The 214,355-nt window shown below is 42.4% G+C and overlaps 1 protein-coding gene across 3 annotated transcripts; it reads right to left on the bottom strand.

Annotated features, from left to right (window-relative positions):
- Nucleotides 1-15,170: 15,170 nt before the first annotated feature.
- Nucleotides 15,171-134,899, bottom strand: TRIM2 (tripartite motif containing 2). Of its 3 annotated transcripts, none has more exons than XM_082653493.1 (12): nt 134,789-134,899; nt 71,272-71,456; nt 66,325-66,562; nt 55,048-55,199; nt 53,467-53,647; nt 51,939-52,662; nt 38,799-38,902; nt 38,389-38,556; nt 31,238-31,418; nt 30,118-30,188; nt 25,293-25,433; nt 15,171-19,567 (listed from the first exon to the last, which is right to left on the bottom strand). In XM_082653493.1, exons 2-12 carry the CDS (start codon nt 71,403-71,405, stop codon nt 19,415-19,417), a joined length of 2,247 nt encoding a protein of 748 aa, XP_082509619.1. In that variant the 5' UTR covers nt 71,406-71,456; nt 134,789-134,899; the 3' UTR covers nt 15,171-19,414. The 3 variants fall into 3 exon arrangements, with proteins under 3 accessions (XP_082509619.1, XP_082509618.1, XP_082509620.1); XM_082653492.1 differs by lacking the exon at nt 134,789-134,899 and adding an exon at nt 117,080-117,153; XM_082653494.1 differs by lacking the exon at nt 134,789-134,899 and adding an exon at nt 117,080-117,153 and having other exon boundaries at nt 31,250-31,418.
- Nucleotides 134,900-214,355: the final 79,456 nt, after the last annotated feature.

The following is a 214,355-nucleotide window of genomic DNA, read 5'->3' as shown; positions in this document are numbered from 1 at the left end:
TACAAGTAAGTAATGTAAAAGGATGCCATATTACTTCATATTTAGAAATTTCTCCAAAAAATCAACAAGGGCTCATGTATAACTTAGGATTAAAGAAAATCTCCTCGTAGTATAAGTTAGAGATACACTCAAATTAGTAAGTAAGGGGGCTCAAAATTTGACTTGAGGACAATGAAGGAAACTTCTCCAACTAGGAGTTAAAGAAATCCTAAGTGGTTCAGTGGTTAGGGCTCTGCGCTTCCACTGCAGCGGGCACGGGTTCGATCCCTGGTCGGGGAACTAAGTTCCCACAAAAAAATTTTCTAAAGTTAGCCCTGTTGATCAGTAATACAATTTTTTTTTTTTTTTTTTGGTACGCGGGCCTCTCACCGCTGTGGCCTCTCCCGTTGCAGAGCACAGGCTCCGGACGCGCAGGCTCAGTGGCCACGGCTCACGGGCCCAGCCGCTCCGCGGCACGCGGGATCCTTCCAGACCGGGGCACGAACCCGCGTCCCCTGCATCGGCAGGCGGACTCTCAACCACTGCGCCACCAGGGAAGCCCACTAATACAATTTTGAAGAATTAAAAGTAGATGGTATTTGCTGCCCTCAGAAGTGGCTGACCACACCACATTTCTCCAATTCCAAAAATATGCTTGGACTTATAACTACTGTTTACCCAGCAAGCGCAACCAAAATCGAAACAAACAGCTATTAATTCACAATCAGGAAAAGAACAAAAGTTATCTTTGATCAACATAACAGTAAACTTAGTTCTTAACAATACATGAAAAATAGGAAGTATGTCTCTTACAAAAAGTTTTATTCTAACTTGTTCCATGTTTCTCCATTACTAGAGGTAAACATCAGAAAAGAGTTAATAGCACATTAAACTATTTAGTATTAGAAGGTGATGTAGGTGTAGAAAGATATTAGGTAAAAAGACAAAAACCAAAAAATTAATGCATATGGGCTGCATAGTACTCAGTAGTCAGTTCTATCACGCCAGTAACTCTATAAAGGAGAAATATGGTATCACGGAACACTGGTACCAGATTTAAGTGTGGGCCTGTTTGGCTTCCTACACCATTTTATGCCCAGGTGGCTGGGTTGTTAGTTTAACCACAAAGAAACCGTTATCAGATTTGATTACATCTGGGCAAATATCTTCAGATAAACATCGTACAACCTATATCTCCGTCCACCACCAGCTTGGCAAAATAACGGCCACTTAATTAAGATATTAAAATCTTAGATCCACTTCATTAGACGGTGATTCTCTGCCAACAGAAGGGGGTGGGGGATGGAACTCTGAAGGTTTATGAAAATGATTTGATGAGCAGAAAGACATTAAATTCACAAAGAGGAAGAGACGATTTGGAATCTAACCAGGACTTAACCCATTAGGCAATGCAAGGAAGACGAAGTCGGTACGGTGCTTCCCTAATAAAGCGACTCCGAAAGCACAAAAGGGCAGCCCTGCCCTTCGTAAAAACCAACGCATTTTCAACAGAAATCCTCTAACTGGCATAAAATGAAGATTTGTCAGGTCACTTTGGAAATTGTGAGCAATACTGAAATGTGCTCTAAATGCTACAACACCCCAAACCACTCAATCTTCAAAGATCAAGCAAGCTCCTCGGGCCCCCGGAACCCCCGGCGCTGCCCGCCGACACCCGTTCCCTGTCCTCCACCGGGGGCGGCGCCTTGGTGGCCGGAAGCGGGGAGCCTGGGCACTACTTCTGAAGTGACTCCTGGCCTTGCTAACAGACTGCTGAATTCGTGAGACACTCGGGGCACGTTCTCGAACGCCCGTATTTAACTTGACCTGGCCGGGAGGGAGCCGGGGGGCACAAGGACGGGGATCCCAGCGCGGCGCCTCAGCTTAGGGGCTCAGGCGGCGGGAGCCGAAAAGCGCCGGGCGGCCGGGGCGTCGACCTGGCGGGGGAGCCGGCCTCTGCAGCCTACCCGGAGGCCAACGCCGGGCCCGGGTGGCACGCAGCCGAGGGGCTCTGCAGCCGGGCCACTGTGGAAGAGGGGACCGGGGAGCGCGCCCCTTGCTCTTACCATTGCGCGGGCGGCGCGTCTTCCGGCGGCGGGGCCTGAGCGCAGCGAGAGGCGGGGCGGGCCCAGGCGGGTTTGATTTTGGCGCCGACACCGCCCCGGGGGCGGAGCAGCGAAGGGGAGGTAGGGAAGAGAGACCGGCTGTCGCCCAGACGGCGCGCAGCGACTCCTGGTGGCTCCGCGGAGCAGCCGGCCAGCCGGGGTGGGGCGAGGCCTGCCCTGGGGGCGGGGCCTGGTTGCCCTCCGGTCCGTCCTGGTCGGTTCAAGATGCTGGCGAGCAGGGTTTCCCAGCTGCTTCCGCGTCTTCAGTCCTGCGTGCTGACTGTGACTCCTTTTTTTTTTTTTTTTTTTTTTCAGAAAGTCGAGCCCTCGCCTTGACTTTTTTCTTCGCTCAGCGGAAATGCGGCCTAAGTTTGCCTTAAAAAACAGAGGCAGTTTGGCTGCTGGAGAAAGAAACGCTGCCTCCATCTATGCGGATTTGCCTGGTCTGGGGCGGACTTTCTTCCCTCTTCTAATTTTACGCCTAATCTTCTATCCCACCGATATCCACTGCTTTTCCAGCTTTTAAAAATCCCTTTGTATGTCTGCCTTTGCTTTAGGTTTTTTGTTTGTTTTGTTTTCTTAATACAAGAGAATGAATTTCATATCAAAACGGTCGAAAGTATGCTGCCTCATTACTCGATGGGGATTCAGATCAAAAGCTCGGGTCCCTTTACCTCAAGGTGCCAGAAAATTAACTCAGACTTTTCCGTTACTTTGAAGGTTATTGTACGTTATTTTGAACCATTTCAAAGTATAGTGATTCTACTAGGAAGAAAAGTGGCATCTAAAACGAATTATCTCCTGTTGCAGGGTAAGGGTATATTAATTTAAACAAGAGTTCCATTTTGTTTTTCCTACAGTTTGATACAATTCAATTGATGAGATGATTTTAAGAGAGTAAAAGGGTATCCATTTAGTAAGTGTTTTAATATTAGTACTAGCAAATGTATAATTAACACACCATACCCTCGATTTCTCATGTATTGCTTAAGATACAGCTGAAGTAGGTATGTCAGTAAAAAATTTTTAAAAATTAAAGTGATATTTAAGAAAAATATTGTTATTACTGGTGCTATGTAAAGTTGTCAAAAACCATAAAAGTGGCATTTGTGGGAAGCCTTGCCTTTATCTCCTCGCGGATTGCCATACTCATCTGCTCGTCAAGAACAGTTTTTCTTCACCTGGGTAACTCTTACCCATCCTTTCAACAGCTCAGGGGTAGCCTCCAGGAGTCTTTTTCTCTCTGCTTCCTCATGCCACCCTCGACAAGAAAAAAGGGTCTCTGTAGTTTTATCACAGCATCCCAGATTCATTTTGTAATTATTAACTTGGACAACTTCCCTATAATATCAAACTCCTTTCTGTAGCAGAGACTAAGCCAACCATTTGGTATCACCAAGGCCTAGCACAGTGCCTGACACGTGATAAACACTCAATAAATGTGTATTAAATAAATGTACCAGGTTTTCAAGAATACCATCTTGTCATTTACTTAGGGATATCTAGATATGGTTTTCAGGTGAAAAAAACAAAGGATATTTTACTTTGAAAAATCTTTACTTGCATCAAGTAGTGCTTTCGCATTTACTATGTTCACCAATAGAATTCTGAAATTATCTGATATGCCATTCAGATGTCTTGAGATGCTCCAAGTTTTGCAATATTATGGGGCAGGCAGATGTAGTATATGAGTTAAGTATGAAAGCAAATAAATATTTGTAGCATCATACATTTGGATCATGAATCCACAATTTAGCATTTGTCATAGTACCTAAATGCCATTTGTTTATTGAACAAATTCATGTTTTACAAAAACCTTAAGCACACATTAATTTCATTTTAAAAAATTTGAATATCTGCTGTTGGCTGAATATGTGAGGATGAAGCAGACAGGCCACACCCGTCAGCAGTTTATATTCCAGTCAGTGCTGCCCTTCCATCTGGGCAACTGGCCCTTGCCCTGGACCTTGCTCTGGGGCTATGTTGGCCCCGCTCCAGCCTCATCACTCCCCATATCCAAGGAGTCTGCAGGGCGAAAGGGACATGCCCATCTGTAACCCACTACCTTCTTTCTAGACCAGGAACCCGGGAACCCGGTATCCTCTGCCTTAGTTTGAGTTCGTGGAATGACAAAGCCTGAGGCAAAGATGTGCTGGTACAGGCATACTTCGTTTTATCATGCTTCACTTTACTGCACTTAGCAGCTATGGCATTTTGTACGAACTGAAGATTTGGGTCGAGCAAGTCAATCAGTGCCATTTTTCCAACAGAATTTGCTCATTTTGTGTCTCTGTGTCACATTCTGGTAATTCTTACAATATTTCAAACTTTTTCATCATTATTATATCTGTTATGGGGATCTGCGATCAGTAATCTTCGATGTTACTATTGCAATTGTTTGGGGGCACCATGAACCATGCCCATGTAAGACAGAGAAGTGAATTGATACGTGTTTTGTGTGTTCTGACTGCTCCACCGACCATCCGGCCATTTCCCTGTCTCTCTACCTCCCCTTGGGGCTCCCTATTCCCTCAGACAAAACAATGTTGAAGCTAGGCCAGTTAATAACCCTACAATGGCTTCTAAGTGTTCAAGTGAAAGAAAGAGTCACACATCTCTCACTTAAATCAAAAGCTAGAAATGATTAAGCTTAGTGAGGAAGGCATGTCGAGAGCAGAGACAGGGTGAAAGCTAAGCTCTTTCACTGAACAGCCAAGTTGTAAATGCAAAGGAAAGTTCTTGAAGGACATTAAAAGTGCTATTCCAGTGAACACATGAATGATAAGAAAGCAAAACAGCCTTATTGCTGATATGGAGGAAGTCTGAGTGGTCTGGATAGAAGATCAAAGCACCCATAACATTCCCCGAAGCCAAAGCCTAATCCAGAGAAGGCCCTCACTCTCTTCAATTCTGTGAAGGCTGAGAGAGGTGAGGAAGCTGCAGAAGAAAAGTTTGAAGCCAGCAGAGGTTGGTTCATGAGGTTTCAGGAAAGAAGTTGTCTCCATAAAAGTGCAAGGTGAAGCAGCAAGTGCTGATGTAGAAGTTTCAGCAAGTTATCCAGAAGGTCTAACTAAGATAATTAATGAAGGTGTTTTCACTAAACAAATAGATATTTAATGTAGACAAAACAGTCTTCTATTGGAAGATGCCATCTAGGACTTACATAGCTAGAGAGGAGAAGTCAATGCCTGGCTTCAAAACGTCAAAGGACAGGCTGACTCTCTTATTGGGGCTAATGCAGCTGGTGACTTTAAGTCGAAGCCAACACTCATTTAACATTCTGAAAATCCTAGGGCCCTTTAAAATTATGCTCAATCTACTGTGACTCTGCTGTATAAACGGAACAACAAAGCCTGGATAACAGCACATCTGTTTGCTACATGGTTTACTGAATATTTTAAAGCCACTGTTGAGACCTACTCTCTCCCGCTGCGGAGCACAGGCTCCGGACGCACAGGCTCAGCGACCATGGCTCACGGGCCCAGCTGCTCCGCGGCATGTTGGATCTTCCTGGACCGGGGCATGAACCCATGTCCCCTGCATCGGCAGGCGGACTCTCAACCACTGTGCCACCAGGGAAGCCTAGAAAATAGATTCTTTTCAAGATATTACTGCTCATTGATAATGCACCTGGTCACCCAAGAACTCTGATGGAGATGTAAAATGAGATTAATGTTTTTATGCCTGCTAACACAACATCCATTCTGCAGCCCATGGATCACGGAGTAATTTCTACTTTCAAGTCTTATTAAGAAATGTATTTTGTAAGGCTCTAGTTGCCATAGGTAGTGATTTCTCTGATGTATCTGGGCAAAGTCAATTGAAAACCTTCTGGAAAGGATTTGCCATTCTAGATGCCACTAAGAGCATTTGTGGTTTATGGGAAGAGGTCAAAATATCAACATTAACAGGAGTTTGAGAGAGGTTGATTCCAACTCTCTTGTATGACTTTGAGGGGTTCAAGACTTCAACAGAGGAAGTAACTACAGATGTGGTGGAAATAGCAAGAGAACTAGAGTTTGATGTGGAACCTGAAGATGTGACCAAATTGCTGCAATCTCATGATAAAACTTGAACAAATGAGTAGTTCCTTCTTATGGATGAGCAAAGAAAGTGGTTTCTTGAGATGGAGTCTACTCCTGGTGAAGACGCTGTGAAGACTGTTCAAATGACAACAAAGGATTTGGAATATTACATAAACTCAGTTGATAAAGCAACAGCAGGGTGTGAGAGGACTGACTCCAATTTTGAAAGAAGTTATATGTGCGTAAAATGCTATCAAACAGCACCACATGCTGCAGAGAAATCGTCCATGAAAGAAAGAGTCAATTGATGCGGCGGACTTCGCTCTTATTTTAAGAACTGGCCACAGCAGCCCCAGCCTTCAGTGACCACCACCCTGATCAGTCAGCAGCCACCAACATGGAGGCAAGACCCTCTGCCTTGCAACAAGATTACAACTTGCTGAAGGCTCAGATGACGTTTAGCATTTTTTAGCAATAAAGTACTTTTAAATTATGTACATTTTTTAGACATAATTCTATTGTACACTTAATAGGCTACAGTATAGGGTAAACATAACTTTTATAGGCACTGGGAAACCAAAAAATTCGTGTGACTTTATTGCAATATCATACTTTATTGCAATATCTCTGATGAGTGCCTATAGTTTATGTGGGAGTGAGGAAACAACAAGGATGAGACAGGAGGGAGGAAAAGCCACTAAAGATGTGTGCCCTTCTCTGTTTGGGCATTTCGACATCTTTACAAACCCATCTTTTTTTGCCCAAGAGAATGGAAGTTTGTGGAAATCTCGAGAGAACACAGGAGAGACAAGACCTGATGACAGAACTTCACTGGAGAGGATGTTCTGAAGCTCCAGGTGCCTCCCAGGCCCTTGGCTGCTTTCTGAGTTTCTAAACCCCCAGAATTCTTTCTGCTTAGATCTGTGGTTCTTGCCACATCCATCCAATGAACTCTCTGCCAGCTGGGCCATGCCTGTCTAGACCAGGGCTAGGTGCTCAAGCCAAAGGCTACATGTGTAGGATGAACATAAGGCAGGCCACTTGCCTCTGAGGTGTCCAAAATGGCGCTGGTCAGTGATACATTGACCCCACTGGATCTTCTCTTGGGAATGATGAGTACTAACCGCACATAGAGAGGGTTGGTCAGTGCGGTTGCAACTGTATCCCAAATGTCACTGAGCCAATTTTACCATTCTCTGAGATTTCTGGTGTGCACCCCAGTCTTGGAATATCAAACTCAGAATGACCACCAGAAAGGAGAAGAGACATGTTCTACGGCCTGTGTTTCCCATGAATTTTCAGGAATGCACCCCAAACTGAAGACAATCTTCTCATGCCCCTTCCTTGAAATTCTGAAAAGCAGGACCTATAGGAGAACCTTCTTTATTAAGGAAGTAGGAAAAGAAAGTAACATCATTTGAAAGAGACAGAGAAAAGTCTACAGGGTAGAAAAAAGTAGGAGAATGAAAAAACAAGAGGAGAAAATTTCAAGGAAGAAATAGTAAACATTATTGACCTCTCAGTCACATCTCCTAAGTTAGAAATGACACTACTACTACGTCATTGTGCAGAGCATCAGTCTCAAAGGGGGTAATATCAAAACTGGTTCCTGGGGGATGAAAAAATCTTGGATGGTTTGTGGTACAATGGTTTATGGGCCTCCAAAGGGCTGTAGCACATAAACAGATATAAAGTATACCTCCGGCATTAAAGCGTCATGGGCTGGGGGCAAGGGGCAAGGGGTGATTAGGGAAAAGATGTCTAAAAAAGCTCCTTAGGGGGATGATAATGGGGAAAAAGGCTGAGAAACACCGGTGTAGCGTGAGAATATAATTTCTCATCCAAACTGGGACGCTCCTGAGAAAGAAAGAAAGACTGCTCTTTACAATTATGCTGGGACGATACGCATAAAGCAGGTTGTCCCCATCAATTATGTGATAACTTGGATTTTCCATCATGCTTTATTGACACTTCTTCTATGGCTCTTCTCTTAAATTGCTCTGTATTATAGGTACTGATGCTTTTTAAATCTTTCCATCTGGAATGTAAACTCCTTGAGAACAGGCACAGTAATAACTCTTCTGTGTAACCCTGCCTCATCTCTCATCATTTCTTCTTGAGTGTCGTCTGGCCTCGCGATATTGAACTATTTGTTCTTTCCTGGACGACTCATGCTCTCTTGCCCTCTTTTAGCAAGCCTTGGCGATCCCCCTTAACACCACCTCTTTGCCTTCTCCCGGGGTGAGTTAACAGCTGCCAGAATCCCTGGTGCCACTCAGCAACCCTTTCCACCCTCCACTCCTGGTGGGAGGCTGGGCACAGGCATGGGGCAAGTCTGAGTCATGGTGCGGGGCCTCAGGTATATGTGAGGGTCTGCACTCACCGGTCAAACATCCCTATGCCCAAGGGACTGTGACATTAAGTAGCAAATAAACACCATCACAGGTTGAGAGAGAGACCACAGAAGGAAGGAAAAAGCCTTTTTCATTCTTTTTATCACGAATTATGTAGCCAGCCCTGTATATATTCATTTAAGTCTCATCCCACTAGAATAAAGCTTCATGAGAACAGGGACTTTTTTGGGGAGGAGGAGGGTGTTTACTGCTATTCCCTAGTAGCTAGAGCAGGACGCTAGATTCAGTAAATATTTGCAAATGAAGGTATATAAAAGCAGCTCATGGTGTAATCACCTGGTCCGGTTCATCAACCATACTGTAAGCTCTTAGAGGTTACAGGCTTTATTATTCGTTCTAACAGCCCTTACACATAGCCCAAAGCCTGGTATATACCACAGGTGCTCAGATATTTGTTCAAAGACTATGGCAGCAAAAAAAGAGGCAGCAAGGTGGGGCTGAGGATAGAATGTCACCTGCCCTTCCTGCCTCTTAACATAGGCAATAACAAACTGCAGCTTTAATTAAACCCTTTGTCTGCTCCGGAAAGGGGTGCCTTCGGCTTTACATGAACCGAGCTCCTAAAAAGCAATCTGAGATATGCTATAACCTGGCACAAGTGCCTCCCTCTCAATCTGACTCTAAAAACCTCCAAAGAGCCCACGATGGCAATGGTGCCTGCTTGGTTAAAAGAAAAAAATAAGTGAGGAATGGAATCAGGTGTCAATAATACTAATGTTCGCATTAACTAGTCAGCAGTGTCATGTTTGGTCTTTTTCTCATTTTTGTTTCAACTCTCCTTCCCAGACTTTCACCTCTTTCAGACTTTCAATCTGTTATAGAATTTTAATCCTCCAAAAAACAAAACAAAGAAATTTCTGTAGTGCCCCTCCACTTTTAACAAAGGCTATTCTAATTATGATAACTTTTAGTGTTCATTTCATCACACAAAATATAGATCACAGACTTAATGAAAAACCCAAAAGTGTTATAAATACATCAGGAAAAATGTTGTATGCCTATGTGTAAGCCAATGACTTGTTTACAATCAACTAAGGAGGACAAGAGTCCTTTACAAGAAAACAAACAAATAATCATCAAGTCCATACACCACTCAAGACTGAGAGCTTACTTATCCTCAAGACCTGTGGGGTACCATCAGATGGGAGAGAGTTCCCAACGAGGAGTAGAAAGACCCTGAGTTCACCTCTTCTCAAGGGCACACCCAAATCATAACTCTGTAAGTAGTAATCACTATCGATGAAAAGACTGAAACCTACTAGAAAAGCTCTTCTACAACTAAAGATATAAAGAACGAACTGTGAGACAGGTAGAAGGGCCAGAGTTGCGATACAGTCAAGACCCTTACCCTTGGGTGGGTGACCTACACACGAGAGAATAGGTACAGTTGCAGAGGTTCTCCCAAAGGAGTGAGAGGTTCAAGCCCCAGGTTGGGCTTACCAGCCCAGAGGTCCTGCAAAAACCCCCAGAGTATTTGGTCTTGAAGGCCAGCAGGCTTTACTTCTGAGGGACCCAGAGGGCTGAGGGAAATAGAAACTCCACTCTCAAAGGGGGCACACAAAATCTCACACACTCCAGGACCCATGGAAGAAGCAGTAATTTGAAAGGAGCCTGGGTCAGATCCACCTGCTGATCTTGGAGAGCCTCCTGGAGAGGCAGGAGGCAGCTGGAGCTCAGCCTAGAGACACAGACACTGGGGTCAGCCATTTTGGGAAACCTGTTCTACCAAAAAGACAATGGTGCTGGCAAGTGCCATTTTGGAATCCTCCCTCTAGCTTATTAGTCTCAACACCCAGCCCCGCCACCACCCACCAGCCACCCAGCCCCGCCATCACCCACCAGCCACCCAGCCCCGCCACCAGCCACCAGCCACCCAGCCCCGCCACCACCCACCAGCTTGGAGGCACCAGTACTGGGACAACAAAGGCCAAGCAACTAACTGGCAGGGACACAGCCCCACAGACCAGCAGATAGGCAATCTTAAGAATCCCTGAGTGGGACTTCCCTGGTGGCACAGTGGTTAAGAATCCACCGGCCAACACAGGGGACATGGGTTCGAGCCCTGGTCCAGGAAGATCCCACATGCCACGGAGCAACTAAGCCCGTGTGCCACAACTACTGAGCCTGCGCTCTAGAGCACGTGCGCCACAAATACTGAGCCACGTGCCACAACTACTGAAGCCCGCATGCCTAGAGCCCATGCTCCACAAGAGAAGCCACCGCAATGAGAAGCCTGTGCACCACAAGAAAGAGTAGCCCCCCGCTAGGCGCAACTAGAGAAAGCCAGCACACAGCAACAAAGACCCAACACAGCCAAAAATAAATAAATAAATAAATAAATAAAATAACATTAAAAAAAATAAGTCAATGTATTTCCCAAAGGCAGTAGTAAATACTGAGTATCTTAAAAAAAGAATCTCTGAGCCATCCCTGGCCATGGCCTTGCCCACCAGAAGGCCCAGGACCCAGCACCACACACCAGTATACAGGCATTAGACCTGGGATCCCCAGGGCCCTGCAGCCAGAGAACCCTAGGACCAAGCCTGCCCACCCGTAGGCAGACACCAGCCTCAGAATCTGCTGGGCTCTGGGTCCACCCACCAGTAAGCCTCCTCTAGCCTTCAGACCAGCAACACCCACCAGAGGAGGGACACCAGCCCTAGGACAACTACAGCCACGCAGCCTGCCATGACAGAACCCAGCCCTGACCACCAGCAGGCCAACACAAGCTTTGGAATACCCCAGACCCCACAGCCAGTTGTGTCAAGAACTGGTCCCACCCACCAGTGGTCCAACACCAGCTCCAGGACCCCTGGATCCTACAGCCAGACCCCAGGACCTGGCTCACCCACCAGTGCTCAGGCACCAGCCCCAGAGTCTCTTGGGTCACAACTCTGTCCAACAGTGAGCCAGTGCTATCCCCAGGGCCCCCCAAGATTCCAAAGCCAGCCACCTCATGACCCAGCCCCATCAACCAGTGGCTGGCAGCCTCCACACAAGGCAGGGCCTGGCAACCAACTGACCCAGGGCCAGCTACACCTACCAGACCACCCACAATAGTCAGCCCACCACAACAGAAGGACCCATGCAGCCCATGTAGGGGGCACCCCTAGAGCTTATAGCTCTGGTGACCAGAGGGGAGTGCGCTGCTGGGATGCATAGGACTTCTTGAAAAGGCCGCTTCTCCAAGGTGTGGAAACATAACCAACCTACCAGCTAGATAGAAATAAAAAAGGAAGTGAGGCAAAATGAGGCAACAGAAGATCACGTTCCAAATGAAGGAACAAGATAAAACCCTGGAGATAGGCAATCTACCCTAGAAAGAGTTCAAGCTAATGATAGCTAATGATCAAAGAACTGGAGGGAAGAATGGATGCACAGAATGAGAAGTTAGAAGTGTTTAACAAAGAGTTAGAAAATATACAGAACAACCAAACAGAGATGAAGAATACAATAACTGAAATTTTAAAATGCATTAGAAGGAATTAACAATAGACCAAATGATACAGAAGAATGGATCAGTGAGATGGAAGACAGAGTAGTGGATATCAATAAAGATGAATAGAAAAAAAGAATGGAAAGAAATGAGGACAGTTTAAGAGACTTCTGGGACAACATCAAGGTACTAACATTCACATTACAGGGGTCCCAGAAGAAGAGAGGAAGGGGCAGAGAACATATTTGAAGACATAATAGCTGAAAAATGCCCTAACTTGGGACAAGAAACAGACATCCAAGTCCAGGAAGCACAGAAAGTCCCAAAGAGGATCACACTAAGACACTTTGTAATTAAAATGAAAAGATAAAGAGAGAATATTAAAAGCAACAAGGGAAAAGCAACAAGCTACACACAAGGGAACTCCCATAAGGCTATCAGCTGACTTTTCAGCAGAAACTCTGCAGGCCAGGAGCGGCACAATATATTTCAAGTGATGAAATGGAAAAACCTACTACCAAGAGTAACTGCCAAGGCTCTCAATTCAGATTTGATGGAGAAATCAAAAGTTTTACCCACAAGCAAAAGCTAAAAGAGTTCAGCACCAGCAAACGAGCTTTACAAGAAATGTGAAAGAGACTTCTCTAAGCAAAAAAGGCCACAACTAGAAATATGACGATTATGAAAGGAAAAAGCTCATTGGTAAAGACAAACATACAGTAAAGGTAGTAAATCAACCATGTACAAAGCTGGCAGGGTTCAAAGACAAAAGCAGTAAAATCATCTATATCCAAATTACGCAGTTAAGGGATACACGAAACAAACAGATGTAAAATATGATGTCAAAAACAGTAATCATGAGGGGAGGAGAGTAAAAGCGTAGAGTTGTTAAAATGTGTTTGAAATTAAGAGAGCAGCAACTTAAAATAATCATCTATCTATTTATAGATTGCTATATATAAACCTCATGGTAGCCACAAACCAAAAATCTATTACACATACACACACAAAAGAGAAAGAAATCCAAACTCTAAGTATAGTCATCAAATCTTAAGGGAAGAGAACAAAAGAAGAAGAAAGGAACAAAAAAGAACTACAAAAACATCCCCAAACCAATTAAGAAAATGGCAATAAGGATTTACATACATGTCAACAATTACTTAAAGTGTAAATGGACTAAATGCTCTAATCAAAAGACATAGAGTGGGGACTTCCCTGGTGGCACAGTGGTTAAGAATCTGCCTTCCAATGCAGGGGTCACGGGTTCAATCCCTGGTCAGAGAACTAGATCCCACATTCGTGCCGCAACTAAGAGTTCATATGCCACAACTAAGGAGCCCGTGAGCCGCAACTAAGGAGCACGTGTGCCGCAACTAAGGAGCCTGCGAGCCACAGCTAAGACCCGGTGCAACCAAAATAAATAAATTTTTTAAAAAAGATATAGAGTGGTTGAATGGATACAAAAACAAGACCTGTATATATGCTGCACACAAGAGACTCACTTCAGATCTAAAGACACACACAGATTGAAAGTGAGGGCATGGAAAAAGGTATTCCATGCAAATGTAGATCAAAAGCAAGCCAGAGTTGCCTTACTAGTACCAGATAAAATAGACTTTAAAACAAAGACTGTTACAAGAGACAAAGAAGGATTACATAATGATCAAAAGATCAATCCAAGAAGAAGATATAACAATTGTAAATATATATGCACCCAACATAGGACCACCTAAATACATAAAGCATACAGACATTAGGGAGAAACTGACAGTAAATAATAGTAGGGGACTTTTCATTTCTCACTTACATCAATGGGCAGATCATCCAGACAGAAATAAATAAGGAAATACTGGCCTTAAATAACACATTAGACCAGATGGACTTACTAGATAAACATAGAACATTCCATCCAAAAGCAACAGAATACATCTCCTTTTCAAATACACATGGAATATTCTCCAGGACCGATGACATTCTGGCCAAAAAACAAGCCTCTGTAAATTGAACAACATTGATATCATATCAAGCATCTTTTCTGACCACAATGCTATGAGACTAGAAACTGCAAGAAAAAAACTGCAAAAACACAAAAGGTGGAGGCTAAATATGCTACTAAATGACCAACGGATCACTGAAGAAATCAAAGAAGAAATGTAAAAATACCTAGAGACAAATGAAAATGAAAACACAACAATCCAAAATCTATGGGATGCAACAAAAGCAGTTCTAAGAGGGAAGTTTATAGCATTACAAGCCCAGGACCAGATGGCTTCACAGGAGACTTCCACCAGACATTTAGAGAAGAGTTAACATCTATTCTTCTTAAACTATTCCAAAAAATTGCAGAAGGAGGAACACTTCTGAACTCATTTTACAAGGCCAGCAGCACCCTGATACCAAAAGCAGACAAAGATATCACAAAAAAAGAAAATTACAGGCCAATATCACTGATGAACATAGATGCAAAAAACCTCAACAAAATATTCAATTCAAACTGAATTGAACAGTACATTAGGTGGACCATATACCATGATCAAGTGGGATTTATCCCAGCGATGCAAGGATGTTTCAATGACAAAATTCAGCGTCCACTTATGATAAAAACTCCCAACAAAGTGGGTATAGGGGGATATACCTCAACATATTAAAGACTCTATATAATAAGCCCACAGCTAACAGTATACTCAACATACTCCACGATGAAAAGCTGAAAGCGTTTCTTCTAAGATCAGGAATAAGACAAGGATGCCCACGCTGATCACTTTTATTCAACATAGTATTGGAAGCCCTAGCCACAGCAATCAGAGGAGAAAAAGGAATAAAAGGAACCCAAATTGGAAAGAAGTAATTAAAACTGTCACTGTCTGCAGATGACATGATACTATACATAGAAAATCCTCAAGATGCCACCAAAATCTATTAGAACTAATTAATATTAGAATAAGTTAATTCAGTAAATTTGCAGGGTACAAAATTAATATATAGAAATCTGTTGCATTTCTGTATATCAACAACAAATTATCAGAAAGAGAAATTACGAGAACAATCCCATTAACTAAACTTTTTCTCCCTAGTATAAACAGTTTGGTTGAGGTATTGATATCTTCCACATATTCTAGAACATACCTTCATTTATTCCTTCACTAAGAAAGAGGACAATAAATAGCTTAAATGTTTAAATAAATAAACATTCACCCTGGAAATGGAGAAAAGAAACTTTATTATGATGATTTGAGATTTTGTGCATGGTAAAGGTATACACATGAATCTTGTTTCTCCTATGTTTCAAGACAGAATTAATTTAAAGATTCATTGTAGACTAAAGCATCCAAAATACTGTGGTACATAGGTAGCTATGAACATACAAACACTTTGATGCACAGCATTCATTCTTTTCTTCAAATAGGCAGTCAGCATTTTGATTCATAAAGGAACAAATGATGAGAATATATCAGTATCAATGTCAGAGAGCGCAAGACTTAAGTGTTCTATACACAAAACATATGAAACAGACCTATAAAGGTGGAATGTACAAAATTTAAAAAGAAAACAAAGCAAGTGAAAGCCCCTCATACTCATACATAGGATTGAAAGGCTATAGAATTGAGAATAATATAAAGAATTCTAAGAATACACTCTGTTCATGACAGAACATTCCCATGTCATAAAGCAAAAACATTGAGTTTAAGGCTGTGTTGCTTTCAAAAGTTACTGGAAGTGCTGTACATTCACTGGAACAACATAGCCAATTTATTCATGTTTTAGAATATTAATAGCTTTCATACATTCTCCACAAACAGATCACACAATCACTGCCACACAATTCATCTTCAGAAAGTTTAAGATTAACATCATGATTTGTGGCTTACTGTCATTTAAAACAAAAAAAATTATTTATTTATACCAAATTTTTGATGGGCACTTCGTTTCCTTTATGGCAATGCTAGATTCCTAGTTATCAAAAATATTAAAATAATTTTAAAGTTTAAAACCCTGCAACATTTACAGAATGCAACAGTATTACGACTTTTGATTTTAAGCAAAATTAGACAATGTTTGCAGCAAATAACTTCAATTTTACCCTACCTTGAAATGTCTTATTTTTAAATTATACTAAAAATATTCCTCCTTTTTCAGAAGCTGGTGAATAGGGAGGATAAGATAGAGTCCAAATGTACATAAAGATTTTTCCCATCTGAAGTAATCTGCAGATTACCTGATGCTTATTTGCTACTTTCTCCAATTAACTCAATAGGTATTACCAAAGCATTTATGTGAACCCTTCAGTGTTAAGGATCCATAGACACTTGCTAGCGTACTGCTTTCCCAGTTAACTCTGTTAGGACATACCTTGTATATTTAGTAGTAGAATCAAGTGTGCTCTAGTTGCATGGATCTCTTAGTATTTATTTGCTTCAAATCTAGTCAAAGAGTAAATTAAAAGAAGGAAACTTGGGGACTTTAGTTACTAGAGATTAAAGTTTGATCAAGATACTAATAACCATTTTTTTAAAAATGGCTAACAGTCATAAAGGCTTTTTATTCATGTGTTTCTAGGTGGTGATGTGACTCTCCACTCACCTCCCTGTGTCCAGCAGGGGAGGTCTGTGTCAGAGATACAGTTACTAATATCTATAAGCGGGGAGGGAATGCATTGTCACCTACCTTTACATTCTAACTGGCAACATTTTGCCATAAGTGCCCAGGGGAAATCTGAATGGGTAATTTTTCAGTGCTACTTATCGTGAATGTATGACAGGTTCTGTACACTTGACAAAGAGAAATCAAACAATAATGGTAGCCCAGAAAAAAAGTCACTTATTTTACTATCCTTCTCAGTTTACTAGAAACCATTTTTCAAAGAATGTGACAAAGTTTCACTTAAATCTTGTCTATTCGTATCTTATCAGCAGCACTTTTCCCCCTAAAATATGCTTACTAATACAGTAAATGCACATACGTATCCAAATTTGAAATGTTATCTATACTTTAACATATATGATTACACATATTTTGGGGATATATAGTGTTTCCTGGAGTGCCCATAGCATGTGTTTTAGTAACAGACAGTGGAACAGGTCTGAATCAAAGTATCTCTTCTTTCATTCCAGTTTCATTCCAATATTGACATGTAAAAAAATTAGCTTTGTATTCAATCTACTATCGAGATATCCAGTCTCATATGGTATGATGGCTGGTTAATTTCTAAATTCACAAGTATAATTTAAATGTGCAAAAAAACCTCTTTAAGTAAACTAGTCTTAAGATCAATGGCCTATGACAGAATCTACATAGAAAGCCATTTTTACTTGTGAAAAGAAACTGAAATTCATTTAACCAATTTAAAAAGTTTCCTTTTAAACATTCCAGAAGTTATCAAGGGTCTAGCTTATCTTTTATGCAGAATGTTAATAAACGGTAAAATGAAATTCCCTCACTAGAGTGTAAGCTCCAAGGGGGCAGGGATTTTTGTCTGTTTTATCCATTACTTTATCCCCAGTGCCTAGAATAGCCTCTGACACCCAGTAAGTGCTCATTAAATATGAATGTTTAAACTCAAAGACTTATTTCACTGACATTAGGAAACAGTGTCTTAGTTTAACATTCTAAAAATGTCATTGATTTACTTAACTTTATCATGGACAGTCTCAAATATTTTGAAAATTCTACCTAACTAAAAAAATACTAAACCTAAATGTAAATCTTCCTGAAAAAAATTTTTTCCAGAGGTTGATTTGGGCATAATAAATTTGATAGATAATTGGAAGATTTCCCTTCTAAATTTAAAAAAGTCCTATATAAGAGAATGGCTGAATTATAAATTAATAAGCAAGAAACATCACATTCATATAGTTATACGTGTGGGAAATGTTTTCTTATAGTACAGTCCTAAGGTGCTTTCAGTGAAAAAGGTCCCAAAGTCCTTACTGGAAATGCCAAACATGACATCCTGTTTGGTAGAACTGAGTAGAAAATTAAACAGTGGAAATAGACCACATCTTATTGTACAGTATTAGATTGACTAAATTATTCTTAACATTTTTCAAAATGCATTTATACTTAAATGTAACTCAAGTTGAACTTTTTTTTCTTTTGACCTGTTTTTTGTTTTGTTTTTGAAAGCACAGAAGGCCGTTTTCTGACTAAAAGTCAGCCAATACAAGCATTCCTGGAAAATGGCAAAAATCACATCTGCTTCAGGGCTTGCTCTACTAGGACGGCTTTAAACTGTGCAGTTAAGGAATGTGCTGAAGATGCTTCTGTCCTTCAGAGTGCTGCCTATTTCAATACACCAAAGGTTCAGCTATAGATATCTACATATGATACATTCTACCCTACCCTAATCATGTATATATAGTCCTTTAATGCCTCTACTAGTCAGTAGACAATGATAAATAACCATAACATGCCCTTACCTGTAATGCTTTTGAGATAACACAACTTTGGTAACACTTGTTTCTAAAAGGAAACCATTGATCAATCACATGCCTTTGGTTGACACCATCAGTCCTCCAAAGGGCTGCTTATGGCTCTCTGTCCTAGGATACTGGTGTCCTACTACACGTGCTGACATTTTGCAGGAGGTAAAGCTTTCGCATTCGTGAAGTGGAAAAGGAGAGACACATGTGAGAACGTGGCACAGAAAATGTGACTGACTTTTTCTTGATTACATTCCAGTGCATTAATCTGGAGTTAATGGGGCTGGTGTAATATGCTTTTCAAAGTATTAGGGATTTCAGGATTCCCTGAAAATGAACTTTGTTTTTTGATACAGGGTGAGCAGGAGAGATAAAAAGAACACATGAAGAAGATCTTTGCTCTAACTCAGAAAGGATGGGAAGTTTGCATTGATTTTTTTAAGTGCTAAACTCAAGACGCTCGCTAATCCCAGCTGGGAGGATTTTGCAAGACAGTTTCCATTTTTCCCGAAGTAATTTATATGTAGCTACTAATAACCAAAAAAATGTCACAAGGGTAATACCTACTGTAAAAGTGAGGTTAGAAGATCCCCTGGGTCTTGTGACCAAGGTTAAATAAAGTATATAACTATAACAGATTTCGTTTTTGTTTTGTTTTTGGAAGCTCTGCGCAAAAGCTACCACTCACAGGATTAACAAATACCTTTACATATTCTAGTTGCTTTTTAATGCTTATTTGATTTGCAAAATTAGTTTAGCTACATAAATCCCTGTCCTATAAGCCATAGTTCACAGGTGTAAAACTCTGCAGTTTTTATAGATTCAGTAGAAGAGATTTTTTTTTCAACCCTAAATGTGGATTATGGAAATCAGATATGCAGTTTTTAAGGAAATCGTTACATTCAGAAATAACCTTGGAAAGTTCACCGATGATTCCTTCTAGCACGAAAAGTCTAGTATAATCTGGTCCTGCGTTGAGAAATCCATTCCAGTTTATGTGTAAGATCTTTGTAAGGGGTTGTCCAGTTGCCCACTGTTACTGTAAGTACCGATACACCTTGAAACAGTGGTTTCCAGAGTCTGCAACCACCACGTGGCCGTCTGAAGTTAGGGCCAGGCCTTGGGGGCCATAGAGTGGGTCAGCAGATGTGTTAATGTAGGACAAAAACGATCCACTTCCATCAAAAACCTGTAAATATAAAGTCAGAGTGTAATAGGAAAAGTTACAGTAATACGATGAAATAGGGGTTAGAAAACCCTTAATGCTAATGTTTTTAGTATAGAAGCATGTGTGCAACGCCCCAGGTTTGTTCAGGTCACTATCACAGAAAACCCCTCCCTCCACTTACCTTGCTCTCCCTCCCCTCACTCTCTATGCCCCACAGTCACTGACAAGGAATGTGCCACTGGCCATAGGGTCTCACGTATACTCTTACAGTGGTCACATGTGAGGGGAATGGCCCTGGATGCTGCCTGAAAAATAAAAGATCCTTATTTCTCATTCTAAGCTTATTCCCAATCATAAGAGAGAAAAATCAGCAACTAGGCCACAGAAGAATGTCCTGAGTCACAATGTGCAACGAGAAAACAGAAATTACTTTTTTCCTTTTCAGAAAAGAGTAAGTTATACGAAGTCAATGGTTCAACAAGTACATTTAGATAGAAAGTGGTCTTTTTTGGTCTGTAAGCTTCTGCTATGAGGAAATAAGAGGAACACTCCTCCTTCCCAGGCCCAGGCTGGTTTCTTTCAACCATTCTGGTTGGCCCATAGGTGTTTCAAAAGGCAGGTGTGATGAGGGCCACAATATAAACAGCTTAGCATCTGTGGTCCGATACAGAACTGCTTTGTGAACTTCGTTTCCTGTCTGCTTCTGGCTTCCCATCAGATATAGACGCCTCTTCCAAATGTAGAGGTCCACAGGGATAATTAAGCAAGATAAATATACTAGAGAAATTAAAGCATACAGTGTTACATTTAAAGTCTCAACCCTTTTCCTGAGAAGTGGATACATATATCAGATTCAACTGCTCAGCTGCTGTCCTCACAGTAACATCAGAATGCTCCTAGATTTACCCAGAGCACCCTGTGGTCTCAGGTGCACTGCACAGACCCACACAGGTGAGGATGAATTGCCCTGTCTGTAAATGCATGTTTAGATACATGCAGGTGACTACACAAGAGACATGGGAGAAAAGAAAAGTCTTTCTTCAGTGAGGACTGAAAAGCTTTGCTCTTAATTTAGAGGAAAATCAAAATTTTGTGTCACAGTCCCCTCTGGTAGTTTGACAAAGACTATAGAGCCCATCTCAAAATAGTGTTTTAATAGTTTTTTTTTCCAGAATGTAGCCAGTTTTATTATTATTTATATCCAATCAAAATGCCAAATGCCATTCAAGATACATTATTCCTAAACCATGGAAACATATTTGAATTAATTATTGTTACTCTCTTTTTTGGTTCACTTTTTATTTTGAAATAGTTATAGATTCATAAGAAAGTTGCAAAGATAGTACAGAGAGATTCTGCGTACCCTCCATCCAGTTTCTCCCAATGGTTACATCTTCTATACCTGTAGTACAATATTAAACCCAGCAAACTGACATTGGAATGTGTGTGTATAGTTGTACCTTTTATCACAAGTATAGATTAACGTAGCCACTGCAACCAACATGCAGAACTATTCCATCATCACGAAGATCTGCCTCATGCTGCCTCTTTATAGTCACACCCACTCCCCTTCTCCCAACATCTCTAACTCTTGCCAGCCACTATCTGTTTTCCTTCTCTATAATTCTGTCATTTTGAGAATGTTACCTAAATGCAATCATACAGCATGTGATCTTTTGAAAGTGGCTTTTTTTCACTCAACATGATGCCCTTGACATGCATCTAAGTTGTTGAGGGTGTCATCACTCTGTTCCTTTTAACTGCTGAGTATTATTCCACAGTGTGGATATACCAGTTTGTTTGGCCATTAACCTACTGAAAGACATCTTGGTTATTTTCAGTTTTTGGCTATAACAAATAAAGTTTCTATGAACAACAATGCAGAGGTTTTTCTGCGGACCTAAGTTCTCATTTCTCTGGGATAAATACCCAGGAGTGCAATTACTGAGTTGTATGGTAAGTGTACACTTAATTTTTTAAGAACCTGCCAAACTATTTTCAAGGCTGACTGTCATTTTACATTCACACTAGCAATGTATGAGAAATCTAATTTTTCTGCATGCTCACCAGCATTTGGTATCATCAGTATTTTTAATTTTAGCTATTCTAATAAGTGTGTAGTAGTAACTCATCATGGTCTTAATTTGCACTTCCCTAATGTCTTTTCATGTCTATAACCTCCTCAGTGAAACTTCTCTTCATGTCTTTTGCCCATTTTCTAATTGGACTGTTTGGTTCTTTTATGTCGAATTCTGAAAATCATTATATATTCCAGGCATAAGTCCTCTGTCAGATAGTGTGGTTTATAAATATTTTCTCCCCGTTTGTTGCTTATCTTTTTGTCCTCTTAACAGAGTCTTTCACTGAACAAAAGTTTTTAATTTTGATAAAGTCCAGTTTATTGACTTTGTTTTTTTATGGATCATACTCTCAGTATCATGTCTAAAAATTCTTTAGCAAGCCATATGTCCCAAAGATTTTCTCTTAGAACCTTCTAAAAGTTTTATAATTTTACACTTTTCATTTACATCTATAATCTTTTTTGAGTTAACTTTTACATAAGATGGGGTTCATTTTCTTTCCTTTATGGAGATCTTAATTGTTCTAGCACCTTTTGTTGAAAAGGTTACCATTCCTCCATTAAATTGCAAAATTTTGTACCTTTGTCAAAAAGTCAGTTGGCTGCACACGTGTGGGTCTATTTCTGGATTCTCTATGCTGTTCCCTTGACCTATGTGCCTATCCCTCCATTAATACCACACAGTCTTGATTACTGCAGCTATAGAATAGCTATATAACAAGTCATGAACTCAGGTAGAGGGATTCCTCTCTCTTCTTTTTCAAAATTGTTTTAGCTATTCTAGTCCCTTTACTTTTCCACATACATTTTAAGATAATCTTGTCTATATCTACAAGAATTCCTGCTGGGATTCTGTGTTAAACCTGTATGTCAGTTTGGGGAGAACAGACTTTTTTCTTGAGCCTTGCAATCCATGAATACAGTATGTCTCTCCACTTATTTAGATCTTCTTTTCTTTTTTACACTAGCATGTAAGCTTTCAGATACACATACTAGACATGCTTTGTTATTATACCTAGATATTTCCATTTTTTCAGCAATTTTAAGTGGTATTGTATTTAAAATTTTGGTGTCCACGTGTTCGTTGCTACTATATAGAAATACAATTGAGTTTTATATGCTGATCTTGTATCCTGTGACCTTGCTGAACTCTCTTATTAGTTCTAAGAACTGTTCTGTAGATTCCTTGATATGTTTTTATGTAAACAGTCATGTTCTCTCCAAATAGGGATAGTTTCTTTCTTTCTTTCTAATTTGTAATCTTCTTATTTCCCTTTCTTTCCTTATTGTATTGGTTAGAACTTCCAGCACTAATGTTGAATAAGAATGGTGAGAGCAAACATCCTTGCCTTGTTTCTGATCTTAGAGGAAAAGTTTTCATTCTTTCACCATTAAGTATGGTGTTAGCAGTAGGTTTTCACAGACATTCTTTATCAAATTGAGAAAGTTCCTGTATATTCCTAGTTTTCTGAGATTTAAAAATCATGAATAGGTATTGAATCTTACCAAATGCTTTTTTCTGCATGAATTGATATGATCATATTATTTTTATTCCTTGGCCTTTTAATGGGGTGGATTACATTGATTTTTAAAAAATTCTCCCTTTATTACATTGATTTTTAAATACTGAATCAGCCTTGCGTTCTTGGAAAAAAACCCACTTGGCCGTGGAAAGATTTTCACATATTGTTGAATTCTATTTCCTAACATTTTAAGGAATATTAAAATATTCCTCATCTATAATCATGAGGAATATGGCCTGTATTTTTCTTTTTTGTACTGTCTTAGTCTGATTTTGGTATCATGGTATCAGAAGCTGAGTTGGAAAGTGAACTGTAAAGTGTTCCCCTGTCTTCTATTTTCTAGAAGAAACTGAACTGGTGCTAACTCTTCTTTAAATATTTGGTAGAATTCTCCAGTGAAACTTTCTGAGTCTGGAGATTTCATTTGGGGGAGTTTTTAAATTATGAACTAAATTTCCTTAATAGCTGTAGAGCTATTCAATTTATTTACTTTATATTGGGTTAGTTGAGGTGTTTGTACTTTTTGAGAAATCGGTCCATTTCATCTAAGTTGTCAAACTGATGCGTGTAGAGTTGTTCGCAGAATTCCTTACTATTCTTTTGATGTCTGCAGGGTCTGTAGTGATACTAGCATTTTCTGTCTTTTTTTCTTTGTCGGTCTTGCTAGAGGTTTGTCAGCTTTACTTATCTTTTCAAAGAATAACTGTTTCATTGATCTCCTCTTGAATGTAAATGATTTCTGATACTACCTTCACTATTTCCTCCCTTCAGCTTGCTTTCAGTTTTTGCTCTTCTCCTAGCTTCTTTTTTTTTTTTTTTTGCGATACGCAGGCCTCTCACGTTGTGGAGCACAAGCTCTGGACGCACAGGCTCAGCGGCCATGGCTCACGGGCCCAGCCGCTCCACGGCATGTGGGATCTTCCCGGACAGGGGCACGAACCCGTGTCCCCTGCATCGGCAGGCGGACTCTCAACAACTGCGCCACCAGGGAAGCCCCTTCTCCTAGCTTCTTGAGGTGGGAAATTGGGTTCTTGATTAAAGACATATTCTCTTTTATAATGTAAGTATTCAGTGTTATTAGTTTCCCTTGCAGGTAGAATGGTGGTTACCAGAGGGTAGGGAGTGGGGAGAAATTGGTCAAAGTGTACAAACTTCCAGTTAGAAGATGAATACGGCCCAGGCATCTAATGCACAGGGTGCTGATTATAGTTATAATACTGTGTTATGTACTGGAAAGTTGCTAAGAGAGTACATGTGTTCTTACCACAAAAAAAGAAATGGCAATTATGTGATGTGATTTTGAAATATATAAGTGTATCAAATCAACATGCTGTATACCTTAAACTTATACAGTGTTCTATGTCAATTACATCTCAATAGAGCTGGGGGAAACGAATTCCCTCTCGGCAATGTTTTAGCTGCATTCCACAAACTCTGATATGCAATATTTGCATTTTCATTCACTCCAATATATTTTTAAATTTTCCTTGAGACGTCCTCTTTGACTCATGGGTTATTTAGCAAAATAATGTTTTTAAGTGCATAGGACAAAATACATGGGATTATACAGGAAAACAATTATATTAAAATAGAGTCATCAAAGTGCTACAGAACTGTGATATAGTAATATGGGTGCTTTTTAAATTAACACATTAAATAACAAGGAACAACGATAGGTGTAATGATGACTGTAATTTTTAAGTAGTGATCAGTATAAATGATAATTCGAGACGTCTACGATGGTAATACGAAAATTTCTGTAATTTCTCTTGGTGACAAAGTTACAGGTATCACTATAAGTACTGTGATTATTGCCTATATTCATAATTAAAGGAAATTATAATTTTCAGTTAGAAGTTAGTCAAAATAATGATGTAATATTTTTGTTCAGTGGATCTCTTAAATTCTAGCTACAAATGCTTTTGGGGTGTGTGGGATACATGCTAAGAATCCCTGATTTAGAGGGTTTCACTCTGGTAATATGTTGACTTTTTTCTACTCCACCTTCTTTACCTTGATTATTTACAGTCTAATTACCTAATCAATGAACAAATGGAAAACATTCCAGTCTGGGATACAGACGATTCTCCACTTTGAACAAACACCAATCACTCTAAACAAATAAATCCGTATTTTAATCTACCTGGATCCTGCTGTTTCCCCAGTCTGCTACAATGATGTTTCCATTTGAATCCACTGCTACACCCGTTGGAGCATTAAACTGCCCATTTCCTTCTCCATTTGAGCCAAACTTCAACATGAATTCTCCTTCCTGATTAAACACCTGTACGAAATATTTTAAGATTATTTTATTTTAAATTAAAATAGTTAAGCAAACATTATGGCTTTTAAAAATATCTGAGCAGGTTATTTAAGACATTCTTTAAAAAGAGGGGGGAAGTCTATAAGCTAGACTTCCATTCACTTGTGGTTCCCCAATTTACTGTCTAAATCTGATTTAGCATTTGTTAACCACTTCTTTTTCTAGCTTATATCTGGTTATATTACTATGTGAAAAGACTTTTGTTATAAATTATAAAATATATAAAAACATAAGCTAATACGAGTAAGTAGAGCTGTAATTTCCAACATTATTCTTTCTGCATTTAAATAAACAGCTAATTTCAAGAACAGGCATTGTATTTCTAACAAGATGGATGATCACTCAAAGTTGAATCAGAAAGTAAGAGCTTTTTGTTAAGCCAGATACTCAGAATTTACTACCATTTTACTAAGTCAACATAACAAGAAGGGGTGGTAGGCTGGACCACACATTTATAATAAGGAAAATTCATCGAATGAGTGAGTGCGTGTGTGCGTGTATGTGTGTGTGATGGCAGCAGGTGAGGAATAAGAAAAGGACTTTTTAAAATAGATTTTCTCAGAATATATTTTAGTTAGAATAGAGAGTTTACACAACCCTAAGGCTTTGATGAATAGAGCCCATGAGAGAGGGAGGCTGACAGAAGTCGGGGCTAAACAGAACTCTTAAGAACTCTCAAATTCTCTAATATCTGATATGGTCAAGCACTGGGCTGTTGTGCTTAATTAAATATTCTTATTAATAGAGTGTTACTGTATATGTATCAACTGCAGATTACTCAGATTACTAATCTTGAGAGAATTAAAATTTTAATATGTGTTTAATGATAACACTATAGTAAGCATGATTTTATCTTGATGATTCTGGTGGTACTTTGAAACGTCTTCGGGAATTATTTTAAGCTTCCATTATCATGCAACACGTGTAGAAGTACTCATTAACGAATCAGAAAGTGTTACACACCAGGCACCCATGAGGGTAAGGTTCCTAAAATATGGACCTGAGAGAGGTCTCTATGTCTGAGCACAGATCTAATCTGAAGATGATCTCAGGACCTTTTAGAGATTCTCTTATTGCCATCTCTGTGGTTATAAAAGATTAAAATGATGCTATTTGTTTTAGTTTCTTTTTTTGTCTTTGGTTTTTGGGTTTTTTTCTGCCACACCACACAGCACGCGGGAGCTTAGTTCCCTGACCAGGGATCGAACCCACATGCCCTGCAGCAGAAGCATGGAGTCTTAACCACTGGACCACCAGGGAAGTCCCTCTTTTAGTTTCTTATGATGGGAAAGTGAGACATTTCCATCTCTAAAGCCTAAACATTCTTTAAGGTAAAAAAATGTCATGACCACTTCCTGAATTAATTACATACTTGCCAAGTAAGTAAGCTACCTCTTTGGTTCTTTGGAAAGGACAGAGATAGGAACCAGCTTTTCCTAAAATATCATTTAAAATCTTTCCTGACTCTTTTTATCTCCTTCACATAAACATTCTACTTTTAAAGACCAAAAGGAGTGTTTGTATGCTGGCGAGGACACGACTGATTATTCTCTGATCTTTCCCTTATTAAGTTGTACAGGGGAGCGATAAGTTAGGAGTTTGGAATTAATATATACACACTATTATAAATAAAATAGACAATCGGCAAGGACCTACTCAATTGCACAGGGAACTCTACTCAATATTCTGTAATAACCTACGTGGGAAAAGAATCTGAGAAAGAATAGATATAGATATATAGATATATAGATACATACATGTATAACAAAATCAGTTTGTTGTATACCTGAAAACTAACACAACGTTGTAAATCAAACTGTACTCCAATACAAAAATGAAAAAAGAAGTTGTACAAATAATTTTTTTGTTTGTTTGTGTTTATCTTTCTGAGTTAGTATGTTTTCCTTGGCATAATTCAAACAGCTTACGTGCTTCTGCTCCATTTTGAAATAATGGAGAAAGCCAAATTTAGTCTTAACTGTTTTGCAATGAGAAAAAGGTATAAAGTGAAGGTAGCTGAAGAACTAACTAGCCCACTCCTTAGCCCTGACCTATAGGTCTGGTTTTTACATTTACCAACATAGAAGTAACTTGAATACTAGAAATCTTGTTAACTGCCCTGTGTTATATAGGAAACAAAAGCCCAACTAGTCCATAAGAGCTATATGGCAACAACTGTCAAAGAGAAGAGAAAAAACAAAATGACTGGGTTTTTTTCCCTCTAAATAAGAGGAAAATTGAGTTTAAATAACTAAACTGCCTCTACAGTACTGAAAACTTGAAGTGTTTTCATAATCTTAATCATGATGTCACATATTTTCTATTTTTCCCATCTAAAAATGTCATTCCATTATTTATAAATTATTCAGATGAAAACATATTAAGAGGCAGAAGTATGAGATGAAATCTTTTTTATAGCTTTGCTTTTTGATAACAAATTTTTATAGCAAGTTTTTATAAGTTGGACGATAATCCTTTTCTGATTTCAAAATTCTGCTCACCTCAATACCACCTCCACTTGGAAGTCTTCCCTGACGATCTTAGCAATGGACATGTACTTTCTTCTGGATACCTATAGAACTTTATATGTACCTATTTTTTAAAAGTCATTCATTGCTCCTGCCTTGCATTCTGGTCACTCACATGTTTTATTTCCTCCTCCAGCACCCGTCAGGGCTGGTAAACAGGAGCCCTCCCACATACCAACACTAGGTGGTTCAGAGAGCTGCCTGGGGCACTGGGACGGGGAAGGCTCTGAGCCCACAGGTGTGCTTAGTAGAAAAGAGAAACCTGATTAACATCACTGTCTTCTGGTGGGGGTAGGAAGCACCTATGCCACGCTTTGCTGGCCTTTGACACTGTTAAGATCTATATGCATTTTCTTCTCATTGAATGCGCTACAGTTAAATGAAGGATTCCTCTATAAAGAGAGTGAAGGGCAGGAAGCGTAATAATAGCCAAGTTATCCTTCTATAGTTATGTTCATCACACAGGACTGTTACAGCCCCCTGGGAGGACCGTCACAAGCACAGGCCCTGCTGCCTCTTTGCTCTCTGTTTCTCTCCTCCTCCAAAGATTTTCCCACTGTCCTCTTCCTTTTACCAAGGCTGGGCATTGAGAGAGGCGGGGAGATGAGAATGGAGCCCCACCACTATGGTAGCAACTCTGGAGAGACTACATGGCAGGAAGCAGCCTTACAAGTAAGCAGCAGCGGGCACCATTTCCCCTCATCCTGCCCCGTCACCATGGCCCACTGTGCTCTCCTCTTTGCACAGGGGCTTGACACCCATCTCAAAAGCTCAAGGCCTTCCCATTTACTCAGGTTAAAAGTACCTTCTTCCAGGAAGAGATGGGGAAATGAAGCAGTGAAGAGAGAGTACCTTAGGGTGTTAAAATCCTATCCCCATCTAGCTATTCTAGCTGTCAACAATGGCAAATTGTTTTTAAAGTTTTGTTGCTCAATGGTTGTCTCTAAGTGCAAACTTCAGTCATTGGCCTACCACCTGTGCTGTTTTCTTATCCTCCCTCACATTTGAAATTTCTCACTTTAAAAAATTTAAATGAATTTCCTTACAAGGAAAACTTTATATCACTTCTATAAGTGCAAACCAGTATGACTTGATGTAAACAGAAGGTAACTCTAAAAATATATACACAACACTTAAAAGAAAAATGTCTGCCAGTGCACTGCCCAGGACCACCTGGCCTCCCCTTCAATGGAACACACATCACACTTTGAGAAGCTTGGTCTAGAATGTCATTAAACATTTTCTCTTTTCGGTAAGTGAGACATTGGTTTTCAATCACTTTAGTATTTCCTGGTTTGCTCATAATAAAGGTCAAATCTCTCTTCTCTCCTCTACCTAGTAAGAAAGATGTACTACACTATTTGGGAGAGGGGGGTGGGCGTTGTTTTCTCAGGAACACCAAGTGTGTGAAAGGATTCTAAGATGTATGAAATACACTACATGAATGCATGCCAGGGCTATTTCCCTCCCCAAATCTGTTGCTGTAGCAGAGTCCTGATATCTAATTTTGTTTGAAAGGTCTTATAATGCAGAAAATTGAAGAAAGTGATCCATTTTAATTTACTGAATAGCCACGAAACATTAAGCTTCAGAAAGTTCTGCCTCTCTAAGTTCAAGCAATTGCTTTTTTTTTTTTTTTTTTTTTTGTGGTACGCGGGCCTCTCACTGTTGTGGCCTCTCCCATTGCGGAGCACAAGCTCCGGACGCACAAGCTCAGCGGCCATGGCTCACAGGCCTAGCTGCTCCGCGGCATGTGGGATCTTCCCGGACCGGGGCATGAACCCGTGTCCCCTGCATCGGCAGGCGAACTCTCAACCACTGCGCCACCAGGGAAGCCCCCAAGCAACTGCTTTTTTGAATTTCATTTTCAAGTTATCTCCATTTACACCAGTTTCAAATTAAAAAACTTATTGCCACCATATTTTGTTCACTTTTCTGACTCTCCAAAGTCTGTATGTCCAAATTAAAACCCGCATCTTTAAGGAGAAACAAAAATCTTCTCTTTTCGGCTACCTCCCCTAGGTCCTGTGTGTATATATGAGTGTTATGTTTTCTCCCAGACTGAGTCCTCAATAAAAACAGTTAAAAGTTAACAACAATCGATGTGTTTATGGTACCTTGACAGAATGATTATGGAAATCTGTAACAATAATCTCATTATTGCTATTTACAGCTGCGAAATGGGGACCTGAAATAAAGATAGGAAAAAATATGTGATGACCATAATAACTAAAATGATTACAACAACACAGTAGTTACGAAACTTCATATATTAACTTAGTTATTTAAGAAAGAACAAAGAATCGTAAACTCAGTCCTTGAAGGTCATTCAGCCTGACCTCTGGCTCCAGATAACATGAATTCGATAGCATTCTACACTTGTGGCTGTCTACTCTGCCTTCTTCCAGATCAAGCTAAGAGTTCCAGCAGCCCTCATGAAGTGGAATGAGCAATAAGCATCAGGAATCATTCTCCGCACCACCATCTGAAAGTCACATCTGCCAGCTTCCCTGATAGTCATATAGGACCCTCAGCTCTCACCGAGGAGAGACATGGTAACTCTTAGCACCAATATGTAACATTTTTTTCAAGTAGAGCAGAAACCCACACTTTGTAATTTTGGGTGACATTCAGAACCTGGCAGAACTGGAGACAAAGCATAAAGAAAGGTTATGCAAATTAACACGAATTGCCAAAAGCATCCTTTCCAAAAGAAAATTAATCAACTGTTTTCAGCCTCTTCTTGCAGATGTAAAAAACGAAGTGATTGCAAAGTGGCACACCAGAAAAAGAAGGAAAAGAGACCGCCCTTCCTGTGCTTAGCAAATATTCTCAACTCCTGCTCTCGTATAATCACCTAGACAGGTGAAAAGTATTCTCATTCAGAAGCTCTTTAAATAAAGCTACAGCCAGGTGGAACCAGGAGGTTCTCCATGGTTCGTCAAACATTTTATTTAAAAAACATTTCCTTAAAGCTTATATTTTATTTAATGTTAATATTCGAAGGTTAGACTTCTGAGTTGTAAACTGCCACCAATAAAAGCCACACACGGGCTGCAGTTGAACTTACTGTGGGCGGAGTCATTGAGCAGCATCTAACCATGCTTCCGCTTAGATTCCATCCCCAGTATCTTTCCCAAAGCCAGCAAAAACACTGGGGAGGAGGCGTCTTCAGCATGCTCCAACATCATGCAAATGTGAGCAGAAGAGGCATAAAAAAGGGGGTTTACATATTACCATCGAGTGTACCTGCAAACTGCCTGTCCCCATTTCCTCGGCTACCAAACCTGGTGACTATTTTCCCGTTTGGCTGGAAGATAAATACGCAGCACGCCTTGTTATCCACCACGATGATGTGCCCATTGCGGTCCACAGAAACTCCTTTGGGCCCCATCAGCTTTCCTGATCCGATTTTTGTCTGTTAGAAACAAGTGCAGAAATGAAGTTGAAAGCACTCCAGAACATGAAGACAGACACTGGTGTCAGCAAACATTTACTTGACTGTTCAAACAGAGGTGCACAGGGCCACAATGAGCGTCTGTCTTGGAAAACTGTCTTTGTCACCTCCATTATCTGTTACCGATATTTATAGGAAATCATTTTTTTAAGGAATCACTACCAAAATTGTTCTAGAATCTCCTTAACTAGGGCCACAGTTCCCTTGTAAAGAGGTAGTGTGGTATAGCAAGAGATCACCGAGTGAGGAGTAGGAAGACCGTCCCACACCTGTCACTTGCTTCGGACACACCTGATATAGCACAAATGGATTTAATTTTCTTAAGATTCAGATTCCTTATATATTAAAAACGTCAAAAAATGACATCAGTCACTTCCACTGATATTTCTGGAATATGTATTAAGTAAAATAAAGTAGGTAAAGTGTTTAGTGTAGAGCACAGCACATGTTAGGGAAGCAGTCATTAAAGGGAAGCAGTCACTGTCATTATTATATGTCGTAATTAATATCGAAATTCCGAGGCATCTGCCATTGAACTTTACTACAATTAAGTTCCACATGGGTGGGAATCATGTCTGTTTTATCCAGCACTGTGTACTCAGAGCCTAGCACACTTCTTGGTGCCTAACAGGTACTCAACAAATATTTGTTCAATATATTAACTTCCAAAGTCTAGCATTGTTACAGGTAATAATGATGATTGGTTCCAGTTTTCACAGTATTTTAAAATGACAAAAAAGCATTAGATTTCTATTAAACAATATGCATTTAAAATCTTACTCATTTTTCTGAATAGACTATAGTATGCATATAAATGTCTGTTTGTTGCAAAATACATCTCTTATACCTTTACTTTTCTACCTCCATCTTCTAGAGTATTTACAAAGTAGTACTTTACTCATTCACCCATTTGTTCACTAATTCTACAAACACTGATAGAGCACCCACTACATGGCACCTGGTAGACAAAGATGAGTTAGACACAGCGCCTACCCTCTTTTTTGAAGGACCTTTTTATGAAGGTCCTTTTATGGAGGTCCTTATGAAGGACCTTCAGATATATTACTGAACAAAGCAAGGTACAGAACAGTGAGTGGTCTGAGCCCATCTGTATTAAATACGTGCTTGTATGTATACATGTTCCTGGAAGAGAAAGTAAGAAACCAAATAGTGTTTATATCTTCCGAAGTGATATTAGTGAAGGTAGGAAAAACTCTTATTTTATACTTCTCTGTAGGCTTATTTGAAAAATCTATTTGCATGTGTTACTTTTTAACTTAAAAATTTAAACTTAAAAAAAATTACCTTCTCAAAGGTTCTGTTTTAGTCCCCTTACTTTCCCTCTCTCTGTTAATGCTGTCTGATAGGAATGTAATGTAAGCTACATATGTAACTTAAAGTTTGCTAGTAGCCACATCAAAAAACAGAAAAAGAAACAGGGAAAATTCATTTTAGTTATGTATTTATTTAACCCAATATAACAAAAAGGTACCATTTCAATATGTAGTCAATATAAAAATTATTAATGTACTATTTTACATTCTTTTTAGGGGACTAAGTCTTTGAAATCCAGTGTGTATTTTACACTCACGGCACATCTCAATTCAGACCAGCCCCCTTTCAAGAACTCAGTATCCACATGTGGCTTGTGGCTACCATATTGGACAGCGCAACTCTACACACTTCTAAAATCTCATTTATGCTATGGCATCAACTTTCACCTCCATGTGTAAGATTCTCAAATCCATATCTTTAGTCGTGGCCTATTTTACAGGTTATCACCTCAAACTCAACCAATGTCAAAACAAAAAACCAAAAAAAAAGATAAAAAAGAAACCCCAAACTAGCACCTCCTGATTTCCTAATTATTTTTGTGACACCACAGTTAGTCCAGTCGACCAGGATCAAACTTTCAAAGCAAAATTCATCCTTTCTTTCACCAGTTTGAACCTCAGTTTCCTCATCTATAAACTGGCAGCTATGTTATTTACCTCCTGGGTCGTGCAGATTCTGAAGGATAAAGGAGACTGTCAAGCACGATCTCCTTCTCTCCCACCCTATCCAGCTGACATTATACTTGACGCGCAGGATTATCTTCTTTCCCCCAAACACATGAAGATACGTGCAGAGAGAGTATGGAGAGAGGGATGGGGACCTTTCCACAGTGGAGGTTCAGACTTTGTAGGATCTTGTAAGTTTATAAATGACTGAGATTCAGATTTGATCTCTTTAGAATAAAGAGGTACATTTACTTAGGAAGGAAACACTGGCATTCTTGCAAGGGAATCTGTTGGTTAATTTAATTCTGATTTTGCAATCTAGCCCAAAGATCAGAGACTATAACATAATAGCTTGCAAAAATATATATATATACTTTCTTTCATGTCAGAATGGAAGATATGTCCGTAGAGATCAAAAGGAAGAGAGGAAACTCTTGAGTATTAACAAGAATATTATCACTACCTAATATTATGAACAGTGTTTGTTACTTAGAATGACTCAGCCATATAATACCAAGTGGATGATAACTATGTAGCATAAAAACAGAAAATAAGGGACCAGTGCCATTCTATTATATAATCAGAACTAGTGCACTTCTAAAAGAAAAAACTTAAATGTTGAACCAAAACCTCTTTTCCTTCCATTTCCTTTCATCACTCCCCGTTTAGCTGCAGTAGATTCTACCAAGGGAAATAAGACAATGTGTCCTGACAATGTGTCTGCCATCTTAAACAGAACAATAAGCCAGAATATTTTAGACCCTGGCTTTGGAAAAGTTAAATGAAAGTATTTAACTCAACAAATAGGTCCTTAAATTGAAGAGGGAAGAGATGAGATATTTTAGAATACGTGGTGGCCAGGGGTCTCTGCATCTGTTCTGGGGTCACAAAAGTTTCCTAGATGGAGGGAAGATGGAAAGGAAAAAATTCGAGGCAGAGAGGAATGAAAATCAAGGCTAAGAAATTGGTGAGTAAAAGAAAGAAAAGGAGATAAGAAATTATATCCCTAGAACTACTAGGAATAAATACAGAGAATCCACATTTGTGTTAAAAGTTTGTCTTTCTGAGCACCTGTTTAATTTTACTGAATTCCACCGAAGAAGAAAATAAGTCTCTCTCTGTTTATGGTCATGGCCATCAGACTTGGAGGAAATCCCATTAAACTACAAAAGTGTTTTCACTTGCTATCCTTTTACCCTTTGGGTTTTGATCAGTATCTATTAAAAAAAGGGAATATGATGAAACTACACCATATCCATTCCCCCAATCCTCTAGGGGGCATGAGTGTTCTTTCGTGTTTATTCCAATTGTTACCAACAGTATTCCAACTATCAGAATCCAGTTCTTCCAAGAAGAAAGGCTATTACATTTAGAACACTGAATCACTGAGTGAAAAATACTTACTTTAGGAAACGCTTCTCTCTTAAATATCAAACCTTTGTTTCAATTTAATATATTAGAGATAAAGTGTTTCAATAAAGTAGATATAAAACTGTTTCAGTAACTATTTTAGTGTTAGTTTCTAAATTTGAAAAAGACAGGTCATTGTTTTGCTAAGGTATGAAACCGGAACAAATGGGTTGTCTCCAAACTAAAAGGGTATTTTCAAGAGGTCGTTAAACAGTGTTCATTCTATTGATGTTAAAGCTGTCATATTTGGGTATGTCTTACCACAAATACAATTATGAAAACAGAAAAGAAGGGGAGGAAGTTAGAGATGCAGAAAGGCAAAAGAACTTCCTGTGTATATGGCCATCATACAGAGTCATCAAATCTCTAGTGGAACAAAACAAATCAATGACAATTGAAGATTCTTGTGCAATACGGTGGAATTAGAGATGACAGTTTTTATTCTCCTAGATTGAAAACATGCTGCCCCATGCAAAACAGAGGCTCCAACTTGAGGGTGAATAATTACATAAGTAACTTCTTTTAATGAAAATGATGAGGTGACTGTGGTGATCCAATGACTTTAAAAAGGAAAATATAAATTCCTCCAATAAGAGACTAATGAGTGAACTTCGTGTATCTTCTGAATTCCAGAATCGATTATGAAGAGTGTCATCTCTGTAAGTTTGGACAAAGAAGGAGTGACCACCAGGAGGTGGTATGAGGTCATGAAGCCAAAATCACAGCTGAACAAACAGACGTCACGTTTTGGGCAGGGTCATTAGAGGCACTGGAAAAGAACTCTTCTTCGATGCCTATTTCATACAAGGCACATATACAATCCAGAAATAAAATCTCATGTTACCCTTGCCCAAATCCTGTAAGACAGATTTTTTAAATCCAGATTTGAAATATGAGGCTATTGAGGCTCAAGGAAGTCATATAATTTGCCAAAGGCCAAACAGTTAATAAACCGTAGAGCTGGGATTCCAGTGGTTTGATCTGACTTAAAACTCATGTTGTCAACAGAAAGAGAAGCCTGGACGGGGGAATGTGGAAGGCATAGTGAACACGGCCTTCAAAACACCTGTCAAAAAGTTTCATAATCTTCTTGTGAACAAATGTAGAAAATGGGCTGGATGACAATATTCTTTGATGACACCTTAGAAGAGAGATTTCTGTTGTCATCAAAGGGCTCTCTACTCTTCAGTGATTGACTGGATGAAGAAACAGAGGATGATGCTGGGAGTAACAGTAAGTGCATCAAATGATGGGATCCCTCCAAGTGTAGCTCACTCACATTTTCTCCATGAAGCTGGCCCCGGTTTTCTTTTCCCTCCAATTCCTATATCATATACTATAACACTATGGTTCTAGATTGTACCAAACAATTTATGATTGCTTAAAGGCTGACATGAATTGTTTTCTGTTATCTCTTGTGTATTTGTCTTTTTTCCTCAAAAGGCTTCTACATTTTTAAAAGGTAGGGACCATGTCTTATTAATTCTGTTTCTCCCATATCATCTATCACAGAAAGTACTGATAGATAGGAACTGAGAAAGTAGAAGGAACTTCATAAATGACAACTTGTAGGCTAATTTGGGAAATATAAATTGCCTCTTAATAACCTTTTCTAAAGGTTGTTGTTTTTCATTGAATTGAGGTAAACCTGACAGTATTAAAAAAAAAAAAAGCATTATCCATGACATTTACCACAGAACTAAAACAAATAATCCAAAACTTTATATGGAACCATAAAAGACCCAGAATTGCCAAAGCAATCCTGAGGAAAAAAACAAAGCAGGATGCATAACTCTCCCAGACTTCAGACAATACTACAAAGCTACAGTAATCAAGACAGTGTGGTATTGGTACAAAAGCAGACATACGGATCAATGGAACAGAATAGAGAGCCCAGAAATAAACCCATACACCTACAGTCAATTAATCTTCAACAAAGGAGGCCAGAGTATAAAATGGGAAAAAGTCTCTTCAGCAAGTGGTGCTGGGAAAGTTGGACAGTCACATGTAAGTCAATGAAGTTAGAACGCACCCTCACACCATACACAAAAATAAACTCAAAATGGCTTAAAGACTTAAATGTAAGACATGACACCATAAAACTCCTAGAAGAGAGCACAGGCAAAACATTCTCTGACATAAATTGTACCAATGTTTTCTTAGGTCAGTCTCCCAAGGCAATAGAAATAAAAACAGAAATAAACAAATGGGACCTAATCAAACTTAGAAGCTGTTTGCAGAGCAAAGGAAACTATAAAAACAAAAACAAAACAAAACAAAACAAAAAAAAACCCCAAAAAGACAACCTACAGAATGGGAGAAAATATCAATATTTGCAAATGATGTGACTGACAAGGGCTTAATCTCCAAAATATACAAACAACTCACACAACTCAACAACAAAAAAACAAACAACCCAATTGAAAAATGCACAGAAGAACTTAATAGACATTTCTCCAAAGAAGACATACACATGGCCAGTAGGCACATGAAAAGATGCTCAACATCACTAATTATTAGAGAAATGCAAATCAAAACTGCAATGAGGTACCACCTCACACTGGTCAGAATGGCCATCATTTAAAAGTCTACAAATAACAAATGCTGGAGAGGGTGTGGAGAAAATGGAACCCTCCTACACTGTTGGTGGGAATGTAAATTGGTGCAGCCACTATGGAAAACAGTATGGAGGTTCCTCAGAAAACTAAAAATAGAACTACCATATGATCCTGCAATCCCACTCCTGGGCATATACCCGGACAAAACTATAATTCAAAAAGATACATGCACCCCTATGTTCATAGCAGCACTACTCACAATAGCCAAGACATGGAAACAAACTAAATGTCCATCGACAGATGAATGGATAAAGAAGATGTGGTACATGTATACAATAAAATACTGCTCATCCATTAAAAAGAACAAAATAATGCCATCTGCAGCAACATGGATGTAACTAGAGATTATCATACTAAGTGAAGTAATTCAGAAAGAGAAAGACAAATACCATATGATATCACTTATATATGGAATCTGAAATATGGCACAAATGAACCTATCTATGAAACAGAAACAGACTCACAGACATAGAGAATAGACTTCCGGTTGCCAAGAAGGAGCAGGGGAGGGAGAGGGATGTACTGGGAGTTTGGAGTTAGCAGATGCAAACAATTACATTTAGAATGGATGAACAACAAGGTCTTACTGTATAGCACAAGGAACTATATCTAATCCCCTGGGATAAACTATAATGGAAAAGAATATTTTTTAAAATGTATAAAAGAAAGCAACTGAGCAAACTAATTGCTTTATAAAATGAAGCCACATTTAGGTTATACATGAGTAGATTTATGACAATGTCATTGTGACTCTCACTTCATTAAACTTAGATGTAACGAAGTCAAGACGTCTTTACATATGAAAAACTGAATATTTTATTGGATCTAGATCCAAAGAAAAAGACAATTTCATCTTGTATTTCCTGTCCCTTCTCTCGACTGGCCAGTTGTAGTTAATCTTACCTTAAACTTCCCATCTGATGAGAAGATGCTAACCCATTTATTATCATAATCTGCAATGATTATGTCCCCACTGGGATGCACAGCTACTCCTGTGGGCCGCTGCAGCTGCCCGGGAGAGCGTCCTCGTATGCCAAAACGACTTTTGAACTGTCCATCATTGGAAAATATCTGGAAAACAAATTACATTCATTGGAATGTGAACTAGCATAGAAATGAGTGGGAAAGACAGGCAAGAACATCTGTCATAAGTACTACAGGTCAGAACATGCAAACTCTATTTGAAAAATAGCTTATATATACATCATAAGCTTCCCTTTCTTTCCTTGCATCTTAAGTCTTAAGTAGGAAACTATGCAGGTCTATCTATTTATCAGTGTAAGTGGTTAAAGGTAGACAATTAGGGGCCATACCTGCACGCACTGGTTGTTACTGTCTGCAATTAATATCTTCCCATTTGTAGATGCTGCTACCCCTTGAAGATTTGTAAATTCCCCTTTATTTCTTCCTTTGGTTCCTGAAAATAAATGATAAAAGCACAGAAAATTAAACAATAGAGAGTTAGATTTCTCAGTTTCGGCAAGAGAACATTCAGTCTTCTATAGGTAGCCTGAGAATGCAATGTTTTTTTAAATTACACTTAAAAAAAAAGGGGAACCCCTCCCCTGACTTAATCCATATTCTACTAAACTTCTCTTCCAGACCAATTCTGTAAAGTCTTTGCAAAATCACCTTTCGAGGGGCAAATACCAATCTTCTCTTGTTAAACTATAGCTGCATATTAACATGATTAAAATATATTTAGATTTCACAAAGACACAATTATAAAAACTAATGTTACAATTAAGGACACTTTATAGGAGCGGGCCTTATTTGGGAGCTCTGCCAAAATCCCACCCTCTCACTCAGCAGCTCTTAGACACCTGGACACTTGACTTTCAGCACTTTTAACAAACTGTAAGGTCAGAGATGTTATAAAACTAGCGGGCTGATTTTCATACACTGGAGTGATTTATTTTCAAAGACTCGGTATCTCATAAGTTGTGTATCTTTCCTGTAAAAGATATCCTGACCATGTTTTCTAGATTAAATAAATAAGAAAGGCAAAAGAAAATTAATTAATCCAAGTCATACTCTCATCCTTCTAGAGTTTCTTATGGAAGAGATGAAGCAGGTGAAAAAATAAAGCTAAGGTGACTACAGTTAACAGATGTTTGTTTTTGTTTCAAATGAAGTGTTTATAACTTATTTTAATAAGACCATGCAAATATGAACAGAAGGAACTTTGCTCAGAAATGACCAGGAAGTGGGCTTCCCTGGTGGCGCAGTGGTTGAGAGTCCGCCTGCCGATGCAGGGGACATGGGTTCGTGCCCCGATCCGGGAAGATCCCACATGCCGCAGAGCGGCTGGGCCCGTGAGCCATGGCCGCTGAGCCTGTGCGTCCAGAGCCTGTGCTCCTCAACGGGAGAAGCCACAACAGCGAGAGGCCCGCATACCGCAAAAAAAAAAAAAAGAAATGATCAGGAAGGAGGTTTAAATTTTCATAGTTGGAGAGAGAGTGCTATGCCTCAGTTTTATCATTTCATTCATATTCAAAATAGCAACTTGATATTTGTTTTTAGACGTCAATGCAGGGCCTCAGGAAAGAGTAGAAAAGATATGCTGCCGATGGCCAATGTCAAGCCCGTGCTTAGCCTGCTTAGGAAACTGGTTTTTGCATTTAGGAAGTAAAACTGCGATATAACTAAACTCAGAACAAAATCAACAACAGAACTGCTGGGTGAACCATCTTATCACCTGGTTCTCACCAGACCCACAGGGTAGTTGCTTTATTGAGATCCTAGACCCTAACAAGATGACTCACCGCCTCTCTATCTCTTCCTAACATGAAACAAAACTCTGAGATCCAGATCCTCAAAAGAATGTCTTCTAGGTTGTAGGACAAACGATTCTACTTTATTTCAGATGTTTCAGCAGAGATGATCTTTGTACCTGATCTGCACAGAATCCCTATAGCATTCAAGTTCATGGGTTCAGCTAACACTCTAAAAATGGTGCGTTAGCATCTGTTGGTGGGTGGCAGGGTAAGGGGTGGTTGGCCCCTGAAGGAGGTATGTGCCCACTTTGTATTAGCTTTTGGTCATTCCTTCTGATGTCTGAGTAACACCTGGTTAACAGGTACAGCAAAACCGAAGGACCAGGAAAAGAAACAATTCTTCTAAAATACTCAGTTTATAAATACTTTTTAAAAGGTAGTGGGGGCAAGGCCAGGGTCTCTCAAGAATAAAAACTTAACTCATCAAAAACGATAAAGGGCTTCCCTGGTGGCGCAGTGGTTAAGAATCCACCTGCCAATGCAGGGGACATGGGTTCGAGCCCTGGTCCAGGAAGATCCCACATGTCGCGGAGTAACTAAGCCCATGTGTCACAGCTGCTGAGCCTGTGCTCTAGAGCACGTGAGCCACAACTACTGAAGCCCGCGTGCCTAGAGCCCGTGCTCAGCAACAAGAGAAGCCACCACAGTGAGAAGCCCACATACCACAACGAAGAGCAGCCCCTGCTCACCGCAAATGGAAAAAGCCTGCACGCAGCAACAAAGACCCAACGCAGCCAAAACAAAACAAAAAAAGGTTGATAAATAGAAGCATGGAAATTATTAGTGAGATGAAGAACTGAGGACCAAATAAAGAAACATAATAAAAAAGAGTCCTACCAGTGAGACTGGAGAAGAATTGACTGTAAAGAAAAACCCAGGCTGTTCTAGATCCTGCTTTTGTAAAATTGGAAGTGCACCCATGGCTCAGAGGACATACAGGCAGGGGAAAGCAATGCTGAAAACGGGGAGGGGAGTAAGAAGCACCTGCACAGAGTACATGAGCATTGGTCTGCTGTCCTTAAACCTGCCTGCTGCCCTCTTCTGTTTAAACTTTGGTCCATCCTGCTAAGGACAAAGCCTATTCTATTCAGAGAAGGCTCTGCAGGCAGCAGCAGTTGAGTTTTGAAATGAAAGGAAAAATGGAGACACGTGCTTTAGTAGAAGTTCAGGGGTGCCTTAGCCAAAAAGATTTAATTGTCCTTTGGAAAAAATAGAGGTGATGCTGAAGGAAAATATATGAGCAAAAAACACTAGCACTTTTTTTTTCTCTGCAGAAATAAACACACACTTTTGAGTGTCAGTATAAATGGGAAAGAATTGTACTTGGGGGTATAATTTTAAAACTTGGGAAGACATTTAGTTGGACTCTATCAGTACCATTTGGACCAAGGAGAAGGAAGATTCTGCCCAGTTTGAAATGAATGTGAGGATGCTCAGTAACTGCCATGAGAGCAACACATCTACACTGCAGAGGACCACACTCCAAGCTCCAGGCTGATGCATTGGCCCCCCTGTTATTCTTGGTCTCAAGTTAACTAGAGCTTGAGTCTGCTGCCCCACATGTAAATAAAAAATCACAGGGTTGGAGGCACATCTGTTAGTCCCAGATTGCTTACATACTTTTGAAAGAGCTAGATGCAACAGGCATTGCCACTTAAATTTTATATTTGTTTTAAAAAATCTTTCTCTTTTAGCCACAGGGCTCGGTTTCCAAATAGCTGGGGTTGGCATTTTCGTAACAACACTTGATTCTTATGAGCATCTTTTGTCCTGTCAGAGCTATTGATCATCATTTTTCTTTTTTTTCACAAAAAACTCTATTTGTGTTTTTTTAAGTACAGCAGGAACATAGTGTTACTCCTAAGGATTAAAGGAAATCCACCAGCATACTCTTGAGGGACAATTAATGCTGACTATTTTTACTAGCAATTAAACTAGAAAAATCTTAATGTTGAGTAATGATGCAGAACTACAGCATAGTATCATTACACTGAAATGCCCGAAGTCCAAGTGTTTGTAAAGTGTCTTGGGACCAAAATAAAAGTGTCTTGCGACCAAAATAAAATAACAGAAATTGCAGAAGTTAGAAATAATTTGGGGTCATGCATCCCTCTTCAAAATATTTAGTAAATACTATTTAGTCTATAGAAAATTTCCCCACCCTCCACAAAGTATTCTAAATAATGAAAACTAGTTCTTTCATAACAAATATACATGTAACATAAAACATATACAGTAGTTATAAAATCTTTTCCTGTCTACTCTGATGTAAAAGATTTCACTTGATGGTTAGATTTTGGCTAGTAAAATGAGTAATGTGAGTTTTAAAAGTAATTATAAACAATTTGACAACAATTCCATAAGATAATTACACTTGTTTTCCCCAGACTTCCCAGATTTTAAACTAGCCTATGAAGCACAGAGTGAATTTTCAAACCAACAGCTTCTTATCTGTGCTCCTGCCCTTGCCTCCAGGAAGATGACAAAGGTAAGGTAATAAGTCCCTGGATTGAAATAGGGGATCAATAACTGTAAATTTCCTCTCACCCCCACTCCAACTTAGTAAGAAAATTAATGCTAAATGAAACTAGATACTTAGAATGGGATAATGCAAGAGGATGAAATTGAGCCAAACATAGGGTCTAACACGGGATCTTTAACCAAGTACGTGTGTTAACGTATGTTTGCTGAATGAATGGGTCCCTAAATGAATTATTAATGACTGAGTAAATTACAACCCACATTACATCATGGGAAAAGGAAGTGTTCAGTAATATTTATAGCACTTTCATGTACATTCTCTTGTGCACTCCCTATAACAATCCCAAGAGTTAGCAGGATAAATATTATCATTCCATTTTATAGATGAGAAATTGAAGCTAGGCATATCACAAAGGTAGGGAAGAGACAGAGCAAAGAATAAAACCTGGTTCTCCCGACCCTTTATATATTTTTTAAATACACACATTGCTTCTAATTGGACCTTAGGATATCAGGTTTCTGAGGTGAGGATAATTACCCTTTGGGTTCACATGGATCATGCTTTCTCCATTAAATCTTTCAGAAAACTCCATTTTAACTGGTTCACTGTCTCCCTCACTAAACTATGAGCTCCCTGGGGGACGAGGCAACATCTGTCCTGTTCTCTGTTGCATCCTACAACACAGCGGAGTGCCTGACACTCATAACAGTGGCATCATTTTACATTTGAAATCCAAGAGGAGTTTCCAAGGATGAGATTCTCAAGGGGTGGGGACAGGGTTCCTATAATGACCTCAGATGCCAAATTAGCATGCTCTCCCTTCCTTTTAGGCAGGGAAGGTGATGGTTTGCAGAGATGAGGCAGGGAAGAGGGGCGTAGAATATCACACCTTCCTGTAAAGCCTCTGAACTCATGCTAAGTGATTTTACACATCCATTTGCTATGACAAGAGAGCACACTGAGCTAGAGTACAAATGAGCGGTTCATTCAACACATCCCAAGGATTCATTAAGGTATGGTGGATGAATTGCATAATTTGAAACAATTCATCTGTAATTCTTTCACTCCCTCCCACCTCTTCAGGCTTCCCCGTTGTTCAATGATTTTTTTAGTAGCTGACAAAACCAGCTCATGGCTTCTAGTCAGCAAACTCTGACAGTGCAGGGAAAAATAATCCCCGCGTTTCAAGGAATCAACACATGCTCTAAGCCACTTCCCTACACTCCTTCAGGACTGTTTTGCAATTCAATATTAGAGTAAGACAACAGCTCATTCACAGTGGGCATGCATTATGTTTTCAGGTGTGGGAGATGTCATATATCTTAACTTTGGAAAACCACAGTAGTTAAAGGACATTTTAGATGAAGAGAAATCGTCGTGCAATTAAAAAGGCAGGGGCATCAGAGTTACAGGTGGCTTGGGTTCCTTCCTGGGCTCTCCTGAGCCTCCATTCCTTCAAAGCTAAGGATGATTATATGTTGTCCTGGTAATTTGGCTCTTGAGGGGCAGGGGCTGTAGGGCTGGGGGAGGAGCTCTGATTTGTAGCATTGGTCCGATTCTATTGTGTAAATACTACCATCACGGCTGATTTCAACGAATTCAGTAAAGATGCAGATACAAAATTAACATACAAAGTTCAGTAGCGTTTCTATACACTAACAATGAATTTTCTGAAAAAGAAACAAAGATGTTGATCTCCCTGATAATAGCATCAAAAGCAATAAAATACTTAAGAATAAATTTAACCAAGGAGTTTGTGAAAGATCTCTACTCTGAAAACTACAAGATATTGAAAGAAATTGAAAAAGACACAAATAAGTGGAAAGGTATTCTGTGTTCATGGACTGGAAGAATTAATATTGTTAAAATGGTAATACTACCAAAAGCCATCTACAGATTCAATGAAATTCCTATCAAGATTCCAATGGCAATCTTTACAGAAGTAGAAATAACATTCCTAAAATTTATATGGAACCACAAAAGACCCTGAACAGCCAAAGAAATTCTGAGAAAGAACAAAGCAGGGAGAATTCACACTCCCTGATTTCAAGCTATAATATAAGGTTATAGTAATCAAAACAGTATGGTACTGGCATAAAAACAAACAGACCCATGGAACAGAATCAAGAGCCAAGAAAATTACCCAAATATATACAGTCAACTAATATTTTGACAAGGGAGCCAAGAATACTCAAGAGAGAAAAAACTTCGTGCTAGGATAATAGAATATTCACATAAAAGAACGAAACTGGGGGCTTCCCTGGTGGTGCAGTGGTTGAGAGTCCACCTGCCGATGCAGGGGACACGGGTTCGTGTCCCGGTCCGGGAAGATCCCACATGCCTCGGAGCAGCTAGGCCCGTGAGCCATGGCCGCTGAGCTTGTGCGTCCGGAGCTTGTGCTCCGCAATGGGAGAGGCCACAACAGTGAGAGGCCCACGTACTGCAAAAAAAAAAAAAAGAACGAAACTGGACCGCTGTCGTACACTATTGACAAAAATTAACTTGAAATGGATTAAATATAAGACCTGAAACCAGGTCTAATTTCTTCCTGGAAGAAAACAGGAATAGAGTTCCCTGACTCAAGCTTTGGTAACGATTTTTTGGATATGACACCTAAAGCACAAGCAAGGAAAGCAAAAATAAACAAGTGAAACTATACCAACTAAAACACTTCTGTCAATGAGCAAAAGAAACTATCAGTAATGTGAAAAGGACTTCCCTGGTGGCGCAGTGGTTAAGAATCCGCCTGGCAATGCAGGGGACATGGGTTCGATCCCTGGTCCAGGAAGATCCCACATGCCGTGAAGCAACTAAGCCCGTGCACCACAACTACTGAACCTGCGCGCTACAGCCCACGAGCCGCAACCACTGAAGCCCACAAGCCACAGCTACTGAAGCCCATGTGCCTAGATCCCATGCTCCAAACAAGAGAAGCTACCGCAACGAGAAGCCTGCACACTGCAACAAAGAGTAGTCCCAGCTCACCGCAACTAGAGAAAGCCCGCGCGCAGCAACGAAGACCCAATGCAGCCAAAAGTAAAATAAAATAAATTTATAAAAATAATGTGAAAAGACAGCCTACAGGATGGGCAAAAATATTTGCACACCATATATCTGATAAGGGGTTAATATCTAAAACACATAAAGAACTCATACAATTCAGTAGCAGAAAACTAAATAATCCAATTAAAAAATGGGAAAAGGACCAGAATAGACATTTTTCCAAAGAAGATTCACCAAAGGCCACATGAAAAGATGCTCAACATCACTAGTCATTAGGGAAATGCAAATTAAAAACACAACAAGATACCACCTCATGCCTGTGAGAATGGTCATCAACAAAAAGACAAGAGATAAAAAATGCTGGCATGGATGTGGACTGTTGGTCCTTGTGCACTGTTGGTGGGATGGTAAATTGGTACAGCCGCTATGGAAAACAGTATAAAAGACCTTTGAAAATTAAAAATAGAGCTACTATATGATCCAGCTATTCTACTTCTGGGTATTTTTGCATAGGAAACAAAAACCCTAACTCGAAAAGATACATGCACCCACATGTTCACAGAAGCACTATTTACAACAGCCAAGACATGGAAGCAACCTAAGTGTCCATCGATGGATGAATGCATAAAGAAGTTGTGGGCCGTGCGTGTATGAACATTATTCAACCATAACAGGGAGAAAAATCCTACCGTTTGCAACAACATGGGTGGACCTTGAATGTATTATGCTAAGTGAAATAAGTCAGACAGAAAATGACAAATACTGTATGATCTCACTTATATGTGGAGTCTTAAAAAAAACCAAACTCAGAAAAGAGATCAGACTTGGGGTTCAGAGGTGGAGGGTTGCAGATGGGCAACTGGAGGTGAAGTAACTTCCCCAACTGCATGGGTAGGAAAGTGGCAGTGCTGGGGCTGGAACCCAAGGCTGTGTAGCCTCCGAGGCCACAGCTTTAACCATTCACTCTTCTACCTCACGCCCCTACATCACTCAAGTCAAAGCTGGAAGTTCAATTTGGTCCTCAATTCCTGCGCTCTCCCTCCTATGCCACGTCCTCTCTACTCCAGCGCATCACTCTTAGTTCTGGCACTTGTAACAGCTCACATGGACTACTGCAACAGGAAGCAGCTCCCTGCTTCCCAGGGCACACTGTCAGTAGATCCCCTATAATGTCCCCAGCCTCTTTAAAAATCAGTGTCTCAGCAAGTCACTACATTACATTACACTGTTCAGTGCCTCCCCATCACCCACATGGTTCTCAAACCTCAGCGTGCAGAAGCATCGTGGAGCTGGTAGAATGCAGATTCCTGGTCCCTCTCCCAGAGATTCTGATTCTGTAAATGCAGTACAGAATTCAGGAATTCTCATTTTTACCAAGTACCCCAAGGAATTCAAGTGCTTTATGGGAAACACAGGTATACAGAACAAAGTCTCAGCTCCTTTGCAAGGAAACAGAACCTCTTCTCTGCTATCTTACTTCGTTTAACACTCCAGGTAATGGAATCATTTACAGTTCCTCGAAACTACTTAGTTTCTCATCTTCTTTCCCTTCATCTAAACCTCCCTTTTCCTCCTTTCATCTGACAGACTCTTTCTCTTTCAAGGCCAGCTTTGGTTTAGATATCATCTCTAGATCCTTCCTTAACTCCCTGCTGCTTGCCAGCCTCATCCCCCACCCCACCCCAGCCTCTGAAGGTACGCGTACTGAAGGTACCACATTTGTCACACGCCTGTCCCCTTCCAGACTATGGCCTCCTCTAGGTCAGGGTCAGAATCTCACCCCTCCCTTTATACCAGGACCCAGCCACGTATGAGGCACATAGTAGGAGCTCAAACAGCAGGGGCCCATCTAACTACAGGGCTGGATAATCAGGGAGGAAGGTGAAAACGTGAGTCAAAATTACCCCTGGAAATCCTTTATATCGCACAGAAAGTGATGGTTCCCTTTCACAAATACACAAAATTAACACACGTTATTTAAGGTTGTTAAATGAATCCTGATACATGTTTTATGAAAACTATGTAGCTTACGACATGAAATCAGGGCCTCAAGAAGCTCAGTATGTGGGACCAGTTGAGGGAACAGCAGAACCCCAGTTGCCAGCTTATGTGTGTAGCTGGATTTGAATGAATTCTGACTTCAGTACATGCAGAGGGGGAACTGTTCTAATCATGAATGTTCCAGTATCATGGAACAATCACCTAACAACCTGACTGTACAGTACAGACAAGCTTAGAGTCCTAAAACAAAGCTATAACTGTAAAAGAAAGTTGAACTCTTCTAATTATTTATATAAACTCTCCCCATATGTAGCCAACAGTATAGATTTTGAAAAGACAGGTTCTTAGAAGGCCAGTACTGTTTGTCTAATACTGCCTAGCACAGTCCTGTGCATGGGAATACATGTGATGATTGCCCTTGAGCTTGGTGCTTTGTTGCCTGGTCTGTGTGTCCCTGGGCTTCAAAACTGGAATCTGACAGTGGTGAGCAGGAAGTTAAATCATGCAGTAAGTCATGACTTGATTCGATTCAAATAGGCAAAGTACTTAGGCAAAGTGCTCTTGTGGGTTGGGGATTATAAATGATTAAAGATGTCATCTTTGACCTCAAGTAATGCGTAATATCATCAGGAAATAAGACCTCAGCAGAAATAATAATCCACCACAGTGGATTCTAAAATACAAGGTGAGACTTGAGGGAAGGATAGAATTGGGGAAAGAATTCATGGATGGAGGTACCCAGGTGTGAAAGCATAGAGGGTGTTCAAGGAGCTGTGGACTCCAACACTCACCTGTCCAGCTCCTCTCCCCAGTGCCCCCGCCACTTTCCACCCCTCCGACCTTTGTTCCCCCTGCATCTTCTCATGGATGTGTCCCCCCTAAAACATTAATCACGTTCACTCCTCTTCCCCTTGCCTTTGTCCTCCACACTGGTAGCTTGCCCAGGATGCCATTTCAACTTGGATAAGTTGTACTGGTCCTTCACGTCTGGTTTAAATTCCTTCTCCTAATCCATGCTATTAGTATTGTGGCCTCTCCCATTGCGGAGCACAGGCTCCGGACGTGCAGGCACAGCGGCCATGGCTCACGGGCCTAGCCGCTCCACGGCATGTGGGATCTTCCCGGACTGGGGCACGAACCCGTGTCCCCTGCATCAGCAGGCAGGCTCTCAACCTCTGCGCCACCAGGGAAGCCCTGGAGTTAAGATCTTTAAAGGTGATTGACTTAAAATGAGGCCATTAGGGTGAGGTCCTAACCCAATATGACTGGTGTCTTTCTAAGAAGAGGAAGAAACACCAGGGGTGTGCGTGCACAGAGGGACAACCATGAGAGGACAAAGCAGCCAGGAGGCGGCCGTCTCCTAGCCAAGAAGAGAGGCCTCCCAAGAAACCAACCTTGCCGCCACCTTGAGCTTGGACTTCCAGCCTCCAGAACTGTGAGAAAATAAATTTCTGTTGTTTAAATCAGCCAGTCTGTGGTATTTTGTTATGGCAGCTCCAGCATTAATAAACCTGGACCTAGTGCTGTATGCCAGGTACTGTTCTAAGCATTTTACAAATGCTTCAACATTTAAACACCTTCCCACCAGTGCCAGTGAATCACTACAGCTGCATTTCTCAATGGGTAGGAGGGGAGAAGAGTGTATCCCCTTCCCTGTAGGGTGGGAGCTGGGCATTCAGAATAAATATAGTTGGGGGAAAAACACCCTAAGAGATATATCTCTTTTCTCAGGTGAGAATCACAGGTGGAAGGGTGATGATTGATAATTATAACAATAGTAAAATGATTGCCACCATTAACTGAGCAGTTACTGTACATAGGCAAGTACCAGCCGTATTATAAGAATTCCTTCTCATTCCACCCCCCCCCCAGCAACCTTAAGAGTTAGGTAATATTTCATTCCCTTTATTTTACAGAGGAAGAAACCAGGTTAAGAAGGGGCAAGCCAGTTGTCAGCCGGCAAGGAGAATCAGAATCAGATCCAGATCTGGGCCTTTGCAGACTGCCTGCACACTGCACAGACTACCTGCACGCTCTGCACACTGCCTGGGAAGTGGACTGGGGTCCCGTGGCTGGGGGAGAGGAGACTCTAAATGCGAGACAGAATTTGTTCTTAATGCAGATCAATGGGGAGCAGCAAGGTCAATTGTTTTAGAAGAAAAGGCAGCAAGGAACACCTAACAGCCCTAATAGCATGTGCAAAAACAATCATTCTCTTTATTTAGCTCCTCCTACATGCCAGGCATGAAGCTTGGAACTGAGTCCTGAGATGCTGATATTTTTATCTTTTCTTTTTATGGACATGGAAACTGAAGGCCAGGGAAACTGAGAGACCTGGCCAAGGTTGAAATAAGTGGTAGAACCCGAGTGGCAGGCCTGGGAGGCTCCAATCCTGCGCCTGTCCTGGCCCACCCACTCTGCTTTGGCAGGTATCTCAATGGCTTCTGTACCCACACTGCGTAAGTAGGCAGTGAATGCACGAGGGCCTCCATGCCCTGAGTGAAGAGTTTCCTTACCATATCATGGTCTTTACCAAGATTCACCCTAAAGAATAATAAATAATATAGAATACTAAATAATAAAGAGAAATGAATAATAATGGAGTAGCTTTTGCCCAAGAATGCTCCAAGGAGCCTTATTTTCCCAAGATGTTCCATGGAAAAAATTCTATGGTCAGACAAGTTTGGAAGTGCTGCCTGTTATCCCTCCACTGCCTTTGAGACTGCCAGTGTGGCAGTAAAAAAACAAACAAAAAACTGTGCACATCAACAGATTCTAAAGGTACTACAGTAAAAAAAAAAAAAATCTGATTCCTTCACTTAAGCTAAGCTTTCCCCAATCTTTCTGAACCACAGAATTGTTTTTCTACATGTGTCAGTGAACATACCTCACAGCCTCCTTTTAGATATACCGCATTGTAGGACTGAAGAAGCAGAAAGAGAAGCAGGCTGGAGCCACTTTTGGATATGGTAGCTAACATGCAGACTTTTTTCTTAAGAATGATCAAATTGTGGGGACCTCCCTGGCGGTCCAGTGGTTAAGACTCCATGCTTCCACTGCAGGGGGCATGAGTTCGATCCCTGATCAGGGAACTAAGATCCCACATGCCGTGTGGGACAGCCAAAAAATAAATGTTTTAAAAAAGAATTATCAAATTGTTGGCTGTTTACGTTTAGTTTGCTTTCTATTGAGAAAATAAACAGCTTCAAAACATCTGACACAATAAATCTGACAAGGGAAGGGCTATTTGCATCCCCAAATCTCGTGGCTCATCCTAAACCTTCTTGCTTCCGTTCCGCCCCAACCCCATTCCATTCTCCAGGTTTCCACCCACCCCTTCCTCTTCGGGGCTGCTCTCCAGCTACAGGCAGGCGACTGGACATGACAACTTGCAATGCACCATGTCCCTCACCCCCCATCCTTACAATGAGGAAGCAGTGACAGGAAGGCATCAGACCCTCTGCCCACAGTTATAGCCCACGCTGGCAGATTCCAGAGACATGCGTGAACTTATGTGGTAGAAGTATCTCTCTGCCTTGGGGTTAGGCAGGAGTACTCTAGACATTCCCACAGGGGGGCGGAGGGGAAGGTTGCCAACAGTTCCTTTAAAATGTCCAGATTATGTACACAGTGCTATATTTAAAATAGCACAGGGAACTCTACTCAGTATTAGGTAACAACCTAAATGGGAAAAGAAATTGAAAAACAATATATACATGTATATGTATAACTTTGCTGTACACTTGAAACTAACACAACATTGTTAATCACCTATGCTCCAATATAAAATAAAAAGTAAAAAAAATAAAACCTGCTACCCAAAAAAAAGTCCAGATTATGAGTGCTGTGATTTTTCTAATTCTCTTTTTGCTTATTTTCAGTTTCTAATTTTCCATAATGAATGTGCAGCACTTGTGTGTTAAGGAGGAGGAGGCAGAGGGGGGAAGAACGGGAGAGAGGCGGGGGTGGGGGGGAGGGAGAAGGAAGGAGGGAGGGATGAGGGAGGAGGAGGGGAAAATAAATCATAAAATCTCCGGAGAAGGAGACTGCATGAGCTCACCTAATAAAATACACGCGTATCTCGTCAGCCTTAGCTGTGACCTGCAAAGCTGCAATTTGCAACACTTTCCCAGTCACCCCTTAACCAAAGCAAAGCTCAGAATTCAGGTGCAGCGCCGCCTCCCCCTTACCCACGCGGAAGATCAGATCGTCTTCGATGGGATTCTCTTTTCGTTTCCCGGTGCTGTACATGCTAGCGGGTCTCTTCACAGCCTTCTGCTTCACATGGCCGCTCCCCGGGGACTTTACGCGCCTCTTCACGCCCTCGGTGGTGGGGGACACGTCCGCCGACCGGATCACCTTCAGCTTAAACGGGCTGCCGCGGATGTGCTGGTCGTAGAGCCGCAGGGACAGGGTGAAGTCGCCCTCTTTCTGTACTGTGTACAGGAACTCGTACGTGCCGTTCTTGTTGTCCAGGATCTCCCCGTCCGCCACGCTGCCGTCGGGCGTGCTCAGCTCCGCCGTGATGTAGGCGTTGCCCGTTTTGCACAGCTCGCCGTCTTTGTCCTTGGTTGTTATGGTAACGGACATGGGCTGCCCGATAATGGTCTGCCGCAGCCCCTCGCCCGTGGCCACCGTCTCGGAGGCGACGGCGTTGGTGGTTAAAATCGTCCCGAGGTTGTGGATGGACTTCTTGAGCCCCTCGGTCTCCACGATAAAGTCCAGCTGGTCGTTTTCTCGCGGGTGCAGCGGAAAATCCTGGTCCGCCAGTTCGTTCAGCTTCTCGCTCATCTGCTTCTTCACAAGCAGCACCTCCGTCTCCGTGCCATGGTTGAGGGCCTGCGCCGTGAAGCTGCTGCAGCTCTTGATACTCTCCTGCCCCTCAAGCAGAGTATCCAGCTGCGACTGGAGGACCTGCGGGGAAACCAAGCCGGGTGAGCTCTTCCCAGGGCGCCCGGGCCCGCACCTGCCCGCGCTCTTGGCCCCCGGCAGGGGGTGTTCGGTTTAACCCAGGGAACCTCGTTCTCACGCTGAATCCTAAATCGCCTTACCAGTCCCTTCTCTTTCCCTTCCTCCTCGCCTGTCTCTCCCACACACATATTTATGGGGTCATGTGTCTTGGATAGGCGCAAGCAGAAACGTCACCGACAGCTTGGCAACCAGATTGCTACGCCTGACATCTGAAATTTTATTCATTATTCAGTATCTTTGTCTAATGTCCAAAGCTTCCCTGTCACCACCTAAAGGAAAAGAAACCAGACAAACGAAAACTCCACACCTGAATATCGGAAGCTTTCATCCCTGGTTTTGTGATGGGATGTGCAGAGTTAAACAAAGGCTGAAAGGGTTCACTCTGAAGTTGACTAACAGGTTGGTGTGGGTGAGAGAGCAATTAAGAGACGATTAGACATTATAATTAAGGAAGGAAAACAATCCAGTTTAACCCTAAATCCTGAAAGCATTACTTTATATTCAACTTTGCCTTGTGTCAAGTTATCAAGTGGTACTTAAGGCCACAGAATCATAGTTCTGCTGAAAACAGGAAGGAAGAAATAGCTGGATAAGCCACTAAATAAGAACTACTGTTTACTGAACAACAGTGACACTTAACCCATTTGAGTCCCCTTTACCGCTGGTAGAACACAGTAAGCTAGCGCCAGGGAGGCCCCCGATAGTGCACCTCTCACGGGATGTCTGTAGGAAAGGGTGGAGTCTTACTTTGTGTTTGAGACCATAGTTGACTTCCAGCTCCATAAGCAGCACGCTCTTGCGCACATTTAAAGTCTTCTGGAGTTCATCAAAGGTAGAATGGATGTCATCCACAATGCTGGCCTTTTGGTCGGTTAACTGATGGATGATTTCTGAGATGAACTGAAGAGCAGAATCTATTTCTGGGAGCCTGGAAGACAGTTATCAGAGGTCGTTATTATAATAAGATCCACACAGAAATAGTAAAAAAAAAAAAAAAAAATCCAAACACTATATTTTGTCAAGAAACGTCTTCTGTGCCTTTCATCATCTTTAAAAAGTAATAACTGAAGAACAGAGTGAATAAGACATGACATAATTACTGCCTTTGAGAGAAGAGATTGTGAGGGTCCACATCTATTTCAATCTACCTCAATCATTTAATTTTAAAAATTGATGGTACAAAGCCTCGAAGCTCTCAGAACCCCATGGCTTTTTCTCACACTCTAAATCAGCTGTTCTCTACAATGGATAAACAACAAGGTCCTACCGTAGAGCACAGAGAACTATATTCAATATCCTGTGATAAACCACAATGGAAAGGAATTTTTAAAAAAAGAATGTATATATATATATGTATAACTGAATCACTTCGCTGTACAGCAGTAATTAACACAATATTGTAAATTAACTATACTTCAATAAAAATATAAGAAGAAAAAGAAAAAATAAATCAGGCGTTCTCTAACTTGACATATTGATATTTTGGGCCAGATAATTCTTTGTTGCAGGCGGCTGTCCTGTGAATTGTAGGATGTTTAACAGCATCCTTTCCTCTACCCCTCCCCCCCACACAGCTGTGACACCAGATTGTCTCCAGGCATTGCCAAATGTCCCTTGGGGGGTATCATCGCCCTTGGTTGAGGACCACTGGTCTAAATATATAGCTGTATCTTTTTACCCAATCACATGAAAAACTTATCCAAACTCAGAGTTTCCTGGGAATTTCTTGCAAGTTTCCAAGTTCTTTTAATTAGTATAGAATAGCCACACTTTTCTCACTTCAACTTTTGCTAAAGATATTTATTTTCATTTTGCTGTTTATTTCCTCTCTTTGGTCCTTCTCATGCACCACACAGCTACTCTGTTTCTTCATTTCCATGCCAAATAAAGAGCCTGGAAGCAGGGAAGGAGAAGGAAAATTGAGCACTTGCTGCTCAGAACCATTTTGCTGGGCTCAGATAGAGATGAGCCAGTCACAGTCGGCACAGTGGCTTCTAAGTGTGTCAAGAACAGTAGCTAAGAAAGGCTCTTCAGACAGCCTGGTTTCAGGCACAATTTTCAGAGATCTCCTGAGAGTGTATTTTCCTCGAGTATATTTTGTTCATTTAATCATACTAAGGTACTAAAAGGAAAACCACCACTCATAACAAAAGGGGGTTGGAATTTTACCAAGGGGCAGGGGATGACCCTCGTCACTCACTAGTTTATGACTACAGCCCTATGATCAAAGGACAGTTTATTTAGGTGACACGAATCTTCTATCCCACCGGGACACGAGACCCTGAGGCCACAGGCGGCCCATCAGGAGCCAGGCAGAGGTATGCACACCTTTTGTTGACAGCGTCCAGCTGGACCTGGAGCGAGGCCTTGTGCTGCTCCACCACGTCCTTGAGGGGGACTGTGGGGTGTTCCGCATGCTCCCCCTCCGTGCATTCCCGACACATGGCAGTCTCGCAGGACTGGCAGTAAAAGTCCATCACCTGCGGGTGACACAAGAGCAATTCCAGGTTTGGTGCCATGACTGAGTGCTGACCATGCACTAAGCCTTCACTTGCACTCTCTCAGTTAATTCTCACAGCCTCCCCAGGATGTGGGCAATATTATATCCAGTTTCACAGGAGAAAAGGAAAGATAAACGTTTATGTTCCAGGTCTCGAACAGAGGTGGATCGGACTCCAAAGCTGTTGCTATGGCCACAAAACCAGCTTTTCTTGGCCACTCCCCTAAGACAGAACAGTATAGGGCTTTGGTACTCAAACTTTTTGGTCTCAGGACCCCTTTCCACTCTTTATACATGATTGAGGATTCCAAATGCTTTGTGTTTATATGAGTTATATCTATAGCTATTTATTAGGTTAAAAATGGAAACTGAGAAACATTCAAAATATTGATTAATTTATCAAAAGCAAAAATAAATGTTAACATTAATAATATATGAAAAGTATATTTTGCAATACAAAAATTTTGTGAGGAGAATGGCATTGCTTTTCATATTTGTAAATCTCTTCAGTGTCTGGCTTCATAGAAGACAGCTGGATTCTCGTATCTGCTTCTGCATTCAATCTGTTTTGCTAGCACATATAGTAGAGTCTCTGGAAAATGCCACTGAATACTCTTGAGAGGTTGAGAGTAAAAAAGGTAAATAGGGCTTCCCTGGTGGCGCAGTGGTTGAGAGTCCACCTGCCGATGTAGGGGACGTGGGTTCATGCACTGGTCCGGGAAGATCCCACATGCCGCGGAGCGGCTGGGCCCGTGAGCCATGGCCACTGAGCCTGTGCGTCCAGAGCCTGTGTGTCCGGAGCCTGTGCTCCACAACGGGAGAGGCCACAACAGTAAGAGGCCCGCGCAAAAAAAAAAAAAAAAAAAAAGGTAAATAATGTTTTAGTATTATCATAAATATAGTTTTGACCTTGTGGGTCCCCTGAAAGGGTCTGGAGACCCATGAGAGTTCCTGGATTGCACCTTGAGAACGGCTACTCTTTGGATAAGAGATGAGCTGGATGCAACACTTACGTGACCTCACCGTGTCTCAATTTTCGCTTTGGCAAATGGAGACAGTCATGTAATGTACTAATCTACTTCACAGGACTGCTGTGAGGATTTGGTACATTAATATGCACAAAGAACTCAGATGATGCCTGGCATTGGCACGTAGTAAGTTCTTAATAAGTAGTAGCAGTGATGATGGCGCTGATGATATCATTTGCTTACCTGAAAATAAAACCACCTTACCCTGACTGTGGTGAACTCTCGGTATCAATATAACATAAAGCCTGAAGGTTAGTTTCCTTGTGAAGGCATTCCCCTTATTCTCTCATCTGGAAATAACTTCTTCCAATATTGAATTCCCAAAGCACTTGGGGCGGGGGGAATCTTTTTCTTGAAGTATAACACACATACAGAAAATGGCATAAATCTTAACACAGATTGATAGATTTTCATAAAGTGAATGCACCCACTAAAGCAATTTTATTCATACCCCTTTTATGAAATATTTATAAGATTTTAAGTTACTGAGCACTGAAACTCTCTCACCCAGAGCCTAGATAATTCCCTGCACATAGTACATCTATAATAACATTGCTGAATGTGTGAACTCTATGCTGTTTATAAGAGACTCACATTAGGTTGAAAGTAAAAAGATGGAAAAAGATATTCCATGCAAAGAGTAACCAAAAGAGAACTGGAGTAGCTATTCTAATATTAGACAACACAGGCTTTAAGACAAAAGTTGTTATAACAGACAGACAAGGACATTATCAACTATACTTCAATTAAAAAAAGGACATTATATAATAATAAAATGGTAAAGCCATCATTTATTAATACATATGCAACCAACAACAGAGTCCCACTATATATGAAGCAAAAACTGACAGAACTGAAGGGAGAAATGGAGAGTTCAATAATAATAGTTGGAGATTTCAATATTCCACTTTCAACAATGATATAACGATTAGACAGAAGATCAGTAAAGAAATAGAGAACTTGAACAACATTATAAACCAACCAGGCCTAACACACACATGTGGAACACTCTGTTCAATAACAGAAGACACATTTTTGTCAAGTACACACGCAACATCTTCCAGAAGAAACCATACATTAGGTCACAAAAGTCTCAATAAATTTAAAAAGACTGAAGTCATATAAAGTATCTTCTCTGGCTACAGTAGAATGAAATTAGAAATCAATAACATAAGGAAATCTGGAAAATTAACAAATATGTGGAAATTAAATAACACAAACATAATGAGTCAAAGAAGAAATTACAAGGGAAAGTACAAAATATTTTGTTTTGTTTTGTTTTGTTTTTGCGTTACGTGGGCCTCTCACTGTTGTGGCCTCTCCCGCTGCGGAGCACAGGCTCCGGATGCAAGGCTCCGGACACACAGGCTCAGCGGCCATGGCTCACGGGCCCAGCCGCTCTGTGGCATGTGGGATCTTCCCGGACCGGGGCACGAACCCGTGTCCCCTGCATCGGCAGGCGGACTCCCAACCACTGCACCACCAGGGAATCCCCAAAATATTTTGAGATGAATAGAAACACAACATATCAAAACTTATGACAGTGCTCAGAGCAAAATTTATAGCTGTAAATGTCTACATTAAAAAGAAGATCTCAAATCAATAACCTAGGCTTCCACCTTAGAGAACTAGAAAAAGAGGAACAAATTAAACCCAAAGCAAGCGGAAGAAAGGAAATAAAGATTAGTGTGGAGATCAATAAAATGGAGAATAGAAAAACAATAGAGAGAATCAATGAGCCAAAAGTTGGTTCTTTGTAAGAATCAACAAAATTGAAAAACAGAATACTATGGACTGTTGTATGTCAATAAATCAAATAACCTAGATAAAATGGATAAATTCCTAGAAACACACAAACTACCAAAATGAACTCAGAGAAGAAATAGAACGTATGAATAGACCTACAATAAGTAAAGAGATCAATCAATATTCAAAATACCTCCAACAAAGAAAAGTCCAGGGCGAGATGGCTTCACTGGTGAATTCTACCAAGCATTTCAAGAAGAATTAACACCAATCCCCAAACTCTTCAAAATTAGAAGAGAAGGGAACATTTCCTAATTCATTAGGCCAGTAATATACTGACACCAAAGTCAAAGACATCACACAAGAAAAGAAAATTAAAGACTATTATTAGTCTTTATTAGTCTATTAGTCTAGACTATTCATTAGTCCCTATGAATATAGGTGCAAAAATCCTTAACAAAATACTAGTAAACTGAACCCAGCTGCATATTAAAAAGATTAAACACCATGACCACGTGGGATTTATTCCAGGAATGCAAGGGTAGTCCACATACAATAATCAATATATGTAATACACCACGCTAATAAGATGAAGGGGAAGAATCCCACATGATCAGATCAGTAAATACAGAAATAGGATTTGACAATACCTAACACCCTTTCATGATAAAAAACAAAACAAAAAGCACATCAAATTAGAAATAGAAGGAAAATTCCTCAACTTGAAAAACGGCATCTGCAAAAACCCCACAGCTTATTTAATGGTGACTCCCTCCTAAGATCAGGAATATGACAAGGATGTTCACTTTTGCCACTTCTATTCAACAATGTTCTGGAAGTTTTAGCCAGAGCATATAGGCAAGAAAAATAAAATGCATCCAAACTGGAAAAGAAGAAGTAAGAATTTCTCTATTCAGAGATGACTTCTATATGGAAAATCCCAAAGAATGTACACATGTGCACGTGCACACACACACACACGCTATCAGAACTAACAAATGAATTCAGCAAAGCTTTAGGATACAATATCAACAAACAAAAATCAGTTGTATTTCTATACACTAGCAATGAACAATCCAAAAATGAAATTAAGAAAATTCCATTTATAACAGCATCCAAAAGAATATAAAATACTTAAAGAATAAATTTAACAGAGAAGGTACAAGACTCGTACACTGAAAGCTACAAAATATTGTTGAAAGAAATTAAAGAATACCTAAATAATGGAAATACATGGAAAGATATCCCATGCTCATGAACTGGAAGACTTAATATTGTTAAGAGGGCAATATTCCCAAATTGATCTACAGATTCAATGAAATATCTATCAAAACTCCAACTTCTTTTTTCACAGAAGTGAACAAGCTGTTCCTAAAATTTATATAAAATTACACTGGTACCCTGAATAGCCAAAACAACTTTCAAAAGAAGAACAAAATTGGAAGCCTCACACTTCCCTATTTCAAAACTTACTACCAAGCTAGAGTAATAAAAATTGTGCGTTACCAGCATAAGGATAGGCATATAGATCAATAGAATAGAATTGAGAGTCCAGAAATAAAACCATACATTTATGGTCAACTGATTCTTGAAAAGTGTGCCAGGACCACTCAATGGGGGAAAAGAGTCTTTTCCACAAGGGATGTCAAGACCACTGGATATCTATGTGTAAAAGAATGAAGTTGAAACCTTACCTCACTCCATATACAAAAATTAACTGAAAATAGATTAACAACCTAAATGTAAGAGCTAAAACTATAAAAATCCTAGAAAAAAACAAAGGGTTAAATTTTCATGACCTTGGACTTGGCAATAGATTCCTAGATATGATGCCAAAAACACAAGCAAAAAAAGAAAAAGTAGATAAATTGGACTTCATCAAATTAAAAACTTGTCTATCAAAGGGCAGTACCAGGAAAGTAAAAAGAATGGGAAAAATATTTCCTAGTTATATATCCGACAACGATGTAGTATCCGGAACATACAAAGAACCCCTGCAACTCAAGAACCCAATTCAAAAATTGTCAAAGGAATTAAATAGACATTTCTTCAAAAAGGGTAAACAAATGGCCAATTTTCACAGGAAAATAACATCATTAGTCACTAGGAAAATGCAAATCAAAACCGCAGTGAGACACCACTTCACACCAGCTTGGAGGGCTAGACTCAAAAAATCAGATAACAAGTGTTGGTGAGAATGTGAAAAAATCAGAACTCTCCTACTTTGCTGGTGGGAATGTAAAATGGTGTAATTCTATGAAAACAGTTGGCGGTTCCTCAAAGGTTAAACATTACCATATGACCCAGCAATTCCACTCTCCTAGGTATCTACCCAAGAGAACTGAAAACGTATGTCCACACAAAAACTGTACATGAATGTTCATAGCAGCATTATTTATAATAGCCCAAAAGTGGAAACAACCCAAATATCCATCAACTCATGAATGGATAAACAAATTATGGTATAATATTTAGCCATACAAGAGGAATGAAGTTCTGATATACACTGCAATATAGATGAACCTTGAAAATATTATGCTACGTGATAGAAGCCAGACTCAAAAGGCCACATATTGTAGAATTCCATTTATATCAAATGTCCACAATGGACAAATCCTCAGAAACAGAAAGCAGGCTGGTGGGTGCCAGGGGTTGGGGTGTCGGGGAGGGGATGAGGAATGGCTGCTTAACAGGTATGGAGTTTCTTTGGGGGATAATGAAAAACTTCTGGAATTAGGTAGTGGTGATGTTTGGACAACCTTTTAAATATGCTAAAAGCCATTGAATTGTACACTTTAAAGGGGTTAAAATGTTGAGTTTTACGTTAAGTGATTTTAACCTCCATTTTAAGAAACTGATTGCATCTTTGAAGAGATAGCAACAGACCTGGGTAGTTGTCCCTGGTTCTGTATCTTGCATGTTTCTTGGGAAGTAAAGGCCCTGAAATCATTTTGAAGCGTCTACAACTAGTCATTCTCTAATGCTTGTGCTCAGGTTCTGACAGCTTTGACTCAAGCTGAGACTTCATTGTGGGAGGTGAGCAACTCAGTTGAACTCATCCATCTTGGGTGAGAGGACACTGGTGCTCCCAAGGGTGGGTGGGCCAGAGCCCAGGATGAGCTTGTTGTTGTTGACAGGTAGTCACCATTTGTGTTCATTAGAAGAGGAGATGGCAGGACCATATGCATAATAACATGCTGAAAAGGATGGTCAGGGCCTTGCAGCCACCACCACCACCACCCACCCACCCACCCCTGGCCAGGATTCTGGAAGTGGGGGCTGATTAGTGGCAGGGCATTCTTAATGAGGATCTCTCCTTTGCACCTCTTAACATGCTTGTTAGAAAGGCACCTAAGCCAGCAACAACAGGGCTTAAGGATCATTTGTGTTCTGGGACTTTGAGGCATGAGCTCAAATGTCTGCTTAAGTGCAAAGAACCTCTTAAATCACTAACCATTATTCCCATTTTTCTTTGTATTTGAACAATGCATCCATGGCAGTTTAATTAGAAGACAGATAGTGTCACAGCACTTAAAGTAAATGACAGGCGTTCATCCACATGTGCTAATCAGCACCAGGCAGTTTATGAGGGCAACATCCTGCTTCATTGTTAATTACCTGATTTTATTGAATCATTTGAATTGTTTTTAAAGATTTACCCATGGCAATTAACCGCAGCCATTTATCTGTAATATTGCATGCATTTGCCTTGAATATGCAGAACTCCTACAATCTATGGTGGAACAATAGAATGATTCAAGACACGCAGTAAATTTCCCAAGGCCTCTTGCTAGTTTATACGTTTTATGATTCCAAAGACTCATAATGACCCAGCATAGAAAAAGTGCTCAAAACACACTTTAAATAGCTTCATTCACCTCCAGGAGGATCCAATTCTTTAGAGTTAACTTTTAATGTGATTTGATGTGATATGTTTGGTAGAGAAACAGGGAACGTTTCAACCTAAAGGCTTCTTTACCTTTGCTGGAATTAGCATCTCTGTGACTGTTTCTCCTTAGCAGCCTATGGCATCCAAGGGTCTCTATTCCTCAGGCATTCTCAGGAAATACATCTTTAGGAATCCTTTGTGAAGCTTAACATTTATTTTCTCCTATGATTATTAACTGTTTATAGATCTCCTGTGAATTTTTCAAGTTCTAGGCTCATTTTCTTTTGTGATATCCAGTATTTTTCTTAGTAAGTAAGTGCTCTTACACGGTAAAATTTTGCTGGGGTATTTTATTTTATTTATTTATTTATTTAAAAAAATATTTATTTATTTTGGTTGCGCCGTGTCTTCCTTGAAGCACGCGGGATCTTTGCAGAATGCGGACTCTTAGTTTCGGTATTCACAGGGGATCTAGTTTCCCGATCAGGGATCGAACCCGGGTCCCCTACATTGGGAGAGCGAAGTCCCACCCACTGGACCACCAAGGAAGTCCCTGCTCAGGTATTTTAAATAAGAATTTTACAGCTACTTTCATAAACTGAATGATTCATCGTTTTCTTCTTGTTCTGTCTTCACTAGATTTTGGTGTCAGAGTTAATGAGTATATATCATAGGTGAATTTGGTAGCTTCCTATCTTTTCTTATGATTCAGAATAAATACTATGAATCATATCTGTTTTACACAGGTTTGAAGGCATTCAGTTTTAAATGAACTTTCACCAGTTTTCTTCAAGATTATAGGTCTATTTGGGTTTTCTTGATCATTTGTAGTTTCCTAGATAATCATCCACTTCATTCGAACTTTCACTATATTAGCCTTTAGCACAGAGAATTGATCTACTAATTTTAAAATCTTCTTTTTATCTATACAGATATCTCTTTATTCGTCCCAATTTGATTTATTTATGTTTACCCTTTGGTGCTTTATCAGATGTCAGATTATTTCATTAATTAAAAAAAATTCAGCTCTTGGATTTATTCATCAACACAATTGTTTCATTATTTTCAAACTCTCCAAGGTTATCTTTACTATTTTCTTTTTTTCGTGTGCCATATATTTATTTTAATGTTCTTTTCCTAACTTCTTGAAATGAACTCTTTTTAAATAAAATACTTAAACATATGAAATTTCCTGAGTATAGATAATGACTTTATCTTATACATTTAATAGATAAAGCTTACACTTTCAACATTTTGTAAGTAGTCCAATTTTGCTATTTTTTCTTTGATTAAATAATTATAAACTTTTAAAAAAGATTTGGGGTTTCTTCTGTAACATATGTTACTAGTGTAATTTTATTGCATTGTGGTGCAGGAACTTGGTCTACATAATGGAAAAATAGTGATTTTTTAAAAATTACCTATTATATGATCAATTTGAATGGCTCAAATTCTCACAATCTTAATAGCTTAGTTGAACAGATTTTAGTATATGCCTTTTTATTAGTGGGAGGCAGATTCTCAAGTGAAAGAATACTCCTTTCTCTGAAATTCATCCTTCCTTCTCCAAGTCCATTGATGCTTTTCTTGTTCTACCCCTTATCATCTCGCATTTGGACAACTCAATACTAAACTCAGTTGGTGGTGCAGCCTCCAGTCTCTGCTACGCTATTCCTCCACAATGCCATTAACATACCCATCTCCTGTTTAAAAGGTTTTAATGCTCCTCCACTGCTTACGGAATTTAGGTCAAACCTTTCCTCAATGACATTCTTAGCTCGTCACAATTTCTCCCCTCTATCTTTCTAGACTCATCCTGTATTCTCCAGCCCACCTATGCTCCCATCACCACTGGGGCATCTCCATGCTCTAGCTGTGCTGAGCTGCAAGCTCATTCCTGAATTCCACGACACTCTTGCCTTTACTTATTGATGTAATCTTTTCAGTTGCCATTATTTCTCATTCCACACGATTGTCCTTTACACCCCAAATTTGGACCAGTGTCTATAGTAGATCTCCTAAAGTTTCTAAAACTTTACTCCCCTATCAAGTCAGATGTCCAGAGAGCCCTACCTGGACTACCCTTGAAGGGGACTCAGGTACCTGATGGAAATGCCTTCCCAGACTAGTATTTAGAATGTGAGCCCCAGAGGGAGACAGCCTTAGCATTCACTAAGAGCCAGTGTGAGAAGCGGTCATAAGAGGGCACGCTTTAAAGTTCCTTTTGCAAAACTTACATGGTAACTCTCCCTTGGAGTACAGTGTGCAGAAAATCTACAGTTATCAATAGCCTGGTGTGCTTTCGATTAAATAATTAAGGATATGTAATCCACGATGTCTCTCTTGTTTTGGCTAGCAAAACGCTCAGGATGCTATTTCCTCCTGGTCTAGCTTTCATGATGTGTCAACTAGCTGTGTTACTTAAACTGTTCAAGTCTCAGTTTCTTTATCTACGAAATGAAGGTAACCAGTACCAATTTACACAGAGTGGTGTGTGAGAAGCCTAGCATGGTGTCTGGCCATTTGTTTAAAAATATGTACTACTGACTTCTGAGAGACTGAATATAAAAATGCACACGGATCATACAAAAATAAAACTCTGACCCACAACTTGCCCAAGAAACCAACCCCCTTATCCACAATGAAACAAACCAGGAAGCCAGCCTGCTATAAGTCAGGCTGCAATCTCTGTTAACAATCCAAAAAGCTAAACAATAACTTCTGTACCAATTGACCCCAAATGGCTAGGACTTGATAATTAACAGCGTCTATAATTTTTGTCCCTCTTCCGACTTAGGACCAACCAGAGAAAGCCAAATCTGCACCCCTAAGCAGTCACGTAGGAGTCCCCCTTCTAATTAGTTGGCCCCCAGCTTCCCCATGCCAACCACTCCCAATCAGGGCACAGCTGGAGCCTCCTCTTTTTTCCACTACAGAGCTTTCCCAGCTCCTCTGCCTGACTTTGAGTCTCTGACAAAACACAAGTGATGGTCTGACTCCTTGTTACAGCAAGTGCTGAGTAAATAGCCTTTGCTATTCCCCATTTGGTTGGTCTCTGTTTATATGTACACTTCCATGTGTAAGATGCTGTGCTGAGTGCTAGGGGTATAATGATGAACATGGTCCCTCCCTCTTGGAGCTCACTTTCTACAAGGAAAGCCAGCAGATACACAGCTGGAGGCAGGCAGAACACGGCAAATGTCATGAAGGGAATGAAGACATGGTATGATGGTGGGAAACCGGGTGTCAGAGGCGTTCTGCCCTAGATAGTGAGCTAGAGAGGACTGCCTGGTGTAGAAATTTGAGCTGAGACATGGAGGATGAGAATGAGCTGGCCACATAAATAGGGAACGAAGAGCGTTCCAGGCACGGGGAACAGACAGCAGCCAGGGCCCAAGGTGGGAAACCACTTGGCAAGTTGGAGGAGGCCAGTGAGGCTGCAGCACAGTGGGTCTATGAGAGGTAGACCAACAGTTATTAGTTACGGCTAATAATTATTGCTTTGCCCTAGGAACCTCATGTTACTTCAGTGGTTTGATTATAGCAGTTTCAAACACTTTTGAAGTGGCCACTACATAAAGAAAAAAATGAAATAAGCCATTAATTAGAAATCATGTTAATAGCTAATATTTATAGAGAGCTTACAGTATGCTTTCTATGACTAAAATATTTAATTCTCCAAATAATCCTGTAGGGGAGACCGTTATTACTTTCTTTCTGCAGATGAGGAAGCGAGACAGAGAATTGAGTACATTTCCCAAAGCTGACACAGGAAACGAGTTTGAGGAGCAGGATTTGAATCAGGCAGTCTGACTCCAAAGCTGGCAGTGAGCTGCTATGCAATGCTGCCTCTTCAGGCTACACAGCTGCCGTGAATCCATCGTTTGATGGTACACACCGGTCCTCCAGAGTGTATGATGGTTACTGTGTTTGCTGGCAGCAGGAAGTATGTTTGGGATCTACAGGCTATATAATCTCTGATCAGGGATTCACATAACTTCAGAGTATTTATGATTAAGGAATAGGGTCTAATGGAGCATGAGGAAAATTTCCCTCACAAGAAAAATAAAACATTGTAAATAACATTTTAATAATCATTCTCACTTTGTAGAACTTATCTACTATTAAATCTTTCTCCATAATTTATTACACAGATGTTTGTGGGTCAAAGTATGCCCAGCTTACAAACAGTTGTCGGTTTGCTCTCCTGGGGAAACCAATTTGTGCTAAGTCGGCACAATGAAGACTGATCTTATTATTTAAATAAATTGGGTCAGAGAAAGGAAGCAGGCAAAATAGTCTGAGGACAGGTAAAAAGTGTTTTCAATCACTCATTTTCCAGGTGGAGTTCTGTTTCAGTGTGTATACCCTCTGATTGACCAAAGCCTCCCCAAATCGAGCAGCCCCTCAGCCCAGGCAGTGCCTGCCATCCGCTCACTTACATTCCCATCGTGGTTTGGGCAAGAGAGAGGCTTCCCCGCAGCCACAGCGGTGACTGTCTCCAGGATGGAGGACTCCTCAGCATTGCTGCCTGGAGTTCGCTGCAGCACGTCCATCAGGTTTGTGATGAAGAAGTTGTTCTGGAGCGCGGCCACCCCCTTCTCGGGCAGGATGGAGGTCTGGCGGCACACGGGGCAGGAGAGGGTTAGACTGTGGGCGGGAATGTAGTTCTGCAGGCACCTGTCGCAGAAACAGAAGCGGGGCGGTCAGCACAGTGGGGCTCCTGCAGGGGCTACCAGACGGGGTCTCGGTGACTACAGGGCTACTTTGCATAACTTCCGTTGTGGTCTCCTTCACTAGGAAAAGATTAGTTCTGAAGTCAATAGGTCACCTCACATTGCACCAGTCAACTGATCAGATAATCTCATTGACTTTGGTACTGTTTCCTCGAGCTTTGCCACACAGGCAAAGTGTGGTCCACAGGTGCGCATCACTGGCCTCAACGGGGAGCTTGGAAGAAACGCAGACTCGCAGGACCCACTCCAGGCCTGATGAATCAGATTCCCAGGCGATGTGTATGCACATTTAAGATTGAGAAGCACTGATACCTAGTATGGCGTTCACGAATTTGTGGACTTTTACACAAATTGGAAGAAACATGTCACAATTTTTCTGTTAGCGCTGAAACTCTTTTTACATACAAAATCATAAGCAGATTTCAGATGTTAAAAACACATCGAAGTGGAAATGTTTGTTTGAAACAGGGACGGGACACCCAGAGTCCCACCAACACCATCTCTTCTTAAGAGCCTCTCCTTAAGAGCCATCAACTTAATTCATTTAATTAGCGAAATGTATGGCTGATACAGTTGACCCTTGCACAACGCGCAAGTTAGGGGCGACGACCCTTGGTGCAGTGGAAAATCCGAAGATCCCCGTATAACTCAGAGCCAGTCCTCCAGTTACCCAGTTCCTCCACATCCGGGGTTCTACACCTGCAGATTCAACCAACCACAGATCTTGTCATCCTGTAATACTGACTACTGAAAAGAATCCGCATATGAGTAAACCCATGCAGTTCAAACCTATGTTGTTCGGGGGTCAACTTTACTTCCAGTAATCCTGTGATCACTTTTAAATGTATGAGGAAAGACAGGCAGAGAGAGGGTAAGTTACTTGCCCAAGGGACTTAGGCCGTCAGAGGCAGAGTGGTTGCTCAAACGCAGGCAATTTGGCACCAGAATCTAAGCTCGACATCACTACAACGTTTCCCAGTTTCTCCAACGAATTTGAAAACCTCTGATTTCGCCCCATTTCTCTTATTTTGCAGATGGGGAAACTGACATCAAGGAGGTTAAATGACCTTCCCTATGCCACACAGTAGATCGCACTGAATCAATACCAGAGAGGAAACAGCTTTTGCTAAGGTCACTCACTAGCAACATCTAAATCTAATACACATTTTTTGATTCTGTCATTCATCAAGCTTGAGCACTGCCTCCCCACCCCTCCTTTTTACGAAACTTTATCTTTCCTTGGTTTCCGATACCACACTCACCTCGTTCTCCTTCTGCCTGCTCTCTTTTCTACTGAGTCAATATAGTTTGGAGTTAATCAAGGCTTATCGTAAGCCCTCTTCTTTCCCTGGGGTATTATATTATAATGCACGATAAGCATAACACTCTCATATTTATGTTTCTTCCCACGGATGCCTCCTCTGAGCCCCATAACTGTACACCAACTGCTCTCTTGACATCTCCTCTTAGAGGTCTCACAGGTCCTAAAACTCAACATGTTCAAAACCAAACCCACGATACTCCCGCACGCTGTGTCCACCCATCAGTGAACTGCACCTCCATCCCTTCATCTAAGCAAACCAGAAGTATGAGTCGTTCTAAAAACAGTAATTCCCATACTGGTCTTCACTGTCCACATGCAACCCATCACCAAAGCCTGGAAATTCCTCAGTATGGTTCCAGCCTCCCCAGGTCTCTTCATCTGTATGAAGACACCCTTGCTTAGATGTCTGCAGTCGCCCTGCCCCTGGTATAATGCCATCCACCTTGTAGCCCCCTCACCCTTCTCCATACTGCAACCAGAGTGACCTTTTCCAAATGCAAAGCCGACCACTTAAATCTCCTCCCCCTCACATCTAAGATGAAACCCTTCCATGGCTTCCACTGTTCTTAGAATGAAGACAAGGATCCACGTGTGGTAATACGGATTACCCACCTATATGATCTGGACCTATTTATTTTCTGTCTTTTCCCCTCATCTGCTGCACATTTGGGCCTATCTAAGTTCTTCCAAAGTGTTATATTCCCTTTCACTCTATACTTTTGCACATACCTGAAATTCTTTTCTTCTGCTCACTCCCCTTTGCTAAATTAATTTTTCCTCCTCCTTGGGATTTCTGCCTATTCATCACTTCTGCAGGGAAGCCTTCCCCGATTAGAGCAAATTCCCCTATTACGTGGTTGCCTGTGTACTTCTGGTATATGGCCCTTGTCACTGGTTTAATCTCATTAATCTGAGTGAGTAGGTGTTTAATAACTGGCTCCTGCACTTGGCTGGAAGCTTCATAAGGCCAGGGACTGTGTCTGTGTCCTCCAAGCCCCACTGATGGCATTTTAGAACAAATGAGAGTAAGAGAGCGGCTGTCCACTGAGCAGCCAGTGTTTGTGCCCAGCAGGAGATGGAGGTAAGGGGTCCTGGGTCTCTCTCCGTGACAAGCTGTGAAGTTTTGTCTCCACATAAACCAAATTTTCCCATCTTAGGGAAAGTTGCCAGCACCTTCCAAAGGAAATCAGTTCAATGTGCACGATGCTAAAACAATTTCAACACATAGCATTCCCTAGGGACTGGCCATGGTGGGATCCGGAAAATCTCCAGCAGTAGCTACTGGATGGGGAGTGGAAGTGGCGTGGGCTAGACCTAATTGAGAGGGCAGGAGGCCAACCCCAGGCAGCCCGGAAGGGCTGCTTCTCACCTGCAACAGCAAGGAAACGGGAGCCAAAAACAGCCTGACGAGACACTGAACACTGGGGAATGGGGCCGCCCTGCTAAGCTCAAGCTTAGCTCTCAGCGTCATGTATAAAGAGTGCCCAGCTATGTCGACTGCTTCTTCTCAAGTAATGCCCTTACCACGTGAGCCCAGGGACCCATGGACAGTTAAAGCTGGTGGTCATGCTTTAGCTACCTCCATTGAGTGAGGGGGAAAATAATCACTCTCCATTTCGCCATTTTGGAATATGAATTTTAAAGTACTTAAGCCAAGGTATAAAATTATGAATAAAGTACAAAGTATCAGTGCCCTATATACCACCACTTAAAACAAACAAAAAACTGTACACACACGCACACACACACACAACCCCACAACAACCCAAAACAAAGAAAGGAAAACAAACAAAACACCACAACCACCAGTAACAAATCCACCTTCTCCATCCATCCATCACCACCAAAGATGTAGTTATTCTGCTGCAGTTGAGACCTTCCAAGGTAAATCAACTCAAAGAACGTTCAATGAGATAACAAATGTACCTTAAACTGGATGGTAAATATAATTACCATTGATTTGAAGTCATCGGAAATACCAATTTCCTGTTCTATGATAGGAGGTAAAAAGTTTTAACTATGAATTAATAAATGAAAATGTACTTAATAAACTGCTATAAAACATAATTAACGTATTTGTCTTTAAGAAAAATATGTAAACTTACTAGGGAAATACTAAAATTAGACCACAGATAAACTAATTACCAACAACATTTTTTTTTTTTTTTTTTTTTTTTGCAGTACGCGGGCCTCTCACTCATGTGGCCTCTCCCGTTGCAGAGCACAGGCTCCGGACGCGCAGGCTCAGAGGCCATGGCTCACGGGCCCAGCCGCTCCGCGGCATGTGGGATCTTCCCGGACCGGGGCACGAACCCGTGTCCCCTGCATCAGCAAGGCGGACTCTCAACCACTGCGCCACCAGGGAAGCCCCCAATAACATTTTTTAATGCTTAATTGCTGATGGGGTAAGTTGAACGAGAAGGTAAAAATATGTTTTGAAGACTGATTAATGTAAAAAACTATTCAAGAAATTTTTTAAAAAGAAGTGTTTTCAAAAATAAATAAATTTTTAAAAATAATAATAAAAATAATTTTAGTTTACAAAAAAAAAAGAAGTGTGTTTTCATATGTAGCAAACTGTATATTCAGGTAATTTATAATCATTTAATGTATATAGTTTTTTTTCTTTATCCGAAACATCATAATGTTCAAATATGCCATTAGTGTGTGTCTTCTGAAATACCTGTGGAAGAAAGCCCCCTCTTTTCAACTAAGCCCTCATATATGTAGGTATTTTACCTGATTTGTTATATGGGAGAAAATGATAGGGTTTTTTTTTTAAGATTTTTTTGATGTGGACCATTTTTTAAAGTCTTTATTGAATTTGTTACGATATTGCTTCTGTTTTATGTTTGGTTTTTTGGCCACAAGGCATGTGGGATCTTAGCTCCCCAACCAGGGATCGAACCGGCACCCCCTGCATTGGAAGACCAAGTCTTAACCAATGGACAGCCAGGAAAGTCCTGAAAATGATAGCTTTTTAATTGGCCATCACCAAAAATCCACCATGAGGGATCTATGGTTGGCAAAAACTGTTTCACAAAGAACAATGGGAAAATTTTAAAATTTTTTGAATCTTAAAATATTTAATGTTCCATCTCCTGTGGAAATAAATCAGTAGCTATTGGATTGCTTTCTCCCGCTTATAATAGTTCTTTGAAATAAAGTACATTCTTGGCAACTCATGATTGCGTTTCTAGATGTCTATCAGAAGGACAAAAGATTTATTGTCTCCCATAGGTAACTGTAGAATTCTGGAAAGAACCCCTTGGCAGGTTGTAGGAGGTCAGTCTGTGAAACCCCCTTCTCTGAGCACAGAGGAGGCTTACCTCTCGCAGAAAGTGTGCAGACAGGGGAGAACCTTGGGATTCTTGTACCTTTCCAGGCATATACTGCAAATCAGAAACTGCTTGTCAATCTGGCGCACCACAGGACTTGGGATGTTGGTGGCTTCACTTGCCATCCTAGACCACTGACATGGGGGGCCGGCTGTCTTTGACCCTGCACGCTGCCGCTGTCAGACAGAAAAACCAAAACGGAAAAACATATAATAATCTGCAAATGCAAATCAATCATTGGTTTATTCGCTAGAGGCATTGTGTTATGAATACAGGTAGAATTCCATGTTGTGACCTTGACATGGCTATAACCAATCCTCATCGCTATAGAGGGTGTACAGTGAGGGGCCTATTTGTAGATCAATAAAGTAATCACAGGTTCAGCATGCAAAGAAAACAAATTAGAAGGTATGTTGTACAGAGAGGTAGCTTGCTGGGAGACTCACAGATATAGAGAACAAACTAGTGGTTACCAGTTGGGGCAGAAGGGCTATAGAGGTGGGGGAGTGAGAGGTACAAACTACCGGGGTTAAGACAGGCTCAAGGATGTGTTGTACAACATGGGGAATAGAGCCAATATTTTGAAATAACTAAATGGAAAGTAACCTTTAAAAATTGTATTAAAAATTAAATTACTGCAAGAAACAAAGGAGAGGTAGCTTGCTGGGTTTCAAAGTGGGGGCAGCTGAAGGGATAAATACTTACATAGTCCTGCCTGTTCATGCCTCCAGCCATGACTGTATCTGAATATATATATATATATATATATATATATATAGTCTTATTATAGTCTATATTAAATAGAATAGTCTTACTAGGATAGAATGTGTTTTCCCAACTATTATACTTGAAGGGGGTCAAAATATGCCACTCCCAAATAAGCCACTTTGATATAAGGATTATTTTGAGCTGAAGGTGATTGAGAAGCAGCAGATGAGGAAGAGCCCTCTCCCTCTGCCATCTGCCTAAAAGCAGGACACACATTTCCCATTTGTAAAGGTGCCCCACTCTCCCATACCAGGAAGAGAAGAAGACTCTTAATCACCAGAGAGGAGTATGCATAACAAAACTTACTAAACCACCCTTATCTACCATACATATACTGGCCCCCTTCCCACAATTTACTGCCCCTTGGAGTCCAAACTCCCTTTTCCTTTGTCTAGTCAATTCTCCATAATCTGTGGTCTTGGGTCTAATGGCCTCTTCTTTTCCGTAAAGAAAAGTAAATGTAAATTTTAAAATAGTAAAATTTTAAATGTAAAATTTAAATTTAAAATGTAAAATTTAAAATAGTAAATCAATGAAGTTTAATAAATATAATATATATAAAATTTAAAATGTAAAATTTAAAATAGTAAATTTAAAATAGTAAATCAATGAAGTTTAATAAAATATATATTTTATTTTGGAAAAATGAAATATCAATAAAATGTGTATACCTTTTTCTCCTGATATCTGTCTTTTGCCAGTTTAATTCACAGGCTTCAGTTACAGAACTTAAGTGTATAGAAGAAAAGTGTTTCCTTCCCTACATACTGTTAATATCCAGGAATGAAATAATTAGAATTTTTCATTAAAAACTTTGTATGGGGTTCAGAGTATTTTCTTCAGAACTAAAATGTGTTTGCCATGGAATGGGGACAAAAGCTAGAGGTAGTCTCTATTATTTTAAGAAATGTCTGTTGGTACTCGCGTGTGGGTGTCTGAGGGCCTGGTGAGTGACTTAATTCAGAGGAGGTTTCAAAATGTGAAACGTCAGGCCAGAAAATGAGAATTGGAAGAGGGTAACAGAGAAAGCAGAGGGCTTATGAAAGAATAAGGGAGGGAAAAACTACAACATAAAACATAGCTCCATTTATCACCTTAAAGAATTTCTGGCTTGTATCCCAAAGGGGTGAACCAAAGCTGAGCTAAAACTCACTACCTAATTTTCTAAATATTTTGCAAGGTGTCCACAGCCTCTTAATTCCCAATGGAAATGCTCTTTCCAAAAAAAAAGTAGTTAAGGTTCAATATGACCCTAGGCAGGAAGTAGTATTATTCCCATTCTATAGATTTTTTAAAACCGAGGCTCAGTTAGGAAGTTTGCCAGAATGCAAAACCCATGACATTTTCACCCCTTAAACAAGCACAATCCTTGACCTTGGGTTTTCAGAAAGCTGTGCTATGGAAGCTTGGTTTACATATAACATTTTAACTTGGCCTGGGACCTGTGTTTACAGAATCAACAATTCCACATTTTCTAAAGGAAACACTCTTTTCCAACTTCTAAAAAAGTCTACCAACTTCTAAAAAAGCATGTCAACTTTTCTCCAGAAAATTCTGCTATTTACACATATTGGAGTATAGTTACAAACATGACACACCCCTTTTTCCAACTCTGTGCCTTCTAGGTAAGTTCTCTAAAGAGCACGATTAATAAACAGATCAAGCTTGCAAAAGCACCTGCTGTACAAGAGTGTCACGTTCAATCGGAACTCCATGCATTAGTTAAACAGCGTAGGTGTGACATACCTAATTAGCCAGCATTATCTGCTGACTCTCATAGACTGTCTTCCTAAAGAACCAGAGTAGAGAATGATACCCACTGATTGGATTAAATGCAGCTCTTCTCTCAGGAGCTCAAAATGTTGGCACATTGTCTGCTTTTCTTTAACTGCATCCCTAAGACATCAGCATAGGGAAGGAATGGATTTGTCTGGCTTTAAGATAAGGAAACCTAAGCTGAGGGTTTAAATGACTTGCCCAAGGTCATCCAGTAAAATCAGTGAATCAGAAAGCTCAGATTTCAAGATTTCTGCCTTATCTGATAAGCTCATGTTACCTAATCTTAAGCAAGTTTAACACTTTCCTGGCGCGTGCGTGCGTGTGTGTATGTGTGTGTGTGTGTGTGTGTGTGTGTGTGTGTGTGTGAGACATAAAAATTGTAAAGTGTTCACTTCAGCAGCACTAATACTGGAACGATACAGAGGATTGGTTTGGTCCCTGAGCAAGGATGACACATCAATTTGTGAAGCGTTCCATATTTTTTAAAAAAAATCATATTAAACTTTTCAGTTAAAATCAGTTAAAAAGAATTTTATTTTGAATAGCTTTTGAAAATGTTCCTTTAACCCTTCAAAATAATCAGTCATGTGGAGTATTGAAACAAGCAGGGAGAAAAATTCATATTGGATTTTACTTTTTTTTTAACCTTGAATTTTGGATTTTTGGCAAGGAAAAAACATTTGTTTTAATCAAATGATACATGTTGACTAAATGAAATTTCCTGAGCTGACATTTTTATTCTCCAAAGTGGAAATAAAAGACATTTCATTCTAATTTTCACTCTAATTTCATGATAATTATTGTAGTGGGTGAGAGTAAGTCTTTGTTAGTATTGTTAATTTATATGGTAAATTAAATTTACTCATTAGCAGTAATTTAAAATTATGACAATATTACAACCTTTCACAAGTGACCTGTTGAAGACATCTGGATTTCAGGACTCCCAGAATCAACACAAAAGGTTTCCAACCCCCAAAGAGCCTCAAACCAAGATTTTGCCAGGATAAGGATGGTTCCCTGAATATAACTGGACACCCACAGTAGAAAGGAATTTGACTACTCCTGAAGGGAAAATAGAGGCACGGGGCATGCTCAGAAGCACTGTGGGAAGCCTTCTATCCAACGGAATATGCCACAAGGAATGTACACGAAATATCCGACAGCTTTTCATCACAGTGTTTGGGCACACCACAGTTTCTGGTCTCCTTTGATTAGAAAAGCTGTAAATACTTATCTATACTCTTGGCTGTTCTCCTTTCCCCATCTTGGTTTCTGAACTGTCAAAGATCCTTCTTACTCACGTAACCAGCAGAAATAAGTGTATGATGATAGAGATCAGAATACAGAACTGCTCTTCTGGAGATCTGCAAAACTAATTCCTAGAGAGAAACACATGAAAACACACCTGGCCGGACTTTGTCTCTGAAGGAGCCAACATGCTTTCGGATGCAGGAACTAGTACCAGACACGTTGACAAAAGGCCAATAGAAAGGAAATGATACAGAAGCGAAGGCAGGAAGAGCCATTTTAAAACTACACAAATAGCCAACATTAGTGTAATATTGACATGAACCAGCTATGAGAGCTCTTGTGTGGGGAGACCAGCTGAGGTTCCTTGTCGGCGGAAAACCAACAATGCTGCTTACAGAGGGGTTCACTCTCCTCTCCAGCTCTTTGCTTAACATCACTTGACCATTCTCATCTGACCATTCTGTTTCTAACTGAAACTTGCCCCTATCTCCTAGCACTTGCTACCACCCCCATCACCGCTCTGTTTCTCTCCATAGCACTGGTCTCTCTCCAATTCAGTGTGCAACGTATTTATTTGGCATATTGTCTCCCCTCCGCCCACCAGGATGTAAAATTCATGAGGGCAGGGATTTTTATCTGATTGCTCTGCAGAAGTCTCAGCACCTAGAACTATGCCTGGTACATAGTAGACACATTTTTTTTTTCAAATGGACTGAACAAATGAGGTATAACATGGGAACAGACTCGGTCCCAGTAGCAGAAAAGAGCAGCACTTGCTGATCTCATGTGAACATTTTCACTTGACGTCAGACATTACCTGCCTTCCTAAGCGATAGTCTAATGCTTAGCAACATAATCCGTGATCCAGAGGGTAAATATTTAGTGACGTATTTCAACACACTCACAAATGCAGGAAAAGAAATTGAGAACTATTGAAGACACATATGCATGGAAATAAAAAAGTCTAAGGAGGTTGACATATAAGTTCTTTATTAGTGGAGATTTGCCAACTAAACACAGCTTGTGTGGGTAAAAACAATGCAACCATCACAAAACAAAATCCTTGGGCATAGAAAAACCCTGTCCCAGCATTTTTTTTCCTCACGTCATCTCTTGGTATTTTGCCCGGCTCGCTTTCTCAAATCTACAACTTGGTGGAAATTACAACCAAATGGAAAAGAAGAATTTGATAGGAGGAGATGAAATGACAGAAAAATGCCCGCGTCCACATTCCAAAGTTGAAACCGTATTTCCCATTCCAAATTACACCGAGATCAGAAAACTTTCCAAACCCTTTATTTCTGACACTAAAGTGAGGAAGAGGAGGAAAAGAGGATGGAAGAGAAAAGACAGACTGAAGCATCTTCTGGAGAAGGAGAGGGAGTTTGTGAAAGTTTGTCTGGCTGGGCTAGAAAACATGTTTGGGAAACAGGTCAAGAATCCTTAGGAAAATCAAATTTTAACATGTGATTTGTGGGCAAGAAGGAGCATATTTGATTATAAATCATCTTAAAGGCACTAGATTCCATTTCTATTGTTTAATTTTATGGCATTCCTGGATTATGGCTTCTCTTTGTTGCCACTTAGCTGAATTTATTTATGAATATATTTACCTTTTTTATTGTGGTTGGGTCAACGACAGTGGTGCGGCCATGCTAAAATCAGTTTCCCAAGAAGTTAAAAATCTTCTTTTACATTTATAGAAAGTAGATCTTCAACCACTAGGATTATCTATAACTCCCAGTATGCTACCTTTTCCCTGCCAGAGCAGGTGGTACCTCGAGCTCAAGGCACAGATTAAAACACAATTTTAAAAACAAAGTATTTTGAATTTTTCAACTTTATGAGCATACTATTATTCACCTTCAATGGGATCGGCAGCGTTACTGAGGACTCAACCAGAGGAAAGAAAAGAGGACGATCTTCAGTGAAATTAAAACAGGGTGACCTATTTGCAGTTAAGTCAAGCCTCTATCCCAAATGGGCCATTTTGTAAATTAGAAAAGCCAGATGCAGTATCTTTCTTGACAGTAGGTGTGTGAGTGTGTGGGGGGGTGAAGAGGGGGACCTGAGGAGGCCGTCCACTTTAACTTCTGTCTCCAGGGAAGGATGTGCCCAAGCTCTCCAAGGGCTCTCCTTCTCTCCAGGGTCAGATGTATGACAGCTTCCCTAGATTGCTGGGATTTACCATATGCAAGTTGATTTTTACGCCATGCCCCAACTTGTCTTTATAATATTTATGCCTGTTTCCCCTACCTCTTTCCTTAGTAGAGATAACTGTTTGTAATTACCTTCTTCATAAAAGTCCTCACCTTTTGTAGTCAGTTCTTAAGATTTGCTTTGGGTTTTCAGGACTTTCCTGGTGGGGCAGTTGTTAAGAATCCACCTGCCAATGCAGGGGACATGGGTTCGAGCCCTGGTCTGCGAAGATTCCCACATGCCACGGAGCAACTAAGCCCGTGAGCCACAACTACTGAGCCTGCGCTCTAGAGCCCGTGAGCCACAACTACTGAGCCCACGTGCCACAACTACTGAAGCCCGTGCACCTAGAGCCCGTGCTCCACAACAAGAGAAGCCACCGCAATGAGAAGCCCGTGCACCACAACGAAGAGTGGCCCCCGCTCTCTGCAACTAGAGAAAGCCACGAGCAGCAATGAAGACCCAGCGTAGCCAAAGATAAAAATAAAATTAAAAAAAAAAGAAAGATCTACTTTGGGTTTTCTAAGTTCCAGAAGGCTGGCCCTGTGTGATGAAGTGTTAAGTGGTCAGGCTAATTGACCTTCACTTTACAGTGCCCTGGGGCAGTCAGGGTGAGTGGGGTCTCCTCTCCCCACATTCATCACCTTGCCAAGTCTCTTCCCTTGCTTTCCTTGGGGACTACACAAAGAGGCTGAATATTCTGGGAAAGGCAGAGGGCAGCCAGGGCCCTAAGCTCTGGGTGTTGGGTGAGGTTAGTAAGAAGGGGGAAGAGAAATGCATTTCACATCAGAACTTCAAAAGACACAGTCCTACAAAAACAGCAACCCCCTCTTTTTGCCCTGGTGGATGAAAGCATATTATTTAAATCTGTTGTTTATTAAAATAAATGTTTACTTAAACTATTAAGTTTTCAAGAATAATAATAAAAAGCACTTAACAGAGGAATGGAAGCTACTGAGAATAAGAAGGCAGAAGAGGGCAAATTAGGAAAAGGTTGACAGACTAACATGCAAAAGGCAGGAATGAATGGCTCCTCCAATGATGCTATTTGAATAATTATATTGGGCTTCTTTTTCTTCAGTATTTGGTCTAATCTAAATCTTCAAATTCTAGAAGGAAACCTGATCAGTTAAATTCAAACAATCTGCATAATAATAATATTCAAAGAACCCTAAGAGCCAAGCTCATTATAGAGCATATTCTATAAAATCTACACTAAAATTCTTACATAAGTAATGAAGGGGCACAGATGGCATCAGAGATTTTTTTTAAAAAAAAGCAATTACAGGTGTGTGCAAATGAGAATTTTGCCACAATTAGAAGTAATTCAGTCACTTTTTTTAAAAGAAAAAACCTGACAGTAAATAATTTGGTAGCAGTTTTTTTTAAAGTTTGAAAGTACTTCTCTTCTGTACATATCAATAATACACACAAATGTTTGGTTAAAATCTTAGTTTTATCTGAGAGATAATGAAAAAAGGCACATGGGAGTCAAAAATTAAGCTCAGTTAAATTTTTTAAAATTGCCACATATTTAGGATTATTTTTCTACTTAAGGATAGATAAAAGAAAGTCATGAGTTTGGAGAAATTAACGTCTAATGGTATCCAAGTGAAGGACATTTTTATTTCTGAGTAAGACAAAGAATGAGTATTTTTTACTTCATTTCACAAGCAACAAAATCCACTCAGCTTTCGTTATCATATAAATAAAACAATTAAGTCATCTCAGGATTATAATATTAACTATGGTGAAAATATGTATAGATTTTATTCTCCATTTTAAAAATGTGTGGGTTATATATACGTTACATTCCTATTTCTTGAAACAGCACATTCTATCAGAGAACATTTTTACTTCAGCCGTGTTTTAACCTTTCCGACGCCGATCCCTTGTGTCTTTCTAGGAGAAAATTGGAAAGAAATACTTAGAGGTTTAGGAAAGGCCACTGTTCTCATCTCTGCAACAGAAAGCTGCTTTCTTGAACCACAGCACACAGGAAACTTCTCATTGTGTGCTCGCTCGGGTGGGGCGTGCATTATTTAACACTACAGTGGCTTGGGAAAGATGCTGCTGAAGCATCTGCCCGAAAATACTGAAAGACACCAGAAAATAGGTTCACAGTAGGCAGGAGTGAATCCTAATACCTAAGAGATCGATTCAAGCAACTGGGCAAACAAATGGCTCTCCTTACGTATTCTAATTAAAATAAAAGCAAGAACAAAAAACCTCTAACAATTTATTCACGAGGAGTAAAACTACTGTAAAACGATCTAAGCCAAAGAACCGAACTAATAATTTTTAAAATGCCTCATTCTGAATTGAGATCTGTTCCTTAAAGCTGTGACACTGAAACCATCGTTTAAGACAGAAATATCATTTTACCTTGATGTTCAGAAATCTACTGATTAACATTCAATTTTTAGTTTAAAATAAATAGCCTTCCTACTTGCTCTCCTATCCCGCCCCCCGCCCCCACCAAATAAGGAATAACGACAGGGTGGGGCATCATTGTTTCTGCAAAGATGATACAAAATGAGACCCACTGTTTCAGGAAGCAAACCTAAGGTCCAACCCAAGTTTTTTTTTTTCTTTTTTATCTCCCTTCTGTGTAATGCTACCATTGAACTCCACCCAGATTTGAGCCTATTTCACAGGCAGGGAAAAAAATGTCAGAAAAGACCCCAAATGATCTCCTGCATATTTTCTGATTATCAATGGCATTCAGGATTCAGAGGGTCGAGGCATGCATTATGAATGAATGGGTTTCCAATGGTAACTGGGAACTGTGGCACTCAACCCCAGGGTTCTCTAACAGAGGACACAGTGGGGGAAGGGTCGAATCACAGCCTCCTCCACCCTGGGGTACCAAGGAAGGAATCCTGCAAATTAAACACTTCATCCCCATCTTTGTACCCAGCAGAGAGATGCACGGGGAAAACAAATCTTATATTTAAAATAGGCCGACATACACATTAAAATAAAGACTAGTAAAAATAAAGATCTAGTCAGATCACATTAGAAAAGTGATAAGAAAAATCCTGCATGACTTTCTCCCTATTCTTGTTAATTTGATGCTTTTGTTTAAGCAGAGTGGGGGTCTCCCTCTATCTTATAGTTACAGAGCATACAGCATCACCATGAGAGAGAAGGGGTGGGGGTCTCGGGGAGCCAGAACGGAGACAGCAGAAGAAATTAGTTATTCACCTGGCGTAAGACTAAGCAATCCGAACATTTAGGACCTACCCATTTCTGCAGACAGACTAATTAACGAGGCAAAGAATTCAATCCTCCCCGGCCTGGCGCTGCAGCCCGCGACAATCCACAAGATCAATGCACATTTCTGCTAACATCTCAAGTTTGGAAACACCATGCAAAGAGACTGGTTAAAATTCCCTACCATGCAGTGCAGCCATCATCAGAAGCCCAGCATATCTTCTGCTCTATGGAGTGATGTGCCAGCTCATGAACAGAAGAGAGGAAGAGAAAAATGGAGGAAATAAGAGGAGGCTCAGGAAAGTCGGCAGGAATGTTTCTGGGTCATTAACAAGTAGGAGACCCCTTTCGGTATTCAAACCAATCAATCTTTATCTTACAGGACATCTTTTTCTCACTCAGCGTCTGTTGAAAAGACTGCAGCAGACCAAGCAAGGGATTATGGGATAGGGATGCAGCAGCTAGCTGCAATGAGATTCGTGGGTGGCTTGCTTTCCCCTCTGAGTCAGCAGTCAGCTGTTTCCACGTTCTGGTGCTGGGCCGCTGGGGTCCATCACCAGCATGTGGCTGCACGGTTACCAGGGGGAGGGCTGCCCGTGCACATCTCCCGCGCCACGCAGCCGGGACAGGCGCTGGGTTACAAATCGTAAAGAGGGTGTGCTGTTAAGTAAGCAAAAGGGGATGCAGTGGGATCCCGGATCCCAGAAAGAAAACTAGGCACACGGGACCTCAGTACGAAAATTTCAAATTTAGAGGAGTGTTTTGGGTGAGTGTGAGCACACACTCACTTTCTTTAGTAAGAAAAAAAGGGGGGGGGCTATTTCCTTAGACTTTTAAAGGAGCTTGAAACACCAATGCAAATTTTAAAAACGCAAAACAGCCCAGTTCAACAAGCCTCTACTACTCTTGATATTTACCCAGAAAAGGGTCTATAAAATACAGTTCCTCAAAGTCAGATAATGCAAATGACATTTCTCTGCTTTTTGTGGTTCTAGTCATTTACAGAAAAATCATATAAATCAACATTTACTTGATTCAGAGGGTGAACAGAACCTTTTGTTTTTCTGATGATGCAAAAGTTTTCAGTTTAAAGGTTGAGAACCTTGTCAAACTTGACATATTGACATAACCCCTATAAGGTCATTCAACTGATTTTGAAAAGTTTTGAATAACATAAAACTGACCAGAAAGAATATTACAAATAAAACTTTAAAATTAAAAAATCTTACATATCAGAATGGAAGTCATAGTCATTCCCTTTTCTACAGCAATGGAGGTAGGGAAACCTATTGCATTCTATTCCTTGGTTAGTTACTAGCTTAAAAGTAGACACGAATCATTTTCTTTAAATAATTAAGACCGAATTTGCATATTTGATGACATTAATATTCATCACGTTCTTTCCATGTAGTCAGGCATTGCAGTGAGCCCTGTGAAGGGGCACTCAGCTCTGCAGAGGGGAGGGGGGTCACAGAGAATTCAGTCAACTTCACAAACTCGGGAAAATGCAGACGTGCCAATTCTGGCACGCTATTCCGGGTGGTACATAGTTCTCAAAAGCTCAGGTTAACACCCTGCGTTAGAAGTTTGTTTTGTTTTTAACAGCTTTATTAAATATAAGTCACACGCTGTACAATTCATCCACTTAAAGTGTACAATTTCCAACATTAAAAAGTCACAAATAATAAATGCTGGAGACGGAGCAGAGAAAAAGGAACCCTCCTACACTGCTGGTGGGAATGTAAATTGGTGTAAGTCACTATGGAGAACAGTATGGAGGTTCCTTAAAAAACTAAAAATAGAGCTACCATATGATCCAGGAATCCCTCTCCTGAGCATATATCTGGAGAAAACTCTAATTCGAAAAGATACGTGCACCCCAATGTTCATTTCAGCACTATTCACAATAGCCAAGACATAGAAGAAACCTAAATGTCCATCGACAGAGGAATGGATAAAGAAGATGTGGTACATATATATATAATGGAATATTACTCAGCCATAAAAAAGAATGAAATAATGCCATTTGCAGCAACATGGATGGACCTAGAGATTATCATATTAAGTGAAGTGAGAAAGACAAATATCATATGATACCACTTATATGTGGAATCTAAAAAAATGATACAAATGAACTTATTTACAAAACAGAAAGAGACTCACAAACATAGAAAACAAACTTATGGTTATCAAAGGGAAAAGGCAGGGGGAGGGATAAATTAGGAGTTTGAGATTAGTAGATACAAACTTCCATATATAAAATAGGTAAACAACAAGGTCCTACTGTATAGTACAGGAAATATATTCATTATCTTGTAATAAATACAATGGAAAAAAACTGAAAAAGAATATAATTGAATCACTTTGCTGTACACCAGAAACTAACACAACATTGTTAATCAACTATACTTCAATTAAAAAAAAAAAAGCTGTACCCTTTAGCTATCACTCCCTACCTTCCCATACCCCACAGTCCTAAACAACCACTATCTATCTCTATAGATTTCCCTATTCTGGCCTGTAACATGAATGGGATCATAGAATATGTGGTCCTAGGCATCTGGCCTATTCCACTTAGTGTGACATTTTCAAGGTGCATCCACATTGTAGCATGTGTCAGTTCTTCATTCCTTTATTTGATTGAGAAATATTCCATTGTATAGATATAGCACATTTTGTTTATCCATCTGTCAGTTGATGGACATTTGGGTTGTTTCCACTTTTTGGCTATTATTAATAATGCTGCTATTGTGTTTGTGTGGACATGTGTTCTGTTCTAGAAAGTCACAATTTAATTAGAACCAACTTTGGAAACTACAGACAGGCAAACCCCACTGCACGTTACAATGTCCTCTTCCTAAGACAGGCCATCACAATGGTCCCTGACTTGCCAAGACAGGAGTCCCCTCTTCTTCTCATGTGTGTTTTCTGATGAAATTTACTGACCACGATGAATCCAGTAGCCAAATTCTTCAAAAGTGGATCCTCCCCTGTGACGTTCCTCTCCCCTGACCTCTCTTCTTCTCTTCTTCCACTCAACCCAAACTCTGGGGCATACAACTGGACTGAGTCTCTGTTCTCACAAGATGGTAGAGAAGTGGGAGAAATCCTTGGTCTTGTTGCTGGGCTTGTAGTCAGAGAAGGTTCACTTACACTCTCATTCATTCATTCCAATGAACACTTACTGAACGTCCAGCATGTGCCAGGCACTGAGTAGGCACTGAGGATACAGAGAATAGACTGGTTTCTCAGCCCTCAGGAAGGTCATAGTCTAGTGTGGGAGATGGATTAGTAATCAGGCAATTGCAACTGCGAGTGGTAGATGCCTTGACTGATGGCCATGGCTGTTGGTATAGAAGGGCTCAGTTGCTTCCTGAGTTGTAGTCTGCTTGTATTGGGACCTTATGCAGCCAGAGTGTGAGGCCATAAGAGCAGAGAAGAGCCCAAGACCCTTGGGATTGAGTCTGCTACACACCTTACTGACTTCTTGGAGCCGTCTTGCCCCTCCCCAGGGTTTCCCTTCAGTTGAATGGACATTAGAGAGCTAACCGTCATCAGCCAGTTTGACTGAGATGTACACTCGGGAAGTGTACAGACACTGCGTGTGCATAAGAACAGGACAGGTGCTAACTGAAGTGGGTTTGGCAGGATCCTGAGAGATATAGAGCTCTGAAATTTATTGACCATGTATTATGTGCCAGGTTCAATTCAAAGCCCTTTAATATACCATCTATCTATCCCTCATCAAGGACGTTTCCCCTAGAAAGTAAACTCCTTAGGATGGCATATAAGGCCACTTATGATCTGGCCTCTGCTTTCCTCATTTTTTTCTTCCCCAATCATCCTCTGGTTCCTAAGTCATGCCACCATTCATTTTTTAGCAGTGGTTCTCAACCAGGGAAGGGCACCAGTCTCCCTGATGGAGTGGTGAGGTATGCATTTGTAAATGGGAAGGAGCATTTTTGACTGTCATATTGATTGTGTGTTTGGGGGTGGGAGGGTGGGGAGGTACTGTGACATTTCGTGCCTGAGGGCAGGGATGCCTGCCATCCTCCAATGCATGGGAGGGTCTCATACAAGTACCTTTGTCCCCTCAAATTGCTGATTGCACCCCCTTTGAGAAACACTATTCTCTAGGTTCACACACCACTTGTTCTGAGAGGAATGCTCGTCCTCTCCTGACTCCTTCACCTAGTTACCTCCTTCAAATCCTCCAGAACTCAGCAAAGACACCCGCACTCTAGGGAGGATTCTCTGCGACTCCTCCAATCCCAGACCCTCCCACCCCCGTCTGGACTGGGTATCAACCCCATGTGCTCCATAGCATTCTTTGCTGAAAATTACTGACAGCTCCATCTTTTACCTCTAACTCCCCAGCCCCTATGCAGTGCCTGTCACATAATAGGTGCCCAATAAGTAGATGCAGAATGATGGACGTCCTTCTATTGATACAAATGGATGAGTGACATAACATGATGTAAAGGTAAACGCTCATCTCAGAATTAGAAAATAGTTGGATCAGAGACCATTAGGGAAAGGCAAATCTTCATATCTGATTGCTGGTTTAGAATTTAGAAAGCACCTTCATAATATAAAGCAAAGCAAACGCAGAGACCGAGTGTAACAGGGAAGAACAAATCTGACTCCACATTAGCTCTTTTTTCTTTTACTTTAACCTCTGTATTCTATTGATTTTGCTACAAGTTAAGAATGTTGCCTATAGCCTGAAGTATGCCGGATAGTGTATTCTCAAGGCTCTGACCTCTAAAGGTATAACACTTTTCATATAGAGACAAAAAGTTGCAGAACAGAGCATAATATCTTGTTGGAGGTTTATAGGAACATGGTGACTGGATCTACGTGGACAGCTGCAAGAACAAAGGATTCTGGCATCAAGAGGTTTGCTGCAACCAAGCACACCCCGTCCCCTTTTAGTATAAAAGAAGACTGAATTCTAACTCGGGGAAGATGGTTCTTTGGCACACTAGTCCACCATCTTCTTGGTCTGCTGTCTTTCCAAAGTCACTATTCCTTGCCTCAACAACTCGTCTCTATTTACTGGCCTGTCATGCGGCCAGCAGAACAAGCTTGGACTTGGTAACAAGAGCAGACTTATTATTGTTTTAGTGGAAACTGAAGTTCAGAAAGTTTACAGGACCAGCCCAGAGTGGAGTAGCCATTAAGCAGTAGAGGTGAATTAGAGTTCAGACTTTGTGACTGGCATAGTTCCGCTTTCAGTGTGCACAATGCCCCTGAAGGATGGGCAAAAGCTGAGACAGTTATCAGGCAATTCCGCAGTGGAACAAAGCCAGCTGATTAGAGAGGTGATGTGTTTCAGTGAGAGAGAAATACAGTCAACTAGGGGGAGGCAGCCTGAAATCAGGAGCCTATAAAGTCTGCCCAATGCAATTATCATTTAGTTTTTTTTCTTTTTTTTTTAATCTTTGCTTGCAAAAGCTTTTATGAAAATTGTTGCCAAATGGTCTTCTGAAAGAAGATGGTAAGGAAAACTTATTTCCTGCCTTCAGTTCAGGCTTGAGTGAGTGGAGAAGAGATATTGTTAGGATGGATTTCACAGGTCAGCACCCCACGTGGGACTCCTCAGAACCAGGCTCTTCCAGCCAGTCCAGACTCTTTGCAACCAGTTTGAGAGAGTGGTTTGGCTTGGACCCCAAGAGGCTCCTTCCTCTCTATTGGTAGAGGCTGCAGAGACCCTCCCCCAACATTGGGGGTTAGGGGCCATTCTTTAGTGGCCATGGGGAGGTCCTAGACCAAACAGGACTGTTTGAAAATAATGGTGATGAAGCAGAATGGATCTTCCCTTTAAAAATGTCCTTAAGAAGAGACATGGTCCAAGTTGGCCTTAACCTAGAGGGATCCTGTGGATAGAAATAGAGTCAGCTCACCCAGTTACAGCCCAGGAACTCACACGAGAACTGGTCTTGGGATTACCATGCAATTTGGGGGAGGGGGTGGGGATTACCATTTAATGTTATATATTTCACAAATAATTATGTACCAGGTGGTATACTAGGCACCGATGACACAAAAATAAATAAGACATGAGCAGAACCTCTCAAAATCACTCCTGGGGACAGAGTTTTCTGCGTCCAAGCCACAGGCAAGTTGACTGGGCCTCAGGTGTCAGGACAGGCCTTCCCAGACAGGCAGAGTGTTTGCAGTAATGGTGACCCAGATCAAGCACCCTGATTCCCTGTCCAGTATCTTAGCATCCCCTCCAGATGCCTGTGCATTTCTAGGGGGTGCTGCTTAATACTGATGACATAATCCAGGCAGGGTCTGCCCAGCACAGAAGAGAGGGAGACCCATCATTTTCCTTGATCTAGGCCGTATCCTTTTATTATGACCTCTGAGTTCATTTTACCTTTCTTGGCACTTGTGTCATGTTGAATCATATTGAACAGATAATTAAAATTCATGCCTAGGGGCTTCCCTGGTGGCGCAGTGGTTGAGAATCTGCCTGCCAATGCAGGGGACACAGGTTCGAGCCCTGGTCTGGGAGGATCCCACATGCCGCGGAGCAACTAGGCCCGTGAGCCACAACTACTGAGCCTGCGTGTCTGGAGCCTGCGCTTCGCAACGGGAGAGACCGCGACAGTGAGAGGCCCGCGCACCGCGATGAAGGGTGGCTTCCGCTCTCCGCAACTGGAGAAAGCCCTCACACAGAAACAAAGACCCAACACAGCCAAAAGTAAATATAAAAAATTAATTAATTTTAAAAAAAAGGAACTCCAAATTGGTCTGGTATAATCTGTTCATATGGAACATAGGATGCTTTCTTTTCTACGTGCTTGTAAACCATCCCATTAACACTCCCCTATAAAATTACACTTGATAGAGTTCCTTAGCTTACAATTTGTGGGTTTGATCTTTGTAAATAAAAAGTATATTTGCCCACCTCCAGTCTTTAAGAAACTCACCTTTTCCCTAAGATCTCATAAAACTCAGGATCTGTGATTGGGCAATCGTGGCTATGTATTATTTAAAAAAACCTAGAATGTCATTTACTGAAGCCAGGGGATTTAACATTTATTTAGGGCAACTGAATTTTCTATTTTTACCTACTGTATTTGTTTCCTAGGTCTGCTGTAACAAAATACCACAGACTGGCATGACTTATAACAGCAGAAATTTATTTTCTCACACTTCTGGAGGCTAGAAGTATAAAAATCAAGGTATCAGCAGGGTTAAGTTCCCTCCAAAGACTCTAGGTGAGGACCCTTCCTGTCTCTTTCAGTATCTGATGGCCTCAGGCACTCCTTGGCTTGCAGGCACATCACTCCAATCTACTTTTGCTGTTACATGGCTATCTTCTCCCTGTACATATCTATGTCTTCACATGGAGCTCCCGTCCCTGTATCTCTGTTTTTTCTTCTTATAAGGACGCCTGTCATATTGGATTACGGCCCACCCTTATAGAGTGCGACCTCATCTTGATTATATCTGCAAAGACCCTATTTCCAAAAAAGGTCACATTCATAGGTACTGGGGTTTGGGACTTTAACATATCTTTTTGAGGGACGTAATTCAACCCATAACGCCTACTGTGGGTAAAAGGCTAACATGAGGCCTGGGCTGACACAGGCCCACCTGAAAATGACCTGGCTTTCCCACAGCACTGTTCTCTCAAAAATAGAGTTAGATAAATGGAGAATGTTATATCTGCCTTGTTTCTGGTGTGCATTAGTGGAGCTGTGAGGTGGCTGCAAAACTAGGATGGCACAAAAGGTTAGTGGGATAAAGGGACTATGACTTGTGTGTGTCAAGGTGAGTGCTACACACCCTGGCTCTCATCCCTGGTACATACTCCAAGTGGGTGAGGAGCAAAGAAGCTTCTGGGCCTCCCGATGAGATGAAGGTGCTGTATCTCCTGCTTTGCCTCCTTTGCCAGTGCTTACTAACCATATTATTAAATTAAAGCCTCTTTGTGTCTTGTGAGTCTGATTGGCAGCTTGAACCCACAGCTGTGCTGCTGGCCTCTCCTGGTCCGAGTTCCTTCTTATTAGCCCCCCGAAGCCCCTTCTCAGCTTCAAGATGTCCTATGCACAGAAGACTCAAGCAAAACACAAGGCTCTACCATTCGGCATACATCAGACACCCCAGCAGCATGCTTCCTCTCCGTTATTCTTTGTTTTGGTCTGACTATGACAAAAATAACAAGTAAAAGCAAGCAAACTAAGTGCTCTTTTGTTTTGCCTTCTTTTGGCCTGGCTTTTTTTTTTTTTTTTTTTTTTTTTTTTGCGGTACGCGGGCCTCTCACTGTTGTGGCCTCTCCCACTGCGGAGCACAGGCTCCGGACGCGCAGGCTCAGCGGCCATGGCTCACGGGCCCAGCCGCTCCGCGGCATGCGGGATCTTCCCGGACCAGGGCACGAACCCGGTCCCCTGCATCGGCAGGCGGACTCTCAACCACTGCGCCACCAGGGAAGCCCTGCCCTGGCTAATTTTAAGCTGACTGCCGTGAGTATTCCTGGAAGATAACCTCCCAGTCCTAACTCTGGATCCCTAGTTATACCGATGCCCACACTGATGAGCACAACAGGACCCAGTGTTGTTTTTCTCTTCATCAGTTTCGTGATTACACTTTTCATTTGGACAATTAAATTCAAGTCAGTGCCAAGTTCCTGCTTGCCTCAGCGGTTTACCTTGTTTAACTAATCACTGCAGGGGCTCTGACTACCAGGTTGAGATTCAGAGTCACGGATCCTAGGTAGCAAATTTCCCTCGGTGACTGCCCTGCCAAGGCTGCAGAGGCCGCGCCCAGACCTGAGCTGGGCGGGGCCGGCAGAGCCCCGACCCGCAGGCGCCTGGAGCCGGGAGCCGGGGGTGGCTGATGTGGGTGCGCCGCTGATGATGCCTTACTAGACGCTGACTTCCTCTTCCCCATGCTCCTTCCTCTCTGTCCCATAAAAGGGATTATTTTTTAACCAACATGTAGTTCAGACAGAACCTTACAAAAGTTCACGTCTGTTGACCAAGTAATTCCGCTTCTAGAACACTATTCTAAAGGAATAATCACAGATACGGGCCAGTCTCCCACAGCCCGGGCTTCCCAGGCCAGGCGGAGCCCGGAGAACATTCACCGGTCCCCACACCACCTCGTGGTGGTTTCTATGGCAACAGGCTCCTCCCCAAGAGGCCTTCTGCATAGAGGCGTCCGCGCCTCAGCTTATATTTTAAATCTCCTTCCGCCCCCCCCACCCCCACACGGAGGTTTCCTTTCCTAACCTTATTTCTCACCGGGAGAAAGGACGACTCTATAAAATAACTGATTCAAGTGGTGGCGATGGCAGCAGCGCCGGTGGGGGTGGGGGGAGGAGTCAGCCTTTTACTGCGGCGACAGAGTTCCAGGGATCGCCCAGGCCCGCCCCCTCCCGAAATGTGGTTGCGCCAACTGCGGCCCTTTGCCATCCCCAGGACTGCGGCTCTCCTGCCTTTCTCCCGGCTGGGTTCCGCATCTGAGCTAACGTGACCAAGGTGCCACGCAGTCAGGGGAACTTTCGCCCGTTAACAGGCCTGAGTTTCCTGAGGGCTTCTAGAGCTCTGTGCTCTAACGCGAAGGGTGGTACTACCGGAGGAGGCTGGGCACCTGGGCAGGGGGAATAATCTGAGGATGGTGGAACTTGGCATCACCCGCAGGAGGCTGCCTCCCCCATACCTTTAATCAGGAGAGAGTATTTTCCTAAGCAGCGAATGCGGCACACGCCACACTGGTCACCTATATTAGAATCATGCTGCGAATGTCAGCATGAAGCTGTAATTAAGGCACAGGCTCTGGAGACACATCTGTATTGGCTCTGCGATCAGGCTGCTCCTTGCCTCTGTAAGCTCATTTGTGAACTATCACCTCACAAGGCTGTCGTGATGATTAAATGGTATAGCGTGTAAGTGTCTTAGCACCTTGCTCAATGCACAGCGAGTCTCAGGTAACTATGACCAGGACAGTGGTGGAGAGTATGGGCCTAGGGCCAGGGTGAGTTTGAGTCCTGGCTCTAACAAATATGACTTTGAGCAAGTAATTTAACCTCTCTGTGCCTCAATTTCCTCCTCCATATAGTGGGGATAATAACCTAGTTCATTGGGTTATTGGGAGAATTAAATGGTTTAGTCTATGAAGAGAACCTACCCCAGTGCCTGACACGCAGCAGTCAGTTCATGTATTAGTAGAGCAGTGGTACTAGCAGTATCACCTCTATTAGATTTGAGTTCCTTTAGGAATGACTAATGAGCCCCTTTTGTATTCCTAGAGGCTGGCTTGTGTAGGGATTCAAAAAACATTTATTTGAATGAATGGACTAATAATATACTACTCCCCATTAAATTCTTTTCTTATGGCAACTAAAATAAATCAAGAAATGAGAGTGGGCAGAATCATGCAAAATCAGAAACAATGTATCTATCTACTTTTATCATCCGGGAAGGACAGGCCTCCCTTGGCCTCGGCCACTTAGCATTGCTGTCTCCCAGCTGGCTTTGACACAGTTGAGGAGGAGGCTGCGGCGCTACTTTGTTGCTCTGGGTGAGTTCTCACACTAACTCCCAATCTCAGGTCAGCCCCAGGAAGGAAGAGGTCTCTGCTCCAGCTCCCTTGCCCCTCGTTCTTGTGACAAACAGCCCTGGTACCTTCTGCTGGTCAGCAGCCAGTGGAAATGAGTCCTCATCAACCAGTTTCTCGCTTTAAGAGTCAGCAGCCTTCTTGGAAAGATAAGAAGAGAAAGGATTCCTTTTGGCACCTTTCCAAAGTTTTTCCCTTTGATGAAAGTCATCCTCTCTAAATGTAAGAATGGGAGGCCTCGCTTTCATGTCCTCCTCTGAATGGACTTGCTCTGAATACCGAGGGCCCAGCTCTCTTCTCTCCCTCAGCGGTTGGCAGTGTGTCTGGGCTGGATGCCAGGAAGCCACGGTGCCACTAGAGGCGAGGGGATCGGGGCAGGAGAATGGGAGTAGTTAGGCCGCAGCAAAGGGGTGTGCACACCAGTCCCGTCAGGCCTGCCCAGCCCAGGGCGTCCTGTAAGATCCGTACCGGGTGAGCCACCTTGGTGCCAGGCGGAGCCATCCATGGCCTGAGGGCCAGTGCCGGAGGCATCCCGACTCTTCCTTGATAATGTCTTTCCTCCTCCTGTGTCTCTTCTTCCCCTCTTCTCCTGCCCTCTCCCTCCTCCCCACCCACTTCCTTCATTCAACCAGCTTTTAATGTCCCTCTACTATGTGCTGGGCACTGCACGGAGGTCCACATTCAGTCACCAACCTTAAGGGACTTGTGCACTCTCATGAGAGACAAACATAAAGTCTCAAACATAAATTAAACGAATAAAAATAAAAATAAATTTGATCTCAAACAATTTTTATCTGTGGCCTCCACCTCAGACCCAGCGGGGATGCTCACAGGTGTTGCTCCAGCTGACTGGGATGGCGTTCTCTGGTAGATGATACTCCGTACTCTGGAATCAGAAAGATGTGCATGCAAACCCAGCCCTGACGCTGACCAGAAGTGTGATCTGGGGGAAATTACACAACCTCTCTGACCCCCCCGTTTCCTCCTCTGTAAAATGGCAATAAAAGGGTTATTATGAGGCTAAAATACGCTAATGCCTGAAAGACACTGAGCACAGTGCCTGGCACACAGTAAGACTCAAAAGACATCAACTATGGTGGTGGTTTTAATTACTCAAGCCTGGGGGTCAGCAAGCTTTATCGGTAAACATTTTAGACTTTGTGGGCCTGTTAACACAGTACCTGTTAGAACTACTCAACCCTATTGTCATACAGTGAAAGCAGCCATAGACAGTATGTTAAGGAGTGTAGCTGTGCACCAATAAAAGTCCATTTACAAACAGTGATTGGGAAATTTTATATAAATTTCACATGCACAGAAAATTATTTTTCTTTTGACTTTTTCCCCACGCACTTAAAAATGTAAAAACCATTCTTAATTCACAGGCTGTACAAAAACAGGCAGTGGGCTGGATTTGGTCCACAGGCTATAGTTTGCCTACCCCTGATCAAGCCTCATGAAAGGGCTGACACTTCCTTTCATGGATTTTGCCTCAAAGGGAAATCCAGTTGGCGGGTCCATAATACCCTAATTCAGTGTCTACTTCAAGCCTGACGACCTTTAACAAGTGTCCAGACCAACCCAAGGACGGCAAAAATCTCATAAAAGAAAACCAATACCTACAATTTACATGTGTCCAAGATAAGAAACAGAAAAGAAAATCCGTTCCTTAAATGTACGATCACCCTGTGTTTTGTAGACAAAGGCAAGCTGTTTCCACAGGTGCAAGAATTAGCAATGTGTGTACTTCACTTCTCAGGGCTGTATACAGAGACACCCGGCTGTAGGAAACGTCACAGAGGGTCACAACACCCCTAAGTTTTATACATAGGGGGTGAGAGAAAACAGAATGCATGGTGAGTGAAGTAGGCTGGGGAAATTGAGGGTGGGCAGGAGACACCTGCAAGAAAACAGGCCAAGTCCCACCCCCCGTGGAAATCAAATTGCAGATGATTGTTTATACAACAGTTAGGGACCCCAAGTAATGCCACATAATTTCTAATTCCCGCCTCTCCTTGCCTCCTCCCAAACTTCCTCAGTATCTGCAGATGGAAATAGGACTTTGTGCTTTACTTTCCACTGTAATCTAGGAAAGTTTTCATTCTCTAGTTCATATCAAATTCCTCTCAGGCCAGACATTCTTTCTCTAATGCTATAAAAAGGCCATAATCTAGATACACTGCAATTAATAATTAAACTTGTTTCCCTTGACGCAGAGGAAATGCAAAGACTTTCTTATAAAGCCATTCCAAGAGACAAATCTGTTCTTGTACATCTTTTAAAAACTATACACACTACTATATATATAAAATAGAACCAACAAGGACCTAGTGTATAGCACAGGGAACTATACTCAATACTCTGTAATAACCTGTGAGGGAAAAGAATCTGAAAAAAAAATAGATAGATATGTATGTATAACTGAATCACTTTGCTGTACACCTGAAACTAACACAACATTGTAAATCAACTATACTTCAATAAAAAAATAAATTTAAACAAAACAAAACTGTGTTATCCATGTCCTGTTCTCATTATTGGATGAAGAACCTGCTAATCCTGCCTGACTGAACTGTTGAGTGGCCCTCAAGGTCGGACGTCATAATAATGTCCTCTAGCTTGGCGGGGACTCTCCCCAGGAGAAGCACAGCTCAGTCACGGACGTATATATAGTTCAAGTCATCAATAACCTGCTGGCTCCCTGCTGAACTGCCTCTCTGTTTTAACTGCTACCTAATGTGAAAAGAAAGCAAGGCTTCTTTGGAAAGGAAAAAGTGAGGAGCTGGGATTTAGGAAGGAACCTTGGCCAGGATTTACCTTGGCAGGGAGGGAGCGCCCAATCCTCCCTCCCTGCCCATCCGGAAGCACAAGTCCGAGGTCAAAGAACCTGGCATTTTCTTTTGTCTTTCCCCTACCACGTGGCGTGGCACTGGTACTCTCTAAAGGGATACAAGCCACCGCTCTGTCATATGGATCTTCAGTCTCAGACCTTGTCATATGGATCAAGGGCATAAACTCCATCACTTTCTAGTCCCACTGGGGGCCCAGTTCACCACCCCAGCTCCTGGCCTGAATCCCGATCCACATCCCATCTTGCCCCAGCAGAGCCTCTCCACCCGTGACTGGAAGCAGGAAGGCACAAGACTCTCATCCTTTCAAAGACTCAGTAGTATTTAAAGTTGGAAAGGACTGAGAGATGATACAGTCCCATGGTTTTAGAGCCACAAAATACTTTCTCTAAAGACCTGGTCCTGATCCTGGGGGCCCTGCCAACTTGCCTGCCTCTCACTTTGCTGGACCTGACGCAACTCTTCAGAATACCTGGAGCTCTTGTGGCCTCTGTGGCCATATCTAGTCCAGATCACCAGTGTATAGACAATGAAACAGGGCTGGTGAGGTGACGTAACTCCCCTGATGCCGTACAACTAGCTAGTGGCAAAGCCTGACCCTGAGTGCACTCCTCTCTCCGTTTGGCCCCTGCCCTCTGTGCACAGGCAGACCTGGGGAGCCGTCTTTGCAGGCTGCCTGGGTTTCATTATGATTGCATTAGTTCTCTGGAGACTGTTCCCCAACAGAAACGACTGAAAATACAAACACAGGTGTAGGTCTTGCCAAGTGAAAACAGAAAACTATATTGAGGAATAACAAACAGCTCTCATACTACAGCTGGTCTGCTTGAAGAGTTAAAGGTTCAGAGTTTATGAATATGCAAACCTTGCATTCAAACAGCAGGAATTCCCAAGATAGCAGAAAAACAGGAACCCGCCACAAAGGATGAGAGTACTAAAAGGTTAAAATGCCAGGCCATCCACTCGGCAAAGGGCAGGGAAAAAATAAACCATGACATCCTGTTAGAGCGGAATTCATAGAGAAGGCAGGCACCTGGGAATAGAAAGGAAAAAAAAGAAAAGAAAAGATACAAGAGGTAATAGAGGATATTTACCAACTTTGCACAGTTAAGAAGCTGCATATCTTCAGAATGACCTTGACGATAAAAACCTGACACTAAAACAAACACAGAAGAGTGGAAGTTAAATCATTAGCTGTTGTATAGACTGCATATGAAGCCTTTTCAGCTAGTCAAATTTGAGAGTAGGGTAAAGTGATAAAAGCACACAGGTTTACTCAAAAGAGCGTGAGCGTACTGTTGACATCAGATGGCCAGTGTGTTCTGGCCCTTCTCTTTTCTGTTCCCTGATGGGCCCCGGTAGAATTTCCATTCTATTTTTAAAAAGGTATTAACACATGTTTGTTTGTCCTCGGAAATGGAAATAGAAGAACCCAGTCTTAATTTAGACTTGCCCATAAAGCTGATTCATGATAAAAACAGGTTTTATTTCTATTTTTCTTTTTTTTCTAACAGTCAGGGCTCTCCTAGCAGCATCCTGGGACCTTTCTCCAGCCTTCCTGTGCCCTCAGGCTCCTGCTCTTCCCTCCACTATTTCTGGCTTTTCAATAACCAGTCAACCGAGGGCTTCCCTGGTGGCACAGTGGTTGAGAGTCCGCCTGCCAATGCAGGGGACACGGGTTCGTGCCCCGGTCCGGGAAAATCCCACATGCCGCGGAGCGGCTGGGCCCGTGAGCCATGGCCACTGAGCCTGCGCGTCTGGAGCCTGTGCTCCGCAACGGGCGAGGCCACAACAGTGAGACGCCCGCGTACCGCAAAAAAAAAAAAAAAAAAAAAAAAAAGAACCAGTCAACCGGGAATTCCCTGGCCATCCAGTCATTAGGACTCCGTGCTTCCACTGCCCGGGTTCGATCCCCAGTCAGGGAACTAAGATTCTGCAAGCCGCGTGGTATAGCCAAAAAACAAAACAAAACAAATGGACCAGTCAACCCATTACCTCAAGTCCACTGAGATCTCAAGTCCAGAGAAAGAGGCTGCCTCTCGTTAGTAAGTGGCAAAATGACTGTGTCTTCACGAGGGACGACTCTCTGTGCCTACCGTCCCACTGCTCCCAGCCCCCCACCCCAGGTGCAAGGCTGGTTCTCTGCCCAAATGATGCCTCCTCCCTGAGGCCTCCCCTGACCCTCTCATTGTAAGTGGGTGTCCGCCCCTTTGTTTTTTAGCACTTTACCCTGTTGGAATCCTGTATGACAATTGGGACCGCTTGTAATGACATATCTTTTTGCACGCTTGGTTAGAGCTGTCTTCCCCACCAACCTGTAAACCCCATGGGGACAGGGTCCTACCCCAAGGATGCCACAAGTGCACATGCAGTCCTGGCACATGGCTTCCAATAGCGCACGAGGCAGACCCACCAAGAGTCGGCCAGCCTGCATGTTCCCCGGGCTGGACCAGTGCGCCTAGGAGAACACAGTCTCACTGGCCAGGTTCTCCTGTAAAACACCTCCAGAAATACTTGTTATGATTGAACCTCCACTAAAGATAACTTTGAGCTTTATTTGTAGAAGGGATCTGCTAGGAAAATGGTGTAAGCAAGACGATCAGGGCAGTGTAACCTGCTTAAGAGTTACATTCCAGGAAAAGGTGTTCGTACCACTTACTGAAAATGTTTTCATCCGGTAAAGGTATGCTTTATAACACACTTACATGGGTGCTGGATAAGTGTAAATCTTGGAAGTCAGAAAAATAAACAGGTTTTTCAATATTCTGTAACTCACTCTTGCTTTTTCATGTATTCTGAATTAGTAAGCCCTCACAATACGTAGAGTCCTAGAAGCGACAGAGAAAAGGATACCTTTTACTCCCAGACTAAGTCCTTTCACAGTGGGTGAAGGTAGCCTATTAAAAGTTATTTGATATTCTTTTTTTTTTAAGTAAGAGAAAAATACTGCTTATGCAAATACGTCGTTTTGAAAGAGTAGTTCAAACTACAATGTAAAACCTCTTCCTTCAAATAGGGATCCTAAAACCATATTGGAAAGAAAACACTACCAAATAAGATGTGTCTCTTTATTTTTGTTGCTTGGCCTTAAGTATCTGCCATCTTATTAAAGGGAAACCTTTCCAAAAATAGCTTCGCAATCCTTATGCACAGTTTGGCAGTAATAATCTTTTATATTTAATTCAAATAAGGAATTATGGATGTGATTTTCAGCTTTTTTTAGTGATCCTATCTGTCACTGCAGGAAGTTCAGATGCTCTCATGCACGGACATTTTATGTTTCTCTAAAATTCTGCTTCTGATCAAGCCAAAGATGAACAAGGGAGATATTACCTGATTAACAGTCATGCTATTTGTTGAAGAGGAAAGTGGAGAGAAGAGAAAAGGAGAGAGGACGAGGAGAAGGCCACTGATTCCTGACATGCATTTATCCCTTCCAACCCTCCACTTTCACTCAACAGTGTTACTGCTTTAACAGGCAGCACTTCTGCACAGAAGGGGAAGTCAAAGCAGTATGATGGTGATTCTTCGACGATTACAAATAAGGAGATAACTTTTTCTGTAGATCAGAAGGGACTAGAAAGAGAATACGAAAACAGAAAGGCAAAAGAAAAAGAGAGCTGCCTATACGATAAAAATCTCTAGAACAATTCAATCAAAGCCAGAGTTACTTTCTGGGACTTCCCTGGTGCTCCACTGGGTAAGACTCCACACTCCCAACGCAGGGGGCTTGGGTTCGATCCCTGGTCGGGGAACTCGATCCCACATGCATACTGCAAGTAAGGAGTCTGCACACCACAACTAAAAGATCCCACAACTAAGACCTGGTGCACTCAAAATAAATAAATAAATAAATAAATAAATAAAAGCCACAGTTATTTTCTAACTGGGAGACTGAGCACTAATCTCACTATGAGGACCCCACCTTCATGACCTCATCTACCCTAATTACCTCCCAAAGGCCCCATCTACAAATGAATACCATCATATTGGAAGGTCACAGCTTCAACATCTGAACTTTGGGGCAATCAAACATTCAGTCCATTACAGGAGCCTTTAGGTTTTGGTACAAGAGGGTCTGGACCTCTTTGGCCTCTGTGACCTCATATCCTGGTCCCCCCTGCGGTGACTAGAGCATTGAAACCACTCCAGGTCACTGTACACACTAAGACCCCACGACTAACCGTGGGACACTTAAGCCCAGCCGCTGCAATGCACGTAATTGGGGCTGGAATTGCTGCACTTATTGGCTCCAGGCTTGCCCTCCAACAAGTCTTCTATGAAGGATTTTAACTGCACTCATTCTAGGCCTCCAGAGAGTCCTGAGTTATTTCTCTCCCTGTGTCTTTTAAACCTTTGTGCTTTTATACATGCTTTCCCTCTGCCTGGAATCCAATCCTTTTCTTCTCTTGTTAGAGATTCAATTGATACATCACCTCTATTCTAAAAACTGTCCCAATAGCCCTTTCACTCAGGCAAGGTATTCATCCCTCCTTGTATGTACTACTATTGCTGTACTTATCACCCTCTGCAGCAATTATTGGTTTAAATGTCTGCCCCTCCTACTAGAGAGTGAGCTCCGGACCGGGCCTTACCTGTCTTCTTTTTTTTTTTTTTTGCGCTACGCGGGCCTCTCACTGTTGTGGCCTGTCCCGTTGTGGAGCACAGGCTCTGGACACGCAGCCTCAGCGGCCATGGCTCACGGGCCCAGCCGCTCCACGGCATGTGGGATCTTCCCGGACCGGGGCATGAACCCGCGTCCCCTGCATCGGCAAGCGGACTCTCAACCACTGCGCCACCAGGGAAGCCCCCTCACCTGTCTTTTTATCCCTGGATATAGCAGGGTCTAGATGTAAGTAAGTGCTCAGTAAATAACACTCACTTATTCTATGTATATTACTTTTCCCTTACATACATTTTGGTTCATGGTATGTGAATGGCAAGGGAACTCACATTTATTTAGCACCTACTATGTACCAGGTTCTATGTTAAATACCCCATTTTATTCTCAAGACAAATTTGTAAGATAGGAATCATTGGTTTGAATAAAATGGAGACCAAAGAACCATCTTATTAGAAATAAGAGAAGAGTATTTATTCAAAATGTCTAGGGACCTACCTAATCTACTTTGGATTAATAATATTTCTGGAGCTTAATTATCTTAACTCTAAAAGAGCAGTGATTGGGGTTTCCCTGGTGGCGCAGTGGTTGGGAGTCCGCCTGCCGATGCAGGGGACACGGGTTCGTGCCCCGGTCTGGCAGGATCCCACATGCCACGGAGCGGCTGGGCCCGTGAGCCATGGCCGCTGGGCCTGTGCGTCCCGAGCCTGTGCTCCATGGCGGGAGAGGCCGCAGCGGTGAGAGGCCCGTGTACCGCAAAAAAAAAAAAAAAAGAGCAGTGATTGAAAATGGGGCTTTACAATCCCACTCCTAGGCATGTATCCAGACAAAACTATAATTCAAAAATATACATGCACCCCTATGTTCACTGCAGCACTATTTACAATAGCCAAGACACAGAAACAACCTAAATGTCCACTGACATAAAGAAGATATGGTATATATATATAATGGAATATTACTCAGCCATTAAAAAGAATGAAATAATGCCATCTGCAGCAACATGGATAAACCTAGAGATTATCATACAAGTAAAGTATGCCAGAAAGAGAAAGACAAATACTATATGGTATCACTTATATGTGAAATCTAACATACGACACAAATAGCATATCTATGAAACAGAAACAGACTCACAGATATAGAGAACAGACTTATGGTTGTGAAGGGGTGGGGTGGGAGAGGGAAGGATTGGGAATTCAGGATTAGCAGATACAAACTATTATATACAGGATGGATAAACGACAAGGTCCTAGTATATAGCACAGGGAACTAACTATATTGAATATCCTGTGATAAATCATAAAAGAAAAGAATATGAACAAGAATGTATACATATGTATAACTGAATCACTTTGCTGTACAGCAGAAGTTAACACAATATTGTAAGTCAACTATACTTCAATAAAATTTTTTAAATGGTGCTTTAACAAGTACCATGTGTTATATGAAGGATTGAAATTTAACATTGAGCATAGCCTGGACCTACCAAAACATGTAAATGACCAAGAACCACCCAACTTGGCAGTGACAGCAAGAACACCCTGATGTTAGTGGAGCGGTCCACCATGGTCCAGTTTACCCTGTATTCAGTGGATTGTGCTGTTGCAACACCACCCACTAGTCCTTTGAAGCTGGTGGATCACAGCATCCCCACTCACATTGTTCCTCAGCGCAAACGTTCTTCAATGATCACACTGGCATGATTTTTAAAACTGGATGAAAAAATTCTTTAAAAATAATGCCACTGTTTGGATACTTCTGGTGTTCCGATGCCAAGAGAAATGACCTTTTATTGTTCTGATTTTGTGGTTTTCTAGGACTAACGTCAAAAGCACACGGAAGTCATGTTTTGGTTATCATCAATATACTCCACATGTCTCTCCTGTCAGTAAGGGCAGATGTGATATTTCACAACAGCGAACTCATTATCTTTACCTCCAGGAAATCTGCTTAGGTGTAAATTGTGAAATGTGTTATGCCACATAGCATGCCTTAATAATTTTGGAAGTTAGGAGCCATCAAAACACATATACAACTGAGAACTGGCAAACCTTCCCTAAAAACTGTTGTGTTAATTTGGTTTGTCAACTTGTTCCTGAGTACTGTTTGGACTCAGACACACAAAACCGACAGCCACCACCACCTTAAGGCTCACAGTTACTCAGGGGTTAGATGGAAAGAGGGACAGAAGCACAAATAAAGGTCAGAAGGTCCAACTGCCTGGCCCTTTTGCTTAGAGGAAGGAAGTTCAGTTTCATGTGGAAAGAAACTGAGCTTTAGACTGTCTGGACCCAGGACCAGCTCTGAAGGTCATTCCATGGGCCCCCGCACCACCACGGCAGATGGCCCATCACACACCTCAAACTTCGCACGACCAGGGAAGCTGCAGAGCACAGAGGGATGGAGTTGGAGAACAAACTACCAATGGACCTTCTCGTCTTTGAAAAAAGAAATAAAATTAGGTTTCAATGTTTGTAAGCCCATTCACAGACTGTCCTGATCCTCCAGTTTTTTGCTTGATAATGTAGAGTACATACGTATATATATAGATATACAACTACCACCCACCAATGTGTATGTGTATTTACATCTTCACATTTCATATACTTTGACTCTTCGTTTTTTTCGTATGTACACTCCTAAGTCACTAAGAACCATAAACACTGGACTTGAAGGTATATTAATTCTAAAAGAAACCAAACCACTAATTAATCATTAATTCCTCAAACATGCTTACTGATACCTGGTACAATGTGGTTATAACACGGTGCCAAGGTACAGTTAAATGAATTATATTTAAGAATCAAAGGGCAAGGAAGGGTTAAACTCTAATCTCTCCTACCCCAACCCCCCAGAGTTAAAGCAGCAAGCAGAAAGGAGAGCCAGATCTGGTTGACTTTCAGTTCTGTTCGTTTCCTTACTTATGAGAAACGACAAGTAACATGATGTTCCAGACGCTGGAAAGTTCACATAGACGTTTAAGACACAATTCTAGGATTCAAAACACTTTCCTTCAAAACCAAATACGTAAGTAAGTTGCTGGATAGAGGACCATCTTCTCCAGGAGAGAAGACCGTAGCAGATTGCAGAGGGTGCAGAGGGGGATGGAGGAAAGTTACTTTGGGTCATTAAAAACTGGATCAGAAAGGTTCTGGAATTGTCATATACTAGCATTGAAGAGGGCTTCACAGGGTTAGTGGGGCCCACTCCACAGGGAGGGAAAACAGCCTGGTTTTCCATGGTTAAGGTAGAGAAAAATAGAAAGGTCTGGAACACTAAATAGAGGCCATCTTGTGGGCAGTCCTAACTGCCAGTGTTAACTGCCAGAGTGCAGTGACCAGAGCAGTGTGAGAAGCACAGGGGAATGACAGAACTCTAAGAGAACTAATCTGGTTGCAATTAACAGAATGCATTTCCTGAAAGAGAGAAGGCAGGAACACCAGTCAGGAAGTAATTACAGCAGTTTGCTCATCCATCCATTCATTCATCGAGGATACATTTATTGATCATGTAATATATTTTTGGGCATCTGCACTCGCTGAGGGAGACTGGGATACGGCGGTGAACAAGACACAGAGCCCTCAGGACTTAGAATCCAGGGAGAAAAAAGGCATCACAGTTCAGGAGGCAAGAACTCTGATGGAGCTGAGCACAGGGTGCCCTGGAAGGTGACCCTTGGGTTGAATCTTAAGGGTTAGGTAGGGGTTGGTCAAGGGAAGAAGAGTGGGAAGGGTAAGTGGTCAGAAGGGACAGCTGATACAAAAACACTGATCTTGGACAACCTGACACATTCCGGTCTGCGAGAGGCTCTGGTCCAGAAGGATGTGAACTGAACCTTTTATTATTTATTAAAAATAATTATATTAAATAAACTAACAATCACAGCCATTTACTCATTAAGTACTTACTATTCTTTACACTGTTAATTTAATCCTCACAACTCTATGAGGCAGACATTGCTATTCCCATTTTACAGATGCACAAACTGACTTCAAGGGCCTCAGAAATTTGCTTCTCAGAATCACACAGCTATTGGGATTAACATATACACACTACTATATGTAAAACATATAATCAACAAGGACCTACTGTATAGCACAGGGAACTCTACTCAACACTCTGTAATGGCCTATGTGGGAAAAGAATCTGAAAAGGGATAGATATATGTGTATGTACAATTGAATCACTTTGCTGTACACCTGAAACTAACACAACGTTGTAACTCAATTATACTCCAATATAAAATAGAAATTTTAAAAGAAACCATAAAGCAACCAGGACTAAAATAAAAATTCTTTTTAGTACTTAAAAAAAAGAATCACACAGCTATTAACTATTGATCAGGCGATTCAAACCTAAATCTTTCTCACTTGAAAATCAACCTTGAGCCCTGAAAAGACAAGTAAGAGCTATACAACAGAAAGATGGAGCAAGCATTCCAGGCAGAGGAAACCTCAAGGCATGCACGTGTGGGCCACCAAGCAGTTTGGAATGATCAGAGAGGGAGGCACAAGGCTTGGGTGGGAGAGATGAGGGTGCAGAGGCAGTCAGAGGCCAGGCCACGGTGGACCTCGCTTTGTAGGCTGAAGGGTGTGCACTTTAACTTGGAACCCGCGAGAGCCATCGAAGACTTATACATGAAAGGCTGGAGGGGACAGACACATGCGCGCCGAGGTGTGGTGAGCGGGGAAAGACTGCTGGCAGAATCTCACTAATCCAGCGAGTCTCGGTGGTGACCACGCTCGGAATTCTCTTCCTAGAAGAATTAGTAAGACGATGCTCAGACAGCCTAAGTGAGAGGGCAGTGATGGCATCTCTCGTAGAAAAGTGGACTCCAGAGCAGAGGGCTCTGTGTGCTTGGGGGTGGGGATGGGTCGGTGGGAGGGGGTGGATTGGAGAGAGAAGGCGCTGATGAGTTGAGTTCAAGTTTGGACTCTTGGGTTCACAGTTCTAGTCTCAGAAGAAAGGTCTGGGTAGGAAACAGAGGTTTGGGCTATTGATCTGGGCAGGAAAAGAAATCATCACAATAAGCATGGACTATTAACCAGGTACAGTCCATAATGCTTTCCATGTATTTTCTCTGTAATCCTTTCAACAACCATATGAAATAGATATTGTTATTACCCCCATTTTACAGACTATGGCTCCAACTAAGCCACGAGGACATTAAATACCTGCCAAGGGCCACACTCTTAGTAAAGGACCCATACACCACACCTCAATTTCTCACACATTTGTGAATGTGATCCACAATAGAAACACGTTTTACATTGCCGTCCAGTCCAGAAATGTGTATTTCACTGAAACAAAAGTTGCCTGAGACCACACTTAGCCCCCTGCTGCCTTCTATTCTATTCCATTTTTTAAATAGGCTGCTGGCAACCCACAACTTGATTCACAACCTGCTTGTGGAACCCACAGTTTGAGAACAGCTGTCCAACTCCTCCTACCTCCCTTGCCTGAACTCGGTGACAGTGGTGGGATCTCAAAGGTGAGGAGAGATGTGAGAGACATCATAGACCACAGGAGGGAACTTCACTTCAGGGTGATTTAAGCCAAAAGTATAACAGGATGAGAAGTGAATCTCTTTTGCCAAATTTCACCCTGAGGACCTGTCTGTGGAAACTAGCCCTTCGGCAGTGAGCTGTTCACTGCCTGTCACACACATTTATGGGGATGGAAGCCTTTTTTGCTGCCAAGTGTTTGCACTGTATGGTTCAGGAAAAGATGCAGATGCACTTTGGAGAATACTGAAGTTGTCAGTTCTAAAATTGCTACAGTTTTCCGTGGCAGCAGAATGTGGGCTCACAGCCCAAAGCAAACCAAATTCCTGCAGACAGTAACTGCAATAGGAAACAATACCTCCAAGGCGGAAGTTATGGAATATGGCAGTCAACATCTTGCTCAGCAGGAAATGATTCTGCTGGCAGGACTTTAGGAATCCACCGCCAAGATATATCATAGACCCTGAACGTATGCACTCTCCCTGCTGCCTCATAGGAAGAGGGGAGATGTTCCTTTTCACTAGAATTGACCTGTTCTGAGTGGCCTCCAGGGTCTCACTCCCTCAGTTAACCCTTCCTTCCTCTTTAGCGCCACCATTTTCTCCTATAACATAACTTCCCTCCCTTCTGACTTCAAATACACGCTAGTTTCCTCTCCAAAAGCCCCTCGGCACGTAGGAATGTTGGGGGAGCTGCAACTGCTCTCCATGTTGGTAGTGGTGGTGGTTACACGACCGTGTGCACAGTCAAAACTCAGAGAACTGAACACCAGAAAGGGTGAATTTTACAATTTGTAAATGGTATCTTTAAGAAAACATGACTTCAGAATAACCCCCCCCCCCCGTTTCTGAATCCTGCCACCCTATGGTTACGTCCTCTTTTTTCCTTCCTCCCTTTCCCCACACTTGCTCTCCCCGTGGTCTTCATTTGAGCTAAAACCCAAGTCTTCCCCCAGGTCACCACCCCAACTGCTTCCGCCCCCAGTTCTCTTCCTATTCCCTTCCCACCCTCTATAGCTCTTGAAACTGCCACTAGAAACTCTTTTAATTCAGAACTTCTCTATCCCTCCTCTACCTCTTTAAACGCCGCTTCTCTGACGTCCTAGCAATTTGCCAAAATTCCAAGCCCACTGCCTTCCCCTTCTGTATTCTCTCCCTCGGAGATCTCACCCACTCTTGTGGATTAGAGGACAGCTTGAGTGCCTCTGACTCCCAAACCTATGTCTACAGAGAGGACAGCTGGCTCGGGCTCCCAGTGACCCAGTGGCCATCTCCACTCTGTCACCGCCTCCAATTCAGCACGTGCAGCTGCCTTTGCCAGCTGCCCTCACTGGTGTAGATGACTTCACCGTTGGTCTTTCTCCCAGGCCAGAAACCCTGGGATTCCAGACACAGTCATCGAGATCAAAGCAGGTAGCACAGCGGAAATGCTCTTGTGAACTGCCGTGTTCTAGACTGATTATCATTTCTACTCCTGAAATCTTTTCAACTACTCCTTTGAAATGTCTGTAGATTTCACCTATTTTTTTCTCCATCCTCTGCTGCCAGCCTACAGCTCCCTCCCTTCCCTCCAGTGTACTCTGTATTCTGTTGTTTGTCTATCTTTACTGAAACAACCTTTCCCCCTCTTACTCTGCAGCTCAGGACTCTTTAAACGCTCCTGTCATGGGCTGAATTATGTCCCCCCGCCCCGCCCCGGAAAAATAAAGATGTGTTGAAGTCCCCCAGTGCCTCAGAAAGAGCCTTAGTTAGAAACAGGTCTTCACAGAGGTGATCAAGTGAAAATGAGGTCATTAGGGTGAACCCTAATGCAATATGACTGGTGTCCTTATAAAAAAAAAAAAAGGAAATTTGGATACAGAGAAGGAAGACGACATGAAGAAACAGGGAAAAGACCATCTACAAGCCAAGGAATGCCTGAAGCCACCGGAAGCTAGGAGAGAGGCATAGAACAACTTCCTCCCAGCTCTCAAAAGGAGCCAACTCTGCCCACACATGTTACGGACGAAAACATCAGTCCATGTTTCTCCGTTTGGCCCTAAAGATCTCTGATCTGGTCCCATCTTCCCCATTCAACCGTAATTCCCATGACTTCCCTACTTAGACCTTCTGGTCAGTCCCTCCTCCAATCAGATGTGTCTCCCTCTAATCTATATCTGGCAATGGCTCTCCGCCTTTACTTGGGATGTCCCCAACAGCCTATTATACCCTACCCACTTCTTTCTCCCATCTAAACCTCGCACATTCTTTAAGCTCAAACTTCAGTCCCTCTTCCTCCATTACACTGTCACTATTGTTTTCTCTCCCTTCTCTGAACTGTCAATGTACTAATCGTCTGTATCCTATGAATTGACAACTGATCGTGTCTCGTTCACATAGTTCCTTAATGGTTTCTTGTGTAATAGTCTCGGGTCTTGAGTTAAATTTTAAGTCCCCATTGGAAACCACTTTTCCGAACACCTTTGGAAAAGTGGTTTCCAATTTGTTTTCTCAGTAAAACATCCTTTCGTCCAGAGCTTCCCACAATTCTTGTATTATTTTATCACATAACATCCGATCCAATATTACTGAGCGTCATTTGGGTTAGCAAGAAGGACATCCAAGCTGTGATTCCTAACTCTTCCTTTCCTGGAAAAGTCACTGGACTTCCCGGAGCCTTACTTTCCTCACCTCTAAAATGTTACTTCTCAGAGTCATTGTAAAGATAAGTGGAACCATTTATGTGAAAGTGATTTTTAAAAGGTAAAGATTTGCTCAAATGTGAGATTAAATCATTATTATCACCTCAGTGGCAAGTTAGCTGACCTAGTTAGCTGCCTTGCTGAAGAAATTATGGGTTTGAGTCAAGTGAGCTGGTTCTTCTAGATTCGTGCCACCTGGGCCAATAAATTTCACGACTAATAGAGTGGGAAGAAGGATGGAGAAAACCACAAAGCACACCCAGTGGGCCGGCAGGGTTATCTTCATAAATAAAAGATAGATAGCGTGCAGTCACCTCAATCTAGGCATGCAGTACCCCAGGCTCTCGGAAGACATAACTGACAGTCCCTGATACCATCAGCTCTGGTGCAATAAATCTGCACGTAATATATTATGCTGAAGTCAACAGGTTTAATGTTTTGTTCTGGTTTTATTTGGTGATTTAATTCTACTGGTTTTATGACTGAAAACTAAACAAGAACTGCTAAATATGCCTGAAATACAAAAAGCAAGTCAACCTCTGTCAATTTAGAATCTCAATATGGTTCATCCCATGAGCATATCGAATCAAAGAAGAGCCAAGCTCCCTCCAATTTCCAAAGAAGACAAGCTTTAGTGGTATATGGAGTTGATGTGTTTGGTAAGTATTCACATCCCCAAACCACCAAACTTTCCCCAGCCATATGAATTCAGACTTGTTGTTTTTCTCAATTTAAATGTTGCTTTTTTTAAAGGGGTTAAATTAACTTTTTTTCTTTTACTTCACTTTGGTACTTGTTCCAAAAACTTTAAAGCCTGGCCAATGATTTTGAGTGAATTAACTGATCCGTCTTAAGTTGTGGATGCCAAATACAGCCTGCATGTTAAGAATGTAAGTGTTGTAGCAGTTTTTATGTGTAGAATTCAGAAAGCTGAGCCTTGGGTCTCTACGTCCTGGAAGATACATCTAGGAGACAAGCAGGAGGTCTGAGTGTCTCCACTGGGATTGACTCCCTCCCTCTGGTCTGCTGGTGACCTCCTGTCCCCACGGACCACCTATGGACAGATTCTAGCTCAACAGTTGAATAATGCAGACTGAAGACTAAAGGACTCGTAGAGAGACCTGGCAGCACTTCGGTGAATGTCTTTACCCAAGGGACCTGATGAAGAGGAAATGGTTTGGGAAAAATACCTAAGAAAAGAAATCTATTCAGTTCTATTTAGATTTAGTTCTAGCACGGAGCATCCTGTGTGGAATAAGCCCTGAGCATGCTAAGAATATCTTGCCCTGCATTACAAATTGAAAACCAGCTCCCATGCAGATGAAATTCAGAATTTTATAACTCAACAAATCTAGCTCCCTCCCATTACAGAAACTGCTTTTAACTATTCAAAGCAAATTCTTAATTATTCTTGACATGTAAAGGCTTTTTTAGAAAGTAGTATGAATTTGATCTGTGATAGATGCTTATTAAAAATTCAGAAGCTTTGTTTAAGCATTTCCTCAAACAAAAGCCTTATAGAGGAAATCCCAGACAGATCCTATCGTTTTTTTTTCTTTTAATGACATTGTGTTAAAAATGAATAAAACATATCTTCTTCTGTGGGGTCTGTAGCTGAAGCAGAGACATTAGAATAAATGTCACAGGAAAAAGGAACGCTTGCACAGACACCCCCTCACACTCCCGCCTCTTCCCATTTCAGGCTCCTAGAACTTTCCACGTTGTTTTGATGGGTGGCTTGCAGCTTCGAGTGGGTTTTTGAGCCTTCGGGCATCAATTACTTTGTACTTCAGGTTTCTGGATTGAGACGTTTGGGGAGGGAGGGGATGAAAGACAGTCAAAAGGTAACTGCTACTTGATGGCTGAAAGCAGACAAAAACAGCACGAAGACCCCAGTTAGCCTCTGCTCGTCCTTCCTCTAAGCAAATGGCACCCCGTCACATTACTTCCTTGTACAACATGACTGTGTGACTTCCAGGTGACCTGGGGCAAAAGACAGCATGTGTCATATCTAAGGCTCTTTTGTTGTAGAGTAGGTGGCACAACAGATTTACGGGCGTTGCTTCCCTAAAATGGAAATAGCTTTGTAAAACAAGACTTCTTTTCCGTGGCACCAGGTATCTGGAGACCAGGTTCTGTAGCTAGTTGTTAAGTTTGGCTCTGATTAGTGTCCTCATTATTGGCTAAGATTTAGAAGAGAAAGGCACGTAAGTTTTGCCATTTCTGCTCTGCAGCCATCAAGACGCACTCAGCCCTTTCGAGTACCTTTCTAGCGTCCTCCCTTGGGTGACTTCTGATTGGTCACACTAAAAGAAGAAAGGTATCCAGGATACATGCTCATGTTTCATAAGAGGTTCACTTTTACAATCTCCTTCCTCGACTAATCTGGCAATTAGTTTGCCTTTCATAAGCAGAATCCAATGTAGGAAGATCCAAATAGACATTTCTCCAAAGAAGACGTACAGATGGCCAAAATGCACATGAAAAGCTGCTCAACATCACTAATTATTAGTGAAATGCAAGTCAAAACTACAATGAGGTATCACCTCACACCAGTTAGAATGGCCGTCATCAAAAAAGTCTACGAACAATAAATGCTGGAGAGGGTGTAGAGAAAAGGGAACCCTCCTACAATGCTGGTGGGAATGTAAATTAGTACAACTACTATGGAGAATAGTAGGAAGGTTCCTTAAAAAACTAAAGATAGAGCTACCATATGATCCACTCCTGGGCATATATCCAGATAAAACTATAACATGAAAAGATACATGCACCCCAATGTTCATTTCAGCACTATTCACAATAGCCAAGACATGGAAGCAACCTAAATGTCCATCGACATAGGAATGGATAAAGAAGGTGTGGTACATACATATATAATGGAATATTACTCAGCCATAAAAAAGAATGAAATAATGCCATTTGCAGCAACATGGATGGACCTAGAGATTATCATACTAAGTGAAGTCAGACAGAGAAAGACAAGTATCATATGATATCACTTATTTGTGGAATCTGAAAAAAAATGATACAAATGAATTTATTTACAAAGCACAAACAGACTCACAGACTTAGAAAACAAACTTATGATTACCACAGGGAAAAAGTCGGGGGAGGGATAAATTAGGAGTTTGGGATTAACAAATACATACTACTATATAGATAAACAACAAGGACCTACCATATAGCACAGGGAACTCTACTCAGTATTCTGTAATAACCTATAAGGGAAAATAATCTGAAAAAGAATGGATATATATATGTATGTATAACTGAATCACTTTGCTGTACACCTGAAACTGACAAAATATTGTAAATGAACTATACTCCAATATAAAAATTTAAAAAATAAATAAAAAAACAATGTAGGAGGTAAGCAGAGGGAGCCCTGGACATATGCTGAACAATACTGGAGAGCCAGCTGCCCCAAATCTGCAAGGAGATGATTCACTCACCAATACCGAGGAGATGACTGTGCACCTGCGCTGCCGCTAAAGCAAACTGTGCCACGTGAAAAGATGCTCAACATTATTAATTATTAGAAAAATGCAAATCAAAACTACAATGAGGTACCACCTCACACCGGTCAGAATGGCCATCATTAAAAAGTCTACAGGGAATTCCCTGGCAGCCCAGTGGTTAAGACTCCACGCTTTCACTGTCGAGGGGCCAGGTTTGATCCCTGGTCAGGGAACTAAGATCCCATAAGCCGTGTGGCATGGCCAAAAAAAATTTTTTAATTAAAAAATAAATTTAAAAAAGTCTACAAATAACAAATGCTGGAAAAGGTGTGGAGAAAAGGAACCTTCCTACACTGTTGGTGGGAATGTAAGTTGGTACAGCCACTATGGAAAACAGCGTGGCGGTTCCTCAGAAAACAAAAACTAGAATTACCATATGATCCAGCAATCCCACTCCTGGGCATATATACAGACAAAACTATAATTCAAAAAGATACATGCAGGGCTTCCCTGGTGGTACAGTGGTTAAGAATCCACCTGCCAATACAGGGGACACGGGTTCAAACCCTGGTCTGGGAAGATCTCACATGTCGCGGAGCAACTAAGCCCACGTGCCACAACTACTGAAGCCCACGTGCCACAACTACTGAAGCCCACGCACCTAGAGCCCATGCTCTGCAACAGTAGAAGCCACCGCAACGAGAAGCCCGTGCACTGCAACAAAGAGTAGCCCCCGCTCGTCACACTAGAGGAGTCCCATGTGCAGCAACGAAGACCCAATGCAGCCAAAAATAAAATAAATAAAATAAATTTATTTTAAAAAAGATACATGCACCCCCATGTTCATGGCAGCACTCCCATGTTCATGGCAGCACCCCCATGTTCATGGCAGCACTATTCACAATAGCCAAGACATGGAAACAACCTAAATGCCCATCAATAGATAAATGGATAAAGAAGATGTGGTACATATATACAATGGAATACGGCACAGCCATAAAAAAGAATGAAATAATGCCATGTGCAGCAACATAGATGCAACTAGAAATTACCATACTAAGTGAAGTAAGTCAGAAAGACAAATTTCATATGATATTACTTATATGTGGAATCTAAAATATGACACAAATGAACCTATCTATGAAACAGAAATGGAATCTGGACATAGAGAACAGACTGGTAGTTGCCAAAGGGGAGGGGGTTGGAGGAGGGATGGAGTGGGAGGGTGAGGTTAGCAGAAGTAAGCTTTTATATATAGAATGGATAAACAACAAGGTCGTACTGTATAGCACAGGAAACTATATTCAATATCCTATGATAAACCATAATGAAAAGAATATTAGAAAAAGAATGTATATATATATATATGTATAACTGAATCACTTTGCTATACAACAGAAATTAACACAACATTGTAAATCAACTATACTTCAATTAAAAAAATATTAAAACTAAAGCAAAGCGTGCTGTTAACCTTGAACTACACAAAAAGGGAAGGGGTCGGAACTGACCCCAAGCTTCCCTTCTTTTGAGTCCTGCAAGTTCCTGCCCTTTCTCTTCCCCATCCTGCGCCTCCAGTTCACTATCTTCATTCCCAGCAGAATTATAACTAAGGCAGCCTGCCCAGCTACAAAGACAGCTGTGCACCCTCCCATTGTGTCCAATAGTGAGGATATCCAGACAAGCTAACAAGATGCAAATCCCCTGCAATGTGGCTAATGCCTTTTTTATCCCTAAGCAAAGGCCCAGAAAATTCATTCTTTTAGGTGGTTTTATAATATAGCTTTGACACCATTGTCGAATGTGCAACACTAATTTAAATAACTTGCATGTGTTCAGCAAAAGAGACAGTTCTGTCTTTGTTTAATCTGAGAGGTTATTTTCATGATTAAGGGGACCTGATCTTGTCCTCTTAATTAAGGCAAATCTCAAGGATAGCTATGCCCCCATTATGGGTAATTTTGATGCTAGCCTGGTCACTGTCGAACTGCTTGGTGGCTGGGGAAGGAATATTATAGGAATAGAGCCTGTACCGAATAGGAGTCTCCGGGATAGGTAGAAAGTGTCATTTTGTCTGGGTCGTGGTGAAGAGCCAAGAACACACTTTCTGCTGCCAAAGGAATCAACTCTCAGGTCAAGGGGCCATCATGATTCCCTCAGCAATCTGAGCTGAACTACAGAGGGGGCTCCTACCACAGCCCTAGACCTGGTTTCCTAGGTAAGGAAATCAGAGAACAGGTGGAGAAAGATGCTCGCTAATGTCTAAAGGTACCACCAAGGCTTGAAAATCCCTTCAAGGTTTATGCTCTGCCTTTTACACTACTGTACTTTTCAGATCATAAAGCGGGGGGTTTGAAACATAATATTTGTTCAATAAATCATCTTGATGGCAGACTGGGCTGGAAACACAGCTTTCCTTTCTTCTACCTGATTGGACAGAACACTCTAAAACAAAACTGGGTCTAATCTTTCACATTTTTGGTCTTCAGTCGGATCTCTCTTTTCAAGAGTCTTAATCTGAGAACCTTTCCATGTTGTTTGCTTCCTGGTCCTCACAATCGGCATCCCTGAAGGTCAGCGATGAGAGTCCTAAAATGCTAGCTCTGATCCTAATAGGAAAGAAGCAGGTCAGCCAGACTTTATGCCTCTCTCCATATTTTGGTTTAAATCAATTACTATATGTAAACTAAAAAAGACATCCCTCCGGGCTTCCCTGGTGGCACAGTGGTTGAGAGTCCGCCTGCTGATGCAGGGGACACGGGTTCGTGTCCCGGTCCGGGAAGATCCCACGTGCCGCGGAGTGGCTGGTCTGGTGAGCCATGGCCGCTGAGCCAGCACGTCCGGAGCCTGTGCTCCGCAGCAGGAGAGGCCACAACAGTGAGAGGCCCACGTACCGCAAAAAAAAAAAAAAAAAAAAAGACATCCCTCCAACAGCAGACATTCTGAAACCTGAAAAACATTTCTAATAAGGAGACGGTGATTTAGAAAGCTAAGCAACTCCCAGAACTCCAATTGCCTCCAGCATATTTGTACAAACTGCTCTGGTTCCAGAAGTCTGCATGTTGATTCATTTTACTGCAGTCGGGTTGGAAGAGAACCAATTTCACAACTTCTATTTGGGACCTTCTAAATTGTCATAAATTAATAAAGATGCTGACCTATACGGTGTTTTTGTCTGACTCAAGGACACGTCCTAAGCTTCCTGGCCAGCCCTTCTGCCTAAATAAATTTCATCTAGACATCCAGTATGTTATGAAAAAGAAGAAGGTATTGTAAATTCTAGGGAGAGGACATTTCTGTTCAAGGATTAAGATGAGATTCAAAGGCAGGATATGCAAAAATAATAGTTTTACATAGGAAGGAATCAGTATTCATTAAGGCAAAATATTTGCCAACAAGAGCTCAAATTCTGAGGTTGAATTTCCACTAAACTCTTTCTTTTCTATAAGTTTATTTCTTTTATTTATTTTTGGCTGCACCGTGTCTTCGTTGCTGCGCGCAGGCTTTCTCTAGTTGCGGCGAGCAGGGGCTACTCTTTGTTGCGATGTGCCTGTTTCTCACTGCGGTGGCCTCTCTTGTTGCAGAGCATGGGCTCTAGGCACGCAGGCTTCGGTAGCTGTAGCACTGGGCTCAGTAGTTGTGGCTCTCGGGCTCTAGAGCGCAGGCTCGGTAGTTGTGGCGCACAGGCTCAGTTGCTCCACAACACAGGGGATCTTCCCAGACCAGGGCTCGAACCCATGTCCCCTGCATTGGCAGGTGAATTCTTAACCACTGCACCACCAGGGAAGCCCTCCACTAAACTCTTAAAAAATACATAAAAGCTGAGTGGCTGGTAAACAGTTGGTTTAGTCTCACTAGGTTTATTCCTCTTCATTTCCCCTCCAGCTACTTATCTCAAAGTTTGCATTTACCAGTTCTTCTAAGAACAAATACTAACCATATCAAAGACCTACCATTCTCTTCCAGAGAAAATAAACTAAACTCTCAGATAAGTTGCAGTGACTTTTTCAGACCTGCCAACTGGCAGGTCAGTCTTAAGGTCTGATATCTAAGAGCATAAGAAATAATGCTGGAGACGGAGTAGGCCAGTGCCTCAGCCTTGACTCAAGGTTTGTAAGATAACAGTCTCAGAGAAGCCACTCAAACAGATATTCGGGAAAGTATTATATTTTTCTTATGAAACCCCAAAGGAAAACCGTCACCGTTCCTATCTGCATCATTAGCAGCAGAAGCATACTGCCAACACCTGCCAGCATAAACCTTTAGAGCCTGTATAAATCAAGCTAAGATTGTCTCTTGCGAATTTATAATCCAAGATGGATTTTGGTGTAAACCAAGCAGTGTCATTTTTAGTGGAGTAATGAGAGAAGAAGAACATGTTATCTTCCCAGATTTTAGAATTTCAGTATGGCGCTTTGAAAGGTTTTTGCAGCATTGCTGTATTACCAGATTGGGTTATCTCTGTTGAGCAGGCCAAATTCTCACCAAGCAGTAGCTGGAGAGGTGGTGAGTTACTGCTGCTCAGAAAAGGCCAAATAAACAGATCCCGTCCGAGCCCCAAGGTAAATATCCAGCCTCTTTCTAGAGGAAGCAGTGGACAGAAACTCCAGTGGCAGAATTCAACCCTAGGACAGACCAAAGAAAAGGCCAGAGTGTGTGCTCTTAATTCTCAGGGAGACTCCTTAACCCACTTATATTCAGTGTCTTATATGCGAAATTCTTTCTTTTTTTTTTCTCTTTTTTAATTAATTAATTAATTTATTTATTTAATTTGGCCGCACTGTGTCTTCGTTGCTGCGCGCGGGCTTTCTCTAGTTGGCGGCGAGTGTGAGCTACTCTTCTTTGCGGTGCGCAGGTTTCTCATTGTGGTGGCTTCTTTTGTTGCGGAGCATGGGCTCTAGGCAGGTGGGCTTCAGTAGTTGTGGCGAACGGGCCCTAGAGCACAGCCTCAGTAGTTGTGGCGAATGGGCTTAGCTGCTCCATGGCATGTGGGATCTTCCCAGCCCAGGGCTGGAACCCGTGTCCCCTGCACTTGCAGACGGATTATTAACGACTGCGCCACCAGGGAAGCCCGCGAAGTTCTTTCCATTTGTGTTTCCATATGAAGCAGAAGTAAGCTGACCAGACAATCAGGAAACCATGCAAGTCAACATTAAAATGATGATGCAAGAAAAAGAATTCAAGATGTAGGTGCCATATTTGCTTTTGAAAGATAACAACGGAATTTCCAATGGAGGATTTAATAGACAAAGAGTTTTCCAGGGAAATAAAGGCAGGATTTGGAAAAATGTTCTGAGAATACTGATAAGGGGACACTGTCATCTCAACAAAGTTGACTCTAAAAGGTAATCATATCCTAGATTCCATGATCCAAAAGAGTGGCATGATATATACCTAAATAAGAGTATAGAAAATGGTACGGAAAAAAAGGAAGGGTCCAGGGAAAAGAATGTGCAAATATGGGGGTGATCTGGTGCTATCCTCTTGTACCCAGTCCAGAATATGAATTATCTCACCATGAAGACATTTCATTAGTGTTGGTGGCCATGCCCGACTCAACCAAATCTGTGTTTATCCTAAGGGTGGAGGGAGGTAGAGTTTTTGCTTGTTTTTTTATAATTGATCCTTAATTGCTAGATATACTTAGGTTTGAAGAGGAAGTAACAAAGTAATGTGCATAATAAAGAATTCAATCAAATCCCTTGCATCTTTGGTTAAGGTTGTGGTAACCCAAGGATTCTGAGTCATTCCTGCTCTTTTGTTTCTTTCCACCGAAAGGCAGGTACTAGGTCTGCAGGGTTGAAATCACGTGGCAAACTGAGACTGGAGGTCAAGAGAGCAGGGTGGTAGTGAAACAAGCACATTACCTCTTCCACCCCCCTCCACCCACCCCACCCCCCCGTAAAGGACTTGGAAATACAAGGAACCGCGCAACAAGCCCATAACTGTATTCTAAAATGACTGATGGAAAAGTTACTCTCCATTTTTAGAAGAAAATTGGCTAAAAACTGTCTCGTCGGGGAAAAAGGCATTGGTGAGCATACCCTAGCATCCTAGGGGCTCAGCCACTCTTTGGATGGCTGGAACTCTAGGTGCTTTAAAATCAACCATTTCAAAAGCGGTTGAATCTAAAGCTGTCTCTGCTCATAAATTAAGGTTCCTGAATTCTGAGGGGAGGGGAGGGGTGAAGACCCAGTTGCCTGTGGGGTTAGATTACAGGTGGGAACCAATTTAGAGTTCATAGAAAGCTTGGGATCTGACAGGCACTTCACGCGACAAATGTTCCTCTCCACTCCCAGCCTCTTACCTAATTTGTACGCAGCATGCAGTTTTCAACATGGGGCATGCCTTTTCATAATATATCAAACCAAAAAAGCCCTGAAAACCCTCAAAAATCAACATCTCTCTCCTCTACGAACTTGGGCAGAGGATCTGAGTAGAGGCTGATTAGGAAGGAAATCGGTTTCAGTAGTTGGTTGTAGGGAAACGACCGAAATGTAAAGAGACAGAGAGAAGGAAACCCATCTTTTCAACAATTATTACACCTACTGCTTTAAGGTTGAAGAATATCTTTTCTTTTCTTTTCCCCTCAGTTGCAAAATGACGAGAAAAGCGTTTCTTCCGAAGCTCGGCGCACACTTTTCGGGACTGGCGGAGAGTCCCCGCCCCAGGAGAGCGAGGCAGGCGCGCGGCTAGCGGCCGGTCCCTGGCTCCCCCCGCATGCACACCCCCGCCCCACCGACTAGGACCCGGAAGCGGAGCCTCCGGTGGCTCCGCACACCTCGGTCCACGCAAACCTTGCCCAGAGGGGAGGCTCCAGGGGGCCGGGTCGGGCCCACCTGCGCAGCCGCGCACGCACAGCCCGGGCCGCGGCCCAGCAACAACCGACTTACTAAGCGACGGCGACCCGCTCGGCGACAGAAGAGGCGCGCACTGCCCGCGGCGGGTGAAGCCGCGGCACCGCCCGGCGCTCTCGGGCTCTATGCTGAAGCCGCGAAAACCCACGAGCCGAGGGAGAGCCGCCTCCCGGCTGGATCCCGAACAGCCTCAACTCGGTGTCCTCGCTTCCAAGAGGCGCTCCGATCGGTCACTTCCATCCTGTGCTCAGGCCCAGGGCTGAGACATCTGTTTTCCATCAACCGCGCGACCGCGGCAAATCCTGGATTACGCACTGCCCGGCGCCCGCCGCGTTTCCGGCCCCCGGCGCGGCCGCTAATCTCCGCACACGCAGCAGGCAGAGCACACGCAACGCGGCGCCCGGTTCCTGACTGCTTTTCGCGCGCGCTGACTGCGGGCTCCCGCGGCCCGCCACGGCGGAGGACCAATCGCGGTTCCCGGGCAGAAGGGTGGGCGCGGTTCTCAGAGCTACTCCAGAACACGCGTCCTCCCCCCAGCCCTGTAAACACGCTGCAAAGTCTGTGCCTTCGGGGGAATGACTTCAGTTTGCCCTGGCTGCAAAGGGCCAGTCTCCAGGACAGAATGGCTCATTACTCAGAGCAATCACAACTCCTGAAAGTGAGAGAGGAAAAACATCTCTGCGTTTACTTTCAGTAAATTCTGACAATGAGTCAACGAGGACACGATCGTCACCGAAAATGAGGAGAAATTACTGCGTCTCAAAGGTCTTATTTTTTACACCGTAAAACAGGTTAGGGTAGAGAGTCTCCCCCCCCTCTCTCCCCTCCCCTTCCTTCCGCCTGGAAACATTTGCGTGTACCAGGCACTAGGCTGTGAAAAGAAAGTTGGAAAAAGCCTGAAGTCTCTACTCTCAAGTGCCTTACTAGTAGCGGGGCGGGGGGCGGGGAGAGAGAAAGGGGGTGGAAACCAACCATTGCAGTGCATTGTGAAATTGCTGTAATAGTCTACGCTCAGAGGGTTACTGGCACCCAGAAGCAGGTTTTGAATCATGCTGGAAATCAAGGAAGGCTTCCCAGAAGAGGCTGCGTTTGAGTTTTGAAGACTGAGCAGGCATCAGGTAGAATGAAGACAGGTAGGAGGAGATCTGAACGTCTGTATGTCAGCAGAAAGCAGGCGAAAGGTGCAAAGGTGAGAGATGGGGTTACCCAGGGTGGCAAGCAGTCAGACCATAAAGATCTTATCAGCTAAACTCCAGGATTTGACCTTTGTTTGGAAGCTATAAGGCCCCTCTGAAGAATTTTAAAGCAGATAAGTGAGTTGATTAGATTTGTGTTTCAGAAAGATCGCTGTGGAAGGCATCTGGAAGGGAGTGGAGGTGGGTCTGAGGTGGACAGAAAAGACTCCAAAGATGGGTGAGAGGTGTAACCTTTAGTATTTGATGGCCCGTCACAAGGGGGGGAGCAGAGTTGTAGGCTGTCACTCAGGTTTCTGACAGTGGGCAATGGGGTAGATTCAGCAAGAGACAAATGAAAAAGGGGGAACAAGTGGCATCTGAGAAATGACGAGTGTGGTTTAAGAGTTTCTAGTTTCTGTGGGCTATCCAAATGCAAATGTCCTAGCAGACAACACTGCCACATGGATCTATAAGGTATTTGGGGGTGTTACGGGCTAAAAACATAAATTAAGCAGTTGCCCACCTATAATAGAAGAAGATAAATACGGGGCTAAAGGATATTCACACTTGCTAGGACTGCCATAACAAAGTACCACAAACTGGGTCTCCAACAACAGAAATTTATTGTCTCACAGTTCTAGAGGCTGGATATCCAAGATCAGTGTGTCAATGGGGCCATGCCCCCCCGAGGGCGCCAGGGAAGGATCTGTGCCAGGACTCCCTCCTGGCTTCTAGTAGTTTCTTGGCTCGTGGCAGCAGTACTTCAATCACATGGCTTTCTCCCTGTGTGAGCGTCTGGGTCCAAATGTCCCCTTTCTATAAGAACACCAGTGATAACTGGATTAGAGGCCACCCTACTCCAGTATGATCTCATTTTAACTAATTACATCTGCCCTTATCTCTATTTCCTGTTTGGAACTTACCCTATTTGCATATAAAGTCACATTCTGAGGTACTGGCTGTTAGGATTTCAACATACGGATTTTAGGGGGACACAATTTAACCCCTAACATTCACACTGTGAATTCACAGCAGGATTGAAGGGACTTCCCCAGGGGTCCAGTGGTTAAGACTTCACCTTCCGATGCAGGGGGTGCAGGTTTGATCCCTGATCAGGGAGCTAAGATCCCACATGCCTCCTGGCCAAAAAACCAAAACATAAAACAGAAGCAATATTGTAACAAATTCAATAAAGACTAAAAAAAGAGCAGGATTGAGTTTGGAGATGTGGAGAAACACTAGTTTTAAGTGGACAAAGAGAGCAGCTCTGGGTGGAAAGTGAGAGGAAAATGATTAGAAAGGTACAAGAGGGGTGACCTACAAACCGTGAAGAGAAATGTTTAAGAGAGGAATGATTAATATTGCCAGATGCTTACAAAGTCAGGCAAGACAGCGCTAGAAATTGCCATTGCCTTTGGCAGTGTGGTAGTCATTGGAGAACTGTCAGAACACATGAACTTCAAAGGGCTTGTTTAGCTCCAATATTTTGTGACTTTAATATCGCTGTCCAGGGACTTCCCTGGCGGTCCAGTGGTTAAGACTCCGCGCTTCCAACGCAGGGGGCATGGGTTCAATCCCTGGTCGGGGAACTAAGATCCTGCATGCCTCTCGGCATGGCCAAAAAAAATAAACATTAAAATAAAACAATAAAATAAAGTCATTGTCCAGCAAACTCCCTGAGAAGTGGAGGGGGTGAGTGACCATTTGTTTGACTCGTCTCCTACAACCAACCTGCTTTCTCAGCCTCCTTTGCAGTTAGGGCTCGAAACTGCGGCCTAGGCTCTGGCAGTCAGGAGGATAGATGCCAGGCTTCGGTCTGGAGGAAAGCAATATGGGAAATCAGACTCTAAGGAAGCTGCTTTCCGTGAGGTGATGGAGTCTGGTAGAAGGGAATGGAGGCCCAGAGGCAGCAGGGGCGAAGGTCCTAGGTGCCTGTGCCCGGAGGAGCAGTACTGGGGCTCATCCTGGAACCACCCTGTGATACCATCCAGGCATTGTTCTCAGTGGGGTAGCCTCCAAGCTTTCAAGAAATGCAAGTCTCTGGATTTCTTGAAGATTCTCTGAGTCATGTAATATTCTTTTGTAAAAAAACCCCAAGCCCACAACTGCTTTTATTGAGATATAATTCACATAGTATAAAATTCATCCATTTAAAGTGGACAACCCATATATATAAAATAGATAACCAACAAGGACCTACTGTATAGCAAAGGCAACTATACGCAGTATCTTGTAATAACCTATAAGACAAACAAATCTTTTAAAAAAAGATATATATATATGTATAACTGAACCTCTTTGTTGTACACCTGAAATTAACACATTATAAATCATACTTCAATTAAAAAAATCTTGAAAAAAAACCAAAGTGTACAATCCAGTGGCTTGTAGTATGTTCACAAGGTAGTGCAACCATCACCACTATCTAATTCCAGAACATTCTCATCACCCTGAAGAGAAACTTCACACACACCAGCTGCTCACTCCCCATTTCCCCCTCCTCCCAGCCCCTGGCAACCACTAATCTACTTTGTGTCTCTGTGAATTTGCCTGTTCTGGACATTTCATATAAATGGAAACATACACCACGTGGCCTTCTGTGTCTGGCTTCTTTCACTGAGCAAAATTTTTTTAAGATTTATCCATGTTGTAGCACATATCCGTACAGCCTTCCTTGTATTGCCAAATAGTATTTCATTGTCTAGTAGGATATACTGTATTTTGTTTACCCGTTCATCAGTGGATTGCTTTCACCTTTTGGCTAGTATGAATAATGCTGCTATGAACATTTGTGTACAAGCTTTTGTCCGAAATATATTTTCATTTCTCTTGGGTATATATCTAGGAGGAGAATTACTGGGTCATGTGGTAGTTCTATGTTTAAAAATGTGAGGAACTGCCAGACTGTTTTCCAAAGCAGTTACATCATTTTACATTACCACTAGCAATATTATATTAGGGTTCCAATTTCCCACTGGGTATAAAGTGGTATCTCATTGTGGTTTTTATTGGCATTTCCCAAAGGCTAATAATGTTGAATATCTTTTCATGTGCTTTTTGACCATTTGTGTATCTTCTTTGAAAAAATGTCTATTAAAATCCTTTACCCATTAAAAAAATTTTTTTAATTGTGGTTAAAAATACATAAAATTTACCGCTTTAGCCATTTCGAAGTGTACAGTTCAGTGACATTAAGTACATTCATTCACATTGTTGTGCAATCATCACTTTTTTGCAGTACGCGGGCCTCTCACTGTTGTGGCCTCTCCTCTCCGGTTGCGGAGCACAGGCTCCGGACGCGCAGGCTCAGTGGCCATGGCTCACGGGCCCAGCCGCTCCGCGGCATACGGGATCTTCCCAGACCAGGGCACGAACCCGTGTCCCCTGCATCGGAAGGCGGACTCTCAACCACTGCGCCACCAGGGAAGCCCTCTTTGCCCATTTTTGTCTTGTTATTTATTTATTTATTTTTGGCTGCGTGGGGTCTTCATTGCTGCACGCGGGCTTTCTCTAGTTGCGGCGAGCGGGGGGCTACTCTCTGTTGCGGTGCACAGGCTTCTCATTGCGGTGGCTTCTCTTGTTGCAGAGCACAGGCTCTAGGCGTGCGGGCTTCGGTAGTGTGGCACGCGGGCTCTAGAGTGCAGGCTCACTAGTTGTGGTGCATGGGCTTAGTTGCTCCACGGCATGTGGAATCTTCGCAGACCAGGGCTCAAACCCATGTCCCCTGCATTGGCAGGCGGATTCTTAACCACTGCGCCACCAGGGAAGTCCCTTTAATTGTCTTTTTAAATTTATTTTTTAATTTTTATATTCTGGAAACAAGTCCCTTATTGGAATATGACTTGAGAATATTTTCTTAAATTCTGTAAGTTGTTCTTTCACTTTCTTGATGGTGTTTTAATATTCTTTAACAACTTCCTTTTATGCTCAAACTAACTAGTGTTGACAATAGCTAAGAACATTGACAGATGTGCTGGGTTCTGTTAAATACCATCTTTTTCTGTCTTTTTTTTTTTTTTTCTATAACAACCTGTCTCACATCACACATTCTATCCAATATTGCCTTAGAATTTTGTTTTTTGGTTTTTTCCTAAAGCCTTTCCTATTCTATCTGAATCCCACCCCATGATATTGTGATTTATAATAAATACATATTTGGTCTTGTTCCATTTCTGGCACAGAGCTCCTAAAATTCTTGGAATTTCCTAAGTGATGAGACCCTTAAGAATGTCTTTTTTTACGTTAATGAGGTGACTTTTGGACCACACCTAAGGATGGGGGCTGGTTGCCAGGAGAACCAACATTGTCATTTGAAGGTTGGAATGTTCAGTCCACACCCTGACCTCTGGGGAGGGGGAGGGACTGGAGGTTGAATCAATCGCCAATGGCTAATGATTTAATCAGTCGTGCCTATGTAATAAAGCCTCCATAAGAACTCAAAAGGACACAGTTCTGAGAGCCAGGTTGGGGAACACATGGAGATCTGGGGAGAGTGGTGCGCCTGGAGACAGCATAGAAACTCCTCACCCTTTCCCCACACCTTGCCCTGTGCATCTCTTCCATCTGTCTGTTCCTGAGTTATAGCCTTTCGTAATAAACTGGTGATCGAGCAAGAAAAATGTTTCTCTGAGTTCTGTGGGCTGCTGCTCTAGCCAATTAATCGAGCCCAAGGAGGGGGTCGTTGAAACCTCTTGTCTGTAGCTGGTGGATCAGAAGCATAGGTGACAACCTGGACTTGTGACTGGCCTCAGAAGGGGGTGGAAGGCGGGGGGGAATGTGTAGGGGGGTGTAGTCTTGTGCGACCAAACCTTTAACCTGTGGAGTCTGATGCTCTCTCGAGGTAGTAGTGTCAGTATTGAGCTGAATTGTAGGACACCCTGCTGGTGTTGCAGATAATTGCTTGGTGGTGTCAGGGGACCCAGCCCCCATACAAACATTGAAAATTGTGCTCAGAACTCTTTTACACCCATATCTTACATTTCCTGGGCACAGACCCAAAGTATCAATGTCCACAATTATGAGCATAACTTCCAGCAGCTCTTCCATTTATTTTCCACCTCTATCCAGACCCCTGCAGACCCCTGCAGCCCTGGGCAGTGACCCCCCCCACCCCTCCCCTCCACTCCCCCCTTTCCTGTTACAGTGCCATATATTCATGCGGGATCTAATGAATGAGATCAATGTCCTATTTAATCTTTGGATTATTTTCAGTGCCCAGGACAAGGCTTTGCAAAAATTTGGAGCACAATAAACGCAAGTTCCATGGAACCAAATCTTGTGCCTTATTTCCTTGTGTTTTTTTATTCTAAAATTACATTTATGCAGTCCTTGATTTTAAACTTTTCTCTTAATGACCACCTTTGGGGGATTAGGGCCTGAAATGGGCAGCAGGGCAAATCTATGATGTTCAATTTATGACTGGAGGAGCGGAATTCTTTGGGGAATTCATCTCTGAGTTTGTGAAATGGTGAAAGAAGGCAAAGCTTTACAGATGAAGTTCTCAGGACCCAGAGAGGAGCTAAAGAGTAGTATTGGGGGCATCGCAGGTCTAAGGTGAAGTTATTTCCTGGCAGATTCTTCTGGGGGGTTGGGCTTCATGACTACCATTGCTCAGTGCTTTGGGGCTACTTAGTCTTTGTAGGCATCTCTGATCTCACCTTCTGCTCCTGGGCCTGTACAGCAGTCTGCAACTCTTCTGAGCAGGTGCTAACTGCAGGGCACCTGTTGGAAATAGCTGGAAAGAGCCCATGTTCATTCAGTCATAGGTCCATACACAGAAATCTGTCGCATTTCTATACACCAACAATGAGAGATCAGAAAGAGAAATTAAGGAAACCATCCCATTTACCATCACATCAAAAAGAATAAAATAGCTAGGAATAAACCTACCTAAGGAGGCAAAAGATCTGTACTCTGAACATTTAGGATGTTGATGAAAGAAACTGAAGGTGACACAAAGAGATGGAAAGATACATCACGTTCTTGGGTTGGAAGAATCAATATTGTCAAAATGACTATACTACCCAAGACAATCTACAGATTCAATGCAATTCTTATCAAATTACCAATGGCATTTTTCACAGAACTAAAACAAAAAATTTCAAAATTTGTATGGAGACACAAAAGACCCCAAACAGCCAAAGCAATCTTGCGAAAGAAAATCAGAGCTGGAGGAATAAGGCTTCCTGACTTCAGACTATAATATAAAGCTACAGTAATCAAAACAGTATGGTATTGACACAAAAACAGACGTATAGATGAAGCAGGATAGAAAGCCCAGAAATAAATCCACGCACCTGTGGTCAATTAATCTATGACAAAGAGGGCAAGAATATACAATGGAGAAAAGACGTCTCTTCATTAAGTGGGTGCTGGGAAAACTGGACAGCTACATGTAAAAGAATGAAATTAGAACACTCTCTAACACAACACACATTCAGTCATAGGTCCAACTGTCTATTAAGCACACACCTTATACAAGGCACCGCTCTGGGCACAGAGAGGAACAAGATACATTTCCTATAATCAGGAGTTGGGTGACAAATAGGGGGTCAAGACAAGCACAATTAGCTATCATCCAAAGCAGAATGGACCTCCAATAAAAGAGGCATAAAAGCTGTTTTGAGGATTCAAGGGAAGAAAAAATCACCCACTTTTTCAAGTAGAAGGAAAGGCTTTATGGAAGGTGGGGAAGGAGAGCTAGGCTTTTGCTTCGATACTCAGGACCTCTAAATCATAATCCCTGTTCTCCAGTAGTTCCCAAACCAGTTGGGATGAACATCATACATACAGTGGCTCCAATTCAAGACCATATATGTTAAGATCAGTATGAAAGAGTCATAGAAAAGCTAGAGGTTATTTCCTATTAGTGTAACCACGAAATACTTTATGGAAGGGTGGACTTGGGCCCTAAAAGATAGAAAGGTTTTATTAAGAAAGGTTTTATTAAAATGCATATTTTGGACAAAAAGCAATTAAATGCTCTAGAAAATTTGGAAAACCCAGCAAAGTATAAAGAATAAAATAGATCATCTATAGACCCACTACCTACAGACGAATACCTTGCCAGACATACAATATGCTTAATAAATATTTGCAATATGAATAAATATCATTACAATTTATTATCTCTATTTTTTCTCATGCATATTTTTATTACATACATAATTTTGGAAAATGCTTTTTTAAAACATATTTATAATATGCAAATTTATATCAGTAAAATTATTTGAAAACACATTTTTAAACAGCTGAAGAATATTCCATTAATTGATATGTCATTTATGCAGCCAATTTTCCAAGAGTTCACAGATTGTTTCTAAATTTCCAATTATTATAAATTAAACTTCAGTGAAATTGTTAAACACACATATTTGTCCACACCTCTATATTCTCAGCATAGATTCCTGTAAGTGGAATTATCCCATCAAGGTGTATTAATATTTCTGGGGCTCTCAAGAGAGTAAAACATTGTGCAATTACTTTCTAGAAAGGTTGTAACACTTTACATTCCCATTAGCAATGTGTGCCATGAGACACACACCCTCACCAGCAGTATCATTTTAAAATATTTGCTAATCTGATAAGGAGAAAATAGTAACTCATTGTTTTTAAATTTTGTATTTATTTGATCACTAGTGATGTGGAACATTTTGAATATGCTCCCTTCCAAGAATATTTTCTTTATGTTGCCAGTTCATATGTTTACATCAAGTGTTGTAAGTGAAATATTTTGGTGGGGGGGAACTTGGAAAGACTCTGCTGTTCTCTCAGCTAGTCTTGGTGTTCTCATGGTTTTCTTTGTGTGAGCATCCTGCCACGGCAGGTAAGTGTGATCTTATTTTTTGAAGATACAGTCTCATTCCTTCATTTTCCTCTGTCTCCCCTTCCCTCTCCCACACACAGCACAGCCAGCTACATACTTCATCTGGTGCACAAAGAAACTGGTCTGTTGCAACCCTGGAGAAAAAATTGATGGCATCAGAATTACTGAGACAAAATACCCAGATTGTCAAGGGCCATCTAGTCACAGTGACTCTTTTTAAGTGCTGATTTCAGAGCGTGAGCAACCTGCTCTTATGCCCTAAGATTAGCCTCCACAGTGCTCCCTCCTGACTCCCTCAGTTCCAACTGCACTGCACTTTCCTGCTTCCTGGTGCCTACTCCTGCTGAGCCTGGTGTGGCCTTGTCTATATCTTCCCCAGTCCACAGCCTGCCTGTCCCTGATTATGATGCTCAAATGGTGGCCCTTGGAGGAGGATAATCTTTTCCTCTGAATCCCATAGCATAGCACGGTGTCTTTTAAAGAATCTCCAGTCTTCTAGGTATTCTGGTTCTTTGTGCATGCAATCATCTCCTTCATTACTTTATATAAACTCTTGGAGGCATCTACTTGAGTAGGGTCTATGTCTTCTTTATGTCTGGATTCCCATAGTACGGTTAGCAGAAATCCAAAAATGTTTTACATATTAAAAAATTCAATGTCATTTAACAGAAACACTAGGGGGAAAAAAAGACCTACTTTGAAAGGGAAAACAAAGCTTAATTTTTCTTTTTCTTTTTAGGCTGTGCAGCACATGGGGTTTTAGTTCCCCAACCAGGGATCCAACCCACACCCCCTGTGTTGGAAGTGCGCAGTCTTAACCACTGGACAGCCAGGGAAGTCCCAACAAAGCTTAATTTTAATTGTAGTGACTCTGGTAACGTTATGGACTGAGTTGTGCCCTCCCTCAAATTCATATGTTGAAGCCCTTACCCCCATTTATTTCAGGGATATTTGGAGACAGGGCCTTTAGGGAAGTAATTAAGGTTAAATGAAGTCATAAGGTATGGCCCTAATCCAATAGGATTAGTGTCCTTATAAGAAGAGGAAGGGACACCAGAGATTTCTCTCTCTCCACATGCAGAGCGAAAAGACCATGTGAGGACACAGTGAGAAGGCTGTTATCTGCTAACCAGGAAGAGGGCTCGCATCAGAACCCACCCATGTGGGCACCTTGATCTTGAACTTCCAGCCACCAGAACTGTGAGAAAATACATTTCTGTTGTTTAAGCTACCCAGCCTACGGTGTTCTGTGATGTCACCCTGAGCAGACTAACACAGTGGTGAGATATTTGGTAGAAATGGAAGAAAGTCAGTCTAAATAAAGGAATATTAATAACTCAATAAAAGAACTCACAGAATCTCACGTTGAGACTTTGGCAGGGGGTGGGGGTAGAAGCTAAAGGGAGAATTGGGAAACATGGCTCCTTTTGTCTTGTCATGAAAGGTCCTCATCCTGCAGCCACTTCAGTCCTCTGTGGCAGAGGAATAAAAACTGATAAAAATTACAACTGGAGTCCAGGAACTAAGAAATTGAATGGGGCTAAATAATTAATTTTAGATCGAATATAAAGTCAGCAGAGAGAAATAAGCACTAAAATAATATTTTACAACAACTGGGAAATTGATAAGGAAATTGCAACTGGCTTCCATTAGAGTAAGAGCATACTTTCTTATAATGTTTTCTTGAAATGATCATATATTGATCTTCTTGGGCTGATCCATTAGCCATGGAAAGATGTACCTGAGTCTTTAGGGACATTGCTGAATAGAGGCATCAGGCCATATCAGAACCCAGTACCTCAAAACCAAATATTAAGGAAGAACACATTAGAAAGCAAAGACAGAAAGAGAACAACTCTCTCTGGGGTCATAATCATTGTTCTCAAGTCCTTGCCAAAAACTCATTCATCATAACTCTGACTATTTTAAATTTGTGTCATACTTTTGAAGTTTCAAAGAAAAAACCTTTCTTGGACAAAACAAAAACAATAGAAACAGGCAAAGGACTTTTTTAGAACTGTATTTCTTAGGAATGTTGTGGTTTAATGTCTATTCAATTCTCGTATTAGAGATGAGAAAAAAAGGAATCAAGAAACTGTTTCTTGTAAAATCTCCTTTTATCCAACATGTGGAGAAAACATGGTGATGACTGAGTCATTTTCTTATCCTTTACAATGGATTCCAATGTATTCTATCCCTAACTTCCAAAAGGTTATATTTAAAGTTTTTTTTTTAATGTATTTATTTGGCTGCGATGGGTCTTAATTGTGGCATGCAGAATCTTTCGTTGTGGTGCTTGGGCTTCTCTGTAGTTGTGGTGCACGGGCTCTAGAGCACAGGCTCAGTAGTTGTAGCGCACAGGTTTAGTTGCTCCGTGGCATGTGTGATCTTAGTTCCCTGACCAGGGATCAAACCTGTGTTCCCTGCATTGGCAGGCAGATTCTTAACCACTGGACCACCAGGGAAGTCCCTGATAGTTTTTTTAATAAATTTTAATGTTAAAATTTTTAGAATGGCAGTACAATTGATTTACAAAGTTGCATTAGTTTCAGGTGTACAGCAAAGTGATACAGTTATATATATTCTTTTTCAGATTCTCTTCCATTATAGGTTATTAAAAGAGATTGAATATAGTTCCCTGTGCTATACAATAGGTCCTTGTTGTTTACCTATTTTACACATAGTAGTGTGTAAATAAACTTTTATTAAGTAGAAATTACAAACAGAAAAGTGCATAAGTTCTAAGGCAATAGCTTCATGAATTATCACAAGGATAATTCATCCTTGTGATAACAGGGTAAACACCATTCAGATCAAGAAATAGAACATTACCAGCACCTCAGATGCTCCCACCGAAATGTAGTTTTGAGGCAGACATATATTTTATTTTCATAAAAATAATACCATTAATGATAGTAAATGCCTGGATTAACTGACAAAATCCAAAAGGTTTATGGACACATCGCCCAGGGGCTCATCCAACTCTTTAGATTCCTTAATCAACTGCATAGCACTCATGGGAATACAAATTAGCATAAGTAACCAGTGTTCCTGGAAAATAATTTTGTGATATATATCCAGATCCTTAAAAACATTTCTATCTTCTGCCCTAGTAATTCCAGCTTCAGAATCTTTCCTGAAGCAATATCAGAAGTGTGGTCACAGACCTATGTCTAGACAGCATCATAAGACCAACAGCTTTGAGATAACTCTGCCACCTCCTAATTGTGCAACCTGGGACAAAATATTTAACCAACTGCTCTGGCCTCATTTTTCTCATTGGTTAAACAGTACTAATAGTAGTCACAAAGATTAAGTTAGTTACGATGCATAAAGAACTTGAAACAGTGCCTGTCACCATTAGCAGTTCAATAAATGTTAAGAATTATTAGCTATTATTACAGAAACATTCATCATTATATTATCAATAATAGGAAAAAATTTTGAACGAAGTTAAATAACCAGAAATAGGGGCCTGAATACATACACTCTTCTGTATACATACAAAAGAATACAACGCATCCCTGGGGGTATCGCATATTGGTTAAAAATGCAGCTTCCGGAGCCAGAATGCCAGCCTGCCCCTGATCAGCTGTGCAACCTTGGACAATTTTCTTAACTCTCCAAGCTTGGTTTCCTCACCTGAAAATAGAGAATGATAATACCTACCTTGGAGGGGTAACTGGTTCATATACACAAAGCACTTAGAACAGTGCCTGGCATACAGTTGGTGCTCAATCAGTGTTAGTCCCTCCATTTTAAGTGCTGGAGCCTGACGGCTCTGTGATCTACCACACGCACAAAGCTTCCCAGTCCAGGGCTGGGAAAGTACGTGCCTGGGAATTGAGGAGATCAGAACAAAACCTAAGTTCCCCTGGCGTTAATAGAAGGAATTAGAGACACAAGCCTCGGCCTGGGGGCTACGAGCTGGAAAGAGTTGTTCCACGGGATGCATCAGAACGGATTGCTTTGATTCAAAGGAAAAACGAAAGACCCCCAAACAAAAACTCCCACCGCAGTAACAAACAAGCCTTGGAGAGAGGAAGGAGCTGGAAGCTTTTCCTCCTCTTCAGCCCCGCCCCCCTCCGCCTCTTTTCTTCTCCCTGCCTGCCGCCCCCATCCCCTTCTCAGGCTTTTCAGAGACTAAAGAACAAAAATGGAGGAGAAGGGAGATTTAGAACCACTTGGGGGAGGAGATCTGCAGTATCAGCTTCCACAGAAAGAACTGGGAGCTGCTCTGATGGGACTCCCTTCCCCACCCGGATCCTAAAACCCTCATAAGGGTGTGGATACAAGGACGTGGTTTCCACCCTAAAGGAGCAGGTTTACAACCAGCCTTGGAAACCCGGAAGGTATTGAGACGTTTCTCTGACCCAGTGACTCCAATTCCCGGAAAGGGCAAGGATCAGCGGTCGCCAAGCCCTCCTTCCACCGGCCCTATTCTGCCCTGAGCCCAGGTCCCCTCCCTAGCAGCAGCTTCCCTCCCCCGAGGATCCTGCCCCAGGTCTGTGTGCAGAAGGCAGCTGGGGAGCCCCGGTCGGTCGGCAAGGAGGCCCGCGTTACCTGAATACACCGGACAGCGATGGGGGATGCTGGGCGGCTGCCAGGGACCCCTCCCGCCCGCCAGCGACAGCGCAGACAATGCCACCCCTGCTTCAGTGCCTGAGTTGAGTGTGGGAAGAAGGCTGCTTTTCTCAGGCTGTGTCACTGCCTTTCCTTGTCACAGTTCCAGCAAGGCCTCTGGGGCTTGTAGGGTCACTGCTATAGGGGTCTTTCCATTTTCTTTTCCTAATGGACGGGCATTAATTAATATTTATGCTGCCCCCCTCCAGTGTGCCCAGATCACAGAGAGTATCCAGAAGACACAATAGCTAGCCTCCCTGAGGGTATACTGAAATGGGCCACATTTCTGAGAAATCAACGATGGCTGCTGTTTTCTCCTTAACAATGCTCTTAAGATAATAGAATCATCCAGTGAGAAGCACAGGACAAGAATCCTGTGTCCTAAGGGTCCTGGTTCTTGTCGCTTGGTTCCCAGCGAAAGAACCTGCGTGTCAGTGACATAGCAAAGAGACTCGGCTCTCCTGGGCAGTCCTGGAAATGCAGGCGCCCGCGGAGCGCTTGAGGACCACGGAAGGAGTTGGCCTCGCAGATTTCATAAGGGCTTTTGCACAAAGAGGCTCCTCAGAAAGATTCTGCTTAGAGCTCCTGCGGTTAAAGTGAAATCACCCAGTGTTGCAACTAGGAAACTATATGGACTTGAAACTACTTTGGAAGACACGTGAGTGCTCTTTATGGTACATAGTTCTGAGGCCAGGTTACAGCTTCAAAGTTCAGCGTGAACTCTGTTTTACCCTTGTGGGCAGAGTGGGAGAAGTCGGAGGGGGGGAAAACGCACCCAATGAGAACTCTGTCCTTGGAGGGTCCCTGGTGGGATCTCAGTGAAGATAGGCTCAGCTCCCTAACACACTGAAGAACACACATTGGACACGGCCTGCCCTGACTAGGTCTGTACCGAGGCTTTGAGGATGCTATAGACTTAAATACCTCCCTCCTACACAACCATTAAGGATGGACAGCATTTGCCAAGTTAGTTCCAGAGACGGGTGTCAAGAAGCATATCTGGTGTTTGTAAAGTCAGAGGTTGGCCCTTTGGCTCCTTGCAGTTTCTGTACAGTCAACGGGTTGAGGAATTTCACTGAAGTTCTATTTTGCACAACAGTTGCAAAACGTGAAGTGTGCCGTTCCCTCAGTGTTGACTCAGGTATGGTACTAGAGAGCAAGGGCCAAGAGTGGGCAAACACACCTGGTAGTTAAAGACCTACATACCAGGAAATGCTCTCCTTGAAAGGCGGAACAGGACTGCCGGTGTGATAAGGGATCCTGTTCCCAGCAGGTTTGGCTTGAGGTGAGAGGATGCTTATCTAAATGGCTCCCAGGGGCTCCCCAGGGGATGAAATCCCTGTCTGTGGTTCTGATCTGCTTTCCATCTTTCTTGATGGGTCCTTTTAACACCCAGGATGACCAAATTGCATGCTTATTAGTTATCATTAATTGCATGTGAGTGGTAGTGTGAGTGTGTCTCACTTGACCATTTAAGTAGAGAATACGTGAAATGCAAGGGATTATAAATGTAAATCAAATTGGGGTTCCATTGCTCTAGGTGGGGAGGCCTTGGGAGAGCCAAGGTCAGTGGGCTCTCTGTCCCTTAGCCATCTGCAGGGCTAACCTTTGTAAACTCACACATGTCAGTCTGTGGTGTGAATGTTTTTCAGGCCACTTGTCTAGCCCCAGATGTGCTTCCAGCTCAATTCTTGCTTGTGTAGCTTACAGAACATTTCAAGGTTCCCTGCTTGGAACCCTCTACAGCATCATCTGGAAACCTCAATCAGAATGGATGAGACGGTTCATCTGAGAGGGAAAAGGTATGATTCCATGCCAAACACTATGGAGGGATGTCTGCATGTTCTATCATCTCAGTCCTCATAACAGCCTCATAACAGTGGACATTATTACTCCCATTTTCAGGTGAGGAAAATGAGAACTGGAGGGGTTCAGTAACCTGACAAGGTCTCCAGTAGTCACTAGAAACCAGAAGACCTGGGATTCAAGTTCAGCTCTGTTTGAGCTATGTTCTGGTCTTGGTGCATTCTACTTTTTACAAAATTTATTATGAAAAATTTAAACAAACACAAAAGTAGATAATGGAGGACTTCCCTGGTGGCGCAGTGGTTAAGAATCTGCCTGCCAATGCAGGGGACACGGGTTCAAGCCCTGGTCCCGGAAGATCCCACATGCCGCGGAACAACTAAGCCTGTGCGCCACAACTACTGAGCCTGTGCTCTGGAGCCCGCATGCCACAACTACCGAAGCCCACGCGCCTAGAGCCTGTGCTCTGCAACAAGAGAAGCCACCACAATGAGAAGCCCGTGCACTGCAACGAAGAGTAGTCCCCGCTTGCCGTAACTAGAGAAAGCCTGCGCGCAGCAACAAAGACCCAATGCAGCCAAAGATAAATAAATAAATAAATTTATATTTTTAAAAAAGTAGATGACGGATCCCTAAATATCTACTACCCTGATAAAACAGGTGTCAAGATCTTGCCACTTTGCTTCATCTTTATGGAACAATTTTCTTTGGCTTCATTTTCTGTCAGTTTCATCTCAGCCAGGATCACTCATTCACTCACATGCTAGGTTTCAACCACACTAAACAAGCAGTTTAGTTGTTCCCTGAATACTGCCTCCTACCTCTGGACCCTTTGGCTCAGTGGTTTCCAGCCGTGGTACACAGATATTCACAAGACCCACCACTGACCGACCACATCAGAGACTTCTAGCACTAGTCACCCTTCCCTCCATGTCCATTTGACCCACTCCTCCTGCGTCTTGGAGACTCCCTTCTGGAATCCTCCCTTTCTCCACAAAGCCCTCACTGATATCCCCAATCTGGCTAAGGGTGGTCCCTCCCTCCCTCCCACCGCGCCTTGTACATATTTCTATCATAACTCTGCCCTGGTGGTTCTCCAACAGACTGTGAATTCTTCCAGGGCAGACACCATGCTTCTGAGCTCTATGTCCCCAGGGACTTGCACATAGTAACTAGGGATCCGTAAATGTCTGAGCAAGGAAGGGAGGACGAGGAAGAGAGCGGCAGGACAGAAAAGGAAAGAACGTGAAGCCATCCTGGTTCCTAACCCTGCCGGTCTTGGGATGTGAGGAGCCCCTAGCACCTCTTCGATAAGCGTTTGGCACAAGAGTTGCCTCCATTGCAGGACGCACTGTGGGTCTTAAAACAGCTAGCTAGCTGGTGGGCAGAGAGAATAAGAAAGAAAATGACGGTCCATCCGCTCGCCCCTGCTGACCGCCCAGCAACAGCACACCTCCTCCCTTGCCTCGTGTGGCCCTCTGTCCTAGGAGAGGTGTCTACTCCGCCACGGGGGGCATCCAGAGTGATGAAATCAGGCACCGATGAACAGCCCTCTGCCCTCGCTCACTGACATGCCGGAAACCAGACAGAGCCCCAGGAGCGCTAGCGAAACCCATTTCAGGGCTCAGCCCCACCTCTCACGTGATGTCCTCTGGCTCCACGAGCTTCTCTCTTGGCTAGTCAAGGACAAATGCTCTAATCGCTGGGGGCTTTCCGTCATTCCTGAGCCCCACTGTAGCCGGCTTTAGTACCTTCTGAGCACTTTTATGGGGCAATAAAACTTTACAGCCTGCAGCTCTAAACCGTTCCCAAATTTCTGAATAGAACTATTTATGGCGAACAAGACTACTACGGTTTGCCCTTTGAAAACACCAGCAGATCTTAGACCCTTTCAAAGCGGGTTAGCTGAGTTACACGGGCTAACAGCTGGCTTACAGAAACCCCCCAGTGGCAAAGCTAAACTCCCGTCTGTGAACAGCTAAGTTAGAAAATAAAACAGGCTTTGAGTCTCACAGCATCACCGAAGTAGCCCTACGCTTTGCCGCTTCCGTGTTGCTTTGGTGTCAAACCCGCTTGCTTGCATCTCTCCCCAGTTTTTTCCTTCCCTGTTCCTTTCTTGTCAGCATTGACAGGGATCCCTATGAGCTTCGCCTGCAAATTCAGAGAACCAATCTCTTCCTTCCGTCTTTAGCAGGCAGAAAATTAAAACCAGGAAAAAGCTAGCAATTCAATCACAACTTGTTTCTCCAAAACAGTGCTCAGGATCAACCAGCCAGCCCACAAAAATCATCACCACACACTTAGAAGCGCCCTTACCAGTGTCCCATATCAGCCACTCCAGTGCATCAGAGACGAGCCTCAGCCTCCTCAGATGTGGGGACTTAGCTCTCTGCAGCCCACAGACAATCGGGCCCATTATAGTCATCAGGCTGCCCAGTTAAAGGGTGGCCCTTACAAAAATATAAACAGCTTGTCAGCACAAGCCAAGGGGGCGGGGCTGCAGCCTCAGGGGACAATGGGAGCCAATGATCAGCCTCTTTGGGTTCTGTTAGCTTAAGATATTGTGTTTCATTTTGAAGAAGGGGAGACAGAGAGCGAACACTGGAAGGCCCAGCCCAGCAGCATGAAAGGGGTCCAAGTTGAAAAGTTTAATCACCGCTCGCAGAGCATTTTCAAGGAGGAGTTTGTATGCCTCGCACATAATAATACATATTTTTAGAACTCACAGACTTTTGTGTTGCACTAGCCATCTCTGGTCTCCTGGGGATAAAAAATGTAGTATTCATTGGGTAGAATGGAATTTTTCAATCAAAGAACAAAGGGAAGGAACAAAGCCCAAGGACAATGCTTTCATGACCCACTTATTTTGTTGAATATAATATCCGATGAGACGTACTCACTACATCTACAGAGAAAATGCTTGAGTTGATACATTTGTCTTCAAAACCCAGAGAAGTGGGCTTATTTTATTCCCCAAATATAAATGCCTCACATTAAAAAAAAAAATGCTCACTTAATCTGATCATACTTACGCACACGAAACAGAAGCTAGTTTGGGAGAAGGCAAATACAGTGGCTGTTTTCTCTCTTCTGAGCTTAACTAAATTCTGCTTGTAAAGCTACTAGATCAGCTTAACCTTCCAATACCCTATGACAATAAACAAGAACCAGAAAATAAACTGTGGCTTTTTTTTCCCTGTATATATTTCTAAATAATACACTGAGGTAAAAATAAAGTTAAGATCCATTTGGCTGATTTGTGGTATCAGGTAAATTATAGGCAAACAAACTTTGAGAAAAATACAGTCATTGCAATTTGGAATAGTCTCTTTATTTATAAAGGGAAGCACAGTAGCTATCAAAATTAACTAGCATGGAAACAGAAAAATGTTGAAATACTGGGTTGGCCAAAAAGTTCATTTTGGTTTTTCCATAAGATGTTATGGAAAAACCTGAATGAACGTTTTGGCCAACTCAGTATAATCATTTCCACAAATTTTGTATCAAGCCTTCTGACTTTGATTTTAAAAATAATAATTCAAAGACACTGTCCTTTCTGATCTATGGTAATTTTAAAATATTTATGATTCTGCCACTGATGTTTAATTTGTATTGAAGTGAGATTCCTCTAGTAGCTTCTCTAAACAGTGCTTGAGGTGGCTTCTGACCCTTCTATTCTTCCACTGATTCCAAAGGAGCTGTTACATCTGTACTTGCAAGGCTCTGGATTTTAAAGTAAAAGTTACCTTCTGGAAAAGGTCTAGTTTTCCTCTAAAGCATTCAGTCTCTGTCATAAAAAAAGCTTCAGGACACCAAAAGCATGAACAAAAGAAAAAAACAGATAAATTGGACTTCATCAAAATTAAAAGCTTTTGTGTATCAAAGTCCATTGTCAAGGAAGTGAAAAGACAACCTACAGAATAGGAGAAGTATGTGCAAATCATATATCTCATATGGGTCTAGTATGCAGAATATACAATGAACACTTACAATTCAACAACAAAAAGACAACCCAATTTAAAAATGGGCAAAGTTCTTGTAGAGAAATTTCTCCAAAAATGATATACAAATGGCCAACAAGCACATGAAAAGACGCTCAACATCATTAGTCATTAGGGAAATTCAAATCAAAACAATGAAGTAGCACTTCACAACTATTAGGATGGCTATTAAAAAAAAAAGTGTTGAGGAGGCTAAGGAGAAACCAGAATCTTTGTACAGTACATTGCTAGTGGGAATGTAAAATGGCGCAGCTACTGTGGAAAACATTCCTTCAAAAAGTCAAACATAGAGCTACCATGTGACCCAGCAATTCCACTCCTGGGTGTGTAGCCAAAAAACTGAAAACAGGTACTCAAACAACTACATGTATATTCGTGTTCATAGCAGCATTATTCACAGATAGCCAAAAGGTAGACATATTCTAAAGGCCCATCAACAGATTAATGCACAAATTGTGGTATATACATACAATGCAATAGTGTTCAACCATAAAAAGGAATGAAGTACTGATATATACTACAATATGGATGACCCTCAAAAACATTATAGTAAATGAAGGAAGCCAGACACAAAAGGTCACATATTGTACGATTCCATTTATGTGAAATATCCAGAACAGGTAAGTCCATAGGGACAGACACAGATTGGTGGTTGCCAAGGACGAGAGGGAGCAGGGAAGGGGGAGAAACTGCTTAATGGATGCAGAGTTTATTTTAGAACTAGATAGAGGTGGTGGTAGCATAACTGCAGATATACTATATGCCAGCAAATTGTTCACTTTAAAATGGTGAATTTTATGTTTTATCTTACTTTTTATAGCTTCACTATCTTCTGGATTCAACAGGAGCCTTCCTTGAAAGGTCATCCCACGAGTATACTGAAAAAAATTTTTTTTTAATTTTAGAATTTTATTTACTTTTTTATACAGCAGGTTCTTATTAGTTATCCATTTTATACATATTAGAGTATATATGTCAGTCCCAATCTCCCAATTCATCACACCACCACCCCTCTTGCCACTTTGCCCCCTTGGTGTCCATACGTTTGTTCTCTACATCTGTGTCTCTATTTCTGCCCTGCAAACTGGTTCACCTGTACCATTTTTCTAGGTTACGCATATATGCGTTAATATACGATACTTGTTTTTCTCTGACTACTTCACTCTGTATGACAGTCTCTAGATCCATCCACGTCTCTACAAATGACTCAATTTTATTCCTTTTTATGGCTGAGTAATATTCCATTATATATGTACCACATCTAATTTATCCATTCATCTGTCAGTGGGCATTTAGGTTGCTTCCATGTCCTGGCTATTGTAAATAGTGCTGCAGTGAACATTGGGGTGCATGTGTCTTTTTGAATTATGGTTTTCTCTGGGTATATGCCCAGTAGTGGGATTGCTGGGTCATATGGTAATTCTATTTTTAGTTTTTTAAGGAACCTCCATACTGTTCTCCATAGTGGCTGTATCAGTTTACATTCCCACCAACAGTGCAAGAGGGTTCCCTTTTCTCCACACCCTCTCCAGCATTTGTTGTTTGTAGATTTTCTGATGATGCCCATTCTAACTGGTATGAGGTGATACCTCATTGTAGTTTTGATTTGCATTTCTCTAATAATTAGTGATGTTGAGCAGCTTTTCATGTGCTTCTTGGCCATCTGTATGTCTTCTTTGCTGAAATGTCTATTTAGATCTTCTGCCAATTTTTTTTATTGGGTTGTTTGTTTTTTTAATATTGAGGTGCATGAGCTATATTTTGGAGATTAATCCTTTGTCCATTGATTCGTTTGCAAATATTTTCTCCCTTTCTGAGGGTTATCTTTTCGTCTTATTTGTAGTTTCCTTTGCTTTGCAAAAGCTTTTAAGTTTCATTAGGTCCCATTTGCTTATTTTTTAAATTTCCATTACTCTAGGAGGTTGATCAAAAAAGATCTTGCTATAATTTTTGTCAAAGAGTGTTCTTCCTATGTTTTCCTCTAAGAGTTTTATAGTGTCCAGTCTTACATTTAGGTCTCTAATCCATTTTGAGTTTAGTTGTGTGTATGGTGTTAGGGAGTGTTCTAATTTCATTCTTTTACATGTAGCTGTCCAGTTTTCCCAGCACCACTTATTGAAGGGGCTGTCTTTTCTCCATTGTATATCCTTGCCTCCTTTGTCATAGATTAGTTGACCACAGGTGTGTGGGTTTATCTCTGGTCTTCCTATCCTGTTCCACTGATCTATATTTCTATTTTTGTGCCAGTACCATACTGTCTTGATTACTGTAGCTTTGTAATATAGTCTGAAGTCAGGGAGTCTGATTCCTCCAGCTCTGTTTTTTTTCCCTCAAGACTGCTTTGACTATTCGGCGTCTTTTGTGTCTCCATACAAATTTTAAGATTTTTTTGTTCTAGTTCTGTAAAAAATGCCATTGGTAATTTGACAGGGATTGAATTGAATCTGTAGATTGCTTTGGGTAGTATAGTCATTTTCACAATGTTGATTTTTCCAATCCAAGAACGTGGTATATCTCTCCATCTGTTTGTATCATCTTTAATTTCTTTCATGAGTGTCTGATAGCTTTCTGCATATAGGTCTTTTGTCTCCATGGGTAGGTTTATTCCTAGGTATTTTATTCTTTTTGTTGTAATGGTAAATGGGAGTGTTTCCTTAAATTTTTTTTTCAGATTTTTAGTCATTAGTGTATAGGAATGCAAGAGATTTCTGTGCATTAATTTTGTATCCTGCAACTTTATCAGATTCATTGATTACCTCTAGTAGTTTTCTGGTGGCATCTTTAGGATTCTCTATGTATAGTATCATGTCATCTGCAAAAAGTGACAGTTTTAATTCTTCTTTTCCAATTTGTATTCCTTTTATTTCTTTTTCTTCTCTGATTGCCATGGATAGGACTTCCAAAACTATGTTGAATAATAGTGGCGAGAGTGGACATCCTTGTCTTCTTCCTGATCTTAGTGGAAATGCTTTCAGTTTTTCACCATTGAGAATGATGTTTGCTGTGGGTGTGTCATATATGGCCTTTACTATGTTGAGGTAGGTTCCCTCTATGCCCACTTTCTGGAGAGTTTTTATCATAAATGGGTGTTGAGTTTTGTCAAAAGCTTTTTCTGCATCTATTGAGGTGATCATATGGTTTTTATTCTTTAGTCTGTTAATACGGTGTATCACATTGATTGCTTTGCGTATATTGAAGAATCATTGCATCCCTGGGATAAACCCCACTTGATCATGGTGTATGATCCTTTTAATGTGTTGTTGGATTCTGTTTGCTAGTATTTTGTCGGGGATTTTTGCATCTATATTCATCAGTGATATTGGTCTGTAATTTTCTTTTTTGTAGTAGCTTTGTCTGGTTTCAGTATCAGGGTGATGGTGGCCTCATAAAATGAGTTTGGGAGTGTTCCTTCCTCTGCAATGTTTTTGGAAGCATTTGAGAAGGATGGGTGTTAGCTCTTCTCTAAATATTTGATAGAATTCATTTGTGGAGCCATCTGGTCCTGGACTTTTTTTTGTTGGAAGATTTTTTTTTTTTTTTTTTTTTTGAGGTATGTGGGCCTCTCACTGTTGTGGCCTCTCCCATTGCGGAGCACAGGCTCCGGACGTGCAGGCTCAACAGCCATTGCTCACGGGCCCAGCCGCTCTGCGGCATGTGGGATCTTCCTGGACCGGGGCACGAACCCCTGTCCCTTGCATCGGTAGGCGGACTCTCAACCACTGCGCCACCAGGGAAGCCCATTGTTGGAAGATTTTTAATCACAGTTTCAATTTCATTACTTGTGATAGGTGGGTTCGTATTTTCTGTTTCTTCCTGGTTCAGTCTTGGAAGGTTATACCTTTCTAAGAATTTGTCCATTTCTTCCAGGTTGTCCATTTTATTGGCATAGAGTTGCTTCTGGTAGTCTCTTAGGATGCTTTGTATTTCTGTAGTGTCTGTTGTAACTTCTCCTTTTTCATTTCTAACTTTATCGATTTGAGTCCTCTCCCTCTTTTTCTTGATGAGTCTGTCTAATAGTTTATCAATTTTGTTTATCTTCTCAAAAAACCAGCTTTTAGTTTTACTGATCTTTGCTGTTGTTTTCTTTGTTTCTATTTCATTTATTTCTGCTCTGATCCTTATGATTTCTTTCCTTCTACTAACCTTGGGTTTTGTTTGTTCTTCTTCCTCTAGTTCCTTTAAGTGTAAGGTTACACTGTTTATTTGAGATTTTTTCTTGTTTTCTGAGGTAAGCTTGTATTGCTGTAAACTTCCCTCTTAGAACTGCTTTTGCTGCATTCTATAGGTTTTGGATCATCGTGTTTTCCTTGTCATTTGTCTCTAGGTATTTTTTGATTTCTTCAGTGATCTCTTAGTTATTCAGTAACGCATTGTTTAGCCTCCATGTGTTTGTGTTTTTTACGTTTTTTTCCCTGTAATTCATTTCTAATCTCATAGCATTGTGGTTGGAAAAGATGCTTGATATGATTTCAATTTTCTTAAAGTTACTGAGGCTTGATTTGTGACCCAAGATGTGATCTATCCTGGAGAATGTTCCATGTGCACTTGAGAAGAAAGTGTAATCTGTTGGTTTTGGATGGAATGTCCTATAAATATCAATTAAATCTATCTGGTTTATTGTGTCATTTAAAGCTTGTGTTTCCTTATTAATTTTCTGTTGGGATGATCTGTCCATTGGTGTGAGGTGTTAAAGCCCCCACTATTATTGTGTTACTGTCGATTTCCTCTTTTATAGCTGTTAGCAGTTGCCTTATGTATTGAGGTGCTCCTATGTTGGGTGCATATATATTTATAATTGTTATATCTTCTTCTTGGATTGATACCTTCATCATTATGTAGTGTCCTTCCTTGTCGCTTGTAACATTTTAAATTTTTTTTTAATTTTTTTTTTTGTGATACGCAGGCCTCTCACCATTGTGCCCTCTCTCATTGCGGAGCACAGGCTCCAGACGCACAGGCTCAGCAGCCATGGCTCGCGGGCCCAGCTGGTCCGCGGCATGTGGGATCCTCCCAGACCGGGGCACGAACCCACATCGCCTGCATCGGCAGGCGGACTCTCAACCACTGCGCCACCAGGGAAGCCCCACATTCTTTACTTTAAAGTCTATTTTATCTGATATAAGTACTGCTACTCCAGCTTTCTTTTGATTTCCATTTGCATGGAATATCTTTTTCCATCCTCTGACTTTCAGTCTGTATGTGTATCTAGGTCTGAAGTGGATCTCTTGTAGACAGCATATATATGGGTCTTGTTTTTGTATCCATTCAGCGAGCCTGTGTCTCTTGGTTGGAGCATTTAATCTGTTCACATTTAAGTTAATTAACGATATGTATGAAAAATTTTTTAAAGATGATTTATTTTATTCAATCATTCATTATTTGTGTATTGTCCAGCATCTGTTACGCATCAGATACTGTTGGGCAGTGGGTGCCAGGAGACCCACTTGCACCCTCTCTATCAAAGGTGAGAAAGAAATTATAACTTGTGAATCAAGAAAACACAACCACGTAGGACTGAAAGTCTCTGAGCATGCTGTCCCACACACCCCTGAGGCCTGGTCTTTCCTGACCCCTGTATCCTTTGACATTGGCCTATTGCTGTTATTAAACATAATACATAAAAAGTAATTACAGAGGGACATGTATGTTCTTTTAAAAGATGGGGAGGTGACATCATTACTTTCTAAGTTTCAAACCATTAGATTATGCAATTCAGAAAATTGCTATACCCCCTTTGAGAACGCTCATCATCCAATTAAAATTTTACCCTTGATCCAAAACAGCTACCTCTTAGTCATCCAGTTCTTGGCAACCTGAAGCTTCAATTACCCATTCACCCAACCTCCTAAGAGCTGAAGCCTCAATTAACTGACTTACTTCAACATCCCACAGTGCTCTTATTATCAAGCCCCTGAGTTGCCAACATACAACACACTATACTGAAGGAAAACTATTAAATGGTCTACTGATATATTTTTTAAAGTGATGCACAAATAATACTAGATTCTCATGTTAGCAGAGCATACAGTTAATGGAATTGAGTAGTCAAAATAGAGGTCCTTTGGGTAAAATATGGATGAATGGTCAGACGCCTTAAGTCTTCTCAGAAGATTCTGGAAATTATAAACTTCTAAGGCTAAATCCTTTACTTTCTTTTTAGGGAAATATAAGTGATCAATAGGCAACATGGCTTAATAAAGAGGAGAAGCTGAAATTTAACCATCAGTGACATTGAAGGACTTTGTAGATAGAAGGAATGAGAGTTACAATATTTTCTTAACTTGACAAAGCTTTTGATTTTGTTCTGCTTAGCTGCTCCTTAATGCATTGTCAATTATGGATAAAAATCATTCATTCTTGGTCTGCCCACAACCTCTTAAAGAGATGAAAAGTTCTAAACACATTCCACTAAATTTTCATCATCCTCAAACTCACTTGTTCTTTGCAGATGAGGCATTTATAACTAATTATGTGGATGTTCCAATATTATTATTCTATTTGACATCTTTGTACTTCTCTGAGGAAGACAGCAATGGTAATGGTTAAAGTCAGGTTCAGATGAAGATGGGCCATGAAGAGGACTCTGCTAACCACACATCAACATGAACATACTTTTATTTTTCCAACCACACTGGTGGATTTTTACAAGCCTCCTATAGTCTTTTGCTGTGTCCCTAAATGAGCAATGGCCCACATTTGCAAAATAATGCTTAAAGTTAGGCTGTAGTCATGGAAAAGAGAGGTAAATTGACTTATATGGTGGACGAAGCAATGACCTCAGGCCCATCTACTCACCCAGCCCATAGAGCTAAAGCGTGACAAGCTTTGACACCACAAAGGCTTTCAATTAGTTTGTAAAGATCATGAGGGGGTTTGCTGAAAACCTAGTTCAGAATTCAAACCAGGACCCATAAGAAAAGGTCCTTCCAAGAATAATGCAGTGTTTTCACCAATTACCCATATGATGGAAGAAAAGGTACCATCAATTTTTAGGAAGCTACAAGTTGAGCCACCCCTTCAGAAGTGGGAGCAGAACTTAAGAATAGAGGTAAAAATATGTATACAGCATCTGCAATATGCCAGGTGCTGTTATAAGAGCATATACATATATTAACTCGTTTAATCCTCCCCACCAACCCTAGGCAGCAGGTACTCACACTCATTTTACAGACAAGGAAACTGAAGGTTAGAGAAGTTAATGAATAGCCATCTAGGTAGAAGTAGCCAAATACCAAGAAAATAAAATTCTAACAGGACTAGTTCCAAGAAGGAAAAACAAACAGCAGAAATAAGGTATAAGGGGAGTTCCCTGGCGATCCAGTGGTTAGGACTCCATGCCATGGCCCCGGGTTCAATCCCTGGTTGGGGAACTAAGGTCCCACAAGCCACGTGGCACCAGCCAAAAAAACAAGAAAGAAGACATAGAGTTATAACCAGCTAAGGATAGTAAGGAATAAAAATACCTAGGGGCCCTGCATTAGTTTGCTAAGGCTGCCGTAACATATTACTGTAAGTGTAAAACAACAAAAATTTATTGTTTTACAGTTCTGGAGGCCAGAAGTCCAAAATCAAGGTGTTGGCAGGGTTGGTTCCTTCTGGAGCTTTGGTGAGACTCTGTTCCATGCCTCTCTTGTACCTTGTGGTGGGTGCCAGCAGCTCTTGGCTTACGGCTGCATCACTCCAATCTCTGCCTCTGTCTTTTTTTTTTTTTTGCGGTACGCGGGCCTCTCACTGTTGTGGCCTCTCCCGTTGCGGAGCACAGGCTCTGGACGCGCAGGCTCAGCGGCCACGGCTCACGGGCCCAGCCGCTCCGCGGCATGTGGGATCCTCCCGGACTGGGGCACGAACCCGTGTCCCCTGCATCGGCAGGCAGACTCTCAACCACTGCACCACCAGGGAAGCCCTTGCCTCTGTCTTCATATGGCCTTCCCCTCAGCGTGTCTGTGTCTTCTCCTTTGATGTTGCTTTAAGACCACTGTCATTGGACTTAGGGTGGGGCCTAATCCAGGGTGATCTCATTTTGAGATCCTTACCTTAATTACAGCTACAAAGACCCTTATTCCAAATAAGGTCACTTTTGAGGTTCCAAGTGGAATATCTTTTGTGGGTCACAATTCAATCCACTATGAACCCTGAGAAAACTCCAGGGCCGGGGAGGGTTCCTCATATCAGAAAGGAAGAGAAGGGCAAGTGTAGTTAACCCTATACAGGGAAAATCTGCTGAGCAAAGGTGTTTCTACTACCACCCCTCATCCCCGACTTAAAAAAAAACACTAAGAAGAAAAGAAATTATTTATCAAATCTTAGGAAAAGGTGAAAGTTCTCAACTTAAAAGCCTTGGGAGAACAACCCCAAAGAACAGATTTATGGATCTGATCATCCCCAATTTTTTGTGACTATTTTTGATAGGTTTTGACATAAATGTGCAGCTACGAAATCATTACAGCAATCAAGACAGGAATATATCCATCCTCTCCCAAAGCTTCCTGTAGCCCTTTATAATCCCTCTCTCCTGCCCCTTCCTGTACCCCAGCCCCAGCCCCAGGCAACCATGGATCTGCTTTCTGCTACCATCGATTAATTTGCTTATCTAGCTTTTATTTATTTTTTTTTTTGTGGTACGCGGGCCTCTCACTGTCGTGGCCTCTCCCACTGTGGAGCACAGGCTCCGGACGCGCAGGCTCAGCGGCCACGGCTCACGGGCCCAGCCGCTCCGCGGCATGTGGGATCTTCCCGGACCGGGGCACAAACCCGCGTCTCCTGCATCGGCAGGCGGACCCTCAACCACTGCGCCACCAGGGAAGCCCGTTTATCTAGTATTTTATTTTAAAATGGAATCATACAGAATATAGTCCATTCAGGATGCTAGAACAAAATACCACGGACTGATTAGCTTGTAAACAATAGACATTTATTTCTCACAGTTCTGGAGGCTAGAAGTCCACGATCAGGCTGCCAGCATGGTAAGGGCCCTCTTCCGGGACGCAAATGTCTGTTTGTATCCTTATGTGGTGGAAGGGAGTAGGAAGGTCTGTGGGGCTTCTTTTATACAAACACTAATCCCACTCATGAGGGCTCCACCCTCATGCCCTAATCACCTCCCAAAGGCCTCAACCCCTAATACTATCATCACATTGGGCATTAAGATTTCAACATATGAGTTTGCGGGGGACATGAACATGCGGACCACAGAAACTTCTTTTATTCCCCCTTTTTTTGAGATTCATCCAGATTGTGGGGTGTATCAGTAGTTCATACTTTTTTATTGCTGAATGTTGTTCTACTATATGAACATAGCACAATTTGTTTATCTTCTCACTTCTTAAAGGAGTGCTTTAATCAGTGAATTAATTTGATATTCCAAGATAGGGGGAGAGATGAGAGGACATGAAGGGAAATTTCTCAGAATCTGGGTTTTCCTCTTTCTTTCCTCCTTCTCTCTCCTTGCCTCACCTCCAAATTATTCTCACATGCTCAGGCCCATGTCCACACTTCTTTCCCCGGCCCTCATTGGCCCAATATTGCCATTGGCTCCTGAATTCCACGCTGGAGAGTAGGGTCCTAGTAAGGCAGCCGCTGAAGTCTAATTTAGCTGCTTCTCGTCAGCCTCTCCCAAGGCCCACCCCTCTCCCCATGTCTACCTGGGTCCCCCCACCCCTGCTCTCACTTGCATAGGCCTCCTTATTTCTTTTGCCTCTTCCGAGTTGCCAACTTCAACTCTTCTACACTTGGATGTGATTCACTGCCTCATCTCCAACATCCGTGCTCAACCACCTTACCCAGAAAGCATCCTATGGTTGGCCCCAGCCCAAATCTGCAGTTTTGGGTTTCTGCCAAATATATTTCAGTTAATTAGGGGAGGCAGCATGGTAGTGTTTGAGAGCACAGACTTTGGAACAGGCTGCAGGTGCCTCTGTTTCCTCATCCACAAACTGGGGACAGTAATAGTCCTACTTCATACGATTGTCATGAGGATTAGATGAGATATATTTGTGAATAATTTAGAACAGTGTTTAGCACGTAGTAAACATTATATACATTTTCCATAAAATAAAGAGATAAAAGTAAATGTTCAAATGCTCTTTCTCATCACAAAGAATTCTACTTGCATTCATAGATTTATTCATCCAAAAGTTATTTATTGAGGAGCTCTTTGTGCCAGGAACTCTTCTAAGAGCTGGGGAATAAAGCAATGAACATAACATACACAAATTACTTTCTACTAGGGGAGACAGACAACACACAAATTGACAACTAAAAATATAGACCATGTCTGTTAAATGCCGTGAAGAAATATAAAATAGCCTAAAAGGACGACTGGGAATTTCCAAGGGTGGGTTGGAGTGGGCTGGGCTGAACGAGAGAGCTGTGGTGAGGATGACCAGGAAAGGCCTTGCTGGGAAGATGCTCTCTGAGGGAAGACCTGAATGGGCCCAGGGAGACTGCCATGGGGCTGCCTGGGGAAAGACCATCCTTGGCAGTGTAAATAACAGGTACAGAGGCCCAGAGGCCCTGGCATCTACTTGTTCAGGGGCTATTGCGGATTGGCTGACTGTGGATGGGCACAATTTGTTGAACTTTCATTAAGTTCATGAGTTTTACTTGCAGACCTTGACATTTAAATTTTAAAAATATCTTGACATTTTTTTTCCTCCAAAATGTTTAGAGATTGAGACTTTGATTGTGAATTTAGAGCCTTAATGCTTTTTAGCATATGGATACAGTGCTGGTTATGGTGGAATAGAAATGAAATGAGTTGGCCGCGTGGCACTGTGGTTACACAATCACCACGATGCTCGGAGCAGTGGGCGCTAGGAACGACCCCATTATCCTCAGGGCTTCACTAGATGACTGACCACTTAAATCTGGGCTTAGCATCCAACAGGGATTTCGGAGATAGTTGACGGGCTTGTAGCAGAGAGTAACTAACATAATAAAAGAATTGGAAAATAAATCCAGAAGGGACATTTTAGGATCTGAGCATGCAATTACTTAGTATGAAGAAGAGATGCTTATGTGTTCTTACCCATTTCCTCTGAGAACAAACTGGAAGAAAACTGACTTGACTTGCAGCATGATGACTTTAAGGACATTTGTAAACAAACAAATGAACAAACAAAAAAACACTGCAAATTGTTTCACTCCCAGTCTCTGATTTTATTGAAAAGAAGGGGAATATATATATATATATATATATATATATATATATATTCCTACAAAAAACAGGTATCTTAGCTAACATCTCCCTAGAATTCTGCCCGAGTACATTTCCCCAAGCACAGCTTACTTGAGTTCCACTGAACCCTGTGGTACACTGAATCAGTTGTACAATTACAACTATGCATTCTGATTTAAACATTTTTAAGCTTAAAGGTACCCATGTCCCTCATTATTGTGTTCTACACATCTACTTGATGGTAGCTGTCCAAATTATAGTGATTTCTCCTTCTCTGGGATGGCCCATGACACAGAGGTGGCCCCCAAGGGAGCTGGTCTTTCTCGGCCTTAGGATGGAATTGCTGGCAGGTCCCCGATAGCTTTTTCAGTCACATGCAGGTAATTAAAAGCTCTGACAAGAGTCTGTATTTATAGAGACCCTATCATGTGGCACACAGTCCTAACAGCACTAAGCATGGTTTCCTTCAGTCTCACAACTTCATGAAGTGTTGTTAGCAATGTAATGTTGTATACGTGAAACTTTAAAATATATATAGATACGGATTTTACCAAAAAATTTAAAATACAAATATAAAAAATAAATAAGTAAAGGTCTGCTGAGCACTTTCAATACCAGGAAAACCTCATTTCAGTAATTCGAATGCCTTATAAAGCAAAAAGCACAAACAACAACAAGGAAAATTTGATAAACAGAAGTTTATCAAAATTTAAAAACATCTGGTCTCGGGCTTCCCTGGTGGCGCAGTGGTTGAGAGTCCGCCTGCTGATGCAGGGGATGCGGGTTCGTGCCCTGGTCTGGGAGGATCCCACATGCTGCGGAGCGACTGGGCCCGTGAGCCATGGCCGCCGAGCCTGTGTGTCCAGGGCCTGTGCTCCACAACGGGAGAGGCCACAGCAGTGAGAGGCCTGCGTACCCCACCCCCCCAAAAAGCATCTGGTCTCCTGGGGAATTCCCTGGTGGCCCAGTGGTTAGGACTAGGCGCTTTCATTGTAGTGGCACAGGTGCAATCCCTGGTTGGGGAACTAAGATCCCACAGGCCACGCAGCAGGCCCAAAAACAACAACAACAAAATCTGGTCTCCAAAAGATACCATTAAGAAAACGAAAAGGCAAATCACAGACTGAAAGAAAATATTAGCAACTATATCTGACAAAGAACTTGTGTCCAGACCACATGAAGACTCATACAACCCAATAATCAGAAAACAAATAACATGGGACCTAATGAAACTTAAAAGCTTTTGCACAGCAAAGGAAACCATAAACAAGACCAAAAGACAGCCCTCAGAGTGGGAGAAAGTATTTGCAAATGAAGCAGCTGACAAAGGATTAATCTCCAAAATTTACAAATAGCTCATGCAGCTCAATCACAAAAAAACAAACAACCTAATCCAAAAATGGGCAGAAGACCTAAATAGACATTTCTCCAAAGAAGATATATAGACTGCCAACAAACACATGAAAGAATGCTCAACATCATTAATCATTAGAGAAATGCAAATCAAAACTACAATGAGATATCATCTCACACCGGTCAGAATGGCCATCATCAAAAAATCTAGAAACAATAAATGCTGGAGAGGGTGTGGAGAAAAGGGAACACCCTTGCACTGTTGGTGGGAATGTGAATTGGTACAGCCATTATGGAGAACAGTATGGAGGTTCCTTAAAAAACTACAAATAGAACTACCATATGACCCAGCAATCCCACTACTGGGCATATACCCTGAGAAAACCATAATTCAAAAAGAGTCATGTACCACAATGTTCATTGAAGCTCTATTTACAATAGCCAGGAGATGGAAGCAACCTAAGTGTCCATCAACAGATGAATGGATAAAGAAGATGTGGCAAATATATACAATGGAATATTACTCAGCCATAAAAAGAAACGAAATTGAGCTATTTGTAATGAGGTGGATGGACCTAGAGTCTGTCATACAGAGTGAAGTAAGTCAGAAAGAGAAAGACAAATACCGTATGCTAACACATATATATGGAATCTAAGAAAAAAAAATGTCATGAAGAACCTAGGGGTAGGATGGGAATAAAGACAGAGACCTACTAGAGAATGGACTTGAGGATATGGGGAGGGGGAAGGGTAAGCTGTGACAAAGTGAGAGAGTGGCATGGACATATATACACTACCAAACATAGAATAGATAGCTAGTGGGAAGCAGCCACATAGCACAGGGAGATCAGCTCGGTGCTTTGTGACCAACTAGAGGGGTGGGATAGGGAGGGTGGGAGGGAGGGAGATGCAAGAGGGAAGAGATATGGGAACATATGTATATGTATAACTGATTCACTTTGTTGTAAAGCGGAAACTAACACACCATTGTAAAGCAATTATACTCCAATAAAGATTAAAAAAAAAAGGAAACAAATAACAAAAAATAGGACAAAACATTTGAACAGGCATTGACAACTGAAAGTCTATGAATGGCCAATAAGCGCATAATAAGATGCTCAACATCATTAGTCATCCAGAAGATGAAAATTAAAACTACAATGAGATAGCACTACAAAACCACTAGAATAGCTAAAATTTAAAAGTCTGGGCTTCCCTGGTGGTGTGGTGGTTAAGAATCCACCTGCCAATGCAGGGGACACGGGTTAGAGCCCTGGTCTGGGAAGATCCCACATGCCATGGAACAACTAAGCCCATGCGCCACAACTACTGAGCCTGCACTCTAGAGCCCGTGAGCCACAACTACTGAGCCTGCGTGCCACAACTACTGAAACCCGCGTGCCTAGAGCCCGTGCTCCGCAGCAAGAGAAGCCACCACAATGAGAAGCCCATGCACCGCAACGAAGAATAGCCCCCGCTCGACGCAACTAAAGAAAGCCTACATGCAGCAACAAAGACCCAATGTGCCAAAAATAAATAAATAAATATTTTTTTAAAAAAAGTCTGACATGACCAAAAGTTGTCAAAGATGTGGAGCAACTGGAATTCTCATACGTTGTTTGGAGGAGTAGAAAATGGAACAACCAGTAAGGGAAAACATTTTGACAATTCATTCTACAGGGAAACACACATCTATCAAACAACCCAACCATTTCCACTCCTAGGTAATTACCCAGAAACAATGAAATCATGTACAATGAAGACTTGTAAAGAATGTTCATAGTTTTATTAATATTAGCCCATATCTGGAAAAAACCCAAATGTCCATCCATAAGTGAATGGAAAATAAACTATGGTCTATCCATTCAATAGAGCACTACTCAGCACTAAAGAGGAACAAACCTCTGATACACACGACATGGGTAAATCTCAAATATATTACACTGAGCGAATGAAGCCAGACAAGAAAGAGTACATACTGGTATGACTCCATCTGTATGAAATTCTATAAAATGCAAATTAATCTGCAGTGGCAGAAGGGAGAAGATCAGCCGTTAGCTGGGGCTGGGGGAGGATAGGGAATGGCTGTCAAGGGGCACAGGGAACTTTTGGGGATGGTGGAAATACTGTGTGTCTTGACAGTGTGGTGGGTATGCAGGTATAGACAGGTGGACAAAGAACGTCACCGGCTATATTAGTAAACAAAGAATGCTGTGGCCATCAAGCCGTCAGCCACTGCAGCCTGAGGGGATTCAGGATGGAGAAAAACATGATACTGGCCATAGATAGCTAAGGCACCTATCAAAGGAACGACTTCAGTTAAGCCCAGACTCTTGCATCTTCCCATAGACAGAAGAGCAGTGGGCTTCCCTGGTGGTGCAGTGGTTGAGAGTCCACCTGCCGATGCAGGGGACGCGGGTTCGTGCCCCGGTCCGGGAAGATCCCACATGCCACAGAGCGGCTGGGCCCGTGAGCCATGGCTGCTGGGCCTGTGTGTCCGGAGCCAAAAAAAAAAAAAAAGCACTAACTTGAGATGTTTCCTTTTCTTTAATTAACGGTAATCTTTTGATGTTCCGACTGCCTGGACTTTGTTGCAAAAACTCCTATACATCCCGGATCCTCCTTATCTATTTGGAACAGTTCCTCAGAGCTCTCTGAGAGGCTGTTTCTGAGGCTTAAGTCCTCAGCTAGTCTGCCAAATCAAACATAATTCTCAGCTTTTAGGTCGTGCTTTTTTTTTTTTTTCAGTTGACACACAGTTGTCAAAACTCACTGAACTGTGCACCCAAAATGGGTGCAGTTTATTGTATGTAAGTTAGACCTCTTAACAAAGGGAATCTTACCCCTTCCAGTGTAGCGATGACAACTTCGACCCCTTGGTTTATTTAGGGCTTCTCCTTCCCTGGTTCCTTTATGCTTTCATCCTGGAAACCCGAGTGGAGAGTTGAGGAAAAATTGGGTTTTTTTCTTCCTGCTAGATTTTACTTCCTTCTCCCAATGCTGTGAGGTTTCTGACCTTCTAGAGTTACCCTAAGGAGGGAGAATTGGGGAAAGATGGTCACAGTCTTTGGGTACAGATATAATAGGACACTGGTGCCCTTGGGACTTGGCAGATGTCTGAAGCTGGTACTTGTCTCCTGGAAGGCTTTTGGGGGCCTTGGAGCTTGCTGGGTTGTGAACCCCAGTCGGAATTCCCATGTGTGGCTGCCACTGAGGGTCAGTGCCTCATCATTCAGGGTCGACCTCACACAGACTCTCCCTTTGTCAAGGCCCAGGCATTCCTCCACGCAGCCCTCTTGGGCAAGGGCCCCATGAAGTGGCTCCCACTGGGCCCTCAGGAGAGGGGGACTTGTCCCCACCACTCGGGGGCAGCAGTGACTCTCAATGTCACCTTCTTCCTCTCCCTCTGTCTCATACTAGTCCTTACACTCTTACAGCCTTTGGGATGAGTGTCAAACCCTGAACAATCCTCTTGAATTTCCCGTTGTCACGTGGTTTAAGGTGAGCAGGAAGCAGGAAGCATGCCCTCCCTCGGCCATGGGCGGGGGTGGGACAGGGAAACGCACACAGTGACAACCTTTCCAAAGATCCAAAGAAAGCCTCAAAGTGGGTGATGGGCTCAGGGCCACAAAACAGGTACTGGTCCCCGCCTTGGTAAGTCCTTCACGGAGAACTTATCTTGCTTTTGCTCCTGAGCGTAGGCGGCATCTACTAACTTTTTCTTGACCTTTGGAGCCTTTGATTTCACCGATACAGAAAGCATTCTGTGTTAGCATTCTAATTACATATATATGATTGGCGACTGTAAATACCTACAAATAAATTCTGATATTTCCATGAAAATATTGCTCAAACTTTCTGAAATTCGAATTTATCATATTTGTGATATGGTAATAGATCCTTAATTAGAGTTATATCATATAGAATTTTCTCTTTGTAAACAGTGGGTTTTACAAGTATGATTTGAATTTTTAATACTGGAAAAAAAATTTTGCAGTACAAAAATAGCCTTTACTATTCTGTGGCAAGGGAATTTATTAGAATTGATTTCTTTTTCTGGAAAGTACCAATAAGTGTAATATCATCAATCTATTGGGGCAACTCCAACAGTTTGTGTTTTCCATAGACCAGCTTCCCCATGCAGGCAAAGCTTATTTTCTCATTCTTTCCCTTCTGGTCGTTTCTTAAGGTCTAGAAGAGCAGGCTCCTTCTGATAACAAGAGAGACGGGTGGCAGACAGGGAGCGGCTCTAATTCATTCAGAGCACAGGGAAGAAAGGCCCAGGCTTGAGAGAGCTGTGCCTCCCTTTCAGGGACTTGGCAGCTGGGACAATACTTGAAAAGCTGCCCTCAGGTGCAGCAGGCTAGCATCTTAGATTCTGTGTAACTCTAGAAGATTCTGTTCCAGGCTGTCCCTTGAGTCCCAACAAGAATTCCTTCCTTAGTGACAAAGCATGAGAATGAGGCTCTTGCAGTTCCTTTTACAGATTTTATGAGGATGAAATGGTTCAAATTTTTAAAGATTCGCCTGACGTTTAAGCACTATTTCTTAGTAAGTCTCTTAAAAACCCTCCACATTTCTTCTGCTTCTTTAAAAGCATGAAATTCTGAAGATATTCACATCCCGTCTTTAATCTCCAGGTTGAGTCAGCTTCACTGCATCACAGAATGTTAGAGCCAAATGTAACCTAAGAGGCCTTTACGTCATAGATAAGGAGACCGTGACCCAGGGAGGCGAAGTGGCCCACTTCCCTCCACTCTGACCGGACTCCAGCCTCTCCTCCAGCCTATCACGGGGGCTCTCAGCCTCGGCCCTCTTGCTATCTGGGCTGAAGAATTCTGTGTTGTGGGCCTGTCCTGTGCACTGCAGAATGTTTAGCAGCATCCCTGGCCTCTACCCACCAGAAGCCAGAGCACCTCTTCTCCCTCCTCCATGGTAACAGCCCAAAATGTCCCCAGACATTGCCAAATGTCCGGTGGCAGGGGGACAGGCGGGGTGGGGCAGTGGTGAATCAGCCCTGGTTGAGAACGACTGGTCTAGCAATTTCCTCGGCCCCCTTCCCACGCTGGGCTAAGGGATACCCAGTTTTAATAACAAGGTTGTCTGCACAAGCCCCCCTTCCTCAGTTCCCTTCTCCTAACCAACTGCTAATCAAACTCAACCTTTCTCATCAAATGCCTCAGTGAGAGATGAGCCCCAGTTGGGTTAACAGATCCTCAGAAATCAGTTCTCCTCACTTGATTTCCTGTCTATGTACAGCCTCCCCGACTCCTTTCTGAGCTCCTGAGAGTAGAGGTGTATCCTCCTTGACTGGCGTAACTCAACCCATGGCCGCCCCTACTGCCTGCAGTGCTAGGGACAAAATAGAAGCAACACCAAGGCCACTGGCCAACCAACACTTCAGGAAGGCTCTGTTCAAACACGAAGGCACAGCTGCTCAGATCACACGTGTAAACATCAGAGCAAAGGTGAAAGGCACGTCCCTTGGAAACTGACACAAGGGCAGTCGCTCTAGGGCTCAGGACCCGCGGAGTCATCCGGAGAACGCACAGGCTGTGAGCACACGGAGGTAAAGTCTTGAAGATCGACGTTCTTTTTCTCTTTATGTAAGTGAGGCTGGAACTCACTTGAGGTAAAAAGGCCAACACAGCAAAAATGAAAATATTCCTGAGATTTCCAAATGTATATACTAAGTAAATAGCTGTATGATGAGTCTGTCACTTAAGGAACTAACCATATTAGGTGCTCTTTCAGCCAGAAAGCTTTTGTGGAACTCTGCTATCAGGAAACTACAGTCAAAATGAAAGAGACTCATTCATTCATTCATTCATCCATTCACCCATTCATTCAATAAATACTTGGGAAGAATGTATGTGTAAAAAAGGACGAATCATTATGGAACAATGCTGCTGAGGGAACATCAGGACGCCCTGCTAGGGAATTTGTCCTAGAAAGTGGCATTTGAAAGTGGACTGTATTTGACTCCCCAAACTAGGCATGGCATCCCCACCACAGAGAAGATGATGGGGCAGATGGGTGCTCTGGGTGGCATCGCCAGGTGTGATGGGTGGGCCTGTACTTCTGGTGAGGGTTCTAGTATCTGAGAGACCCCATGCCACTTTCTGAGGACAGGAAAAAAGCAGCAGTACTGATGGAAACGTCCTGAATTCCAGAGGGCCGATCCTTGCCATGCACACGGGAATATCACTGTGAGGCCGATCACAGGAGAGCAATGCTGAACCCATCCATCCTTGCACCTGGGATCCAAAGCCCGCCCAGACTACAGCTGGGGAGAACAGGCCCTCTTCAAAGTGCCCAGAGGACTTCCTGTCCCTCAAGCTACTCCTTATCCTCCCGTTTATGGACTGAATATTTGTGCCCCTGCCCAAATTCATATGTTGAAGCCCTAATCCCCATATGGCTGTATTTAGAGATGGACCCTCAAGGAAGTAATTAAGGTTAAAAGAGGTCATAAGGGTGGGGCCCTATCTGACAGGATTAGTGTTCTCACAAGAAGAGACAACAAAAAGCTCTGCTCTCTCTCTCCAAGTACACACACTGAGGAAAGGCCGTGTGAGCATACAGCAAGCAGGTGGCCATCTGCAAGCCAGAAAGAGAGCCCTCTCCAGAACCCAGCCATGTTGGCACCCTGATCTCAGACGTCTAGCTTCTAGAAGTATGAGAAAATTAATTTCTGTTGCTTAAGCAACCCAGGCTGTGGTATTTTGTTATGGCAGCCCAAGCAAAGGCCCTGCCCAAGGTAAAAGGCCCTTGGTTCACCCAGTCCGTTCTGGAAGCTCATCATCATGCAGCCTGGCTTTTACACTATTGGGTGTACATGCTTTACCCTGATGCTCCCACTGAATCTCTATGAGGTTGGCAATTGTCATCCTCACTTTACAGATGAGGAATGTGAAGTTTAGAACAGTTAAGAAACTTGCCCAAGATAAGTCTGACCTGTGTTGTGGAGCTGGAATTATATAGAACACAGCTCTGAAAGCTCCTTGTTGTTTGACCCACACCTGCAAGGGCTGCTAACTTCTGCTTGGGTGTTTTTCTCATTGCGAATCTCTGACCTTGCTTATTCCTTCATGGGGCACCCTAGGCTCTTTCTCACCCACAGGCCAGGCCCCTGCATTCCACATCCTCTCTCCTGGATGAGCTTCCTACAGATTCGGATGTACTGATGTGGCCCTGATCTCACATCATCCTCTCCCTTCCCCTATAGCACTCTGGACCATCCTGTCTTACCCCCTGGGTGTAGCTCAGGTTCTCAGCACCTGTGTGCAGAGCTGCGGCTGGAGGCATGGTCCCCATCCCTGTTCCAAGCTTTGTCACTTTCTCAATACAGCCCTCCGCTACCTAGCAGATGTCTTTTTCTTTTCCTTCACACAATGCAGGAACATTCGTCATCCCACTGAGGCCCCAGGGCTTCATCATGGGAATGGGAAACACTGCAATTGTGAAATCATAAAGACGAGTCTGAGGGGTGAGAAGCAGCCCATGCATCGTCTCCCAGGGATGCCACAGACACGAAGGCTGCGTCTGCAGAGACAGAGGTGGCTGTATACCAGCACAGGCAGGAAAGGCCCAGAGCAAGTGGCATCTGAGGCAGCAACGTGTGGTGGGCTCAGGCTTTGGGGCCAAATGCCCATTCATTCATTCATTCATTCATCAAATCTTTATGGTGTTCCAGGTCCTATGCTGGGTGTTGGAGATACAGCAGTGAACATGCTCTCTGGGGAAATCAGACAATAATGGATCACAGGCTGGGACAATGGCTCTAAAGGACTATCCAGGGTGATGTGATAGAGGGTCCAAGGGACAGGAAGTGCATCCTGAGGAAGTGGGGAGAGCACCCTAGGCAGAGGAAGGAGCAGCCCTCAGGTAGAGAAGCACTTTTTGAGAATGAGGAACACAAAGAGGCCAATGGGGCTGGAAGACAGTAACAGTTTTACTAACTTAACTCAAGAATTAAATTATTCTGAAACACCTGATGGTTTGGGGAAGAAATCCACAAAATCGTAAAATGAACAATTCTATATTGTATGCACTCCAAATACTGAAAATGAACTCTTTTTAAAATTTTACTGAAGTATAGTTGATTTACAATGTTGTGTTCGTTTCTGGTGTACCACAAAGTGATTCGGTTATATATATAACTGAACTCCCACTCTATCCCTCTCCCACTTCTCCTCCCCTTTGGCAACCACAAATCTGTTCTCTATGTCTCTGAGTCTGTTTCTGTTTCGTGGATAAGTTCATTTGAGTCATATTTTAGATTCCACATATAAGTGATATCATATATTTGTCTTTCTCTGTCTGACTTACTTCACTTAGTATGATCATCTCTAGGTCCATCCATGTTGCCGCAAATGGCATTATTCTGAAAATGAACTCTTGTTCCATAACGCCAACACTGGGTGGGCGTCTACTACATGGCAGGCACTGTGCTCACTGCTTTTATTTTCATTTAGCACCTCACTCAATCCTAATAACAGCCCTATGGAGCATGCCCTACTTACAGATGAGAAAACTGAGTCACAGGCACACGTTACCCAAAGTCACATGGCTGAGAAGTAGCAGATGGGGGCTCGAACCCACGCACTCGGGCTCCAGGCCTGGGCTCAGTCATAACACCACCTCTGACATCTTTTCTCTAAGGCCCTTGGAGAAGGGCAGCTACATCAAGAAGCCTGACTTGGACTCCAGTCTCTTTACTATTCCCAAGTTCTATGATCTCAAAAAATACTCAGTGTCTGCAAGTACAGTGGTTCAGGCTGCGGCCTCAGGAGGCTCACCACCCCAGCGCCCCCGCCGCTCCGGCTTCACTTCTGATTCTGAACCAAAGGATTTCTTCCTCACCTCCTATCACGTATTATCTGTCCAAGGGCCTCAATTTTGTCACCTGTAAAATGGGCTGCTGTGAGTCCTCAATGGACTACAGTGGGTAGGGAGCCTTCTCAGCCCTTTCCTAGCTTTCCCCTCAAATACCAGAAGGAGTCAGAGGCCCGGATGAAGCAAACCTGTTCATTAGGACTCAGCCCCGCCATTTCTAGAGCACGCCCATTTCTAAAAGCAAAGTACTCCATTGCCAGACAACTGCCTGGAGGGTGGAAACCCACGTCTTCTGACTCCTGTCCAGTACCATCCCCAGCACAGGGTGCCAAGTGTCATCTGGGGACAGGAAGGGAGTCATGAGCTGGGCCACGACGGCCCCAAGTAAGCAGGATGCCCTGTGCGTGCTACCTGCAGCCCTGCTCTACAGGAATGCTGGTCTACAGGAATGCTGGGATTGAGTCCAAACAAGAGGGGAAGGGCGCCAGGACTCATTACTGCCACATCCCTGTATCCTGTATTCTGGCCCCGTACCCTTATCCTTGATGGGTGAGGGAAGGCTGAAAGCCAGAGCTGCCTTCAGACCGGGAGGTGGTGGGGTGCAGGACCACAGTCTGCACAGCCTCTCACAGTCCGGAAGGTGTTTGTTTGGTGTGGTGTGTCTGCTGGGGGCTGGGAAGGCAGTGAACCTTCATTATGTTCAACGGCTATCCCAACCTGACTCAGCCCTTGGCCATCACATGGTCCTTGCCTTGCGTGCTAGAACCACTGCCCTGGCCTGACACTTGTGATCAGAGCTCATGGGGCCTTCAGAACTGCCTCCTTTCCCTAGCCTGCCTCTTAAGGGCTTTCTAGAGAGGCAGTACGGCTGAGTGGTTAATGCAGACTGCCTGGATGGGATTCCACCTCTTCTGTGAGATCTGGGCAGGTCACTGCACCACTGTGGGCCTCTATTTCCTCATCTGTAAAATGGATTTAATCACGGTATCCACTTCAAAGAGTTGTGATTGAAACTGAGCAGGACCCTGTGGGGCTCCTGGGCATGGAAGCCTTTCTGTGTGCCCCCATTCTTGTTTGTAGGGAATAGACTCCTCCATGACTTTCCCTGAGTTCCAAAGAGCAGGTTCAAACATTTGCTAATCAGGGAAGGGAGGGGATGCAGAGACAAGGGAGGAACAGTCAAGGAACAATAGTGCAGCCCTGGGAAAGGATCCTGGTTCCACCTCAAGGGATACACATAACAATATATTTGAGCTCTTTACAGAACTAAAACCCCCAACAAATGGAAGACGTTAACGACCTGCAGAAGCGTTCTTCATTCCAGAGAGAAGGTCACAGTTTGATAACCACAGAAATCAGGAGATCACCTGAGGCCAGATTAAAGGAATGCAGGCCCTGCACACACCCTGATCCTTATCAGCAACCCGGCCCTTGAACCACTGCTATGAAACTCCTCACCAAATCTTCCCGGGTTGGGACACACAGTTTTTGAGGGCATTAGCCTGCTGTGACCCCCTTTGCCTGGCAAAGCAATAAAGCTGTTCTTTTCTACTTCACCCAAAACTCTGTCTCCGAGATTCAATTTGGCAACTGGTGCAGAGAGGCCAAGTTTCGGCATCATGATAAGAATACATAAGTAAGTACTTAGAAGAGTGCAAGGCTCTTTATGTGAGAGTTAGCTCTTGTTCTCATTATTACAATTATAAATGTTCACTCTCCTGTGGTCTTCTTCCTCAGCCCTTGTCACTTTCTACACACCCAGAGGGCTCTATGTGACACTTGGGACAAATGACAGGCACAGCTCTGAGGGCGGGGCACCCCTGGTGCTCAGGACAATGCCTGGCACAGTGGGTACTTCATACATATTTACTGAACGAATGAATGAATGCAGTGCTCTGTTCGATGCCTAGGAGCTAGCAAGAGTGGCTAGTTAGTATTTTTCCCAAGGAGTTTTTTTTTTTTAATTTCTGGGCAAGATTGCAACCCCCCCAACTTGCCTTTCAAAGGCTTTGTGCTCACACAGCTAAGACTTGGGACCAGGAGCCCTGCCTCTGCTTCCAGCCATGTCCCAATTAGCTACAACACCTGAGGCTGTCTAAAGCCTCTTTTTTCTGATAAGAATAACAACACCCAATCCTAGGGCTATGGTCACAATTAATGAGATGGCATGGGAAATGTGCCATGAAATTTGCAAAAGAAAACCTTACTATTTATTCCTATAAAGCAACATTATTTAAAATGTACCCAAAACACATTGAGTTAATGGGGCTGTTCATTTATTGAAGACCAATTCCTCTTGTTTAGTTCCCTTCCCAGAGGCAAGGGTACAGTGTTATCAGCTCTCTGAAGATAAAGCAAATCCATTTATTCACTGCAGCATTCAAATGCAAAGTGAAACTATCCGTCCTCATCTCCTCACCAGCTTAAATAGAACTTCATTTAGTATGTATTCTGAACACGGGACACAGTTTGGAAGAGAACTCCAGGCCTTCATTCCTTGTCCGGTTAACCATTATAGACCGGGTGATGAAAGTCTCACAGATAAGGCTGTCTTCCCCCTGAGGAGGCACCCTAAGCCCACGCAGAGCCATGGCCATCTCCATTCTGGGCCCCGGCAGGCCTGCTGCCACAAACAACGTGTTGATCTTCCACACATTCCTTAGAAACCACTCAGGCGCCAATCCACCTTTCCCCCGCAGGACTGCAGCTGCCGTTTACTTCCAAATTCAGCCATCTGAAAAAAACCTGTCATTATGTTTAATAGTGACGTATGCCCCATTTTTTGCACAATATGTACCATCAGAATCCAGAGTTGCTATATCAATATGAAGCTGAAAGCAGTTTAATAAGAGATTCATGATGCAAAAGCATCCTTGATATACCATTTCCCAAGGTGGGCTTCATGGGAGAGAAGCAAGTAAGAGACAGCAGGAAAAAATGAAAAGTTGGCAACAAGAAGGCTGGGGACTGTGAATTAAACAGCCTTCCTTACTGCAGAGCTTTTCAGAGTTTTTAGTGTATTATTATGTATTGTGAACATTATAGTATACATGATCCTCAAACAAGATTATAGTATACATGATCCTCAAATTGGTTGGACCAGAAATCATTTCTCATTCCCCTTGCCTCAAAGCCAATATCTCAAGGGACTATGAAAACTGCTTATTAGCATAGCAAACTTTTCCACAAAATAGGCCTTCTTACCCTCTATCAACTGCAAAATAAATATTACTCTTGTGTCTCTGTAAGCAGCCAGAAGAATATTACTCTTTTATTTTGTTTTTTATTTATTTGGTTGCTCTGGGTCTTAGTTGCCTCAGGCGGGCTCCTTAGATGCAGCTCACCCGCTCCTTAGTTGTGGCATGTGGGCTCCTTAGTTGTGGCATGTGGGCTCCTTAGTTGTGGCATGCATGCGGGATCTAGTTCCCCGACCAGGGATCGAACCTGCGCCCCCCGCATTGGGAGCACAGAGTCTTACCCACTGCACCACCAGGGAAGCCCCAGAAGAATATTACTCGTCTGCCCATAAGTACGGGAGGCAACCAGAAGGCTCTAGAGTCTTTATTCCGACTCAAGATATCCTCTTCAGTTTTTTTTTGTTGTTGTTTGTTTAATAGTCTGTCCTCTTAGACCAAAACCTTCTGAGGGAATAATCTTCAACAAGTAGAATAATTGGTCACTGGCAAGTGAGTCTCCTACAAATCCGGTTTGGCAAGTGAGTCTCCTACAAATCCGGTTTGGCAAGTGAGTCTCCTACAAATCCGGTTTAGCTGAGTGGGGTTGGGGTGGTGGTGGAGCGCTGTCTGAAATGGCAGAGTGTTATGGCACCAACAGCCTGCAAGCGTCACCCACTGCATTACCTGAATTGTATTCAGGGGGTCCGGGCTGACGGCCCAGCTGGGCCCTTGGGCCACAAGTTCATGGAGGCTGCTGGGCAGAAGCTGTCTCTGTCAGGTGACCTCATTTGGTAGAGGCTGCTAATTGTTTGCTCACTGTCCGTTCTCCCTTTGTTCCATATACCAGAAGCCCTGATTTAAAAAAAATTTTTTTTTCATGGAAAGGCATTTTATGTTAAATACAGCAGTGTGTACGTGTGAATCCCAAATTCCCAATCTATCTCTCCCCCTGACCCTTCCTCTCTGGTAACCATAAGTTCGTTTTCTGAGTCTTTTTATGTTTTGTAAATAAGTTCACTTGTATCATTTTTAAAAAAAGATTCCACATATAAGTGTTATCGTATGATATTTGACTTTCTCTGTCTGACTTACTTCATTTAGTATGATAATCTCCAGGTCCATTCATGTTGCTGCAAATGGCATTATTTCATTCTTTTTTATGGCTCAGTAATATCCCATTGTATATATATACACCATATTTTCTTTATCCATTCATCTGTCAATGGACATTTAGGTTGCTTCCATGTCTTGGCTATTGAAAATAGTGCTGCTATGAACATTGGGGTACATGTATCCTTTCAAACCATGTTTTTCTCTGGATATATACCCAAGAGTGGGGCTGCTAGAAGCCCTGATTTTTAAATGGACCCAGGAATCCCTATAAAGGATTCATTTCATAGGTTCTCTTCCAACGAGCTGTGGCCAGAGACTACGTTTTGACCAGTGAGATGTACGTGGAAACACTGAGTGACAGCTTCCAGGAGAACTTGTTTTAGGACAGCTGACCTGGGCCCTTTTGTTCTCCCTCACCCTTTTCTTCAAACCCTTCCTTCCTGCTGACTAGATTGAGGGAAATGGCTGGTACTTAAGCAGCCCTCTTAGTCCATGAGGTAGAAGCCGGTTACAGAGGGTACCCAAAAAAACGTGAGCACTGGAGCCCTAGACCCTGACAACTTTATGAACTGGGCTACTCACCTCTGGATCCCTTTTACCTGAGAGAGAAATACATTTTCCTCTTGATTAAGCTGTTGTGGGTTTTCTGTCACAGCTGAATTAAGTCTTAACTAATGCAACAGATAGTGCCTAAACATTTTCGTACTGGGAAATAATTTTAAACTTACAGAAAAGTTGCATGCGTATTACAGAGAATTCTGGTATGCGCTTTACCCAGATTTGCCAATTTGTTAATAATTTGCCACGTTTGCTTTATCATTCTTAACCTCTCTGTTTCACTTTCCCTTCATGCACACACAATTTTTAACCACTTGAGAAGGAACTGTGTACATCATGCTCCTTTACTCTTAAGTACTTCACTGTGAACAAGGACAAGAGCTCCCACATAACCATAGTCACCAAATTCAGGAACTTTAGCATTGATACAATACTATTACCGAATCTATAGTTCATATTCCAATTTTGCCAGTTGCCCCAATAATGTCTTTTCCTGGACAGCTACATGTAAAAGAATGAAATTAGAACATTCTCTAACACCATATACAAAAATAAACTCAAAACAGATTAAAGACCAAAATTTAAGATCAGATACTATAAAACGCCTAGAGGAAGATACAGGCAGAACACTCTTTGATGTAAATCATAGCAATATATTTTTGGATCCACCTCCTAGAGTAATGGAAATAAAAAAAAAATAAATAAGCAAATGGGCCCTAATTAAACTTAAAAGCGCTTGCACAGCAAAGGAAACAATAAACAAAATGAAAAGACAAACTACGGAATGGGAGAAAATATTTGCAAACAACGCAACTGACAAGGGATTAATTTCCAAAATATACAAGCAGTTCACACAGCTCAAAAACAAACAACCCAATCAAAAATTGGGCAGAAGATCTAAGTAGACATTTCTCCAAAGAAGACATACAGATGGCCAAAAGTCACGTGAAAAAATGCTCAATGTCACAAATTAGTAGAGAAATGCAAATCAAAACTATAATGAGGTATCACCTCACACTGATCAGAATGGCCATAATCAAAAAGTCTATGAATAGGGGCTTCCCTGGTGGCGCAGTGGTTGAGAACCTCCCTGCCAATGCAGGGGACACGGGTTCGAGCCCTGGTCTGGGAAGATCCCACATGCCACGGAGCAACTGGGCCCGTGAGCCACAGTTACTGAGCCTGCACGTCTGGAGCCTGTGCTCCGCAACAAGAGAGACCGCGATAGTGAGAGGCCCGCGCACCGCGATGAAGAGTGGCCCCCACTTGCTGCAACTAGAGAAAGCCCTCGCACAGAAACGAAGACCCAACACAGCCATAAATAAATAAATAAATAAAATTTAAAAAAAAAAAGTCTATGAATAATAAATGCTGGAGAGGGTGTGGACAAAAAGTAACCCTTCTACACTATTGGTGGGAATGTAAATTGGTGCAGCCACTATGAAGAACAGTATGGAGGTTCCCTGAAAAACTAAAAATAGAGTTACCATATGATCCAGCATTCCTGGGCATATATCCGGAGAAAGCTATAATTTGAAAAGGTATGTGCACCCCAACGTTAATAGCAACACCATTTACAATAGCCAGGACATGGAACCAATCTAAGTGTCCATTGACAGATGAATGGATAAAGAAGATGTGGTGTATATATATAATGTAATATTACCCAGCCATAAAAAACATGGATGGACCTAGAGATTACCATACTAAGTGACATCAGACAGATAAACACAACTATCATATGACATTGCTTATATATGGAATCTAAAAAAATGATACAACTGAATTTATATACAAAACAGAAATAGAACAGAGACATAGAAAACAAACATGGTTACCAAAAGGGAGGGAGGGATAAATTCAGAGTTTGGGATTAGAAGATACACACTGCTATATATAAAACAGATAACCAACAAGGACCTACTGTATAGCACAGGGAACTCTACTCAATACCTTGTAAAAGAATATTTATGTGTGTGTGTGTGTGTGTGTGTGTGTGTGTGTGTATACACACACACACCTATTTATATATAACTGAATCACTTTGCTGTACACTTGAAACTAACACAACATTGTAAATCAACTATATTTCAATAAAAACTTATTAAAAAAAGGACAGTCTCATTAAAAGTTATTAACCATAAGAAAAAGTTCAGGATCCAATTAGAATCATATATTTATTTGTTGTATCTCAGATAAGCATTTTTAATGGAGTATTTCTTTAAAAAAAAGAAAAATCCAAATTAAAAAGAAATCAGATTATTTGCATATCCAGCTCACCGCCACTTCTACCTCTTTAGTGATTCACAAACCTGCCATTATCCTGCTGTCAAGCTCAATTTTAGGCCCCTGAATGCAGCAGCACCCCCACCCCAATGTGTGTTTCTAGATTGCCCACACCCCCTTCTCCCATTATTCCCCATGCTACTTCCAGGAGTTCTGAGCGTCCCAGTCACAGCGAGGCTGTGGTAACTTCAGTGTTAGCAATTCTCACCTACGGGGTAGTCAGCAGTGGAGATCACCCCATCGTGCACACCATTTCCAATAACTGCCTGATGGACTCAATACACTGGAAAAACTTGCACGGGGCACTTGACAAAGAGGTGGGAACAGTGATCGTTTAAGCCTCCTGGATGTAACCAGCCATTAAACAGTTGTCTAAGTTTTGTTCAGATGTAGCAGCAATCCATATCTCGAATGCATTTGATAAGGTGACTTAGGAGGTATGATTTATTCATCCTTGAGGGTTTATTTCCACCATATCTGTCTCTACGGCAAGAACCAGGCTTGCTGACAGCCCATCGCTGATGTGCAGCAGAGCTCTCCACGCATCTTCACGGAGCTTATTCTTTAGGCACCAGTCAATTCCTTCCATTTTATGAGGAAAGAGATAGGATTTTTTTAATTAATGAAATTTATTAATAGGCATAGATGGGTATATTACTAAATGGTCTAAAATGGTCTCTCGGCTCCCAAGAAAGAATTACCGAGGAATCATCGGGGGCGGGTTGGCTGCTGCTCTGTGGGGCGGGCAGGCGGCCTGATAAGTGAGTTGACAAGGACCCCTCCTTTGGACACCTTTGGGGATCCTGCTGATGAGCCAGGGAAGCCCCACACCTAACGATAACCCCACTGGCCTAGGAGACACTAACGTGCTGTTTCTCTCCATTGAACTTGGGTCTCAGGCTGAAGCCTGGAGACTCCAGCCAGCTGGAAAGAATAGGGATGGGGTGGGAGGGTCATTGCACGTTCAGGGAAGACCGCTGTCTGCATAATTGCTGCCACATCTTCAAACTGCAGTTGCATTGATTCAGAATCACCGGATGGGTGAGAAGAAAACCATGGTCAGTGCAAACGTTTCCCCTGAGAAGGAAGCCGTCGTTAAAGTGCTTCCTGCTATGGCTGTCAGGCGGGCGCCCTTGCCCTTGTGCATGCTCTGATGGCCGAGGGTGGGCCGGCTTAGAGGGAAGTGGGGCTCCAGGCCAGAGAGAAGAGGTGTGGCGGGCTGCTCCCACCTGTGACCTGGCACTTCTGGGGCTGTCCCTCCTGAGGCCACTGTGAGAGTGTGTCACCTGCATTTCTTTTTTAGAACTTTGAACCTAAAGATAGAGACAGCAGTGCTCTAACTTCTGTCCCCATCCAGCTGTAGCCCCACTGCGATGCTGCTATATCTCCCACAGTGGATACAGGGCAGGTACACAGCAGGCCTTCAATACACATTTGTGCGCTGAAGGAAGGATTTTGATCTAACCCAGAATCCCATCAACATAGACACCGTTCCAGAGGATACTGGGAGTGAAGAACTCCTGAAAACTGGACACCACCAACGCCCTCCAGGAAGTGTTTCCTGAGTCAGCTAAAAATCACTGTAATGGAAAAATGCCCTGGTTTCTAGAAAGAAAAGAAAAGAAAGGGAAAGGGAGGGAGGGAAGGAGGAAGGGAGGGAGGAAGGGAAAAAGAAAAAGTCAGTCACTAAAAACAGAGGCATGGGAGGGACTATAAAAGAAAAAATACAAGAGACAACCAAATGCAATGTGCAGATCATTTCCATTCTGATGCCACAAAGTATAAAAAAATGTTTTTGTGACAACCAATATGAATATGCATGAGGTATTACATGATATTAAAATGTTACTGTTAATGTCATTAGGTATGACAGTTGCATGGTAGTTATGTTGTTGGGTTTTTTTTGAAGTCTTAGTCTGTTATCCATATTGAGTATTTATAGTTGAAATGACCTGTCTGGGATTCGCTTAAATATAACAGCAAAAAACAAAACAACAAAAAGTTGGCACGGAAGGGACACGGCTGGCAAAATGTTGATAATTGTTGACACTGGGTTTGGATTCATGGAGGTTCATGATGCCATTTTTTCTACTTTCTGTGTAATTTTGAAACCTTTCAAAAGAAAAATATTTTACAAGTGGAATCCACAATCTCCAACCCCTGAACCAGGTCGTATCATCTTTTTTCCATTAGTTAATTCAATGCATAGTTACTGAAACCCTGCTATGTGAAAAGCATTGAGGTAGGAACTGTGAGGGGTACAGAGCTACATAAGACATGATCAAATATCAAATATGTACAGGATAAATATCTCTGGTGGTTTATACTTGGTTGCCTGGGCATGGAAAACCCTGACTCTTCCTGGAAGCTGGGTATGCTCATCAGTAGTCAGCAGCCTCCATTCTAAAGCTGGTCACACCCCTTACTAACCAGGCTGTCTTGGACCAGCCACCTACCCTTCCTAAGCCTCTGTCTCCTCATTTATAAAAAGCAGCTAATGGTAGGACCCCCTTCGTGAGCTGGTTATGAGTATTAATGACAGGCTTAGCCTAGTACCTGCTTAGGCTATTGATACAGAGCCAATGACAATAACCAACATCGTGATGTGGTTAGAGCAGCCTAGCAGTAGCCCTTTGTGCCATTAGAAAAAAAGGGCCCTTTTCTCGGGCTGGCGCGACCAGGAACAAGGGTGAAGGGCTTGGCTGGTTTTACCCCTGGCTGGGCTCCCCTGTGTAGGGCTCAATCTGTATATCATAGGTGGGGCCTCTGCATACGTTTCCCAGGCCCACCCTGAGCCCCCTCAAATTTCCCAAAAGGAAGGAAAGCCCCAGAGCTTGCCTACAATTGAGCGTGTGCATGAATGTGCTTAGCATTCAAAAAGCACATTGGTGCTTGGCGCTGACCAACTTGTGTTTGGGGGTTATTGTGGCAGGATTGCCAGGTTAAGAAAAAACAACCACCTATACAGCAGACGCTTTACAACTAACTCCCCCCATGCCCACTCTGCCCCTCCACCACCAGGCTTAACCTCACAGTGCTGGGGTTGTGTTAAACATGCCATTCCTAGTGTTCAATCCTATTGATGGATTTTAAAATTGTATTTTCATTTCTCCTAAATGACGGTAATAGGAATGGTGACTAATGTATTAATGTAGATTAATTGCTTGTTTTACTGGGAATGAGAGTTACTTTATCACTAGTCTTGATTATCCCTTATTTTGTTTTGTCTCCTCTTTCTCCTCCTCCCCACACCCCTTCTTTAATTAAAAGGCAAACACTGGGGGCTTCCCTGGTGGCGCAGTGGTTGAGAGTCTGTCTGCCGATGCAGGGGACGCGGGTTCGTGCCCCGGTCCGGGAGGATCCCACATGCCGCGGAGCGGCCGGGCCCGTGAGCCATGGCCGCTGAGCCTGCGCGTCCGGAGCCTGTGCTCCGCAACGGGAGAGGCCACAACAGTGAGAGGCCCGTGTACCGCAAAAAAAACAAAAAAAAAAAAACAAAAAAAAACAAAAGCAAACACTGTTATGGCCAACAATCAGGCCATTCACTTCAGCAAGTGTTTTGCTATGTGGTGGATTGAAATGTACCATCCACATCCCAGCTGCAGGCGCCATTAATGCTTCCATGGATAGTCACACAAGTGCACATCTGTTTTGTAGATGCAAATGAAGCTAGAATGTGCCTGACTGCGAGGATGCCATTGTGAAGGGACACGTGCCTCACTCATGCAAAGCACTGGGCTATAGGAGGAAATGTACATGGTTCACGTGTACCACATTCAGGACATTCAGGCATGGACAGATGCCATGTGTAGACATTCAGAAATCAAAAATGCAAATATATTCAAATCCATTCCTGACTATCTGGAAGGCTGGAGAAATATTTCATAAGGTTGGCGCTTTTGTCATTGCTACGGCCAAGGATCACAGGGAGCCTTCATCAATATTAACATCTTTACAAATACTATGGCTTAGGACTACCTTTTCTAGTAAAATGCCCTATAATTACATATACATTTGCATACATTTATAAGTTGTGCATTACACCAGAAAAATGACAGGTGAAAAATGCTGCCTCAAGGGCTTCCCTGGTGGCGCAGTGGTTAAGAATCTGCCTGCCAGTGCAGGGGACATGGGTTCGAGCCCTGGTCTGGGAAGATCCCACATGCTGCGGAGCAACTAAGCCTGTGCGTCACAACTACTGAGCCTGCGTGCTGCAACTACTGAAGCCCGTGTGCCTAGAGCCGGTGCTCCACAAGAGAAGCCACTGCAATGAGAAGCCTGCGCACCTCAATGAACAGTAGCCCCCACTCAACGCAACTAGAGAAAGCCCATGCGCAGCAACGAAGATCCAGTGCAGCTAAAAATAACAATAAATAAATTTATTTTTAAAAAATGCTGCCTCAAATAGTCAAGGGAAATTAAATCCAAATTCATATACCAAGGTAGACTGCAATAGCACAGCATATTACACAGTTTTTTTTTTTGACTAGTCCGATAACTAAGACTACTGCCTTCCAGATAACAAGTGTAAGGATAATTTTTAAAAGCAAACAAGAAACATTAAATCTATATTAAAGCGTGGTGTGTGAGTCTACATTTTCTAAGGCATGCCAGTCACAATGATACACTTCTTCCAAGAATCTGCTTGAAATAATTGGCTCTAACTATGTCATGAGTAACAACCTCTCCACCCTTCAACATGGATTGACTTCTTGAAGAGAACAAGGTGCCTCCAGTACCACAGAATTTATATCAAATGAAAATCTTTTAAAGAAATTTGAGTAAGTGCTAGATTAGAGCTGGAAAAGTCAACACTTTGGGAATGTATTTTAAAGATCTTTTAACAATGCAATTAAGTCAACCACCGTATATCACTATGCTGTCTAATTTAAGAAACATTATTTTTATATCTTTAAGCCTATTCAACTGGTTTCATTTGAGAAAATGGAAAATTAACATTTTGAGTTATTTCAAAGAAGGTCTCTATAGTTTTAATCTCAATCAATCCTGATTATCCACTATGTGTATATTAAGGTCTTTTTCTAACTCCATGCTTCCCATTGTCTGCCTTTGGTCACTTTACAGCTATATACATTTTTTTTTCTAGTTTCAAAAGCAATAAATGCTCTTTGCAAAAGTTCAACTGTCATCTATTATCCTACCACACAGAAATGATTACTTAACAATTCAGCATCATGTCAGATGGTTTTCTAGGCAAACATATTAGCAAAACAGTGCTTATGAAAACAAAATAATTCACAGTAATTTATCATTTCTTTTACCTTCCTACCAATAACATATCATGGATAACTTCCCTTATGGAAATGTTTGAGCCTATAAGCCTATTTTTTGGTGTGTAGCTTCATAGTATGCTATTTTATGGATGTAGCATAATTTATTTAACCAATCCCCTATGTGGATAAATCAATATTATAAAGAAATGCAAAAAAAATTCTTGTACATACACCTTTGCAAATTTCTCCTATTTAAAGTGTTTTCTTAGGAATTCCCTGGTGGCCCAGTGGTTAAGACTCTGCGCTTCCAATGCAGGGGGAGCAGGTTTGATCCCTGGTCAGGGAACTTAGATCCCACATACCCCATGGTGCAGCCAAAAAAGAAAAAAATGTTCTCTTTACATATAAGTAGCTGGTTATACTTCCCCTGTTTTATTATTGTCTTTAAATCACCATAGATAAATCAAGAATTAAGTGACAAGGAAATTGGCAAATGAGCCATGGAAAGTACATGTTTTTATATTTTATATTACTCAAACCCTTCATATTTTGTCATTTTCTATGGTTTTGAACCAGAGAATCTGAAGAAGAGAAATTCTAGGTGGAGGGATTTAGGGACACTTTCAACAACAAGCATAAGCCCTTGGGGGACAGAACCTCAGGCCTGTCTCCTTCCTGAATTGTGTTGTTAGTGAGGTTTTGACCAAAGTCTGTCTGCATCTCTCCTCTCCTGCACTTTTCTTGGGGCAGTTGCTCTACTCCCATTCTCACTGTGAGAGGTGTCAGGTTCTCTGCATCCCATAGTCATACTTTTCCCAGAGACAAAGGGAATTCAGGAGCTGAGGACTAGCTCATGCTAACTCTAGGTATGGCGTGTGGTGGTGCACTGGAAACAAATAACTTGTTAAAGATTCCAAACATGAAAACCGAATAAGATTTCAAAATAAATTTTGTTTCCTTGCCATTTCGTCGGACTGCTTTTGATCCTTTTGTAACACAAAATTTTCATTCAGGACTTCTTTCTATGTTGCAATTTGCCATTGCATCATCCTCCCGTCATGCTATATTTCTCAATGGGCTATTTGTTTAGAGACCTTTTTCTTTTCTTTTTGCCAAGTTCTGTGAACAATGAATTACTTCAGTGGGAAACTCCATACCATCTTTGCAGAAAGATCATGTGTGCAATTGTACTCCTTTGTGCTTTCATTGGTTTGGTTGTACAAGAGAAATCATTTTAAAAATACAAAATCAATAGTTCAGATTAAAGAGAAATAAATTCTCTTTAACCTGAAAAAGAAATGTGCTCTTTTCTTCCCTGGGCATTGCGATGTTCACCTTTAGCATGGAGTCATGAACTACAGGGCTTGGGGAACTTGACCAAGGTCACAACTAAGATATGAACCCAAACATTCTGGCTGCAGAGTCTAAATTCTTGATATTATATACTATATGGCTGATTCCACCACACACACCCAGTTTTGTGGTTAGGTAAAAAGTTTAAAAATTATTTGAGAGGAGAATTTAATCTGAGTTCACCAGATGGACTCCTGGGAGGTCAAAGCATCTCAAACTGAAAGCTAAAGATTAAAATGAAGTCTGCGTAACGAATGATAGCATTCCAGATTCTGTTCTCTTTCATGCTCCCAGAATGGTGGAAATCAATTTTATCCATCCAAAGCAGAAGTATTCTTAGGAGATTTCTTAGTCTTAGAAGAAACTAAATGTTCCCATTAAAGAAAAATCCTTACAACACTGCCTTCTGGGGTTGCCCGAAGAAAAACTTGGCTCACTGCCAGATCATTCTTCAAAGGAGGTCCACCAATTACCAAACCAATCAATTACACAAAGGCTGCAATCAAACGTTTTACAGCTTCACTCTTAACTGTGTGTGGACAAAGATCTCCAGACACTTGAGTCTGAAACAAACAAACAAACAAACAAAAATAATGGAACTCAGAGGCCATAGAAACAATACAGGGAGTAGAGAAAGGTTTTTAAAAATCCACTGTGTTTCATATCTTTGGAGCCAAAAAAGAAGATACGCATCCATGAAAGGACAAGATATTTTTTAAAAATTAAAAACCAAGAATGACACCTTAGAAATTAAAAATTTGAAAACAAAAGATCTCAATAGCATGAAAGATAAGAAAATTAGAAGATCAGTTCAAGTGGTGTGTTGTTCAGCTAACCAGAGTTCCAGAAGAGAAAACAGGAGGAAATAAAAGGGAAGGAATCAGTAAAGTGAAAATAAAGTACATTTTCCCAGAAAAGAAAAGCATGAGTTTCTGTATTAAAAAGGGCCAAGTGATCAGAATAATGAATGAAAAAACACTCAAATCATGGCAAATAGCTGTGAAATAGCAGAATATATAGGGAGAAAAAACACTGAAGGAGATGGAGAAAGGGAATGAATGGCAAAGGACTTCCCAGTAGCAATAATGGAGACCAGAGGCGAGTACATGAGCCTTTACAATTCTAGGAAAAACTATTTTCATCTAGAGATTCTATACCCAGCCAAACTATGAAGTCAGTGGGTAGAATAAAGACATTTTCAGATATACAAGGACTCAAAATTTACCTTGTATGTACCCTTTCTTTAAAAAGCTACTGGAGGATGTATTTCAGAAAAACAGAATTAAATCAAGAAAGAAAAAGACACTGGGGTCCAAGAAAAGAGAATCCAACACAGAAGAATTGACAAAAGCATGTCTCCAAACAACAGCTCACTGGGAGTAGAGAAAAAAACAACACAAAAAAACAGTCCAAACTGGAGAACAGAGGACATGTGACACATCTGCTAGGACAGTTGAAAAAAATGTTAACAATTGGCCCATAGAAAATCTAATGAAAAAATGAAGTGTTTATTAGCTCTGGGTAAAATAAAATGCAGTATATAAACCACATTGCTCAGCAGTGACAACATTTATATAGTCATAATGTAAATAATGATTTAATCAAGACTTGTACTATAACTAAGTTGTGGGGAAGGAAGTGAGGAAACAGAGTATAAGAGAGAAACCTAAATTCTCATCTTCTGTGACTGAGTCAACAGATAATACCCAAAATTGATCGGTAAACTGTAGTGTATGTATATGTAAGGAAATCTCAGGAAAAATATATGAGGGGTGGGTGATATTGGTTGCCTCCAGAGAGGGAATTAGACAGTCTGGGGACCAGGGTTAAAAGGAGACTTTTCATTATTTTTACCCTTTTTTCTTTTGAATTTTGAACTGTGTTGATATACTACCTTTTTGAATAAAGAAAAGAAATAATTTTAAAAAATAGCAGAAAGAGGATAATTTTTATTTTTATTTTTTTTTTTGTGCGGTACGCAGGCCTCACCGTTGTGGCCTCTCCCGTTGCGGAGCACAGGCTCCGGATGCGCAGGCTCAGTGGCCATGGCTCACGGGCTCAGTGGCCATGGCTCACGGGCCCAGTCGCTCTGCGGCATGTGGGATCTTCCCGGACCGGGGCACGAACCCGTGTCCCCTGCATCAGCAGGCAGACTCTCAACCACTGCGCCACCAGGGAAGCCCCAGAAAGAGGATAATTTTTAGAAACATGAAACAGCTAATGAAAAATGGTTAAGACTGTTCAAAGGGGTTATTTTTAGGAAGGAGAACTGAGGGATGGGGTAACAGATAAGAGCCTGCTGTATTTAGGTATAAGCTTTTAACAATACCATTTTATCTTTAAAATGAAGTGCATGTATTTATATAAATAAAAAGTCAGAACAACATTAGACTATGAGAACAATTGTAGAGGTAAACTAGGTGAGGTGAAAGAAAACTGGCTACAGCAAGAATTTATGCAGATGTCAACCCTGAGTGAGCAAAACATTAATGTCTTTAATAACACCTTTTTCCCCCCCAAACACCTTTTGTCTAAAAAGGTACAGTAGAAAATAAATTTGTATGAGAATAACAAAAATAAATACTACTTAAATCTCAAAGAAGGGACATGTTTCCTAAGTTTCTTTACATCACAGCACAGTTTTAACATGTAAATCTAGAAAGCTGATCCCAGAGTACATGACATGAGTTATGATTTTAGAGAATCAATAATCTACAAATTTCAGAAATCTTCAGTAACCACCTAACTGCATTAAAAAGCAACTAAAGAGGGATTCCCTGGTGGTGCAGTGGTTGAGAGTCTGCCTGCCAATGCAGGGGACACGGGTTCGTACCCAGGTCTGGGAGGATCTCATATGCTGTGGAGCGGCTGGCCCGTGAGCCATGGCCGCTGAGCCTGCACGTCTGGAGCTTGTGCTCCGCAAGGGGAGAGACCGCAACAGTTAGAGGCCCGCGTACCGCAAAAAAAAAAAAAAAAAAAAGGGCAACTAAAGAAAGTAGTCTTGAATATGGCTATGTATACTCGGGTAACATAAAGGTTAATTTTTCCCTTACGTCTTGGAAAAGCTAGGTTCTTACATGTTTTTAGGATTCTGATGCCAAAAAAATTTTGCTCCTCAATTCCAGAGAGCATGATACGTGTGTCAACCCCTTTAATTCACTTGATCCAGTGGTTACTGATCACTTGGGCACAAGTGGCCAAAGGAAGATTCTCTCAGAATCTTGGGCATCATGGTTTCAAACTCTGTGGTCTGTTGGAGCTGCCTCATGAGGAAGAAGATTCCTTTTTATTAGCAAGATGTCATTTTAACTGAAGCCTGCAATAAGAGACCAACCCCTGACATCCCACTTGCTCTGCTGCAGTCCAGAAACTGCTGCTTCTCATTTACTCACTCACTCATTGTGATGGTTAATTTTATGTGCCAACTTGGTTGGGCCACGGGGTGCCCAGATATCTAGTCAAACATTATTCTGGGTGTTTCTGCAACTGTGTTTTTGGATGAGATTAACATTTTAATTGGTAGAGTAAAGCAGATTGCCCTCCATAATGTGGGTGGGCCTCATCTGATTCACTTTATTATAAAGCAGAAACTAACACACCATTGTAAAGCAATTATACTCCAATAAAGACGCTTAAAAATAAATAAAAAAATAAAACACAACAAACTAGTGAATATAACAAAACAGAAGCAGACTCACAGATATGGAGAACAAGCTAGTGGTCACCACTTGGGAGAGGGAAGCGGGAGGGGCCATACAGGGGTAGGGGATTAAGATGTACAAACTATTATGTATAAAATAAGCTACAAGGGTATATTGTGCAACACAAGGAATATAGCATATATTTTATAATAACTATGAACGAAGTATATTGTGAATTACAATATTGTACACCCACCTGTAACTTATATAATACTGTACATCCATTATACTTCAATAAAAAAATTTTTTTAAAAAGGACTAAATAAAACAAAAAGATGGACCTTCTCTCGAGTAAGAGCAAGATAACCAGCAGACTGCCTTTGGACTTCATCTGCAATATTGACTCTTCCTGCCTGATGGCTTTTACCTGGAACATTGGCTCTCCCTGCATCTCCAGCCTGCTGTCCTCCCTACAGATTGGACTTACCAACCTGCAAAATCACATGAGCCAATTCCAATCAGCCAATCAATCAATATCCTATTGGTTGTGTTTCTCTGGAGAACCCTGACTAATACACTCATTCAAACAAATGTTTATTTAACATATACTGTGTGCCAAGCAACAAGCTAAGTGCCAGGATAAAGAGTTAAAATGACGGTCCTTACCTTTGGAAACTTAGAAATTTGACAATAATGATGACCACAAATAGTTTCTCCTAAGAGTAAGCTGGCAAGAGAGAATTTACGCATGAATTTCATTTAGGAGCTTCAGGCTTCATCAGGCTTATTCATGATCAGAGCCTCATCAAATTTGCTTAAGTACTTGGCTTTTCCAGTCTTGCCTTATCTGTTTTTTTCCAGTGGATGGAAGGTTCTAGTGAAAAGCTACAACTTCCCACACCCTAATAGGCCAGCTGCTGAGGACACAGTGCATTTACCCGCTGGTGGTCCGTGCAGCTACCCTTACTACACTTCTGAGTGGGTCTTAGATACAGTTTTCCACCTTGAAATACTGGCCAATAGTCAATCATCCAGGAAATTTGTTGGACCTGCCTTGTACCGGTTGGTTTATGAGAACTAGATGATTCAAAGAAAACTAGTCCTGGTCTTGTCTGTGAGAATTGTTTGAGTGTGAACCATTCACTCATTAGAGAACTCTAATGAAACCCAAACTGGGGAACAGACTATTCCAAAGGATTCTGCTGTGTCTCATACTGTATGAGAATAGAGTAGAGTGTACTGGAAAGAGTTATGGCTTTAAAGTCAGACGGGTCTGAGGCAGACTCCTGGGCCTGCTTCTTAGTAGCTGGTGACCTTGGACAACTGATCCAGCCTCTCGGACCTTCTAAAATGAGGACAACAGCACCTTCTCACAGGATTCCTGTTAGGACTCAGTGGGATCCCAGCTGCACAGTGACAAGGACAGTGTCTGCTATATAGCACACATGCTAATCCACGGAGTGTTGGTGGAACTTTGATGCATCTCTGTGCTTGTAAAAGCAGTAGGGTTGGTTATAAACATTAGCTTGCCAAGCATTTCTTTATAAAGGAAGGATTACAGTTCTCATTTCAAAATTTTGTGTTGAGCTTTTTGAACAAAGGACCTATGTTAGTTCCAAGTAAAACAAGATCTTTGTTACTCAGAAAACTAGAGGATGGCTGGTAAGTGGATGTCCAAAGAATCTGGCCAATGAAGAGCTAATTCACATTGGCAAGAAGACCGTGCCTGGTCTCCCTCTCCCTCCTAGGGAAAGATAAATGTGAATGAAAGAACAGAATATGGAAGTCTTTACTGTGTGTGAGGCACAGAGCTGGCCCCCAGCCCTCCTCGCCCCCCCTTTAAAAATTAAGCCTGGAAAATAATCATCTTCTAAAAATCCTGATACTACCTCACAAGACTGATTTGTTTTCCTTTGGGGAAACTAATGAGATCAGTGATTTTTGCTGGATTATCTCAGAAATGTTTATTCTTAGGAACTTGGTGAGGGGGGAGAGTCAGATAACAACCTTTACTCCGCTTCAAGATTATGTTTAATAAAGACAAACTCAAAGGAATTAAGGAAAGGAGGGAGGGGAGGAGTAGGGAGAAAAATTCCAGAGAAACATTTCGCTCAGAAGGGTTATAAAAACACTCTCAAAACCACAGTGTGAAGACTGCAACTGACTCATATTCTAAAAATAACACCAAACAATTCTGGAAAGTTGTAAAATAGAGATATAACAATGGAAGCATATTGCTCATTGCCAAACCAAAAGCATAGTAAAGTTGTAACTTTTACTTAAAAGAGCTAAAAATAAAGGGTTGTGGGGAAAAGTCCAAGAAGAATAATATGCTAGTGGAAATGAGGCAGTCCTATATATTTAATAAAAATTTTTGTGTAGTGAATTTTCACAAGGTTCATCTGTCAAAAAAGTAACTGACAGAGTTTATCACATCATTAAACTCAGAGCTACTGTTAGTTCTCCAGGGAGGCTGGAGGCCAATACAATACTGGCCACAGATCACACAGTTTCCTGACAAACCATCTTGAGTGGCAGTCTTCTCACAGATTTAGAGGAGTGTATTTAAATTCTGGTTAATTTGTCCAAGTATTAAAGTTTGAATTACAAACACAAAAAAGAAGAGAAAACAAATCCAAGCAGAGATTCAAATGGTCATATAGGAATTTGTAAAAATTTAGTGAGCTTTTCTATAAATGGTACAAGGCATTTTCCTTTTCCTAAAGATTCTACGATGGTGCCACATTGTCTTAAGAACAAGTTCAAATTCCTCATTCTTTGAGGATATTGAAGTTGGGTAGAGCCTTACCATATGTCTTTCTTCTTAACAATACTCATGATAGGGCTTCCCTGGTGGCGCAGTGGTTGAGAGTCCGCCTGCCGATGCAGGGGACGCGGGTTCGTGCCCCGGTCCGGGAAGATCCCACATGCTGTGGAGCGGCTGGGCCCGTGAGCCATGGCCGCTGAGCCTGCGCGTCCGGAGCCTGTGCTCCGCAACGGGAGAGGCCACAACAGTGAGAGGCCCACAGACCGCAAAAAAAACCCATAAAAAAACAAAACAATACTCATGATAGGTTAATCATCTGGGTGCCATGAACCATGCTGAACCCTTTACATCAATTCCCTTTATTCCTTAAAAATGGAATGGTCGTCCCCACTCATTGATGAGGAAGCTCATCTATGTGTGTTATGCAAACTGCTCAAGGTCACACACCTCTGGGATACAAACACCTATCATCTGCCTCCAGAGAGAAGGCCTGTTTTCTTTCTCTCTGTTAACCATCAAAAGTGAGCTGCCAACATGAAAAGACGCTCAACATCGCTAATCATCAGGGAAACGCACATCAAAACCACAATGAGATAACACCTCACACCTGTCAGAATGGCCGTCATCAAAAGGAAGAAAGAACTCTCCTCCTTCCAATGATTATAAACTATTTTCCTTAAAAACAAAAAAAAGAACACACACAACAAATGTTTGTGAGGATGTGGAGAAAAGGGAACCTTCATACACTGTTGGTGGGAGTGTAGATTGGTGCAACCACTGCGGAAAACAGTATGGAGGTTTCTCAAAAAACTAAAAACAGAATTACATATAACCCAGCAATTCCACTCCTGGGTATATATCTAGAAAAAACAAAAACACTAACTCGAAAAGATACACTCACCCCAATGTTCATAGCAGCACTATTTACAATAGTCAAGACATGAAAGCAATCTAAGTGTCCATCAACAGAGGAATGGATAAAGAAGATGTCGTATATATATACAATGGAATATTACTCCACCATAAAAAAGAATGAAAGTTTGCCACTTGCAGCAACATGGATGGACTTGGAGGACATTATGCTGAGTGAAATAAGTCAGACAGAGAAAGACAAATAGTGTATGATATCATTTATATGTGGAATCTAAAAAATACAATAAACTAGTGAATACGACAAAAAGGAAACACACAGAAATAGAGAACAAACTAGTGGTTACCAGTTGGGAGAGGGAAGAAGGGAGGGGCAAGACAGAGGTAGGGGATTAAGAGACATAAACTATCATGTGTAAAATAAGCTACAAGCATATATTGTACAATGTGGGGACTATAGCCAATATTTTATAATAATTATAAATGGAGTATAACCCTTAAAAATTGTGAATCACTATATTGTATACCTGTAACTTATATAGTATTGTACAGCAACTATACTTCAATTTTTTAAAAAAAGTAAGTTCCCAAATCCATGACTTTTGAGCCACTGCTTAAGCTGTCTGCCTCTAGGTGAAAAATACCTCCACCTTCTCTGCTTACCTTTCCACTTCTAGACCATTCCTCAAAGCCCTGGAGCCACCATAGAGTACCTGATTATACCCACAAGCATCAATGTCCCCCTTTCTGGCTTTGGCATAGAACAGAGTGTCTGTGTCACTTGCCCCCACATTTGATTAGTCAGTCTAGCACTCCACCTAACACTTTCTTTGTTATACTCTTTATCTGTTTGTGTGTGTGTAAATCTTTCTTCTAACCATGATGGCAAGAGCTAGTTTTTAAAATGGTCATATGCTTCCTTCTTTTTCATACTTAGTGGGAGAAACAGGGTAACTATTTCATAGATTTAATTTAAAATTTTCTGCATTTTGGCAACATGTAGGTACCTAGAGATTATCATACTAAGTAAGTCAGAAAGAGAAAGACAAATACCATATGATATCACTTACATGTGGAATCTAAAATAGGACACAAATGAACTTATCTATGAAACAGAAACAGACGTACAGACACAGAGAACAGACTTGCGGTTGCCAAGGCGGGGGGCCGGGGAGGGAAGGACTGGGAGTTTGGGGTGAGCAGATGCAAACTAGTATATGTAGGATGGATAAACAACAAGATCCTATTGTATAGCACAGGGAACTATATTCAATATCCTGTGATAAACCATAATGGAAAAGAGTATGAAAAAGAATATATATGTGTAACTGAATCACTTTGCTGTACAGCAGAAATTAACACAACATGGTAAATCAACTACACTTCAATAAAACTTAAAAAATAAAATTTTCTGCATTTTGGTTACCCACTATATATAACTACACATTAGGATAATTTACTTTTTGGCTTACCACTATATGGTGATGAGAATAATCTACTTTAAAATAAAATTTCCAATGGAATTGTTGTTTTTTTAAACCCTTTATAGTTCATATCACTGCATAATTGAACTTTACTAGTATTCTTATTAATCTCATATAACAAGAATATTTGATCATGCAGGACAGAGATGAATTGAAGGGTCATGAACATATAGTTGCATTTTAGCCAACAGTATCAAATTTCCCCTTAATCAATTTTTCTATCACCATCATGAAGAAATTCAAAAAAGTGGAATGGAGTTTTACCTTTTCTCTCTGTCCCTGGACACACATAAAGAGATCTTCTGTTAAGAGTAATTTACTAAAAAGAGCCAACAGGAAGTTTATAGGATGGAAAGGCAACCGGATAAACTACCTCAAGAGAAACTAGAAGCTGCTTGCGTAACCCTGGTAGACAGCTCACGGGCCGGGATGCTCCATAGGCAACCTGTCATTATCAAGCCAGAAATGGACGGAACTTGCTGTTCCAGGCATTGGAGGGCAGGCAATTGGTATATTTAACAGTCAGCCTGGGCTATGGCCGGAAGAAGGACAGACATAAAGGGAAGCTGATTCCAAAGAACACTCTGAAGGTTGGTCCCAGGACTAAAAGGAGCACGAGTGGGAAAAGTCTTGTATGCAGCCCATTCCTGAGCCACAGTCCTGAGGCTGCACCGGTGCTGTGACGTGAGTCAGACCCTCAAAGGGACCTCACAGCACCCCACCTTACACCCTGGTCCTCCGAAGCTGGTCCCCGGCTAGTGGCAAAGGCTGATGGGGTAAAATGTGTTCATCTAGGATTCCCATGGGAGAATCAAATCAACCCCTTTTTTTTATGCAGTCCTTAGGAGAGACGAAGATTATACCAGAGCAGAGCATCTCTGCCACAGCCTAAGGCCCTGGCAGCTCAACATTAGGGCTGATACGGCTTCTGCCCCCTCCAAGCAACTAATTTCTGGGTTTTGGCACCCAGAATCCAACCAAACACCTGGATCCTATTTCCTTCCCCTTTCTCAGTGCTGTTTCCACATTCTAGCTGCAAAACTCTCCTTCCTTTCTCCTTGATAGTGAAATCTTTGATCACGGGTACTGCTTTTTTGACTGGAGAGCCGAGGGGCTGGCAAAAGGACTGAAGACAACATGGCCATGGCTTTGGGAGGTTTTGCACAGCCTGTAGAGGGGAGCCAGGCATCTGTTCAATTACTCTGGTTTTTGCCTGCCTACCCAGAGCCTATGGGAAGCGAAAATGGCAGCTGCTAAAGTGCTTTTTTCATTTACGTACCGGGCCGCCTTGCTTGACAAAGCTGTTTTGGACAAAGCTGTTTTGATCAAAGCTGGCATCTGCTCGTTGCCCTGGGGTAAGTGGTCATCCCCTCTGTGCTGAATCCCTGCCACTGTGCACACCCAGGTCTGTGTGTTAGCCTGCAAGGCTGCCTTGTGTCTGGGGAGGGAGGTACCACCCTGGTCTCAGCATTACAGTGGGAGGAACAGCCAGAGAGAGGCAGGTGTTCTGCCTTCCTGTTACTTCACCTGACCCCACATCCGAGCAAAATAAAAGCAGCCCTAAACCAGAGGGAAAAGGCAGGGAGAATCCAGCCAAGTCACATTTTAAGGTCCTCTGAGTTTTTTTACTTCTGGCTAAGTTCTTATCCGCGGAAAGTGGTGTTCAATGCCTCCTCTTTGCTCGTGGAGACACACCTTCTTCCGTTGCTTGTGCAGCTTAGGGAAGGCTTGAGGGAAATTTAAAAGATGTGTGAACTGGGAACTTTTTTTTTTTTTTTTCGGGTACGCGGGCCTCTCACTGTTGTGGCCTCTCCCGTCGTGGAGCACAGGCTCCGGACGCGCAGGCTCCGCGGCATGTGGGATCTTCCCGGACCGGGGCACGAACCCGTGTCCCCTGCATCGGCAGGCGGACTCTCAACCACTGCGCCACCAGGGAAACCCTGAACTGGGGACTTTTGAAATCACATTTCAACATCAGTGCTGCTTATATGCATGGACAATTTACGGTACCCATGCCCTCCCCCCAACCCAAGTGACAGCAGAAGGCTGCTTCAGGACAGTTCCCAGGCCTCCCATAGAACAGATCAAGCCTCCCAATCCTCACTCGCCTTACCTCCGTGATCAGCAGAGGCAGCCAGAAACTCTGAGTGGTAGATGTTGGGCAGGGGGCATGCTGGTTACTTCTTACCTCGGGGGCCTGTGGGCATTATCCCAATCCCCAGGGCCAGCCCCTTTAACTTAACAATCAGGGGAAGCTTAGGGAACAGAGAATGTTTCTTCATTCAAATAATCTAGAGAGATCTATCAAAGTCTACAAATAAGAAATGCTGGAGAGGGTGTGGAGAAAAAGAAAACCCTCCTGTACTGTCGGTGGGAATGTAAATTGGTGCAGGACTATGAAGAACAGTGTGGAAGTTCCTTAAAAAACTAAAACTAGAGCTACCATATGATCCAGCAATCCCACTCCTGGACATATACCTGGAGACAACGATAATTCTAAAAGATACATGCACCCCAATGTTCCTAGCAGCACTATTTACAATAGCCAAGATGTGGAAGCAACCTAAGTGTCCATCAACAGACGAATGGATAAGGAAGATGTGGTACATATATACAGTGGAATATTACTCAGCCATAAAAAAGAATGAAATAATGCCATTTGCAGCAACATGGATAGACATAGAGATTATCATACTAAGTGAAGTAAGTCAGACAAAGACAAATATCACATGATATCACTTATATGTGGAACCTAAAAAAAATGATACAAATAAACTTATGTACAAAACAGAAATAGATCCACAGACACAGAAAACAAACTTATGGTTACCAAAGGGGGAAGGGGAGGAGGGATAAATCAGGAGTTGGTGATTAACAGATATACACTACTATATATAAAATAGATAACCAACAAGGCCCTACTGTATAGCACAGGGAACTCTACTCAATACCTTATAATAACCTATATGGGAAAAGAATCTGAAATAGATACATATATATACACATATAAGTATAACTGAATCACTTTGCTATATGCCTGAAACTAACACATTATTGTAAATCAACTATATTTCAACTTAAAAAAGAATAAATAGATAAAATAAATTTACTAAAACAAATAACGAAACAAAGCAAAACAACAGAACTCAAACTAGAAGAGGCCCTGGGATAGGCCCTAGTCCTGCCCCTGCTCCAGCCCTGAAGAGAAGGCACAAGTCTGTGGCTGAGGTTACCTAATCTGGCCTGTGGGATGTGTTCTGTTTGGCAAGCACAATTTACTTTTAAATGTTTTACTCTTACTTAGTTGCAACCCTTAAAGATCTGAAGATTTCATATTAATAAATAGATAACTGGATTTCCAGAAATCCCTGATAAAGTGGAAGATCTGGCAAAGTTGGCTGACATCCCCGTGTGGATCATAGCTGCCTTCCCTCCTTAAGCCCCAGCAGCCCCTGGCCCTCCTCCGGCATTTATGCTCCCTGCTGGTCCCTGCAGCCATGGACTTTGCCCTCTTAGGCGTGACCAATGTTTCCCTACCTCAGGTTTCACCTAGGAAGCTCTAACAAAATATCCACACCCACGTTGAGACGAGTGAAGACAGAATCTGGGCCTAGGGAGGGACCTGGGCCTTAGAAGAGTTTTAAAGTCCCTACGTGATGCGAGCAGGCAGCCAGGTTCATGCAGGGCGGGGGCTAGACCATGAAGGGCAGGTTGTAAATTATCCTCCTTTTGAAGCTCCTCAGTGCCTCATTTTATTCTTTCACCATTTTAGAAGTTCATTCTATTCTATCGAAATCTGGTTTTCTCTTATTCCATTCTTTTCAGAACCTCACCCAGCCTCAGGATTTAAAAAGAAAAAATTTTTTTTTTGAAAGCTTCTCCTCTTTCTGCTACATTGTTATTTTGGTTGCTCCATTCTGAACCCCCTCCTCCAGTTTCTCCACATTCTTTTTAAAGTACAATGGACAAAATTAGAAACAATACCCTAACCATTATTTTACTAGAGTAGAATTCGGTAGGGGCATTTCTTCCTGGTTCTATCATATCATACTTAACACCTCAGAACCACATTAATTTCTTTTCACAATGCTTTTTTTTTTTTTTTTTTAACTTAATTATCATCTGGTTTTTGTTAACAAGGAACTCATTTGCAAAAACCTGAGACACCACACTCCAGGATGGAAAACCAAGTTTGGGGGCAAATAAAGCACCGAATATCAACCCTCGTCTCCCTGTTAGAGGGACATCAAACTTCCTCAAGGGCCACAACCTGATAATGTAAAATTAAAGAGGCCATATGGGGAGCTTCCTGGTGGCCTACTGGTTAGGATTCCGGGCTTTCACTGCTGTGGCTGGGGTTCAGTCCCTGGTCAGGGAACTGAGATCCCTCAAGGCATGGTGTGGCCAAAATAAATAAATAAATAGGCCATATTCATGTCCATGACAGTTTTACTTCTTCACCTATACATTAATTTCCTCCCAACAGGCTAGTCTGTTTTTAGGGAATTTCCAAGCTAACTTGATAACTGCTTTTCTTAGGGTTATTTAATTTTTTTCCCCATTTTGTAGGCTTCTCCTTTCTTACCTTTTTGTTTTCATTAACATAATCCTCAACTATCAGGTTATAACAGAAAAGTTGCTTAGTGGGAGACGGGATTGAAACACCAGCATCTCTCTATTATTTTGTTGTGCTCATTTTATAGATTAGGAAACTGAGGCCTGGAAAAGCTCTCCCATCCCACAGCTGACTGCCCACACACCCAACATCAGAGGAGTCCTGGCTCTGGCCACCCCCTGGGCAAGGTGAACCTTACCTGACGCTGGATATCAGACAGCACAGCAAGAAATCCAGCCTCAGAGATGGCAGGAGTGAGGCTTTCGATACAATGTCTGGGTATCACACATTCGGGTCTGAACCAGATCGACATGGAAACACACACGAAATATTGAACATGATATTCCAGAGCCAACTGACGCTGTTAAACGCTCCTTGGAACCCCTAGGGGAAAGCCAAGGTTCTTTAAGGAATACATAAACCACGGAGCCACCCTGGCATGATGCCAGCTCTGGAATGTTGGCAATCTTGTCCAGAAATACATATAAAACCGAAGCTGAACTTCAAGATTCCCTCTAGCAACCAATAGTAAGAAAAAGCACACCCCTTCACACTCATACTTCGGGGAGAAAAGGGAATTATTTACGCATGGTGTTCATAAAATATCTGCCCTGTTAGAACACAGTGTGAGAGGAGGAGAAGGGAAGGAGCAAGCTCGGGGTTTGGGACCTGAGGCCCAAGAGGCTCTTATATCGCAAAAGAATCCGGATGGGCCAACGTCGGGAGGCGCGACCCTGGAGGCGCCGCCACTCCCGGGTCCCCGCAGGCCTGGCCTCGGTGGTCACTGCCATTGCACACGGGTCCTCCCGGGCGGGAGGCCTAATCTCATTGTTTCGAGCCAACCGTAAAATGCAGCTTCTCCCCTTTCTCAAAAAGGACCCGAGGTACGGGGGGCTGAACAGGACTGTCTCCCCTGGCTGCCTAGGCCCGAGGTCTTTTCTTTGTGCATCCGACCCCAAAGCACAGGACCAGATACCAAGGCGTGCGCTAGAAACCGGGCGCTGCAGCTCCCTCTCGCAGCCAGCCCGGTTGTCGCCTCCTTGTCGCGCCAGTGCGCACCACCTACAGACAAGGCGTGGCGACGTGCGTCGCGAGGCCCTCCCGCAGCCCGATCCCCCGCGGGCCGGCCTCTCCTCCCGCTGCCTTTGCTTCCCCGCCACTAGGCTGTAAGCCCTAGGAGCCGAGTCGCCTGCAAGCAGTGCGGAGCCACAGATACTCACGTTTCCAATTGTTCTCGTGAAATGCGCGCACTCCCCGCGGCCACTAATAGAAGCCAGAGAAAGCGCTCTGAGAGCCGCCTTTCAGGCAGCGAGAAGTGACAAGCTGGCGCCCCGCTGAAAGCCCCTCATTTCCTGCAGGCTCACTCAAAATGCGCCTCGGTGCCGCCAACGCAGCTGCCAGGTTTAATAACTGTGTCAGACAGCCCCTCCCCCCAAAAAGAGACACAAAGATGACAGGCTGGGGACCAAGGAGAGCATGTTCGACCGCAGTCACCCTGCCTCATCCCTAGCGATGCCGCAGCTGGAATGACTGCGCAGGCACGGACCGGGAAAAGGTTCAAACTCCAGCCTTGACCTAGGAATTCTCCAGAAACCTCAGTTCTTTCCTAGTCGCTCTGAACATAAAACTGATACTCTTCTCAACGATACTTGTGAAACAAAGCAAGAGGGCGAGTGCCTTTCCAGTTAACCCAACCTGGCGTCTCAAATGTAAAGGGGACTTAGAGGAACGCAGCAAACCTCAAACCTATTAATACTTGATTTTCTGGGCACTGGTGGAATATCCTGGCACTATGCAAAGCGCAAGAAGCTCATCAAACTGGGTTTCGCTCACGTTTTGTCGCGCACACGAATGCTCCAGCCTCTCCAGAGGACACTGGCCAGGAGAACCTTACTGTTTGGTGGTGGTGGTGGTGGTGGGGGCTCCTTTGCAGCTCCTCCTCGACCTGGACCATCTCCAAAACGCGGGCAGCGCCTCGAGAGCCACTGGGTTTTTATCAAGCCGGAAGGAATTAGTGGTTCTGTTTTACATGTGAAATGTCCCACCGAAGGTAGTGCTTGATAAAATATAGTACAAATATAACCCGTACAGGGCGCTGGGGGCCCCGCCCCGCCCCGAGGGTTCCTCCCAGCCCCACCCGCTGCGCCCGCCGCACCTGCTTCTGCGGGGAGTGGTTTCCGTGGAAACTCCGGAGAGCCAGTCCTCCCTTTGGACACGCTGTTACCCCGACAACTGCGACCTAGCATTAGGCGGTCCAGGAAGGATGGCAATGGATGCCCGCTTTAAATCACAGATTCAGAGAGATTCTCAAGGGTGGGAGGGCAGAAACAGGAGGGCAGTGAGTGATATTTGGGAATGGAGGCGGAGCCGCGGGAGCCTGCTTGTGGGTGGGGATAGTGGACGTCGCAGGCCCGGGGGACCGCATATCTCCCCCCTTCCCCCCCCCCCACTAAACGAGTTTACACTTGGTTCTAGAACAAATTCCGTCATTCTCTTCAGCATATTTCCTTTTCTCTATTCTGCTTAAGATACTATATAAAAGTTGTTTTGCACAGACGGAGCAATAGCTAGTTCCCGGTAGAAGTGAGGAGAGGCCCACAAAGATGTGTGAAGCCGAGGGGAGACCTGGTGTGAATAATATTTGACAGTGCACTCTCTGCACTATCAGGCCACGGAAAACACATGGCTACAAAATTAAACTCATGTGATGGTTTGGGTGGGGAAAAGGAGAAGGGTGGATGAGACTATCCATGTTTGTTCAAAGGTGCAATGTTCGTATGCCATCTTGTTACTTTTGGATATGGGCATTTGATACTTGTCAAGCAAGTCGGTATTCACACGTAAAATGAAACACGTTAATGTGCTTTGAGCAAGGTATAATGGGATTGCAGACAAATGCACACATACCTCATATTGGTTTCTCCTTACTCTAAATTGTATGTTTAGTATCTGAGTTATTGAAAGTTTAAAATCAATGGCATATTTGAATCGAGGAGATTTTACTATACACATTATAATAATATGATGATTTTAATTAACCTCTGGGTTGAGACTGAAACACACATATTTGTATGTATGTGTGTGTGTGTGTGTGTGTGTGTACACAAACTCATCTCTTTAAAAGTCATAACTGCATTTCTGTTAAGTTCCACATGCACTAATTTTCATAAAGGAAGTGATATTTCTATATTTTAAGAAAACAGTTTATGTGAAAGAAAACATATAGGAAATTTTTGTCATAAAGCAAAGACTTTCATCAAGAAGAACCATCTAATTTACATGTTCTGAAAATCCACATGCTGTATCCTGAATCTGCTTTGAAGCACATAATTTTGGACTCATGTGATGTGATGTTTATCTGCAAATGAAGATCTCTAAAACAAAAAAGTATAGCCAGCAATAGAATAGTCATCCACTTCTCTCTCTTATTACATTTCAAGTTTGAGAAAATAAAAGTATCAAATAGATTATCTTCACGTCTAACAAAATTTAACAGTGAATACTGTAGAAGAATAGGGGTAAAGCAGTTAAAAAATACTAAGCAATGAACCATTTAAAAATATTGCTCCAGAAAATAATTAAGAGGAAGACGATTATATTTAAAATATCGTATTCATAGGTAATATTAACTGAGATTCAAAACAGTAGATAGTTATGATCCCAATTGTTTTCAAAGTTATGTGTGTGTGTACCTGTACATATGACAGTGATGATGCAGGGGAATTCTTGGCTTTACACTTGCCTATATCACTTGCCTATATTTTCTCTACACTTGCCTATGGTTTCCACAACAAATATTACCCGTGAGAGCAGTGCGGTAGGCTGCTTGAGAGAGGAGGCTCAGAATCAAATAGACTTGGCTTAAGTTCCAGCTGACACTTCCTGGCTATGTGTGTCTTCTCATTTGAAAACCTTGGCTAAGAATAGCACCTTCCTCATAAGGTGGTTGGGAGGATTAAGTAATATAAGACCTCAGCACAGGGCCTGACACTGTGTTCATTATAGCAAATACATGAATCCCAATTTTTAGGCTACTTTTCCCAGGATTTTAATTCTACACTGAATATTTTTGAAGCTTCCTTTAGAAATTATTGTTTCATATATGCAACGTTGTTTACATTTGTCCACAGTTTTTACCTAAACTTCTCATCATTCCTTTTTGCATCTCAGAACTTCCTCTGGGATTACTTTCCTTTTCCTTAAAGTACATCCCTAAGAACCTTCATAGTGAGGATTTTTGTTACTGAAATCTCCCAGTTTTGGTTGGACAATGTCTTTCTTTTGATTTTCTTCTTGAAATGTGGCTTCCCTTGACATATAATTTTAGGTTCATGGTTATTTTCAATCAGCACTTTGAAGATATTCCACTGTCTCCTGGCTTCACTGTTGCTAATGAAGAATAGCTGTCATGTAATTTTCGCTTTTTTCTGGATATCTGTCAACTTTGAATGTTTTGTTCTTTGTTATGCCCTTATTCCATTATCTTATCTCTTTAAAAACATTAAACACACTTATTTAATATTCTATGCCCAATCATCCAGTATTCATAGCCTTTACAGTTTATTGGCTCACAAGAGTCTCATTTCTTTATTTATTTAGTGACTTTTTATTTTTTTTTGCGGTACGCGGGCCTCTTATTCTTGTGGCCTCTCCCGTTGCGGAGCACAGACTCCGGACGCGCAGGCTCAGCGGCCATGGCTCACGGGCCCAGCCGCTCCGCGGCATGTAGGATCTTCCCGGACCGGGGCACCAACCCGTGTCCCCTGCATCGGCAGGCGGACTCTCAACCACTGCGCCACCAGGGAAGCCCTTAGTGACTTATTTATTGTGAATTCACATACCTTTGAACTTTATCAGTGGGACCTCTTTGAGTCCTGTGTTAAAGTGAAATGCTCAGGTAGCTGGGCTGGGGAGGTAGAAGCACTACCAACATGGGGCCACTTTAAAATAAATTTTATGTTTAAAGTTTTCAGGTCCATGTAGGAGATGTAAATTTCAGGCTCAAACACTTGTGAGTGGAAGCTTAACACTGGAAGTACTTTGGGCAGAGTTTTCTTCCCAGTGCCAGGACTGAGGTAGGTAACATTTCCTTACGCAGGCAGGCTGTGCTCTGGTATAGCCATTGTGCTCTCTTTCAGGGGTTCTTGCCTCCTACCTTATTCAAGCCCACTGCTTTTTATCTCCTGCCTCCTGGATGTGGCTCATTCATACTGAGACTCTGGGGTTGGCCAGTGCCCCCTCTCCTTCATCCCTCTCAGCAAAGCCCTGCTTTCCCCTCTACAATCAAGGTTTTTCATAGTTCTGCCTTCCCTTTACCACCAGCTCCACAGTGCTTTGAAAGAGTAAGACAAACAATTCAATTGTTTTAAATAGGCAAAAGATTTAGACAGACATTTCACTGATGAAGATATACAGATAACAAGTAAGAACATCAGGGAAATGCGAATTATGAAATATCACGATGAAATACCACTACACAAGAATGGCTAAAAGATGAGAAAGACTGACAATATCAGGTATTGCCAAGAACATGGAGCTGCTGCAAACCTCAGATGTTGCTGATGGGCATTTAAAATGGTATATCCACTTTGGGAATCAATTTAGCAGTTTCTTATGAAGTTAAACATACATATATGTATTCATTTTCTATTGCTATAACAAAACCACAAATTTAGTGGATTAAAACTACAGTTGGTTTTTATCTCATAGCTGTGAAGGTCAGAAGTCTGGGACAGTGTGGCTGGTCACAAGACTGAAGTCAGGGTGTTAGCCAGACTGAGTCCTCTTCTGGAAGCTCTAGGATGAAATCCACTTCCAAGCTCAGTGAGGGTGTTGGCAGAATGCAGTTCCTTGTGGTTGCAAGACTGAGGTCCCCATTTCCTTGCTGGCTGTCAGGTGAGGGCTTCTCTCTTAAGGCTGTCCATATTCCTTCTTAGGGGTCCCCTCTGTCTTCAAGTCAGTGAGGACACATTGAATCTCCCCTGTGCTTCACATCTCTCAGACTTTTTTTTTTTGTCTGAAAGTTTTTAAAAGGCTCACATGATTAGATTAGGCCCACCCAGCTAATCTCCCTTTGCTGTGTTAAGGTAACATAATCATGGGGGCGATAGCTCATCATATTCACGTGTCCCACTGACACTCAAAAGGGAGGGAATTAGGCAAGGATGAATGTCATTGGGAGTCTTTCTCAGAATTCTGCTTACCATACCATATGAGCCAGCCTTTCCATTCCTAGGTATTTACCCAAGAGAAGTGAAAATATATGTCTACTCAAAGACTTATAGGTAAATATTTATATCCGCTTATTCATTATAGCAAAAAGCCAGAAAGAACTCAAATATCCATCAACTAGTGAATTAATAAAACAGATTGTGGTATATCCATTCAGTGGAACACCACTCATCAATAGGAAAGGAGCAGACTCCTGCCATGCACAACAGCATGGAGAAATCGCCAAATCATGGTGCTCAGTGGAAGAATTTGAATACAGGTTGGTCTACTTTATTCTGAAACCTGAAACTGGCTCCCATACACAGAGGGCAGGAAGAGACAGAAGAAAGAGGCAGACCACTTCATATTGGTAGGTGGCAGGTTTAATAACCAAGGGAACTTACTTACAAGGCTTGTCTGGGGCAGCTGCAAGATGGGTCGATCTTCACACCTGCCTGCCAGAATCTTAAAAATTTATGTAGAGGCCTTAACTTAGTTTAGTCCTGTATACTGTCCCGATGGCCTCAGCACCTCATCACCATCTCCAGGCTGCGTCCTTGGGTGGCTTCTAGCACAGGGAAGGCAGGCAAAGCTCACATTCCAAGGACAGGGACGGAGGTAAGGAGCCTCCAATTGCTCAGCTCTTGGCTCAACTATTGGTCATGTCCTCTTGATTACCTCCTCCAACAAACACAGAAACTACATGCTGTATGACTTAATTTATATGAAGCTCTAGAATAGGTAAAACTATAGTAATTGGAAATAGATCAGTGGTTGCCAGGGGGGAGGGGGAGGGGAAAGGACTGACAATAAGGGGGCACAGGGGACTTTGTGGGGTGATGGAATTGTACTGTATCGTGGTTATGGTGCTGGTTACGTGACTCTATACATTTGTCGACATTCACTGAATGGTACAGTTAAAATCAGTGAATTTCATTATATGTAAATAATACCTGAACAGAATGGACCAAAAAGACTAAGGTTTTTATATTTTATCCAGAATTTTATGGTGTTCTATACTGGGAGTTTCTCTACCCATTTAATCCAAAAAGTTCGTCTAAGACTTTCTTAACTATATACAAATGTGCGTGTATGTTTCATGCCTAGCCCTTACCCTCAGTGGAATTGCACAGTCACTTGGTTATTGTTTATCTCCTCTGGGCTAGACCATAAACCCCATGTGGACAGGGTCATGTTCACCACTGTAACCCAGGATCTGCCCAGAGTGGGCCTTGGATAAATATTTGCTGGATAACAAAAATATTTGTTGAATCAATGAATAACCCGTCCCCCAGAGCTATTTGGAACACTGGAAAATCTGATTCCACATCTTTCTTCCAGCTGATCTCTTGTTAACTTCAAATCTATCACTAAAACATTTTCTAAACTGTAATTGAAAGTTGGAGTTAGAAACCATTCATTTAGCCCCATTATGTTATAGAAACCACTTATCCTGGCTTCTGTTTTCTGGGCTGGAAGCCCAGGGTGCACTCAAAGTGTCACCACATGGGCTGAGAGGGGAGAAGTACAGCAGCTGAGGCTGAGTCTTTGGGCTGCTCTGGCTGGACCTCCCCTCACCCCCCACCCCTTCCCAATTTCCTGTCATTTCCAGTCCTCTTTGGTCATGGCAGACTAAGCACCCTATTTCACTCCAAGGCTTAAATTCTGTTTTCTCTTTGAGGTACACATGATTCATCTAAACTTTAAAAAAATACGTATATTAGCATTAGTCAGCAATATTTAAATAATATTTATTATTAGCAATAATTAAATGACATTAGCAATGTCATTTAAGATCAGGTGATCTCAGTAACATGAACTGGAACCAAAGAATGCAGAGCCTTCTGGGCTGGAGCCAACAGCACCCTCAGAGCAGAACAGGGCCAGGAAGGCACCAGACATTATTTCTTTGTTTAGGGAACTAATTAGGCCCTCCATTCATTTGACCTTGATCTTTGGTTACTTATTGTAAATGTCACACCCACCACTGCCCCCCCTCCCCCGGCCCGCTTCCAGGACAGAACCAAGGTACAAAACTGCCAAGTGCTAAAATCCTTCCTGGTTATTGTGATCTGTCAACAGGGAAAGTCAGGTGAGAAATAGGTATTTCCCTTGCCTTTGCTTTTAGTATACAAATCTGTAAGCACAAATTTGGTGCTCCCTTTTAAAAATGCAATAGAGTGCACATTGGCTATTTGCTACCCAGCATTTATCATCCCAGTCTGGCAACAGATGCTTGAATTTCCAGAGAAAGTTTGGCTTGGGTCAGATTGAAACTAAGTTCCAGGAGTCGGCCCCATAATCTTAAACCAGTGGCACACCCGCTTGTGCCCCCAAGTCACCTGGATTGGCACTAACCCAATCAGAGCCAGTGAGCCACAAGAAGATATTTGCTGAGACTCTGGGGAAAAATAAACCTTCTTTTTCTTGTAGCAATTCTGGGAGAACAGACTATCCTTTTTACTCTGGATAGTACGGTATGAGAATGTGACCTTTGGAGCTGCTGTAGCAACTTTTCCATTGAGGGAGATCTTGGAGTTGCCTTTGTGGCCACCTCATGGAGGCTGAGGATAAAACCAACACCATAGAAGGCAGAGTGGGGAGGAGAGAAACCTGGCCCTAGGTGGCATCTGTTGAGCTGCTGGATCAAACCTCACCTGAAGTCAGCACCTCTAGATTTCCAGTTACCACTGAATCAATAAACTCCCTTTGTCTTATAAGGCAAACTGATTTCAGTTTTCTGTCATTTACAATTTTAAAATGTGACATTTAGTTTAAGCATGCTCATATTAAAACTACAGTGTCATTTAGACATTGCCTAAAAGTTCTATTTTGCCTAGATTTTTCATAAATCTTTCACAAAAGTTTCACAACCGTTTTTCAAACTTTCAGAATTCTAACATGCAGACACCAGGTTGACTGCTGCCCAATGTCCTGACACTCAGTAATTCCCTGATCTTTGTAAGGCTTTGCTACTGCGATGCAACATAGAATGTATGTGCCAGTTCTTGAAGCAAAAGCCTAGAAAAGGCCAAAGAGAAAAACTAGAGGCACAAAGGAACAGAGGCATTGTTGCTAGTTTGTCTGATCCACTTTGGAAGATTGGATCCTCAAAATGCGAACAGTAATTCTGAAGAACATCAGTAGCGTGAAAAATGTATGGTACTTGTGATCAAAGACAGATCCTCAGGGTCTGATTTACCACTTTTATTTTAAAAGTTTCATTAGTGATTTGATATGAAGAAAACTTCTTTTATTGAGCAAACATAAGTTTATTTTTTCCATCTTATGGCTCTCGAATGAAAGTAGTTGACATTTATCACTGCTGACTGTATGTCAGACACTGTGATATGCTTCACCTCATTTGATCCTCAGATAATCTTATAAAGTTGCAACTTCATTTTACAGATGAGGAGACTGAGGTTCAGAGTGGCTAAGTTAGAGACCACACGGCACGTGTGTGACGGAGCTGGGGCCCAAATCCAGGTCTGAAGCCAAAGTCCCTGTTTTAACCAGTTCTCCATATTTGTCTCCCGTTCAGCCTGCCCACCTCAGTTCAGATCGTTCCAGCATTTCATCCAAATAACAGCCAGTCATTATCACCTTTCCCTGCTGCACTCTATCATGAAAGCATTCTCTTGTCTATAAGTGAACCATCCTCCTCCACTAGTCCTCTCTCAGGGCTGGACACACAGGAGGGGAGGAGCAAACAAACACCTTGCAGAGGTGGGAAAGCTGTGGATTCTGAAGATCACACTTAGCTCTCCCACCCCATCCATCAAAATCCTACGCACCCTTCGCCAGAGACCACCTTTTTCAGACCGAAGGAAACAGCTCCCTCTGGGGAAGCTCAGAGCCCTTCACCTCTCTTCCACTTGTCCTCCAGAACTGAGAATACACACCTACTGTGCGACTGCACACCTACTGTGTGCACCGCTCTTTGTGTACTTGTCCCATTCTTTCCATGAAAACGTTGCCTTTTCTCACTTTTGTAACTCAGAGCGCATAGCATTGGCCCAATGTATTGAGTCAGTAATTTTTTAATAGAAAAAAAGAAAGAGAAAGAAAAAATGTGGACGGCACCATGCTGCACCACAGCTGATGGGTCAACAAGGGGAGCGAGCATGTTTGGAGCACCTACTCCAGGCGCTGGATGCAGGTCCTGTATTGCAGCCAGCTGCACTCTGGGAGGCGGGACCTGTTCCCACTTTATGGAGGGGGAAACAGATGGGGCTTGGCCTGTAACACCCAGGGAAGAGCCAGGGCTGCAGCCGGGGGGAGACCGGAGTGCGCTGTGAGAAGATGCTGGACCGTGGGTACCAAAAGCTGCTGGGATTCACCCTGGAGCGGGAGTCAAGCCCCCACGTGACACCTCATGGAAGGCTGAGGGGACTACATCCTAGAGTGAGAAACAAGAGGGAAGGCAGTGGGAGACCAGGGATGTGGCAAAGGGCCGGAAGCAAAGGCAAACTCATTTTCCCTCCATTCTGCCCAAAGTGACCACAGCCCTAACTGGGAATAAAGTCAGCAGGAACTAACTGGTAAGGGGTGCCTGCTACAGAGGACGGAAATCAGTCTCACGGGTTCTTGGAACTTGACCGAGCGGCTTGTTTCCTACTAAGCAGGACCTTCCTCCAAGTTCCTGTTAAACCTCAGTTTCTCCCTGATTGTACGGACACTCATTACATGGATTTATGACATTTTGTTTAATAAAACTTCATCCTCAATTCCCTGTCTTCAACAACCTCAACAAAAAATGTGTCTTTCTGGAGATGGGGGTGGTGATGGTTGCGCAACAAGGTGAATGCACTTACTGCGGTGGACCTGCGCTTAAAAATGGCTAAAATGGTAACTTTTTTTTTTTTTTTTTTTTTGCGGTACGCGGGCCTCTCACTGTTGTGACCTCTCCCGTTGCGGAGCACAGGCTCTGGACGCACAGGCTCAGCGGCCATGGCTCACGGGCCCAGCCGCTGCGCGGCATGTGGGATCTTCCCGGACCGGGGCACGAACCCGCGTCCCCTGCATCGGCAGGTGGACTCTCAACCACTGCGCCATCAGGGAAGCCCTAAAATGGTAAATTTTATGTTATGTCTATTTTATCACAATTTTTAAAATGTGATTACCAAGTGCTTACCAAAACTCTTCACCAACTTCTGTTTAGGCCCTGTGACTTTATGGTCACGCCCAAATCGTCCGGAGCCTGGGCTTTTAATTGTGTCCTCCTCCAAGTGTTCCCTGCCTGTCCTCCATCCAACATCAGTCCCTTCCACCCCCGTCCTACCCTGCAAGCCCCGTCAGTCCCGAGGGGGCAGGCACAGGCGGAGATAGTTAGCTGTGGGTCTCGCTCATGCCTCCTGGTGAAGCCTTGTTGCCTGTGTCTGCGACTTTAGAAACAACGTACATCAAGGCTCAGCAGTCCCTGGCCTACGAATGCACAGTGCATAGACTGAGCTCCTGGCAGAAGGGGCATCTCTGGGGCAGATACTGGGCACAAAATCACTTTCCCTGCAGGTGCTGGAAGCAAAGAACTTCCTGTGTTCTACCAGCATGTGGTAGGAAACAACCCTCAGGGTGAAGACAGAGGCCACCTTTCAGATTCTGTGTTTTATAGCATCTAGTTTCTTCCTTTAATTCATCGGGCATGAGAAAGATCCCCATTCATATTACGTAAATCTGCATTCACTGGTTTGTAAAACTCAGAAATTGACTCAAAAGAGGCCAGAGTACTCAAGTGCTGTAGATGTGATTCTGTGTTACAGATATACTCCCAAAGAGCGGGGGGGGGGGGGGGGGGGGGGAGGCGGGGGAATCAATTGCTGCGCGTGACAATGACAGCTAACTTTTCCTGAGGGTTTCCCTGCACCAGGCACGGGGCTAACTTTCCCCCCATGCTTTGTCTCATGGAATCATTCAGGCAACCCTATGCTCAGGGCACAAATGAGGAAGTTTGGCACAAAGCAATTCCTTAGCTCACCCCAGATCCCAGTGGGTATACATGACGAAGCCAGACTTGAGCTCAGGTGGCCTAAGATCAGAGCCCTACCTAATGTCAGAGCTCTTTCTTATCACCAAAGTACAAAGGAACCTTGTAAAAACCTATAAAAGAGCTTTTGATAAATCCTTTCGGGGAGAAGAGAAAGATTCAGCATGGAAGATGATTGGACCATAGATCTTTCCATTCTGTACAGTCAGACTTTCATTTATCAGATTTTAAGTGTAACATACTTTCACACAGTTCACCTAAGATGTTTTGTGGCACATTTAACATTTCATTGTCAGGGCAACAATCCAAATATGGTAATCCTTAGAACTTGGAAGAGGAGCATATATATCACAGTCTGCAGAAAATCAGAGAGAAATGAACATTTCTGCTACCAAAGCCTGTTGTTGAAAAGAAGAAAAGAGGCACTTAGCTCTCTGCGTCATAGAAGCCTTCTGTCATTTTAGATAAGCTGCCAGCCACCGACCAACCAGAACCCACGGGCCTGGGGTGGGCGTCCTTGTTCAGATAAAGGCTGCACATGACCAGAGCAGGAAATAAAATAAAACCCGGAAAGCAGTTCTGAGGGTGATGAGAAAGATGCTTATGCTGGTGAGATTGTTAGGCACTTTCTCCCTTGCAACCAACACCAGCTTTTGTAGTTTCCTGGGAACACTTGATCCCATGATGTTTGCAGTCAGTGATTCTTGGCTGGAACTGGGTCGTGGGCTGTTCTAGAGATGATGCTGCTGGTCTGTGGAGTCCAGGGCTGGAGCCGGCACCTGGGGAACAGCTTCCGCCCTCAGGAGGCTCTGGCTGTCCCTAACGCTGTGGGTTCAGGGCTCGCTCTCATCCTCAACCCCACCCCCTACCCCAGCATTCTTCCACCCTCACTCCTGAGATGCTCCTTCCCAACAACTCAGACTGTAGGATCTTTGATGTTAAGCACCTGCCATGCGTCTGCTACTGAATCCATGGGGGGAAGGGGAATACCTTTTAAAAATTTCAATAAAGTAATGGGAGGAAACCACCCCCTTTGAAACCCTCCCTTCCTGCTTTCTCCTGTTGAAACGATTTTTACAAAAAATAGAGAACTCCCCCAAGACATATTAAATAGAATCTGACTGAGGAAAATTCAGTTTTTCAGACACACAGAAATGTTGTGTCTGTCATCTGACAGGTTTGAAGCCGAGTAGACACCATGCTGTCTGGCAGTCGCTGGAGAATCCTGTGAGTCACCTGTGATTCCTCATCCTCGGGGTTTAGGGAGGGGCCGGGGACGTAAGCCAGGAGAGCAGGGTTTGGAGAGTCTCAGACTCAGGAAGCTTCCAGACTTTCATTTACGGTTTTTGGATATAGTCCAGCTGGGTAGGGAGGGAATTACCTGCAGCTCCTGGCACTGCTCAGACTGTGTGTCCCAACACGGGCTGGATAGGGGAGCAGGTGCTGGAAGTTAGGAGCCGGGCTCTAGGGCACTTTTGGTGATGCTACAACGACCAGAAGCAGATGTATCTGCTGGCGCCCTGGCTGACAGTCGTCCAAGGTTAAGTCCAAGATTAAGTGAATGTCTCTCCCTTTCTTACATAGCCCACACTCTCTTATTCTGTCTGCATGAAGCGTGCAAATGGCCCATTTTCTTTTTCTTTTTTTAATAAATTTATTTATTTATTTTTGGCTGTGTTGGGTCTTCGTTGCTGCGCACGGGCTTTCTCTAGTTGAGGCGAGCGGGGGCTACTCTTCGTTGCGGTGCGCGGGCTTCTCATTGCGGTGGTTTCTCTTGTTTGTGGAGCACGGGCTCTAGGCGCGCAGGCTTCAGTAGTTGTGGCACGCGGGCTCAGTAGTTGTGGCTCATGGGCTCTAGAGTGCAGGCTCAGTAGCTGTGGCGCACGGGCTTAGTTGCTCCACGGCATGTGGGATCTTCCCAGACCAGGGCTCGAACCCGTGTCCTCTGCATTGGCAGGCGGATTCTTAAGCACTACGCCACCAGGAAGACCCCCATTTTCTTGATATCACAACTTTACTTCCACCCGTGTTAAAATTCCACACTCTACCACGTGTGGCACACCTTGTCCTTGGTGAACTTCTGGGGCAGTTACATCTGTCATTCTTGACCCCCCCCCCGCCCAAGAAGGGCCTGTGAGTACCTCGCTGCTGCCCCGCCCCCACCGTGGGCCGTTCCCTGGGCGTCTCTCAATCCGCAAAGATGCTTCTGCCATGCTTGCTGGAAGTCTCATTATGATTCTGGAAACACCTGCTTGGTTTCCCAGCTTTAGTTTCTGCTTCAAAACGATTCTGTCAGGGTTTTATGTCACAATCACTTTCCTAGTCAGTTTTTCTACTTTTCTCTTTTGAAAATCATAATGCTGGTGACACTTTGAAATCCCACTAGTACACACGAGGAGGGAAAGCGAATAAAAACCCTCATGGTGTCTACCTTCTGTGCCAAGAACTTTGCTTATGACTCATGTGAAAGTGCACCAAGAAAATAGCAAGGGAACATATTGTGCACGTGTGTGTGTGTGTGTGTGTATGTGTGTGTACATATATCATTATTGAACAGTAACAACACTAAAAGCATTTTAACAAAACCCCACCCATTATTCTTCTACTAACACACCAAAATATTTTTGTAGTTGTGCATTCCCTTCCCACCTTTGCCAAATACATACATTTTATATGTTAGATCACAGAAAACATAGTTTTATTTGGTGACAAAGGAATTCCTGTTGACAGTGGTTTCTTTCTTTGCACCTCGCCCAGAGCATATCAGGTAATCCACATTTCTAGTCTAGCAATTATTTCCCTACACCACAATTAATATTTGTGTATCGGGCTTCCCTGGTGGCACAGTGGTTGAGAGTCCGCCTGCCAATGCAGGGGACGCAGGTTCGTGCCCCGGTCCGGGAGGATCCCACGTGCGGCAGAGCGGCTGGGCCCATGAGCCGTGGCCGCTGGGCCTGCGCGTCCGGAGCCTGTGCTCTGCAACGGGAGAGGCCAAAACAGTGAGAGGCCTGTGTACCACAAAAAAAAAAAAAAAAAAAAAAAAAAAAAATTGTGTATCATTCTTTCCTGTTGCTAGAGGGGAGAGAGCAGGACCCATTTATCTTTACATTCATAGCATCCAGCATGGCGTGTCTGGTACATAGCTGGCACCTGATAAGTACCTGTTAAGGGAGTGATAACAAGTACAGTGCAATCTGAGTAGATTAGTCTAGACTGAGGTTATTCTTGCTCCGGGGGCTGTGAGTTTGTACAGAGTCCAGAGTCCATGGAATCCTAGACGTTTAGTACATGGGATTAGAGGGGGCATCCTGAAATTTTCAAAAAGCATGCCCATAGTAAGTTCTCAGTAAGATGTAATCTCCCAGATGCACAGTAGACAAGCAAAGGCACCAGGAAAGATGAGCCACAACCTGAGCTGTGGCAGCTCAGCTCTTGGTCAGAGGCCTAAGGTTGACTTGCTGAATCACTGGCCTTGAGGGCTGCTGATCGCTGAATGTGATTTGAAAAACTCAGAACACACATAGCATTCAGCTCTAATTAACCATAGTGATGAAGAACATACACCACTTGAAGTAACTAACAATCCCCATTATGATGATCAACCTCGACCTGAATCTGCACTATACACATGAATCAAGTTCAAAGCAAATAGCAAATTGAAAGGCAAATTAAATTTCATTGGCAGTGAAATGGTCTGAGAGAGATTCTGGAAAGATGGCAGTGGTGAAAGAATAGTTTTTTAAATCACATCAAATTTCCTCATAAGAAGCAACAAAGTAGCAAAACCAAAACCCCATGAACAATCTTTACAATGAAACTGGAATTTAAACCATCCCCACGAACCCCAAACTACAAGTAGATGAGACACTGCCAGACCGTTGAACAGGAGAATCCCAAAGTATCAAAAGTGTTCACTGGAAAGCATGATGGAACAGTCTGAGAGGGGCAGATGAAACCAGAAGGGGTCCATCCAGTCCAAGAGGTCCATGGTAAGCTCAGTCTACTCCCTATGGTCCCCCAAAGCAATCCAGCCAGCGCCCCCTTCAGGCACAGAACTCCACGTGGAGGAGAAACTATGCAATCAAAATAGAGCAGGACATGGACAAGAAAGACAGGAGAGGGAAAGTCCAGATAAAGGTAATGAAGGGAAACAGAGCCAGGAAATCTCAGAACACAAGTCTCACACACACACACACATACGCACACACACACACACACACACGCACACACACACACACACAACCAAAAACCAAGAGGGAGTTCTGTGAAGATAGAAAAGCTACCCTACCTCCTTCTAAAAGTTGAGAAAAATTAATTTTTCCTATAAACAAACAATATAAAAAGTCAAATTCCATATAAAGTTCTTAAGGGGGAATAAAAGAGCTGAATAACAATATACAGACATTGAAAGTATACCAGAAAAAAAAGTTCACAGGAAAGATCACAGTTATAACTTTCTCTTTCAAAATGAGCTAAAATACATTAAGAAAATGATACATCTGAATAGACATTCCTTCAAAGAAAACAGAAACGGCCAATAAGTGTATCAAAATATGCCCCACATCATTAACCATCAGGGAAATGCAAATCAAAACCACGATAAAGGGCTTCCCTGGTGGCGCAGTGGTTGAGAGTCCACCTGCCGATGCAGGGGACACGGGTTCGTGCCCCAGTCTGGGAGGATCCCACATGCCGCGGAGCGGCTGGGCCCGTGAGCCATGGCCGCTGAGCCTGCGCATCTTGAGCCTGTGCTCCGCAATGGGAGGAGCCACAACAATAAGAGGCCCATGTGCCGCAAAAAAACCCCAAAAAAACACAATAAAAAATCACTTCACACCCACTGGGATGGCTATAATCAAAAAGACAGACAATAGCAAGTATTGCCCAGGATGTGGAGAACTTGAAAACTTCATACACTGCTCGTGGTGGAGCAGTCACTTTGGAACATAGTTGGCAGCTCCTCAAAAAGTTACACAGAATTACCATACGACCCAGCATTTCTACTTCTAGGTATTTAAGCAAGAGAATTGAAAAAATACATCCACACAAAAACTTGTGCATAAGTATTCCCAGCAGCATTGTTGATAATAGCCCCAAAGTGGAAACAACCTAAATGACAATCAGTTGATGAATGGATGGACAAATTGTGGTATATCCATACAATGGACTATTATTTGGCCATAAAGAGGAATGAAGTGTTGATCCATGCTACAACATGGATGAACATATGCTAAGTGAAAAAGCCTGGCGCAAAAGACCATATATTGAATTTCATTTCTATGAAATGCCCAAAATACGCAGATCAGTAAAGACAGAAAGTAGTTTAGTGGTTGCCTCGGGAGTTGGGGGGAAATGGGGAGTGATAATGGGTATAGAGTTTCTTCTTGGAGCAACGAAATGTTCTAAAAGTGTGATGGTTGCTCTTTTCTGTGAATGAAACAGAGTTCCCCTAAAACTGAGTTCCTCTGCCTAGTCTATAATTAACCTCTCTATGCAAAACGTTATTCCCTCTTTGTCCAAAACATGTTCCCCTGAAGATTGACGAGTATCAAAGAAAAGGGGTGATTGAAACCGAGCAGGACACTGTGGGGCCCTCCTGAGCCCAAAATCCTTTATGTGTCCCTCATATCTTGTTTGTAGGAAAAAGTCTTCGACCTCTTAGACCTTCCCTGAGTTCCAAAGGGCAGATTCGAAGAGTTACTGCTTAGGGAAGGGAGGGAATGCAGAAATAAAGGAAAAACAGTCAAACAATAGGGCAGCAGTAAAGCAGAGTCCTAATTCCTCCTCAAGGAATATTCATAACAATATCTTTGCGGTCTTCTGTAGGAATTAAGGCCCCCACTCAGGTGGAGGATGGTAACTTCAGACTGAGCACAGGATTCCTGGAGCACCGCCCTGTTACCTCACCACCAATTTACTTCTGACCAATTAGAAGAAAATCACACACTCTGCAGCCCTCACCCCAAAATTTGCCTTAAAAATTCCTCCCCAGAAACCATCAGGGAGTTTGGGTATTTTGAGCACAAGGCACCCGTTTTCTTTGCATGGCTCTGCAATAAACCTTTCTCTGCTCCAGACTCTGATGTTTCAGTTTGTTTGGCCTCACTGTGCATCAGGCACATGAACTTGGGTTCGATGACATGAATACAACTAAAACCCAATGAACTGTACACTTTAAATAAGTGAATTGTATGGTATGAGAATTTTATTTCATAAAGCACTTGTTTAAGGGAAGAAAATTATAAAAGAACAATATAAACCAGAATTCAAAACTCAGAAATGAGGTGATAGAATTCAGAAAGAATTAGAAATAAAAGAAAAAAATCATTTCAGAAATGAGGACTAAACTACAAGAAACAACAGATTGAATAAAAACAATAGATAATGTTTTAAGAGACATAGAAGGTGAAAAGGAAGACCTTTTTAAAAATCAAAAAGAAATGAAAGATATTAAAAGGATTCAAGAGAAAGTGACACATATTGGAAGCAAAGAAGATCAAACACATAGATAGTAGGAGTTTCTAAAGAAAAATATCAAAGCAAGAGAAAAGAACAAATACTGAAAACTATAATTCAAGAAAACTTTCCTGAAATGAAAAAGATTTGAAACTATGTATTGAGAGATAGCACACATCTTGAGTATTGACAGAACAATCAACGCCAAGATCTATTTTAGGAAAATTACTGGAGTTAAAAAGAAAAAAAGGAAGAAAGAAAAGAAAACTATCCTTTTGTTGTCCATGCAAAACTAATGAGAGACTTGTAAGAGAAAGAAAATCAGATTTTCGTCAGAAGAAAACAGAATAATATATTTAAGATACTCAAGAAAAGAAAATGTGAGCAAAGATTTTATATCCTGCAAAACTGGCTTTCAGGTAAAAGGTACAAACTGTTATCAACATCAGAGAATATTGTTTCCATGAGCTTTTCCTGAGGAGTCGTTTAGAGAAAGACTCTCGAAAAGCCAGAATGATTAGAGATACATTGATATATGGACTGAGCGGGGAACATTAGACATATAGAACTAAAACCAAGTGAGGGTTAAAAAGGAGAGTATATAGTGTGTCATGGCTGAAAGTGCAGACAATGTGAATATAGCACAAGTATAAAAAATAATAGAGAATAGAAAGAGCACATGCAAAAATTTTAGACTATTCTCAATAATTTTATTGGTGATGATAGTAATGTTATTCTGAGACTGTTGTTTATGTAACGAGGACTAAAGCAAATGAGTATTATGGATATACTAATTCTATCAAACCTTGAGAACCAGGATTGTCATTTCCAAGGAGATACAACTATAACAGAAAAGAGATTATAAAAACCCTGAAATCCTGAATTGAACTGGAAATATCAGTAGGAATTCATGAGACATTTTATCTCTATCTATCAATCTGTGTATTGATATCTGTGTATCTACCTATCTATTGAAAGAGGTCTAGAAACAATCACCCAATCCAGTTGCAGTGAACATTTCCAATACCCGGACGGTGGCTTGAAATACCATTTTCCATTCAAAGAAACCAAGGCTTCCTGGAGAAATGTTTGAATCCCGGTACAGTATTAGCCTGGACTATCTTGTCATACAAAATAGGACTCAACTAGCAAAGACCACTAGAGTCATGTCAGAAGGACTCAGAAACCAACTTGAAAGGGCACCATTGACCAAATAAGGGACAATTTGAGAATCAAAAAAGATAATAAAGGCTACCAACTGAAATCATGAAATATTTTTCAATTCAGGGGTTTGTAAGTCATTTCTACGTACTCTATTGTTTGAGGCAGTCACATGCCCTCCCAGATTCAATGGGAGGGACACAGACCCCACCTCTTAAGCTCAGAAGTGCCAGAGAATTCGCAGCCATGTTTTAAAACCATCACAAGAACGAATTCATTTTCTCAGAAACTGGTAATTAAAGCAAAGAAAATTAAGCTATTTCTATGTGAATGGTGCCACTGAGAAAGCAAACACAATATGAAGGGAAGCCACCCTTTACAAAAATGTCCAACTAATGAATAAAAAATAAATGATTGAATAAGAATATCACAATTTTGCAGACCTCAGTGAATTAATGGAGATAGATGTTGAGTAGCAACAGCGGGTAACCTCACAAAAAGAGAGACAACCAGTGATAACCTGTCTCATGATGAAAGAAGACACCGCCACCTGGAGTTGTGCAGAAGGGACTGAACGTGAGTGTGATCCAGCCTCCGGATCCAGCTACAAATGTGCAGGATATACAGAGGATGGGGGAGATGCTGGATTGTACCCACAAATCTGCAGTCGGGGAAATACAGACTCTGAGGTGCTCTGTAGGTCAAATACCCTAGGTGAACAGATCAATTGAAAAGGAAATAAAGTGAGACAAGCTGGGACCTGGGACCCGGGACCTGGGACCTGGGACCCTTTGCTGCAGTGCTTGCACCTGGACAAACATCTCCTTGAGCAACAAAATACAAAGAAACTATAAGGGACTAAAAATAACTGCGTGCATGGGCAGTTGGGGAGAATTATGGACAACAAGATACAAAAAGACCAAAAAACCCAGCTGCCACTTCTGAAGCAGAAGGAGCAATAATAGCAGGGTGTTGCATATGTCCCCTACACACACCACCACCAAAGGGGTGGGCAAACTACCTAAGCCAGCCCTCTGGCCTGACCCCTGGACCTGCCCCTACCCTCACCCCATATAAGGAACCACCTCGTCCCCCCTTGGGGAGCAAGTGAGGAAGGGAGCCTGTTGTTTGTTCTCGCTCCCCACTGCTGCAACAGGGGCCCCAGTAGAGCCTTCCCTGAATTTCTTGTCTGGCCTCTGATCGATTTCTATTGATTAAGGAGGCCAAGGACCCTGGTCAGTAACAAAAGGAACAGAGCGGAGCCTATAGGTTAAAGTAAACTCAAAAGTTTATATCAAAAGATATAAAATGTAAAAATAAGGGGGGAGGCGCACAGACTAAACTATAACGTGTCTAGGTGGGCATGCACATTTGGTTGATAAAACCATGAAGAAACAAGGAAGTGATTACAACAAAAGTCAGCATCATGGTTACTTTCCAGGGAAGGGAAATAATTGAGGTTGGAACTGTGCCACGGAGAAGGTGTCTGGGAGGCCAGCACTTTTGGTCACATGAGTGTTCACCTTATGATGACTCACTAAAGCTCTGTGTTTATTTGGGGGGGTTTCTATATGCTTGATTTTACAATAAAAAAGTGCAAAGAGAGGGGAGCAGAGGAAGACAGAGAGTGATTTTGATGGTGATGGTAGTGGTGTTGGTCCTGGCAGCTAACTGTCTTGCACACTTGCTAATTAGATAATGGATTATCTAATTTAATTCTATTATCACCACTATTATCTCCATTTTTCCTATGGTGAAACTAAGGGTTTACAAGAGTTAAGTAACCTCAACAAGGCCTTAAGTTAGTGAGTGGTACACCTAAAACTTGCTGACGACTCACAAACCGAATATTCTCACAAGTTAAGGGAAGAGCGAGGCCATCCCCATGCTCTGTTCTCCCCTCCTCTGATGAGTGAAATAAAAGTGAAATACAGAGTATTTACTCTTTGATATCCATTATGGAGAGATTGTAAAAGGTACTCTTCATTTTTGGCAAATAGTACTTTAGGGGAGTAAAGCTGTCCTAAGCACTTTGTGATAAGTTACTGATACACAAGATAATAATTCGATTTGAGATTTACAAAAAGTAATTTACTCTTATCGTGGTTTTAAATATCCAGCTACCTTTACTGAAAACAAACGTCCTACACACCCTTATTATTCATTCTGTTTCTAATCTTTAAAAGGGAAGGAGTTTTAAATCATATGCTTAAAAAAATTTATATAGAGAAAGAAAATAAGTGATTTGGTTTTTAAAATGAAATTTTGGCTATAAAGTGAAGCCATACCATTTATTTATTTGTTTGTTTGTTTGTTTGTTTATTTCCCAAGTTTGTTAATCTTTTATTATGCATAAGAGATTATAGAAATTTCGACATTTTAAAAAAAGGGACATTGGGGGCTTCCCTGGTGGCACAGTAGTTAAGAATCCGCCTGCCAATACAGGGGACATGGGTTTGAGTCCTGGTCCGGGAAGATCCCACATGCCGCAGAGCAACTTAGCCCGTGCGCCACAACTACTGAGCCTGAGCTCTAGAGCCCGTGAGCCACAACTACTGAGCCCGCGTGCCACAACTATTGAAGCCTGTGTCCCTAGAGCCCCTGCTCTGCAACAAGAGAAGCCACAGAAATGAGAAGCCCACACACCACAACGAAGAGTAGACCCTGCTCGCTGCAACTAGAGAAAGCCCATGAGCAGCAATGAAGACAAAACGCAGCCAAAATTAAATAAATTAAATAAATTAAATAAATAAATTTAAAAAGAAAGGGATATTGGGTCCTGACTTAGTCTAAATCCCAGAAACCTAATGCCACAGGTATATTATACTTTGTGAGAATGAAATTCATTTAAGTGAAATACCTCAACTTTTAAGACAGTATCTGAATCAAAACAGTGAAAGCAAGCTTTGAAAATTATACAGTATCCATTTTCCCAAGCAGCTTAATTTTAAATCAGTGATCCATATTGATGTATAATAATACATTTTTTAAAAAAATAAAATGAATACTTATTAAGTGAATGAATAAAAGTTGGCTGCACATTGCAATCACTGGGGACTCCAAGTGACTACAAATGCCTGGGTACCTCCCTGGACACACTGATGTAATTATTCTAGGGTGTGGCTTGGACGTCAGGGTTTTAAAATTTTTTCTTTTATTTTTAAAATTTAAATGTAAATTTTTATTTATTGAAGTATAATCAATTTACAATGTTGTATTAGTTTCTAGTGTATAGCAAAGCGATTCAGTAATACATATATATACTTTTTCAGATTCTTTTCCATTATAGGTTATTACAAAATATTTTGTTATAATAGTAGTTCTCTGTGCTATACAGTATATAATAGTATTATTTACTATATTATTATTTACTATATACAGTATATAATAGTATTATTACATATATATACTGTATAATAATATACAGTGTATAATAGTTCCCTGTGCTATACAGTAGGTCCTTGTTGTTTTATCTATTTTATATATAGTGGTGTGTATCAGTTAATCCCAAATTCCTACTTTAGCCCCCTTTCCCTTTTGGTAAACATAAGTTTGGTTTCTATGTCTGTGAGTCTGTTTCTGTTTTTGTAAATAAGTTCATTTGTATCATTTTTTTTAGATTCCACATATAAGTGATATATGATATTTGTCTTTCTCTGTCTTACGTCACTTAGCATGATAATCTCTAGGTCCATCCATGTTGTTACAAATGGCATTATTTCATTCCTTTTTATGGCTGAGTAATATTTCATTGTGTATATATACCACATCTTTATCCATTCACCTGTTGATGGACATTTAAGTTGCTTCCATGTCTTGGCTATTGTAAATAGTGCTGCTATGAGTATTGGGGTGCATGTATCTTTTCCAATTGGAGTTTTTGTCTTTTCCGGATATATACCCAGGAGTGGGATTGCAGGATCCTATGGCAACTCTATTTTAGTTTTTTTACTGTTCTCTATAGTAGTTGTACCAATTTACATTCTCACCAACAGTGTAGGAGGGTTCTCTCTTCTCCACACCCTCTCCAGCATTTATTATTTGTAGACTTTTAATGATGGCCATTCCGACCAGTGTGAGGTGATACCTCATTGCAGTTTTGATTTGCATTTCTCTAATAATTAGTGATGTTGAGCATCTTTTCATGTGCCTGTTGAGGCCATACCTTTTAAAGAAAAACTTTTAAAATACGGTGTCTTCTTGTCTCTCCAAATCACTTTGAAAATTACAAAGCAAAATGTTTTATCTTCTAAGATAAAATCAGACCCTTTAAATGCACAGGATTTATTACATTTCTTTTGTGTTCTCTACCAAGAAAATTCAGATGCAGGGCCTGTTTGATAACCAGGCCACTGCTTCCTGAATTTGCAATTAGTGGATTGTCCAGAAGGGGGCACTCGTTCCCCAGGCTACTCAAAGGACGCTTGACCTGGGTGAAGCAGAGCAGCTAAGAACAAAACAGACACAATCCACCCAGAGGACTGAGAACAAAAGGGAAAAGTATTAAAAAGCAAAAGAAACTCAATATTTAATGCTGCCTCCTGTAATCTCCACAAACAGCCTAGAACTAGGCCACAGCTTGTCACAGACAGGCTGAATTCTGAGTTATAAAAATAAACTAGAAAAGACCTGTTTTTTTTTTTAATGATATTGTTTGCTTAGTGTAATAAATTCCATCCTAGTAATACCTATTTACTCAACAGCCAGTTTTGCCTGACTTGTGTTTTCCCAGAATGAGATGCACTCAGACATTGCTGAATCCAAAACCAATAGATTTAAACATGAATTATGCATTTGGTGGGACAAAATATAGGTGCTCTGTTTGGTAAGACAGTGGTCAGACACTCAGCCTCCCCCGAATCAGGCCCCATGTTATCCCTGGCTTTGTTCTGGTTTATTACTGAAAACACATCCCATCCACATGAAGAGCTTTCCTCAAATAATTATGCTTTTAAAAACTTAGAGCAAATTTCATGGTCCGTTTTTAAGAAAACAGTAACCATTCCTCAGCAAACACAAAGAGAGGAATATTTCAGAGTAAGCAACTCAAAGCAAACAAATGGAAACCCAGCCCCTTGTTTACTTACAGGTCTTTAAGCTCCTAATATTGACATTAGTTCCTGAGGTCTCCTGTGCATGTTCTTTTCTATAGCAAACAAGAGTGCTTGAATCTATAAAGAGGCAGGTTTTGCTGCTCCAGAAAGATGCGTTATTTGTCCCCCCAAGGACAAAAGACAAGTAAACAGTTCGGAAGAGCTGACAGGCTGAGTTATTGGGAGCAACGGGCAAGAAGTCTCGGTTAGCAAAATAAGCTCCTTTGCATAAGCTATAGCGATGCATTACAGAATCCAGGATAATGACCCAGAACAAGAGACGGACAATCGGAAGATTACAGTGTCTGAGAAGGATTCAGCTACAGCTTTTTCTTAGGGACTGTGTGAAAGTATTACCTTGAACTTCAGCATACCTCTCCAAAAGGTATTTTTAGAAGCAATTATGTTAAAAGCTTTGAGCTCCTTGGAGTTTTATCTATACGGCTATCTCTTGGCCTAAGGGACCTTAAGGTATTGAATTAAGTGAGTTTCCTCTTTAGCAAGAGCTTCTATATAGAAAGACAGCAGCACACAAGCTGGAACACATCTGAAGAAGGCCAGGTGCTCTGGGGAGGAGGTGAGAGTGTTTGCTGTCAGCAGTCATTTTCCCTCAAGGGATAAATTGATGTATATATTTATATATAATCCATTCTTTTTCAGATTCTTTTCCCATATAGGCTGTTACAGAGTACTGAGCAGAGTTCCATGTGCTGTCCAGTAGGTCCTTGTTGATTATGCGCAGACTTGATAAAGGGCTCATCCCCTCCCAGGATGGTCTCTAGGAAAAGAACTAGATGGCACATAGGAGAGCCCTCTGCAGCCTTCCTTCCCCTGTCCTTCTTCTTCTTCTTTTTTTTTTTTTGCAGTACGCGGGCCTCTCACTGCTGTGGCCTCTCCCTTTGCGGAGCACAGGCTCCAGACGCGCAGGCTCAGCTGCCATGGTTCACGGGCTCAGCCGCTCCGCAGCATGTGGGATCTTCCCGGACTGGGGCACGAACCCGCGTCCCCTGCATCGGCAGGCAGACTCTCAACCCCTGCGCCACCAGGGAAGCCCCCCCTGTCCTTCTTGATTTCCTTTCTGGATGAGCCCAGGCACCCCTGCTACGACCACCTGCAGACCCGAAGCCCATTCAGCCAGAGCTCGCCCTTCCCTGAGGTCACATCCTCCATCAGTGACGTTTTCAACTTCTGTGACTTCCTGCTCATTTTCTAGTGCAGGAGGTTTTATCCTGGGGCCTTAAGGATGGACGATTTCAGGGTCTGGAATGCCTTGAAGTCATATGTGAGAGGTGTGGTTATAAAAATGTGCATTGTCTATTCACAGTAGCCAAGACATGGACATGTCCATTGACATTAATGGGTAAAGAAGATGTGGTATACATATAAACAATGGAAATACCACTCAGCCATAAAAAGAACGAAATAATGCCATTCACAGCAACATGGATAGACCTAGAGATTATCATACTAAATGAAGTCAGACAGAGAAAGACAAGTACCATATGATATCATATGTGTCTAAACTATGACACAAATGAACCTATCTATGAAACAGAAACAGACTCACAGACATAGAGAACAGACTTGTGGTTGCCAAGGGGGAGGGGGTTGGGGGAGGGATGGATTGGGAGTTTGGGGTTAGCAGATGCAGACTATTGTATATAGGATGGATAAACAACAAGGTCCTACTGTATAGCACAGGGAACTATATTCAATATCCTGTGATAAACCATAATGGAAAAGAATATGAAAAAGAATATACATATGTATAACTGAATCACTTTGCTGTACAGCAGAAACTAACACCACATTGTAAATCAGCTATACTTAAATAAAATAAATTAAAAAATAAAAAAATAAAAATGTGCATTGTTTTCCTTAGAGGATGAGCTTAAACTCTCATTGGCTTCTCAAAGGGATTTATAGCTCCTGAAGGGCTATGGAAATCACCCCAGGGGGACTGTGGGGGAACTGAAGTTGGAGAAGCTGCATTGACTCAGGGACTTGACAGGCAGAAGAGCCCCAAAGAGCTGACAGGGCCTCCCATCCCACGATGTCTAAGAGACCAAGGGAACTCAGAGGTCATCCCATCCAAGTCGTTGATTTTATAAATAAGGAAACTGAATCTCAAAGTCATTCAGGGTGGACATAGGCTAACACCTGGGTCCCTAACTCTCACCTGGGAGCTCCTTCCATAATACCACTCAGGATAATCAAGTTCCTCCTGTTCTGATCCTGGAAGTTGTGGGGAGACGTGGCAGGAGAAAGATGACCTCCAACACCATCAAGGTCCGTTCAGACTTTACAGGGTTTACATAAGCAGCATATTGTTGGGAGCGTGGCCTCTGGAGTATGGGTGTGAGTCTTAACTCTGCCTCTTCTATGTGACTTTAGGAAAATTATCTCAGTCGATGTGCCTGTGAAGTGGGAATAAATGATCTGTTATTGATATTTTACAAGCGTTTATTGCACCTATTATATTCAAAGCATCATAAGAGATACTAAGGATACTAATCAAGACAAAGACACAATTTATTCCCTTCAGTCAGGGGTGGATTGTGGGGGAACCACGGTTAATTAAGATGTATTGTGACAAGAGCCTCCTCGAGAGTGGTTGGCCCAGAGCCCCTGGTAACTGGGAGAGGAACCAACACCTAATGTCTTACATTTTTCCCGAGACTCAAAATGCAAACCTACACAGGTAAACCACAGTCTGCTCTGTGGACCTACCTACCAAGGGACCCTGGAGTGATGAGGGAACACCATATACCAATGCAAACATTAGGGGCAGGGCTGACAGGAGCTCCGGGTGGCAGTTTGGGATTGGATGAAGGAGCAAATTTGGGGGTGAGGGCGAAGGGCTGGGGAGAACCCGGGCGTGAGGACCAGATGCTGCACCAGCTGCCAGAACATCCTGGGATCTGCTTCCCAGAGCTGATGGCCAACAGGTGCAAAGACAAAGAGAAGCAGAGCTGGGTTGGTTTCCTCCATGGTGGCTGTGTAGTCTGTGATCCTTTTTGAAGGCATGTGGCCAGGACCCCAAGCCTACCAACCCTCTGGGTTAAGTATAAAGCCCTCTGTATTAGTTGGGGTTCTCCTGAGAAATAGAACCAATAGGATGTGTATATACAGAAAGAGATTTATTTTAAGAAATTGGCCATCCCACTGTGGACGCTGGCAAGTCTGAAATTTGCAGAGCAGGTCAGCAGCCTACACACTCAGATGGGAGTTGAGGATGCAGTCGTGAGTCCGAGGGCTGGAAACTCAGGCAGAGTTTCTTTGCTGCCACCTGGTCTCTCTTCAGGAGACCTCAGTTTTTGTTTTTGTTTTTTTTCTTAAGGCCTTCGACTGATTAGAAAAGGCCCACCCACGTTGTGGAAGATAATCTGCTTTTCCCCAGGTCAACTGATTTCAATGTTTATCACATCTAGAAAATATCTTCACAGCAACATCCGGACTGGAGTTTGACCGCACAACTGGGAGCCGTTGGTCCCACAGCCTCCGCGAATTGACACAAAGTGAACCATCACACCCTCTGACGCCAACACTCACCAAAGGCTGTAAGCCCACGTGAAGGCAGAGGGAAGGAGAGCCTTTTAAGTTTAAAATCCTAGCAAATTTGAACCTTTTCTTCCAACTCTCGGTGACCTTGTCGCCTCCTCTGCAAAGGTGCTCCTGGTCCTGTGCCAAGAGTATGTCCCGGTCCCCTGTGGAGCCAGTGTCCTGTGGAGTCAGTGTCCCCTGTGGAGCCAGTGTCCTGTGGAACCAATGTCCCCTGTGGAGCCAGTGTCCCCTGTGGAGTCATGTCCTTTGTGGAGTCAGTGTCCCCTGTGGAGCCAGTGTCCCTCTGTGGAGCCAGTGTCCCCTGTGGAGCCAGTGTCCCTCTGTGCAGCCAGTGTCCCCTGTGGAGTCAGTGTCCCCTGTGGAGCCAGTGTTCTCTGTGCAGCCAGTGTCCCCTGTGGAGTCAGTGTCCCCTGTGGAGCCAGTGTCCTGTGGAGTCAGTGTCCCCTGTGCAGCCAGTGTCCCCTGTGGAGCCAGTGTCCCCTGTGGAGTCAGTGTCCCCTGTGGAGCCAGTGTTCTCTGTGCAGCCAGTGTCCCCTGTGGAGTCAGTGTCCCCTGTGGAGCCAGTGTCCTGTGGAGTCAGTGTCCCCTGTGCAGCCAGTGTCCTGTGGAGTCAGTGTCCCCTGTGCAGCCAGTGTCCCCTGTGGAGCCAGTGTCGCTGGTGGAGATAGTGTCCCCTGTGGAGCCAGTGTCCCCTTTGGATTCACTGTCCCTCTGTGGAGCCAGTGTCCCCTGTGGAGCCAGTTTCCACTGTGCAGCCAGTGTCCCCTGTGGAGCCAGTGTCCCCTGTGGAGCCAGTGTCCCTCTGTGGTGTCAGTGTCCCCTGTGGAGCCAGTGTCCCCTGTGGAGCCAGTGTCCCTTGTGGAGCCAGCGTCCCCTGTGGAGTCAGTGTCCCCTTTGGAGCCAGTGTCCCCTTTGGATTCAGTGTCCCTCTGTGGTGTCAGTGTCCCCTGT

This window comes from Grampus griseus, assembly GCF_964374135.1.
Source record: "Grampus griseus genome assembly, chromosome: 4".
Classification (NCBI taxonomy): Eukaryota; Metazoa; Chordata; class Mammalia; order Artiodactyla; family Delphinidae; genus Grampus; species Grampus griseus.
This window is presented reverse-complemented; position numbering and strand designations above follow the sequence as displayed.

Excerpts from the sequence above, each read along its gene's own strand:
- TRIM2 (XM_082653493.1), bottom strand. The coding sequence starts at position 71,405 with ATGGCAAGTGAAGCCACCAACATCCCAAGTCCTGTGGTGCGCCAGATT. Across the intron at positions 38,903-51,938 it reads CGATCTGATCTTCCGCGTGG|GAACCAAAGGAAGAAATAAA; the intron begins GTAAGGGGGAGG and ends ATTTATTTTCAG. Across the intron at positions 25,434-30,117 it reads TCCATAATCATTCTGTCAAG|GTGTTTAATCAGGAAGGAGA; the intron begins GTACCATAAACA and ends TATTTCGTACAG.